Here is a 288,358-nt window from a genome sequence, read left to right as displayed (position 1 = left end):
TAGGCCAATAAACAACCGACAAGTTAAAATAATACCAATACCCTCCGCTGCTACTGCTTGACCACATGAGATCGTACTTCCCCCGTGGTCCCTCACCCCCACGCGCCTCATCCTACCCCTACTCCCTTCCTTTATTAGACCTTCCTCCAAACCCCCTACTGCTCACATTCGCAAAGTATACAACCTACTTTTTTTTCCAAGGCGGAAACCACATATTTTTTTTATTATTTTTTTTTTTGTTTGATAAAATGGTTTACTTGAATTAGGATTCCACTGAAACATGTATGCACATATGTAACCAATAATGTTTGTATAATAAACAGACTACATGTATATATATGTATTTATGTATGTGTATATATATATATATATATATATATATATATATATGTATGTATTTATGTATGTGTATATATATATATAAGGAATTTTGTCTGTGTTTGAATTCGTTTCCTATGGACTCAGACACGGCTGAGCCGATTTTTCTGAAATTTCACACAAGTGTACTTCATGTATTTGACAGTGTTCTGACATAGATTTTGTATCGGAATGCCTTTGATAAGTATCAATAAGCGAAGAAATGAGATGAAGGACAGAACATACGATTTTAACTAAAGTTAACACCTTATATAGCCTAACATCACAAGAGCATTTGAGAAGTTTTATTACCAAACACGCAGAAAGATCCGGCATATAACATCAACAGTAGGTTCCTTGATATGACAGGGGCGCGTTCGAAAGGGATGTTTCTGTTTAGAGGATAATTAAACCATGATACTTGACTTTTACATTTTAAACTTTCATTCAATCCATTATATATAACTTAATTTTATAAAGTCAACAGTAGATTCTCTACAGTGCAATATAGACTAAAATGTACTGTGGACTAAGTTACTCCGGAGACGCATGCGAAACTTCCTGTCGTGGCGCTGCCATAGGTCTGCCTATGGTGGTTCAGTTGCAAGAAAAACATCCTTGTTTTCTGTTCGCCACGTCAATTTAGTCCGTCGCGTCACTGCCGGGATACGTAGCTTTATTCAACTTCTAATTGGAAAATTCCACTTTACCTTGTTTATTTTCAGTGGAAATTTACCATTGTAATCCTATCTTTTACACACACCCGCCTCTTATCAGTTAAAAATATATGCGAAAGAAACGTTTTGATCACGTCATCTTTTTTTAATATATTATAAATTAGTTTGTCCTTAGATTAACGACAGCCTCCGGACAGCAGATAATTAGTCTATTCTCGTCCATATTTCATAAAAAAAGAATCACTAGACAGATTTATTTATAAAGTCTGCACTGGGAAATAAAGAAATGATTTGATCTCCATTTCCGACCATTTTTTTTTTCTTGGTTGAAACCCAGTGTTGATACTTTGATGTCTTCCCGCCCAAACAAAGAAAGTAATAACGAAACCGCTCCACACGAAAGATCGATGATAATTCATTATGAACTTCAATAAGAAGATGTATTGAATGCTAGGTTCAGATAATAAAAGCTGACAGGATCAAAATAATAATTGACGAGTTCCGTTTAAGGCTAGCTTGTCACTTCAGTCGGGTCAGCTAAAAGATCTTCACTTCATGAGTGTATCATTGAATTTAATGTATTGCCCGCCATTTTGATTGCTTTTGTATTTGGAAGGGAATGAATAAGTAAACAGAAACGAAGGCAAACAAATTCAATGGGAACAAAAAGATATGATCAAAACAAGAAGAAAAGTGCTTAATTATTACAGTAATAAATAAGGTTGTCGGATCGAAGGTTCGTGCGGTTTTATGTCTATTTCATGATATTAGACAGAACGTCTTTCTACACGGACTGAGTACAAAGATAGTCAAATCTGATAAGACCGATAAATAGTGATTAAGTCACAAACATAAATGAATAAAAGTAGGTATGATATTATGACGTTATGGAAAAAAAAAAACCTGTAGCCTTTTAGAAAATTTTCAACGTTTCGTCCTTATTTTCGGGGGACTTCTTAAGGAAATGATGGAGATGATTGAGGAATATAAAAAAATATTCCATAATGAGCAGTCTTCCCCTTCTGAAAAGTAAGGTATATATATATATATATATATATATATATATATATATATATATATATATATATATATATATTAGTAGTAGTAAGTTTAAATATATATATATATATATGGCAATATATATGGCAATTAAACTACACAGAATATTCCGCGTTTCATTCTTATGAGAATTCGTCAGGTTTATGCAAAGAGTTGTGGTTACCGCACGTTTTTATATACGCACATGCTATTATATTGTTAGTTAGCCAATCAGCTTCCTAGTTTTCACCGCGCCCATCCTAATCAGCCAATGGGCGGGCACAAGGGTTCAGTTGACCTTAGGATGGCTGATTAGGATGGGCGCAGAGGAAACTAAGAAGCTGATTTGCTGACTAAAAATTCAATAGCATGTGCGTATATAAAAAAGAGCGGTAATCACAATCACAGCCTGACGAATTCTCTCTGAGAATTAAACTCGGAATATTGTGTGTAGCTTAATTGCCATATATATTTTATAACTTACTACCAAGCTGTACCTTTGTATTGAGCACACTGTCGAAATAGGTACTGAAAATTTACGCATAAAATTATATTTTCATATATTAATTCATGTGATTAAATGAAGTAGTCATATATATATATATATATATATATATATATATATATATATATATATATATATATATAGTGAATGAATGACAAAAGTCTATATTCCAATGTTCATGGTGTTAACCATCTTATAATTATTCCTTTTATTCAGTTGACATTTACAATTCTTGACAGTATCTGTTTCGTGGCACAAAATCAATAACTTAATTATTATATCAATTAGTGAATCTATTTTGCCCTTAACTCATCAGAAGAAATAGCAACAATCAATCCATCAAAAGGAAATAAAGTGCGTTTTGACATGATTAAAAGCCGAAAATTATGAGAGAAGCTATAAATACCCTATAATATGTTTACATTAAGCCATTTTGAATCATATATAAATATATATATATATATATATATATATATATATATATATAATGTCCAAGGTAGAAGACTCCTTGAATCGGCGCTAATTATGAATTCCGATATCATCATAAAAAAATTAGTTTTTTACAATTTATTGTAAGCAAATTTGTGATCAAAGAATATAACATGGATTGGAGACCTGATTGGTCTCGTTTCCACACGTTTTCAATCGTTTTCTCTTTTGTATATATATATATATATATATATATATATATATATATATATATATATATATATATATATATATATATATATACATATATATATATACAAAAGAGAAAGCGATTGATATATATATATATATATATATATATATATATATATATGGCACAATAATGTATCCCCTTTTAAGGGAGCCAAGGGTTTCTACATTAATGACCCCTATATCTAGCTTCTAACCTTTTGCCTGACTTTGTGATGAACTTAAAAACGTTTCATGAAGGTGTTTTGTGGGTTTGGGAACGTTAGATCATGTCGCTCGGGTTTTAATGACAGGTGTTATGAAACTTTTAGCAGTGTCAAAATCATTTCTAGAAAGGTCAGAGTTAAATGCATATATCTGTAGTTGAAAACAAAGCATTGTATGAAACGCATATTTTTCTCTCTCATTCTCTCTCTCTCTCTCTCTCTCTCTCTCTCTCTCTCTCTCTCTTTCTTTCTTTCTCTATTTCTCTCATTCACTCCTTTTCTCTCTCTTTCAATGAAGAAAGGGAAAAATAAAATATGATTTCATTGTTTTAAATCAGTTGAGGCTTTGCGCGCTATACGCGATGGGTCGACTAAATGTGCTCTTGATTGTTAAACCTTAAATAAATTATATATATTTTTATAAAAATGCATTCGTTCGCTGTTTTCATACAAGTGTTTGATTTCAGCATACCATTAATGCCGACGAAAGTAAGCTGCCTGTAACGACACAATGAACACGCAACAAGCGACGATGGGAAGATGCCTGCAATGACCACACATAATGCGACCCGTACCAGACAGTTATAGCCGACGACGTATCGACACGTTTTCGTTGTGTTTGTAGCATGTGCCTATCGTTTAGATATCGTTGAATATCGTTTATTCCCGGGAGCTGGTAGCAATATTTTGGACGTAGAATGGGGTATGATCCTACACAGTCATACGATTCTATTTAGAAACGATGCTGCTAGGCACTGACGAATCGAATTAATTCACGTTCTGCTACCAACCAATCAGAAACCAGAATTGCTCCATAAATATTAAACCTTTTCTGTAGCAATTTCACATATTTTTTCCGTCTCGACATGGTAAGAATATTTTGCTCTGTGGAACTGTCTACTGCAAACCATTTACCTCTCGGGTTATCAAATCGACTATTGCTATTCAATGGAAAATGCGCCAAAAAGCTTTAACGAATCAATTAATTCAGAACATTTTGATGAATGGAAAATTGCCATGAAAAAAGAAATAGATGCCTTAACCGAAAATGATACCTATACGGTAGTGCCTCTCCCAAAAGATAAACATGTTATTTCTACAAGATGGGTCTTTACAACAAAGACTACAGCATCAGGCGTAGAACAGTACAAAGCTAGATTTGTTGCGAAAGGGTACTCTCAGATTTACGGTATAGAATATTTTTCTACGTTTTCACCGACCACAAACCTAACGACAATCAGAATTTTACTGCAAATCGCATCACAATATGACCTAAACATCCATCAAATGGACGTAAAAAATGCTTATTTGAATGCCCCACTAGACTGTGAAATTTATATTACCCCTCCAGAGGGATTTATAATGAAAAATAAAAAATAGCGTGTGGCGACTTAACAAGTCATTATATGGTCTAAAGCAAAGTGCTCAGTGTTGGGATACAGTATTTCATGATTATATTATTAAACAACAATTTAGACAATGCGCTGTAGACCCCTGTTTATATACCCAACACAAAGACGATAAACTACTGATTTTGGTTTTGTGGGTCGATGATATTTTAATCGCATCAAATTGTGACATAATGTTAACCGATGTTAAGAACAAATTAAGTAAAAGATTCAAAATGACCTATCTTGGCAAAATATCCTGGTTTCTGGGGATAGAATTTACTCAAAGCAAAGGACTTGTTACGATGACTCAATCGAGGTACATCGACAAAATACTATCAAAATTTGGAATGGGAGAGTGCAAGAAACGCTCTACACCGGTCGAAAATGATATTAATAAAAATATACATACAGAGACTGAAATAATAAATGACAAACAATACCGCGAAATTATAGGTAGTCTTATATATTTAATGACTGCAACCAGGCCCGACATATGCTATACAGTAATAAAACTGTCACAAAAATTATCACGACCGACAATGAAAGATTTAAACAGAGCTAAACAAGTCCTGCGTTATTTAAAAGGAACTAAAGAACAGAAGTTAGTATTTAGAAAATCAAGAAATCCCCTAAAATTAGAAGGTTTTTCGGATTCAGACTGGGGAAACGACGAAGATCGCAAGAGTATGTCTGAATATTGTTTCAGACTCTCAGAAAATGGGACTATTATTTCATGTAAATCTAAAAAGCAACAGATTGTATCTCTCTACGTGTGAAGCAGAATTTATCGCGATCCCACACACGACACATGAAGCACTCTAACTTAAAAATATCCTAAAGACTATTTTAGAGCCAGAATTAACTAAAAGCCCCGTAGTAATTAATTGTGATAATCAAGCCAATATAGTCTTAGCACAGAACACGATAATCAACCAAAGATCTAAGCATATAGATATAAAATACCATTTCATAAAAAACGAGGTGAAAAAGGAATCCATTATTTTGAATTACATATCATCAGAACAAAATATCGCTGATGTATTCACGAAACCCGCAACAAGAATAAAGTTACAGCGTTTTTTCTTAAAACTTGTTGGGGGATACGACTGAATATTTTTTTTCACGGCCTTGTATACATATAAATTTCTATATATCAAAAAAAATAGTCCTGGACAAGACATTAACCTGTGTCCATTTTATCTGTATTAACACTTTAACCTACTAATGCGTAACTAATACTTTTGCTGAAATAAAAAAAAAGTCACTTTAAAAATTAAAAAAAAAACTCTTTGTAATTTTCCTTTACGACAAAATACTTTTTGCATGCTTATTCTAAGACGCGCAGAAATTACAATTGACTTTTATTTTTTTGTGCACATTAGTTTTCTTTCTTATTTTTCAAAAATGTCCTATCTTTTTTGCATTTTTTTCATTAACAAAAAAAAACATTAAAAAAAACAAAACAAAACAAAAAACTCTTTAAACGGGTACATATTGCATGTATGTTTATTTTTATGTATATTTATTTATATGTATGCGTTTTTCTTTTCTTTTCTTTTTTTTTTACAAAACTGCATAATCAAATTTAAGAAATGGCCTTTTTTCACATACCCACCCCTTTTTAAGGTAAAAATACCTTCCATTTCTTTTATTTCTCTTCTCTGTACACATATATCTGTTTTGACATTTGAACACAATTAAAAATGGCGTCTTTTTACATGCTAAAATTCTAAGATCCAAATGATTTCTAATTTTTGTTATGTATAATTGAATATAAAAATATATATTTATTTTTTAGCAGAACGAACACAAGGGACTTCCCCATTATAAAAAAATAGGGAGGATGTTGCAATATTTTGGACGTAGAATGGGGTAGCTATTTATTTGGTGTCCACCACACCAAAATGTGGCACAAGACCGGAAGGTGGAAATAGGCAAGCTCTCCTAAAGGATGGATACTCTTGCCTCATCAAAAATTGCCTGGGCACCCCCGTCGGCATTTCTCGGTAGGTCGCCTCAGGCGACAAGCAATTAACTTGCCCCATCGGAAAGCCCGGTGGCAAGGCCTGGGAGGGTGGGCCTGCTAGGTAGTACCCAGACAGCGTATCTCAGTCCAACAGGTGCTGGGCCGGTTCCCGGCCCCTCACCTGTTGGGCTGAGTGTCAAGAACGGATCCTTAACGAGTACTACTACCCTGTCTCCCTGCAGCCGAAGCCGCTAGGAAACACATCCCATCCTAACGACGAAGAATGGTGTATATATTTAATTGCTGCCCACATCAGCAATATGTGGCACAAGGCCGGAAAGTGGGAACCCCGCAGGCTCCCCTAAAGAAGGGGCACTCCTACAATTTTAAAAATTGCCTGAGTAACCCCGTCGCCATTCCCCGGTCGGGGCGCCTCAGGCAGCCAGCAATAACCTTTCCCAACCGGAAAGCCCGGTGGCAAGGTCTGGGAGGTGCTGGGCCGGTTCCCGACCCCTCACCTGTTGGGATGAGTTTCAAGTGACGAATCCTTGACATGTACTACCCTGTCTCCCTGAAGCCGAAGCCGCTAGGAGACACATCCCATTATAAAGAAGTATAATGGGGTATGATCCCACACAGTCGGACGATTCTATTTAGAAACGATGCTGCTAGGAACTGACGAATCGAATTAATTCACGTTCTGCTACCAACCAATCAGAAACCAGAACTGCTCCATAAATATTAAACCTTTCCTGTAGCAATTTCACATATTTTTTCCGTCTCGACATGGTAAGAATATTTTGCTCTGTGGAACTGTCTACTGCAAACAAGTCACCTCTCAGGACTTGTGTGTAACAACGAACCATCGGAAACTGTTCTGTCTACTGCAAACCAGTCACCTCTCAAGACTTGTTTAGAACAACGAACCATCTGAAACTGTTCTTAAACTAAACATGGGCTTACACTTCTAGAGTTCCCAAGACGTTTCTCAACCAAGTAACCCTCCCGGGGAGCGATAGGATCACATTGTTGCCGTAAATCCAGGATTGCTTCTCGCATAGGAACAAGCACGACCCTACGGAAAACCCCACGGACATAAGAAAACAAAATCAACCACTAGACAAATAAAAATCCACGGACACAAAACTAAAGAAAAGTAACACGAGATTAATCAAAGTCCACGGAAACACAACAACGAAGAACTCAACTCAAAAACAGCCACTTCAACCCAGCATCTTCAGAGAAAAAAAGACACCTTAACTCTTAAAAAAAACTAAGGTAGGTGACTATTTTCTCTGCTCTTTTTATGACTCTGCAAATTTTTTTGGTTTTAATAATTTGTAAAAATTATTTTGTGGAAATAGCTTTTTGTTTAAACGTCGGCTATTTAAAAATATACATTTAGACAAAATGGCTAACACTAACCAAACTGAATTTAACAGAGTCCTCACATGAGGACCGAAGATCCCAATCTTTACTAGAAAACCATCCGACTTTGGGCCATGGCTAGCAGCTCTGAAAAAGAAAGAGCGGATCTATCAGCTTACATACCCAGAGCTAGTAAACCTAGTATATGATTTTACGGACGGACTAGTATCGGAAATGATCGGAAAATTTCTCGATGATCATCCGAACTGCACCAGTAAGGATCTGCTCGATCAAGTAGCAGCCTAGTACGGCGAGTTTACAAATGCTGCCGACGCTGCTCGGACTTTAATTAAGTTAACCTATAGGGATGCAGAGATGAGGGAAGATCTAGCTGTGCAAGTGCACTTAGCTGAATTCATCATAGATGCGTTAAATAATCCCTTTATAAAGGAGGATGTGGCAGATCAAATCCGACAGCATTATCGGAGGCTTTGTCTGCTGCTAGACAATGCGAAATGTTTTATGAGCGACTCAAAAGTGGCCACAAGAAGGAGCAGGCTTTCTTAAATAATAGTTTTAACAGGTATCAGGGGCCCAGGGGTGGCCCAATTAGATTTAGGGTACCCAAAACCGAACCTTACAGCAGCTGTAACGTTGTAAGATATAAGTTTTGTTGGTGTGCTTCTGCAAGACTGGAGCGAGTGTGTTCCAGTTATAATAGGCTAGAACGAGACTGGCAATGCGCACCTGAAGAAAGATTAAATAACTTCACTTCAGGAAAAAGTAAGGCCAAGTTACACTCGAGACCCACTCATCACCGACCGCCACAAAGGTCAAACACACGTACATGCAATCATGACAAACCCTCAAAGAAAAGAGTAGCCCTAGGAATAATAAACACCAGAGGTCATGAGTGTCTAGAACGTGGTGAGAGCAGACTTAAACGGGCTCACCAAAGAAATAAATCGGTCAAGAAAACTCGGGAAAATAGAGAGACCCGACGAAATAAAATCCCCAACCAGAGCTCCGGAATGGAGTGTCTAGTTAAAATAAGAGGTAGACACATAGAGGCACTGATCGACACTGGATCGTAAGTCTCACTCCTAAAAACATCAGTTTTCGAGGAGTTAATAACGCATAAAGAAGAGTTAAGGGATTCTAACCTAACAGTTACTCTCGCTAACGGGCAAAGGATGCCACTAAAAAGCATGACCCATTTGCCTATCAAAATAAAGAAGGCGCAAACTTCGTCTAGGTTTTATATCACCCCAGACTTAGATCGGGAGTTGATATTAGGTTCGATATGAGGTAGGTTCTTTGCACTGTCGGATCTGTGCCGCGGGTTGCTTCATCTGTGTGTGTGTGTGTGTGTGTGTGTGTGTGGCGTGTTTGCTCAGTTGGTAAAGTGCTCGCCTAGCATGCAAGAGTTTCGGGTTTCAAATCTTGAGCGCAGATATTCTAACTGATGAGCCCAAATGAGGGCGAAACTCGAGTCTTGGACTTCCGGTTTGTTGGCTTTCTTGGCTCTTGTGGGCTGCGACATTGGTTCGGCTGTGGAAAATCATTTTATATATATTCTCTCACTCTTTCTGAACACACACACACACACATATATATATATATATATATATATATATATATATATATATATATATATATATATATACGCATGCATGCTAGCAGGCCGCTCGGTATTGCCTGACCGTAAAATACGCTTAAAATATATTTTGATTAATGCAGATTTCGTATTTATAAGTACACTAGCTGGGCTACGTTGCTCGGGACCATATAAACAATGAGAAAATTGAAGTTGATTTTGATTATAATTGTTATTCTTTGGAGAGAGGAATTTTGAATGTGTATGTATCAATTGCTATTTCGTGCAAAAGAATATTTTACCTACCCTAGGACGGCTATTACACATAGGACAGGTAATTTACAGTGTGTATATTAAATAATTCTACCTTTTGGAGACGGGTAATTTACAACACATTTAAAATATGTTTATCTACCTTTTGGAGACGGGTAATTTATATACATATATGAAATAATCTAACATACTCTCAACAGGTATTGTACAACATGTATGAAATAATTTCTATTCCCACCAAGGCTACAATAATCTTAAGAAAATTGAAAGAATTTTTAGAAGATGGATCATTAGGAATGCCAAATTAATACATAAATACATTGTGTTGGTTAATGAGTTCGCAACCCCTGCTTCGTCATAAATTTCATCATTACTGCGTTTCTTTCCTCCCTCACTATCGGAACTATTATTGTAAGATAAATTGTCATTTTGTGAAGATGTCTTAGCAGGATATTAAAATTAATGCATAAATACATTGACAAAGTTAAGTGATTAGGCAACCCTTGCTTCATTATCAAATTCTACATTACTCTGTTTCATTTTTTCATCACTACCGACAATCAAAATTTTTTTGAAAAAAGACATCATTTTCAGGAGATTACTTAGCTGGCTTTACAAACAAATAAACAAATATGTTGAGAAGCTTTGTGATTAGGCAACCCTTGCTTCACTACAAAATTCCATATTACTGTGTTTTTCCCTCCCTACTACTGACAGAATCATTTTCTTGACCATAACTCAGCAGGTTTTCCAAATAATTACATAAATGCATTGATGCGAATTATCATTAGGCAACTTTTACTTTACCACAATTTTCAATATAAATATACTTCTCCCCCTCCTTACTACCACAACCGCCAACAACACATTATTAAGAGAAAGGATGTTATTTCTGGAATATGATTTCATAGTTATTCCATATATTTGGAATATGACATTGTGGGAGATTGCACGACCCCAAAATGGGCATTACTCTCTCCAGACCCACCCCAAAACTGAAGGTGTGTTAATTGCTAGAGAACTTCAGAGCACGTTAAAAAGCAACATGATCATGTGTCTTTCTGCTCACCACTACAACTGTGACGTCATTCCCAGAAGTTAACACTGAAAATTCAGAAAAATTTTGTTGATAACCTACAGAAACTGATAAATTGTCTGGGTTGCTTATTTCATTACAAACGCACCAATCAATTAACTCACATTTCATCATTTTTCATAATTCTTGGATATGTTACTAATTTCGACAATCATTTTTCATAATTTTAACCCATATTATCGCCCTCCTCTCTTACGAAAATACTAACATTGATGTATTGTCTGGGTTGATTATTTCATTACAAACACACCAATCAATTCACATTTCATCATTTTTCATAATTCTTGGATATGTTACTAATTTCGACAATCGTTTTTCATAATTTTAATCGACATTATCGCACCCCCTTACGAAATAATAACTTTAATATATAGTCTGGGCCGATTAATTCATTACAAACGCACCAATCAATCAACTTATATTTCATCATTTTTCATAATTCTTAGATATGTTACTTATTTAGACAATCATTTTTTATAATTTTAATCCATATTATGACCCCCCTTACGAAAATAATAACTTTGATATATTATCTGGGCTTATTATTTCATTACAAACACACCAATCGATTTATTCTTCATAATTCTTGGATACGTTACTAAGTTCGACAATCATTTTTAATATTTGTAATGCACGTAATCGCCTATCCCTTACTAAAATAATAATTTCGATATATTGTCTGGACCGATAATTTCATTACAAACAACCCAATCAATTAACTCACATTTCATCATTTTTCATAATACTTGGATATGTTACTAATTTCGACAATCATTTTTCGTAATTTTAACCCACATTCTAGCCATCCCTTACGAAAATCACAATTTGATATATTGTCTAGGACGATTATTTCATTACAAACACACGAATCATTTAACTCACATTTCACTATTTTGGGATGTGTTACTAATTTCAGTAATTATTATTATATTTATAATATATAAGTGTAATATACATTATCGCTTTACCCTTTACGAAAAAATAACTTTGATATATTGGATGGGCCGATTATTTTATTACAAACGCACCAATCAATAAATTAACATTTTATGACTTTTCATAATTCTTGGATATGTTACTAATTCCGACAATCATTTTTCATAATTTTAACCTACATTTTCACCACCTCCCTTACAAAAATGATAACCTTTATATATTGTCTGAGTTATTTATTTCATTAAAAACACATCAATTGATTTATTCACATTTTATCATTTTTCATGATTCTTGGATATGTTACTAATTTCGACAAACATTTTTCATAATAGTAACCCACATTATCGCACCCCCCTCTTACGGAAATAATAACGTTGATATATTGTCTGGGTCGATTATTTCTTTAAAAAATACCAATCAATTAACTCCCATTTCATCATTTTTCATAATTCTTAGATATGTTACTAATTTCAACAATCATTTTTTATAGTTGTAACCTACATAATGCCCCCATCATTGCGAAAATAATAACTCTGATATTTTGTCTGTGTTTATTATTTCATTACAAACACACCAATCGATTAATTCACATTTCATCATTTTTCATTATTCTTGGATATGTTACTAATTTCGACAATCGTTTTTTTATAATTTTAACCCACATTTAGAGCCCCCCCCCTTTACGACAATAGTAACTTTGATATATTGTCTTGGCCGATTATTTCATTTAAAAAAACATCAATCAATTAATTCACATTTCATCATTTTTCATAATTCTTGGATATGTTACGAATTTAGACAGTCATTTTTCATAATTTTAACCCACATTATCGCCTCCCCCTTACGAAAATAATAACTATGTAATAATCTCTGTTAAAAATATATATGAAATAAAGTAATGTTTAAATCGTAAACTGTTTCAACCATTTCCGGCACTGACTTCTTATCCCCCACCACACTGTTATAAATATACATTAAATAAATTAATATCTAAAACGTAAAATTTTGCAGCCATTTCCGAGACTGACTCTGTAAGCCCCACCCAACTGTTAAAAATATGAATGAAATATAGTAATGTTTAACTCGTAAAAGGTTTCGGCCATTTCCTGGACTGATTTTATATCCCCCACCTTACTGTTTTAAAAACATACAGGAAATACTGTAATGTCTAAATCGCAGACTGTTTCAGCTTTTAATATTAGATAAAGTAATTTTGAGATCGTAAACTGCTTCAGCCGTTTCTGGGCCTGACTCCATATTCCTACTCCTTTTAAAATATATATGAAATAAAGTATTTTTGAGATAATAAACTGCTGCTTCAGCCATTACCGGGACTTACTCCATATTTCCCTCCCCACCTCTTAAAATATATGCTGTCGTTTATTTTGTATTTTTTATTTTTGGAGGAGATAATGCCTGGTAGAAAACTATATTACGCTTACTTGGCCTTTTGGCTAAGATCAAAGTGTAGTATCTGTTCTGACGCAACATTTCAGCGAAATCATCTACTGGCCCCCTCTCCATAAACAGAAAAAGGTGGTAATGCTTGGGAGAGTGAACAGGCACTAATTCACCACACCTCCACTTCACCTAAAAAAAAGAAAGTTTGGTAATCTCTGACAGCCTCCAGAGTACTTTTTAAAGCAACACAATCGTGCTTGCCTCCCCCCTCATCGTCAACACATGACGTCACTTCCGGAAAATGACTCAGCAAGTTTTCGAAATACATGATTTCATTATAAATTATTTGTATTTTTTAAATATGCGTACTACACTGTAGAAGCATTTTATTTAAAATTCATGCTAACCAAAAACTAAATATTTCAAAGTGCAGTTAGGGATTAGGCAGCACTTGCTTTACAATAAACTAATCAAGAAATTGGATTGAGAAACGGATCCTAATGTTAACTAATACTTAACAAAAATAGAGATAATACATGTCATTTAATAAATTGTTAGGTGAACGTACAGAATAGTTTAAATAATACCTTCTCTCCCCATATTAAGAATGGCTTTCTAATAATAACGTTATTATTTCAGCACTGTCCGTATTCCGTGTGTCATCTCCCCCTCCTCTGTCTAAAAATAATGTAAATATGAGATACTAAAAAAGATTTATAGGTTTGTTTTCATATTTACAAATTTCAAACCGTGAGTAAAATGTACGCATGATTTCGTTTTTTTTGTTTGTTTTTGTTTTTTGTTTTTTTTTAATACAAAAACATAAAAAATGAGTTAGTGTCATTAGTTAGAATTGAAATTAAAAAGAACCGAGCGTTCCAGCCTGAGAAAAAAAAAACGAAAGAACGCGCATGCGCACACAAAAACAAAATGTCAGCTAATGGTTAATTAACATTTTACATGTAAATTTGCCGATGTCTGTATGCGATATACATGCATGTAAGCAAAGATATTATTCGCTATAAACCACCGTTCGTGCATGAATATTATTTTCTGAGAATTTTAGTGTTATGTGACGAGTACTTTCAGAGATTACCTGTTAGATACACACCCACATACGCCTACTGTTTTATTTATATAGATTATATTGGATCCAATATATAGTAATCATTTTAAAAGTTTTAAAAATATGACTCGTGCGCCACCATTGAAACCAATTGCGTTTAGCTTACGATTTACGTTTTCCACCATTGAAACCAAAGCGTTTAGCTTACGATTTACGTTTTCCTTTGTACGCTAATGCCTGGGTTATGAAGACATGTCTGCTGCAAGGTTAAAAATTAAACATGAAGCAATAGCTATTACGTACACATGCATATTCGTAATGCTGTCGTTCGACGTTGACCTTGCAAATTTCATTTTTTTAAATTTTCACACATTTACACCGATTTCCCCCGGCTAAAACCCAAATATAAGTATCGCATGAGTTCGAATGCCCTATATATTAAGTTTTATGTTTGTAGACCCAAAACTGACTGAGGAGTTTGGTAGGAAATTTTTTTTAAACAAATATATATGCGCATACGTAAATATATATGGAAATAAGTTTGTGTTTACAAATATTACGTAAGTATAAATCTGTAGAATATCTGCATGAATATAATTACACGTAATAGTTACCTAAAGATGATCATCCCATTGTTACTGGGAAAGGGCTGTCCCCTTCCCATGTAAATAAGAAGAATACTAGATAAGTGAAAATGAGAGTAGGATAAGCCTAGAATCGAACCCTGTAGGGAAGGTTAAGAAATGGAATGTTAGAAATTTAGTCTATTGTTAAATTCTATTAGAATAGTTAAATATTGTTTATATCGGAAAAAGAGTTGATTGTCCGTTCTAATGGACAAATTTTACGTTTGAAAACACACTTCTGACGCCATAGACAAAAGGAGATTCTCAATATAGGATCTAATACTTAGTTAGTTAGTCAGAGAGTTGAATTGAGCAGTGAGTTGGCAGTCAGTTGATCAATTTATAAGTTGGAGTCAGAGTCCCTTAGAGGCGAAGGGTAGAAGTTTAACCATGTAGACCAGTTGAATTTCTGACGTCATTCGACCGGTCGATCAGATGAATAAAGAAGTCATCATCATGTTGTAAATGTTGTCTTGTGTCACATCCTTCATCACGAACGAAAGGTAATTGTGTTTATCATCTTATAATGAACATTGTGTAACCCCTCCTCTGTGTTAAGAACTGTGCAACATATCACCCCCTCCTCGGTATATGTTAAGAAGAACAATCCCCTGTCTGATATATAAAAGTCTTCCCCTCAGGGATTATCACAGTCGTCGTCATGATGCAATATATATAAATGTCATTATCATTCTAATATCCGTGTTAATTATGAAGTCTCCAAGAAGCATATAAGAACTGGTATAAATGTCTCCTTCATCTTTTAATATGTCTCCGTCATCTTTTAATATGTACCCCTATTTATGGAATCAATAATACAACACCATAAGAAAACCGAAAACACTATGCAAATTAGCTTTTGGACGGAGGCTTTCAATACAAAGTTCATTATATGAGACGATGTAAAACAAAACACATTACCTTGCGGTTGATGACAAACGAAGACAAAAGGATTACATAACTAATATAAGACATTTATTCATCATCAGCTGGTGATTGGAATTCAATGCTTGCTAATGTTGCTACATTGTCGTATTTTCCTCCCCTTCGCTTCTTAAGAAGTTTATGTCAGTCTCCTCGGTCCACACTCCCGGATTCTCCCGGAATCAATAACTTTACCTTCTAGTCTAACTTAAATGTATATATTGATTCTATATTTCTTTGTAACGTCAGGAGACAGGCCAGATATGAGAATATCATCCACATGCTTCCACCACTTACATACACACACGTACACAAACAAACAAACAAACAAGCAAACAAACGTGTGTGTGTGTCAGTGTGTGTGTGTGTCAGTGTGTGTGTGTGCGTGTGTGTGTCAGTGTGTGTGTCAGTGTGTGTGTCAGTGTCAGGTGAAAATGTGCGAAATTAGCATTTTTATGGAGCGGTTATCTGGCGTCAGCTTCGTTGAAGAATGAAATAACCTAAACATAAGAAGTGGGATGGTCCGAATGAGAAATGGAAAGTTTCATATTAATATTTATGAGCTTCCATATTCGCCATTAATCCGATTTTTTGGTTTCTTCTGCTAAATAATTGTATTAGTGCGTTCTGTATGTACGATAGTTTTATGGCCAGTTTTTTTTTTATGCTGTAGTCACTTTGGGCTTTTTCTTTATGAATAATTAATCTCATCCACAGACCAATTCTATTACAGTTTACAGGTCGGCAAGCCAGGATCGAAACCCGATTGCTTTTCGATAATCAGATATTTTATTCCGCATGATCTGTGTGCATATATATATATATATATATATATATATATATATATATATATATATATATATGTATATATATATATGTATATATATGTATATATATATATATATATATATATATATATATATATAATAAAATATGAAGATATGAGTACAATTGAGATGAAGGGGGTGTGGGAACGATTAAAATTCATCTCCATGAAGTCCAATGATTTAACAAATTCTTTCTGTCAACAGAGAGAATGCTTGCGTGAAAAAAATAACTACAAAGTCTTTGAATGATTTTGAAAGTCGGCCGGTGACATATTTAAAAACAGCTCATTTTATAAGAATTGACACAAGCTCAATTTTCAATTAGATGTGGATCAATGACAGATTCCAAGGCAGAAGAGGGGCAAAAACAACGTGGATTGCCCAGTCTAATTTCTGTCTGTATATGATGTCTGCAACTTTAAGGAGGTTCGACTCACATAGCCAGCAACGCACTGGCAATTGAATATTTTACACGAATTCATATATATATATATATATATATATATATATATATATATATATATATAATTATTTTATATATATATATATATATATATATAATTATTATATATATATATATAATTATTTTATACCTACACACACTAGTGTTTCATGCTTTCGCAATCATCAGTGCAGGAACTGACGATTGCTACTGGTCAGAAGATTTGAACCCAGTTACTTTTGCTACCATTTGCTAAGACCTATTATATAAGGTTCACAGTTGGCGTCGTGTGCTATTTGCTGGATGTACGTGGATCTAGGTCGTCCTTTGCTTGCGCGTCCGTGTCGTGGAATCCATAGCAATACATCACTCACCAATTCATGCTTGCTCCTCAGACAGTGTCCGGCAAATCGTAGGCGTCTTTCTCTGATGGAATTAGATGTGGCAGGTAGGTTGCCATAAAGTTGCTGCTTCCTGGGATGATTTTGCCAAGATATGTTTAATACTGTTCGTAGCATACGGTAGTACGTGCCGTCTAGTGATCTTTCCAATCTTTTGGTGAGTGTCCAGGTTGTAGCACCGTAAATAAGGGCAGACTCTCCCACTGCCCTGAAGAATTGCATTTTCAATTAGTTAGTTAGTCCCGAAGTCCATACCGAACGCAGCCCATCCAATGCGGCCCATGCTTTTGAGATGCGAATTTCGATATCTCTCTCTCTCTGTGGAAACTATGTTGCTGCCCAGATACGTAAACTCAGCGACTTTTTTCAGTGTTGATCCAACCCGAGCTCTGATCTCTCCCTTCACATTGAAAGTCATAAACTTTGTCTTATCCGCATTAATGTGAAGACCAATGTTATTTGCAGAGTTTTCTAGCTTACGTAACAGTGTTTGCACATCAGCAGTGTTGTTCGTGAACAAAGCAATATCGTCTCCGTAATCTGCATCAGTTATGTCTGCTGATTGATGACGTCTGTTTTTGGATTCATTTAGGATTAAGCCTAGCGTGTTGTGTATTTCAACAGAGGTACGAAGTATGAAGTCAAGACAGACAATGGAAAGAAAAGGGGCAAAAGTATCTCCTTGTAGACACATACAAACACACACGCATGCACATATATATATATATATATATATATATATATATATATATATATATATATATATATGCATAGAGAGAGAAAGAAAGAGATAAGTTTACAACAACAGATAGCACATACAAATGTATCATGTTTACACAATTAGCCATTACATTATTTAACTATATATAGAACGACATTATAGACACATTAATTCGTAATATTAAAACATTACATTTATTCCTAGGAGCAACATCATCATCATCATCATAACCTACAGAGAAAATAGTTCTAATTTTACCCCTTATCCCATAAGTCCACTTAGACCCCATTTTTCACTGCGTTAATTTATACTTTTTCCTACTTTTCTGTATCTACGCCGTCATTAACTGGCTACTGAATTCATACACATCGCATACTCTTACTAGTTTTCATTAACAGAATTAATGATGACGAAACCGGAACCGTCTGAAAGGGCGATTTCTCGATTGATTAATATGTAAGAATTAGAAAAAATGGTCAATTATATTCTATAGAAATAGACATTTGCATTGAACGAGGGTAGCAAAGAATAGTTTCATTATGACAGTTTAGCCAAACACGCATGTGCGATAAAGGTTCTTTCTTGAATTTGTTTAAATAGAAAAAAGACAATACTTTGTTGAGGCCATCGTGGATCAACGGTTAATGTGAGCTCATCGTTATCTTAAGCTTGCACGTTCGCGCCGACATAAATGATATCTTTTTCGATTTTTAAAGTTTTAATATTCAAACAGGGTTATTGATGCCATTTTTTCGTTCGCTAATTCTTTACTTTTCTTTTTTTATTATTTTTCCATCACCTTCGATGTTTTTTTGTTTTTGTTTTTCAGATTTTTTTTAAAAAGTTTTAACATTTTTTTCGTTCGCTTATTTTTATTTTCCCTTTTATTATTGTTTTGATTTCTTCCCCCCCCCCATACCATCATACATCTCACCACGCCCGGACAACGCCGGGTACAGCACGTTAGTTTAAAATAATTCGTTTGCGTGTATCAATTGTGTGCGTTTGTGCACGCGCACAGGCATGACAACATTATAAAAATACCCTTAATAACGTAGACGCACGTCAGCTGTTCCTAGACGACCTGAAGAATTTTTTGCGTCAGCGTTTGTTTTTTCACCATCGAATTTGATTCAGATATATATATATATATATATATATATATATATATATATATATATATATATCCATATAAAAAATCACTGTGTTAAACTACGCAGGTGTGTTTCGTGAGCAAAAATAGAAAACGCTTTCATTTTGTTTCTAATGTAGAAAAACATACTTTATTGTTTGTAAAAAATGTTCACCTCAAACATTACAAACAAATATGTAGATACAGTAGCGTCCAATACTTTTAAAACCTAATATTTGTTAGTGTATAAAATTTTGTAAGATATCATGTATAAAATTTTGTAAGATATAATATATAAAATATTGTAAGATATAATGTATAAAAATATTGTAAGATATAATGTATAAAATATTGTAAGATATAATGTATAAAATATTGTAAGATATAATGTATAAAATATTGTAAGATACAATGTATAAAAATATTGTAAGATACAATGTATAAAAATATTGTAAGATATAATGTATAAAAATATTGTAAGATATAATGTATAAAATATTGTAAGATATAATGTATAAAATATTGTAAGATATAATGTATAAAATATTGTAAGATATAATGTATAAAATATTGTAAGATACAATGTATAAAAATATTGTAAGATATAATGCATAAAATATTATAAGATATAATGTATAAAATAGTTATGATTTTGTTATATCCTTACTTTAAATCAGAATACAGCAAGAAACACGGGGTTATGGGTGAAAGACAAAGGGATTTATTTACAAGGGAATACATGTGACATAAGAGTTACCGACATATTTTCTTATTCTCTTCCTGTCTTTTTTCCTTCTCTGTCAGTCACGTGAGAGGGTCAATATATCTATAGTTCATTTCATCTATGAAGGGATGTTAGGTTATTCCATTACATCAGTTAGAAATAACAACTGTGAAAAGCTGAAATTTCGACAACTGGTAGTCGTAATAATAACATACTAAAATTTGAATCATTTGCAAAGGATAGAAAAATAATTATTACTCTATTTGGTTTGTTGATAACCAATGGTTGAAAACATTACACCATTGATTGTATGGGAAGCCTATCTCAAAAACAGGGGAATATAAAAGAAGACAACGAAAGTGTTTACACTAAAAATCAGGTAGAGACAAACAGGCGCAAAGATGGCTGCTGTAAGTTGACTGCATGCTACGAGTACATACACGTTTGCAATGATACGTACAGCAGCGCGCATACCAATCTTGTACATAAATCATGAATGAAGTGTCGACGTTATTTTACTTCGTGTTTCTTGGGAGAATAAACCAAAAAGAAAAATTTTCTCTCGCTCAAAAAAGTTATACCTGTTTTCTTTTTTGGTGTCGTGTACGAACTATTAACTTTCAATCAGAAATTTCGACTCAGCGTCATGGACAACGAATCAACAAATTACGAGTGTCTAATCGGATTTAAAAGCTCTTTAATCAACACTGGCTACGCTAAATCCCTGTTAACAAATGTTAACAGCCATAACGTTTTTTTGCATGGTATCAGTTCTATTTGATTTGTTCAGGTGTCGTTTATTTCTTCTATTATTTTTTTTTTCATGTTTTACTTTCCTTTTCAATTTATTGTTTAATTCTTCTGTCAGTCGATCGTTCCAATCAGTTAATGTTCCATCGATTTTTTCACTGACCGCTTTCGCGTAATATTGTCGATGAATTCGACCGACACACTGCTGTATAAACAAGAAATATAAAAATAAAATAAAATAATTAATTAATAATAATAACTAGATTTTTTTTCACTTACACCATCATATGTAACATAAAAAAAGTTGGGTTTTTTTCAAGAAACGAAAAAAAGGAAAGAAATTATCCACTGCAACGACATATATTACGAAGGTCGTGCTAAAATACACTTTATTATTGTAAATTTCAGTATCGTCTGCATTGAGAATTGAATCTTTCACCCCCAGAAGGGAGTCAATTGGAGTTATACCTACTACTTTATCCATTACGTCACAGGCCTTTGCGGAATAGGACAGTAGTTCAGATAATCTAAATAACATGAGGATCCATTCTATTTATTGGCGTTTCCCTCTCGACCATATCTTTCTAGTTAGAATTCGTTCAAGAAAGACATTGGGTGTGTATGGAAGGGAACGCGTGCTGAATTGGAAGAAGAAGAAGAAGAAGAAGAAGAAGAAGAAGAAGAAGAAGAAGAAGAAGAAGAAGAAGAAGAAAATATCAACTTCAAAGCCAAAAAGTGATTTTATAACGCCAGGGCAATAGTAATGATAAGGTCTCAATTTCACAACGTAAAAAACTTTTAAAACTTTCTCTTTTCTTTTTCGCTTACACCATCATGTGTGACATTTAAAAAAGGGGGGGTTTCAAAGTCTTGCCTGGTTGTAAGCCACTTATTTGTCACGATGATCTGATCAAGGTTGTTTCCATTTCGCTAAGCAACAGTTAATCAGTTTAAGAACGTGGAATAGAACTCGTCATCCACCCACATTCCTGTCACTGAAGCGGATTCAATCAAACAGTTTATAGGACGTTTAAATACAATTAGGCATCACTACAATTTAAAATGACAAAAAAATCATTTTAGGTTTGAATTTAAAGGAGAATTTATATAAATACGACACTTTTTAACCTATTAACAAACAATCAAAATTTATAACTCGATGACATAAAATCAAAATTTATAACTCGATGACTTAAAATCAAAATTTATAACTCGATGACTTAAAATTAAAATTTATAACTCGATGACTTAAAATCAAAATTTATAACTCGATGACTTAAAATGAGTGCTTTATACCAAATTGATGGTTAACTATGGTCAAATTTGGTCTCATATTTTGCATTAAACACTAATCCCTACTCATCCTTAACTGTTTCTCAACCGGATACCATAGTACTTAGTTCACTGCACCTTATTATAACAAATATCCACACAAAATTTAAACCATATCGGTTCAGTATTTCTCTAGAAAACCTCTAGAATAGACGTGACATTGTGGTGACTAATCCCAGTTAATCCTTGGTATCGAATGGATACCATAACACTTAGTTCGCTACACATTATCATAATCTTACAATATTTTCTTACAATATTTCAAGCAGATCAGACCAGTAGTTTCCAAGAAAAAGTGGAACGAGAAGACGGATTAAGCGAATATATATGATGATATAGATTTCTTTACGTTTCAATATCTATATGTATGAATGCCTATTAATTGGAAAATGTAACACTAAGGGAGATAATTCAGGATCTCAAAACGAATGTCATCATCATCATCATCACCATCATCCTATTATCTGTTATTGCGCATCGGCTGGATACCATAATACTTCATTGCATTTTATTATAACAAAGGTCCACAGAATTCTCTCCCTTAGTGTTACACGCCAATCAATAGCTATTTAGTTCTTTCTAACGCCTAACCGATGACAACGATGTAGTGCTATAGGTATACGGCTAGATCTAGGAGTCACTATTAGACCTCTGACCACCTATTTGGTTGGAAAGCGTTTAGCAGACACATAGCTGCAGGTCCATAACGTGAGGATAAAAACGTTGTTTATGCGCATGTGAAACCAACATTTTTTTATGTGCCCTAGAGCTAAACGTCCCCGACTTCATTTGCAATGCTGTGTGATGTTGCCCTGAGGGTTCCAATCTGGCCATGTTGCAAGTACGAGGATCGTCCTAAAGGTAAAGTCTACTAGTTTTTAACTGAAAAATTGAAGAACTACGAAGACAGAAGTGGTACTATTAAAACGAGCGACCCTTTGTGCCCCAGAATTTATTTTTCTATATACTCACCAATAATCTCAATGTACTTTTGTCAGCGATGAACGATAACTAAGTATGGGCGTCGGGAGTGTGTGTGCATACGTGTATGTGTGTTGATATACGGCATAATCACGTTGACACACCGGTTTTCGTCAGATGACGAAAGTTAAGCAACGTTGAGCCTAGTTAGTACCAGATGGGTGACCATTTCGGAATTCTAGGCGCTGTATGTGCTCTCCGCTTATCTCGGCATTGTTTCCAGTCGTTCTGAACCTCCACTTGCACTGGTATTTAACAACACCGGTTCAGGAGAGGTGTGGTTGAGATTGCGCAACTCTTGCCACAAAGATTACACGCGCAGGTACCCTTACAGTGGATATCAATAATCTGTCAAGACTGAAGGAAGCTACCTACTGTGTGTCTATGTGTGTATAGATATTCCATTTATTTAGACAGCGATAATGGCGGCGAAGTGAATAACGAGGCAGATTGATGACATTGATGTGCCAAGCACAAAATCCGGCACAACTTTCACGTAGGACCGTTAACAACACCCACACAAGATCCTAGCTGAATCCAAAATAAAAATTTAAAAAAAAAAAAGAACGGGAAAACCAATACTCGCAACAAATCGGTCAAAATAGTCGAAAATGCTAATTCATACAAAATAAAAATTTTAGCAGATTTTTTTTTTGTGATTTTTTTGTGCTTTATCTTTTCCCGCTTTATTGTTTGCCTATTTTCTTAATCAATTACTTTAATCGATCGATTATTGACCATCGATCTTTCATTTACAATTCGAAGCTGTGCAACTTAAAACAGTAAAATCAATAAATGACGGATATCTTCGTAGATGTTTTATTGTCAGATTAACTTTTTTATACGAATGGGTTATACATAATCTAAACACAAAATGATTGACGAGCATTCAGTTACGTGTTACTTATACGTAATTCAAACACAAAATGGCTGACGGGTATCTATTTACGTTTCGGAATTGTTTTAGATGAGGATTGATTATATGGATTCTTCTGTCTACTGTTCTCATCTTGAATGTTATTTTTTTTTTTTTTTTTTTTTTTTTTATTCAATTTTCACCCCGAACAAGGCACAGTGCCACTTTGAAGCAGGGGGCTACTATTAGGGAATTAATTAGCGGGGTCATTATGAAGGGAGAAGAGTAGAAAGATGTTTGTTAACATTACACTTGAACTTCTGCATATCATTGCAGTTGGGAAAGCAGAATCCCGGAAGGGAGTTCCAAAGACCCGCAGTTCTGGGGAAGAAACTATTGGAGTAAAAGGCTTTCTTGCACCTAGGGATCTCCACTGTAAAGGGATGAGACTTAGTAGCTTGTCGGGTTTGTCGGGGGTAGTTACGTCGGGGAGGTACAAGTGTTTGCAGTTCGTCAGAGCATTCACCATTAAAGTATTTGTAGAACAGGCAGAGGGATGCAACATCTCGTCGATGGGACAGAGGTTGAAGCCCAGATGACAGTTCAGGACCTATCAGGTTTGCGACTCTTTTTTGAACCCTGTCCAGGAGCGAGAGACAAGCAGCAGATGCACCAGCCCAGATGTGACAACAGTACTCCATACATGGGCGAATGGTTGCCTTATAGAGGTATAGGATACTGGCAGGCGTAAGTAGTTTTCTAGCACGGTAGAGGGAGCCAACCTTCCTTGCAGCAGCCTTGGCAATGCTCTCAATGTATCTATTCCAGTTCATATTCCCTGTAAACGTTAGGCCGAGGAGTTTAAAAGAAGTACTTTCAGGCAATGTGTTCTTGGCCATTGCTATTGGTGGTAGAGAAGGTTTCTTGTAGTTATTGAAGGAAACAAGCTTAGTCTTAGCAGCATTGAATGAGACCAACCATTTTTGTCCCCATTCCACTACGGATTGGAGGTCATCCTCTAGTGTTTCTGCCATTTTCTTGGATATGTGTTCATTTGTTTTCCCCTCATATCTGTTATAGAGAGTGGTGTCATCGGCAAATATACCCATCTCCGAAACAATATTTTCAGGGAGGTCGTTTATAAATATCAGGAACAATAGAGGTCCAAGGATAGACCCCTGAGGCACTCCCGCATTTATGTCATATTGTTTGGATGTACGTCCGTCGAGGACAACTTTGATTTTTCTATTACTTAAGAAGGATTTAATTACGTTATGAATTCTTCCAGTGATTCCATATGATCTAATTTTCCTTAGAAGACCATCGTGCCATACCCTGTCAAAAGCCTTAGATATATCAAGGGCCACCGCTCTGTGCCCCTTTTGATGAAAAGCGATCCAGAGAAGGCATTTCAGTCTACCTTTGACCTTCTGAAGGTGTATCTTGACGAACTCGGGAATCTGCACAGAATCTACACAGAATTTCGAACGAAACCCTTTATTTATTCCACAAATTATCATTCTCTCGTTCTGTCAGTCATGTCTGGGCAGGAGTCTTAAGTAATTCGCAATTGTATTTTAAGTGCTGACCGCACTGAGGATTGAACTTTAAACCTGCAGAAGAATGTAACTTACAATTGAATTTCACCTAGTATTTTATCCACTACGCCACGGGTCCTTATCGTGTTAACTATTCATACGACCGTGTTACTCTTCACAAAATGGCTGACGTGTATCTATTTGTTGGGAAGGGTGTAGAAACTTTTTTAGGGGTAACAAAGGAGTTTTGAAATAGCGACTCTTGATTGGTTAAGATCTTGGTATCAAAATTTTATTTCAGCCAATCAAATACAAGGTAAGCAATTACTTCCGCCTTAATCATACAATCAATATTTTTAGGCACAATTGATAAAATAAGGAGAGTAGCCTCGTAACATCCGCTTCCTTTATTTTGCCCTTTAGTCCTCACATTCCATTAGCGATGTTTCTGACAGAGGGGGAAGAATTACTATTTTTCTGAGTCTACCATTTAACATTTATTGTTGGCCATGAGTTTTTGAAAGCTTCTTACTTGAAATGGCTTCATGCCTTCTCTGGATCGCTTTTCATCAAAAGGGGCACAGAAAACACTTCATTTTTTTTGTTATTATTATTTTTTTTATGTTTATTCATTTGTTACAAAGCCTAAATATGGCACTGGATATGACCTTAAACTATATCCGATGGTGAGGCCCCAGCTTGTGGGCTTTGGGAAGTATACAGTCACCCTTTAATTGCCATTGCTCCCAGGTCCCCTCTGACCCGGAGTGGTAGTACCTGTTAGGGTCCCAACTATGAGTTAAATAGAAACTGACTTGAAAAAACATATTCTACTAAAAAAACTTTTCCAAATCACTGGATTCGGCATTAAATAACCTGAACAGGGTTGATATGCCGTAAAACAAAACAGCCAGCCATATATATGTATATATTGACTTTTTGTATAATTACCTTTACCTCTAAAAGGGTTTGTAACAAATCGCACACGCTTTTTCTGGGTTGTCCTATTTATGCCACAACTGTTACTGTGTCATGTTGAGACACTAGTTCTGATCGGATCACTGAAGTTAAGCAACAATGACCCTGGTCATTATTTAGTCGGGTGACCATATCAGTACCATAAATTCAAGAGTTCACTTTCTCTAATAAACTTCGGAAATAGGCTAGGCTTCCAAACATGTGTAGGGTAACTTGTCTACGAAAACCTCTTGCCACCTGAATTATTAGGTTGGTGCAAAAATAATGTCGTTTTTTGACGTTCAACTTCATCTCAAAAAACGACATTATCTTTACACCAACCTAAAAATAAATACAGAATCGTGATATGTGGTTAATGCTTACGTAATTTGTGCTTTACTATGTATGAAAGTGCAAGAGAAGCTACAATAGATTAAATAACAAAAAAACAACAGATGTATCAGATTATTATTGTCACCGATAGTCCAATCTTAGGATGGACTAAGCGATTCGGATGTTTAGATAATTTGTGTTATTTGTGTTTGAGCGTACACTTAGAAAATCCAACGCTTAAAAACATAAATGGAAAACACTTTCTCTCGCGTGGTGTAATATAGTGCATAGGAGTGTGTGGAAAGATGTCGGCAGCAACGAAGGATGGCTGGCTTGCGAAGAGATAGGCAGCAGCAGTAGCCGAAAATGCACATAGGCAACTTGGGAAGTGTGCGCGAGAGCAAAAAGGAAAAATGTAGGGAAAATGCAGCCAGTAGTCGGCAGACAAAAAGGCCGACACAAAATAAAATGGAACGAGAATGGTCCGGCTGTAGCCGGTGTGCGGTCCGAGAAAGGAAAAACGCGTTCAAGTAAAATTAATATGTGGCAGGAAGAGACTTTTTTTTAAGTTTTGCCGAAAATAACGGCAATAAATGCTTTTGTTTGTGTTGTTTTGTTTGTTCTTATCTTGGGTGTTATAAGCACAACGTTTTGGTCGTTGAAACCTACGACCTTCGTAGGATATGTTTTTTTATCCTAAGGAAAAGGGAGTAGCTCTGTATTGTAAGAAATCGGACCGTGGGTTTTAGGGTGTGTCTGTAAATTACAGAAAAGGTCAATTCTTAGGTGTCACTCGGTAACTTTTTAAAAACTTTCTTATGATTCAATTTTTAGCTTAATCCTTATGCTAATTGTCAATATTAGCAAAAAAAAAAAAAGATGTTTTACGAAACCATGGATAGACAACTTACGTGTTTTTTCGGGTTTTTTGTTTGTTTGTTTGTTTGTTTGTTTGTTTTGTTTTTGTTTTTGTTTTTTGTTTTTTTTCGGGTTTCTTTTTCTAGAAAACACATTACAAGAAAGGCGACTCTAAGAAAAAAAGTGCTTTGACGGGATTATCTCCCTTGGGTTGGGCGTATTTTTTTCTCTCTTGTTTTCCTCACCGGGATTTGTAATTAATGGATTTTAAATGTGGTTAAATTCAATACTTGGACGACTGAAGAAGTTGTTGCTATTCACCAAATGTGCTGCTTTCTTGAGCTTTCTAATCCTCCATCTTTCTTCTGTATCTAGTGTTTTAATGTCATCCCACTTTAAGGAATGGGTGGAGCTAATTTTTCGATTTATCCGCGTATGATTGCTTTTCGGTGTTCTTTTAGTTTTACTTTAAGGGGGCGGCATGCTTCACCTTTGTAAAGTTTCCCATATTTACATGTTTTGGGAGTATTGAGTTGCTCCTTAATACTCTCCTAATATCATACCGACTGCATATTTTTTACTTTCTTTTCGGATAGGCTTCTCGAGTATGGTGTGCAAACTGTGATGGGTTTTTGCGTGGTGTCATTTGGTATTTGATCTGAATTTTATGGAGCTGATGCCATACTCTCTGGGTAGTTATTTCGGTGGAGGGTTGTTCTTAAATTGGTTATCTCAGAAAATCCAGATAAAACACCAGCGAGGAAAAAGGATAGAAAAAAAAGAAAAACGTGGCCGAGAAAGACAGAAATACATGTGTTACACACGTGGCCCGAGAGCAACAGATAAATACGTGAACTAAACATGGCCGGATAAAGTAGAATACCGCGTGTTCGACACAACAGAGTCTTATTAAGAACATTAGAGTACGGGGAGGCTTTTGAACAAGAGACAAGGCGTTATTCTGGAAGTACCTGTAAATAAATGTCTGTTGTTTCAACTGAAAAGGGTGAGTCGAATTCTTTCTTTGTCTTTGTTTCCTTGCAACTGTCTGCATACAACGTGTGGGTCCCGAGTGTTGACATGTAACGACTACGGTACATATATATAATTACATTATATATATATATATATATATATATATATATATATATATATATATAGAGAGAGAGAGAGAGACAGACAGACAGACAGACAGACAGACAGGCAGACAGACAGACAGAATGACAGAATGACAGACACGCATATATAGTACGTTTTGAAAATATATATGGCAATAAAGCTACTAAAAGTTTCAATTGTCATATATATATTTTCAAAACACTGTCTAGCTCTACTTACATATTGAGCACTGCCGAAGTGAATTCTGAAAAAAAAGGTGCATAAAATCTTATGTTGGTACATAAAAAATGTATATACATATTAATAATTATATTTATACCTACAGATACTAGTATTTTATGCTTACGCAATCATCAGTGTAGGATGTGACATGACGTGAGATTCGAACCCAGTAAGGAAGTAACCTTTAACTATATTTGCTATTACGTTACCTCTAGGCCACTACCAATGGCCACGAGGATTAAAGGAAATTTATACAGTCATAAATGCCAAATGCTAGCACAACAATAAGCAGTAGAGAGGGTTCAAACGATCGGAAATCGCGAACATAGTGTATATCGAAAAGTCGATAAAACGGTAGATAGATCTTCTTTTTTTATTATTATTGAAAATACTTTGGACTATAAGAAGTATGTGAACGAAAACAATGTTTAGTTTTTAGTCAACTTGTTAGTGACAATAAGAAACACCTGAGTCTTTTGACGGATTGTTTTTGTTGTTTATTTTTTGTTGTTTTTTTTTTTTTTTGTTTATTTTTTTTTTTCGTAATACCTTATTTGGTAGAGCGCAACTTCTCATATACTATTAGCAGGGACGGGCGATTGGTTTTGCCCAGTCGTAAAATAAGCTTAAATATGATATTATAATTTGTCCAGATTTCGTATATATTATTATAGAGTTGTGATTTCAAAAGTAAAAAAAAAAGTATTTGGATGCCATCAGCTAGAATCGAAACCGAAAGCAAAACTGTAGCATTCAAAGCTGGTGACGTTACCACGGTAACAACATGGCACGCATATGAATTGATTAAAAATAAACTTAGATTAATGTACAAAATGTATAATGATTTTCTTTTTCAATTTTGACTTCTTTTTGATCCTTTAAAAACTATTTTAACCGGCTAAAGACCAATAAAAGAACGGTCCATAAAAATCCAATAATTTGAGGCCCATGGCGCCGATCTGCGACTTTTAGTTTCGGAGGAGATAGAGTTTGAAAATATGAAGACAGACAGACCTAGTGAGTTTTATGAGTTAGATGTACATAAATTACGTACACATAAAGTGCAATTAAATAGAACAACATAGAACACTTTTTCAGCTGAAATTTTATAATTTTCATTTATTTTTCGATTTGGTTGTTTTAAGTACACCAGGGAAAGGAGAGGAAGCGACACGCTTCCAGTGGTCTGAAAAACAACCTTTAACAAACGTGTTTAGTTGAAACCCAGAAGAGGAGATGAAGCAAAAGATGGAAAACAAAAACCTTTTTACTTTCATTCGGCTCTGACGTCACCTTTCTTGACCCGGTTGAGAAAAAGGTAAACTCATCCTATTTTGTATTTACTTTCTTCTCAGCCGGAAGTTGAGATCCATAGATTCCGGAAAGAATGCAACATGGTAATCTTCAAATCCAATGTAAACAAGTTCTTGTTGAGTCGTCCCTATAAATAATCAAATTCTACCCAATTTACACCATTAACGATTACTACACTACCACCTTACATTCATTAACTCTTATCCTCGAGTAGCCATCGGGCCTTGATAAGTGGTGACCCCCCCCCAGTAAAAAAGCCTTTTATTTTAAGACTTAAGCTTTTCTTGGGATGTGCCTCCCAATACCTTACACTTACTACTAACATCGTTAATTTAAAACGATTAAATTGTCGCATAAGAAAAGCTGACATGATTCCATTTCCGTTTGATGAAACCCAATTTTGTTTTTATTTTGTTTTTGTTTATTTGTTATTTTTTGCTGTTTTTTTTGTTTTGCTTTTGGGGGGGGGCAGATTATCTACGAGTCAGCCAATTGTTTACAAACCAAAGAGCGATACAAGCCTTCTATCATCTCTGAAAGTGACACAATTTTCAACAAGCAAGATCGGAGATGCGCCGCTGTACAACTCACGCTCTACACTGATCCAAACAATAACAATAGGACCATTGCCAACACCTTCAAAATGCAAATCTGGACGGTTTAACTACTGAGGGTGTGCTCAATGAGATGGAAACAAGGTTTTCGACCATGGTTATGGTTTTGGGGTTGGTTTCAAGTAAGGGTCAGATCATGGCCCCTTACATCTCACATATGGATGTGCTGAAGAGTGTGGTAATCCTCTAGTGCAATCAAGTTGCCGCTGGAAGATCCTGGGGGTGACAGCAGGACTCAGCGCCGCCCCACAAGTCCAAAGAGACCAAGGCTTGTCTTCAGAATGAGTACTATGACTTTCACTGGCTACCCTCCTTCCCCGACCTGAACTCGCTGGACTACTTTGTTTGGTCATGCGTGGGGAACATCACCAACATGACTTCCCACGACACCAAAGCCAGCCTGATCTCTGCCTCTGCTGGGTATTGGCTGAGCTCCCGGCGGATCTTGTGCAAATGACATGCTCCCAATTCCAGACCAGTGTCAAAGCGGTGATGTAGGTAGAAGCCGGCTACATTGAATAGATGTCAGCTCTACTACATAATCAAGTTATGATTTTATTTTTCAATAAAAGTTTTAAAATGTAGTTTTTTTTTTTAGGGCGATAATTTTATTGTTTTACCCTGTAACAATCAAAATTATTGCCATTAAAATAATCTATTCCAGCAATACGCACTTTCTCTTGGCTGATTTAAACCCAGCCCGTTCAGGTGGTTCAAAGGTTGGTGACGCCTCTTATGATCAGTTATCCGTTCCGCGAAATATCCGTCGGCCGTTCATCCGGAAGTCGATCAATTTGATCAATTTGATGCGATGAGTAATCGGTGTTTTTATCTGATATTCATTTATGACCGATTAACAAGCTTCGACGGACAGATTCGCCGGACAGATTGTCTAGAAGTTCGTCTTTAAATCGACCGTGAAATAGACGGGTGGGGTCTGTAATATCCCATAGCACATGATCTGTTTTGCAAATAAACCGGTCACTGATAATTGGGTGTGGTGAATTATGGTTAATTCCAAGCGACGGTCTCCATCGATAACTCACATAGCTTTCCGAATTGATTGGGTTGGAAGCGCGCATAAACAAAGTCGGAAACATTAAATAAGTCTCAGGCTCATAGCGCTTCTAGGCAAACGTTGGCAGTGTTCCTGGAAAACCATTTTTTCATTATTTCAGAATCTATCGATATACGAGGGTCGTTCTGAAAGAAAAGCCTCCTATTTTTTGACTCAAAAAGTTGAAGAGTTACGAAGACAGAAATTGGTGCTATTAAAATGAGCGACCGTTTGTGCTCCAGAATTTATTTTTTCTACATAGTCACCACCATTCTTAATGCACTTTTGCCAACGACGAAAGATAGCTGTGCATGGGACGCCAGAGCGCGCTTTGTCATGCGAGGCTTGTTTAAAAAATCAAGCCTCCTATTTTTTAATTCAAAAGTTGAAGAGCTACGAAGACGGAAGTGGTACCATTAAAACGAGTGCCCTTTTGTGCTCCAGAATTTATTTTTCTACATAGTCACCACCATTCTCAATGCACTTTTTAACAGGAATTCAATTACATATCTCTACTTCTGACGCATGTCCATGCGAGAGGTTGTTTCTTAGAGTCTCACACTGTCAATATCTGCAACAGAGAGATGAAACTTTCAGGTCATGAACGCATAAGCCCAGTCATTACAACAATAGAATTTTAAATCCCTTCTGATCTGTTTATGCATTTATGACTTGAAAGTTTCTGTTTTAGATATTGACGGTGTGAGACTAAGAAAGCAACCCTTGTTGGTTTAAAAAAAAAAACCTGCGTCAATGAATTCCTGGCTAAAGTGTATTGAGTAGTATGGTGACTATGTGAAAAATAAATTATTGAGCACAAAAAGCTTTTCGTTTGAATGGTACTACTCCCATCTTTGTAGCACTTCAATTTTTTTAGCTGAAAAATACGAGGCTTGCTTTAAAAGAAAGGAGGTACATACATACATACATACATACATACATACATACATACGCTTGAAATTAACCATAATTCACCACACTCAATAACTAATGCATGTTTCCAGAAATTAACAATCACTTTGATTAGATTTTGTAAACCGGAAATAAGGCAGCCGTTCTTAGCGGTTCCTATTAATTAGAGCTCTTTTGACTAAGATTCATAGGTAAAATTAATTGGAATGCATAGAAGATACTGCCAAGGTTTCTGCAAAGAGGTTGATTTTCTCTACCACGTTAAAAGAAAATTCTTTCGCCTGCCTCTATCCTATATCTCCACAAGGCCACCATTCGCATATGCATAAAGTATTGTTTCCATATCTAGGCCGATGCACCAAGCAATCGTATATCTCTATTAGACATAGTCCAAAAAGAGTCTTTAATCTAATAGGTCCTACTCCATCGCCGCAATGCTGATTCCCTGTGTTTGTTCTAAAAGTTCTTCAGTGCAACATGCTCTGACGAACGTGTTGCACTTGTGCCCCTTAAACGTTAATCCTTCCGATAAACCCGAAAATCAATAAAATCTCACCTCTTCACTGCGGAGTTCCCCATATACCGGAACGCTTTTTACTCTAATAGCTTTTTTTTTTTCTTCGAACTGCTGACATTTGGAATTCTCCCCTTTTCCTTGTTTCTACAATTGTATCAACATTCAGGCACTTAGATATGTGAACAAACGGTTCGCTGTACAACACCCTCACTTAGGATGCCCCTAATTCAAGTAGCCCTTTACGTTCCAGTGGTAGTGTGGCTTGTTTGTGGTGAGTATAATAAAGAAAAGTTAATTATTTATATGTAACAGAGCTATTATCAGCAGCAGCATGAAACATATGCAAATGACCGAATCAGTGCGCGAAGTGACGTCACAGCGAAGGAAAAAAAGAAAACAGAACACACGTGGCCGGCAGGGGATTGGCAATAAAAACGCGTGCCGAATGCTGGCTGGACGTTTGATCCCGTGTTGGCGGCGAGAGACTTTAAAGCCATGTCGGGATGGCACGGTTTTTGTAAAATACATGGCAGATAGGATAAACTAAGATTTTTAAAATATGTACCAATGCGTTATTTCGGAAGAGCTATAAATAAATGCATTTCATTTAAACTGAAAAGGCTGAGTCGAATTTCTTTCCTTTTGTGTTCCTTTGCGACTGTCTCGGATATAACGTGTGGGGCTGAATGTTACACATATATATAATAAAGTACATATACTTTATATATAATTTACATATACATATATGTTACATGTGCATATAATAAAGAAAGTTTGGCATGATAGAAATATAAATATAGACGCTGAATATACTTCTATGACCACTGATGCATGTTAATAGCTGATGCATGTTAATAACTGATGCATGTTTCCAGAAATGTACAATGACTTTCATAAGATTTTGTAATTTCCTACATTTATTCCGTCAAACCTGACTCTTAAATAACAATCTTACTTAGAGGAATTGGGAGTTACTTCCCGTCTCACAAAATTATGTACTTCTGGATCGGACCGTCAAGAATATTTTATTTCTTGTTTATATTTTATTACATATTAGCCTAGGTTCCCGGCGTTGAAGGTGTGTGTTGAGCAAAAAAAAAAAGTGGTAGTAGGCAAGCAGGCTCGAAACCATACCACAGAAAAGGAAAAGGAAGTGAAAAAATGTTATGTCTTTGCTGTTGCGTTCATTGCCAAACCAGAAATGACGAAGGTTTAAATTAAGGCTAGTAAATCGAAAAGAGGGGATGACTCTAGAAAATATCGATGAAAAAAGCGACCCCTCCCTGTAAAAACTGTCCAGTTGAGAGTGAAAGAATTGGTGTTTTAAACTAACTTTTCGATATTTGTCGTCCGAAGAGTCCAGCTTCAAAATGATTTGCATTTTGTGAAAATCCGTCGCCTTTTTCAAAGGTTTTAGACATACATACATACATACATACATACATGCATGCATACATACATACATACATACATACATTTAAACAGACAGGTGAGATTTATATTATGGACTAGCCTAAGTGCCCAGCGTTTCCCGGGTGTTTGTAGGTGTGTGTTGAGCAAAAAAAAAGTTGTAGTAGGCAGACAGGCTCAAACCCGTGACGCAAATGCGAAAAAGAAAATGGAAGTGTTTGTAAGGGCGTTGGTTGAGCAACAAAAAAAAAAAGAAGTTTCCAGCGCAAAAAAGGGGAGGTAGTAGGCAGACAGGCTCGAACCTGTATCGCGAAGGAGGAAAAGAAAGTGAAAAAACGTGACGCGTTGGCTGCTGCGCCCATCGCCAAACCGAGAGTGACGTAGGTTTTAATTAACGCTAGACATTCGAAAAGAGGGGTTTACTTCTGAAATTATCGGCGAAAAAAGCGACCCCTCCCTGTAGCAAAGTGCCAAGTTGAGGATGAAGCAATTAATGTTTTTAGCCAAGTTTTCGATATTTGTCGTGCGAAGGGTCAAGCTTTAAAATGATATCGATCTTGTGAAAATTTATCGCCTCTGTCGAAAGTTTTTGCGAGACATACATACATACATACATACATACATTACAACAGACAGGTGAAATTTATATTATAGATTACATATAACCAAAACTCTTCCTTTAGTAAATATGGACTGGTTGTATCGTACATATATGAATACGGACGATAACTTCATTATATTCTTATCCGTCTGTTAAGGCGACAACTACGAAACGAAGGAATTGATCATTCCGATTCATGGATTGCCTAAGGATTGTACAATGGCCTTAGTGGGGCAGATTGCTGAAACAATCTTTCACTTGGTGCTTGTATCACTAAGTGAAAGATTCTTATGGAATATTGAGATAACCTGCACCACTAGTAGCAAAAGAGCGGCAGGGTGCGGTCCACCTTGGGCGGCACGTGCCAGTAGTATGAGATTTTGAGGGGGGGGAGGGATAAAAATAGAAAATGGAAAAAATTAAAATAAAACGTTAACAAAAATCTGAAAATGTATAGCAAGATGAGTTTTTAACGTCGTAATATGTTGTTTTTTTGTTTATTTGTTTTTGTGCGTGTGTTTTATGTGTGCAATACTGTTTTTAAACGGATTTTAGATCCTTGATTGTAATGCCATGAAAATAAATATTTTGAGGACATTCTGGAATAACGGATTATTAACGGATTATTAAATGACTAGCGGGGACTAAGGTAGCAACTCTTATGGCCGCGCCGAGCATCAAAAATAATTGCTACGTCACTGGGGTTGTATACTTCTGCATGAAATCATTCAACCAAACAGTTCCAAATTAGATCATACATTAACTCGTGATAAGACGATTCGGATATTTTCCCCCGATTCCGATACAATTACTGATTCCGATAAAATGACTAGTTCCGAATCCGATTCTTCTTAAATCTTTAAATATTTAACCATATTGTTATTTTTTATTTTTTTTTTTTTTTAATTTTTGGATTACCATAAAACCCCATTCAGTATATGCGTATATTTTCGCAAACGTAAAAATACACTTGTAGGGATTAATCTATAAATTTTAGTTTTACTAGTAGTTTAAAATCAATAACCATTTACCGTTTCATCATTGGTATCAGAAACGGTAAATACAGTTTCAAACAAAAAATAAAAAGAATTTTTGTTCGTCTCGGAAATTGGAACAAAATTTTTGCCGATTTCAATACGGATTTCGATATTTCAAAAAGTTATTATTTTTTCGATTCCTGATCCCAATTAGCATTAACATTTTAGAATTTTTTTTTTATTACATTTTCACCCCAAACAAGGCACATTGCCACTTTGGTGTAGGGGGCTACTATCAGGGGCAACAACTACTGGGATAATATGTAGGGATTTGGGCAGCAAGATGTTGGTTCACGTTGCACTTGAACTTCTGCACATCAGTACAGTTGGGGAAGCAGGGACATGGAATGGAATTAAAAAGTTTAGCGGTTCTGGGGAAGAAACTACTGGAGTAGAAAGATCTTTTACATCTAGGGATCTCTACAGTGTGGGGGTGGGATTTTGCAGCCTGTCGGTTCTGTCGAGGGTGTTCACGTCGTGGAGGCACAAGTGCTTGCAGTTCATCAGAGCATTCACCATTAAAATACTTGTAGAAAAGGCAGAGGGATGCAACGTTTCGTCGATGGGACAGAGGCTGAAGCTTAGATGCCAGTTTAGGGCTTATCAGATTTGCGACTCTCTTTTGAACCTTGTCAAGGAGCGAGAGACTAGTAGCAGATGCACCAGCCCAAATGTGACAGCAATACTCCATACATGGGCGAATGGTTGCCTTATAGAGGTACAGGAATGTGCTTACATTCTTTGAAATATGTACTGTATGTTTTGTATTCGCAACCTCTTCATAAGCAAGTCTTATGCAGTATAAAAACTATCACAGACACTATCATATAAAGTGATCGCGCATATCAATTTACTCAAGACATTGTCATAACAAGTCATAGTAATTAAACGGTGTTAGTTAAGTTTTTGTCTTCCGCCCAATTATGTTATACGATTTCTTGTTTGTTTCATTATGTTTTCGCACAATTATTTTATAAAAAAATATTGCTTTTAAATTTAATAAATAAGAATATTCGTAAACTGTTGTTTTATTTAATAAATATGTTTATGTAAGTATTTTTTTTTCAAATATTTATTCATTAATTTTGAGAAAATGTGTCTGTAAATAAGCAGATTTATTTGAAAAAATTATATGTGAAAAAAAATCATAAAATTGAATAACTATATTTATTTGAATAAATTATATGAAAAGCAATCATGGAATTTAATAAACATTTTTTTTTTTTAAATATATGTGAAAAATTCATAAATTAAATAAAATTATTTATTAAAAAATATATGTGAAAAATTCATAAATTAAATACACATATGTATTTAAAAAATGTATGTGAAAAATTCATAAATTAAATAGACATATTTAATTTTTTTTAATATATGTGAAAAATTCATAAATTAAATAAAATTATTTATTAAAAAATATATGTGAAAAATTCATAAATTAAATACACATATGTATTTAAAAAATGTATGTGAAAAATTCATAAATTAAATAAACATATTTAATTTTTTTAATATATGTGAAAAATTCATAAATTAAATAAAATTATTTATTAAAAAATATATGTGAAAAATTCATAAATTAAATACACATATGTATTTAAAAAATGTATGTGAAAAATGCATAAATTAAATAAACATATTTATTTTTAAAAAATACATGTGAAAAATTCATAAATCAAATAAACATATTTATTTTAAAAAATACATGTGAAAAATTCATAAATTAAATAAACATATTTATTTTTAAAAATATAGGTGAAAAATTCATAAATTAAATAAACATATTTATTTTTAAAAATACATGTGAATAATTCATAAATTAAATAAACATATTTAATTTTTTAAAAGCAGTATACAAATATTTTTATCTATTATATTTAAAGACAATATTGAAATGAGACACGCAAGAAACCGTATACCCTGGCTGGGACTGATAATCAACAGAGTTTAGACCATTCCAATAATAAACTGTTACCTGTTGATTGCGGTTTAAACGTCGGCCCTGTGCAATTCTAGGAGGTCCACCTTCCTAGGCTTTTCTTTCCCTTTTCGAGCAAGTACTTGTTTATTACTAATCGAGCCTTTTTTCTGCTTTATTATTATTTTCATGTTTCAGACTGCTTATGGAATCTCTTGCATGAATTGAGTATCAGTTTTGGAGTGGCATAAGAGATTCAAGGAAGGCAGAGGGTCTGTGAGGATGATGAGATGTGTGAGAGAGTAATGAAGTCAGTGCACCATAGTTGATTGGCCAAATAAAGAATCTCATGGATAAAAACCGTCGTGTGTGTGTGTAAAGAGAAAATGAGTGAATAGTCTGATATCAGTGTTGGACTGCATACACAATTATTCGCGAGGAACTGACGATGCGGAAAATTTGCGCAAATTCATCAGTCCACAACTCCATCCTTCTCACAGATTATTTGACCAAGATGGCCATCAAGATAGTTCTTTACCCTTTCTATAGTCCAGACCTTGCTACCTGTGACTTTTGGTTATTTTCTAAGCTTAAAGAAAGCCTTAGAAGCTGTCATTACGTTACAATTTAGGAGAAGAAAGAGGCTGTAACATTCACAGAAGAAGACTTCCATGCGGCCTTCTAGAAGTTGTTGGAACGGTACAACAAGTGCATTGCAGCCGGAGAAGATTACTTATTTTTTCTGCTTTATTGTTATTTTCATGACAAGTGCTCGTCTGAGCTACAATCTTTGGTCCCTCTTGCCAAACTTTCACGAAAACACTCGTCTAGTGTAACCCACTATCAATAATTTCTCCCACTCTTCACCTGTACCTAAACCTAAAGGTAGATTCTATGAACAAAGATTCTTTCTTAAAACTGCACGGCTGTGGAACTCTCTTCCGTTTCCCTGCTTTCCAGCTGACTACAATATCGTCGTCTTGAAGTCTAATGTAAACAAGCCATCTCCTTAAGTAATCCAATTTATCAAATTTCCACTTTTAATGATTACTACGATATTCTCCCATTGACTACCGTACACTGAGTGACCTTTATCCTCAAGTGGCGCCAGGTCTTTGATAAGTTGTAAACTTTTTTTTTAAAAATGCTACTCCCATGCAAAAAAAAAAAGATGCAGCAACAGCAGTAGCAGAAATCTAGTTGTCCTTTTTAGGAAAACAAATTATAAAATGCAATTTCATGCTTTGCTGCTTGCTTCATCCATCGGACTCCAGCTCCCCTCTCCAGCTCCCCTCTCCAGCTCCCCTCTCCAGCTCATGCTCCGACTTCTAAAGCTCCCAGTTCTAGCTCTAGCCCATTCCTGCAGCTTCAGCAACGTCCAGCTCAACCTGCATCTGCTCTAGCGACTCCATGTGCTTCCTGCACAAAATGCTGGTGACGTCACCACAGTACCAACGTGACACACACGCACAGAGGATCTTACCTGTTCCGGTGCCTGTTGACGCCTGGCTCTCTGTTTCAGAGCCCGTCAACGTCCGGCCATTTGTTTCAGTGATCGCTGATACCCAGCTTCAGGAGCCAGTTCCTATCTTTCCTGCAACCTCTGTTCCTGTCGATCACTCCCTTAGCCACGTCTACACGGACTAGACCTACCTGAGACATCTCACCCTACCCCAGGGACATCCACATCAATCTACGTGTGACGCCATCCCTTGCTGTCCAGGATCTAACTTTCTCACTTTCACCCCTGCAACCACTGTTCCTGTGCATTCAGTCCTTGGCCACGTCCAGGCGGACTTGACCTACCTGAGATATTGTATCACATTCCAGTGACGTCTACATCAATCTCCTTGTGACATCATCCCATGCTGTCCAGATCCAGTTTCCACATATCCAGTGTCCAGCATTTCTTTTTATCCAGTCTCCCGCTGCGTCTCCAACTTCTCGCTTCGATAAGTTTTGGTGATTGATTTTCTCCAGTTTTGCATTCTCCTCTTGCATTTATGGCGAAATTAATACAGCGTTTTGTTTTTTGTTTTATTTTATTTTGTTTTGTTTTTTAACTGTCTTCTGCTTCTGTCCTCTCTTCTATATGGTCTGTCGTATATTGTCTATGTGTGTGTGTGTTTTGTTTTTTTTGTTTTATTTTATTTTGTTTTGTTTTTTAACTGTCTTCTGCTTCTGTCCTCTCTTCTATATGGTCTGTCGTATATTGTCTATGTGTGTGTGTTTTGTTTTTTTGTTTTTTTTTTAAGTCGTACGGCTGAACAGAATCCAACCTATCGGCCTGCTGCAAAAACCAATCCAAACTACAATTCAGAGACACATATTTAGGCGTTTATTATTATTATAATTATTATTATTATAATTATCATTATTATTATTATTATTATTATTATTATTATTATTATTATTATTATTATGTTTTCATCTAAAGAAACTGAACCAAACCAGTATTAATATTATAACCTCATACTTAATTAACCGTAATCTTTTACGTTTTATTTTGGTAAAATATCGACTTTCTTCAGTTCTAAATTATGTATAAACGTCAACAAATATTGCCTTCTTTCTTCATTTCCTTTTTTTATTTATTTACTTTTTTAGTCGGGAAGCACGAATCGATTTATATAACAACTGAAACTTAATCTAATATATAAAAAGCTATATGTTTGTCTGTCTCTCTATCTCCTCCGAAACTGAAACCAAAAGTCGCAGAGCAGCGCTTGGGGCCACAAATGACTGGATTTTTTACGGGTTGTTCTTTTATGGGTCTTTAGTCGGTTAAAATAGTTTTAAGAGGTCAAAAATGGGTCGAAATTGAAAAAATAGTTATACATTTTGTACGTTCATTTTAGTTTATTTTTAATTTTTAATTAGTTTATATGCGTGTCATGTTGGTACCGTGGTCACGTTACCAGCTTTGAATGCTTCGGTTTCGATTCTAGCTGATGGCACCCAAATACTTTTCTTTTTACTCTTTAAATCACAACTCTATAATAATATATACGAAATCTAAACAAATTAAAATATCATATTTAAGCGTATTTTACGCCGGACAAAACCAAGCTCCCCAAACTAGTAAATATTAATTAAAAAAATTAATATCTGTGTTCCTGTCATTAGGTGGTCAAAACTTACATACAAATGTCGGTTTTTCATGAAGGGAAAATCTAACTTCCACAAAAGCGGCATACTGCATCGAAACAAAAATAAAAATTAACTCAATTTTCCGAGATTTCTCTTTTTCTTTTGCTATTTTCGGTGTGAAAAAATTATAAACAAGTTTATTTACGTATTTTTTAGATAAAATGATGCAATTTCCATTTGCTCTGCTTTCGACTGTGATGACCCTCTTCAGTTCCGAATTAGTCCGGTGAGTGTTTTTTTTTCTTTTTAATTTATTTTCTTTGCGATAACACTGCAGGTAAAAAATCTGGCGGTTCTGGTCTGATTGTGTGATATTCATTCAAAATCAAATATCCTACAAATGAGACGGTTACCAAAGTGTCTGTACAGCAATTTTAATGAATTATTTGATGTATGGAGAGTGTTTCCCTCTCGTGTTGAAATTACTCTTCATCCCTCATAAGACCTTTTTATTTACCCAAGGCTTCCTAAAGCTTCTTGATGATCATTATCTAGCGTCCCATATTAATCAATGTATATGACCAGAAGAATATCGGTGAAACCAATGCCAACAAAATACAGGAATTAAAAATATGTGTAGCATCTTCTTTTTAAAACCTTTCTTTCTCTCTCTCTCTCTCTCTCTCTCTCTCTCTCTCTCTCTCTCTCTCTCTCTCTCTCTTTCGCCTGAATGTCTTTATTCTCCACCTCTATCTCTCCTATACGCCTCTACCCCATATTATTTCTTCCCTCTCTATCTCTTCCACTTTCTCTTATTTTCCTATCGCCTCTTTCTTTTTCTTCCCTGCTCTCACAATTTCTCTTTTCTTTCCTTATCCCTTTTTTTTTTTTTACACAGTGATCACCACTTATCAAGGCGCGGAAGCCACTCAGGGATAAGGGTTATTGCAAGTACATTACGTTAGTGTGGAGATTTGATGAAGTGTTTACTTAAGGGGGAGGTTCATTAGGAATTTGTTAACATTGGACTTGAAGACATCCAAGTTGTAGTCCGGTGGGAAGCAGGCAGACGGAATAGAGTTCCACAGGCGTGCAGTTCTAAGAAAGAAGCTCTGTTCATGGAATCCGCGTTTTGATTTAGGCACAGATATAGAGTGGGGGAAATTTTTCACAGTGGATTCAGCTAGACGGGTGTTTTTCGTGAAAGATTGACGAGGAGGCACCAGAGATTGGAGTTCAGACGAGCACCTGCCGTGAAAATAACGATAAAACAAGGATAGGCTCGCAACGTCTCTTCTGTGGGAGAGAGGTTGCAGGGTAGAGAAAAGGGCATCCCCCACTAAGCCACGAAGTCTATTTTGTACTCTGTCAAGGCAGGATAGGCTGTTTTTAGCAACTCCTGCCCAGATATTGCAACAGTATTCCATCCTTGGACGGCATAATCACGCTGACACACCGGTTCCTGTTAGATCACCGAAGTTAAGCAACGTTGATCCTGGTCAGTATTAAATGGGTAGCCATTTGGGACTTCCAGGTGCTGTATGTGCTCTCCGCTTATCTTGGCATTGTTTCAAGTCGTACTGGACTTCACCTTGCCACTGGACTCAAACAGTTCCGATTAAGAAGAGCTGTAGATGGTTATAGCGCAACCCTGTCCTCATAATTACCCGCGCAGCTGCCCCTATCCAATGTCTTTCGAGACTGAACAGAAGCATCGATCCTTATCCCTCATTTCCCTCTAGTTCATCCTGCATATTTCTCCTCCACGTCCCTTTCTCAGTTTCTCTGGCATCTGGAAAAAATCATTGAACAATTGTATATAATAATATGCATATATTTTTTTTTACATGGGAGTCACCACTTATCAAGGCCGGAAGGCCACTTGAGGATAAGGGTTAATGAATGTAGAGTGGTAGTGTTGTAATCACTGATCGTGTAGATTGGGAAGAATTTTATTATTTAAGAGGACAGCACAACAAAAACTTGCTCACATTGGACTTTAAGGCTAACATATTGTAATCGGCAGGGAAGCAGACCAATGGGCCCATGTTAAACAGGCGGGTATTTCTCGGAAAAATTTGCATTTAGATGTAGGCATAGGTAGAGAGCGGGGGAAATTGTTGATAGTGGTTGTAGCTAGTTGAGTGGGGGTTTTTTTTAGAAAGTTTGGCAAGAAGGGAACCATAGATTGAAGCTCAGACGAGCACGTGTCATGAAAATAAAGATAAAGCAGATAAAGACTCGCAACGTCTCTTCTGTGGGAAAGAGAATACCTGGAACAGAAAAGGCTTCACCTCCTAAGTTAATAAAATATGACGTAATCACTTTGACACATCAATTCTTGTTAGGTTATCAAAGTTAAGCGACGTTGAAGACTAGCGAGGAAACTCAACGTTGTCCGGGATTAAATAAGGATCAATAAATGTTCTACTGTCCCATACTATCCTTGTCATCGAAATCAGTGTAATTGCTCATTTTTTAATTAAATCGATTGATTGCCTGCTCTAGTAAGGCCTCACCCCCCGCGCAGGAAGCTTCACATGTCTCCTCGCAGTGACTTGGTTCACAATAAATTGTAGTCTACATTGTGAATATAGAGAATCTAGTGTTGATTTCATAAAATTATCTGTAAATGATGGCTTCACTTAAAGTTTAAAATGTAAAGTCAAGTACCATTGTTCAATCGTTCTCTAAACAGAAACATTCATTTCGAACGCGCCCCTGTCTTATCAAAGAATCAACTGTTGATTTTATTAAATGATTTTTATATAATCATTTGAATTAAAGTTAAATGTACAAAAGTCAAGTATCACGGTTTAATTGTGCTCTAAAAGCATTTATTTCGAACGTGCCTCTGTCGTATAAAACGATCTATTGTTGATTTTATATGCTGGGCCTTTCTGCTTATGCATTGATAGAACTTCTCAAATGCACTTGTGATGTTCGGTTGTATAAAAGGTTAACTTTGTTCAAAATCAAACTTCCTTTTGTAATCGGATTTTTTCAATTATCGATTTTCGATACTTATCAGACGTATTCCAATACAAATCTACGTAAGAACACTCCCAGACACATCAAGTACATTTGTCTGAAATTTCAAAAAAAAAATCGGCCCAACCGTTTCCCAATCCATAGGGAACGAACTCACACATGTACACAAAGTTCCTTTTGTGTAATAGATAGATAGATAGATAGATAGATAGATAGATAGATAGATATAAACCTACTTGAAGCACACAATTCCCCCCCCCCCAAGTTACTGGATTCGGCATTAAATAACACGAAAAGCGTCGAGATGCCGTAAAATAAAAATATCAAACCAAAGACCATCTGTTTTATCGTTATTTTCATGGCAAGTGCTTGTCTGAGCTCCAATCTATGGGCTCCCCTCGCCAAACATTCACGAGTAACACTCGTCTAGTTGAAAACACTATCAATAATTTCCCCCACTCTTTATCTGTGCCTAAACCTAAACGTAGATTCCATAAACAAAACTTCTTTCTTAGAACTGCACACCTGTGGAATTCTCTCCCGTTTTCCCTGCTTTCCAGCTGACTATAATATGACCGTTTTCAAGTCTAATGTAAACAAGTTCTTAATGAGCCGTTCCCCTTAAGTAATCCAATTTACCAAATTTCCACTTCTAACGATGACTATTATATTGTCCTTTTGACCACAGTACACTCTTTAACCGTTATCCTCGAATGGCCTTTGGTGATTCCCTTGTAAAAAAAAAAAAGATATAAAGAACTTTAAACAAAAAATTTTTTTTTTTTTTTTTTTTCAAAATTGCTAGACTCGACATTAACTAACTCGAAAAGTGATCATATGCCGTAAAACAAAACAATTAAACCAAACTAATCTATGTTGTTGATAGAAAAAATAGAAGGATTCGAACTTGGCGTATCAGGTTCAATTCTGTTTTTTAGTAACTGTTATTGTTTTTCTTTTTCCATCTACAAGAAATGTACGCTTAGATTATTTGGCTACGAATCAATAACTTGGATTGGGATTCGTTTTATTCCGAGAGTTCTTTGTGTGCTAATTCGATGTTTATTTAGCGTCGAGTCTAATTTAAATATTGTTTGAAGGATGTTGTGAAGTAGACACATTATGGTGGACGGTGCGGGATTTTCTTTAATGAAATTTAAGACACACTTGGAATATGCGTCTTTGTGTCAAGAGCAAAAGCGAAGAAAAAAAAACACTAAATAATGCAGTGAAAAAAGTCGCCATTGTTTGTAAAAAGCTTTTAAGTTTTCCGATAAACAAAGAGAACCGTTTAATTTGAAAGAAGATTAATTCGCAGTTTGATTTTGCGGAGAAAAGAAATTTTTCAAACAATTTAAACAAAAAAATGAAACTCGAATTTTAACAGAACACGTTGGCTCATCACGAAGGAAGGAAAAATAAAGATGGCGCGTTCTATTTGCGTTAAAAAACGAAAGCAGAAATTATATGCATTAAAAATTACAAAACTCGATACAAAAAAAAAGTAAAGCATGCTAAAATATTTGAAAGATGATTTATTAGATATAAGAATAAAAATAAAATAAAATCATCAAAGAAAATTATAATAATGTGGCCGTAATTAATAAGATAACATGAAAGTTCTTTTGTTGAAAATTAAAAATAATCTGCGCCAAATCTCATCTATTATCCTGACAAAAATGCGGGAATATTTTGCAATTATTAATCTATCTATATCTATCTATATATCTATAAAAGTGAACGTGTCTGTGTGTGTGTCTCTGTGTTTCTGTATACATTTTCCTTCGACATAACTCTGTTAATTTTTAGTCTACAGACTCGAAATTTGATATACATGGTACTGAGATTTTAGAAAATCGATGAGATCGGTTTTCGGCCAGAAATTTGGCTGTTAAGGGGTCAAAGTTCAACGATTTGACCTTTGAGAACTCTACCAAACTCCTCCGACAATTTTGGGTCTACACACTTGAAATTTTAGATATAGGTTCCTTGGACATGGATCTAACGTAATAACTTGATTTGTGCCTAAAACAGTAAAATTTAAGGAATCATAATAGGGGTCAAATTAAAAAAATTAACCCTTTTTTTTGTTTTTGCTCGGCAGACACCTCCAAACACTCGGGCAACGCCGAGCACCCATGCTAGTATATCTATAAAAGTGAACGTGTCTGTCTGTGTGTCTGTGTGTGTGTGTGTGTACAATTCCCTACGCAATAACTCTGTCAATTTTCAGTCTACATACTTGAAATTTGATATACAGGGTACTGAGAGTTGGGAAAATCGATGTGATTGATTTAGTGCCAGAAATTTGGCTGTTAAGGGGTCAAAGTTCAACGATTTGACCTTTAAGAACTCTACCAAACTCCTCCGAAAATTTGGCGTCTAAACACTTGAAATTTTAGATATAGGTTCCTTGGGTATGTATCTAACTTAATAACTTGATTTGAGCCTAAAACAATAAATTTTAAGGGGTCATAATAGGGGTCAAAGTTTAAAAACTTGACCTTTTTTGTTGTTGTTTTTTTTTTGCTCGGCATACACCTCCAAACACTCGGGCAACGCCGGGCACCCATGCTAGTATATATATAAAAGTGAACGTGTCTCTGTGTGTGTCTGTGTGTGTGTCTGTGTGTGTACAATTCCCTACGCAATAACTCTGTCGATTTAAAGTCTGCAGACTCGAAATTTGATATACAGGGCACTGAGAGTTTGGAAAAATCTTTGTGATTGGTTTTCATCCAGAAATTTAGCTGTTAAGAGGTCAAAGTTCAAAGATTCGACCTTTGAGAACTCTACCAAACTCCTCCGACAATCTTTGGTCTAAACACTTGAAATTTTAGATATAGGTTCCTTGGACATGGATCTAACTTAATAACTTGATTTGAGCCCAAAACAATAAATTTTAAAGGATCATAAAGGGGTCAAAGTTTAAAAAATTGACCGCTTTTGTTTTCTTTTTTTGCTTTTTTTTTTTTGCTCAACATACACCTCCAAACACCCGGGCAACGCCGGGCTGAAATGCTAGTCTAGCATAAAAAGAAGAGTTTTCTTTATATCAGAAACTACGCGAGACACGCCAACAAAACTAAGCTGATAGGCCAGGCATCCATCGATATTAAAGCTGAAGTTCAGCAAACAGGGCTCTGCTCATCATCATCATAATCATTGCATGAACCCAATTGTTGGCATTGGTTTCCATGATATTTTTGTAGTTAGAATTTTTCTAGAAAGACATCCGGTACTTACAAAAGGATTCACCTGAAGGTTGCCAACTTCTTAAACGAAAATGACTTTTTCTAGAACGAACTGAATTCGTACTTGGTCGTCGGTTCGTGGTGTTAACCACTTGACCACTGTCACCTCCGAGGGTTCTGGTAAAATTTCAGTTTTTTTAATGTCTCTGCATCTGTGCGTGTCACAACCAACGACGCCACAGACGCAGAACATTTTCAGTATTGCCTCAAGCAAAATATAGACACATTTTTATATTCATTGCTTTAGGGGTTACTAGTAACAGAATTAGTTAAGGGGGGGTCGACATTTAGAGACATTTTTTAATGTTATTATGTAGCAATTGTTAAATTATTTTTTTTTCAGTTGCCAGAGAAACTGAAACAGGGTACTAGAGAAAGGGAGGGGAGAGAAATATGTAGGATGAACTAGAAGGAAGTTAGGGATAAGGATCGATACTTCCGCTCAGTCTCGAAAGACAATGGATACCCCCTGTAAGGGCAGCTGCGCGTATAATTATGAGGACAGGATTGCGCAATCACCAACTACAGCTCTCCTGAATCGGAACTGTTTGAATCCAGTTGCAAGGAGAAGTCCATGACGACTTGAAACAATGCCGAGATAAGCGGAGAGCACATACAGCATCTGGAAGTCCCAAATGGTCACCCATTTAGTACTGACCAGGATCAACGTTGCTTAACTTCGGTGATCCAGCAGGAACCGGTGTGTCAACGTGATATTATGCCGTACAATGGATAAGGAAAGAAGGAGAAATGGTGAGAGGAGGGAAGAAAAAGAAAGAGGAGATAGGAAAATAAGAGAAAGTGGAAGAGATAGAGAGGGGGAAATAATATGGGGTAGAGGCGTATAGGAGAGATAGAGATGGAGGATAAAGAAATTCAGATGAGAGAGAGAAAGGGAGGTTTTAAAAAGATGTTAGACATATTTTTAATTCCTGTATTTTGTTGGCATTGGTTTCACCGGTATTTTTCTGGTTAGAATTCTTTCTAGAAAAATATCCGATACTTATGAGAGGAACCATGTGAAGGTTGTTAACATCCTAAGTGGTATAGTGGGGAAAGAGGTGGCTGGTTACTTTTAATGCATCTTAAATTAAGCTCCTATCTTTACATCATCAACGCTCTGATCTCCATCTGGCATCAATTGAAATGGATGGATCTCTAGGAGAGACTCCATGTTTTGATAAGCTTCTGAGATTGACCTTTACTCCTGACCTGAAATGGAACACGTACTTCAAATCTGTTGCCACCTTTTTTGTAACAGCCTTCGAAATGTCCTCAATGTATTTGTTCCAGTTCATATTGTCCGTGAATGTTGCCGAGGAGTTTGGAGGAAGATTTCTCAGGTACGGTGTTATTTGTCATGGATATTGGTGGTTGGAAAGACGTATTGTAATTGTTAAAGGAGAGCGGGTTAGTTTTACTAGCATTAAATGTTACCATTCATTTATGGGCCCATTCCACTACAGTTTGGAGGCCATTTTCTAAGGATTCTGCCATTGTATTAGATTTATGTACATCCGTTCTTCCCTCGTGCATTTTATAGAGCAAATATACCCATCTCGGACACAACCTTATCAGAAGGTTGCGTGATCTGTGGAAATACAGATGCATACTTTATCTGTTAATATTGCTGCCGTTCTTAAAAATATTTCCGTTCTGTGCAATTTTGGCCAGTTCTGTGTATTTACTCCGCTTCTAAGTCTCTTTGATCTTCACTCTCTGGTCTGCTGGACGACAAACTTCACAATATTATAACTGAAACATACTTTTCAGAATATATCTTGTTAGAGGGTCTATCCCCCAAATCTTTGTAATGATTTATGCCATATTTTCATTCTATGGACATCGGGCGTTAACAGAGACCCCACGATATCATTGTACCATCTTTTGAACAGAACATAAACTACACATTGATCTTTGTGTCTTTTAGTTCGAGTTTCACGTTGAACACAGCAGCAACATCATAGAGACTATGGTGGCTAAGTGATTAACGACACGGACTTATAATTTGGATGTGGTTCGAATCCAGTTCGTTTCACAGTTTCACTTTCACTTAGGATGCCGGCAACATCACGTGGCTCCTTCAGAAAGTACACGATGTATTTCTAGAAAGAATTTTAATCAGAAAGATATCGAGGAAACGAATGCCCACAATAATTATCTGATTCATTCGAAATGCGTGATAATTAACAACAACAGTTATTTTTCATTTCATCTTTCGTGATCGAGCAATTCAATTTTTTAAAGTGGCGTAGGTGATAACGTATGTACGAGCATGAAATATCTTGGTGCATTTAGATGCTTACATGATTGTGTATCTAGACTCAATTTATTGTTGGTCCTGGATATGACTTTAAACTATATCCGATGGTGAGACCCCATCTTGCGGGCCTTGGGGAGTGTGGAGCCACCCTTAAATTGCCATTGCTCCCAGGTCCACTCTGACCCGGAGTGGTAGTACCTGTTAGGGTCCCAACTATGGGTTAAATAGAATCTGACTTAAAATATATATATATATATATATATATATATATATATATACTCCATTAAAAATCGTTCCTCAAAATAACTAGATTCGGCATTAAATAACCTGAAAAAGGTTGATATGCCGTAAAACAAAAACAACCAACCAACAATTTATTGTTAAGTCTTTATAACCTTAACGTGAATTAAAAAAGAAATGGCAACAGAATGAAAGAATTATGAAACACAAAAAAGTAACAAAAGATTGGAAAGAAAGAACGCATTATATATATATATATATATATATATATATATATATATATATATATATATATATATATATATATATATATATATATATATATATATGACAGCAAGAAATTCGTTTCTTATCGTTGAGCACTTTCAGTTGAATTAAAGTCGGTCAATTTAGCTCTTATGCATAGATCATCGTATAACGATTAGATCACTGTCTGGCTGACGTAAATGAAGATTTAAAATTAAAATGTTTAAATTCGACGTTATTTCACGTGGTTAATGGTGACCGAATGGATTAGGTCTTCGCTAATCGAACCAGAGATGACTCGTGTTGCGGGGTTCAAATCGTTCGACTGGTGTTAATCGTGGCACCCTGCACTGAAGATTCCCGAAAGGATGAAACACTAGTGTCTGTAGGTATTTAATTATTATAGAAAAAAAATAATTATACATATATATATATATATATATATATATATATATATATATATATGATAGCGTGTGTGTCATTTTCTTTGTCACGCTTACATCCGGGTCGTTTAATTGTTATGTACTTCTATTTCTTGTCATAAATAATTTTATCAAGAATTCTTCATAAGTTTTGGTTTCGGTTTCGATTATAACTGATGGCACTCCAATGATCTATATTCTTTATATATATATATATATATATATATATATATATATATATATATATATATATATATATATATATATATATATAAATAATTTTATCAAGAATTCTTCATAAGTTTTGGTTTCGGTTTCGATTATAGAGGAAGGAACTCAAGTTATATTTATATATATGCATATATTTTTTTCATAAGTTTTTATTTCGGTTTCGATTCCAGCTAATGCACCCAAGTCATAAGGATTTTTTTTTTAAATCGCAACTTTATAATATATGAAAATTAACTCTATAATAATATATACGAAATTTGTCAGAATTAAAACATCATATTTAAGCGTATTTTACGACCGGGCTTTGCCGAGCGTTCGTACTAGCTTAGATAAATACTTCTGCAGTTTTAACAAAAATATCAGAGCGTCTCCATTTACACTGAACATCTATAGAATGCCAACATCAATATATTACATATGAATGAGTCCCCCTGTGGAATTTCCACAGATCCCGCTAGTATAAATAATACATTATCAATGTTAAATAAATAAATCGAATTAATAAGAAAGCGAAAGAAAGAGGAGATAGAGTACGAAGAAAAAAAGGAAGAAAGAAAATAAAAAAGAACAAAAAACATAAAAGAAAATGTGCACGAAAAACCAATGAAATAGCGAAATAAAGAAAGAGCGAAAAATGAAGAGCAGCGAACGAAACAAACAAACAAATAAATAAATAAAGAAGAAAAGAAGAGCGAAAGAAAGAAAAAAAATGAATGCCGTAACGAACGAAAGAAATAAAAAAGAAAAGGTGAACGAAAATAACATGAAAGGAAAAAGAAAAAGTGGCAGAAACAGCGAAAGAAAGAAAGAATGAAAGCCAGAGAGAAATACAGAGTAAAATAAAGAAAGCGAGGATAAAACAGTGAACGAAAAAGAGAAAGAGCGAAAGAATGAAAAAATGAAGGAAAGAGAGAAGACACTCTATTGATTTCAAAACAGCTTAAAATCAATCAAACTTTATATTTAAAAGACAGGAAAATTTGTTTGCGAATCTATCTCTTAAACTCAAATTTTATGTGCCTCGAGACACGGCCAATTCTGACTTTTAATTTATTTTCTGTTTTTTTTTTTCTTTCTTCTTCTTCTTCTTCTTCTTCTTCTTCTTCTTCTTATTATTATTATTATTATTATTATTATTATTTATTTATTTATTTATTTAGGAACAAGATCATGCTACCCTCGTGAAGTAAATAAAGGGTTTTGTTCGAAATTCCGTCCAGATTCCCGAGTTTGACAGAAACATTTGGCAAGTTCGACGGTAACATGCCCGAGTTCGACAAGATGCACCTAAAGAAGATTGGAGACTACATCGACCGAAATGTTGTGAAAACTACACTCAAGAAGAATCCAAATAATACGAATAACCAATCCTCATCTCAAAAATTCAGGAACGTAATAGTAAATAAACGTTTTAAAATAAGTTAAAACACAAATCTAGGTAAGTAGAAGTGTAACTTGTCCTTGATAACATTTTGTGTATTTATTTTTGGTCACTTTTTCGTTTTGTTTATACTGCAAAATTTCTGTATATTTTAATCCAATACTAACTTTTTTCTTAACAAAACAACATTTTTTTCTTCTGCATCTGTGTTCAACCAATTTAGTAAGCCCATTTGTTTGCAACTGTGATTCAAATTGAATATAACTATTGCTTTTGCTTAATACGCATGGCTTATTGTTGAGCCCCCTCCCAATCCAACCCCCACCATTTGAAAACAGCTTTAATACCCACTTAAAAGCAATCAAAATTCATATTTAAAAAGGGAAGAAAAAATGATATCGTATTGAACAGAACACTTATGCTCTTATATTTTAAAGTCGTATTCGCCTCGGGGGTCGATCAATCATTACTTTTAATTTCTGAAAGCTACGTTAGAAAAATCACGAAGCATCTCTCTTTCAAAGCAAATAAAAGTAAAGGAAAACAAAAAAGGACCAGAATTCATTGGAATATAATGACAGGCTTAATATCCATTTTATCAAAAGATGAAACTCGTCGTTGGTTGACAGCCATCAATGACGTTTCTGTGACAGGACAATCGGCGCTATTAAAAGCGACATCTTTCTTTTTTTTTACTTCAAAGAACCAACTGACATAGTTCCCTCCCTTGCAAAATGTTTCCTGACATGCGCATTGGGATTTGTTATTTTTGTTGTCGTCTTTGGTTTTAGATTATTGTTTTGTTTGTGTCTTTGTTGTTTGTCTTGGATTATTATTATTATTATTATTATTATTATTATTATTATTATTATTATTATTGTTGTTGTTGTTGTTGTTGTTGTTGTTGTTTATTACTCACTAAAGTAACACACGCCATCATCAAAGATTGCTCTTTGAGGACATCTTGTGGTGTTCCCTAGAGTCTAAGTGACAACAAATCTTTCCAGATTTCCAGTATTTTCCACCTCTTTTGATAACCTTTGCAAAAGAATTTGGTTTATCGCAACAACCGCTTACTATTGATTTCTCGTCGGTAGCGACCATTGGTCTTCACTAGGATTTGGGTGGCAATAAGCCTCCCCAAGGTCCCAGTCCCCTTTGCACTCAGCCAGCGCAGGCCTGACTAGTGCTTTCTCTCCTCGGTCTTTCCATCTTCCTGCATCCTCAATATTTGGTGTGGTGTCCATTCATGGTGACATTCACAAAAACAAAAAAAGGGCGGGATCTTACAATTATACAGCTATAGTTTTCATGCTTCCATGCGATGTTTCTTTGTGTTTTTCATCTGTAGCCGTTACAGTTTGTGTGTAGTTTATGTGCGGTGTTAGTCTCCGCATTCAAGGGATTTCCTTAATATTTCTGCAGTTTTCATTATTGAAATTAGTTGTATCTTCTCGGCCATCCCCTTGATTCCAATTTCTCCCATTATTTTTACAAAGTTTTTCGGTATTGTTCCTAGTGCCCCTACTATTAGTGGTGTTATCATGACTTTCTTCATTTTCCAGATCCCTTTTTGGCCAGTTCTGTGTATTTACTCTGCTTCTAAGTCTCTTTGATCTTCACTCTCTGGTCTGCTGGAACGACAAAACCTACAATCTGCCAGGACTTCTTGTCGTATTTGGGAATCTTTCCTGTCAAACTTATATATATATATATATATATATATATATATATATATATGTGTGTGTGTGTGTGTGTGTGTGTGTGTGTGTGTGTGTGTGTGTGTGTGTGTGCGCGCGCGCGTGTAGTAATAACTAGTGATAAGTTGTACATCTTAAAAGACAATAAAAGGCTCAAGACTCTGAAAATTTTTATGAGACCCGTGGCGTAACGGATAAAGTACCAAGCAACATTCATTTCTATGTGAAACTGTTCTGCAGGTTGAAGAGTCAATTCTCAGTCCGGGCGACTTCTATCCAGTCATGGCGGACCAACCGAGAGAAGTTACTCCCGTGAATTAAATAAAAGGTTCCTTTCTAGATTTCGTGTAGATTCCCGAGTTCAACAGAAAGATTCCCAAGTATGACAAGATAAACCTGAAGAGGGTCGGAGATTATACCGACAATAACGCTGTGAGAATAACAATCCGGGTGAGAACAATAGTCCGAATAATCTAAGCAATACGAATTATCAATCGTCGTCTCAAAATTTAGAAATAGGAAAAAAACATGAAGCAGTTTTTCGTTTGAAATTATCAGGCGCGTTCTGGAAAAACAGAAAAATAAATTCCTCGTTTTCTAACTGTCGGACATTTACAATTACTGCAGTCCATATATCATTGAATTCGTTTCCACGCCAAGTTTCAGTTCCTTGAAAATAAAAATAATAAGCGCTAGCAAAACATCGCCATATTTGTTCATGTTTTTACAAGAACTCTCTTATTGGATTGTTTGTTAGCTGTTCGATACGCCTTCGAAGAATATTTAGGCTGTATCTGCACGTAATTGGTGAACGAACACTATGTAGAAAACAATCAAAAGTAAAAGAATATATTAAACCTATACAGCAATATATAGAATGAGCGCAGTCTTTATACAGATAACTAGCAGGCCGCCCGGCTTCGCCCGATCGTAAAATACGCTTAAATATGATATTTTAATTAATGAAGATTTCGTATTTATTATTATACTAGCAGAAGTACCCGTCGTTGACTGGGTTCAAAAACAGCCTACAGAAAATGGACTGTGATTGATGAAAGTATGATAGGTTATGAAAAGGAGGGGTTGTAAAGAGATAGGTTTTGATACTCAAACATTTTACCCTAAGCAAAATATAATGAAAGTAAAGATAATTTTCGCGAAAATATATATATTTTTATATCAACTTTGTTTCCATTCGTAGCCAAGATTGACCAACAAAATGATGTTTCCTTACAGAGAAAATGTTCTATATATAATAATATAAATATACAAGAAACAAATGTTACCATAGTCAATAAAAGGTACTTTTATGGTAGAAAAGTTCATTGGTTTGTATTTTTAAGTAGTTTGTAAAAAAAAAAAATTTTTTAATTCACAAACCGATTTTTAAAAAAAATCAAAATGGCAGCGACTTTGAAATGGAGAGCCCCGTTTTCAATTTGAAGGAGGGGCACCTGAGCATTCTGTGTTAACAATTTAAGAGAGTTCCGTCAGCGTAAGGAATATTTATGAACATATTTTAATGTTTTCCGTTATTTTTTGCTTGAGAAATATTCAATTATGGCATGTGTAGTTAATATAAAAATTCATTTTTGTAGTTATCCCCTCAAATTTCGTTTTAATTTCGGTTCGCTGAAATTATTGCAAGTAAAGAGCATTAAAAACTATTACAAAACAAAAAAAACATGAACTGAACTTTTATTGACTATGGTAACATTTATCTCTTGTATATTTATTTTTTCGGGTATTCGTTTATTGGCTTTTCTGCTAAACACTCTTACTAAATAATATCGACGAAATATCGAAAAACAAAGAAACAAAAACAGTTTTGAAAAATAATGAAGCTTTACTTACTTTAGTAAAATAATCCGAAACAGCAAAATGGGATATTAAAAAAGTAAACACGTAATTACTTTAGTTTTTTAAATCAAAGAATCGATATAAATATGAATAAGAAGAAAATGGCGCCCTTTTCAAGCAGAACAGCTTCGTTTCAGTTTTACAGTATTGGACGGTGTAGTATTGCGCCGTCAGATTCAGGGTTGTACTATTGTAATGTAAAGAACACACAGAAAGGGTTGTAATCAAATTAATTCCTTCTAGTACACTGACAAAAAAAAGCTTAAACAGATATATAAATAAAAATAAAAAGGTTACGTAAATGTTTTCATAAAGACACGTAATCATGTGAGCAGGATTTTTTCCTTCTTTTGACACGATAACAAGTAACGTTCTTATTTTTTAGTATTTATCTATTTATTTATTTTCGAAAGAGTGTCATGTACAAGTGGAGAAGGAAAAGACAGAGTTATGCAAAAATTGTGTCGAGAATTGTCTAAAGTTCCGACTTTTTTTTTGCCTTTCACTTTAATAAGAACGTGAATTTATGAGGTGAATTTATTCGACACAATATGATTCAACTCAAAAAAATAAATAAAAGCTAACGTGAATTAAGATGAAAGTCAAGGTGTTATTGTGGACTCTCACCCCTTTTAAAAAACCTTGTAAAACTTTACAGTCTATGGAGGTTAGGCGCGAACGAACACCCCATAATTTTATTATACCATATTTCATCAAACTGAAACATAATTATCAAAGTATACTTACGCAAATAGATATAAAAAGTCTTTGTTAAAGTTTGTGCCATATTTCCATGGAGTACAGGATCGAACGCAGACCCCACAATTTTATTATACCATCCCTATTTAAGTTGAAACATACTTATCAAAGTATTCTTATGTACATCTATATCAAAAACCCTTGTAAACGTTTTCCATTTTTTCCATTCGTTTTCCATTTTTTCCATACTTTGTGGGCCAGGCGCGAACGCAGACCCCACAATTTTTATGAACCACCGTCCTGCCAGATCAAACATACCCATTCCTCATCCTCGATACATCTTCTATCATTATATGTGATCAGTTTTCTATAATAGTCAACCATATAGGAGCCTATTCGTGACCAGACACACATAGACGTTCAGCTTTATATTATAGATTATATTGGACCCAAAGACAGTAATGATTTAAAGAGTTTTAAAAAAAAATGGCTCGTGCGCCATCACCAAGAATCGAAACTAAAACGTTTAGCTTACGATTTACCTTTTCCTTTAAAGTTAATGACTAAACTATGAAGACATTTTCGCTGCAGTGCTAAAAATTAAGACATGAATCAATGACTATTACGTTACGCATGCATATTCACCTGGCGAATTTTCTCCGGCTAAAACCTAAATATAAAATTTCGCATGGGTTCGAGAACCCTATATATTAAGTTTCATGTCTGTTGAACTGACAGAGGAGTTTGGTAGGTAATTTTTTTTAAAACAAATATATATACGCATACATAAATATATATATAGAAAAAGGTTTTTGTTTACTATAAACTTTTTACGCAAATATTGTTGTATATTGGTTTATATTGGAGGAGGTGATATATCAAAACGTATCATGTGTTATCTAGTGGATGTAAGATATTGTTCTTTTAACAGACAGATAATAAACGTATAAATCGTATGTATGTTGTTTAGCTAGAAGGACATGATATTGACGTGTAAACTGAGTCATGTTGTATGAGACTTATCACGGGATTTTTACAGTTCATATATAAGAAGAACAATATATGCTTCTTACCTTTTTCTTGAAGAGTTCTTTTAACTTCCTGCTGCTCCGTGATGAACCATGAAGCGATCAGTACCAACCAATTGAGACATCTGTTCTTATTTGTGAAACATTTAAAACAACTCTTTATGTTTTTGTAATATAAATTTATTACAGTTGTCTCAAATGGTTTTCACAGGATCTGCAGTTAGTCTACATTATCTGTTCATACAGCTCGCTCCCAGCTGTCTGTCCACCCCTGTCTAGACGTCTGTCTGCTCTGGTGGTCAGTCCTCAACTCTCTGAATCCCTCCAAAACTAACTACATCACGTGTTCTCTTACATCACCTAATTACGTGTCTCATACCAATCTAACCCACCTAGTTATTTGTTTATTCAATACCCCAAAATAATGTTTACATATATTTTCTATTTTCACATTCTTTTTGCGATTCACACGTCAATCATTTCTTTCACAATTTAATTGTTTATTCTTCTAATCATAATAACTAATCCAGCGACCATCCGTCGCTCAAATCAAGTAACAATAATACAATAACAATGATAATAATGTTTTGACCCTTGACCCCGCTTGCCACAGTTAACAGATACTACGCTATGATCACAGCCTAAAGGGTCATAACATTACAATATTACGCAAGTATAAATCATGTAAAATATCTGCATGAATATAATTACACGTAATAGTTAACTAAAGATGATCATCCCATAAGAAAACCGAAAAAAAACTAATAGTGGATTAATTCAAATGAATGTTTAAAAGAATATGCAAATTAGCTAGATCTTTTGCAGATGAATGCAATTCCACGATCCATATATAAAAAAAGTTTTATTTTCCTTTAAAATAAATAGAACAAAGAGTTTTTAATATGAATATCAATACACAAAAAAAACTCGAATTTATAGGACTATAAAAGATGAACACAGTCTTGTTCATAGGCGATTTATTTGGAAAGCAATCGTCTACGGCTATATGAAGATTTTATTTTTCAACGAAAAATTGTAAAAAGAAAAATTGAAAGAAAAAGACGGTGAAAAGAAAATGAAAGAAGTAAAACTGAAAGAAAAAAGAAAGAAAGAACTAAAAAAAGAAGAGTAAAAAAACAGAAGAAAGAAAGTAAACTGGAAAGAAAGAAGAGAAAAAAGAGAAAAGAGAAGAATAAAAAGAAAGGAGTATAGAAGAAACTCAGAAAGAAGGAAGGAAGAAAATAAAGAACAGAAGAGAGAGAAAAAGAAACACAGAAAAGATATGAACAAAAGAAGGAAACGAGAAAGAAAGAAAGAAAGATGAAAAGAAACAAAAGTAAAACGAAACAAAAGAAAACAATAAAAGTAGGAAGAAATAAAGAAAAGAAAAAGAAACAATAATAAAAAGAATAGAAGACACAAAGAAAAAAAGATAGAAGAAAGAGAAAAAAGAAAGAAAAAACAGAAATAAGAAAGAAAGAAAGAAGAAAGGAAAGGGATAAAGGAAGAAAAACGAAAAAGAAAGATATAACAAAGAATGGAAAATAAAAAGCGTAAGCACAAAAGAAAACGCTGAACACAAAACGTTTTCATTGTTTCTTTTCTAAAACCACTGTCCACCATCTCCATGCAAACCTATCAACGCATCGGATTAACACTATTGACCCAGTCGCGCAAGCTGCGAATTAAAATAACTTATGGTGTTAAGTTTGTTTCGATTTGTTTGGAGGACGAACAAAATCGATATTCAAAACACAATTCTTGGTTCAACGTCTGAGAAACGACGAGGACGACTTTGTTGACTTGGCGAATCTATCTATCTATCCAGTTATCCATTTATCCATCTATCTATCTATCTATCTATCTATCTATCTATCTATCTATCTATTTATCCATCCATCTATCTATCTATCTATCTATCTATCCATTTATCCATGTATCTATCTATCTATATATATATATATATATATCCATTTATCCATTTATCTATCTATCTATCTATCCATTTATCCATCTATCTATCTATCTATCTATCTATTCATTTATCCATCTATCTATCTATCTATCTATCAATTTATCCATCTATCTATCTATCCATTTATCTATCTATCTATCTATCCATTTATCCATCTATCTATCCACAATTATATAAATGCAACTTTGTATGTGTGTGCGTGAGTTCGTAACTTATAGACTCCGAAACGGCTGAACAGATTTTCTTTAAAATTTACAGAACTATAGTGTATAAGTCTGGGAGTGATCTTAGTTAAGTTTAGTCTCAGAATACCCTCGATAATTACCGATAATCGAAACCGTTATTTAAATTTATCTATCATTGGTAAAGCCATTTTTCCATGTCGTCGCTTAGCAACAATGATAAAACAACGGGCCGTGAAAATTCTACGGTGGGTAAGTTGATAGCATGTGTGTGTGTGTGTTGTTTTTTGTTTGTTTTTTTACGTTTTTTTTTTTTTTTTGCATGACGTGGTCTGTAGGTTCAAACACCGTACATAAATTTCATAATTTCTTTTCATTGACTGCAAAGAATTTCATAAGACTTGAAAATTTACGTGCTTTTTTAGCAGTGCAAAAGTAAATTATGTTTCTATTTTTGAACGTCCATTGAACAAGCAACCGATCCTGAAGATATTGCAAAACAGTCTACACACACATTTTTAGTGAAAATATGATTCAGATGTTTTTTATATGTCGGTTTGACAAAACATAGGCCTCAACAACCAAGCACAAGTAGTATGCACGGCAACATAAGATAACGAATTTTTCGACACAATTGAGTAATTGTAGAACTATACAGCGACAACGACATAAATTCTTATAACGAATGGATAATCGATGTTGATCCTGTGGTTTCTTTCGCATACGGTTCAAGAAATCATGGTCCCCAAAACCTCGCCAAAGTAGTTGACTTTGAGCTGGAAGAATAGCTGCTAAGAGGATAAATCAGAGAAATTAGAGGGTTGCTGGTACGTGGCATCCTATGTGTGAGGGCTGCGTTGATCAGTAAGGTGTCAATATAACCGAAATTTACTAATTTATGATTACAAAAAAAAAGAAAAAATTGGAATTACCAAAGATACAGATAAAAATAAGCATAAAAAAGGCATCAAAGCAACCCCTGAGCAAGGTCGGGTAATACTAGTACATTATAAAAATGAAAAAATATTTAACATGCAAAAAAAAACTTAAATTTTTGAGTCGTTCCCTATGGACTCGAAAAAGGCTGGGTCAATTTTTGTTTTTATTTAATATCACACGAAAGTACTTGACGTGTCTGGGAGTGTTCTTACGTAGGTTTTATATGGGAATGCGTCCGATAAGTATCGAAAATCGAAAAAATTCCGAAGTCCGATTTTGACCAAAGTTAGCAATTTTGTACAACAACCTAACATCACAACTGTATTTGAGAAGATTTATCACCGCACAAGCAGAAAGACTCAGTCTATAAAATCAAGTGTAGATTCTTTTATAAGGAAGAGACGCGTTCTAAATAAATGTTTCTTTTTAGAGCAAAATTGAAGCATGATACTTGACTTTTACATTTTAAACTTTAATGCAAGCCATTATATATAAAAAAATAATTTTAATAAATCGACAATGCATTCTCTACAGTGCAATGTAGACTTCAGTGTACTAAGTAACTGCGGGGAGGCGTGTAAAGCGTCCTTTCGGTGCACCGCGATGAGTCCCCAACTAGAACAGGGAACCAATCGATTTCATTATAAAAAAAATTGGGCGATTTCACCGATTCGATGACCATAAAATATGGGAATGTGGAAGATTCGTTGATCGCCATTCAATCCTGGGCTACGTCGGGTCTCCCTGATAGTCTACATTTAAAAGTAGACGATAACTTTCTCCTAAATCAATCTACCATCAAAACAATGTAATCCTATTTTTTTAAGTCGGTGATTGCATCGGAATCGAAAATTTAGAATCAAAATCGTCAATTGTATCGGAATCGGAAAAAAAATATTCAGATCGTCCCATCACTACTTAACACAAATGTTTTGACAAGCTTCTTGGCTTGACCTTTACTCTTGATCTGAAATGGAGCACGTTTATCAAATCTGTTGCCAAGGTCGCTGTAAAAATGATGGGATCTTTCTATCGATCCAGTAGATATTTCACTGCTGATACAATTCTCTACCTATATAAGAGCCAGGTACGTACAAAGATGAAGTAGTTGTCAAATCAGGGCAAGAGCTGCTAGAAATTACTTATCCTGCCTTGACAGAGTTCAAAATAGACTTCGTAGCTTAGTAGAGAGTGCCCTTTTCTCTTTCCTGCAACCTCTTTCTCACAGAAGAGATATTGCGTGCCTGTCTCTGCTTTATCGCTATTTTCATGGCAAGTGCTCGTCTGAGCTCCAATCTATGGTCCCCGTCACCAAATATTCATGAGTAACGCTCGTCTATCTGAAAACACTGTCAATAATTTCCTCCACTCTTTATCTGTGCCAAAACCCTAACATAGATTCCATGAACAAAGCTTCTTTCTTAGAACTGCACACCTGTGGAACTCTCTTCCGTTTGGCTGCTTTCCAACTGACTACAATATGGTTGTCTTCAAGTCCAATGTAAACAAATTCTTGATGAGCCGTCTCCTTAAGTAATCCAAATTACGAAATTTCCACTACTAACGATTACTACGATATTGTCCCATTGACTACTGTATACTCTTTAACCCTTATCCTCGAGTGGCCTCCGGGCCTTGATAAGTGGTGACTCCTATGTAAAAAAAAATGATAATTAAATAATAATAATAATAATAATAATAATAATAACGGTTGTTAGATGTTAGTATGAAAATGGGAGGTGATGGTGGTTCAGTTGTTAACGACACGGATTGATACCCTAGGTGTCCCAAGTTTGAATCCAATTAATTCCTTTTAAAAAATCACTTTCAATTAGTATGTTGGCAACTTTCACGTGATTCCTTCATTAAGTACACGATGCCTTTCTAGAAATTATTTTTCTGATTAGAAAAATATCAGGGAAACCGATGCCAACAATATAATCTTCGGATTCAATCGATGATGATTAGCACGGTGTTATCCGTTCACTTGGATGGGAGTTTTTACTCCAACGTGGGAGAAATAATCACAGCTGCTCGCAGAAATCGAACACGTATCGATTCTGGACAGAATGAGAAAACAACGAAGACAATCACGAACTTAAATCGGACGCTATAATGAGTTACATAAGACAACACGTGATGCGGTGATAATTAGTGATGGAAGAGAACTTCGATTCGGTGTTCTACGATAGTGCATCGAGTTGGAATGAATTTAGGGCCAAAATATCAGCTGCAATCATTTCTCGATTCGGAAGCAAATGATCAAATCCAATTAACAATTAAAGATGAAGGCAACAAGAAAATTGGTTGATTGTAATTGCCGCCATTAAACACTACGCAAAAATTTCCTGGAATTGTCTCTTTCGGACATTTTTTTTTTATTTCGACGCAATAATTCCAGTGTCTATTCCCCGATCAGGACACAAGTGCATCTTTATTTTTTGTATCATTTGGACTATCATTCGCATCTTGGTTGTTTTTTGTTTGTTTTTTGTTTGTTTGTTTTTCCACAACGTTTCAGTCGATGTAACCTCCGGCCATCTTCAGGTGCATTCACACTGGATGTAATTGGTGAATAGTGAAAAGATATTTGGCTTATTTGCTTTTCCAACGAACACAGCCGTTAGAAATTTAAAATGCAAATAGCGCCAAGTCTTTTTTTGTTTTATATTAATAACCTCGGGTCTATTCCGGGTTTTTTTTTTTTTTTTTTTTTTTGATATGATGAATGTATATTTTTCAGATGAGGATTTATAATTATTTTTTGTATAATTTGGACTATCATTCTCATCTTGGTTATTGTGCATCTTTTTGCTTATTTATTTACGCGTTTGAATACATCTCTGAAAGCAAGCTATATAAACACTAGGTACCTCCAAAGCATACCACGGATTTAACCCCTCCCTATATGTAACACAGTGTCACTTTAATATAAGTTAATATTATTGTATAACCTGTACCCTTTGTAACGATTTATATGTTTATCACTTACGTATGTATAATCATGTTTGTTGCACTTCTACGAAGATGCGTGTTGCTAAATAAATATATACATTCTAGCTTGTTCCAGCCGCTTGACAATCAAACACAGACGGTTTCATAGCAACACTTTTTTATTTAATTATTATTTTTCCTGCAGTGGTCGTCGGGCGTATCAAGCAATTGTCGCAAAGGGTGAGGTCGGTGTTGACGACCTAACGATCGTGCGTATCTCTTCGTCTCTCTTTCTCTCTATTCTTTTGTTCGTCTTACCTTTTTGCTTTTATAACCAAATTCTTTCTTTGTTCCATCAGATGTCAATATATGTGTACAAATCCGACATGATATTTTCTTTGTTCTATCAGAGGTCAATATGTGTGTCAAAGTCTTACATGGTATTTTCTTTGTTCTTTGCTAACCTGGAATTTGCATGTGTGCACGATCTCCAAGTTTTTTTTTTATTCAACAATATCATCGTAATTTTTGGGTCATTTAACTAAAGTAGCCTAAAATGAACTAATAATGTTTTTTAGCGTACGAAAATAATGAAAATGCGACACTAAAATCGTATTTATATTATCGTCGCCTTAAAAAAAACGTTCCTCTGTATTCGGCATTTTGAAGGTGTAGACATGCCCGTGTTTAATAAATCTAGCAAAAATCAACTAACGGTTAGATTTTCATGAAATTTTCTATGCTTATTCACTTTTGAATAAATTTATAATAAAAATGCAGTTTTCGTAAAATATAAGAAAGGAAATACTTTTGTTACGTGCTCACCCCTCCCTCTCTATATTTGATTTTACGAAATCTGTACAAAATATATATCAGGTTGACAAGAAAGTTCGTGCAGTTTTTATCTTTTAAATTCAGACGAACATATCTTGGCTCAAACAAAAATTTATTGGTCGAAATAAGAACTACCAAAATCAGCACACGTTACGTCTAATTTAGAAAGTTATCGAACATTTATGCGTGGATTGTTCTTCAACAACGGCCTTTAATTGATCGTTGTCAACATCAAATGACCGACCACTACGTTCATCATCTTCAAAATTCTCGTCGCCGCCACGAAATTTCTTAAACCACCATTGTGTTGTGTGTTCAGGTGTGATTCCTGGGCCAAAGGCTGCGTTGATATCGCCAGCTGTTTCATCAGCTTTTCGGCCTAGCTTGAATTGAAATAATAAGAAAATTGTTCTTTTCCATCTTGTATTCAACGTTCTGAAAAGAAGACATAATTGTATTAAAACGATTGTAAATTAAACGATTAGATAGAGAGAAAACCGCTCTTTAAAATGATATATAGAGTAAATGTATTTTCATGAAAACTTATTTGAAAATACATCATTTGAAATCAAAATTAAAAATTCCGCAAGAACATTTTTGTTAACGAAATATTAGAATTGAGCAAATTTTCCAATAAAGCTACGAGGTTTTAAAAAATGTTTATATTTATTTTTATGCAAAAAAAAAAAATATCGTTCTTTTATTTGATTTGAATTCGTAAATAGAAACTAAAAATGAATTCAATACAATGTTTTGTAAAAAAATATATAACGTTATTTCTGAATATATATTATTCAGAAATAACGATATATATTTTTTTTATTTATAAAATACACTAAATTACAAAGAAAAATATATTTCCAAAATTAATTAATTTTTTAAAAGATTTAAGTGAGTTAAATTCGATAATTTCAAAAAGATTAGTTTTAAACATATATTAATCGTTTTTTGGCCGAAAATTTGGCTGCCAAGGGGTGAAATCTTAAAGGATTTGACCTTTGCAGTCTCTAGCAAACTATTCAGGCAATTTTGTGTCTAAACATTTGAAATTTTACATAAAGGGTATCTAGACATGCAGCAAGCTTTTTAATCATTTTTGGGGGCGAAAATTTGGCTGCCAATAGGTCAAAGTTGAAAGAGTTGACCTTTGTAGACGCTACCAAACTCCTCCCCCAATTTTCGGTCTAAACACTCGAAATTTTAGATGTAGGTTACCTGGACATAAGTCTAACATTTTAATATATATATATATATATATATATATATATATATATATATATATATATATATATATATATATATATATATATATATATAAAGTTATGAACAGTACATAGGGCCTGAGCAAAGCCGGACTGAACTGCTAGTAATATATATATATATATATATATATATATATATATATAATATAAGGTAGTATATACATATAGCAATATATAGTAATATATAGTAATAATAATTAGTAATAAATAGTGATATTTACAACTGAAAAAATATGTTTAACGCTTCCAAAATTCGTACTAAAACTATCCATGACGTAGTGATTAGAGTACTTGGAAAAATCAATTGTAAAAGTGATATTCTCCTTAAGGTTGAAGGTTCAATTCTCAGTGTAAGCAACCGGAAAATACAATTGTAAATTACTTAGAACTACTATCCAGTTATGACTGACGGAACAACAGCAAGCATTCTACTCCCCCCCCCCGTGAAGTAAGTAAAGGATTCTGTTCGAAATTCCGTCCAAATGACAGAAATATTTCAGAGTTCGATATATATGTAGAAGATCGGAGGTTACATCGACCGAAATGTTATGAAAATGACACTCAAGATGAGGATAGTAGTCCGATGAAGACAAATAATTTGAATAACCTATTCTCATTTCAAAAATTCAGAAACGTAATTGACTTTCATTGTTTTGCTTGTATTGTTTCGATCTATGTTAATCTTGTTTCGGTCTTCCCTCGTTTGCTGCTATTTTTTGTTTTAGTTTTTTTTTTTTTTTGTTTTTTGGGGGTTTTTTTGTCATATTTCCCCACTTCCATACTTTTTCGTTCTCTTTCATCCTATTTAAAGTTTTGGCTTCTTTTTAAAGTTTGTTGATCTGGATTTTCAGTTTTATTTCCTATGTAGACTTCATCAATCCAATTTTTGTGATATTGTTACATGAGAAGGGCTGCCCCTTTCTCATGTAAGTAAGAAGGCAGACTAGATAAGTGAAAATGATATTAGGAAAAGCCTAGAATCGAACCCTGTAGGCAAGTGTTAAAAGATAACGGATAATTGAAATCCTAGAAATGCAGTCCATTGTTAATTCTTTTAAAAATAACTAAATATTATTTATGTCGCAAAAAGGCGATTTCCCATTATTTTAGAATAACTGGATATTAAATATGTCAGTTAAAATGGACAATGCGAGTTTATAAAGTAAAAATAGGTCAAATATTGAACAATTAAAATTGGAAATTCTTTGTTTGCCAAAAATGTGTTTGGACGGACTTATGTAGAAAACGAGATATAGTCACGTTGGTCGATATTAGACTTCTGACGTCATAAACAAAGTAATTTCTCAATATATTGGATCGGAGAAAGAACAATGATAGAGTCAGTTAGAGACTGGGAGCCCCTTAGAGGCGAGGGGTAGAAGATTAGACCATGTAGTTATAGAAGCTTGAATTCCTAACTTCATCAATCGGCCGACAGATGAATAAAGAAATTACCGTGTATATTTTGTAATCGTTGTCTTCGTGTCGTCTTTTCAACCGAAAATGTAAGTGCGTTTTGTCATAATCTTTAATGAACTTTGGATACCCCCCCTTCCAAGTAATGTATCCCCAACATCATCAATAATGTCTGTTGTTTCCTCCTCTATGTTAACAAGAACTGTATAAATGTCCCAGTTCCGTAATATAAGATGATAAAAGAATTATCATCACAGTCGTTATGATATACAAAGAATATAAATTGTCATAAATGTCATTATCATATGGTATGAGTCCCTCGTTATACATGTCTCCAATATGAACCCGCTAAACAACGTCATCTCTAATATGTAACCGCAACACAACAATATTTTGACTCTTATCCTCGAGTGGCGTTTGACCTTTGTAGCTGGTTGATTCGATTGTATGTATATAAAAAGGGTTTATACTATGTTATTCTCTTTGTCTTATTATATGCTTATTGTCATTTTTGCTTGTTTTATTTTCGTTCGTCTATTTTTAATATTTATTTATTTCGAAAAAAATTTTCTTGGAAATATATTTTTAGTACAAAAATAAACACTGCAGCTGGCGGGCGCCATTATCAAATTTGTGCTTCCCACCATTATCAAATTTGTGCTTCCCGCCATTAACTTAATGGCCCGAGGATGTCTTTCTTTTGTTGTTTTGATTTGTTTTGTTTTGTTTTAATTATTTGTTTATTTTTTGTTTGTTTTAATGGCAATTTTCTTAATTAAGGACGCCATTTTAAAAACAACTAAAAAGGAGCAATGTTTGTCGACATCTTTTTTTTTTTTTTTTAATTTTTTTTTTTGTTTTTTATTCCTTGCTTTTCTAATTTTTATCTTGCTTTGACCCCCCCCCCCCCACTCTTTTTGTTTTATGCCCTTTCTTTTTTTTTTACTTCTTTCTTTTCTTCTTACCATTTTTCCTGCATATCTTCTTTTTTTTCTATCTTCATGTTTTTTTTCTTTCATTTTTTTTAATCTTTGGATCTTTTTTTTTCGCACCATTCGCCCTCTCTCTCTCTCTCTCTCTCTCTCTCTCTCTCTCTCTCTCTCTCTCTCTCTCTCTCTTACCCGGACTAACATTATAAGTGCATTTGAGATGTTTTATTACCATACAAGCAGAAAGGCTCAACATATAGAATCAACAGTAGGTTCTTTAATCTGACAGGTGCGCGATCGAAATGAATGTCTCTATTTAAAGCAAAATTGCACCATGATACTGGACTTTTACATTATAAATTTAAAAGCAAGCCATTATCACCGTACAAACAGTAAAGTCAGTCAGATAAAATAAACAGTAGGTTGTTTTATATGATAGGAGTGTGTTCGAAATGAACGTTTCTGTTTAGAGCACAACTGAAGCATGATGCTTGACCTTTTTTGCATTTTAAATTTTAATTCAAGTCATTATATACAAAAAATAATTTTATAAACTCAACAGTAAGGTTCTCTACAGTGCAATGTAAACTACAATGTATTGTGAATTAAGTCACTGCAGTGATGGGTCCCGAACTAGAGCAGGCAATCAATTGAGTTGATTGAAAAATGATCGATTTCACCGATATCGATGACATTAAAAAATATGGGAGTGTGAAACATTTGTTGATCATTATTCAATCCCGGACAACATCGGGTCTCACTGCTAGTATATACTGGTTTATTACTTTTTACTTGCCTTTTTTTTTTTGTTTACTTTGTTTGTTTTTTTTTTTGTTTTGTTTGTTTTTGTTTTGTTTTTTTGTCGTTTCTGTTCTTGCTTTTCAAATTTTTCTTTCTATTTTTTTTCTTTTTTTTTTTATTCCCAAACAAGGTATAATGCCACTTTGATGTAAAGGGCTACTATCTGGGATATAATTTACAGTGGCACTATGTAGGGAGTTGAACAGCCAAAATCTGTTTGTTTTCATTACACTTGAACTTCTGCATGTCATGGAAACAGGAACCCGGAAGGGAATTCCAAAGTCTAGTAGTTCTAGGGAAGAAACTATTAGAGTAGAAGACTTTCTTACATCTAGGGATTTCTATTGTGTAGGGGTGGGATTTAGCTGCTTGTCGGGTTTGTCGGGGGTATTTACGTCGAAGAGGGACAAGGGATTGTAGTTCGTCGTAGTACCTATCATTAATTCATGTCAGATTTGTTATTTTTCTGCTCCCATATAAATAAATGTGAAACCTAAGCACATTTCTCGCACCGACGATAAAGTCAAAACGCTACATTTGAAGTAGCTGTGGAACAATTCCAATATTTTCTGTGGTTCCAATACAATTACTTATCATGGTCTAAATTGTCGATTCGGATGCAAGTAGTAATTCCGATTCTATTTAAATTTCTAAATATAGATTGGGTGGAGGGGTAAAGGTTCAGATAACGGTAAAAATCCATATTAATATGTGCATGTATCTTCGCGACATTGGTGCACTACTCGGGCGGATTCACTTTTTTTGTTTTATGTTTGGGCGTGAGAAGAGTTCATAGAAGGGGCAGATAAATGCTATTTCACGACCAAATCGAAAATGCGTGTTGTTTTATTAATTACAAAAAAAGTTTGTACTTTGTGCCGAAAATTTTAAATTTTGAAAGAAAAAATAGTTTCGATTCGGTCCTGAAATTGCATTTGTCTTCCCCTGCTATGCACTCTCCTCATGTCCCAACTGAAAACCAAAAATGCGATTCTGTCCTACTAGTGCACAAGTGCCATTTTAGCAAACATGAAAATACAATTGTGGGGTACATCTATATATTACTTTTTTTCGATCGATGCCTCTATTCGGTCTCGAAAAGACAAAAGATAGACCTTGTAGTGGCTGCTGCGCATGTAATTGTGAGGCAAGGGTTGCGCAATCTCCAGCCACACCTCTCCTGAATCGACATTGCTTGAGTCCAGTGGCAAGGAAAAGTCCAGAACGACTGAAAACAATGCCGAGATAAGCGGAGAACACATACAGCACTTGGAAGTCCCAAATGGTCACCTATTTAGAACTGACCATGTTCAACGTTGCTTAACTTCGGGAATTCAGTGACAACCGGTGTGTCGTCGTGATTATGCCGTACACGTTTTAGAGGTAGTTTAAAAGCGATAAATAACGAGCCGTGAAAAATTAGGTTTTTATAAATTAGTAAAATGTAAATTAATTAAATTAGTAACATGTCAATTTATTAAATTAGTAAAATGTTTATTAAATAAGTAAAATGTAAATTAATTAAATTAGTAAAATGTAAATTAATTAAATTAGTAAAATGTTAATTTATTAAATTAAGAAAATGTAAAATTATTAAATTAGTAAAATGGAGTTTCTTAGGCAATGCTTTGGCGACAACATTATCTCTTGCTATGGCAATGTCAAATGGCCACCACGTTCCCCAGACTTGACTAGCCCCGACTTTTTCTTGTGAGGATATCTTAAAGAAAAAGTCTATGTTAACAAATCACAAACTCTGGAAAAAAAAAATGGGAAAAAAGCATCAGGAACGAAACAAGGAAGTTAAATCGCAATCCAGAGATTCTGCAGTCTGTCATGAATAATGTTTTGGAAAGAGCACAAATATGCGAAGCTGAAAATGGGAAACATTTAAAAGACATTATTTTTTTTATAAATTAAGATGGTTTGACTTGTGCATTTATTTTTTAAATTTTTTTGTCTTAAAATTACAGAAAGATATCAAAAATAATTAATCTATTTAAGTTCAAAACCTTTCAGTGACTTTTTGGACACCCTGTATCTATTTTTTCATTGTTTATTTTTTGTTCTATTCGTTACTTTTTTTCTTTGACAATTTTTATTTCTATTTTGTTTTGTTTTGTTTTTTTCGCGATCTTTTCCTCCTTCTCTCTCTCTCTCTCTCTCTCTCTCTCTTTCTTTCTTTTTCTCTTTCTCTTTCTTCCTATATATTTTTTACTCTTTTTCCTTTCTTTGCTTTTTTTCTTTCTATCTTCTTTTCTTATTTCTTTAGGTTCGTGTTTCTTTTGTATTCCTGTCCCTTCTTCCTATTATCTCGTTCGCATTTTTCATACATCTTTCTTTTCGTCTTTTTTTCCTCTTTTTTTTCTTTTCGTCTTTTTTTTCTTTTCCTCTTTTTTTCTTTTCGTCTTTTTTTTTCTTGTCGTCATTTTTTCGTGTCGTCTATTTTCTTTCTTATGAATTTTTTTATTTTCTGCCTTTTTTTATTATTATTTTCTTCCGTTTATTATCACTTTATTATTTTCCTTCCTCTACTGTTCGTAATATTTATCCTTATCTTTTTCGCATATTCCTTTCTTTTCTTTTTTTTAATTTTATAACTCTTTTCATTTTTTTTTTTATGTAAGGAGCTAAATATATTACTTCGAGGTTAAAAACTTACCAATAAGTGTTAGAGGTTCTGACCCAGAAAACAGCAATTCTTTCCCTTTAGTCAGAAACATCGCTCATGGAATGTGAGGACTAAAGGATAAAATAACTTGTCTTCGTCTTTTCTTCTTTTTATTACTTCTTTCTTTTCTTATTGTTTCTTTCCATTCGTCCGTTCTTTCTTCTAGCTATTACCCTATCTCTCTCACACACACATCCACACACACGTACACATGATGATTGCAAACGTCTTGTCAGACGAGTGCCACTCCCTCAGACACTTAATGTCCATGAGCCCAGAAATGACTTTTTTTTCTTAGTTCTACTGGTGAATTCACACGCTCACGTAGGCATGATACTGAAGACGGTCATTGAGATCAATTATTACATGTTTCCAGCATTTCAAGCCTCCATGCGTCATAACTTTTCCATCGCCACAGGACCATTTTTATAGACAAATGCCTGAGGGAGTATCTATACACAGGTGATGTTACAGAGTCTTAGCTTTGTACGACAGCTAAGTCTCTCTCTCGGTTCAAAATGTTGAGATCCAGCAACAAGCAAGAGCAAGATAGCCAGCAACAAGTTAAACTGCAGACCAGCTTAATGCGGGTACTGGTCTCCCGCTTTATGGTTTTTTAAATCAGAGATTTGCTTCTCCTAGAAAGGTTGCCTTCACCACGGCTTATGGGAGCCCTCTCCACCCCAACACACAAACACACATGGTGCTAGTCGGCCGTTGACCCCGAAAAAGGGTTCATTCGCCCTTTGGAAGGTCTTGTTTTTAATCCTTCAGGGAGACTAGCCACCCTCCTCACCAAACAAGTTTGGTGGGGGAACCAGTTTAGTCGCCGGTGACCCGACCATGAGGCAGGTAGTACTGGGTTACATGGTACCAGTAGCATATGACATGACCTGACGCACACGTACACATACACACATAAATACACGCGCATACACACAAACATAAACACACACATGCACATAAGCACACATACACACACACGCACATAAACACACATACACATACACACACATACAAATACATTTCTAATACGTCTTTCTTTTCATCATCTTGATGAGGCGTCCCTTTATGTCATCCAATTTACCAAATTTCCAATATTAACGATTACTACGATATTACCACATTGACTATACCGTACATTCATTAAATCTTATCCTCGAGTGGTCTCCGGGTCTTGATAATTGGTGACTCCATTGTAAAAAAAAAAGCATTTTTACTCTTATTCACACTAAATAAGGAACTGGGGCGAAAGAGACTATTAAGGATCATACCTACAGGAACACTCTTAGTAGGGAGTTGAGCAGTGAGATGTCTATCCGCATTAAATTTGAATTCAAACATGTTAGTTACGTCAGTGAAGCAGGAAACATGGAAGGAATTCCAAAGTTCAGCAATTCGAGGAAAGAAATTATTAAAGCAGAAATCTTTCCGGTAGGGGTGCGATTTTGCTGTTTGTCAGGTCAGGTCATTCAAGGATATTTATTTTGAGTGGGGACACAAGCGCTACGAGTTCGTAAGAGTGCATTCCATTAAAGTCCTTATAAAACAAATACAGGGAGGCAACATTACGGCGATGGGACAGGTGTTAAAGCTTGCTTGACAGTGCAGGACGTATTAGATTGGAGACTCTTTTTTTAAACTAAATCTAAGAGGGAGAAACTAACTGTTGGCGCACCAGTCAAGATGTCGCAACAAGACTTCATGCATGGCCGATTGCTGGCAGGTGTGAGTAGTTTTTCTAGCACGGTATATGGAGCCCATCTATGGAGGTCGTTCCAAAAGTAAAGCCTCCTATTTTTTAACTCAAAAAGTTGAAGAGCTACGAAGACGGGGGTTGTACCATTAAAACGGGTGTCCTTTTGTGCTCCAGAATTTATTTTTCTACATAGTAACTGCCATTATTAGTACATTTTTGCCAGGAATTCAATGGCGCATCTTCGCTTCTGACACACGTTTATGATAGGGGTTGCTGTTTTAGCGCTTTACACCGGCAATAAAGAGATGAAACTTTTACATTCTGAATGCATAAGTTCAGTAATTATAACAATGCAATTAGCAATCCCCTCTGATCCATTCAGACGAAATAAACAAAAAATAGAAGGCATTACATTTTTAATACACCTTGTATTCTTTCCCCCCCCCCCCATTCTTTGTTCGTTCTATGTTTTTCCTTTCTCTCTGGCGTTCTATTTTGTTTTATATATATATTCTTTCTTTCTTCGTACTTTCATTTTTGTCTTCTTTTTCTCTTTCTTTCTTTCTATCTTTATTTTCCGCTTTTCTTAATTTCTTTCTTCGTGATTTGTTTCTTTTTGTTTGTAATTCTTTCTTTTTATTATTATGTCGTGTTTTCCTTCTTTTCTTCCTTTTTTGTTCGCGCCATTTTCTTTCTTTCTACCATATGGTTTTGTGCTTTCTTTGTCTTTGTCTTTCCTTTTCTTTTCTTTCTTTCATTATTTAATTCTTTCTTTATCCCTTCATTCTTTCTTTTTTTATTTTTAAACTCTTATTGGCCCCCAAACAAGGTGATATTACCTCTTGGAACGTAAGGGCTACTATTTGAAACCATGTCTATAAGGGACAGTGCGGGGAGTTGAGCAGCGAGATGTATGTTCGTATTACATTTAAATTTCAACAGGTTAGTATAGTCAGGGAAACAGGAAACAGGGATGAAATTCCAAAGTCTGGCAGTCCGAGGGAATGGACTATTAGAGTAGACGACTTTGCGACATATAGATGCCTCAACAGTTTTGCTGAATGACGGATTAATCGAGAGTATTACATCGAGGGGGTACATGCTATGAGTTTATCAGAGCACATTCCATTAAAGTACTTGTAAAACGTGCTTTTTTCGTCGTTCTGAACACATTTCTAATAAACGTTTCTTTCATCGATTTTTTCTTTTCGTCATCTTTCTTTCATGTTATCTATTTTCGTTTTCAGCTTTCTTTTCTTCTTGTGCCTTTCTTCTTTTCTTTCTTGCTTTCTCTTTCTTTTTTTTTTTGTCATTAACATTCCTTCTTTCTTTTCACAACTTTCTTTTCTTCTTGTTCCTTTTTTTCTTTTCTTTCTTGCTTTCTCGTTCTTTCTTTTTCTTTTTTTAGTTAAATCATTCCGTTTTCCTTTCAGAACTTTCCTTTCTTCCTGCATCATTCTTCTAATCTTTTTGGCCTTCCCTTTTTTTTTTTTTTTTTTTTTTTTTTGCAGTCATTACCATTCCATTTTCTTTTCACAACTTTCTAAGTTTGTATAAAACATCTCATATAATATAAAGTCATTCACTTAGCTAGATCATCGCCTCCCTCCACTGTCCTGGCGCGGTGCGAATGTGAAACGTTTCTATCCCGAAGCTTGATGCACAAATGTCACGCATCTATCAAGTTCGAAAGGTAGCTTACACCTGAAAGGCAACATTCCCTCGACGTATCTGCTTCCGCGTGTTGAGTGTGACACAAGACAAGGCCGAGCAAGTAGGTTTCAGTAATGCCCGCTAACAGCTTAGGAGAGCTTTCTTGTCTTCTCTTCTGAAGCTATGTCCTTTTTTAAAGTAAGGTTATACGCAGCTATTGAAAATTGAGTCACAAATGTTGCTCCTATTTCCTGTCTTATATGTGGTACAACTTTACTTCTACTATAAATCTCTTATTTCCTACACACACACACACACACACACACACACACACACACACACATATATATATATATATATATATATATATATATATATATATAAATATATATATATATCAATGCGATGCTCGCTCTTTGTTTACAAACAAGCGGTTAGAGCACTGTAAAAGTGGTGGACAAATGTTTGTTTAAATAGACATTTGGCGAGATAATTTACGGGCGCCGCTCCCGTGGGTTGATCGGTAGAATTGCTGACTGTCAACGCGATGGTTCTAGGTTCAATCCTTGGCTTGGGAGGGGTACTAGTCTAGCGGCACTGATGAGTTGTTATACAACGAAACAGGACTGTATGTCGATGACTACAAATATATCTATCTATCTATCTCTCTCTATCTCTCTCTCTCTCTCTCTCTCTCTCTCTATATATATATATATATATATATATATATATATATATATATATATATATATATATACATACATACTGTATATTTCAGCGTATAAGGTGGCTGTTAGATGAGACGAGGTACAAAATTGGAGCAAATTTTCATAAATTTATCATATATCGGTTGTCTAAATAAATAGAAAGCTGCTAAATCACAAACCCATGTTTGTTTAGCCTAGGCTAGAGATTGCAACACCCCGTATCTTATGAAATATTGGTTTTTAAAGATGATTTTTTTTACTTATACGCCGAAATATACGGTATATAAATTTGGAATTACATTTAGTAAATTTAATAAATTATGACAAATTTATTAATCGACAAGGAATACAAATTTTTAAGATTTTTTATTGAAAATCCGTAGGTTAAGGAAAACGCTTTAAATTTTTGCATTCCTTATTGAATTATAAATTTGTCGTCAATTTTATATTTTGCTGGATTTAAATACAAATTTTCATTTAGAACTATTACTTTATCTATTATATTGAGCTTATTTGTCGGATTGGGATTTTCTTATAGATATTGATACTAATATTTATATGGACTTTAATTTTACAGTATCAAATAATCTGTCAGCTGAAATCTTTAAAAAATTTCAGTTAATATGTGTGTGTGTGTGTGTGTGTGTGTGTGTGTGTGTGTGTGTGTGTGTGTGTGTAAGTAAATAAGTAAGTAAATAAGTAAGTAAGTAAGTAAGTAAATAAGTACGCAAGTAAGTAAGTAAGTAAGCAAGTAAGTAAGTAAATAAGTAAGTAAGTAAATAAGTAAGAAAGTAAGTAAATAAGTAAGTAAGTAAATAAATAAGTAAGTAAATAAGTAAGCAAGTAAATAAGTAAGTAAATAAGTAAGCAAGTAAATAAGTAAGTAAGAAAATACGTAAGTAAATAAGTAAGTAAGTAAATAAGTAAGTAAATAAGTAAGTAAGAAAATACGTAAGTAAATAAGTAAGTAAGTAAATAAGTAAGCAATTAAGAAAATAAGTAAGCAAGTAAATAATTAAGCAAGAAAGTAAATATGTAAGCAAGTAAGCAAGTAAATAAGTAAGTAAGTAAATAAGTAAGTAAATAAGTAAATAAATAAGTAAGCAAGTAAGTAAGTAAATAAATAAGTATATAAGTAAGCAAGTAAGTAAGTAAATAAGTAAGTAAGTAAATAAGTAAGTAAGTAAATAAATAAGCAAGTAAGTAAGTAAGCAAGTAAGTAAGCAAGTAAGTAAGTAAGCAAGTAAGTAAGCAAGTAAGTAAGCAAGTAAGCAAGTAAGTAAATAAGTAAGTAAGTAAATAAGTAAGCAAGTAAGTAAATAAGTAAGTAAGTAAGCAAGTAAGTAAATAAGCAAGTAAGTAAGAAAGTAAATAAGTAAGTAAATAAGTAAGTAAATAAATAAGCAAGTAAGTAAGTAAATAAATAAGTAAGTAAATAAGTAAGCAAGTAAGTAAACAAGCAAGTAAGTAAATAAGTAAGTAAGTAAATAAGTAAGCAAGTAAGTAAATATGTAAGTAAGTAAGTAAATAAGTAAATAAGTAAGTAAATAAGCAAGTAAGTAAGTAAGCAAGTAAGTAAGTAAGCAAGTAAGTAAGTAAGCAAGTAAGTAAGTAAGTAAATAAATAAGCAAGTAAGTAAATAAGTAAGTAAATAAGCAAGTAAGTAAGTAAGCAAGTAAGTAAGTAAGCAAGTAAGTAAGTAAGTAAATAAGTAAGTAAACATATTATTTCTATGTGAAACTGGAATAGGGCCGACCACTTCCCTAGATGAGTTCATAATTAACGGATACTCCAATTTAACAGCTAAATCTGACTCCCAAGATCGCCATGGGCATGGAATATGTGCCTACATTAAGGATGGCTTCCCATGTGGCAGGGATATCTCTAGAGAAGATCCTAATTTACCCTATATGTGCTTCAGGGTTGCACTTGCTAACACCACTGCATTTATATTTGCCCTCTATAGGCCCCACAACAGCGGAGTTACTATCTTTAAGAGCATATCTGAGAAAATAGACCACATACTGTCTTCACATCCCTCGGCTAACATCCACATCTGTGGTGACTTCAACGTCCATAACGTGGAATGCCTGACCCATTCAAATAAGACAGATGATGAGGGGAGGTTTTGTCATGATTTTGCCATTGCTTATGACCTCACTCAGATTGTTCGCGAACCCACCCGTGTGCCCGATACACCCAATCAATATGCAAGCCTCTTAGACCTTTTTCTCTCAACTTCCCCTGAGCTATGTTCATGTACCGTTCCTTCTCCTCTAGGATCCTCCGACCACTCCGTCGTATCAGTTAAGATAAAAACGAAATGTAAGAAGCCATCAGACGTACCCCTCCACCGTACTGTATACCGATACTCTATGGCTGACTGGGATAGCTTCCGTACATTCATATCTGATTTACCTCTGCACTCCATGTTTAAAAAGGAAGTGTCCTCTATAGTATCAGATCTGACCGAATGGTTAATTGTAGGCATAGACCAATTCATACCATCTAAAAAATTCCAACAAAAACCTAACAGCCAGCCATGGTTCTCCCCGGAATGTGCTGCTGCTATCGCGCACAGAAATCACTTTTTCCATAGCTACCAACGTAATAGATGCACTGAGACTAAAGCTGCTTTCAGGACTGCCAGCAACCACTGTAAAAGAGTAATAAAAAATGCAAGAGAGCTATATGCCCAGTCTGTTAAATCCAAGGTAGCTGATCAGCGGCTTAGTTCCCACCAGTTTTGGCAAATAACAAATAGGATCCTGAACAGAAGTGTGCGTTCTATCCCAACCATTATCAATGGACCAGAGGTTATCTCGTCAGCGTCAGACAAGGCCAAACTATTTGCAAAGAACTTTGCAGCTAATTCTACCCTATGCGACGAAGGCCATCAACTCCCCATATTTCCTCCTATAACACAGAACAAGCTAGGTAACATACAAATATCCGTGCATGAGGTCGCCAAGCTAATAAAAAACCTAGATTCCAGTAAATCAACTGGCCCTGATGGCATCCCAATTATAGTGTTAAAAAAGCTTCAACCAGACCTTGTTCCCATACTTACGAAACTATTTAAGCGCTGCCTTAAGGAGAAGTGATTTCCGACCCCCTGGAAGACCTCATCAGTTTGCCCTGTATTTAAGAATTCAGGTGATAAGTCATCTCCCTCTCAGTACAGACCAATAAGTCTTCTCTGTGTTATGAGTAAGTTGCTGGAATCAATATTAAATAGAGAAATAGTAAACCACCTCAGCAGGAATAACCTTCTTAGTGACACACAATATGGTTTCCGCTCTGCAAGATCTACCGCAGATGTGCTGACGGTTATATCCCACAGGATTAGTGAATCTCTTGACAAAGGCTTCCTTTCTAGGGCAATTACTCTTGACATATCAAAGGCCTTTGACAAAGTATGGCGTAAGGGTCTACTTCACAAGATTTCCAGCTACGGTATAACTGGAAATGTTTTCTCAATCATTAAATCATTTCTCTCCGATAGGCTCATAAGAGTAGTGGTAGATGGACGAAAATCGGAGGCCTGCAATATAAATGCTGGAGTCCCTCAGGGGTAAATCCTGGGCCCAACTCTCTTCCTGATCTACATCAATGACCTCCCTAAACACATACTTAAATCATTCGTTGACATCTATGCTGATGACACGACCATCTACGGCAACACATCAAAGGCTGTAAATGACGAAGTTCTCTCGGATTCTCTCTCGTCTGATCTCGAGCGCGTGGTTCAGTGGGGGAAGATGTGGCTAGTTACCTTTAATGCATCCAAAACCAAACTCCTATCCTTACATCATCAACGCTCTGATCCCCAGCTGGCATCAATTGTGATGGATGGCTCTCGTCTGGGTGAGGCCCCGTGTTTTGACAAGCTTCTGGGTTTGACCTTTACTCCTGATCTGAAATGGAACACGTACATCAAGTCTGTTGCCAAGGTCGCTGGAAAGATGGTGGGATCCTTCTACCGCTCCAGAAGATATCTCACTACTGATGCAATTCTCTATCTATATAAAAGCCAAGTACGGCCAATGATGGAATACTGTTGCCATATCTAGGCAGGAGCTGCCAAAAACAGCCTATCATGCCTTGACAGAGTACAAAATAGACTTCGTGGTTTAGTGGGGGATGCCCTTTTCTCTACCCTGCAACCCCTCTCCCACAGAAGAGACGTTGCGAGCCTATCCTTGTTTTATCGTTATTTCCATGGCAGGTGCTCGTCTGAACTCCAATCCCTGGTCTCCCCCGCCAATCTTTCACGAAAAACACCCGTCTAGCTGAATCCACTGTGAAAAATTTCCCACACTCTATATCTGTGCCTAAATAAAAAACGCGGATTTCATGAACAAAGCTTCTTTCTTAGAACTGCACGCCTGTGGAACTCTGTTCCGTCTGCCTGCTTCCCTCCGGACTACAACTTGGATGTCTTCAAGTCTAATGTTAACAAATTCCTAATGAACCGCCCCCCTAATTAAACACTTCATCAAATCTCCTCACTAACGTAATGTACTTGCAATAACCCTTATCCCTGAGTGGCTTCCGGGCCTTGATAAGTGGTGATCACTGTGTAAAAAAAAAAATAAATAAATAAAAAATAAGTAAGTAAATAAGTAGCAAGTTAGTAAGCAAGTAAGTAAGTAAGTAAATAAGTAAGTAAATACGTAAGTAAGTAAATAAGTAAGTAAATAAGTAAGTAAGCAAGTAAGTAAGTATATAAGTAAGTAAATAAGTAAGTAAGTAAATAAGTAAGTAAATAAGTAAGTAAGTAAATAAGTAAGTAAATAAGTAAGTAAGTAAATAAGTAAGTAAATACGTAAGTAAGTAAATAAGTAAGTAAATAAGTAAGTAAGCAAGTAAGTAAGTAAATAAGTAAGTAAATACGTAAGTAAGTAAATAAGTAAGTAAATAAGTAAGTAAATACGTAAGTAAGTATATAAGTAAGTAAATAAGTAAGTAAGTAAATAAATAAGTAAATAAGCAAGTAAGTAGGTAAATAAGTAAGTAAGCAAGCAAATAAGTAAGCAAGTAAGTAAGCAAGTAAATAAGTAAGTAAATAAGTAAGTAAGTAAGTAAATAAGTGTTCTGGTTGCAAGGTTGAACAATAATTAGTAAGGAAATGCAATGAAGACGCAAACAACAAGATAACGCAATAATAAGTGTATTAAAGAAAAGGTATATTTACAATATGTACAAATGACGGTGTCGAGTCAGAGAGTCTTGGTGGGAGGACATGTACGCTCTTCGGCGTCACTTCCGGTGGCATTTGAGTAAGACACACCAAGGCCAACCTAGGCTTGCCATTTATAGTGTTATGTTATTCGCATATGCAAATAAGTGGTTGCCACCACAACACCCCCCTCCCAAGATTTGAAGTCACACAGATTTCAATATCTTTTTCTTTTTGGGTTTACCATTAATGGTTCATTCACTTTTCTTTTCCTACCTGATCTTCGGGGTTCAGGTGCATTTTGAGGCGGTTCCAAATTAAAAGATTCGTATATGATATCTATGGTGTCCTCCTCTTCGACTGTTGTCGTATCATCATCATCTTGGATATGACGTTTTTTATCTGATTTAGGTGCCTTTTATGTATATTCTGTGGACCTTTAATCATGTATGTACAATCACCAATGCGTTTATCCACTACTCCACATTCCCAGTAAGATGTGTTATTTCTGTAGCACTTAAAATATACTCGATCTCCCGAGTTATATTTCTTTCTTCTCGTGTGTGTAGTGTTTCGGATAATTGCCTGCCTTGGCAATAGTTTGTCAAACGCTGATTTTACCTTTCTGGCAAACATTAGATCAGCTGGTAATATGTTTGATGGTGTACTAGGATGTGGTGTAATCCTATATACTTGCAAGAATTGTTGCAAAGCTTTTTCTGTTGGTGTTCCAATGGATTTCTTTAACGCTCGTTTTAGCGTGTCCACGAACCTTTCTGCGAGGCCGTTCGAACTTGGATGATACGGCGGAGTCGTGATGTGCTTCACTCGGAACGTGTCGCAAAATTCCTTAAACTCTGCGGATGTGAACTGCGTTCCGTTGTCAGTGACCAGTGTGTCTGGTACACCGAATCTTGCAAACAACTCGTGTAGGAACCCTATTGAGTTGTTCGTTGTTGGATTCCTGCAACGCATTACCTCCGGCCATTTTGTGAAACTATCCACTACAATTAAATAATAGTTTTCACCTACTGGACCAGCGAAGTCCATGTGGATTCTCGACCATGGTTGGTCGGTTTTCTGCCAAGGTTTGTGTACTATAGGTGGAGATTTTGCCGCTAACTGGCATCCTTTACATTTATCAATTGTTGTCGCTATGTCAGTATCCATGTTACGCCAGTACACGTAGCTTCTCATTAACGACTTCATTCGATTTATCCCCGGATGTCCTGTGTGGAAATCTCTTAACATCCTATTCTGCAATGTTTTGGGTATTACCACTCTCGCGCTGTACAGTAACACATCGTCACATATGGAGAAAACTTCCTGCACCTTTGTGTCCGTTATAATTTTCTCTTTTATGTCCTTTATATATTCGTCTTTCTCGGCTTCCCTTTTAATGTCCGACAAAGTTACGGGTAGTTCCTTAATGATGTTTGCTACCATATTTTTTACTTCAACATTTGTCCGAATTGCTGCAATGACTGATTCTTCCAGATTGTGTTTCTGTGGTATCAGTCTTGACAGTCCATCCGCATGGCAAATCTTTTTTGATGCTAGATGTTGTAGCTGGAAATCGTAATTAAGTAGTATTGTACCCCAGCGCAGCAATCTATTTGCGGTGTATATCGGCAATCCTTTTTTTGATCCATAGATCGGGACTAACGGTTTATGGTCGGTTTCAAGTATGAATTGTCTACCATATAAATATCGGTGAAATTTAGTCACGGCAAAGATTATGCTCAACGCTTCTTTTTCGATTTGTGAATATGCCCTTTCGGCTGGTATCAGCGTTCTCGAAGCATGCGCTATTGGTTTTCTAGACCCATCCGGCATAATATGTTGAATGCATGCTCCTAAGCCGTAGGAGCTAGCGTCACTAGCGACGACTATTTTTAAGTTTGTGTCAAAGTGCGTTAAGAATAATTCGGATGTTAGTGCGCTCTTTATTTTGTCGAAAGCGGTTTGACATTCTTGCGTCCAGTTCCACGGTGTATCCTTTTTAAGCAGATTATTTAAGGGGGCTCGCAAGTTATGCATTCCTTCAATAAAAGATTGGTAATAATTTGCGAGTCCTAAGAAACTCTGCAAGGTTGTTACATTATCGGGTGCTGGCATATTTTTTATTGCCGCAGATCTGTCTGGGTCTGGACGTCGTCCATGTTTGTTTATTATGTGTCCAAGATACTTAATCTCGCTCATACAAAAGTCACATTTACTTTCTTTTACTTTAAAGCCGAATTCTTGTATTCGAGTAAATACTTGTTTCAAATGTTCCTTATGTTCTTCTAGGGATTTGCTCCTGACAACAATGTCGTCCAGGTATGCACATGCGCACTCAATACCACTTAGCATGGTGTCCATCGCTTGCTGAAAGATGGCAGGCGCTACTTTGATGCCAACAGGCAATCCGTTGTATTTGTATGATCCCTTATTCGTATTGATGCATAGTATTTTTGAGCAATTCTCCTCGACCGGTATTTGCAAATACGCGTCGCTCAAGTCTATCTTGGAGAAGATATTACCCCCATTCAACTTCGTGAATATTTCCTCTGGGCTTGGTAGGGGGTAATGGTGATCTTTTAATAGGGAGTTGATCCCGGTCGAAAAGTCTGCGCACACTCTAACTTCGTCATTCTTTTTCTTTACGTATACGGTGGGGGATGCCCACTCGTTGTGTTCTATTTTTGATAGAATTCCCGTCTGTTCCAATCTATTTAATTCTTTATCAATCTTTTCCAACCCAGCGAACGGAACATTTCGCTTTTTTCTAAAAATTGGGCTGGCGTTTTCTTTAAGTTCAAACGAGGCCTTGAATTTATTGCAGCGACCTAAGTTAGTCGTGAATGCCTCAGGAAATAATTCTTTTAAATCGTCTTTTATATTTTCTGTTGTTGGAGAAGAACATTCTAATTCTTTACAGAATGTATTGATTGGCTTATCCCATAGTCCGAATTTCTCAATTAAATCTATTCCAAACAGATTTTCACTATTTTTCAGTACGAATATTTTAAATTTCTTCGAAATCCCTTTCAATTTTATCGGGAGGACAACTTCTCCTTCAAATTTTATACCTCCACCAGTTACCGTCCGGGCTGTTTTACTAGTTTTCATCATGGCCGGTTTTCCCAACTTTTTCCACGTATTCAGGTTTATTATAGAAACATCGGAGCCGGAGTCGAGTTGTAACTTTATTGATGTTTTAAATGTTTCCACTTTTACGTATTTTCGCCGATCTTTGTCTAATTTTGTATTTGATTTTGTTTGCTGTACTCTCTTTCTGGTGTAATCTTTATATCTGCAGCAATCGCTTTTGTGTCCCACCTTCTTACAAATGTAGCATTTTTTCTTCTTATAAGGACAATCTGATTCCCAATGCGTTTTTGCACATCTCTTACAGTTATATCTAGGAAGAGGCTTGTTATATTCTGTACTATATTTATGGTTATTATCTTTGGAATATCCCGTTCCATTGCTTTTCTTTGTAAAGTTCTTGGTTGGTGCGTATGGTTTTCTAACTTTTCTTACATATGCCACTCCGGATTCTTCTATATTTTTTAAATCCTTTTTAGTGTAATGGCCCTTTCACAGTCCTCTGCTAGTTTCTGGAGGGTTAAATCTTGCTCAGATTCCAGCTTAGACAACACTCGTCTGCGTATTTCTGCATTTTTCGTGGAAACTAACCCTTGAGCGAAGATTAGACATTTAAAATCTTCTACCATTAGTTCTGCAAGCTTAAAATTATCGCAGTTTTTATTGACAACTGATGCGTATGTCAAATAATCTTGGTTGTCCATCTTTCTTAGATTCATGCACAGCCATCTTTTATGAAAAAGAGATATATTTGGATTAAATAATTCTTTTAGTAATTTTACAGCTTCCATGAACTCTAATTCCGCAGTTTTTTTTAGGTAATATGTAATCTACGAATTTGCTGTGTTCTGATGTACCCAGTTTTCTGAGTAAGAGGCTCACTTTCTGACTATTTGGCCAATTTTTACAGTCCAGTTGAAAAACATCCTCGTATCTTGTGTAGTATGCTTCAAAATTCTTCTCTTCCTCAGTCACATAATGAAATGTGTCCATGCTATTAAAAATAGTTGTATGGGAGAAATTAACACTATCGACATTTTATCGATTACTCTTTAGTAGTTCCAGTGTTTTAGCAAAACGTTCATCTTGTCTTTCTTCATATTCCAATTGTAGGTTCTTATGCCTTTCTTCCTGTTCCAATTACAGTTTTTTCTGCTTTAATTGTGCCATTTTCTGCTTTTCTTCTTGTTCCTGCTGCCATTTCAATAATCTGTCCTCTCTCTTTTCCTCGTGGTCAGCCTGTGCCTGTATTTGTGTTTGCAAAAGCTCGTTTTGTGTAGCTTGTCTGCGTTCATCCCGCTCAGCCTGTGCTTGTAAAAATTGCATGAACATTTTTGATACGTCTTCCATGTTTTTTTTTTGTTTTTTTTTAGTGTGTAGTTAAAAAAAAAAATATTGTACCATGTACAATATACACCGGTTTGGGTTACAACAAAAAAGCAAATTGCTGTAAGCTCCTGTTTTCAATAATAATATCGCTGCTTGCAATAATATATTCTTTTTGCGAGTCACGCTGCAAAAAAAAATAAAACAGGTTTATCTGGAATCACGAAATGGAATTGACTTTCCGTTTTTAGGCACTTACTAATAAGTAACACTTTCCACCAAATAAAAGTTTGTTTTTTTTAATCGAGTCACAATTGAATAAATGTATGCAGTATATTTAGTTCTTTGAGTTTTTTTTTCTAGTATTTTAGTAATTAAAATACCTCTTAAATTGAGATTACCTTTTTTTCCGTGACGTTTTACTGTATTATCCGTTATTCAGTGACAACTTCAAGAAAAAAATCCTTTACTTGAATTTTAGTTTTAGCTGTGGTATTTCCTTTTAGTACCGACGTCAACCAAAACATTAATTAAAAAGTCCTTTAGTTGTTGTTTTGTTTACGGAGAACAGTAATTAGAATCCACTGGTGAACTTTTTTCGTAGGTTACTTCCTTGCTTTTCGTAATACGGGTCTGACCTGTCGTTTTTGCGACAGAACAAAGTTCGCTTTTCGTTTGCAAGTTGGTCCTTTAGTAAGATTTGTCGTGTAGCGACAAAACAAAAATTCACTTTTACATTCGTTTGCAAGTCGGATTCCCAGAAAACGGCGTAAATTGTCGCTTTTGCCACTTTTTTCCACTTGAGTTGAAACTTCTCTTTAGCGTAAAATCCGTTTGCTCGTCAACACTTTGCATTCCTTAAAAAAAATGGTCAACCTTTGCGTTGTACTTTTTTTTATATAGTTCTTCGTCAAACTGTTATATTTGACGCTTCATATCTCGTCGCCAACTGTTGTGGTTGCAAGGTTGAACAATAATTAGTAAGGAAATACAATGAAGACGCAAACAACAAGATAACGCAATAATAAGTGTATTAAAGAAAAGGTATATTTACAATATGTACAAATGACGGTGTCGAGTCAGGGAGTCTTGGTGGGAGGACATGTACGCTCTTCGGCGTCACTTCCGGTGGCATTTGAGTAAGACACACCAAGGCCAACCTAGGCTTGCCATTTATAGTGTTATGTTATTCGCATATGCAAATAAGTGGTTGCCACCACAACAATAAGTAAGTAAGTAAGTAAATAAGTAAGTAAGTAAATAAGTAAGCAAGTAAGTAAGTAAGCAAGTGCGTAAGTAAGTAAATAAGTAAGTAAATAAGTAAGCAAGTAAGTAAGTTAGTAAGTAAGTAAGTAAATAAGTAAGTAAATAAGTAAGTAAATAAGTAAGCAAGTAAGTAAGTAAATAAGTAAGTAAGTAAATAAGTAAGTAAGTAAGTAAATAAGTAAGTAAGTAAATAAGTAAGTAAATAAGTAAGCAAGTAAGTAAGTAAATAAGTAAGTAAAGAAGTAAATAAGTAAGTAAATAAGTAAGTAAAGAAGTAAATAAGTAAGTAAGTAAATAACTAAGTAAATAAGTAAGTAAATAAGTAAGTAAATAAATAAGTAAATAAGTAAATAACTAAGTAAGTAAGTAAATAAGTAAGTAAGTAAGTAAATAACTAAGTAAGTAAGTAAGTAAGTAAGTAAGGGAATGATAGCTTGCTTGAAGCATTGCTGGGAAACAAGTATGTGAGCATTTATGAATGCTGATAACAATGCAGAAGACCCGGGATGGTGAAAGAGCGAATGGACAAAAACAAATAATCGAAGATAGCAATCTCCCCAATCATCTATTTATTATTCGATAAACCTTTTACACGCACCTTTTTCACGTGTACTTTCCCACTGTTCCTTTTACTGGTCCCTCCCCCCCCTTCCGTTTCGCTCCCTAATATATCATCTTATAGTTTGAAGTTTTTAGGGGATTATGTCCCCATGCGTCATGTGGACATACTGGCACATAAATATTCAGCATATTGAAGGTAACGTACAGATTCGCGACCACTTCCGTTGTCTTCCTCAGAGAATATGGTACTTTCGCATTTTCCAGCCAGCGATTTTTACGAAGTTGTTCGGGCTTGGTCGGCCGTTGACGGAAATAACCGGGAAAGGTCGACCGAGCGTTCCTCAATTTTTTACGAATGCGCTGTTTGCTTTTAGCTAATACGAATCTATGAAGGTTATCTTTTTTTTTAATTATAAGAAATAAAAAAAAATAATTTTAATCGCGCAGGTTCGGGTGAGATGAGATCCATTTTTTTGTGATTTTATTTAGTATTTCCATGTTTTTTTTCTGTTTACTATCATAATTTTCTCGTATCGGTTAAACGTTTGACGATCGATCGCTTCCGGTTATTCCCGTCTTACTTAGTCATTTGTAAATGTTGCATCAGCTGGCACCATGGCGAAACGCCACAAACTTGATTACTCTGTGAGACAAGCTATTGTGAAGCTACACAAAGAAAAGCACATCATTAGAGAAAGTGAAATGTTCCAAGAGTGTTAAGAGGGTTGTTAAACTCTACAATGATATTGGCAAAACAGTTAGTGCTTTTAAAACCGGCAGGCCCCGCAAAACTTCGGCAAGAGAAGATCGAATAATGCAGCGTATGTCATTAAAGGACCGTTTTAAGTCTTTCACAGAAATTAAAAGGGTTATTAAAAGAGTACTTCCTGTGTTAATGTGTCAAGACAGACTGTTTTAGACGACTGCAAGAAATAGAGCCGTTTAATCGAACTCCAGGGAAGAAACCACTTGTTGGTTTGAAGAATAATAAGAGATTAGAATTTGCAAACAGGTATGTAATTTGGACATATGAAAATTTTGCAAAAGTATTTTTCAGTGATGTTTAACTTATTTGGAAATGATGGGAAAAAAAACAATGTAAAGAGACGTATTGGTGAAAGATTAAGTGCAAAGTGTACTAAGAAAACTGTCAAATTTAGGGGCGAAAGCGTCATGGTATTATGAATGTTTTCTAGCCAAGGTACAACGACTCTCGTCCGGTTACAAACTCGTGTAAACGTGCATATCTATAAAAACATTGTTCAAGATCATGTTGTGCCAATCATACAGAATTCAGGTTTCGATAGGGCTATCTTTATGCAAGATAATTCTCCATGTCACAAGGCAAAGGCGGTAATGAGTTACCTTAGCGAGCAGGATTTCGAAATTATGGATTAGCCACCGCAAAGTCCGGACTTAAATCCAATAGAAAATCTTTAGAAGACCTTAGGAGTTAAAGTTATGGAAAGAGATCCCACTAACACGGGGGATTTGTGGTTGAAGCTTCAAGAAGAGTGTTTAAAATTAGTATTGAGGATTGTCAAGAACTGATTCGTTCTTGTAGTCGAAGATGTGCAGCTGTCATTGAGAAGCAAGGGTTCATTTACTAAATATTGATTGTACATGTCTTTTTATTGTTTTTTTTGTTTTGTTTTGCTTTGTTTTTTATGTTTTTTTGCTGTTTACATTGTTTTTCTCAATTTCGTCCCTTCCTTTTGGATGTTCCTATTTTGAAAATAAATAAATAATTGTTATAATTCTTTTTCTATCCTTTGCAAATGATTCGAATAATTAACATTTTTGTATGTTATTATGGGTGATAAAGACTACCAGTCGTCAAAATTTCAGCTTTTCACAGTTGTTATTTCTAACAAATATTAGGTTTTAAAATTTTTGCCCCTTAGTTTTGGACGCTACTGTATATATGATATAAATTTCATCAAAATAGGATATATTCATAATTTTACTGGAGGTTCCTCTTAGTCTGCTTATATCGTAAGGGAACTTATAGATTAGGGAACGCTTCCCTTGTCGTCCTCAAAGAATTTTATACCTATTAGCTAATTTAAGTGGGCACTTAGAGATTTGTGAAAACTTCCATTTCCTTTTCGGTTAGTTTTACATGAGAACGCATTTTTTTTTCAATAAAAACACACAAATATCACGCACAAACACAAAGATATTTTGTGTTATAATTTTCAGAATGTGAAAGACGATATAATTATTTCCACAGTCAAGCAACACAAAACTGGAAGTCCAAGACTCGAGTTTCACACACATTTGGGCTTACCAGTTGAACACATCCAAATTCGGAATTCGAAACCTGTATCGCTTGTATGCGAGGCGAGTACTCTACCACTTGAGTAACCACACCGCATAAAAAATGTCTATTAACTAACACAGCTCAAGCAAACCGCGATGAAATCCGACTATGGAATGTATCTACTTCTCAAACAAAGGGTGTAGTCATTCAACCAATAACCCAAATCGGTGTCTTACAAGTAGGAACTTAACACTCGAGAGGACGATGTCATTCAACATGCTAACCTAGTCAACAATTATATATACGATGGTTATTCCAAAATAAAGCCTCCTATTTTTTACGAAAAAAAGTTGAGGAGCTACGAAGACGGGAGTGATACCATTTAAACGGGCGACCTTTTGTCTTTAGGATTTATTTTTCTACATAGTTACCACCATTCGCAATGCATTTCTATGCACGTCTATGATATGTGTTGCTTTCTTACAGTCTCACACCGTCAATATCTGCAACAGGGTGATGAAATTGTCAGATCATAAATGCATGAGTTCAGTCATGACAGTATTTCAATTTTAATGCGATCTTATTTATTCTGACGGAATAAAAATAGGAGACACTACTTTTGAAATGACCCTCCTGTGACTGACTTGACCACCAGTTTTCGGTCATTAATATCCAACACTTTTTATTTTATTCCTATTAAACTATATACTCCGAATGAGCATCCCTACACGGATCACTACAGAGCGCTATTTATTGTTTGTTAAGAAGTATTGGACAACCCTGTAACAATTCATAAAATTTTGTCCTGAAAAGGTCTGTTTCTTGTTTGTAGCTGAAAAGATGTTGCTCTGAAAGATATTGAAAATATTTTTCCTAATAAGGCGATATTTTTTGTTTGTAGATTTTTTTTCTTTAAATGAACAATGAATTTCATGTAGCAGTTGAAGATATGCATCTTGTAAAACTCAGGGATCTTTCTGTCGAACTCGGGAATCTGTATTCATATCCACAGGCGTAGCATGGTCTGGTTCCGTACGAAATGACTGGCTAAAAGTCGTAAGTAATTCGCGGGGACCCGTGATGTAGTGCATAACATAAAATTCAGTTGTAGGTGACACTCTTCTGGAGGTTGATGGTTCAGTGTTCAGTGCAGGCTGCGCTCAAAAATACAATTGCGAATTACTTCGAAACGAGAACATGCTTCTCCCGTTGAGTAAATAAAGGTTTCCGTTCGAAATTCTGTGCAGATTCCCGAGTCCGATAGAAAGATTCCTGAGTTCGATAAGATATGTTGTAAAATGTGTATGTTATCTATTATTATTTTTATTATTGTTATTATTATTATTATTATTATTATTATTATTATTATTATTATTATCATTATTATTTTTATTATTATTATTATTATTATTCAACTGCGTTTTAACGGACTATTGTCTTCGGATCCCTTAATGTCTAGTTATTTAACGGCACATGACTCATCTAGCGGTGTTGGTGTGTGCGTGTCACGACATATGACGACATACCTGTTTCTGCTGCTAGTCGCTTCTGGGGAGTCGCCAACCGTCCTTGGGAGAGCTGGAATCTGCTTCAAGGAAACGTTTCAAGACGGGGACCCAAGACGAATATTATTTTTTTTGTACATATTTTATTCACTCCTCAGGTATCTCGTCACAGCTGAACTGGAGTGAATCTTGGCTTATGGTTTCTCTATTCACCTCCCTCACGGGGAGACCCTCATAACCCATCTTGCTTGTTCCGCGTCTCAAATCCAACTCACTTAACTCGGCTTATTCAAACCGGAACCCCTGACACGTCGCGTCCGGTCAACATTCGGATACTTCCGGTGCAAACTGACCGGTCCACTAAGTTTGATACATATCACAACATGATCTTTTGGCCCTTTCTGCACCTGCATGATCGCTCAACTTATTGTTTCCAATGATCCAATCTCTGGTATTTACTCCGCTAGATAGATAGATAGATAGATAGAGAGAGAGAGAGAGAGAGAGAGAGAGAGAGAGAGGTGCCTTCTACCCGACGTTGGCCGGCATTTACCTAACAGATATACCTGAAAAAGTTTGGAGGATACATCGACCGAAAGATGAAAATAGTAGTCCGAAGAATTCATATAATACGAATTATTTATTTTCATATCTCATAAGAGTCGCTCATTTTTTCTATTCTACTCTGCGTAGTGCTCGATCCGATCGATTTAACTCGTTCTAAACCCTCCACCCACGCATGCTTAACTTTATCCAACCCATTACTTGGTTCGACCCACACCTCACTGAAATAGCTTAACTCAATAAGAGCTTACCATACATCCGTGTAAATAGGCTAAAGATGCCCGTCCATTAAGCCGATCGCGTATTCTCCTGTTTTGGACGAGACATAATGGATTCTTCTCAGGCTACTTTTAAAATGCTAACAGCAAATGTAGACAAATAATTAAAAAAAAAACTAAACGATTTTATACCGTGGCTTTGTTGGTAAACACGATTTTTTTTAGTTGAAATGGTTTCCATAAGATGCATACAAGAATTGCGAATTATTTACGACTTCACCTGAAGACGGTCGAAATGTTTTGTTTTAATTAATAAGTAACTGAACAAGGTATTAACCTTTCTTGGAACTTGTCAGAAATTGTACTGTAAAGTATGACTTACATTTCCTCCTCCTTCTTTCTTCTTTCTCCTCCTTCCCTTCCTCCTAATTAACAATTCTTACCACTGCTCTTCAGTCTTTGAAAGTTAATAAAGTAGGAAAGATTTAAACCGCCAATTTGGTATTACAGCAGGGTGTCAGAGGAAATCGACAGTAGCTTCAACCTCTGTCCCACCGACGAAATGTTGTATCTCTCTGCCTGTTCTACGAGTATTTTAATGGTGAATGCTCCGATAAACTACAATCTCTTGTACCCCTCCGACGTAAATACCCCCGACAAACCCGACAAGCAGTTAAATTCCTCCTCTACACAGTACAGATCGCTAGATTTAAAAACGCCTTCTACTCTAATAGTTTCTTCCCCAGAACTGCTAGGCTTTGGAACTCTCTTCCGGGTTCCTGCTTTTCTAACTGTACTGACATGCAGAAGTTCAAGTGTAATGTTAACAGACATTTTGCTGCTCAACTCCCTATATAGTATCCCTGCAATTTATGTCCTTGATAGTAGCCCCCTACATCAAAGTGGCACTGTGTCTTGTTTGGGGTGAAAATGTAATTAAAAAAAACATTTTGTTGTTCGTATTTGTACATGTTTTATTCAGTTATTTCTCGCGCGTTTTATCCTTAAGAATATAATTTCTCTTCTTGTTGGAAAATATGGACTTAAATGTATTGGATTCTATCTGTTGAATTTAAATGTTATTTACAATATTGTCAACAATTGCGGAAACAACCAACTCAGCCAGAAGAACTTTCATTTTGAATTATCGAATTTCCGTTTGTCGGTCATGATCCCACTCACCCGTTCAATCTACAATTGCGGAAACCAGGCTAGGTCCGCCATATTAGGCCCACTAATTTGGCAAACCAACGCCCTGATATCTTCGAAAGAAAAACCAGTTAAGTGTTTGTCATTTCTTTGCGGTCCTTTTCTAACGCACTAGGCCCTATCTGGTTATTTCTCACTAACTAGCTATGTATTTCTCTCGCGCTTCTCCGTTCTACATTGGATGAATATCATCATCATCATCATCATCATCATGACGGTTCCTTGCCCGGGCCAATGTGACTCTTCCTCTCCGGAGTTTCCTGTCTTCCATCAGCTGCCTCAGATCTTCAGGTTCACAGTTGGCGTCATGTGCTATTTGTTGGATGCACGTGGATCTAGCTCGTCCTCTGCTTGCGCGTCCGTGTCGTGGAGTCCATAGCAATACATCACTCACCAATTCATGCTTGCTCCTCAGTCAATGACCAGCAAATCGTAGGCATCTTTCTCTGATAGTATTAGATATGGCAGGTAGGTTGCCATAAAGTTGCTGCTTCGTGGGATGATTTTACCAAGATATATCTAATACTGTTCGTAGCATACGGGTGTATGTGCCGTCTAGTTTTCATTCCCATCTTTTGATGAGTGTCCAGGTTGTAACACCGTAAACAAGGACAAACTCTACCACTGCCCTGAAGAACAGTTTGTTAGTTAGTCCTGAAGTCCATACCGAACACAGCCCATCCAATGCAGCCCATGCTTTTGAGATGCGAATTTCGATATCTCTCTCTGTGGAAGTTATGTTGCTGCCCAGATACGTAAACTCAGCGACTTCTTTCAGCGTTGATCCAACCAGAGCCTTGATCTCTCTTTTTCACATTGAAAGTCATAAACGTTGTCTTATCCGCATTAATGAATCTCTAATATTTCTTAATGTCTCTATGAACTTATACTTTTTTCTTAGATCAGGAATGATTTTTTTTTAATGGTAAATTCATATACATCAACATGATTCTCTTGTTGGCATCTTTGCTTAAAAGACCGACGATAAGATACCAAAACGATTTTATCGAATCGACAGAATTCGAACTTTGCACACCATAATTAGTTCTAAGCGACAGTTTTCCAGAAGATGATGGTTCGATCCCTAATACGGTCGATACTAATAATGCAATTACAAATTACTCAAGATTTCTGTCCGATCAAAAACTATTTCCGTGGATTAAATAAATGAATCCGTTCGAAATTTCGAACAGATCTCTAAGTGTGACAAGACGCACATGAAACGGGTTGGCAGTTACATCAGGCGAAACGTTGTTAAAATAACATCCGATATAAAAACAGTATACCGGATAATCCAAATAATTCAAATAACTGATGAGTTTTACACCTCGTTGCACTCGACAAGTTTATTTCCTACTAGCAGGCTGTCTGGCATTGCCCGGTCATAAGATACGCTTAAATATGATATTTTAATTCATGCAGATGATGTATTTATTATTATGGAGAAAATTCCCTATTGATTATTATATTGAACCTAATATATGTGTGTGTGTGTGTGTGTGTGTGTGTGTGTGTGTGTGTGTGTGTGTGTGTGTGTGTGTGTGTGTGTGTGTGTGTGTGTGTGATAAGAGTCATATTTGGTGGGGAGGGAGTGGTAGATTTCGTGGATAGCTGGGCAGGAAGATGTTTGTTCATATTACATTTAAATTTTTGCATGTTTTCACTGCCGAGGAACCAAGGAGCAAAGAGGGAATTCCAAGTGGTACTAAATAAAGTGTTCCGTATAGATTCCCGAGTTCGACATAAAAAAAATCCTCAAGTTTGACACGACGCATTTAGGGCAAATCGAATGCTGCATCGGCTGAATGGTTATGATGATAATATCCAGGATGAAAACAATATTCCGATTTGCCTCTAAGTTCGAAAAGATGCGCTGCAGAAGACTAGATTTTTTTTTTAATGCGTGAAAGGTGATGTCGAGTATTGAGACTATGTGCACACACGTAGGCGGTCGGCAGTATTAAGTAACCGACTGATGAGTGCAGATCTGTCAGAACTGACGTCGCCGGAGGTGAATAGGTCAAGTAGTTCACCTCATAGCTGCCGGGGTTTTACACCGGAAAGAGAAAAGGTCGATATAAACAAGTGAAACGAAAGTCAAAAAGCGACGCTGAGCCACGAATTATGTCGCTGCGCTGTGTCGCTGAAATCCGCCCAACTCCTGCTGCCCCTTCTGTCTACCGACTAAAGCGCGCAACACAAAACGAGAAATAAACGAGCGTCTTATATTTTTCTAACAAACAATTTTTGTTGTTGCGAGATCTTTTTTTAGCTGACGAGAAACTGCTATTTGTTCAACCCGGTTACATCACACTTACACATGTCACTGAAAACCAGATCTTTTTAATCTAAAAAAAAAAAAAAAAACACGTTAACTGGGGGCTAAGATTTCATCTCCATATGAGACATTTAATTAGATTCTCTTGTACGTAACACATGACACTAATTTTCCTTCCCTCACTTAATTATGTTTATCTTTATTCTGTTTTCTTTTACTTTGTTTATTTTACAGGACAATAATTATTCTAGTCTGGTGGAGTATCCTGTTTAGCACTGTTACAATAAGCAACATTACTTAGAGAAGGTGCACCATTCCTTGCATAAGCCATTATATGGTAGCTATAATAAGGTTTATTTAGGCTGCAAAGACTATGTTATTTTAAAAATTAAGCCAGGGTTTACTTGTAGGGAAAGCGTCCTCATGCCAGGTTTTCCTGGGAAATCTCTGTACAGAGTGATCTTAAACACTCAATGTACATATTCAAGTTCTCTCCAATGTATATTAAGCAGTCAAGTTCTATCCAGTATTCGGTAAGCATTCATTCTGTCCATATATATATATATATATATATATATATATATATATATATATATATATATATATATATATTCAGAAAGTTTAGATGAAATATGTCGTCAGTACCGTCAGTTATAAAACATGATAATAGAGAGCCGTTTTAGGTCCCTATATCAATCCCTCTTCAGCCGATACTCATCTGTTATAACCTAAAGTAGAAACGTACACATACATTACGAGATCTCATGCAAATCTCGTTTTTGTTTTTGTTTTGCTTTTTTTTTAACAACCTTCAATTTTAAGTGATAAACTTTTTTTTAATAATATTTTGGACGCTAAAGAAAACAAAATAAAAAGAACGTGTGTGTGTGTGTGTGTGTGTGTGTGTGTGTGTGTGTGTGTGTGTGTGTGTGTGTGTGTGTGTGTGTGTGTGTGTGTGTGTGTGTGTGTGTGTGTGTGTGTGCATAGTCTTGGAAGTCTTTTTACCTTATAACTATGTAAAAAAAAAACAACTTATCTAATTTTTATATTCTTTATCATTCGTTGGAAAACTATTCCGTCCCGTTAAATAAGTCATTCAATCACCTGCAATCGCTGTATAAACTTGCTCTCTTGAATTCACTATAGTATTAATATTAATTTAAGGGATCATCAGTGGTTTTTGTTTTGATTTTTTAAACGAAAGTAATGTTTATGTCTCCGCCTCGGAGAACCAGTGTTTTTTCTTAAAAAGTCGCCCAATTTTATTTGGACGTAATATTTATTTATTTATTTATTTATTATTTTTAAAAACAGTAATCTACGGACACGCGTGTTTCGGAGCCCTACTCCTCTTCAGCGTAGCTTGACTGTTGTTTTTAAAAATAATAAATGTATATATATATATATATATATATATATATATATATATATATATATATATATATATATATATATATATCGGCCTGTGACAAACATACAATAAAATACAGAAAATCATAACGTTCCAGTTTGCCACTCAATCTTGTTTACCGTTTGTTAGACAATTAGAAACATGTATAAATATTTTGGGGGTAGCAATCCATGAATATATTTAGCTATGATATCTACACTTGTTTTTTTGTTTTGTTTTTTTTTTCTATTTATCTATCTGTAAGATTATAACGAGTAAATATCGAAATTCATTTTACTCTAAATAATTTACGTGACTGAAATAGGATGTAACTCATAAAATAAGTTTAAATAAATGTTCATTTATGAGTCCAAAATAAAATGTGTACACTTTGTAACAAGTGTTCTTTTTTACTTCGTTTGCGGTCAATGAACCTTTCACTATCATCAGTCAAGGATGAAATGAGCATCGATGTAAGCTGAAAATGAACAGAATTTATATCGGCGCTAATTTCATCCTTGATTGATGAAGGTGAAATGTTCACGAAGATTAGAATATCTTTAATTCCTATATTAATGAACCGATAACATGAAAACACTCAAATAAGACACGCCTCGCAATATAAGACACGCCTCTCAGTATAAGACACGCCTCGCAATATAAGACACGCCTCAAATTAAATTACATTGTTTACTAGCAGACGTTTTAAATAGGGAAAAAGACGATATTAGAAAAAATAATAAGTCATTTAATATGCTTACAACTACGGCATCAGATTAATAAATATGTTCGCGCTGAACATCAACAAGTTCTGAGACCCCACGCACTTTCTATAAAAGTGAATATGCATACCCAATCGGGAGAAGAGGCCTCAAAGCAAGCAACAATCGTATTAAACACTCACCGCGCTTTCCCTTATCTACTATCTAGGGAAAATAATCACATTTCATAGGAAACACGCATACACATATATTGGCTGGTGAAATTAGCGCCCGCTGAGATTAGACCATTCCTGTAATGATCCGGTCCTTGTTGATTTTTGTGGTGGAAGTTAAGTTCTGTGCAATTCTAGGTCCACCCTCCCAGGCTTTGTCTTCTCTATTTGAGAACGGGTTAGTTTTTTTTTTTTTTTTTTTTTGCTAATCGTTTGTTAATCGTTTTCTAATCGTTTGAAGCGCCCTCATCGGGCAATGCCGACGGGGCTGCCCAGGCACTTTTTTGCAGGTCAGAACGCCCCTTCTCTGTGTCGCTGACTTCTCAATCCCACTTTTTTTACTCTGGCGTTCTTGCATTGGGAGAGAACTAAATACTTTATATAAACTTCGTACATAAACTTATTGCGTTTTTCGTCTCGACTGTAAGCATGCGTAATGCCGCTTGTTTAGTGGCTTACATATCTGCAATACTGTCTGCTGTGGTAAAAATATTTTACTGAAAGAAGAGGGACAACCGAAAAAATAGGAAATATATCTGGTTTGGGGTTTGACAACCCAGAACTTTATTTCTTCATTTGGAAAAGTTATTAATGTTTAAACAAGAGTATAGATTGAAAAATAAAACCACTAAAACATTTTTAAAAAGTGATGTTTCTTCAGCTACAAAGTTATAACTCACTTGGGGTTTTTACAAAATGGTCATATCAGATGATGGACTTCCTGATCAATCAGAGTTTATGTCCATAGATTGGCAAGTGGTCGCTTTCAGGTTTCCAGACACTCACTCGCTCTCTCTCTCTCTCTCTCTCTCTCTCTCTCTCTCTCTCTCTCTCTCTCTCTCTCTCTCACACACACACACACTCACTCTCCCTCTCCCCTCTCTATCACTCTCACTCTCACTCTCCCCCCTCTCTCTCCCTCTCTCTCTCCCTCCCTCTCTCTCTCTCTCAATATATATATATTTAAAATTGTCATAGAGTCTTGAAAATTCAGTATGTTATTGCTATACATCTTATGAGATGACTGACCAATTTTATGATTTCTATTTCAAATGAACGGCTACAACAGGAATCGGAATACACCCTACTGAAGCCTGATAGTGACAGCTGGTGAATTTAAACAATGCAATTTGGACGTGAGGACGCTTTAGAAGAACGATATGCAATAAAACTGTGTTTTAAACTTGGAAAAAATGCCACAGAAACGTATGAGATTCTTCGGACTGTTTTGGGGCAGTCTTGCATGAATCAGCCATCAGGTTTAGAGTGGCATAAGAGATTCTAGAAAGGCAAGGATGATGATGTATGAAAGGAGTAAGGAAGTCAGAACACCAGTGTTGAGTGGCCAAATAAATAATTACATGGATATGGACCTTCGTGTGTCTTACACAAGAGGACTTCCATGGGACCTTTTAGAAGTTGTTGAAACGGCGCAACAAGTGCATTGCAGCCAGGGGAGATTACTTTGAATGGAACTAGAGTTTCATATGTGTACTATCAATAAAAGTACGCATACGATTATACACTGCTTATCAAAAATTTAAGACCACTTAAAAAATCTTTTTAAAAAATACTTTTTTTTTTTAAGGATAGATTTTAAACTCTTCCGACTTAAGGTTACCAATGCTACAATCTAAAATGTTATGGAAACAAAAAGCTACATTCCAAAGATTTATTTTTAAAATTTACATTTTTATTAAATTAGTTTTATTTTACACATGATCCAAATTATAAGACCAGAGACAAAAATTCTATTAAATTGTACAAAAAGTGTATGAAAAGTGTATGAAAACATTCAACAATCAAACTTAATAATGAGTTCTACCTCCTCTGCCTTTGATGACTTCAAAAATTATCTCGGGCATGCTAGAAATAAGGGTTTTCATTAAGGTGCGGGAGATCCTGCTCCAGTTTCTGAAGATGGCTTCACGAAGTTAATTTTTTGTTGAATATTGTTTCGATAAACCTCTCTTGTTATCCATCCCCAAATATTTTCAATTGGGTTCAAGTCGGTTAGCATGCAGGATGTCCCAAGAGATGAACTCCATTTTCTTGTAGAAAGCTCAAGGTCCGTCTTGCAGAGTGGATTGCAGCATATCCTGTTTGAATAACCATCCATCCCCACACAGACGATGATCCTCCATCATTAAAGATGCTTTTTGTAGCATGCTAACATAACCAGCTCCTGTCTGACGACCCTACACCAGAAAAGGCACCTCATACCATTACGGACCCTCTATCACTATGACGTGTGGAAAAAATTTCAAGGGGCATGCTTTTGTCATGCCAATATCGCTGGAAGCCATCAGGATCATCTAAATTGAATTATTTTCTCATCAGAAAACAGGACTTTCTTCCACTTCTCAACGTTTCAGGTTTGGTATTCAGGACCAAATCTTAAGCGGTCCACTTTGTGACATGGAAGCAATCGAGGAATTTGTTTACGCGTTTTATTTACCATGCCTTTTTGTTGTAAGTGTCGTCTGATGGTTATTGGACTGCAATCAGCATCTGTAACCGCCATAATTTGACTAGAAGAAAGTCCTCTGTCATTCATAACACCCCGTCTGATTCTCCTACTCAATGCAGTAGAAATTGGGGGGGGGGGCTACCAAAGGATTTTGCTTTTCCATAATTCTCAGTGTTCTTTAGAAAGTTGCAAATTACAGTTTTACTGCGATTTACCTTAGCTGCTATCGCTCGCTGTTACAAACCTTGCTCATGGTATCCTAGAATTGGAGAGCACTCAACTTCGGTTAGTTTTCTTGCTTTAGGAATGTTAACACCCTTACACAGTGATTGCTAATCTCTAACAGAACTAAAAACATTAGAATTACCATAAATCTAACAATCTATACCCTTGGTCTTATAATTTTGATCATGTGTAAAAAGACTAATTTAATAAAAATACAAATTTTTAAATAACATCTTTGAAATGGACCTTTTTGTTTCCATAACGTTTTAGATTGTAGTATTAGTAACCTTAAGTCGAAAGAATTTAAAATCTATCCTTAAAAAAGGTTTCTTTTTAAAGATTTTTAAGTGGTCTTAAATTTTGGATCAGCAGTATATATATATATATATATATATATATATATATATATATATATATATATATATATATATATATACATATATATATACATATATATGCATATATATATATATATATATATATATATATATGTATATATATATATATATATATATATATATATATATATATATATATATATATATATATATATATATATATATATTGTATTGGTGGTAATTATTTGTTTGTTCAAAACAAAATATATAAGTGTGTCCACCAAAAGAGTGATCAATGTTTAGACAGAGCCAAAATAAGTGAATTTAGTTTACAAACAAATGGCTGCACATAAGCATACATGTTTCAGCGAAAACCCAGTACGGGAATCGCTTCGTCAGGCCAAGGACATCTCTCTAGATGTCCTTGGCCTGACGAAGCGATTATATATATATATATAGGAGTGAGATATATATATATATATATATATATATATATATATATATATATATATATATATATATATATATATATATGAGTGATATATATATATATATATATATATATATATATATATATATATATATATATATATATGCGTTTTATTTTTTATTACCGTATCTTTCTGTTAAGTTACATTATTGTTTTGACCTTTTCTCCACGTTAAAAACGACCCTGGTGTCTAACTCTGTCCCGTGGGGAGGCATAGTAAATAGGTACATTATTGTTTTGGCCACACGGCCGTTTTTTTTTTTTTTGTTTTTTTTTTGCAGTCTGTAGTTACAATAATGTAACTTAACAGAAAGATACGGTAATAAAAAATAAAACGCATATTTGCTCTACAACAGTATTGAGAACTTTCTTCAGTTTTTATTAATTACCACCTCCACTATATATATATATATATATATATATATATATATATATATATATATATATATATATATATATATATATATATATATATGGGAAAGCTAAGCACTGTATGTACCGCGCAGAGTTGTAGAAATTTCCTGGTTGGTATCTGGGGTGTATAATTCACTGGGAGAGTTGTATCCTCAGTCTTCGTTTTCGAATCTCACTAGATTCAGCCATTCCGATTATAGAAACACTTGTAAGTGGATAATTATATATATATATATATATATATATATATATATATATATATATATATATATATATATATATATATATATATATACAATTATACTTTAAAAGAAAACTACATCAACGAATACTCTTGTTACAAACCCCTCTGCAGTGTATCGGGATGATACTTCAGATGCCTACCCGCACTGACTTAGTCCACAATACATTGTAGTCTACATTGCACTGTAGAGAATCTACTGTTGATTTTATAAAATTGTCTCTAAAGTTTAAAATGTTGTCGTGACATAATATACATAAATATCATTATCATTCTGTGTTATAAGGCAACGCCGGGCAACGCCGGGCAACGCCGGGCAACGCCGGGCAACGCCGGCCAACGCCGGCACCCAGGCTAATATATTTATAAAAATTAGTAATTTAATAACAAGCGAATAAAATGTGATGTTTAATTCGAATATTTTTACTGTTATTTCGCCCCAAACAAGGCACGTGAGTGGCTACGATTTAGGACAAGATTTGCATGGATACTATTTGGGGAGTTGGGCAGCGAGATGTCTGTTTACATTACACTTGAATTCATCATGCCAATACAGCAAGGGAAACAAGGGCCCGGGAGAGAATTCCAAAGTGCAGCAGTCCGAGGGAAAAACTGTTCGAATAGAAAGCTTCACAGTATCTTGGGATCTCTACAGTGTAGGGGTGGAATTTTGCTGCTTATCGGGTGTGCCGAGGGTATTGTCGTCGAGGGGTTACTAATGTTCATCGGAGTTCGTCGGAGTTCATCAGAGCACTTGCCATTGAAATACTTGTAAAACAGGCACAAGGATGCCATGTTTCGGTGATGGGACAGAGGTTGGAGTTTAGTTGATAGTGCAGGACATATTAGGTTGGCGACTCTTTTTGGTAGTCTGTCTAGGAGTGAGAGACTAGTGGCAGATGCACCAGCCCAGACGTGGCAACAATATTCAGTACATGGACGAACCATGGCCTTGTTGAGATACTCAAGATAACTGAGATACTTTCAGGTGTGAGTGGCCCTTTAGAACGATAGAGCCCACCTCCTCACAGCAGCCTTGAAATTACCAGAATGCATTTGTTCCAATTCATGATGTCTGAGAATGTTAACACTAGGAGCTTGAGGGAACCACTTTCAAGCAGTGTATCATTAGCCATGGCAATCACTGGTTGATAATGTTTCTTGTAATTATTCAAGGAAATAAGCTTAGTCTTGTAGCATTGAACGTTACCAACCAGTTATGGGCACTAGAAGCTTTCCTCTAGCGTTTTTAAAGTTATTTTTATTTGTCTCTATGACACAATGAGGAAGCCAACTTTAAGGGGAGATGGGAGCTTCTGCATAAACTAATCTTGTGCCAGGCTTGTTCTGTACTCTTGAGCAGATACAGACAGAGGCAGATATTTCAAAATGTCGGGCCTGTTAACTCCACAGTTTGACAGGTGGCGTATGCATGCAATCAGATTGACAGTTGTTTATAAAACTCGTCACCGAGCCTCTTATGTATGTATCTCTCTCCCTCTCTCTCTCCCTCTCTCTCTCTCTCTCTCTCTCTCTCTATATATATATATATATATATATATATATATATATAAACTCGCTGTTTGTTTGTGAATAAACCAGTAGTTCGAGCACTGCAAAAAAGCGGTAAGCGAGTGTCTATTTAAATGGACATTTGATGAGATCATTTGCGAGCACCAATCCCATGGCCCGGAGGTTAGAACTGCTGACTATCAACTCGATGGTTGTAGGTTCAGTCCCTTGGCTAGGGAAAGGTGTTGGTCTGGCTGCACTGATGAGCTGTGATACAGTGAAACAGTACTATATATATATATATATATATATATATATATATATATATATATATATATATCTTCCTTTTCACTCTCTTTCTCTTACAAAAAAAAGGAATTGAATTATAATTGTAATAGTAAACAGTTGAACATTGAGCGGCGCGCGTCGAGTCGAATTAAAAACCTCTCCTGTATGGTTAAAATAAATCTATATTTTTATAATATAAAAAGATGTTTGCTTATTCTAGATAGTGTTCAATATATTATACAACGCTTAATTTTCATCAACAGAGAAGCGGCCCCTGCCAGTTAATGCCGACGATAGAAATGCTGCCTGGAAAGACGACCAGACCTGCCAACCGATTATATCCGACGCCATAACGACCCCTGTGTCTATCGTTTCATTGGTTTTATTGCCCCGGGGATGGGATACTGTGCAAAGACGGAACAGCCGTTCTAGAAACGTCCCCACGACAAACCAAGTAACTCTCCCCGGCAAACGATCGGATCACATCTCGGTGATCCTAAACTTTTTAAAAGAATAAGTTTTAATAGTAGGTTAAATGGATGAAGTTGAGGTGCCCGGGTGTGTATAGCTGTTATAATTAATGTTTTCGTCGTGTTCGAGAGAGAGAAAACATTTGCTCGCCAATCACGTGGTTTTGCCGCTTCTGTCTAGTGTCACATATGATCTTTAAGGCGTCACTCATACTTTACGTTTATTTAGGGTCCTCGTTCTGTAATATGGTAAGAGATGATTCGCGATTAAACCAGAAATGACGGGTTGCCAGTATAAGGCCGAAGTATAAGAAGAAAAAGTTAATTGAAGGGTTTTTTTTTCTATGGGGAAAATAAATGAAGATTTAGGAATATTCAGATGTGACTCCCAAATTCGATCGTGTGCATATCTATTCAAAATCGATCGATGCTGAATTCTGCCGAAAGGAATCAGCTGATTTTGACAGCTGACAATTTATTCCAGACTCAACCAATCTGCTCAGTTTGTGAACAAAATATTTAATTCATCAATATCTCATTTAAATGCAATTCTCGCATATTGAGTTTCAAAAGCACTAAACACAGAATCTAAAGCTAAATAAAAACTTACCGGTTCTATAATTTTTTCTTTTCAATCAAATTAAAATATCTCGCCTGGTCATTTCATCTGTTACATTAGCTGGAAATGTGACGGTGGTTAAGTGGCTAATGGCGTGAGCTAACGATCTTAGTGTGCGAAGTTCGAATCACATCGCCTCCATAGCAACACTTTCACTTAGGGATGTTGGCAACCTTCACGTGGTCCCTACTGTAAGAATTCCAGCTACAGAATAAACCGTTGCTCAGTTGTGTATTTTACTTTTAATCTGTTTTCCTTTGCCGTTTTTGTTTGTTTGCTTATTTGTTTGTTTTGTTTTTGTTGTTGTTGTTGTTGTTCTTCTTCTTCTTCTTCTTCTTCTCCTTCTTCTTCTTCTTCTTCTCCTTCTTCTTCTTCTTTTCCAAAATATTTTTGTTTTATATTGCTGAATTTTTTAGATGAGGATGGATAAATCGTTTTATATGGATTATTCGGACTACTGTTATCGTCTTGAGTGTTATTTCCGCAACGTTTCTGCCGATTTAACTTCTAATCTCCTTTCAGATGTATTTTGTCAAACTCAGGAAATTTTCTGCCAATCTCAGGAATTAGCACAGAATTTCAAACAGTCCTTAATTTAATCCACGGGGGTGCCATAACTGAGTAGAAGTCGGAATTGTATTTTGTCGCGTCGCCCACACTGAAGAACCTTCAGAACTGTGTAACTTTACAACTAAATTTTACTGAGTCGGTCCATTACGCCACAGATCCTTACGGATGTTGGACGTTACATCAACCGAAAGACTGTGAAAATAACACTCAATAACACAATCTGTAGTGGAATGGGGACAAAAATGGATGGGCACGTTCAATGCCACCAAGACTAAACTAGTTTCATTCAATAATTACAAGAAACCTTCTCTACCACCTATAGTAATGGCCAACGACTCTTTATCTCAGAGTACATCTTTCAAACTCCTTGGCCTAACGTTCACAGGAAACATGAGCTGGAACAATTACATTGAAGGCATCGTGAGCTCTCTCTACCGTGCTAGAAAACTACTAACACCCGAAAGTATCTTATACCTCTATAAGGCCACCATTCGCCCATGTATTGAGTATTGCTGTCACATTTGGGCTGGTGCATCTGCTACTAGTCTCCCGCTCCTTGACAAGGTTCAAAAGAGAGTCGCAAATCTGATAGGCCCTGAACTGGCATCTAAGCTTCAGCCTCTGTCCCATCGCGGTCATGTTGCATCCCTCTGCCTGTTCTACAAGTATTTTAATGGTGAATGCTCTGACGAACTGCAAGCACTTGTGTCCCCACAACGTGAACACCCTCGACAAACCCGACAGGCTGCTAAATCCCACCTCCACACTGTAGAGATCCCTAGATGTAAAAGATCTTTCTACTCCAGTAGTTTCTTCCCCAGAACCGCTAGTCTTTAGAATTCCATTCCATGTCCCTGCTTCCCCAACTGTACTGACGTGCAGAAGTTCAAGTGCAACGTGAACCAACATCTTCCTGCCCAAATCCCTACATAGTACCCCAGTAGTTGTTGTCCCTGATAGTAGCCCCCTATACCAAAGTGGCAATGTGCCTTGTTTGGAGTGAAAATGTAATTTAAAAAAAAAAAACAGTAGTCCAAATTATACAGAACATTTGAACGGACAAACCAACAAATAATGACCAATACTTTCGCTTGTCCACATTAAATTGGTTACCTCTTTTTTATGTTTGGCCGATTTTTTCATGAAAGTCGCTCAAAACAAGGCATGAAGCCACTTGATGTATGAGCTAGCAAGAAGGAAAGTTGATTATTGCAAAGACAGGCAATGCCTATTGACCTTAGTCTTGAAAAGACCACGGCTGTTGGTAGAAGGAATAAATGGGCGGGAAGAGAGTTCTACAACGTTGTAGTCCTTGGAAAGAAGTTACTGGAACAGGAAACTGTATTACAATGAGGCATTAAAACAACGGATTGACGAAGACCACTAGACCAATGTGTCAAACGATCTGGAACAAAGGAATCAGGGAATTGATCAGACATTTCTGAGTAACACATGCCATAATAGTATTTGTAGAAAAGATTGAGACTAGCAACATCACGTCGGTGTGAGAGAAGGTTGTAGTAAAGAAGAAAGTGTTTGGCCAATCAAATTACAGATACGTTTCTGCAATTTATCAAGAATCTTCAAATGAGACAGATTCTCCAGTCCAAATATGGCAACAATCAACTCCATACATGGTTTGACATTAGATTTGTAAAGATAGAGAATAGCCTCGGGTGTGAGAAAGTGTTTAGAGCGATAAAGAGAATCGATTTTACCAGAAGCAGATAGAGCGATTGATTTAAGTTCCACAAGATATACCTAAATTAGCTGTATCGACCGAAACGTTGAGAAAATAACACTCAGAATGAGAACAGCAGTTCGAAGAATCCAAATTATACAAAACATTTGAACGGCCAAACCAGCGAAGAGTGACCAATACTTTCGCTTGTCCGCATTAAATCGGTCGCCTCATTTTTATGTTTGACCGATTTTCTAAGAAGGAATTACTTTTTTGACACTGGCGCAAGAATACGTGTTATTCCGCCGAACAGTTGTCAAATAGCGCGTTCATAAGAATTACACTCTGCGAGCTACAGTAACAGCTTCAGTAGGGGGTCATTCATACCAATCAAGGATCCGTCCTTTACTGTTACTCAATTAATTGCTCAATTCAGTTTACTATATCATGTCATGCTAATTAACTATTTTTCAATACACAATCCAGAGTGAAGTGTGGTACCTGTTCTTTTGTCATGTTGCCATCATCCCACCAGGCATTAACCCCTCCTTTTTGTGGCGAGAGAGTAAATGTAGTGTGATGTGCTCATGATAACATCTTCCCAGGCATTACCTTTTTCTTGTTTTTAGAAGGGTAGGATAGTATCTGTTCTGTTGCCATTATGTCATTATCCTGGCAATAATACATTCTCCTTTTTCTGAATGGGGGCATATATTCCTAGAAAGGGTTGAGAAGGCTTCAGCAATCTGTCCCTGATTTTATTTTGGTGGGAAAAAGGTATCCCACCACTCACCATTTTTGATAAAATTGTAGCGTTTGTAAATAAAATTAATTGTGCATGGAAGGATACTGTAAAAATTGTGTTTATGATCTATTTTGTTTTACGCAAATTTATACTTCCGTGTGGAATGATTGATACAGTATCCAATCAGAACACTGTAGTAGTAATGCTATATGTACGCGTTATATACGGCTTAATCACGTTAACACACAGGTTCCCGTCAAATCACCGAAGTTAAGCAACGTTGAATCTGATTATTACTAAAATGCGTGACCAATTTGGGAATTCCAAGCGCTGTATGTAGCTAGCCACAGGAAAAAGATCTATCGGCCGGCCTCTACAGCAATATAAGGACCAACTAAAGTCCACTCTAAAACAACACCGGATTTTATCTTCACATCTGGGAAACAACATCTCAGGATCGGTGCCTGTGGCGCCAATCCATCATACATGGTACCAAAGGATACGAGACAGAAAGGAGAAGACTGGTGGAGATCAAGAGGCAGGCAAGAAAAAATCGTGCTGAACAACAACGTCCCCTGCCAATCATTGCTTGCTTTCTCTGCCCACGCAAATTCCATGCTCAGATTGGTCTGAGAAGCCATCTGCGATCCAAAGCAAACGGTATGCTTTCTCTGCTGCCAGCACGGAAAAACTAGAAGATTAAGACGCAAGATGTGTGGCGTGTTTTATAAAGAAGGACGCGATAAGACTCATGAAATGGCGAGAGTTGCTGAACATTAATGGCCAAACTCCAAGGGAAAGGAATCAGTATTTCGTTAACACTTAATGACGGCAGCAAAAGACACGCATGCGTATGAAACAAAACGGTGGTCAATGAAAAAAGTCCCCCTTGAAAACACCTCCGGTGCTGTGAGCCGTAATTCTCCCAGATTTACAGAACAGAGAAACAATTGCATACTGTTTTCCTGCTTATTTTTTTTTTTTTTTTTTGTTTTTTGTTTTTTTTTTTTTTTCACTATTCAAAATTTTATATGTCCGGTTGAAGAGCCGATCGTATTCCGTTCTCACCCCTAATCTTGACGTTACATTATTTGTGCTAAAGTCGTGACGTGTGCGCATGTACGCGCACCTGTTGACTAAGTATCTATTGTGTTTCTAGCTAGATAAGTCTTTCCTGGTTCCTGACTGTTTGTTGGTGAAGCTATGTATGAATAAAATTGATTTTAAATGTAAAGGAAGAGTTTGTCCTAATAATCAGGCTAAACATTTAACCCCTGTTGGTTATCTTTTAAACTAACGCATTTCAGACGAAAACAGTATTATGTACTTACGTGTCATGTCGAGATTTGTCTACATTCACAAAATTGTGAAAAATGATCCCGTAGAAAAATAATTACAAGTAAAAATTGAATTTACTGAATTATCGAGTTTTAAGTGAAAAATTTGTGCGGGCAATTCTGTATGACGAACTGACTTATCTCCTTTGACTTAGATTGACTTCAATTAAAGTTCCGCCATTTTTAAATACGTTCTGACATTAATGTAATTGTGGGTGTTTTTTGTTTTGTTTTGTTTGTTTATTTGATATTGTTTTTGTTGTTGTTGTTGTTGTTGTTGCTTGTTTATTTGTTGTTGTTGTTGTTGTTGTTGTTGCTTGTTTATTTGTTGTTGTTGTTGTTGTTGTTGTTTGTTTATTTATTGTTGTTGTTGTTGTTACTTGTTTATTTGTTGTTGTTGTTGTTGTTGTTGTTGTTGTTGTTGTTGTTGTTAAAAATACATCTAGCACATCTTCTTTCGTAATTTTTAGAATCTATACTAATTTCGACATGATACGTAAGTACGCAATAATGTTTTCACCTGAAATGTGTTGGTTTAAAAGATCAATAATTTACCCAAGTAGTCCTCTTTTTCATCTTATCTAACATCACCTATATATGATGGACATCAACTTCACACCAATTTTATTATTACAAGTGGCTCTCATGTCTTCTTATAAATGGCGACATTTCCTACTTCTCTTACGGGTCTCTCGCATTCAGATATTGGTACAGTTTGTGACTTAGGCTAAAACCGGCTGTTTCCGGTTGTATACGGAATATGTTGTAGGAAAACAAAAATCAAAACAAGGTGACTCTATCAAGCGGGTCAAAAAATAAAACAACTGTAATATTTCTTATAAAAGTTTGTTTTTCGTGAGAACGTTATGGTTTGTTAAATTACTTTTTATCCTCGAGTGGTTTTGGGCCTTGAGGAGTGGCGATTCCTCTAGTAAAACAAGGTTCTCCCTCTGATTTTCATAGCTTCTGAATTCGTCCACCACTTTCTATGTTTTTTTTTAATTAAAGAAGAGGTATGTTGTCGTAATTTTTTTCCGATAAATTGTTTTTTTTACGATAAATTGTTTTTTATTTCCGATAAATTGTTTATTTTTTTTCATAGATCGTTTTTTTTTCGATAAATTGTTATTTTTCGATGATTTTTTTTTAATATAAATTGTTTGCTTGTTTTTTGTTTGTTTGTTTGTTTGCTTGTTTGTTTATAAATTGCTTTTTATAGTGGTACAGCTTTTGAACCAGACTTACTAGGTTAGGATTAGGGTTCACCACTATTTAATGTTTTTATTTAAAATCTTAAATGGGATATGCGTTGTAATACTTAGTGATCAAAAGAAACGTTTTAAAAATCGCAATCTTGTAGCGCAATAATAAAGAGCTCTTTTAAGGAGAGATAAATTTTTCCACATTTATTCTCGACATTCTTTGTACTTAGATGGAGACGAGTATAGCTTAAAACGTGTTAATAAAAACATGGCGGATGCAGTAACTCTCCGTTTGATTGAGGATGACACATTGTTGACAAAAGGAGAAGGCAGCTGGTTTGAAAAAGGCCAGATTAATGTTGAGCGACGCCGGCTTCAAAAAGATGAAAACTTAGAACAATCAGTTGAAATTCTCGTATACCATTACAAAGGAAGATTTCTAGAACAGTTAGAACATGTGTGTGAGCATGTTCCGACGTCACAAAGAAAGATAGTTAACAATAAATTCAAAAGTTAGCAGTCAGAGTTAGCAAGAGAGAAGTCCGAGGGGAGGTGAGTTGACAGTTAGAATCGGAAGAGTGAGTTAACCGAACTCCTTTTGGAAGCGAATCAGAAAGGGGGTCAGGACAATGTAATTCTGCAAGGCAATCGAATCCCGGATCATCTCATCCAGCTGGTATGATAAATAAGTATGCCTCTTCTTTTTGTTTATCATCCACCGAAAAGGTAATGTGATTTTGTCTCTCGTCTTTGTAAAAGAACTTTTTATGAAACACCCTCTAAAAGTTTAACTGTCTGTCCCCATCATCAATAAGAATTGTCTATTGCATATTCATGTCTCTTAAGAATATGAAATCTCCAAGAATTGTCATCATTATCGGCGTCGCCTTATACGCCGTTATATAAATGTCTCATCGTCTGTTATATGTCTCCGATATGTACACCCGCTATTCAACACGTTTGATTTGGTGCTATGTAACACTTTTGATTTGGCGCTACACGACACATGGATGTTGCAAAAAGTTGAATTGATCCCGATTGATTGAGCAGTTGAAAACGTGTCGCATGCCAGCTCAATTTTTAAAAATGCTCCTTCTTAAATGTTAAAATTAAAGAATATATTTTTATAAAAAAAAAAACTTGCGTGGTTTGTTCAGGCCTACAAGAGTTCCATTCCTGCACAATAGTCCAATACCAGATAATTCTCTGGAGAAAATACTGCCAGTAATGACGGCGAGAGCGTAGCAGACGACATATAGACCCTTTGATCTTAAAGGAGGTTTTATCCTCTACAGTTTATTCCTCCGACGAGCTAATTTGTCATTCCCAGGACGTGACAATCCTTCAAGAAATGTCCCAACAGTGCAGACAAACCAAGTCACATAACTTGGTAAACGATCAGGTGACAATGTGATAAAGCATCGGTAAAGATTTCTGAACTGTTACTTGACTTGTTTTGTTAAAGTTTTAAATGGTATCGATCTACTAAACCAGGGACATATGCTAATGGAGTCAGAGATGGCTTCGTGGCCAGGTTGGAATCTCCCGACCGGTAGTAATCGTGTCACCCTGCACTGATGATTCCCGAAAGGATGAAATACTAGTGTCTGTAGGTATTAAAAATATATTATTGTAATTATATATATATATATATATATATATATGTGTGTGTGTGTGTGTGTGTGTGTGTGTGTGTGTGTGTGTGTGTGTGTATATATATATATATATATATATATATATATATATATAAATTTCAGAATGTGAGAGATTATACAACTATTTCTACAGCTAAACAAAGGCGCAATCCACAAGAGCCGTGAGAGCTAACAAACTGGAAGTCCAAGACTCGAGTTTTGCCCTCATTTGGGCTCATCATATCTGAACCCGGGATTTGAAACAGATAATCCGCGATTAACATTAACCATTCGATGGATTATCTTTGCTAGTAATTTGATGCTTACGCGAAATCTAAATAAAGTAACGCACACATTCGATGAAAGATCGATTTCCTTTCATAAAATTAAGAAAATCTACAAGAATTATCAAAGGAAGAATTTTCGGCAGCTGTTAACTGAATATCTTTAATTTGTCAGGGATTGAATGATGATCAACGAATATTTCACATTCCTATATTTTTATTGTCATCGAAATCCATGAAATCGCCCAAGAGGAAGCTTCACATGCCACCATGCAGCAAATTTTCACGTCTTATAAAATTCTTTGCAGGTAATAAAAATTTAAGAAATTTACTTGCAGAGTTTGAACCTACAGATCACGTCATGCAAAAAAAAAGAAAAAGAAAAAACGCTATCAACTTACCCACAGTAGAAATTTCACGGCCCGTTGTTCTATCATTGTTGCTAAGCGCCGACATTGAAAAAAATGGCTTTACTAATGTTAGATAAATTAAAATAACGATTTTGATTATCGATTGTCGGTAATTATCGGGGGTATTCTGAGACAAAACTTAATTAAGATCACTCCCGGACTTATACACTAAAGTTCTGTAAGTTTTTAAGAAAATTTGTTCAGCCGTTTCGGAGTCTATAAGGAACGAACTCACACACAGATAATGTTGTATTTATATAATTGTAGAGATTAATGTCATTTTCACAACGTTTCGGTCGATGTAATCTCCGACTTTATGTTCAGCAACTCTCGCCACTTCATGTGGATTATCTCATCTTTCTTCATAAAACATGCCACACCTCTTGCGTCTTCTTCTCCTCCTGGTTTCTCTGCACTGGCAGAAGCAAAAGCATACCTTTTGCTGCTTTGGGATGAAGTTGTTTGTTTTTTTTTTTTGTTTTTTTGTTTTTTTTTGTTGTTTTTTTGTTTTTTTGCAATGGAACAGTTACTGTGTCTTCATTCAAAGTGTCATCGGAAGAAGCATCACTTATATTTATGTTGGATGCCTGTCCACTTAATCTCTCTACAATGGTCACAAATCTTTCACTCGCATTTTCTGAAGACATGTCAGAACAGACTATCGGCGGGCATGGTGTTGAGAGGGGCTTTGTTCACTTTGTCATCCCCACCCAGTGGTGACATCAGATACTTTCCGCTGGATGAATACTGCAGCAATATAAAGCTAACACCTCCACGAGAAAGTGCCCAAACTACTTGTCACATAATCCAAATATATTCCATCGTGTAACAACACGAGGTATGTCTTGAATTTTGTTTCCTCTTCTCCAATACAGAGCGTAATTCTCTCCCCAGACCTACAAACCAAGGGCTCGTCCACCATTCCCGTAGCCTCCCTGGTATTTTGCTGAGGAGGCAAAAGCTGTAGAGATGCTCTTTCACGTGCACGATTAGCACAACACTCTCGTCCACTTACATATCATTAATATAAGCAGATGTTGCCGCCGTATATGCTTGTCCATCAAAATAGCATGAACAATTATTTGCATGATGGATGGTACAACATGGAGTTCAAACTGCATGCGGGTCAGGCAGTACCTCTTTCGTTTGATTAGTAGTTTGGTAGGGCAACAATGATTGGTACACGTGTACTTGAAGGCATGCCTTGTGAAGGACTAACACTGATTAATTTAATCCTGCTCGCTGCCATTTTCTCAACGCTTTAATGCATATGTCCGCACGGGCTGTAAATGAATCTATGTACTCAGTAAATTCCTGATAGTCTGATTTGTTCTGCTGAATGACTGCCATTAGTGGGATCAGGACCTTCGGTGGCCTCACTTCCTCTTCTGGGCAAAGAACAATTCACCCATTATCAAATCAAGCTCTTTATCATATTCTGTTGCAGGGATGTTATATTCTGGTACTGTTGCATAATTTTCTGGTGACTAATTACCGGACCACTTCCACGATATCATCCAGTATTTGGTGCATTAGTAAAATTTTGTACAAAAGTCAGGCTGTTCCAGCTCTATTGTCGCACCCAGAGTGAGAACCTCTTCAGCAAAATATAACTTGCCTCCTTCGTCGATATGCACACCGCTAAATTTCTTGATAATGTCCATCTCTAGAAAGAAGTAAAATCTCAATGATTTGCTGTTTACCACCAGTACGTCAGTCGCCGAGCTTCAGAATCACGGTACTTTTCCATACTTTGGATTAACATAACCCACTCACAACACTTTCCATACTTCGGATTAACATAACCCACTCACAACACTTTTCCATACTTTGGATTAACATAACCCACTCACAACAAATGAGAAGCACTCAGAGTCCACCAACGCTATTCGATCTAGCCCATTGATTTTTACTTTTAGAGCACTTCTAGTTTATGTGGGTAGAGAGCAGTATTGGTTTCTTGCCTCATTCCTGGGCACCTTGATGTGACATGTCCTTATTGTTGGCACCGATAACAGTGTATCTTCGAGAGCGCTTTCTTTAATTTGCGCCTGGGCTGCTGACAACCGCTGGTGGTTGAAGGTGGATCAACAGGTACATGAGGAAGAATTCTGCGTCGAATGATCGCCACAGCAACAGGCTGATCTATCTCTAACTCTTGTCATGAGAGCTTGAACCCTATAAAAAATCTGTTCCAAGGTCATGCTGGAGAATTTACACAATTATTGTCTAACATGAAAACGCGACTAAGCCATCGGTCAGAGGGGTTTTTTCTGATTACACATGCCAGGTTCTGTAGGTCACTCAAGTATTCAAGTTTCCCCTGTGCACAAACGACAAACTTATCAAATGCAACAAGAGTCTGGCACAAAAGCCACAAAGAGGGCTTGTTTCACCTGCTTTAAATCCTCCCTCTTATCACGACAGAGTACCATCTCTCAACCTTATTGGCAAAATATGCTTAACGTTGTCAACATCACATATTTTGCACACAAGTTACACCTATTCTCACCAGTGTGATCGGATAAGACACCATAAAATTCAGGAATCAGCCGAATGTTAAATGCTTTGCCTGCCATTTGCGTTTGGTTATTTGTTAGTTAAAAGTTTGTTCTGTAAAGTTTGAAGAATTATAGCATCAGAACTCTTTGCAAGGACTTTTTCTCCTTAGTCACCATTTTATTCCATACGTATGTACGTCTTGTACTGACAGAGGTTTACTCATCAAGCACGTGCAGAATACTGACTCCTTTCCCTTAGAGTGCCTTATCTCATCTCCATAAAACACGCCATACGTCTTGTTTTCTTCTTCTCCCGGTTTCCCTGTGTTGGTAGCAGGCAGAGCAAACCTTTTGCTTCTTTGAGGTAAGGTGGTTTGTAGCATTACTACTATGCACTTGTTACTTGGTGATCCTTTTAATATTTTCATTTTATTATGCAGGCCTGGTTTTTTTTATTTTTATAATATATATATATATATATATATATATATATAAAATATTTTTTTATCTTCCACCAGACTATCCATTCACGTGTAATCACATTTTTCTTCACCATATTCCCTCTGCTTCACTTTTTTTGTTTTCAAGATCTTTGACTTACTTGTTGTTTCATCAAATACTTCTGCATGCAAAATCCGATCCCATATTTTGCTAATTCCTACCCTCTGATGAGAAGGAAAGTATTTCTTCGAAACTCTGCGGATTAAGGACTATCAATTTATCTAGTGTTCCCTTTTCAGATTAAATATGTTTTTAACTCTTTTCAAAAGTGTTTTTAACATATTTTATTAACTGTTTGCTCATATATATATATATATATATATATATATATATATACACATACATACATACATACATAGTGTTCATAAAGTCTGTGTGCATTGAAAACCTTTTTTAAAAACTTTGTGCATTAAAAAAAAAAAAAACATTTACTGTTGCAGATATTTCTTCTGAGCCCCATGAGTTTTTACACTTGGTTTCAGGTTTTCTCTTTTTAGTGTATGTAGCAACACCAGGTCTTTCACCTCTCATATATGCAAAGCCTCCCTTGACATTCTATCAGAGTCTTTCTCTAGATCAACAAAAGAAAAATACAGGTTCTTCTTAAACATTCACGAGAAACACTCGTTTAGCTGAAAACACTATCAATAATTTCCCCCATTCTTTATCTGTGCCTAAACCTAAACGTAGATTCGATGAACAAAGCTCCTTTCTTAGAACTGCACACCTGTGGAACTCTCTTCAGTTTCCCTACTTTCCAGCTGACTACAATATGGGCATCTTCAAGTCCAATGTAAACAAGTTCTTGATGAGCCGTTCCCCTAAAGTAATCCAATTTACCAAATTTGCACTTCTAACGATTACTATGATATTGTCCTTTTGATCAATGTACACTGTTCAACTCTTGTCCTCGAGCATCTCTCGGGCCTTGATAAGTGGTGATTCATTTGTAAAAAAAAAAAAAAATTAAAATTAAAAAAAACCCTCGGTATTAGGTTTGTGCAAAAATAATGTCCGACGAAAAGCCAGTTTCTATCCGCATATCAGCTCTCTGGAATAGACTGCTGCTCAAGGTTGTCACCGCACAAACAACGGATCAGTTCAAGATGTAGTTGAACAGGTGCTGGTTACCTGTATTTGTGGCCCTCCCTCTCTCTTTGTTAGCTTTCTTTTTTCTTTTTCACCCTCTTTCTTCCTCCTCCTCCCGCACCATTTTTAATAGCAATGAAATATGTAATTTTTTAACATATGCTGAATAAACTGAATTGAATGATGGGATGATTCCAATATTTTTTTCCAATTCCAAACAGTTACTGATTCTGTTCGAAATTTCCAATTCTAATACAAATACTCATTTTTATTATTTTAAAATGTCTAAATATTTTCGGATTACCATAAAAACCCATGTATGTCCATTTATTCATAAAGTTAAATACAGGCTCTTTTTATTATCAAGATACTTTTCCTGCATTTGCCTCAGAATCAACATAGCAGCAGACATAAAATCAACCAGCATTTCATTTATATGCACTAGTGATGGGACGATTACAATATTTTTCCCGATCCAGATACAATTACCGATTCCGTACTAAATTCCCCGATTTCGATTCTTTATAAATCTCCAAATATTTAACTATAGAGTTGTTTTGTTATTTTTTCCTGATTTCTGTAAAAAAAAAAAAAAAAAAAAAAAAAAAAACATGTTAAATGTGCAGATATTTCCCTAAATGTAAATTTACACATGATGATCTAAAGATTTTAGCTTTACTGGTATTTTAAAATCAATAAAAAATTTATTATTATCACCAGAAATGGAAGATTTTGTTCTAAACAAAATCAAATTAAAGACAAAAGAATAGTTTCGGCATTGGAAAATAGGCACCAATTTTTTGGATTCCGATACCCACCCCCAAATCTTCCGATTCCCGATTCAGATTCATTGTCCCAACCCTAATGTGTACCTGACTTATTTGCTGCTCAATTATTCTATTACTCTACAAAGCTGATCCATCAACTTTAAGTTTCTGTTATCATTAGAGCTAGGACAACAGAGTATTCTCACCACCCTTTTGACTCTTGCATATACATCTGACAAATTTAAACAAAGTTGATCAACTGAAATCCACAACATTGTATATAAACACATAAGCCACCAACGGATATATACGCAAGAGTCAAAACAACGAAAAGAATATTCTGTTGTCCTAGCCCTAGTTATCACCTCTATTCAGGTCTTTCTTTAGCCTTGTGAGAATTTCAAAATCATATGGAGATCTGTCATCACGAACAACCCTGATCGTCTCAATCCCTGTTTCACCTGCAGCTTTCAACGTTTCTGCAACAACAGCTTTACCTTTCTTCATCTTGCAGATTCCTGTACCTATTCTTGGAAAGAAACTTTGTTAATGAACAGGATAGTTGTTTGCAGTTATTGTAGAAGACAAGTTCAAGGAGGAACCAAGGATCGAAGCTCAGTCGAGCACCTTCCATAAAAACAATTATTATTACCACATCTATTAGATTTCTTGAAAAAACTGTCACTAAAAGTAATAGGATTGCTCGGACAGTGAGAAACAGTTTTCAACCTAAAAATGTGCAGAAATCACAGAAAAAAATCTTAGCATAAATTTTGCATCTTATTATTTCATTCGTAATTCGTCTAAGATGTTTATGACTGGCTCAGATACTGCTTCTGTTATATCAATAGTGTATCACGGATCCAACGAGGCTGCAAAATAGCTGCAGAGGCAGTTATTGTCATAATCCCAATTTCCGCTGACCAAGCAAGCGAAGAAATTAACCCAACAACAGATGGATGGATATACCTCTTTGTAGATATTCAGATCTCCTGATGACCTATGAGATTTACTTGATTATTATAGATTGTTCCGAAAACCTTCAACAGAATATTTTAATATTGTATTCCTTTTTATAAGGAAAATGCGCTCTCATAACATGAACATCTTGAATAACTTTGTGAAAAAGAAAAAAAACAATTATTTTAGAACTAAGACTGGAAGATGAGTTTCATATATAACTTTAAGGTGTGTGTGTGTGTGTATATATATATATATATATATATATATATATAATTTTTTTTTTTTTTTTTTTTTTTTTAAAGCCAAAGACAATGCGGGGGAAAGACCGGAATTATGAAAGTAAAGAAAGAAAAACAAACAAATGTAGACGGGTGTGCTTGAGTAGAGAAGTGTCTAGCCTTTATTCGTCTATCTTTCCTCACAAATAAAGGCTAGACACTCCTCTACTCAAGCACACCCGTCTACATTTGTTTGTTTTTCTTTCTTTACTTTCATAATTCCGGTCTTTCCCCGCATTGTCTTTGGCCTTTAAAAAAAAAATAAAAATTCTATATATTTCTTTACCAACAATGCTTCAAGCAAACTACTACCTACTCATATATATATATATATATATATATATATATATATATATATATATATATATATACACACACACAAGGTGCTTTCAATAAGTTTCCAGACTTTTTTGTACAGGCATTTAAAATTGTCAGACTCTTGAAAATTCAGTATGTTATTGCTAGGGCTGTGACAACAGCATATTCTTTTCATTATTTTGACTCTTGAGTATATAGCTGTTAATATCTTATGTTTTTATATAGATGGATGTGGTTCTTGGGTGATTGACTGTGTCTTACTGCGTCAGATATACATTTGAAAGTCAAAAGAATGAATGGAATATTCTGTTGTCACAGCCCTAGTGATGACCAATGGCGGATTCAATAGCACAAAACATTTTCTTGACATGAAAAACGTCATCTAAATTGACCAAAATCGCAATTTTCCAATAACCTGAAAAACCTTTATCTTAAACCAAAGTGAAACAAAGATTGAAACTAGTGGATTACTTAATGACAAATTTCATAAATGTCTGTTGGATTTATTAGATTGGGTTAGTGTTATCGAAGATTTATGCTGTTTTGCAAGTATGAATAGTCTGATCTTTATACATAGAAATGCTCATAAGAATTATTATTATTATTATTAGACTGGGATAGTGTCCAGGAGATATGGAGAACAGGAGAGTTTGGACCATTTTGTAAGTATAACATGTCTGATTCTCAATTATGAAAAAAACGCTATGGAGCAGGTGAAAACTAAATAAAATAAAAAGTAATAATTTTTTTTTAATAAGTTTAAAATTTTTTAAAATAAATTTTAAATCTTTAAAAAGTAAAATTTTTAATTTTTAAAATAAATTTTAAATTTAAAAAGTAGATTCAAAATTTTGAAAATCGATTCAAAATATTTTTAAAAATTAAAATTTTTTAAAATAGATTAATTTTAAAAACTACGAAAATAAAAGAGTAAAACATAAGATATTGCCACCCAACACCCAAGATGAAAAATGGTCGTACGTATCTTTATATAATAAGTAATAAATCATCTTAAAAAATTTTAATTCATAAGAAAAAACAAAAAAGAATGATCTTTGATATATTAATGGTTTTGTTTTTCCAGGGTTTTTTTCTTTCTCCATTTTGTAACATTACAAAAATAGAACAAAAGCTGGATCTGACAGATTAAAAACTAATAGTGGACATAAACTGCTGACGAAGGGGTCATGTCTTCTTGGCTTTAGCTGCGGCAGTCTGGGCCATTTTCTTGGCACGAACCATCTCAACCAGCTCCTGTAGGTAAAACAAAACAAACAAGAATAATAAATATTGCTTATTAAGGAGACAATCAAGACGATGAGCATTTAGAGAAATAACTAAGTATAACAGTGTATAAGTGAAGAAGCAAGTGAACAGGGTTAGAGTTAAAAGAAAAACTTTTCATCTAATATTATAAGATAATTCATCAAAAAATACCTTTATGCTCAAAATAAATTTTTAAAAGAAAAGCTTAGTATTATGCGTGGTTTGTACTTTTAAACAAAAAATTAATTTTTCATTCGTTAGTTTTATGTAGTGTGCCATCTAAACAGAGAAACACAAAAGAAATTTAAAAAAAAAAAAAAAAAGCAAGATGAGGAAGAGAGAGTAGAGGAAAAAAAAGAGAGAGGAGAGGAAAAAGAAGAGAGAGGAGAGGAAAAAAAAGAGAGAGGAGAGGAAAAAAAAGAGAGAGGAGAGGAAAAAAAAGAGAGAGGAGAGGAAAAAAAAGAGAGAGGAGAGGAAAAAAAGAGAGAGGAGAGGAAAAAAAAGAGAGAGGAGAGGAAAAAAAAAGAGAGAGGAGAGGAAAAAAAGAGAGAGGAGAGGAAAAAAAAGAGAGAGGAGAGAAACAAAAAGAGAGGAGAGAAACAAAAAGAGAGGAGAGAAACAAAAAGAGAGGAGAGAAAAAAAAGAGAAAGGAGGAAAAAAAGGAGAAAGGAAGAAAAAAAGGAGAAAGGAAGAAAAAAAGGAGAAAGGAAGAAAAAAAGGAGAAAGGAAGAAAAAAAGGAGAAAGGAAGAAAAAAAGGAGAAAGGAAGAAAAAAAGGAGAAAAAGAAGCAGAAAAAAAGGAGAAAAAGAAGCAGAAAAAAAGGAGAAAAAGAAGCAGAAAAAAAGGAGAAAAAAGAAAAATACAAAAAGAGCCCCCCCCCCTCCCCAATAAAATTTTTTTTTTAAATTCTTTAAATTCAAATTTTATGCTAAGAATAAAATTTACCTTGTATCTCTTGACACAATCTTTCTTACTGCGAGAAGGAATGTTGGCAGCTATTTTATCCCATCGGTCAACCACATCAGCAGGGAAAGTCTTTAAAGACTGTTCCAATAGTTTTTGCTCATCAGACGTCCATGGCGCCGGGTTTGTCCCTTGTTCACGGACCTGTTGTTCACCGACACCTGCAAACAAATCAGATTGTTTTGTGTGAATAATCAAACAGAAAAAAAAAAAGATTGTGCAACAAAAGATAATCTTTTTCGATTATCCATCAATACAAGACGTGGTTTGGTCAAAATACTTTTTTACATGGGCGAGATCTGACGATGTTTACAGCATTGATTGGTTGAAAGGGGATCAAAGTAAAATGAGATTTGTTCAAATAATTTTCAGTAAATTTATATGTCTTAATTTTTTATTGAGTGTTATTTGCAGATCCATGGCGTAACGGATTAGTTTTCGGTTAGTTGTAAGTGACACTCTTCTGGAGGTTGAAGGTTCAATCCTCAGTGTGGGTGATATGAAAAATACAATTACGAATTACTTGAGACTTCTATCCGATCATGGCTGATGGAACAAGAGTATGCTATCCTCATGGATTAAATACAGGGTTCCGTTCGAAATCCCATGGAGATTCCAGAGATCGGCAAGATATGTCTGTAGAGGGTCAGAGGGTCACATCGTCCGAAACGTTGTGAAGATAACGCTCAAGATGATAACCGTAATCCGCAGAATCCAAAGAAAATTTTTTTTAATTACAAGACACAATCTGACATTACTTAGAAATCAATGCAGATCACTGAACGCTCCTGCTCCAACCACTGAATGCCATGAAACCATTTCTAGAAGTTTCAAGTTGTATATTAAAAGGAAAAAAAAAATGAAAAGTTGTATTTTTTTTTTTTTTTTTTTTTACAAGGTGGTCACCACTTATCAAGGCCTGGAAGCCACTCAGGGATAAAGGTTATTGTAAGTACAGTACATTAGTGTGGAGATTTCATAAAGACCGCAAGATTACTTGATTCAAATGAAATATACTTATCAAAGTTCCTTGGTTAATTCAATTTTAGAAAATATGTCATTGTAAAGGTCTATCCTGAAACTCAAGGACGGCTTAGGATGTATATGAAGAATTACCCCCACCCCATATCAAAAAAACAAAAATAAAGAAAACTATAGATGAAGTATATACCTGTGATGGAAAAAACATTGTACATTAAAAATCATGTAAATGGATCAAGTACTTAATTTTTATCAAGAAAATCATATTTTAAGGCTAAACTAGGAATGACAATCTCGTGAAGCTATCTTGAAAACAATCTATAGAAACAAGGGAGATAATTCCAAATGGAGATTTTGGAAAGCTATTCTCAACATGGGGAGAGGGGCATCATGTAAATTGAAAAGCTCAAATCCATTTAAAATGTATTTTATTTATAAAAATAAAACTAATCAGTTTACGAGATTTCTAGTATACAATTTTTTTTTTCCATCATAGGTATGTACATGATAGAGTTTTCTTAATTTGGATATTTTCGGGAGGGGGGGGGGTGAACAAACATCAGACTCTTATGACATTTTTTTCATTGATGTATCACACAAACAGACCCCACGATATTTGGAGAAAAGGAACAAAAATAAAAATTGTCTCAGTCGTGAAGTATTTCTCCTCCACTAACCGAGAACAAAAAACTGAAGTGCATCATCATCATCAGAACAGATATTACACTTTAATCTCAGTCTCCAAACTTGGTGTTCTTGAGGATTGATTCCGTATTCCATTGTCAAAGATCCGTGTTAACCGTTTGCATCTAATTTTTCTTGGGTCATCCCACTCCACCCCCCCCCACTCTCACCAACATTCTATTTGGACGTCTCAAACCATTTGTAGTGAACCGACTGTCCTAAGTTCATCAAGCTTCAGTATAATCAACATCACCAACAAGGTATCGAAGCTAATTTCAGATTATATGTGCTTATGTGATTCTATCTCCAAAACCCAAAACAGAAACCATGAACAAATAAACAGGAACTACAACTGCTTATGGGTTGAGTTCTCCAGCAAGAGTTACGGTTGTCATTTAGCATAAAGCATGGTTATTCAAGAAACAAATCGAGCCATCTTCGCAGCAGGTAATGTGAAAGTAAATAAACATAGCAAATGTTATAAGGTTAAAGGATGACCAAACATTTAGGTATAAAATTTTGTGTTGAAACACTTGTCACATTTAACACGACTGAAAGGCCATGATACAACAAAACTTGTGAAAAGTAAAAAAAAAAACTATATATATATATATATATATATATATATTAGTGATGGGACGATTCCACTATTTTTCCCCCCGATTCCAATACAATTATCGATTCCATGCTAAATTACCGATTCCAATTCTTTATAAATCTCTAAATATTTTACTATAAGATTGTTTCCCCCGATTTCTGTAAATAAAAAATAATGGCAAGCAATCTATGAAAGATTAATGCAAGCAACAGTAAACATAGTCCCTAGTTTTGTCTTCTCTGCACCCTTACTCAAGGCACGCCTCCATGCTGGTCTATCTTCGGCTAGCTCCTCCCACACATTCACATCGATGCCAAGAGCGATCAGATCCCGTTTGGCCACGTCTTTAAAGCGCAGCATCGGGCGACCGCGGCTTCTTGTTCTGTTTGCCAGTTCGCTGTAGAGGATATCCTTAAAGAGACGGCCATCAAGAATTCTGCACAGCTGTCCAAGCCAACTCAGTCTTCAGATCTTGAGTGTGTGGAATAAGGAGTGGCTGCCGGCACGTCTTAGCACCTCTTTGTTTGTGATTCTATCCCACCAATTGATGCCATGATATGTCGCAAGCATCGGAGATGGTAGACGTTCAGTCTTTTCTTGTGACGAGCATACGTGGTCCAAGTCTCTGCTCCATACAGTAGGGTACTCAGAACACAGAATTCGTAGATGCGGCATTTTGTGCAAGAAGTGAGGTATTTATTGAACGATGCTCTTTCACGTAGTCGGCTGAAAGTAGACGCTGCTTTACCTATGTGCGTTTGTAGCTCCTGTTCAATGGATACTCCCTCGTTGATGTTGGATCCAAGATACGCAAAGTTTTCGACAGTCTCTAGATCGTAGCCATTAATGGTGATTGGTGATGCGTCACCCTAGTGCATCACGACCGTCTTCTTCACACTGATTACCAGTAAGCAACGCTTAATTTATCAAGCAGCCGCTGGAGTCCACTTTCGGAGTGCATGACCAATGCAGCAGCATCTGCAAACAGCAACTCAAGTATTAGGACTTTTCGAATCTTGGTTTTGGCGCGTACGCGAGCCAAGTTAAAAAGTTCTCCATCAGAGCGAGTATGAAGGAACACACTGTCTTCGTCCTCGTGATTTCCAAAAGCGTGGTGCAGAAGAACTGAGAAGAAGATGCCAAACAGTGTGGGAGCCAACACACAACCTTGCTTGACTCCACTGCACACGGGGAAGTTGTCAGACATGTCACCCTCGAAGAAGACTGCGGCTGTTATGTTGTCATGGAGCGATCTTATCAAAATAAGAAGAGTTGGTGGACAGCCCAACTTTTGTAGGATGGCAAACAGATCATCTCTACTGACCATGTCACAAGCTTTCATGAGATACACAAATGCGATATGTTGAGGTCTACGTTGTTCTCTGCATTTTTCCTGGATTTGATGCACTGAAAATATGTCCGTGGTTGAGCGCCCGCTACAGAAGCCGCATTGCGATTCTGGATAAATGCGGTTTGCAATCTGCTGGAGCATTGGAAGGAGCACTCTAGCAAAGACTTTGCCGGTGACACTGAGTAAAGATATACCATGGTAGTTATTGCAATCTCCTTTGTCTCCTTTCTTGAATAAAGTGACAATTTTAGCATTTTTCATAGCTGTTAGAAATTTTCTGTTGCACCAACTGGTGCAGAAGAGGTCGTACAAGTGCGGGAGCAGGAACTTATTGCACTTGAGCAGATCTGCTGGAATCTCATCGGTACCTGGGGCCTTCCCTACATTCGTGTATTGGAGAGCTACTTCAAGTTCTGACATAGTTGGAATGTTGTCCAGTTCGACTAGGGTGTCGAAGTTCAGAGTGGAATTTAAAGTTGTGACTGTGATGTTGCGTGGTTCGCCATATAGTACAGAGTAGTGCTCCACCCAGCGTTCAAACTGCTTTGTAGGATCAGTGATGAGCCTCCCTGTAGTAGATTTTAAAGGGCAAACTTCCTTTGCACTCGGTCCAGTTGCCTTGCGGAGTCCACAGTACATCACACATAGTTTACCACAATCAGCAGCAGTCTGAATTTCGTCGCACAGGTTGTTCCAGTAGTTGTTTGCACAGTGCTGAGTAGCTTTTTGGAATTGACTGCGAGCCTCTTTCAGCTTGGCCAGAGTGCTACGTGTTGGCCTGCTCACATAGTTCTTGTGAGCATCGTTTTTGGACAGTAGTAGATGTTCTAAGATTTCTGCATTAGGTTCACTGCTTCCACTGGTGCAGAATCTCTCAGCTTATTTTCGAGTGCAGTGCGAAATGCATTGAAGCTGTCGTTGTTCTTCATTGCAGCCGTGTTGAGATTACGATGTGGTCTTGGCTTACGTGGTGCAGGTTTCTTGTTCGGGAGCACGAGTGAGTGGTCGGTATCACCATCGGTGGAGTGGTAGGTTCTTGATCGTTTGACAGAATTGATGTCTCTTTTTCTACACAATGCAAGATCCAATCCCAATTGGTGCCAATGTTTGGAACAAGGGTGTCTCCAAGAGACACGATGACACATTTTCTGTTTGAACCAGGTGTTTGCAATACAGAGTCCCTGTTGACTACAAAGCTCCAGAGTTCTTTGACCATTTTCATTTATTTTACCAGTACCGAAGTGACCAATGATGTCAGGCCAGGCAGTATGGTTTGCACCGACTCTGGCGTTGAAGTCTCCAAGTACTAGGAGGTTATCGCTGGCTGTAATCCTGCTCAGTATTTCATTGAGACAGTCGTAAAATTCATCCTTCACATGATCTTCACTAGGCAGTGTTGGCGCATAGACGCTGATGAGGTGTACTGGTGTATCGGCACAGTTAATCTTCAGTGTCATAATTCTCTCTGAAATGCTGACCAGATGGATGACTACATGTTCTCGGAGTAATTTGTTTGTCACTGCAAAACCTACTCCATGGATGCGATGTCCCTCTTCTGCTTTGCCAGTCCAGAAGAAAGTGTAGTTTCATTCAGAGATGGAGTCAGTTCCAGCCAATCCAGTCTCCTGTAGAGTGACAATGTCGACAGACAGCTTGACAAGTTCACGATCAAGTAATGCGGTCTTACAAGGCAGACCTTGTGCACGAAGGTTAAGATTTGGGTCATGTGTGAAACCCGGGCACAGTATACGAATGTTCCAACTTCCGAGACGGAGAGTAGTCTTTGAATTGTGATTTGTAACAGGTGAAGGATTTACGTCCGTGATTGCCTGACCACCCCATCGAAGCGGCGGGTGTGACGGGGTAGCACCTTACTGACCAGGGGCTGCCTGGTTTAAAGTGGGCAGTAGCCACCCACTGGGGCTAAATAGCCCCTCCCACCGTTGCGGAGGATCCAAAGCGCCTGGTCGCGACGTCAATTTGACCAGACTTTTAACTCCTAACTATCTCCCACCATTGCGAGAGCCTGGGTGAAGAAACTCGTGCGTTGCCCAAGCGACACGAGTGGAACTTGACCAGAGCCGGTAGAACACAAGGAAAGACAAGGTCGATACGTTGGTACCGACTCTGGCTGCAGGAGATAGTCGTTGGCTCATAAGAAGCTCATCCGACCTTTGATAGGTCTTGTTTTTGGTCCTGCTGGGTGTCCCCACACCCTCCTTACTCGGGTTAACCCTGCTGATTTTCGTAAAAACACATGTTAAATATACAGATATTTTCCTAAACGTCAAAATACACTTGTGGAGGATGATCTATCGATTTTAGCTTTACTGGTAATTTAAAATCAATAAATATTTATTATTTTATCATTATTACCAGCAACGGAAGGTTTTGGTTTAAACAAAATCAAATAAAAAAAAAAAAAAAAAAAAAGACAAAAGAATCATTTCAGCATCGGAAAATAGACATCATTTTTTCCGATTCCGATACCAGCTAAATCTTCCAATATTTAGGATTCCCCAATTAATCTTCCCAACACTAAACCCTGTTTAATCAAATTTATACGGTAACTAGGTGTGTGTTGAGCAAAAAAAAAAAAAGAAAGTGGTAGTAGGCAGGCAGACTTGAACCCATACCGCGGAGGAGCAGAATGTGAAGAAAAAAAAAAATGTGACATCTTTGCCGTTGCATCCATCGCCAAAACAGAAGTGGCGAAAGTTTAAATAAAAGCTAGTCAATCGAAAAGAGGGGATGACTTTAAAACATATTGGCAAAAAAGCGACCCCCTCCTTGTAGAAAAGTGCCCAGTTGAGGGTGAAGGAATTAACGATTTTGGCCAATTTTTCAATATTTGTTGTCCAAAGCTTCAAAACAATACCGATCTCGTGAAAATCCCTCGCCTCTGTCGAAAGCTTAAGGCAGACATACAAACATACATTTAAACAGACAGGCAAGATTTATATTATAGATAACTATTATTAATACATAATACCTTGAGCAAATGAAACTTACTTTCATATCGTTGGCTAATATGCCCCTCGGCAGGTGCGGTATTCGATCCCTTAACGTGCTGCTTCTCAAACTTTTCAAAGGCTTTCTTTTGGGCCTCCTCTTTCAGGTAAAAATCTATATAAAAAAAATAAATAAAATAAAATTTTAAACATGGATGTACAGACATTCTGTATTACGCTTTTAACAAAAGGAAAAAATACAAACTTGGTACAATTGGATTGTTTATGAAATGTTACTTTACTAAAAAAAAAAAAAAAAAGAATGATCTTGGTATAAGTCTTTGTTTATCCCTGGCAAAGGATAAAAAGAATAGTTAAAATTTACCTAGTACTATTCCTTGAAAAATTAACTTACCTCAATTTCTATGCCATCAAAACAATCATTTTATATATATATTAAATTTATTTATACAAACATTAATGGCTACATATATGCATACATGTTTCTGTAATCACCTGCGTTGGGGGATTACGTCTTCAGGCCAAGAATTACCGTCGAAAATATATATATATATATATATATATATATATATATATATATATATATTAGCAGGTCTACCTGGCATTGCCCGAGGCAAAAATGTAACAGAACTTCTATCTCTATCTACTTCCCATTTTTCTCCCTTCTTTACTCGGCCATTCATCTCTCTGGACATACATAAATACATATATAATGCCTACTGGAGAGAACTTGAATGTCTACTAGACACTATTCTCGAGTATCTAAGATCTCTCTGTACAGGGGTTTGTAAGGACAATCTGATACAAGGTTACATTTTTTTTACTAAATATTCCAAATCACATAGTATTCACAGCCCACATAAGACCTGGTTATGGCTAACCCAGACTAGTTTTTTTTTTTTTTTTTTTTTTACAAGGAACGGTGCATCTTCTCCAAGTGATGTTACCTCAAGTAACAGTACTAAGCTGGATACTCCAGCAGACTAGATGAATTCTTGCCCTGGAATCCAGTAGGACCAAGAGACCACAAGAAAAGTATACTGTCACTTATTTAAATGGTCAATTGAAGAGAGGAAAATTATATTCCCAACTTCTTTATTATTAGTGTTTGAGAGATAAAGAACTTTAATGGAATATTCAAATATCGATGTGTATCTCAAATAGAGGTCAAGTGTTAGACCAAGGAAAGGGAGTCCCTTGATTTCTGAGAACTTTGACTGAAACAAAATGAAACGAGAGAAACATACAAACACATTGAGTCAGAAAAAAAAAAAAAGCATTACTTCCCTTTTTATGACAACATTACCAATCCATGTCTTGAGCTAAATGTAGTATCTGTTCCGATACTACACTTCACCTTTTCTGATCTCGATCAGTGGAGAAGAAATCCTTCTAGATAGAGGCAATTTTTATTTTTGTTCTTCTTCCAGAATGCCTTTTTTTTGGGGAGCTGGATTTTCCCCATATTAAAAACTGACCTTGTGTCTAACTGCCCTGATGGGGCGGAAAGTAAATAGGAACATTAAACAATATAAATACCAAGTTGACCACTAAATAATGAATATTTTTTTTTATAAACTTTAGATATTATTCAACAACAAGCAAGCATATACAAACTTTATGGGTGTTTCTTTTTGTAGTTTTGGACTTTTCACTGGACATACAATACGCATACAACTGCTTTTTATATAATAGACTAGCGAGGGGTACCCGGCGTTGCCCGGGTGTTTGTAGGTGTGTGTGAAAAAAACCCGAAAATGTGAAAAAAAAAAAAAACAGGTGCCCGTGAAAAAAAAACGAAGCCTTGACGACGTGCAGTTGGAAAATAGTAAAGTGTGAAAAAAAAAAAAAAAAAAAAAAAAAAAAAAACAGGTGCGCGTTTTTTGATTGACGTGACAGCGATAGGTATTCAGCAGTTAGCGGGACAGTTTTTAATAGGGTCAATAAATCGGTTTGTTTGTTTTTAAAAACCCGCTCCCTCGTCTCGAAATGAAAGCTACCTTCTGATATGATGAAGTCGACATTGACCAAACGTTACTTAGCTCTCTAGAGACAACTGGCTCTGGGCCTGTGATTAGAGTCGAGTTCCGCTTTTTGTTTATACCGAAAACCGAATGTCACGCGTGCCGATGCGGGAAATGTGGAATAATTAACGTTTGAAAGTCAATAAAATTAAATAGACAGGCGAGCTCCGTGGTTAAATGTGAGATATACAATTTATAGATGATATAAAAAGTTTTAAGAAGTTGTGAAGCAAACGAGCGCTTCTCTGAAAGAAGCCTTTTGTGGACATCGAGGAAAAGCGTACATACATACATACATTTTCGCTTTTATATTTATAGATATATACGGAAGATGTTTTTATAAAGAAACCATGATATGTATTCAAGGTGGACGCTATCACGTTTACAAATTAAACAGAACCGATTTGCACATTTTAAAAATACATCAAACATGTGACATTAAAAGTGTTCAACAGTTCATGATTACATAAAACTAATGAAATTTTTTTAAAAATAAATAAACCAAGTGACAAGAATAAGTTCACTTATGAGAAATAAAGAACGAAAAACTCAAGTCTGCAAAAGAAATCAGACGAACAACAGGAAATGAGATGGTTTCCTTACCATTTTTCTGCAATTCTTTCGCTTTCTTTAAAACGTCTCGTGCAGTTTTCTTGCTATTTTCAGAGTGTTGAATAATAAAATTGGCTATCACTTCCCAACTGGAATGACAGAAAGAAATCAATTTTATGCAAAAAGATACAAAAAATAAAAGAAAATGAAAAAAAAAAAAAAAAAAAAAAAAAGAAAAACATCCAAGTTCCAGAAAATATTGTATTTATTGTTGGAAATATAGTCCTCCAGCTATTCGAAATGCAAAAGAGCGTGAAAACAGTGTCTGTTTGTATAATTCCCATATTCCAACTCTGAAGCCTGGTAATACTGCAGAGTTAATGAAATAAGCAACAACACCAACTACTTATGGCTGCCATGATAATCCAGATATACCCACAAACTCTGGCTTTCCTTATTTTGTCCTTTAGTCCTCACATTCCGGGAGCAAGGTTTGTGACAAAGAGGGAAGAATTGCTGTTTTCTGGGTTAGAAACTATTCCATCTAACACTTATCCTTGGCAAGTTTTTGACTTGAAGTACTATGCTTAGGGACAAACAAATCCAACTTGCCTCCTCCCTTGAGGCTTGCATTCACAAATATCCGTGGGCTTAGAACTAATTTAGCTGATGTTGAAGCATTTCTCCTAACAAATACCCCGGATATCTTAGCACTAAGTGAGACTAACCTACACTCCTCCATCCCCTCTAACTACTTTAACATGCTTGGATATTTCCCACTCTGCCGTAAGGACTCTGACAGACATATGCACGGACTTGGAGTTTACATTCGTAATACCCTTCCCTTGACGAGAGAAACAAACCTAGAAACGGATGATCAAGCCTTTATGTGCTTTAGACTAATCATGCAACACAACATTAGCTACTTTTACTTTCTCTACCGCTCTCCCTCGACCCAAGACTGCACCATAATAAACAAAGTATCTGACAGCATAGACACAGCACTCTCCTTCGACACTAGTGCTCAAGTACATGTATTTGGTGACTTTAATGTTCATCATAAAAACTGGCTTGGATTCTCTACTTACACAGATGCAGCAGGCAGCGCAACTCATAGCTTCTCTGTATCTCACTCCCTATCGCAAATTGTTACTTTTCCAACCCGCTTCCCTGATCAGGAAGAACAACACGCATCACTATTAGATCTGTTTTTGACCACAGTTCCTGATGACTGTGTAACGAAAGCCGACAGCCCACTTGGGAACGCTGATCATGCGGTGATAATGGTTGAAATCGCCCTAAACTCTAGACACAAAACTGAAGAGCCAGTGCTCAAAACAACGAGATATTATAAAAAGGCTGACTGGGAAGCCATCAGAGATCTTATCAGAGACGCCCCATGGGGAAATATTTTTTCTGTTCCTGCTGAACAGTGTGCAACCGAGACCACTGAATGGTTCAAAATTGCAATCGAAGCGCATGTTCCCATGTGGAAATTCTATAGCAAGCCCTACTCTCCCCAATGGTTTACTTCAACTTGCGCAACTGCCATTGCCCAAAGGCAGCATGCATTCCGCAGGTTTAACCGACATAAGTCCAGTTCAAACAGACAGAAGTACATAGAAGCTAGAAGTAACGTTAAGAAAGAAATAGCGACAGCTAAGAGGGAATTTACGGAAACCACTAAAAAATGCATCGAAGCACAAAAACTAGGAACTCGTGACTTCTGGAAAATCTACAACAGTGTAGTAAATAATGGGCAATCAACAATTCCTCCACTAACCAACAATCACGAGGTTCTTTGCTCAGCAACCGAGAAGGCTAACATGCTTGCCAATCGGTTTGCTTCAAATTCCACACTGGACCCGATTAACCACCCCTTACCTCAATTTCCTATGCGGACAGACGCCACGCTTGACGATCTAATAATCACCCCTGCTCAGGTGCATGCTATCATAAAAAACCTTGACACTTCAAAAGCATGTGGACCCGACCTCATCCCAGCTGTGCTATTAAAAAAGTGCTCAGCCAAAGTAGCTCCAGTTCTCTCCAAACTCTACAACAACTGCCTTAATGAATCTTGCTTTCCGGACTGTTGAAAAACTGCTTCTGTGGTACCAGTATTCAAGAATTCTGGCGAAAGAACTGACCCATTAAATTATTGCCCTATTAGCCTCTTCCCACTTTTTGCCAAAATATTTGAGACCTTAATTAACCATGCTCTAGTCCAGCACCTTACAGATGCTAAACTTCTGACCGACCAACAATATGGATTTAGATAAGCCCGTTCCACGGCAGACATCCTCACTGTAATCTCTGAACGCATATACCATTCACTGGACAAAGCGAGAGAGGGCAGAGCGGTAGCTCTAGATATATCTAAGGCTTTTGACAGGGTATGGCATGAGGGTCTCCTCAGGAAGATTAGATCATACGGTATCACTGGTAGAATACTTAACATAATTAAATCCTTCTTAGATAAGAGAAAAATCCAGATTGTCCTCGACGGTCGGACATCTAAACAATATGATATAAATGCGGGAGTGCCCCAGGGATCTATCCTTGGACCTCTGCTGTTCCTGATATTCAGAAATGACCTCCCTGACAAAATTGCCTGTGAGATGGGTATATATGCTGATGACACCACACTCTATAGCAGGCACGACAGGAAAACAAATGAACATATATCTAAAGTAATGGCAGAAACACAAGAGGATGACCTCCAATCAGTAGTGGAATGGGGACAAAAATGGATGGTCACATTCAATGCCGCCAAGACAAAACTGGTTTTATTCAATAATTACAAGAAATCTTCTCTACCACCTACAGCAATGGCCAACGACTCTTTATCTGAGAGTACGTCTCTCAAGCTCCTTGGCCTAACGTTCACAGGAAACATGAGCTGGAACAATTACATCGAGAGCATTGCCAGGGCCGCTGCGAGGAAGGTGGGCTCTCTCTACCGTGCTAGAAAACTTCTAACACCCGAAAGTATCCTGTACCTCTACAAGGCCACTATTCGCCCATGTATGGAGTATTGCTGTCATATTTGGGCTGGTGCATCGGCTACTAGTCTCTCGCTCCTTGACAGGGTTCAAAAGAGAGTCGCAAATCTGATAGGCCCTAAACTGGCATCTAAGCTTCAGCCTCTGTCCCATCGTCGAAACGTTGCATCCCTCTGCCTGTTCTACAAGTATTATAATGGTGAATGCTCTGATGAACTGCAAGCACTTGTGCCCCCACGACGTAAACACCCTCGACAGACCCGACAAGCTGCAAAATCCCACCCCCCACACTGTAGAGATCCCTAGATGTAAAAGATCTTTCTACTCCAGTAGTTTCTTCCCCAGAACTGCTAGACTTTGGAATTCCATTCCAGGTCACTGCTTCCCCAACTGTACTGACATGCATAAGTTCAAGTGCAACGTAAACCAACATCTCGCTGCCCAAATCCCTACATAGTACCCCAGTAGATGTTTCCCCTGATAGTAGCCCCCTACACCAAAGTGGCAATGTGCCTTGTTTGGGGTGAAAATGTAATAAAAAAAAAATATATATATATATATATATATATATATATATATATATATTAAATCCTTACATCAAGTGGCTTCATGCCTTGTCTGGAACAATTTCCATAAAAAAAAGTCAAAATAGAGCTCAGTCCCCCAATTCCTGCATAACTTTCAGAAACACTTTTTCAGACTCAGAATTACTGAAGTATGAAAAGAAAAAAAAAAAACTGCCTTCATCGGTTGTCTGCTGCCAAAATACTGGAGCTTTCAAATGGCTCACAAAAAACTATACCTAATATTCACTCTCCCACATAAAGAGAGTAGAAAGTGGTTCTTAGATTTAGTTTTAGCGTCCTCATGACTCATTATTTTGTCCTCTAGTCCTCATATTCCATGATCAATTTTTCTGGCAAAAGGAGAATTTTACTTATAAGTAGTATTCTTTTAATTGTCATGGCAAGTGCTTGTCTGAGCTCCAATCTATTGTTCCTCCTTGCCAAACTTTCACAAAAAAAAACAAACTCGTCTATCTGAAAGCACTATCAATAATTTTCCCTATTCTTTATCTGTGCCTAAACCTAAACGTAGATTCCATGAACAATGCTTCTTTCTTAGAACTGCATGTCTGTGGAACTTTCGTTTCCCTGCTATCCAGCTGACTATAATATGGTCATCTTCAAGTCCAACATAAACAAATTCTGGATAATTTGTCTCCTTAAGTAATCCAATTTACTAAATTTCCATTACTACCAATTACTACGATATTGTCCCATTTATTACTGTACACTCAGTAAGCCTTATCCTCAAGTGGCCTCCAGGTCTTGATAAATGGTGACTCTTTTGTAAAAAAAAAAAAAAAAATTTTTAAATAAAAAAAATTTAAAAAAATACAATGGTTTTATGCTTTGTCCTAAACGATTCTCAAAAAAAAATAAATAAATAAAATAATATACATACACACATATATATTAATTTCTTTGATGATTGTACAGTACTATTACATATGCATTTCTGATCTATTGTAGAGCACCTCCTGAGCACTACACACATTAATTTCATCATCTTTTTGTTTTTTTTAAACTAAAATACAAAACAAAAGGGATAAATAAAGGCCTGGCCAGAGATAGGTTAGTTTGAAAATTAATTTCTTAAAGCTGTCCAACACATGCCAGCATTTAAAACAAACCTTAAAGTAGTAATACACACGGACGAAAAAACGCTTTGGATAATCACAGATTTCAAGGTAGTTCTACTAAAATAGCCATATTTTTTAAACCAAAGCACTTCAAGTCTTCAAATTACTACTGTTTTGTTCGGAAATGAATATACTTTCAAATGAATTAATAAATATGAATGTACATTATATATTTTAAGAGTTTTAAGCAAATAAAGTGATAAAAATGTGAACGTCATAAAATGGCGTTTTCGGTAAGGTTTTGTAATGACCCCCCCTGTTTTCTAAAGGTCCGTACCGTGATTGTATGAAGAATTTCGTCATGAAATTTGGGAACCAATTAGAAGAGGTGTTAATCTTAATACTGTCAAGTGTCTGAAATATTTTTGACCATTTCTTTTTTTGTCGTGTTAAAAATAAGACTTTAATATGACGAGTATTGAACATTTTGAAAAAAAAATTATTCGGACACCCAGTAGTAAGTAAATCAATCTTTTTACTATCTTTATCAATTAAAAGTATTATTTTATGTTGAGTAGGACCGCGGTAATTGATAATTTAAAAGGACCTACCCGAAAAAAAAATTGTTTATATTTCTCGAATTTGGTCAAATGAAGTTAGTATTTTAAAGAAGCAGCAGCAGCTCCAGCCTGTAGAATCAGCCATAGCACAGCACAGTGTAAACAACATGCATTCTTTAATTTTTATTCAAGAACGAATTAAGAAAAATATGAAAATATGAATATAAATGTTCTTATACGTTTAATGAGAGCTATTTTGTTATCAGAATAACATTAGTTTAGAACTATTCGGTTTTCAGAATGTATAATAACAATCCCAACCAATTCGGCATTATGAATCTGTTGCAATTTCTTACATTGCTCGTCAAATTTAAAAACATGGTTAAAAAAACAAAAACTACAATTAGGAAGCTTGCATGCACTTTTATTCTTTAAATTAGTCTTGAACAACGAATTAAAACAATGTTTTACTGCGAACAGCCACAAATGTTTGTTTTTTTTAATCAAAATAAGTATCAAAATCTCGTTCATACATAGATTCGAAAAAGTTGTCAAAAAACAAATATATAACAAATAAATGTTATCAAAGGCAAGATAAGTTACTTTTCTACCTAACTGGATATATTTTTTGTGTTTTTATTCAATGTAACATGTTTATTCAGCTCGAAATACATACAGTGTTTACCGATGTATTGGAAAATTAAAAATAGCGCCCGGCCCGACTCTCTTTGACACGGTAAGTTTGAGAAAAGGAGTTAAAAATAAAAAAAAAACTATACAAAATACTGTTAAAAACTCACCGAATATATGTCAGCCTATGTCACGGTAACATATTGAGCGAGTTTCTAGCAGTATTTTGTCTACTTTTTTATTTTTAACTCTTTTCCCCAAACTCACCGTTTCAAGAGAGTCGGGCGGCGGGCGCCATTTTAAATTTTCCAAAACATTAGTAAACACTGTTTTCAAGCTGAATAAACATGTTACATTAAATAAAAACACTAAAAAATTATCCAGTTAGGTAGAAAAGTAACTTGCTTTTGATAACATTTATTTGTTATATATTTGTTTTTTTTTGACAACTTTTTCGAATCTATGTGTATAGTAATACAAACCCTCAAAATCTATATCAATATTCTTGAAATTTTAAAAGCAGTTAGAAAACACATCAAACTACAATTAGGAAGCTTTCTATTTTGTTATTTTTTTTTCTACTTATTAAGCGAAAGATATTTTACAATCTGCTCCAGCGTAGTATAAACGGCCTATGGAATTAACACCTTCAACCTCGAAAATACAAATCAACAAATTTTTGAACGCTCTCTTTGAAAAAAAGCTCTCTTAACTTTACCTCTAATACAAATTATGTGTGGCAAGTCTCCTCCTAAAACACTCTTTAACCCTAACAATAACACTAAGTTCGAGTGGCAAGCACCCCCCCCAACAAAATACCTCTGTAAGCCACATACAAGCATCTAAAACAAACAAACAAAAAATAGACCCTTCCTTAAAGAAAAATACACATAAAAATAAATTGGTTAACTGTCCTAAAATGCTAGAATGGCCAGGAAATGATGAATTATTTTACATTAAATTTTTGTGAAACTAACCGCTCCCCCTCTAATATTGTTTTTGTTAGCTTTGTCTCTGTCAAGTTTTCAGTATGTTCGCACATAATTTTCCTTAGCCCTACAATTAATTCAAAGACCGAATGGCAACCCTCCTCATATTCTCATTGCATAGAAACCCTCTTAAAACTACACATAATCATCTTAAAAAAAAAAAAGCATGCATATTTTCCCATAGAAAAAAAAAGTTAACTGCCCTAAAATGCTAGAATGACCTGTAATAGGAACTTATTTTACATTCAATTCTAAAATAATTTGTTTATCTTTCATTAAAGTATTTCATGGCATTTTATACATAATTTCCTAAAAAGGTAGAATCACATTTTGGAGGGGTGGTCAGAAGGAGTTGAGTAGGGTTAAACAGAAGGTGTTAATCTACAATAATACCAAAGAAATATTGCAATATATTCATTTTTAAATGGTCTTATGTTTAGATTTAAGTTTTTTGTACATAAAGCACATTACAATTCAACTTTGAGTTCTCCAACTTCTTTTCTGTTTATGGATACATGGCATTTTTAAGGAATTGCTGCATATTTATGCACATTTACTGCAGATTATTTGGAAACCATAAACTTTGGGAGATTTTCAGTTGCATATTCTGATTCCTTGTACAAAAATACACTTATATGGTAAATTTCATTTCTTAGTCTTGTGTTTTAACAAAGATATGACATTTTTACTGAAAAAGTAGTGCAAAAAATGTGACGAAACGCATATGGTCTTAAAGAGGGAAAAATATCCAAACGTGTGAGGCACAAAAATAGCCATAACTTCCTTAATTTTAATCAGATTTAAAAAATTTAAAAAGATTCTTTCTTAGCTCATCAAGCTCTTTCTATGCATACCAATATTGAAATATTCAATGCTATTTCAATTTTTTCATGTGTATTGCTACTTAAAGCAAAGAAGATGATCACAATGAGGCTGACAAAGACGAAGATTACAGCTCTGAATTTTTGTGGAATGATGGTAATTATTATTTGGATTAATCAGACTAATGTTCTCATCTTGAGTGTTATTTGCACAACGTTTCGGTAGATATAACCTTCAAACTTCTTCGTGTATAAATCACCATGGTGAAAAAAAAAAAAAAAAAAAAAACACAAGTCCAATTAATCCAAATAATACAAACAAAGATGATCTGAGCACTTTTAATCATATAAAAATGGAGACTGTGTTTGTAGTGTCAAGAAGCTGAGCATCAATCCCTTCGTCCTTCTTCATGGATAGAAGTTGTCTTTTAATACAACTGCAAAAACTTTCCTTTCCTCCTCCGTGTGCCTAACATTAAACCGAATCTCCATGAACAGGAAAAAAATTTTCCATATGCAGATTACAACATGGTCACCTTCAAAAACTTGTCATAGACTGTCCTTATTAAGTAAGGAGAAAGATGTAGTTTGTTTGAAGCATTGAGCGTAGTGTGAAAGGAGTTGTGTTTGAAGGCTATATCAATGCAGTTTGTGAGAAACACTGTGGAAATGAGTTGTGATATAAAAGAATGACAATATTAGAAGAAACTCGACTACCTGGTCACCTTCAAAATCTTGTCATAGACTGTCCTTATTAAGTAATGAAATTTTGAGAAGGATGTTGTAGTTTGCTTGAAGCATTGTGCATAGTGTGTAAGGAGTTGTGTTTGAAGGTTATTTCAATGCGGTTCATAGCAAAAATTAAGTATCAGGGTTCAATTGTGCTGTAAACAGAAACATTCATTTTGAACACATTCCTGTCATATCAAAGGACCTACTGTTCATTTTATACACCAGGCACTTCGGCTTATGCGGTGATAAAACTTCTCAAATGCACTTTTGATGTTAGGTTGTATAAAAGTGTTAACTTTGGACAAAATCAGCCGGTTCTTCGTTAATCAGATTTTTTCGATTATTGATTTTCAATACTTAACGGAGACATTCCGCTACAAAACCTAAGAACACTCCCAAACACAAAGTACATTGTGTGAAATGTCAAAAATAAAAATCAACCAAACCATTTCAGATTCCATAGGGAATGAATCAATGTGGTTTATAATGTCATTATTTTTTTTTATATACTAACTCGTGTCCACGGTGTTTCCAACAAACTGCATTGATATAGCCTTCAAACACAACTCCTAATCAAATTTTGTTTGTTCCATTCATAATATCAAATCAAATCATAATATTCCTCATCATCATCATTCAACTGACAATCTACTGATCTTATTAACCTTTATCCATCAGTTGCTTCTAGTCTTAATAAGTGGTGGCTCATAAGTATAAAAGAAAAATATCTTTGGCAAAAAAATAAAACTGCTTACCGATCTCTTGTTCCAGCCGGGAAGAGATTGACGGCAGCGACCATGGATTGCATTTCCTGCTCCGTCCAATCCTTGCTGATGTGAGTGGCTTCCGTGACTGATGGTTTTTGGAGGGCTTCTAACTGTTGCATTTTTTCCTTATCCATTTTCTCTTTCAGTTCTTTTACCTGACATAAAATATGAAACATGAAAAAAAAAAACCATTGGAAACCGTTGGAAAATCTAACGCGATCAAAACCTTAACTGAACACAAAGCATGTAAAGTTATGCGGATATACAAGTCTCATTGCTAATTATCATCATTTAAAACCTTATAGTAATCAAGGGAGGTAATTCAGTTATTTGCACTCAAGTTTTAATGTCTTTTCTTTACAGACGGGTTATCACTAGCGATATGACAAGAGAATAGTTTGATTTTCGTGTATATATCTGACACAGTTAATCAACAGCGAACCACATCACGCTATCTAAAAACATAAAATATTAACCAATATATACTAGAGAGTCAAAATAATGAAAAGAATATTCTCCTGTCATAGATTTAGTTATCACATAAGGCCCAGAGTTTGCTCCAAAATAAAGGTTAATGGTGGTCCTTAAATCTTTCGCTCGAGAATAATGGTGGTCCTTAAATCTAGTGTCCCAACATTTTATTCATTCCATATATCATTTTCAATCCTCTCAAAATATTCATCACTGTTCAATTTATAATCTCTTCTATACACCATAATTATGTCGACACATCAGTTCCATGTAAAATCACGTAAATCAAGCAACATTGAGCCTGGCTTGTATCAGGGGGGTGATTGTTTGGGAATACCAGGTGCTGTGTGTAGGAAGAATGTTGGCACCTCCTGCAAAAGCTCCCTGTGATCAGGATATACATACAACTGCTTGTTAATTTGATGCTCCCTAGAAACTTCTTCCTTCAGAAGAAGTTGCTCCAACCTGCCCAGGGTGAATGTTGCATTTGGTTTGGTTGTTTTGTTTTGTAGCATATCAACCCTTTTCACGTCATTTAATGCCGAATTCAGTTATTTTAGAAGAAAAGATTTTGTGCTAAAAATTCTTTATCTCTTACAATATTTATTTGTTGAGTTTACTTGTTTTGTTTTATGGCGTATCAACCCTTTTCATGTCATTTAATGCCGAATTCAGTTATTTTAGAAGAAAAGATTTTATGTTAAAAATTCTTTATCTCTTACAATATTTATTTGTTGAGTTTACTTGTTTTGTTTTATGGCATATCAACCCTTTTCATGTCATTTAATGCCGAATTCAGTTATTTTAGAAGAAAAGATTTTATGTTAAAAATTCTTTATCTCTTACAATATTTATTTGTTGAGTTTACTTGTTTTGTTTTATGGCATATCAACCCTTTTCATGTCATTTAATGCCGAATTCAGTTATTTTAGAAGAAAAGATTTTATGTTAAAAATTCTTTATATCTTACAATATTTATTTGTTGAGTTTACTTGTTTTGTTTTATGGCATATCAACCCTTTTCATGTCATTTAATGCCGAATTCAGTTATTTTAGAAGAAAAGATTTTATGTTAAAAATTCTTTATCTCTTACAATATTTATTTGTTGAGTTTACTTGTTTTGTTTTATGGCATATCAACCCTTTTCATGTCATTTAATGCCGAATTCAGTTATTTTAGAAGAAAAGATTTTATGTTAAAAATTCTTTATATCTTACAATATTTATTTGTTGAGTTTACTTGTTTTGTTTTATGGCATATCAACCCTTTTCATGTCATTTAATGCCGAATTCAGTTATTTTAGAAGAAAAGATTTTATGTTAAAAATTCTTTATCTCTTACAATATTTATTTGTTGAGTTTACTTGTTTTGTTTTATGGCATATCAACCCTTTTCATGTCATTTAATGCCGAATTCAGTTATTTTAGAAGAAAAGATTTTATGTTAAAAATTCTTTATCTCTTACAATATTTATTTGTTGAGTTTACTTGTTTTGTTTTATGGCATATCAACCCTTTTTGGGTCATTTAATGCCGAATTCAGTTGTGTGTACATCAACCCCTTTTGCGTTATTCATGTTGCATCAAGTTATTTTGTAGAAGGTTTTTTGTTTTTTTTTCAAGCTCTTTGTATTTTCAATCACTAATGTTTGGTTTGGTTGTCTTGTACTGGATTTTGTTGTTTTTGTTCCCCTGCCCTAAAGAACATGAACGAGTTTTGCAATGGGAGAAGGGTTATAGTATTAATGTTTGGTACCTTTTTAGTTTGGAAACCAGTTGGGAAGTAGGAGGAGGGAGAACGAGAAAGGGAAAAGGGAGGAAGGAGGAGTTGGGCTTTTTTTTTTTTGCAGAACATAATCAAGTTTTGCAAAAGGAAATAGAAAAACAAAAAACATCTATATTAGGTGCATTTCGTCTCAGGAAGTCAAGATTTTCAGCCTGACCTGGTTGCACCAGAAATGCTGCATTTAAAAACAAAATAAATAAATTTACCCTTCATTAAACCTTATTCTTGAATGGCTTTTAGTCTTCATAAGTAATGACTCATCAGTATGATAAAAAAAAATAAAAAAAATTAACAAATACTATACTTTGTTCCTATACCCTTCACTCCCTATTATTAGAAGATTCCAATGTGCATATTAAGGATCTTATTGAGTGGTAGTGACATGATATAATAAAAAAAAGATTTAAATTGCTCAGTACATTCATAGCTATTGCAGAGACTGAGAATGAACTGGCAGCTAAATTAAATTGTCACATTACAACATTCTAGAACCAACTACTTTTTATGTAGTAGAGATTTAGAAGGCTGTCACAATGCGAGGAATGAAATATAGTCGTTGTTGGTAAGAGAAGACAAGGACAAGAGGCGATTTACAAATCAATAAGTACATACATATATGTTTATATATATATATACATATATTTATTCAGTTGTATTGGTAAAATGTCTTACTTGTTATGTCTGCGATAAATTCCATTATTAATTTCGGAAAAATTCCCTTTTCAAATGGTAAACGTAACAGATCGATTCAAAGCATGCTAGATGATGGAGCGGAAGTTGGGTAGCTATGTGGGGCCTCGGAGCAAATGTGAGTAGGGGATTTATGTATGGTATGATTAGGTAATTAACATGTTTATAATTTTATTTATTTCTATTTGTCTTTTTTTTTTTTTGGTTTGTAACTTGTTGCTTTTGCATGAGATTTTTTTAATTTTGTATGTTCTCTATTTTGTTGTCTTTATTATTATTACTTTTTTTTTTTTCTGCTGGTGTGTGCGGTGTCTACGTTTATCTGGATCACGTACTACAACTACTTTTTCTTTCCATCTTTGTGTCATCGCATGGCCACAAAGCAACGTCATTCAAAAACACAACAAAAATTCACAGTTCCTGAACTGTAGTATCAAACTGTATCGTAGTAAATCAACGTTTAGCACCGAGTCATTGGCTCATTGACCTATAGAATATAGCTTGTTGAATTAGTTCTTTGAAGTGTGCTCATGCAAGCATATTTCAACATTTTCAAACAGACATGCTAAAGCTGGTGCTCTCCAACAGACCAGCCTAGAATTGGAAGCTGCCAGGAGGTGTGGTGCCCCATTTTTCTAAGTATTACTTTTTTAATGTTTTCCAGTTTTGATAAACTATATTTTCTGTTAAATAATAATCTTGTCATATTTTTTTTTTTATGGAAATCACTCTTTCTCCTGTGAATCGAAAAAAAAAAAAAAAAAAAAAAAATTATTTAAATGTTTCAAACATGAATTCAGAAAGACCATCAACACCAACTAAAATTATAATTATAATGATTATAGATACCCAATCACCTCAACCACATTCTAATAGGTCCCACACTATCAACTAAGCTTCAACCCCTATCCCATCACAGCAATATTGCATCCTTGAGCCTTTTTACAAGTATTTTAATGCAATGTACTTTGATGAACTCATCGCACTTGCATCACATTGCAGAGGTTCCTAGATGCCGTGAAGCCTTCTACTCTAACAGTTTCTTCCCTTGGACTGTTAAACTTTGGAATTTTCTACGTTACCTTCTTCCCTGACTGAATGCAGAAGTTTAAATGTAATATAAACAGACATCTCGCTCATCTCTCATGGTCCCAAATAGTAACCTTTTACGTCCAAATGACAATATGTCTTGTTTGAGATGAACACGAGAAAAAAAAATTCTGTATTGACAAATAAAATCTAAGGGAGATAATTCATGTTTCTGGGAAATAGTACATAATCATCTCACCTGTTGGAGGAAGGCCTTTTTAGCACGTTCTGGATCTCCAGATGTCAGTTCTTCGTTCAAAGATTGTAAACTAAAAAAAAGGGAAATAAAAATTACAAGCATTTTTTTTTTTTTCAAAAAAAGAATAAAAATAATAAACAACTATGATAAGCTAAAAAAACACATTTAACTTCATGTTACCAAGTATCTGTTCTTCAGATGCTGCACTTCAATTTCTTGTTCTCTGTCAGTGGAGGAGAAATCCTTCACGACTGAGACAATTATTTTTTGTTCCTTTTCTCCACATTAAAAAACGACCCTGGTGTCTAACTCTGTCCCGTGGGGAGACATTGTAAATAGGTACATCATCATCATCATTAGGGCTGTGACAACAGAATATTCTTTTCATTCTTTTGACTCGAGTACACAGTAAGACACAGTCAATCAACCGAGAACCACATTAGTCTATATAAATATATAAATGCATATAAGATATCAGTGAATACACACTCGAGAGTCAAAACAATGAAAAGAATATGCTGTTGTCACAGCCCTAGTGATGAATAACATTCAATGTCAACAAATACAAAGTAGTTCTCAATCAACTTTTGTTAATTTTCATTTTTTTGCAATCCTCTCATAATATTCTTCATCATTCGAACATCCATCCATCTCATTAAACTTTATCCTTGAATGAATATTCACCTGGATTTATATACGTTTACTTAACCGCTTTTATACATCCGTGTTGTCGTCAGGACTTTTGCTTGTCTGTGGATACAATCATTCCGATACCAATGTTGTTTATAAAAAAAGTTTTATAACAGAAAAAAAGGATGTCACAACAAAACAATGAAAAGAATATGCTGTGGTCACAGACCTAATCATTATCATCATCATCATCATTTCAGGTGGGTTGCCCGAATCAAATCGACTCTTTCTCTCCACAGGTCTGTATCTTCCATAGCCTTATGATCTTCAAGTTGTAAGCCAGTGTCTTCTGTCAATAATTTTGTGTACATCTTGACAAGTCTTCATACTTAAGCGGTTCTGTTTAGAATCCTACATCACTGACGACCTCATTTTTTCTTCTGCAGCAATGTCCGGCATGTTGTGTTCTTCTTTCTATTATTATTGACGATGTCCTTGGCAGCCAACCATACAGATGGCTAATGGTTGAGTGTGATTTCCAGTTTAAGTTTAACACTCCCCAGAGCATTCTACTGTAAATTTAATCTAACTTACTTCAAGTTTTTACTGAGAGTCATTGCTGGTGAACCATAAATCAGCACCATCTTCACTGCAACCCTAAAAAAGGTTTTTCTTAATCTGTTCTGAGAGAGCAGATTTCGATATAACTTTCATGCAAGACAACATAAAAGAGTATTATCAGATGAAATGATTAGTAAAATTTATAATAACAAAAGAGGCTTACCATGTATTATCGATCTCTCAAGGTAACAACAGAAATGTACATACATTTTTGGGGAAAGTTTAAAACCTGGCATAAGGCTTCTTAAACAGCCACAAATATCAATATAGTTTGGATAGAAGGATCCACAATTGACCAGACAGCATGAAAGTAATTCCAGAAATTACATGGTGGCAATTAGTTTTGAAAATAAAGGTAGAAGATAGCCAGGCATATTTCAATGAACAGAGAACTTTCTAAAGCAATTGATGCCCGTATTTCAAGGATCTCCAGCCATCTGAAGTAAATTGGTATAGTCTGTACAAACATTTTAGTCTTTATTTTGTATGAAGATGCAAGAAAAGACATTTTAAAATCAAATCTTTATTTTGTATGAAGATGCAAGAAAAGACATTTTAAAATCAAATCTTTATTTTGTATGAAGATGCAAGAAAAGACATTTTAAAATCAAGTCTTTATTTTGTATGAAGATGCAAGAAAAGACATTTTAAAATCAAGTCTTTATTTTGTATGAAGATGCAAGAAAAGACATTTTAAAATCAAATCTTTATTTTGTATGAAGATGCAAGAAAAGACATTTTAAAATCAAATCTTTATTTTGTATGAAGATGCAAGAAAAGACATTTTAAAATCAAGTCTTTATTTTGTATGAAGATGCAAGAAAAGACATTTTAAAATCAAATCTTTCGACTCACTTTTTTTAAAAGTTGCTTAAGTTTGTCATTTTCGTAACATTCTATACAGTTACTACAAGCCCTTGTACCCCTCAACGTAAATACCCCAGCAAAGCCCTACCCCTACACAGTAGAAATACCCCAGATGTCAGAAAGCCTCTTACTCTAATAGTTTCTTTCCCAGAACTGCTAGACTTTGGAATTCCCTTCCGGGTTCCTGCTTTCTCAACATGCAGAAGTTCAAATGTGATGTAAACGGACGTCTTGCTGCTCAACTCCCTACATAGTATCCCAGCAATTTATGTCCCAGTAGCCCCCTACATCAAAGTAGTACTATGCCTTGTTTGGGGTGAAAATGCATTATAAATAAATAAATAAAAATTTTACATGCTTAATATGTTATGAATACTCTTTAACTAATTTTGTATTATATAACAACCATAATAATTAATATCATGGGGAAACAAATAAATGAAATGGCACAAAGCTGAACTGGCCTTCAGCCAACATTCGTTTCTGCATCTGCTAGCAAGTCAACTTTTTGATTGACATCGCTAAATTTTAACGCTTTTCACTTCTTATGGCCTCGTAGCGTAGCGGTAAGATGTCACGTTTTCTATCAATTTCTTTTCCGCCTTCACATCACGGGTTTGAGCCTGTCTTACTACTAACACATTGTTTTTTTTTTCTTTTATACCTCCAAACACCCCAGCAACGCCAGGTACCCCCGCTAGTATTGTCTAAATTATTATCAACCTCACAAAGTCACAACAGAAATGTAGATAGCAATGTGTCATGACAGTCACAGTATGATATTGTAATTCTGAATTTTTGAGAGGAGGTATGAATGTTTGTATCATTCGGACAATTATTCTCATCTTGGGTGTTATTGGCACAATGTTTCGGTCAATGAAACCTACAACCTTCCTTGGGTGTAAAATCCATGTTTTTTTTATTTCAACTAAGGAAAAGGGGTTAGCTCTGTATTGTAAGAAATCGGACCTTGGGTTTGAGGGTATGTCCATAAATTATAAAAAAAGGTAAATTTTCAAGGGTCACTAGGATATTTTTTAAGACTTTATGATTCAATTTTAACTGAATCCTTACGTTAATTGTCAAGATTAGTGAAAAAATGTTTTGTGAAACCGTGGATAGACATCCCACACATGTTGAATGTGGAAAAACGATTTGGTTCCCTTTGCTTTTCAGGGGAGAAAATGACTTATGTTTTCAGAAACATGTCTGGAACAATACGCCAATGGTTGTTATCAAAAAGGTATGTCCTTCCTTTGTCTGACCAAACAAAGATGTTTATTTGTCCTGTGAGGAACTGGTTGTAAGATGTTATTCGTTCCATTTGTTGAACAGTTATTGAAGGTATCTATATCTGGTTATTACATGTGTTAACACAGTATATACGCATATCCACAACGAACATAATATAAATGATCACGAGGAAGTCAGAAGTAATCGGGAAATCAAATAATAAAATTTATTGATATGGAGGTGGAGAGAGAGGGGGGGGGGAATATGGTTCAAATGTTTCTAGAATTAAAGAAACCTCAAGATACTTTCTCCCACTCGTACATTTTAGTGGATTAAAAAAGTAATTAAACTTCACTTACCTTGTTATACTCAACAATTCGGCAAGTTTCTCAACTTCTTGCATGTGATTTATACGTTCATTAGCATTTGAAGAAAAATAGTCAGCTTCCTACATTAAAAAAAATATATATAAAATTTAAATGTGAATAAATTGGCAGTAATTAATCCTGAAATTTAATAAACAATATTATTAAGGACACAAACTTGGCTCAACACTCAAAACGGTCACATTTACTCTTAAAAAAAAAAAAAAAAAAAAAAAGTGCTTGTGCAGTATAATGGTATTTCAAAAAACAATGTTGCTTTGGTAAAAACACTATTACATACTTATGTGCCATGTTGAAATCATTAAAATTTTAAAATATTACGAAAAAGGATTGAGTAAAAGATTTGCTAAAATTATATTTTTACAAAAAAATAAAAAAAAATATTAGCAGTCCACCATTTTCTATAGAGTGGGACGAGAAAATTGTTGCACTAGAAAAGATGAAATGATTCCATTTCCGTTTGATGAACACCGGTTTTCTTTTTTTGTTGCATGCCATCTACTAGTTGGCCAGTTGTGTACAAATCCCAAGAGCGATAAAAGCCTTCTATCATGTCTGAAAGTGACAATGCTCAATGAGCGAGATCGGAGATGCACCGCTGTACAACTCATGCTCTCTACCAATCCAAGTTATGATAAAAGGACCATTGCCAGTGTCCTCAAAATGCAAATCTGGACATTTCAATGCTTGAGGGCACAGCTCAACACATCAGATAACCCTTTCTGGTCACGGTTATGGTTTTTGTTGTGGTTTCAAGAGAGGAGCACATCATTGCACCTCACATCTTCAAAGTTGGTTTCAAAATCAAAATGGATGTGCTGAAGAGTGTGGTGATCCCTTGGTGCAATCAGGTGATCGCTGGCAAACCCTGGGTATGGCAGCAGGACTTGACGTCGGCCCACAAGCCCAAAGAGACCCAGGCTTGGCTTCAGAAGGAGTGCTACGACTTTGTACCCTTCTCTCCTGACCTGAACACGCTAGACTACTTTGTTTGGTTATACGTCGAGAACATCACCTACATGACCTCCCACAACACCAAAGCCAGTCTAATCGCCACCATCTGCTGAGTATTCACCGAGCTCCCGCGAGCAGTTGTGGAAAAGGCATGCTCCCAGTTCCAGACATGTATCAAGGCAGTGATTGAGGCTGAAGATGGCTACGTTGAATAGATGTCAGCTCTACTACTTAATCTAGTTATCGGAACTGATTTTTTCAATAAAAGTTTTAAAATAAAACTGTAGTGTTGTTTTCTTTGGGGCAAGAATTTTATTGTTTCACTTTATATTTGATGAATGGCAGATTGCAATTATTTTGTCAAAATTATAGACTGCAGTTACCTCCCCTGGATTTTAAGACATTTTCAACATTAACAAATACAAAATAAAATTTATTTTTTACTTGTAATTATTTTTCTACTCATTTTTTGGAATTTTTGAAATTTTTATTAATTTCAAAATAACATGTAAATATGTAATAGTGTTTTTACTTAAGCATCAAAGGTTTTAGTTACAAAAAGGTTTTCTTAATAAAAAAAAATGTGTATGTCATAAAACTATATTTCATGCACATTTATAACTTTGACATTGCAAATATTTTTATTAAAATGATAACTTATAAACATTTTGTAAATAAACTTTTTTTTATTAATTAAAAATCTGCAAGACTAAATTTTAATTGTGTATATTTGTAATGTTTATAACTCAACTGAAAGTAAAAGTTTAAAAAATTTGGTGTTAAAACAAAATGTGCCCTTTTAATCATCGTTCATTGTGGAGGTGTCTCAAGTACATTTGATCAGAAGCATCTAGTATTTGTAAGCACAACGTATTAAAAAAAAAAAAAAAAAATGTATCAGAGGGTTTTTTTTGTTATTTTCTTCATCAAAACTACGACATTGCATGATTACATCATAATGGATATGACATTACCTCGGATGCTAGGAAGATGGACCATCACATTTGGTTTGGTTGTTTTATTTTGCATCATATCATATTTGCAGAATCCAGTAATTTTGGGAAAAAAGTTTTTATGCTTCAAATTGTTTATATTTTCATATAACAGGCTCCTTCAGTCTTTTACAGACTATGGATACCCATGTGTTACATGATAAGGGCTGTCCCCTTTTCATGTAAGTATAAAAATAGAGAGATTAGTTAAAATGAAAATAAGAGAAAACAGAAATCGAACCCTGGACATAAGTTTTAAAGAACAATAGGTTTAAATGGAATGTCCAGTAAATTGTTAATTCGGATGAAATAAATAATAAATAAACTATTCAATTGTTAAAAGAATGTGGATAATAAAATATGGGTTAAATAAACTGTTGGTGACACGTGAATTTTGCTCACGAGGCCGGACATGCATGGATTTCTCAATATAGGAAGTGAGAGTTAGTTAGTGAGACAGCCGGTGAGAAACTCAGAGAGAGTCTGGAGTTTGGAATTCGAACGTCTAAGAAGCGAGACGTCACTTTGAAACTAAAATGTGAAGCTTCGAATTCTTGATGAGGAAACCACGGCCGGTCGTGTGAAGAATAAACTCATCTGTGTTCTTGTAAAACGTTGTCTTGTCTTATGATTCTTACAAAAAGGTGAAGTGAAAATTGTATTATATATCTGTGTTATAAAATGTCATTACATACACGTCTCGACATCTCATGTCTATACAATGTCTGAACAGTGAACACTATCTCATCATTCTAAGAGCTTTCTTCTTCCATTCAACACATCTAAGGAATGAACATTTAATATATAACAATCTCTCTGAGTCTTACAACATCATATGTAATAAATCTCTCTTCTCCTTCAACAGCATCACTTGTAATAAGACTCTCTCTCTCAACGACAAACACTCTAATAAGACTCTTACTCTCTAAGACTAATAAGACTCTCTCTGAATAAGACTCCTATATAACACATGTAGGGGTGTCTGTGTATGAAATTTTTGTGGCAGAGGGTGCACAATCTCAAACCACACCTCTCCTGAGTCAAAATTGTTAATACCAGTGGCAAGGGAAGTGTATGTACAGGACTGGAAACAAATGCTGAGATAAGCAGAGAGCACATAGGCACCGAGAATTCACAAATGGTCACCCATCTGGTACTAACCAGACTCAACGATGCTTAACTTTCGTGATCTGACGAGAACCGGTGTGTCAACGCAATTATGCCATATATAATAAATAATATTAAATAATATTTTCATGGCATATCAGCGCTTTTCAGTTTTAATCATTTTGGTAAAAGTATTTTTTTTTTTTTTACATGGGGGTCACCACTTATCAAGGCCCGAAGGCCACTCAGGGATAAGGGTGTGTACAGTAATCAATGAGATAGTATTGTAGTAATCATTAGTATTGGGGGTTTTGATAGAGTGTCTTACTTAAGGGGGCGGTTTGTCAGGAGTTTGTTTATGTTGGACTTGAAGACGTCCAAGTTGTAGTCAGGTGGGAAACAGGCAAGCGGCAGAGAGTTCCACTGGTGTGCAGTTCCAAGAAGCTCTGCCCATGGAATCCACGTTTGGACCTAGTCACAGACAAAGAGTGGGGAAAATTATCGACAGTAGTAAGCTTAAAGTTGTTTATTTATGCCTTAAAATATTTATGGTATTTAGTTTGGCTGTTTTGTAGAGAAAAATATTCAGGAATTTTGGAAAAAAGTTATGCTTCAATTGCTTTATATAATCAAATTGTTTTCTTTCACAGCACAACCCTTTGCAAGTTCTCAACCCTTTACAGGTTATCGAATATCGAATCCAGTAATTTTGGAAAAGGTTTTATGTTTCAAGTTCTTCATATATTCAAATATTTATTCATGAAGTTTGGTTTGGTTTGTAGAGGAAAATTGTTTTTATTTTTTGCAGAACAGGATAGAATTTTGCAAAGAGAAAGGGAAAAAAAAACAATATTAATGCTTGGTGTATTTTATGGCAGGATTGGTTGGTTGGTTGTTTTACGGCATATCAACCCTTTTTAGGTCATTTAATGCCGAATCCAGTGATTTTGAAGAAAAATTTAATAGAATATATTTGTTTTTTTTTGTTTCAAGTCGGTTTCTATTTAACCGATAATTGGGACTCTAACAGGTACTACCAGTCCGGGGCAGAGTGGACCTGGGAGCAATGGCAATTAAAGGGTGGCTCCACACTCCCCAAAGCCTGCAAGGTGGGGCCTCACCATCGGATATAGTTTAAGGTCATATCCAGGACCTTTATGCCAGGAAGCCAATATCTTCAGAGAGCCTGATCTGGTAGTACCAGACTATCACATTTGAGCATTTCATTTTTTTCAGCCTAAAGAACTGTATTTGTCATCTGTCTGATTTCACTAAATTGATCTGATTTTTGGCAGCATGAAAGAGTTAAATATATATAGTAGAACCCTGGGATACGGTGGCCCTAGGATATGTTTTTTTAGGTTACAATGTGGAATACAAGGTTTTTCCGGGCCTTGGTTACGGTATTTGCGCACCTTATGGTGTTATGTTATTTGATTATATACATCTGTATTATATATTGTACTGTATTTTGCTACTAATTTTTAATGCCGTATCCCAGGATTCTACTATATATATATATATATATATATATATATATATCAATCATATAAGAGGCTTTCTGGTTCGAAAAAGCAACAAGTTTCATGCCATCCGGTTGGTGATATCACCATTTTTATTCATGTCTATATTTTCAAACTGGTTCAGGGGAAGTAACTTAAAAACTATTTAAAAAGTTATTTTCCTTTAATTTTTTAACTGAAAGAATATAATGTTGGCAACTACGGTTTTTTTTTTGCGGTTTTTAAAATCTGCCTTTTTAAAAAAATAATAAAACTAACAACTATTTACTGATGTATTCTCTGTTCATGTTCATAACTTTTTTCCCCAACGTTCAACAAAATTCGCAATAACATTTCAGTAGAAATCATTTGATTTTGACTCGAAAAATTCATCCAACCAAGTTGTCAATTCTGCATTATTGTTAAACGAAAACAGCAAGAAATTAGTTGCCAACACAATATATATATTTTTTACCTACAGTTACTAATTTGAATGCTGGTGATCACAAATAGTATAAACATTTTTTTAATAGTGAGCATACTTAATAAGATTTTTTGAATATAGTTAAAATAGCATTTTTATTTCAATCCACAATTTTGTCAAATCTTAAATATTCAAATAATCTGTAGTGCTGAATCTAAAAAAAAATTTTACTGTACAATAATTTTCTTCCAAAAATATAAAAATGAAGAGATCAAATATAAAGAAATAAACTTTTAATAAAATAAAAAAATCTTACTTTAACAATTGACCGCAATATTTTTTTCTCTTTTTTGAGAACTTTTCTGGCAGCATCTTTCTCTTTCTTTGCTGCGGCAGCCTAAGAATGGAAAGAAGGCAAAGAAATAATACATACATTTACCAAACAATTTAACTTTATAGGAAGTACAGAGAAAAAAGTAAATACAATTTATAAAAAGTAAAGAATTAGTTTCATATTTTCAACCTATTTTTTAGATACAATGCTCTATATTGTGAGTGAAACAGTCGCATTTGCGATTGACTTTTCAAAGTGGCGACCAGAAATAACAAAACGCTTATATTTGGCAATTGTTCTTTCACTTGGCCTTCGGGACAAGGTCAAAGTGTAGTGTCTGTTCTTCAGATGCTGCACTTCAATTTCTTGTTCTCTGTCAGTGGAGGAGAAATCCTTCACGACTGAGACAATTTTTATTTTTGTTCCTTTTCTCCACGTTAAAAAACGACCCTGGTGTCTAACTCTGTCCCGCGGGGAGGCATTGTAAATAGGAACCATCTCCCAAAGCTCACTACTGAATGAAAATTATCTTTCAACATTTTTTTTTAATAAACGAACAAAGCTAAATTATTTAAACAATAACAGTTTAATAGAACAATATACTCCTTTTTTTTTTTTAACGAAGGCTGTTTAAAAATACATCTGAAGAAATTAGAATGTTTATACCTTCAAGTATCAACAGAAAATTTGTTGCATGTTTAGAATTACACTTATTAAAAAAATACAGAAAAAAAACTTTATTATGTACATAATCATTACATAACGAAGATGTCATATTCCAAAAATCATGTGGGTTTGGCTAGTAACTTTTCTATTTGGCTAGTAAGCAAAAATATTTAGTTGTCAAAGATCAACTAAAGGGGACAACAATGCAATTCGCCAGAACTGATTCTCTTTCGTTGCCGGCAAGCATAGGGTGAGCACACATTTTTGTCTCTCCGAAAACTGGAGGCACTCACTCTTCCCGAGCAGTTAGTTAAGGTTAGTTAGCTTTTTAAAAGTTTGATGATTGAAGTTTAATTGTTATGAGTTGTTTTAATTGTAATATTTCTTGTAAAAATAGTTTTCTTATATATATTACAATTTGTGTTGTGTGTTGCTTAACTGCTTTAAACATTTAAGACAGTGCCAGCAGCCATTCACACCAGAAGAATAACACAAACGTCGTGGGCAGCCCAACAAGAGGTACATTAGCATTTGATTTACCAGAGCATTAGAGACAGGAGCTGATTGGAAAAAAAAAAAACAACAAATTCTCCCATCTCCCTCAGAAGTGTTGACGTTGTAACCCGAGACGAATAATAATGGAAAGGAAGAAACCCAACAAACTGAGGTATGTTTTATTGTTTTCTGGAATAATGTTTGTTAACACCTGCAGGGCCTAAGAGTAATCCAACAGGGGAGCAGAAGGGTCCGAAATGACGACCAGGTAACTTGCTGACAAACGTACATTGGTTGCCATTCCCAGGACATTTATTGTAACCATGGGTGCCACACTAGTGACCGACTCATTTGTGCTGCATGTTGTTTAATCTGCTTTAAACATCAACACGGTGCCGGCAGCCATTCACACCAGAAGAATAACACTAAAGTCGTGGGCAGTCCAACAAAAAAGGTACATTACCATATGATTTTCCAGAGCATTATAGCCGATTGGAAAAAAAACCAAGAAACCCTCCCATCCCCTTCGGACTTGTTGGTGTTGTGACCCGAGATGAACAATAACAGGAGAAGAAACCCAACAGACTAAGATACGTTTTATTGTTTTCTAGAATATCGTTTAACACCGACGGGGCATGGAGTCATCCACCAAAGGAGTAGAAAGTGACAACCAGGTAACCCCCTGCCGGCAAACATACATTGGTTGCCATTCCCAGGACATTTATTGTAACCGTGGGCGGTCACACTAGTGACCGACTCATAGTGTTAACGTCCTTCCCGTAAGTATCCGATGTCTTTCTGTAGTATCTGTTCTTATGCTGCACTTCATCTTTTCTGTCCTCCGTTAGTGGAGGAGAAATCCTTCATGAATGAGACAATTTTTATTTTTATTCATAGTGCCCCTTTTTTGGGGAACTGGATTTTCTCCACCTTAAAAACTGAATGTGTCTAACTCTGCCCTCGTGGGGAGGCAAGTAAATAGTAATAATCATTTGAAATGAATGATATGCAACAACAACACCTTTTTCAGTTACAAGCCATTTTAAAAGAACTACCACAAGAATGAAAAGGAATTAAATGCTAAATTTGGGTGAGTACATTAGGTACCGTCATCCCTTTTTTAAAAGATGGAACCGCCCAATTGAAGACAAGATTCAAGCAAGGGTGCACAGTCCATAGAGTTTTAAAATTATATAGATTAACACATTAAGTTTAAAGAATAATAATGGATTTTTAAAACAAATAAAATTAATCTTCAATCTTTGCAAAACTAACAATAGCCTCAGTGTGCATGTCTGAACTAAAATCAAACACATACTTGACAATGGAAATTTTCCAGAAATATTATACAACATGGAATTCCCATCTAACCACACTGCTCAGATAAGAACACAATGCAAGTAAAAATAAATTAAAAAATTTTTTATTAATATATATATTGTATTAATAAAAATGAATTTGCATAGTTTATTACACCATTACGTCTTAATTTGATTCAGTTTGTATCAATCTGTTACACTTCTGCACTGTATTGCGTTCTATTAATTTCCTTTATCTACAAATTTTATTTTGTTTTTAAAAGTGTTACATTGTGTATACACAAGGAAAACTAGATAATAAAAACTTACAGCAATTCGCGCTGCTTCTTCCTCTGCTTCTTTCTTTTTCCGTTCTTCCTCCATAGCTTCTTGTTTGATCTAAATAGGAATGAAATGCAAAAAACAGAAGAAAAAATAATGTCCGACTAAAGAAATAAAGATAACTTTCATCATAAACAAAAGGATTCAATTTTATTTTCAAACTAGGAGACAGCAATTTCACTAATTACCAAAAATGATGCCAAAAACCAGAGAGAGCCGAAAGGATGAAATGCAAAGATGCTCATGAAGATGACCTTCAGATCATGGCAAAATAATGTGTAAGGGGAAAAAAAGCACAAGTAAATTATAAAATACATATGAAATACGTTTATAAGCCGAATTACAATGCAATATTATGAAAAACAAATATTTGCTTAAAATTAATATTTCGGCAACAGATGCCATCCTCAGAATTGTATACATTGTTTTCTTCTTTTCTCCCTTTTTTAACACCGTACTGCTTCCCTGACTGTACTGACATGCAGAAGTATAATGTAAACAGACATCTTGCTGCTCAACTCCCTACATAGTACCCCAGATAATAGCCCTTTAGTTCCTTCACTGTTACTGTTCTTCAGTATTTGTATTGTGAAGTGATTTATTGAAATAAACTATAACAATATTGAAAAATATACAATAAAAATAACAATTAGTCTTTATTTGCACTTCTAATAAAAAAAATTTTTTAAATAAGTTTTTATTTTATTAGAAATTTTACAAGAAATGTTTATGAAATTTTAAAAATGTTTTTTATTTTAAAAATAAGTTTATTTAAATATGTTTACAAAAGTATAAAAAAATAAAATAACTAAAATCAAAACAAAATTTCAAACATAAAAAAACGCATGCAATACATATTCTTAAAATAGTTTTAAAAGATTTTAAGTGTTTTTAATAATTCCTTTTAAAAAAAAATCATTTCAATAATTCTTGTTTAAAAAAAAAAAAATCATTTCAATAATTCTTGTTTAAAAAAAAAAAAATCATTTCAATAATTCTTAATTAAAATAAAATCGAAAAACTTCTGATTATTAAATATTTTTATTTAATAATTCAAATTAAGAATCATCGGAAAAACGTAATAAAAAAAAAAACGTAAAAAAAAAAAAACGTAAAAAAAAAAAAAAAAAAAAAGAGTACATGAACAGAGGAGATATAGGCCAGAGAGAAAAAAAAGCAAAGGAACTGATTTGCTTTGCTGAGTTACCTCGGTTTTTTTTTTTGGTTTTTTTTTTTTTAGATAAATTTCAAAATGGTGGACAAGAAAGCTGTTCTTTGGTTACTCATAAAATTTAATTTGTTTAATGTAAAGGGAATTCTGGACATAAAAACATCATTCTCATGAAGGGAGGTAACCCCACTCCTTAATAAAGGGGGGGGTTATAGTTATATTGTTAAAATCATTCAAATTTACAAATGAAATTAATGAATTTTAACTCACTCGTTCTTCTTCCTCAAGTTTTGCCCGAGCTGCTTCTTGCCGAAGTCTCTTCTGTGCAAGTTTCTTCTCCTTTTCTTCATCCTTAAATTTCTGCACTCGGGGATCACAGGCATAAGCATTATCTAAAAAATAAAAAGGGTAAGAATAGAATTGGTAAGTATATCTAAATTAGATTTCACGAAAAATTTCCACAAACAACAGGAGAAAAACTATAAAAGATGATCATCTCGGTTCAGAGTTGGGCTTTTATTTTGTCAAACAAAACAAAAAGTCACCTGTTGCACATTTGTTATTGCAACGGTGTTTGTCTGTCGAGTTGAGCCAATTTCTTGCTTTGTCTGTACCACCTCACAAACTATCAACGACAAAATTCAAGAATCCAATTGGCATAATTTTATATATTAGATTACTTACCAATTAACTGTCGCAGTCTGGCCATTTCTTCTTTCTTTCTTTTCTGCCGGGCGACTTTGTTTTGTTTCTCTATCCATCGTCTCTCATCTCGGCTGAGAAAAAAAGAAAAATACAAAAACTCAGTCATATACTTTCACATTAGAAACTGTAGGTTTTGTCCAGAATTTAGCTTGATTAAAAAAAAACAGAAATACAGAAAATATAGAAAATCTTTACCCGGCATGGTACGAAGATGTCATATTCTAAAAATCACATAAATTGATTAAGTAGGTTTTTTTTTTTTTTAACTAAGAAAATTAAATTTTATGAGGAAGCAAACATTATCTTGAAAAAAAATGAAATAAAAGGTGAGATAATTTCACAATAATTCAAACTTGCAAGATCAGCCTTGTAATTGTAACGATTTCACAATAATTACTTAAAATTGTTTAAAAATGAAACTATGTAATTTTTGGAATATGACATCTTTGTTCTGTCATGATTATGTACATCAAAGATTTTTCTGTATTTTTATTTATTTTTTTTTTAATTAGGTTGAACTGTGGAATTACACAGAAACTTCTTATCACACTCACATTGCAACCATTGATCTGTGATAATAATAAATAGCAATGTGTACAGATTTTTTGCCGCTAAGGGAATATCAGGTGTTTATAGAGAAAGGAACATTAAAATTCCAAATAAAAATTTTGCTGCTTGTGCAGTATACCAGGTTTTCGAACAAATGCATTTTTCAGACAAAAACACTATTATGTACTAATGTAGCAAAATTAGTATCAATTCCAAAAAATTGATAGAATAGAAGATGTGCTGGATTTATTTTCAGAAAAAATATCGGGACTTGTACAGTTTAATCAAGACATTAAATAATGGAAATATCAAAAAAAAAAGGTTATATTGTACGTATCCGTTATGGAATGAAGTTCTCCGAGAAAAATTTCACTTAATTTCATTAAGTTTTTTTTTTTTTTTTTTTACAGCGAAAAAACAATTTGTTATGATACTGAGCAAAAGGTTTGATTTTTAGGGAGAAAAGCTAGTATTAAAGATGGGGAGGTAGTGTCGGTGCTTTAAACTTGTGGTGTGTTCAAAAAATTCAAAGATGGCTACTTTCAACACACTGTCATAAAAACGTGTTTTACCACTGTAAAAAAAAAAAAAAAAAACTATTCAATCAAATTAAGTGAATTTTTTTTTTTTTTTTTTCGGAGATCTTCAGTCCAAAACGGATATGTACAAGATAACCTTTTTTTTATATTTTCATTTTTTTTTTTTTTTGATGTCTTGATTAAACTGTATAAGTACCAAAATATGTGGAGACTAGCAATCAGACATTTTCTATATTTTCAATGACAGATTTTAAGGAAAGTAAGGGAGATAAGTCAGTTTGTCATACAAAAATTGGTTACACAGCTTTTCCACATTAAAACATTTGATAAATTCTATTTTTACTAGTAATTATTTTTCTACTGGATCATTTTTCATAACTTTTAAATTTATACTAATTTCACCAGAACATTGAAGTGCGTAATAATGTTTCCACCTAAAATTACATTTATTCAAAAGCAAGTACCAAAATTTTATAAATTGCAGTTTTGTCATATATGAAATAATTTTTAAAGAGTTTTCTAGAAACAGGGGAGATAATTCAGTCATTTTAGCAAATGTTAAAATTTCTTTTATAAATGCACAACTCCTGCAAATCAAGATAAAATTAATTTATACTTTTTAATCAAATTTCTACTCAATAATTTTTCCTAATTTTTAATGAGGATACTTATTTTTGTCTGATATCAAAGAATTTTTATTTCAAATGCGATTTTCATCTGTGTTTTGGTACAAACACAAAATATCCAATGCCATAGTCACAAGAAAACTATAAAGTAACTAGAAGACAGAAGAGAGTTGCAAATCTGATAGGCCCTGAACTGGCATCTAAGCTTCAGCCTCTGTCCCATCGACGTAATGTTGCATCCCTCTGCCTGTTCTACAAGTATTTTAATGGTGAATGCTCTGGCGAACTGCAGACACTTGTGCCCCCACGACGTAGACACTCTTGACAAACGCGACAGGCAGCTAAATCCAACCCCCACACAGTAGAGTTCCCTAGATGTAAAAGATCTTTCCACTCCAGTAGTTTCTTCCCCAGAACCGCTAAACTCTGGAATTCCATTCCAGGCCACTGCTTCCCCAACTGTACTGACATGCTGAAGTTCAAGTGTAACGTGAACCGACATCTTGCTACCCAAATCCCAACATAGTACCCCAGTAGTTGTTGTCCCTGATAGTAGCCCCCTACACCAAAGTGGCAATGTGCCTTGTTTGGGGTGAAAATGTAATTTAAAAAAATATATACTCAACGTTGCCCAGTATTAAAAGTAACGTTTAATTCCTTTAAAAAAATGAAGTAAAAAAAAAAAAAAAAAAAATATATATAAAAAAAAAAAAACGGAAAGAAACCGAATCTTGTGCATGCGAGTATTATGGGGTTTTTTTCTAAAACGTTCACATCTTGTAAGTAAAAACTAAATACTCGAGCAGAGATCGAAATGAAAACCCAAATATAGTGAGTCCCTATTTACTTGCTTCCAGACAAGGGGAAAATTACACACAAGGTCAAGGTCTTTAAGGTGGAAAAAAAAAAAAAAATCAATCTCCCTAAAAAGGATTACTCAGAATTAGGACAAAAATTTTAACTGTGTCAGTGTAGAAGGATTTCTCTTTCAATGACTGAGGACAGAAATGATGAAGTGTAGTATCAGAACAGATACTACACTTTGCTACTAACCAACAACTCTACCTCTATCGTTATTTCCATGAGAAGATGCTTCATTGAGCTCCGCTCCATCTCCCCTTCCCCATGTAAAACATTCACAGCAAGAACTCTTACTTTACACATACTGTAAACATTTTTTTTTACTTTATGTACTTAAAACCAACTGCAATTTCTATGAACAGAAAATCTCTCAAGAGAGAATGTTGAATGCCTACTGGAGAGAACTTGAATGCCTACTAATCACTATCTTCAACTGATTTTTTTTTTTCTTCTTTATACTATCCGCGAGTGTCTAAGGTCTCAGAGATGTGTCAGGACAATCTGGCATGGGGATACTTTTCTTTAGAAATAAACCCTAACCGAATACTCAAAATAACAAAGAATTCACAGCTCAAATAAGATCTCAGCATGGCTAAACCACGAGGAATGGTGCACCTTCTCCAAGTGATGTTACCTCAAGTAACAACACAAAGCTGGATACTCCACCAGAGGTCCTGGATATAATCTTAAACTATATCCGATGGTGAGGCCCCAGCTTGTGAGCTTTGGGGAGTGTGGAGCCACCCTTTAATTACCATTGCTCCCAGGTCCACTCTGACCCGGAGTGGTAGTACCTGTTAGAGTCCCAACTAAGGGTTAAATAGAAACTGACTTGAAAAAAAATATATATATATTCTATTTAAAATTTTTTTTTTCAAAATAACTGGATTTGGCATTAAATAACCTGGAAAGGGTTGATATGCCGCAAAAACAAAAACAAACAACCAACCAACCACTCAACCAACTCCACCAGACTAGATGAAATCTTGTCCTGGAATCCAGTAAGACCAAGAAACCAAAAAGAGGGATATATTATAACATATTAAAATGGTCAATTGGGGAGAGGAAAATTAATATCCTCAACTTTTTTACTAACTTAGTGTTTGAGATGTAAATGAGAATTTTAATGAAATATTTGAACATCTCATACAGAGATCAAGTGTTAGTCCCAGGAATCGAACCTCTTCATTAAGAAATTCGAATGAAGCACAAAAAAAAAAAATAAAATAAATAATACCGGAAATTTTACCGAATGATAATGTGTTTAGCATCTACCTAAATTTTTGGGGGCCACTGGAGGGATAGGGATGAAATTGTGAGTGATGCTCTTTTGTGGATACCAAAGTAGGGATGTAACGATGCAGAACATACATCAAGCGACTGGCAGAGGACACACCATGCACCTATGAAAACCCAGCTGGTACGATGGAGAATAGAGGAAGATGGCAAATCAACCCCACTACAAGACATAGGCATACCACTTACACTACAAAGCCAAATTTGTAATTAGATTAAAATTTCAATGAAACAAAAATTATATATTTACTAGCAGGCAGATCGAAACCAAAACCAAAAGACGAGGAGTAAAGTACGATAACCATTAGGCCAGTTTGATACAATCTTTAAGTGTTTTCAAACCTACTTATTCTTAACATGTCACGTAAACGATTCACACCTGTGCATTCGTGAAACAGTTGACAGATAAAAATACCATGACCCGCACAAACCAATTTTTTTCAATTTTGACCCTTTAGCGGCCTTCTTTTTTTTTCAGATGAAAATGGGTTAAAAAGTTTTCCACATGTCTGAATACCCTATATACTAAATTTCAAATCTGTAGATCAAAAATTCATTGAGTATACAGGTCCAGAATTGTCCTATCTAGCAGGCCACCCAGCATTGCCCGGTTGTAAAAATATATATGAATATTATATTTTAATCAATGCAGTATTTTTATTTATTATAAACAGAAATACTGTAGGTAGTAAACGTAAGAGCCAGGTACGTCCAAGGATGGAATATTGTTGCCACATTTAGGCAGGAGCTGCTAGAAAGGACTTGTCCTGCCTTGATAGAGTTCAAAATAGACTTCGTAGCCTCGTAGGAGATGTCCTTTTCTCTTCCTTGAGACCTCTATCTCACAGAAGAGATGTTGCGAGTTTGTCTCTGATGTATCGTTATTTTCATGGAAAGTGTTCGACTGAGCTTCAATCTATGGTCACCCCTCGCCAAACTTTTACAAGAAACACTCGTCTAGCTGTACACACTATCAATAATTCCCCCCACTCTTTATCTGTGTCTAAACCTAAACGTAGATTCCATGAACAGAGCTTCTTTCTTAGAACTGCACGCCTGTGGAATTGTCTTCCGTTTTCCTGCTTTCCGGCTGACTACAATATGGTTGTCTTCAAGTCTAACGTAAATAAGTTCTTGATGAGCCGTTCCATATAAGTTATCAAATTTACCAAATTTTCATTACTAATGATTACTATATTGTCCAATTTCTACTGTACACTCTTTAACCCTTATCCTTGAGTGGCCTCTTGGCCTTGATAATGTGGTGATGCCTATGTAAAAAAAAAAAAAAAAAAATTGAAAAAAAAAAAACAAAAAACAAACAAACCAAAACACATGCATGCTAGTATTATGTTTTTCTAAACAGTTCACTTCTTGTAAGTAAAAAAAATGCTCAAGCTGAGATCAAAACCAGAACCTAAAGACAGTGAGTCAAGTATGATAACCATTACACCAGCTTGGCATGACTTTCAGTGTTTTCAAACCAACTAATACTTAACATAAGGAAACTGTCATATTTCATGACCGCGCATGCGCAGTCATGAAACAGTTTAAAAGAGATAAAAATTCGGTGGCCTCCTAACATACCAATTTTTCAATTTTTACCCCTTAGCAGCCCTTTTTTCCAGATGAAAACCGATTAAAAAGAAAAGTTTTCCACGTGTCTGAATATCCTATATACCAAATTTCAAGTCTGTAGATCAAAAATTTATGAGTATATAGGTTGAGAAATGTCCTCACACACATACACATTCTCATTTTTATAGATATATAGATAGATTTGCTGGAAATGGTGCATGTGACAGACTTGCATAGGAATTGCCTCATTTTCTTATAGTGTCAAAAGTGATACAGGAAAAATAGACTTCTTTTTATTAAGTATAGATATATACCATCATCATCAAGTGGTGTCCGGCCTGGTACAAGCATTGATGGCTATGGCTCTTCATCTCTCTCTCGAGGCATTCATGAATTCATTGTTGCTCATATTCAGACTGTCAACACGTTTCTTGCTGTTGTTCTATTCTTCTTCTACCCACAATCTTTCCCATCAAACTAATTTGTTCTATTCCACTTTTTCTGTAGACATGGCCAATGGCCAATGAATCTCATTTGTCTTTTTCGTACTCTTCTTATTAGAGACCTTTCTGTGTTTGCTATTTCTAATACCCCTTGATTTGTTTTCTTTTCTGTCCAGGATATCTTCAAAATTCTTCCCAGAACCAAGTTTCAGTTGCCTCTAGTCTTGTCTTTGTGCTATTGATGATTGTCAAGCACTCACAACCATATATAAAACAGACCATACATACATCGGAGTATTCTGAATTTGGTGTCTTTTAATGTTTCTGTTGGTCATAATTGATGATGACAATCTCTTGAAGGAGGTAGGTATAAAAGCAGAAGAAATCGAGAACAATTTTTTGATTATATATATATATATATATATATATATATAGTATATAGAAAACTTACTTTTCACCTTTTTCTTTTTCCTCTTCGTCTAAATAAGAATATTCCCGCCATGTATCAAAATCGTACCTGAAATGAAAAGAAACAATTATTTTCTTGTTCACAAAAAGCAAAAAAAAAAAAAAGATCGTATTATTTACTAGCAGGATTAACTGGCATTGTCCAGGGCCATAAAAAAATAACAGCAGAGATTAAAAAGTGTGTGCCACATCTTTATATTAAAACGTCTACCTCTCTCAAATTTTCTCTCTCCCTGCCTCTCCGTTTTTTTTTTACATCTGCACCTCTCTCTATTGAAAATAACATATCATTTAACTGTCCTTTATATAATAACTAGCGGGGGGGGGGGGATACCCGGCGTTGCCCGGGTGTTTGGAGGTGTGTGTGAAAACTCCCGGGGGGTGGGGGGTGGGGGTTAAAATAAAATAAAAATGTTTTGGTAGGTAAGTATGAGGATCGAACTCGAACCGTTGAGGCAAAGTTGGAAATTAAAGTGTGAAAAAAAAGAAAAAAAAGAGTGCGACGGTTTTAACCATTGGGCCACCGCAAGATGCTAACGGAAACACGTTTGAATTTATTTAATTACTTAGATTTGGCAGGTGCACGTTTTAATGACTTAATGAGGTCAAGTTTGACTGCGGGATAGTATTTCATTTACTGCGGGAACGCTTTTTTTTATTTTTTATTTTTTTTTTTTTTTTACACAGTGATCACCACTTATCAAGGCCCGGAAGCCACTCAGGGATAAGGGTTATTGCAAGTACATCACGTTAGTGAGGAGATTTTATGAAGTGTTTAATTAGGGGGGTGGTTCATTAGGAATTTGTTAACATTAGACTTGAAGACATCCAAGTTGTAGTCCGGAGGGAAGCAGGCAGACGGAACAGAGTTCCACAGGCGTGCAGTTCTAAGAAAGAAGCTTTGCTCATGAAATCCGCGTTTTGATTTAGGCACAGATATAGAGTGGGGGAAATTTTTCACAGTGGATTCAGCTAGACGGGTGTTTTTCGTGAAAGTTTGGCGAGGGGGGACCAGGGATTGGAGTTCAGACGAGCATCTGCCATGAAAATAACGATAAAACAAGGATAGGCTCGCAACGTCTCTTCTGTGGGAGAGAGGTTGCAGGGTAGAGAAAAGGGCATCCCCCACTAAACCACGAAGTCTATTTTGTACTCTGTCAAGGCATGATAGGCTGTTTTTGGCAGCTCCTGCCCAGATATGGCAACAGTATTCCATCCTTGGCCGTACTTGGCTTTTATATAGATAGAGAATTGCATCAGTAGTGAGATATCTTCTGGAGCGGTAGAAGGATCCCACCATCTTTCCTGCGACCTTGGCAACAGACTTGATGTACGTGTTCCATTTCAGATCAGGAGTAAAGGTCAAACCCAAAAGCTTGTCAAAACAGGGGGCCTCACCCAGACGAGAGCCATCCATCACAATTGATGCCAGCTGGGGATCAGAGCGTTGATGATGTAATGTTTGGTTTTAGATGCATTAAAGGTAACTAGCCACATCTTCCCCCACTGAACCATGCGCTCGAGATCAGAGGAGAGAGAATCCGAGAGAACTTCGTCATTTACAGCCTTTGATGTGTTGCCGTAGATGGTCGTGTCATCAGCATAGATGTCAACGAATGATTTAAGTATGTGTTTAGGGAGGTCATTGATGTAGATCAGGAAGAGAGTTGGGCCGAGGATTGACCCCTGAGGGACTCCAGCATTTATATTGCAGGCCTCCGATTTTTGTCCATCTACCACTACTCTTATGAGCCTATCGGAGAGAAATGATTTAATGATTGAGAAAACATTTCCAGTTATACCGTAGCTGGAAATCTTGTGAAGTAGACCCTTATGCCATACTTTGTCAAAGGCCTTTGATATGTCAAGAGCAATTGCCCTAGAAAGGAAGCCTTTGTCAAGAGATTCACTAATCCTGTGGGATATAACCGTCAGCACATCTGCGGTAGATCTTGCAGAGCGGAAACCATATTGTGTGTCACTAAGAAGGTTGTTTCTGCTGAGGTGGTTGACTATTTCTCTATTTAATATTGATTCCAGTAACTTACTCATAACACAGAGAAGACTTATTGGTCTGTATTGAGAGGGAGATGACTTATCACCTGAATTCTTAAATACAGGGCAAACTGATGAGGTCTTCCAGGGGGTCGGAAAGCACTTCCCCTTAAGGCAGCGCTTAAATAGTTTCGTAAGTATGGGAGCAAGTTCTGGTTGAAGCTTTTTTAACACTATAATTGGGATGCCATCAGGGCCAGTTGCTTTACTGGAATCTAGGTTTTTTATTAGCTTGGCGACCTCATGCACGGATATTTGTATATTACCTAGCTTGTTCTGTGTTATAGGAGGAAATATGGGGAGTTAATGGCCTTCGTCGCATAGGGTAGAATTAGCTGCAAAGTTCTTTGCAAATAGTTTGGCCTTGTCTGATGCTGACGAGATAACCTCTGGTCCATTGATAATGGTTGGGATAGAACGCACACTTCTGTTCAGGATCCTATTTGTTATTTGCCAAAACTGGTGGGAACCAAGCTGTTGATCAGCTACCTTGGATTTAACAGACTGGGCATATAGCTCTCTTGCATTTTTTATTACTCTTTTACAGTGGTTGCTGGCAGTCCTGAAAGCAGCTTTAGTCTCAGTGCATCTATTACGTTGGTAGTTATGGAAAAAGTGATTTCTGTGCGCGATAGCAGCAGCACATTCTGGGGAGAACCATGGCTGGCTGTTAGGTTTTTGTTGGAATTTTTTTGATGGTATGAATTGGTCTATGCCTACAATTAACCATTCGGTCAGATCTGATACTATAGAGGACACTTCCTTTTTAAACATGGAGTGCAGAGGTAAATCAGATATGAATGTACGGAAGCTATCCCAGTCAGCCATAGAGTATCGGTATACAGTACGGTGGAGGGGTACGTCTGATGGCTTCTTACATTTTGTTTTTATCTTAACTGATACGACGGAGTGGTCGGAGGATCCTAAAGGAGAATGAATGGTACATGAACATAGCTCAGGGGAAGTTGAAAGAAAAAGGTCTAAGAGGCTTGCATATTGATTGGGTGTATCGGGCACACGGGTGGGTTCGCGAACAATCTGAGTGAGGTCATAAGCAATGGCAAAATCATGACAAAACCTCCCCTCATCATCTGTCTTATTTGAATGGGTCAGCCATTCCACGTTATGGACGTTGAAGTCACCACAGATGTGGATGTTAGCCGAGGGATGTGAAGACAGTATGTGGTCTATTTTCTCAGATATGCTCTTAAAGATAGTAACTCCGCTGTTGTGGGGCCTATAGAGGGCAAATATAAATGCAGTGGTGTTAGCAAGTGCAACCCTGAAGCACATATAGGGTAAATTAGGATCTTCTCTAGAGATATCCCTGCCACATGGGAAGCCATCCTTAATGTAGGCACATATTCCATGCCCATGGCGATCTTGGGAGTCAGATTTAGCTGTTAAATTGGAGTATCCATGCATTATGAACTCATCTAGGGAAGTGGTCGGCCCTATTCCAGTTTCACATAGAAATAATATGTCCGGTTTCGTCTCCTGTAATTGGGTTTCAACCTCTGGAAGGTTGGAACGTAGACCCCTGATATTGGAGAAGGAGACCTGGTAGTAGGGGTCTACGCTGGAAGATGGGGTTCTAGGTTTAATCGAGTTTTTATTCTGGAGATATTTCATGTTGAGGTTTGGGGATTTGTGGAATAGGTCGGCATACTTGGTTAGAGCAGACAGTATGTGGTCTATGTTATAGGAAAAAGACTAACCCACTGCGGCGAGCGACAAATGTTGAATATTTATCTTCCCGAAGTCGAGCAAATTAAATAGACAGGCGAGCTTCGTTGTTAACTCTGAGATATTACGATTTATATGTGATATAAAAAGTTTTAAAAAGTTGTGAACCGACTGACCGCTTCTCTGAAAAAAGCCTTTTGTAGACATACAGAAAAAGCGAACACACATACAAACATACATACATTTTCGCTTTTATATTTATAGAAGATAACACTAAGAAAAGGAAAAGAAAAAAGAAAAAGAAAAAATGGAAAAAAAGAAAAGGGAAAAAAGAAAAAAGAAAAAAAGAAAAAAGAAAAGAAAAAAGGAAAAAAGAAAAAGTAAAAAGGAAAAGAGAAAAAAAGGAAAAGTAAAAGAAAAAAGGAAAAGAAAAAGGAAAGAAAGGAAAAAAGGAAAGAAAGGAAAAAAGGAAAGAAAGGAAAAAAGGAAAGAAAGGAAAAAAGGAAAGAAAGGAAAAAAGAAAGAAAAAAGAAAAAGGAAAGAAAAGAAAGAATAAAGAAAAAGAATAAAGAAAAAGAAGAAAAAAAGAAAAATAAAGAAAAAAAGAAAAAAGAAAAATAAAGAAAAGGAGAAAAAAAAAAAGAAAAAAGATTCCCTTCTCCTTGACAAAACCTCAGCTAGTTGACCCTAAAAGAATGAATAATTTTTTTACATTTTAATTTTAAATATTATTCATCCAAGGCAATGCCGATCAAGAATATACTAACTTTGTGATCGTTTGTTTTGTAGTTTTTTTTTTCACTTTTAGCTGGAATGCCTACTAGACACTGTCCTTGACTCTCTAAGGTCTCTCTGTACAAGGGTTTGTAAGTACAACCTGGTATGAGGATGCTTTTTCCTACAAGAAAATCCTGACCAAATATTCAAAATCACATATTTGCAGCCAGCATAAGATCTCCTTGGTATGGCTAACCCACAATGGCTTTTACGAGGAATGGTGTATCTTCAAGTGATGTTATTTCAAATAACAACACAAAGCTAGATATTCCACTAGACTAGATGAATTTTTTTCCTGGAATCCAGTAAGATCAAAATCCCACAAGAAAGATATACTATAGCATATTTAACTGGACAATTAGGGAGAGGAAAATTAATAATTTTAACTTATTTACTAACTCAACATTTGAGACGTAAAGGAGATTTAATGGAATATTCTATTATGTATCTCATATAGAGATCAAGTGTTAGGCCCAGGAAGGGACTCCCTTGATTTTGAAGAACTTCGACTGAAGTAAAATGAACCAGAGACAACAACCTTTTTGTAAAAAGTTTTTGACTTGTGATGGGGGGTATGAGACGAATGGATTCGCCAATCATTTTTATAACCAACGACTGTGCAAAACAACCAATGAAAACGTCGCAAAATTATTATAAAAATCGTCGAATTTTGGATTCAATCAGTTCGCCATTTGCTACGTCACGGACCGCATTTAATTCTTCACCGCCATCTTGGTTACTGATCTGAACTACGCCGCCATCTTGGTTACTGATCTTAACTATGCCACCATCTTGGTTACTGATCTTAACTATGCCGCCATCTTGGTTCAACATAATATCTCAGAACTTAAGAGGTTAACTACGCGACGGACTGCATTTGATTCTTGGTCGCCATCTTGGTTACTGATCTGAACTAAGCCGCCATCTTTGTTCAACACAAATGTCTCAAAGCTTAACATTTATATAATGTTTTTTTATTGTTAAGAGGATGTGGAGTCTTTTCTTTTTTATTGAACGAAATCTAAAGAATTTTGTAAAAAAAATAAAATAAATAAAAAATAATTGTTTTTAATTAAAAAAAATAAATAAAAAGGTGATCCCTAATTATTACATTTTTTTTAATTGAAGTGACCACAAGATGGTAAATGTCAATCAAGGGAAGAGTCAATCAGGTGCGTGTACGTAGTGTGACGAGGTATGGAAATGATGCTTGGTCGATGAGGGCTGAAGACGTGTGTTGCATGGAGAGAAATGATATGAAAATAGTACACTGGATGTGTCATGCAAGTCTTAAAGGTTTAGTTTTGAAGCTCTCAAAGGAAGATTAAATTTGGACAGTATTTTTGTTAGTAGATGTAAAACAATTGAAACAAGTTCCCAGAGGAAATCCGAGGAAAGCCTGGGAGAATGTGATAAAAATGAACCTGTGGAAAGAGGGATAAATAAAAACTTGGCCAGAGATAGATTACTTTGGAAGTCAATTTCTTGTCCAACGTAAAATGGACGTTAAACAGAATATGATTTCAAAAGCTTTTATAAAAACAGAAGTTCTGCCTTTGGTTCACAAACCAACTGTCTTGCGCAAAACATAGGCAAGCTCTTGCTACCTGCACACACTGCAGTCCACACCCACTCACCACCACCCCAAACAAAAAGCTGCAAGTATATTCAAAAGACACTTACCAAAATGAATAGAATCGGTCGACTTCCTTATAGGTTGCTGAAATATTTCCAAGTTTTGGAACAGGTTTTTTCACTGACCATCTTGAGGGAAGAGAGAAAAAAAAGAAACAAATGTTAAATGCCTAGTCTGTTGGAAAACAAAAGAGCAAACAGATTAAGAAAAAAATTTAAACCATTCATGATCTGCTGAGTCAGTGCTTGTCATATTATTATTATTATTATTAAATATTAATATAAACATGTTAAAATTTCCAATGTTCAAAATGTTTTTATAGATCTCTCTCTCTCTCTCTCTATATATATATATATGACCTTATCTATTTTAGAAACAGTCTCAACCCAACTCCTGTCAATTTTTGGTCTACAGACTTGAAACGTGATATATAGTGGAACAACTTTGATTTGGTCCTTGGCCTATAAAAATAGCTGTTAAGGGGTAAAATGTTTTCTAAATTGGAATTTGGCAGGTGTAAGTCGACTAAATTTCTATTCATGTGCAAGAATATATTTATATCTTTAACAATGTTATTCTGCCACACCTTACTTTAAAATAATAGCTTTCTGCAGCACATAACTGAAATAATAGCAGTCGGCCTTGCCTAACTTTGAAATAATAGCAGTCGGCCTTGCCTAACTTTGAAATAATAGCAGTCGGCCTTGCCTAACTTTGAAATAATAGCAGTCGGCCTTGCCTAACTTTGAAATAATAGCAGTCGGCCTTGCCTAACTTTGAAATAATAGCAGTCGGCCTTGCCTAACTTTGAAATAATAGCAGTCGGCCTTGCCTAACTTTGAAATAATAGCAGTCGGCCTTGCCTAACTTTGAAATAATAGCAGTCGGCCTTGCCTAACTTTGAAATAATAGCAGTCGGCCTTGCCTAACTTTGAAATAATAGCGGTCGGCCTTGCCTAACTTTGAAATAATAGCGGTCGGCCTTGCCTAACTTTGAAATAATAGCGGTCGGCCTTGCCTAACTTTGAAATAATAGCAGTCGGCCTTGCCTAACTTTGAAATAATAGCAGTCAGCCTTGCCTAACTTTGAAATAATAGCAGTCAGCCTTGCCTAACTTTGAAATAATAGCAGTCAGCTTTGCCTAACTTTGAGATAATAGCATTCTGCAGTGCCTAACTTTGAGATAATAGCATTCTGCAGTGCCTAACTTCGAAATAATAGCATTCTGTAGTGCCTAACTTTGAAATAATAGCACCGTCATATAAATTTGAAATGATAGCATTCTGCCAAACCGGAGTTTAAAATAGCATGTTTGTCAGTTTGTCATATTCAAGTAAAATATAAAATTTTACTTAGCCTGTCACACTCAAATTTGAAAAAGCATTTTTAGACATATCCATAATAAATTCATCAAATCTCCACACTAACATAATGTACTTGCAATAACCCTTATCCCTGAGTGGCTCCCGGGCCTTGATAAGTGGTGATCACTGTGTAAAAAAAACAAAAAAAAAAAAAAAAAACATATCAGTTTGTATTATTCACACAACATTTCATCCATTCTACCCTCCTTTTTCAGGCGTGTGTTTTCAAACTCAAATCCACACAGAATTTCAAATAAAAATTTTATTTAATGCATGGGGATTTAGTCACAATCAAACCTTAATCATCCCTAATTGCATTTTTTAATATCACCCATGCCGAGGATTGAAACTTCCAACCTCCAAAAGACTTTGACTTCGAACTGATTAGGACTTGACACTTTTATCCATTGCGCCATCAGTCTATGCAAACATACAAAACGAGAACAATGATCCGAATAATCAAAATTATTAATACTCATTCAAAAAATTCTAAAACCCAAGTCTGTGTTAAGTTTGAAATGACATTTCCATAGGTAAATATACCAAGATGGAATGACCCCATCTGAAGAATGGGTTAATTCCCATTGTTTTTTCCATACCTGGCATTCCGTTCGAAGACAGGAGCAAAGACTGTGAAGAAGTTCTGTTTTGAATTTGCACAGTTTGTTGGTATCGTATTGTCGAATTCTTCATCAACGCTGTCGTAAGATCTACGTTTAACAGGATTACCTAAGATTTCATAAGCTACAAAAAAATGAAAAGAAAAAAAAAAGAAATAAAAACAATAAGCAAAAAAATACATATTAAGATTCTTGGAAGAAAAAAATAATGTAAATTCAGAGATTTCATGGTTGAAAAAAAAAAAAAAAAAAAAAAAAATGCATGAAAATCGACATTAAAATCTCAATATAAAATTAAAACTTTGGATTCTTTGGACTACTGGTCTAATTTTTACCGTTATTCACACAACATTTTGGTTGATGAAACCTCAGAACTTCTTAGCGTGTATTTTGTCGAACTCTGGAATCTTTCTCTCGAACCCAAGAATTCGAACCCTTTATTTAATCGATAGGACAGCATGTTATCATTTCATCAGTCATAACTGGATAAAAGTCTCAAGTAGTTCGCAATTGTATTTTTTGTGTCGCCCACACCGAGGATTGAACTTTCACCCTTCAGAAGAGTTTAACTTACAACTGAAGTTTATTAAGTATTTTATCCACTACACCATGGCTCCTTGTGGACAGTTGTAAGTTACCCTCTTCTGGAGATTAAAAAAAAAAAAGAAATAAAAAGCAATATACAAAAATTTGTATTAAGATTCTTGGAAGAAAAAATAATATAAATTCAGAGATTTCATGGTTAAAAAAATGCATGAAAATCGACATTAAAATCTCAATCTATATTATTATAAAACTCAGATCAGCTTGCTTGCTTGGGTATTGAAACCGTCCATTCGGTTTGTGACTTCTGGTTTAAAAAAATTTGTCTGCTTACCTATTTCATGGCCACCCTGTCTTAAGTCCGATATTAAAAGCCACTGCTGCTATTCAAAGCATACACAAGATCAACAATATTTTTTGTTTTAACTTATTTTAACATGTTTTCCTTACAAATAAATGTAATTTAACCCCGCTGTGTTAAAAAAAAAAAAAAAAAAAAAAAAAAAAACTGATTCAAGTATAAATATACAATTTATAACCATATTTACTGCTTTTAGTAGTGCTCCTGTGGATTCTAATGATTTTTTTTTCAAGCCTTACTTAAAAATATTTTCTCTACAAGAACGGGGGGGGGGGGGGTTTAAATAGAAACTTGCTTTTAGTAGGCCCTCCTTAATTTTAATTAGTGCTTGCAGTAATGCTCTGGAGGCTTCCTGAGTTTTTTTTCACTCACAACTTAAAAAAATGTTTTCTCAAGACAATAAAAAGATGATATAATCTCAAAATCACTTTTTATTTTGAACATTTTTCATCTTACCCTTTTAAGGGCCAACAGGTAGACTACTGAAAAATTAAAAATTGGCATTTTTTTTTTTTTTTTTCAGATTACTAGTTTCATTTTAAGTGTTATTTGCATGATTTTTCAGTCAATGTAATCTCCAAAGTTCTCAAGATGCACCTCTGTCAAACCTAGGAATTTTTCTCCTGAACCAGACCACATGCTATTGTTCCATTAGCCATGACTGGGTAAAAGTCCTAAGTAATACACAATTGTATTTTTAGTATCGCCCACACTAAGGATTGAACCTTCATCCTCCAGAAGAGTCTAACTTACATATGAATTTTATTAAGTACTTTATCTTCTATGCCACAGATCCTTGCGGACAGTCGTAACTCTTTTTGGAGATTGAAGGCACAACTTAAGGCCAAAAGCCACTCAAGTATAAGAGCTAAGCTTGCTGGTTAGATACTGAACTATATTATGAGAGAGGTCAAAATGATGCGGATGCTTGTTTTGAAGTTTATTTTACCTTTAACCAGACATGTGTAATAATAATGTTTTTATTGTTCAGAGGATAGATGGCAGGGGCATTATTGAACAAAATCTAAGGAATGAAAAAAGGTGATCTCTAAGAGGATGGCTCGATAGGTATTTGTTGACTTGAAGGCAACCATACCTGGCACAGCTTGAGTTGATTATATTCATAGCAATCGAGGATATGTGTTTGACACATTTTGACAGAGCCTTGACCATTTTTTAGTATAAAGATGTCCTTGCATCTGTCAGGTTGAAGTCTGGTTCTGCATAGTCCTAAGAGGTCCACCCTCCCAAGTCATTGCTGCCCAATCTTTCAGGTTGAGTAAGTTTATTGCTTACTGCCCAAGGTACCCCTACCAAGAAATGCTAACAGGGCTGCCCAGGCAATTTTCAGAAAAGGCCAAAGTGCTCCTCTTTTAGGAACTCTGGTTTGATTTTCCCCACCTTCCGACCTATGTTACATTTTACTAGTAGGAGAGAAATAAATAACCATGTTAAAATCTGCAAAGAAGCAGATGAGGAGTTCTTGGAAAGAAATTTTGTTCATATACAAACAAAAGACAACTGATCCCATTTATAATAACAGGTTAGAATCCTTAGGTTTAACTACTTTACTGCATAGAAAGCAAGAGGAATTTAATCAAGATCTTCAAAATAATTTGTTGGATTTCTATTTTTCTTTTTTTTTACATAGGCATCACCACATTATCAAGGCCAAGAGGCCACTCAAGGATAAGGGTTAAAGAGTGTACAGTAGAAATTGGACAATATAGTAATCATTAGTAATGAAAATTTGGTAAATTTGATAACTTATATGGAACGGCTCATCAAGAACTTATTTACGTTAGACTTGAACAAAACCATATTGTAGTCAGCCAGAAAGCAGGAAAACGGAAGACAATTCCACAGGCGTGTAGTTCTAAGAAAGAAGCTTTGTTCATGGAATCTACGTTTAGGTTTAGGCACAGATAAAGAGTGGGGGGAATTATTGATAGTGTGTACAGCTAGACGAGTGTTTCTTGTGAAAGTTTGGCGAGGGGGGACCATAGATTGAAGCTCAGTCGAACACTTTCCATGAAAATAACGATACATCAGAGACAAACTCGCAACATCTCTTCTGTTTTTTGTTTGTTTTGATTTGTTTTTCACATTAATAAATATTATATTTACTAGAATTACCCGAGATTTATTGATTGAACATTTTCTAAGTTATTAAGGAAGTTTGGTTAAAGTCAGCTAACACACTTCCTAATTTCCTGCGGAACGCTACCGGAAGCGATAACAAGGCAAATCAGTTCCTTTGCTTTTATTGTTTTTTTTTTTTTGCATTATCTTTCTTTGAGGATTTTAATGTCGGGTATGGGGCAGCCAAACCAGCTGCCAACATTGCCCTGCTTTTTATTGAAACCAACCGAGAGCTCTTTTTATTATCCTCGTCATTCTCTTAAGTGCAATTGACTGGATCTCTTTTGCACTTGGTTCACCAGGAATATTAGTTAGGTAGGACTTCAGATTCTTCTTCATAAGCCCTGTGGCACCTATAATAACTGGTATGATTGATATCTCCCTAAGATTCCAGTTTCTTTTGATTTCAATAATTTTATTTATATACTTTCATAAAAATATTTCTTATATAAATTCAAATAAGAAACTTATTTTTAAAATTTAGAAAAAAAAAAAAAAAAAAATTATTTTTATAATTTCATATAGTTCTTACAAAATTTCAAATAAAATAATATTTTTTTTAATTTTGTATTAAAAGTGCAAATAAAGACTAATTGTGTTATTTTTATCTTTTCATAATTTTGTTAATTTTTATTGCATATTTTTTCATAATTTCAATAAATCGCTTTACAATAGAAATATTGAAGAACAATAAAAGTGAAGAAACTGATTCGCCTTGTCACTGCTTCTGGTAACGCTCCGCAGAAAATTAGGAAGTACGTTAGCTGACTATAACTGGAAATTATTCTACAACTAGAATCAGCTCACCTTTGGATATACACGTAAAGTAATCATCATCTTTGACGACATTCCCTAATTTTCTCCGCTTGTCCGGATGATGTTTCAGCACTTTCGCCTTATCTGCAATAAAAAAAAAAAAAAAATTCTAGAAAGAGAAGACAACTGTGTAATAATAAAACAAAGATAAAAAAAAAATTTTAAAATGAAATAAATTTATTAAATAATAATAGTAATAATTATTCATAAAAAATGATAATTTTATTTTATCAATCCTATAAAGATTTGATGACAGGAGGTTTTTTTATATTAGTTTAAGTTAAAACAGGATTAAAATGCAAGGATTATGCCAAAATCAGGTCTTAGAATTAATAGCCACTCACTTTTTGTTGGAATTTTAATTTCTTGCAAAAAAAAAAAAAAAAACACTCGCGCTGCAATCAAAACCAAAACCTAAAGACCGAGTCAAGTATGATAACCAACAATCTTTAAAAAGTGTTTACAAACCTACTTATTAACATAGGGAAGCAGTTATGTTTCATGACTATACATGCATATTCGTGAAACAATTAACAAATAGATAAAAATCTGATGACCACATACCAATTTTTTTTCAATTTTGACCCCTTAGTAGCCTTTTTTTCCAGATGAAAATCAATTAAAAAGTTTTCCACATGTCTGAATACCCTATATACCAAATTTCAAGTCTTATTTCAAATGTTATTATATATATATATATATATATATATATATATATATATATATATATCTCCTTGAATAGTCTAGTTCATGATAAAACTATCAAACTTTCAGGAAATAGAAAAGATTTGTGCATGCAAAGATACTTACAGGCTTTCTTGATCAAATTTGGTGTTGCATTGATTCGAAGTTTACCCAGACCCAAAACTGCATAATGATCTTGTTTCTAAAAGGGGGGAAAAAAAGCGATTCAATTATTTATTCAGAATAGAAGAGTTGATATTTTCACAAACTTTATAATGCACCAAGAGGCAGGTGTGTAAAAAAATACTATCAGTATGGCAAATTTCTAAGTAAGGTAAAAAAAAAAAAAATTGGGTAGAATTGAATTTTGCAATCAGAATTCGAATAAGTCTGTGATGTTATGAGCAAAGAAAGCAAGTAAGTAGACATGACAAATTGGGAGGGATCCGAATCACCAAAGAGGACCGCCAGGCTTTTGAATAGCTGCTTCTCCCTCACCCCAATGGGGGAGAAGGGGGTTATGCATGTACATTTATACATTGAATGAACAAATAAAATCTTCAACAAGCTGAATGGGGGGAAAAAAGGCTCCATCTTTTGAAAGCTTCTGGGTTTGACCTTTACTTCTGATCTGAAGTGGAACACGTACATCGAGTCTGTTGCCAAGATTGCTGGGAAAATGGTAGGGTCCTTCTACCACTCCAGAAGATATCTCACTACTGATGCAATTCTCTATCTATATAAAGTACATCCAAGGATGGAGTACTGTTGCCACATCTGGACAGGAGCTGCTAAAAACAGCCTATCCTGCCTTGACAGAGTACAAAACAGACTTCGTGGTTTAGTGGAGGATGCCTTTTTTTCTTCCTTGCAACCTCTCTCCCACAGAAGAGACGTTGCAAGCCTGTCTTGGTTTTATGGTTATTTCTATGGCAAGTGCTTGTCTGAGCTCCAATCTCTGATCCCCCCCCCTCGCCAATCTTTTACGATAAACACCAGTCTAGCTGAAATCACTGTCAATAATTTCCCCCACTCTTTATCTATGCCTAAATCAAAACGTAGATTCCATGAACAAAGCTTCTTTCTTAGAAGTGCACGCCTGTGGAACTGTCTTCCATTTGCCTGTTTCCCACCTGAATACAACTTGGATGTCTTCAAGGCCAACATAAACAAATTCCTGATGAACCGCCCTCTTAAATAAGACTCTTTATCAAAACTCCAATTCTAACGATTACTACGATACTATCCCATTAATTACTGTACATGCAATAACCCTTATCCCCAAGTGGCTTCCGGGCCTTAATAAGTGGTGACCTCCATGTAAAAAAAAAAAAAAACTTCTTTAAAAATCAAGAACAACAATTTAGTTTGACTACAGAGATTTTGTTTGTATTCAAAATAAAGAAAATTTTTCAATCGCTAAAAATCATAAAATTTGACTTTCTAAATAAAAAAAAAAGTACTTGATCAATTTTTGTGATTTTTGGAGTATAACATCTTCATGCCATAACAAATAGGTACACCATAAAAGGTTTTCATTATATTTTGCTTTTGAGTTTAAATAAACACCAACATTTTTTATGATCTGATTTTTCAAGTCTGATCGTCTCAATATGAACATTTCACCCGCAGCCTTCAACATTTCTGCAGCAACATCTGCAGATTCTCTGGAATTACTCGTCTTCATCCTTACTCACAGCTTCTTGCATCCTTTCTTTCTCAATTCTCATTGCTTTGCCAGATACTACATCAGTAACTTTTTAGATTTTCACAGTTCCACGGAAACTCAGTGTTACAACAATTTCTCACGTGTCATTTCCAAACATCTTATTAATTAGTTATTAACACTTCGTTGTTATTTCAAATGCAATTCTCTTTAACAATAACCAGATGCTAAACTTCATCTTTTTTTTATCCTCAGTCATTAGAGAAGAAACTCTTCATGACTGAGACAATTTTATTTTTTGTTCCTGTTCAAAGTGCCCCTTTTCGGAGAGCTGGATTTTCCCCACATTAAAAACTGACCTTGTGTCTAACTCTGTCCTCGTGGGGAGGCAAGTAAAAAGGAATAATCATATTTATCTTAGCCGTCCGTTCAGCTATCCTGAATTTCTTTATTCTTTCGGTCATCCTTTTGTAATACTTCTCAGCCTCCTTCTCAGCTTTGTATATCATTTTTCTTGCTTCCCTCTTTCCCACTAGATACACATTCGTATACAGCGAACCTTTCATCCACTTACTCCTTTATTTCCACTTTTGGGGTAAACCGTAACTTACCTGAATAGCACAAGTTTCGTTTTTTTTCCTCTAAGAAAAAAAAAAAAAAAGTTAAAATGCCAACACCGCATTTATATGTATGACGGTCATGCAAATTTACATGTGAGATATGCAAATTAGAAGCGAGAGAGTTTGTTGAACAGGTACAAAAGAGTAAGGGAAAGGAACCACCGGAGAGTGGGAAGACAACGTGTTGGGAGAAGCATGTCGAAACGAAATTATTAAAACTAAATCAGAAAAGACAGAATAACAAATTTGACTCCGTTCAAATCTTGCAGACACCCCAAATAAGGCATATCGACTCCTACACTACTATTTAGAATCATATCTAACACGGTATTATGGGGAGTTGAGCAGCAAGATGTCTGTTCATATTACATTTAAATTCTGCAGGTTAGTAGTCAGGGAAGCAGGAAACAGGGAGGGAATTACAAATTCTAGCTGCCAGGTGGAAGAAGTTTTTAGAATAGAAGGCTTTCTGGCATCTAGGCACTTTAACAGTGAAAGGGGATGGGATTTTGCTGCCTGTTAGGTTAGTTACAAGTATTTACATTGAAAGGGCACAAATGCTAGGAGTTCATCAGTGCGCATTCTATTAAAGCACTTGTCAAAGAACTACAGGGATACAATATCGTGGTGATGGGACAGAGGTTGAAGTCTGGTAGAGAGTGTGAGACTTATTAGATTTGAGACTCTTTTTGAACCCTGTCTAAGAATGATAGATGCACCAACCCAGATGTGGCAACAAGACTCCATGCATAAACAAACTGTCATCTTGTAAAGATATTTAATACAGTTCTCAGCTTCCTCATCCCATCACAATGTCACCTTATGCTTTGAGAGCCCTCTCGTCTAGTCTGTTACCTCCAACAGTGCATTCTTCAATGTACTCCCACATCTTCTGTAACTGATCTGATAACCGAATGCGCCATCTCTTGGCCTATAAACTCACGTTTTATGTTTTTTAATTCAACTCCCCACACCATTCTATTGGGGACAGACTTTCTTTTTACCTCATGAACTTTCAACAGCATGAAGTTGCGAATAACCAAAAAATCAATCAGAGTATCAGAGAAGTGAGTATCCGGCCTGCTATTTTGAAATAAAAAATCTCAAAAACAAGGGAGATAACTTAACAAGAATTCAAAACTTGCAAGATTTATGTTGTAAAGCCTACGAATTCCCATTAATCACTTAATGATTTTATGTAAAAATAAAGCTACTTGATCAATTTATGGAATATGATATTTTCATTTCGTCATGGGTACGTACATCATACAGATTTTTCTTTATTTTATTTATTTTTTTTTTTTTTTTTAATGGAGGGTAATTTTGGACAAGAACCGTAAGACAAATTCAAATTATCAATCCTCATCTCCAAAATTCCGAAATATCATATTTATAGTGCTTATGCACTTATGTTACTATGCTATTTTTTTTTTAAATAGTATTTTCAGGTTAAATTGAAGTTTCACAACTTTTTCTATCAAATTGTTAGGTGAAAGTACAGAAATAGTTACAAAACATCCTCCTCGTGTTAAGAATGGCTTTCTAAATAACATTGTTTCAGCACGGAAACATTTATTTCTATAAACCATCATCTATGGATGGGTAATAACTTGTTATTCATTATTGGTAAATACTAACTACTTAACTGCTAACTACTGCAAAATACCTTCTCACTTGAGATATGATCTTATTCAGCCATTCAAAGTCTTTGCTATTATGCTTCACCATTTAACACTAACATATAACGTTATCTTATTGGATCTTCTATGTCAGACCGAAATAGCATTTAAGCTGACTAATCAAACTTTACTCCTGATTAGCCAAATATTATTAGTTATTATTGTACCATGTTATTGGAAATATAATATTGTTCTTTCCTAAATATATTAAAAAAATTGCATAGTCTTACCCAGACAATCTGATACAAAGAATTTTTAGTTAATTAACTAAAAAAAAAAATCATTTTAAATTGAATATAAGAATTGTCTACCTTAAGCTTGGAAATGTGTAAACATGCAAATAAAAATTAAAAACCGACTTTACTGCATCTTGGACAATGCTGAGTTGGTAGCACTAGTTTATAAAACGGTAGCTGTTGGTTGGTTGTTTTTGTTTTACGGCATATCAACCCTTTTCGGGTTATTTAATGCCGAATCCAAAGCTTTTGAAGAAAACATTTTTAATAGAATATATTTGTTGTTTTCAAGTCGGTTTCTATTTAACCCATAGTTGGAACCCTAACAGCTACTACCACTCCGGGTCAGAGTTGACCTGGGAGCAATGGTAATTAAAGGGTGGCTCCACACTCCCCAAAGCCAGCAAGCTGGGGCCTCACCACTGGATATAGTTTAAGGTCATATCCAGGACCCCCATTGAGGGACTTTTACTCTCTGCAGGGGGGCAGTCGGTGTATTCTAATGCCCCACCGACCGGGCCAAAACAGTAGCTGTATGTATGTATGTATGTAAGCAAGTGTGTGTGAAAATATTTAACTGATAAACTCTTAAACTACTGGTCACATAGCACTGAAATTAGCAGGAAATAGTAATCATACACTAAGGATGGTTTATAATGAGTATCATCTTTGTTTGGATGAATGGATAACACATACTGACATGCAAGTTTAAATGCAAAATGTTCATTTCAACTTGCCGATATAGTTGTATTACTTTTGCGCATTTGCAAATTCATTCATAGCTTGAAGTCGTTTAATTTTAATTATTTCTTATCTATCTGTGGATAGCTCAAATGGTAGGGAACGTGGCTGGAACGCTAAATCTAGCTGATCGCACCAAAGTCATTTTTTTTTTTCATCTTTTGAAATCAGTACTATATATTAGGTGCAATATAATATTCAATAGAGAATTTACTCTTTAATAATGAATATAAAATCTGCATGCATTAAATTATATTATAAACATATTTTGCAACCAGGCAAGGCCAGGTGCCCCCCACCCTCCATTAGTCTATATATATAAAAGCTTTTTGTGTATGTCTCTAAAAGGCCTTTTTCGCTGGACTTAGTCGGCTCATTTCTTCTTAAAACTTTTTATATCACGTCTAAATTATAATATCTACGAGTTACGAACAGGGTTCACTTGTCTATTTAATTTACCCAACTTTCACACGCTATTTTTTCCACATTTTTAGAGCGTCCCATGTATCTTTCGCTTTTCAGTATAAAACAAGCGAAAACTGGTTTGCAGCCGCGTCATGTTTCAAGGTCAAACATCACACGACTTAAGTTTCTCACACCTGTCAATTTCATTTTATAAACGTTAAATTAAGATGCTTTTCATTCCTCTTCTCTCGTGGCCGAGATGGTTAGGTCCCAGGGTTTTTTTCCATTTCGTTTCCATCTCCACGTCAAACTAAAACTTTTTTTTTTCTTTTATACCTCCAAACACCCAGCCAACATTTTTTTTTAAAAACAGGATTGGTTTTATCACACACACCCAAAACACACACACCTACAAACACCCGGGCCATGCTGGGTACCTCCCGCTAGTCTATTATATAAATCTCAAACATCTGTTTATGTGTATGTATGTTTGTATGTCTCGCTTAAACTTTCAACACACGCAACTAACACTAACAAAACTGACATCATTTGAAAGCTCAGTCTCTCAAACAAATAATATCCAAAAATTGGCCAAAAACATTAATTCTTTCACCATCAACTGGGCCGTTATTTTTACAAGGAGGGGTCAGTTTTTTCGTCAACACTTTTGCAAGTCATTCAAGCCTCACGTGAGCAGCGTCGCATAAAACAGGTTATTTCAAACATGTGTGACGTCACAACTGCAGTGGACGCATCGATAAGATTGTTTGCTGTTTTCACCTCCTTTTCCTCTTGCGCGTTACAGGTTCGAGTCTGCCTGTTACTTCTAAATTTTTTTTTTTTTTGCGCTTGCACGGGTACTTGCTGCTATTTTGAATCATTTTAATTCATTTTTTTTTTTTCTTTTAGGGCATTGGTTGCTCAACCAACCACCTTACACACACCTTGACGCACCCGGGCAACGTAAATAAAACTGACAGACCAGGGCTCTACATTGCAAGTAAAACAGTCGTATTTGCGAGTGATTTTTCAAAGTGGCGACTAGAAATAATGAAACGCTTTTGGCGATTGTATTTCTTTCACTGACAATCTTCCACTACTGAGTGAAAAATATCTTTTTCAACTTTTTTTTTTATATTAAAACGAACAAAGTAAAAATTATTTAAACAATAAAAGTTTAATAGAACAATATACTTTTTTCTTTTTTTTTTTTTTTTAAATGAAGGCTGTTTAAAACAAAACACCTGAAGAAATTAGAATGTTTATACCTTCGAGTATCAACATAAAATTTGTTGTATATTTAGAATTACACTTTTAAAAAAAAGATAAGGAAAAATCTTTATGATGTACATACTCGTCATGGAACGAAGATGTCATATTCTAAAAATCACGTGGGTTTAGCTAGTATCCGTTTTATTTGGCTAGTGAACGAGAATATTTAGTTGTCAAAAGTCAGCTAAAGATAAATTTGTCTATAGAGCCCTGATTTACCATTACAAATAATCTATATATTATAGTCTGCTTGTTTCTTCTTTAGTCTCGACTTTTTAAATGGCAAGTATTTAGAAAACAAAGACAACTTGGGCAAAGTCCAACGCAACAATTACATGTTTTAAAGTTTAACAAATGAAAAACTAATGTGGCGTTCTCAGCTTTTTACCAATTGTGAATCTTTTATTTTAAGACACATCACATATATGTGCGGTGGAAGGTTCAAAATGGCTTAATTGTAACCAAGCCAGACTATGGAATCAAAATAACAAGCTCAAAGCGAGTTAGTTCAATTACTGTCAATTACTTACCACCATGAAGCATAAAATGAAAGTGGATTTTAGGTTTATTTTTGACACTCTCAGAATTCTCGCTTCCCTTATTTTGGTTCTTTAGTCCTCATATTTCAGGAGCAATGTTTCTGACAAAGAGGGAAGTAATGCTGTGTTCTGGATTGGAATTTATGCATCTAACGCTTATAGTTGGCTAGATTTTCACCTTTTAAGTAATATTTGTAATTTTTTTAGCTCCTTACATCAAGTGGCTTCATGTCTTGTCTGGAGCAATTTCCGTTAAAAAATAATGGTTTGTCTACGTAGTGAAATCATTTTATTTGTTTGCACATTAAATGTATACAAACTTAAATTAAGTTTTATTTGTAAGGGAACCAGTTCTTTATATAAAAAATTTGAGTTATTTCCCTTGCTGATTTTACTCATCCAGACATAACTGAAAAATATTTTCATATTAACAATTTCCAGGTGAGACAATATCATTTTTAAACTACAGCAAAGTTATTATATTTCTGAATTTTTGAGATGAAGATTATTCTAATTATTTAAATTCTTCGTACTATTATTCTCACTTTTGTTATGTTGTTAGTCTACCGGAAAACGCTGGAAATTATTAAAATGGTTGATTATTATATCATGATGAAATTATAATCGTCGCTTATTATTATTATTGGTAAAAGTATATTGTAAGATAGAAATATTTTAAAGATATGAAAAGTTAAGTTGAAATATTTACATTTAATACTTGTCAGGAATGTTAATTTGATGTTAATTTGACCGATGGAATTTAAGCTAATCATAACATAAGCAAATGTACATGACAAAAAAACAGCAAGAATCTTTAGGCTACATGTAGTGATGACATAATAAAAATATAGATTTTTAAGATGTAGTTACGAGGGAGATCAGTTTCGATACACAATGTGTTAGAGATGGATAGGGTTTTTATGACAGGACGCCCATGGAAGTCAAAAGGGGGCAACTTAGAAAGATGTAATCTTATACAAAGCGTGCCAACTCTGGAAAAGAACCCAGCAAGGAATAAATGATTATATCAAAATATAATTTCCATCTGAGCGTTTTTTACTTTCAAAGAGAAGCACCTTTAATTTCAAGACACATGGAGGGGACGCATAGTAGGAAGATCTGAGGTATGTTTTTGCTGGTGTTCCAACCGACAACAATTTCTATAGACTGCTAATTTATGTAAACACACATCAACACCCAATAGAGAAGACACTAAACGAATCACATATCAGAACGTTAACACTTATAAGTTAAAAGAAACTCATTATATTATGTTTTATATATATATATATATATATATATATATATATATATATATATATTTATTTAGTGGAGATGGTAATTAATAAAAACTGAAGAAAGTGCTCAATACTGTTGTAGAGCAAATATGCGTTTTATTTTTTATTACCATATCTTTTTGTTAAGTTACATTATTGTTTCGGCTACACGGCCGTTTTTTTGGCCGTCTGTAGCGTCCTCAGACTTTTACAGTAAAAGTCTGAGGACGCTACAGACGGCCAAAAAAACGGCCATGTAGCCGAAACAATAATGTAACTTAACAGAAAGATACGGTAATAAAAAATAAAATGTATATATATATATATATATATATATATATATATACACACACACATACACACACACACACACATACATACAAGACAAACTCGTTATACAGTAATAATGTTTATATACACATTTTTAGTTACCATATCGTGTGTATTTGTGTGTGGTAACCATGCTTCTCTCCCTCTCTCCCCCTTGTATGCATCTCACATGTACTAGCACTCACCTAGGTGGGGAGTTCTAGGGCTATGACAACAGAATATTCTTATCATCGTTTTGACTCTTGAGTATATATCCGACACAGTTAATCAGCCAAGAACCACATCACTCTATATAAAAGCATATAAGATATCAACGGATACACACTCGAGAGTCAAAACGATGAAAAGAATATGCTGTTGTCCTAAACCTAGTGAGTACAACTATTTTTTGTTATTGTTTTTATTAACATTTTTTATTACTGTTGTTTTTACCTTTCTTTAGTGATTGATGAGCATAATTTGAGCTTGCTTAGCATAAATGTCTTACGCTCGAAACGGGTTAATTCCGTCTCTTAATTCAAATGAGAATAATTATTTGAAGAAACAATTTTTTCGAGCTAGGCCAGCAGTCATGGAGCGAATTAAATTTGCATATCAAGCATCTGTAAAAGTGTATTGCACATAACATGGACTCTTTTACTGAGCTAGACAAATGCTAACACCTGTCAGTATGTAACGTGGTCGTTACGCTCGAACCATATTCGTTACAGGTCAAACCTCTCTCGAACCCCCATGCCGTCCGGCACCATCGAAAAGAAAGAAAGAAACAAAAATAAATCCAACTCTGCTTTTCTTTCTTTTTTAACTTAAGTCGTTTATTACCGTTTTTCTTTCTCCTCATCGCGACACCAGCTTAAAAAAGCCTTTCACTTCTGCTCCACTACACGTCGGCCGTAGATGGCCATTTTTTATACGTTCATCTATTTCAACCGCACTCTTTTCCTCTCCTTACATTTTACATGTCCATCTCCTTCGACACCGACTTTGTTTCTCCCCGACCACGTGATGTCCTTTTTTTTTCCTTTTTCTTTCCGCGCCAGTTCACACACACTTCCTAATTTGCATATGCATTCAAATACTGCTTCTGCTGCTAATAACTTCATTTGCCATCCATTCTTTGGCTGCTGATATTTTCCTATGCGCTCATACGTGCTCTGTTACACATATCCTGTAACTCTATAAAGCCACTGTTCACCCATGCTTGGAATATTGTTGCGAAATACGAGCTGCTGCACCAACTGCTTGTCTATCCATCTCGGAAAGATGTTGCAAATTTGAACAAGAAGCCCGTTTTTCAAAGACTGAGCCAATTTGAAGCAGTGAGCCATAACAGGAGTGTGTTGAATTTGGAATTAGAAGTTTTGACAGGAGTTTAACAAATTTAACCCTGGAAATTGCTAGTTGAAAGTATAGAATATTTAACAATCCATTATTTGGAAAAACGCAGAATAGTTAATAGGTGATTGTTTGGTGCTTATTCAGATTGGCACTTATGGCACATTTAAAATTAAAGAAGATACAAAAATGTCTGCATAATGCATGTTCCAATCACAGGATGAAAAAAAAAAAAAAAAATTCCCAAAATCACGTAATTTGATGAAGTAATTTATTCATCCAAGAAAATCAAATTTTACTGTTTCGATGAGAGTGAAAAAAAAAGAATCTAACAAGGGCAGACAACTCTAATGCACCTGGAAACTGGCAAAACAATAACTGATTACCTCCTTAAACTAAGCAAGTAAAACGTAGCCTCATTTGTCACTTATCGGTAAAAGATAGCAAATTTATTTTTCATAAATAATAAAAAAAAACTATGTTGCAATATTTTGCAACATTATATATATATATATATATATATATATATATATATATTATATATATATATAGATATTATGGGGTCATGGTCCCTCACAGTTGGGAGATTCTATTTATAAACACTGCTGCTAGGAACTGACGAATCAAATTAATTCACGTTCTGCTATCAACCAATCAGAAACCAGAATTGCTCCATATAAATTCAACCGTTTCTTTAGCAACTTTGCATGTGTTTTCTTCATGTCAACACAGGAAGAATCTTTTGTTCTATCGCTACAAAAATTATAAAGTCAGGAACCTGAACAAAACAATTGTCTACTGAGAACCAGTACCTCCAGAACTTGTATAGAACAACTAACCATCGGAAACTGTTGTGAAACTAAACATGGCTTCCAACTCAAGAAACTACTTGAATAAATTTTGTGATTTTTGGAATATGCAATCTCCATTCCGTGACAAGTAGGTACAATATAAAAGTTTTTCTTCATTTTTGTTTATTGATCTAAATGCTAATCTCAATAACACTTATTATTTAACCAAAAGCTATTTCCGACAAACGGAGAAAATGGGCGAATGAGCAAGATTAAGCAGGAACATCTTGAAGTCGTTTAAAAGCGAAAACAGATTTGGTCAGATGGCTCAATAAGTTGAAGCTTGTTGCAGAGCTTCAAAAGATTGATGACATAGCAACATTGATTCCGATGCATTTAGAGAAGAATGCGCACTTAAATGCTACTTCGGTCCAACCTTTAAAAAAAAAAAAAAAAAATCTCACAGGACAAGTTAGATATTAAGAAAAGCCAAAAAAGTGTTACCCTCCATTCTCGAGGATCCAAACTGAACAAAAGTGCTTCATTTTCATCCTCAGGCAATTCATCTTCACTGGATCCAGACTCCGACTCATCAGACTCCTCTCCATCCATATGATCATGGGAATGCTTATGGTGATACCGGATTTGAATCTGTTCAAAGCAACGGCCAACTGGCTCCACAGTAAACTGAAACGGAGCTGCAGAAAAAAAAAAAAAAATTGTCATGGATAAATGAGTAAAATGATAAAAATAAGGAACAAGTCCAGAATTTAACCTAATTAAAAAAAAAAACAGAAATACAGAAAGACCGTCACAGAACGGAGAGGTCATATTCCAAAAAGCATATAAATTGATTAAGTAGTTTTTTTTTTTAACTAAGAAAAATCAAATTTTATGAATGAGCAAAATGGGACCGTTTCCTATCGTTATCTTGAAAATAACTCCATAATTCAAACTTGCGAGATCAACCTTGTTATGCTAATGATTTCTCATTAATCGCTTAAAATCGTTTAAAAATAATTTTCTTTAAAAAAATAAAAAAAAAAAATAAAAATAAAAACTTGATCAATGTAATTTTTGGAATATGACACTTTCATTCCGTGACGGGTATGTTCAAAGATTTTGCTTTATTTTTAGTTGAGGTCAAATTCTAAGAACCAAAAATAATTTCAGAAAACACAGGATGTGTTGACAGGTCATGTGGCTGGCAAAAATAAAAAAGATGGTCAGGGTTCGTTTCTGCTCTAAGGCTTTTGACAGGGTATGGCATGAAGGTCTTCTCAGGAAAATTAGATCATATGGTATCACTGGAAGAATACATGACATAATTAAATCCTTCTTAGAGAAGAGAAAAATCCAGGTTGTCCTCGACGGTCGTACATCTAAACAATATGATATAAATGCGGGAGTGCCTCAGGGGTTTATCCTAGGACCTCTGTTATTCCTAATATTCATAAATGACCTCCCTGACAAAATTGCCTGTGAGATGGGTATATATACTGACGACACCACACTCTATAACAGACAAGACAGGAAAACAAATGAACACATATCTAAAGAAATGGCAGAAACACTAGAGGATGACCTCCGATCTGTAGTGGAACGGGGACATAAATGGATGGTCACATTCAATGCTGCCAAGACTAAACTCGTTTCTTTCAATAATTACAAGAAACCTTCTCTACCACCAATAGCAATGGCCAATGACTCTTTATCTGAAAGTACATCCTTTAAACTCCTCGGCCTAATACTCTCAGGAAACACGAGTTGGAACAATTACATCGAGAGCATTGCCAGAACCGCTGTGAAGAAGGTAGGTTCTCTCTACCGTGCTAGAAAGATACTAACACCCGAAAGTATCCTATACCTCTATAAAGCCACCATTCGCCCATGTATGGAGTATTGTTGTCATATTTGGGATGGTGCAGCTACCACTAGTCTCTCACTCCTTCAAAAGAGAGTCGCCAATCTGATAGGTCCTGAACTGTATCTAAACTTCAGCCCCTGTCCCATTGACGAAATGTTGCATCCCTCTGCTTTTTCTACAAGTACTTTGACGGTGAATGCTCTGACGAACTGCAAGCACTTGTGCCCCCTCAACATAAATACCCCCGACAAACCTGATAAGCAGCTAAATCCCACTCCTTCACGGTAGAGATCCCTAGATGTAAGAGAGCCTTCTACTCCAGTAGTTTCGTCCCCAGGGCAGCTAGACTTTGGAATTCCCTGCCGGGTCCCTGCTTTCCCAACTGTACTAACATGCAGAAGTTCAAGTGCAACGTGAACCGACATCTTGCTGCCCAACTCCCTACACAGTATCCCTGATGCGTATGTCCCTGATAGTAGCGCCCTACAAAAAAGTGGCAATATGCCTTGTTTGGGGTGAAAATGTAATAAAAAAATTTTTTTTTTAAAAAGTGCATTAGAAGAAAAGAGTGAGCTCAATTCTATAAGAGGAGACTTATCAGGACAATATAAAGCTCAACAAGTATCATTGGAGCTTATATAGGAGAACAATAGGAATGGGAAATGAATTCACAAAAACTATTTATTCAATAAAGGAATACAAACAATTAGTTGGGGGCCAGAAGGGATTCTTTATGCCAAGGCATTTCAAAGCCTAATGCTTCTCATCAGAAGAGTAGAGAAGATGCTTTAACCCTAAAACATATACTACATACATTTAAGACTATGATAAAGACCCTATACACCTTTCTACATTACACTATATTATACGCTCCTCCTTCATTTAGAATTCGATAAAACTCCCCCAAACATCATATATAATTTTAATTGATCTATTTTGTTCCCAATGAATCCCACGCTAGACGCCGCATCCCCACTATGTTACCTAGCATCTTCTCTACTCTTCTAATGAGAAGCATTAGGCTTCAAAATGCCTTGGCATAAAGAGTCCGTTCTGTCCCCCAACTAATTGTTTGTATTCTCTTATTGAATAAATGAACCAATCTATATTTACCAATATGTAGTTTTTGTGACTTCACTTCCCATTCCTATTGTTCTCCCTCAGATGGGGAAAAGTATGTCTAGCCGCACTGATGAGTTGTAATACAACGAAACAGTACTGTATGTGGATGACAATATACAGGGTGGCCACAAAGTCTGGCTACATAATGTAGCCAGACTTTGTGGCCACCCTATATATATAATTATTTCCACAGACAAACAACGTCGCACTTCACAAGAGCCAGGAAAACCAACAAACCGGGAGCCCAAAACTCCAGTTTCGCCCTCATTTGTGCTCATCAGTTAGACACATTCGAACTCAGGATTCGAAACCCGAGTCTCTTGCATGTGAGGCAAGCACTCTACTAACTGAGCAAACGCGTCGTAAACAAGAACGGTTTACTATTTATCACAGATCAAGTAAACCGCAACGAAAATCCAACAGTGGAATAAACCTACAGGTGGCCACAAAGTCTGGCTACATTATGTAGCCAGACTTTGTGGCCACCCTGTATATATATATATATATATATATATATATATATATATATATATATATATATATATATAAACGGTTGACTTCAGTGATACAAGTTGGTAATGTCGCTAAATTGGGTTTGCGGGCTATATGAGAAAAATATGGCATTAAAAATGTTTCTTAATATCTTCAACATTATTACATGAGGATTTATTTCGCATAAAAAGTTAATTTATTTTACCCATCAAAACTCGAGAAATGCATGATTAAAATGTGTAAACATTCAATGAATAAAAAAAAAATTCAACATGGCTGCCCAGTTGCCATTTTGTAGACCAAGTAGCAGCCTTGACCTTGCGATCAAAAAACCAGGATCGTCAAAACGGAACGAATCGACGGGTCTTCTTCGGTGAATCGGTTTAGTCCGTATCTGGTGATAATGCAGAGAGTGATCCGCTGATCCGCGCTATTTTTTAAATCATATTTCCACGTTTATATAAAGTTTTATGGGGGTTTTTTTATTCAATTGTAAGGTTAAAGTACAGAATAGGTACAAAACACCCTCCCCGCCCCATGTTAAGAATGGCTTTTTAAATAATAACGTTATTATTTCAGCACGGATCCTCTCTGCATGAGTACCCGGTATCTTTATGAATTTATGTGGAGAGGGCGAGTGACACAAATAAATTCGGCGAAATCCTTGCTCTATTGTGTTTTTAGAAATAAAAAAAATAAAAAGTATATCGCTATAGACAACAAATATTGCCGCCATGGCACAAGTAGTTTAAAATATTCCTTTCAGAGTCATGTCCCCTGTGTGTAGCCTCCTACTGCCTACTTTTTAACGTCTAAGAAAAATGCGATTTTACACAATTTTCCGTAAAAACTACTTGTAACTATAAATGGTATTTTTTTACGACCCAACCCAGCGTAGTATAAACACCCCCAACCTCCCATGTTAAGAACGGCTTTCGGAATAAACTCCCCAAACCTCCCCATGTTCAGAACGGCTTCTGAGGTTGGAGGTGTTTATTCCGAAAGCCGTTCTTAACATGGGGAGGTGGAGGTGTGTAGGTCGTAAAAAGTACCAAATAAATTTCTTCTCGATTTTTTCGTCATTTTTGGATATATTACTACTTTCGGCATGACAATTAAGTACATAATATTGTTTTTGGTTAAAACAACATATTTTTTAAAAATCGATATGTCGACAAGCAGTAAGCACCCAGAATAGTTACAAAACGCCTTCCCTATGTTAAGAATGGGTTTCTAATAATGATATTATTTCAGTATGGTCCGTATTCTGCATAAGTACCGAAAATTGAGGGGGGGGGTAAATTACCCAAATAATCTGGTTTATTTTGATCCACCTTTAATAAATGGGAAATAATTGCTAAAAATAAATTGGTGATTTTTTTATTTAGCTGTTTCAAGAGAAAAAGCAAAAATGGACTGGTTTATCCAACTAGCGGTTTTAAGTATTTAATTTCTACAAAATAATAAAAATGGTCATATGCGATTCAAATTAACATATATATTATAAAAATAAAAACAAATATATTTTTTATTTACCTGATAGTTGACCGAAGACGGTAACTTCATCTTCCTTTTCGTTGGGCAGCATGATCACCCAAAATTCCTTTCTTTCGACAAAAATTAACTCTTTTTTTAAATTAAGAAGTTAATCTTCACGCTTGTTTTGAAGTGACAAAACCAAGGTCGCCACGAAATTCTAAAAACTAATTTTTTCTAATGTTTTTATTCTGCTTTCCTTTCTTTTTTTTACAAAGAAAAGGTTGGAGGACGGATAAAGTCCGCCATGCGAGCACTGTAAATATCGGTTAGTCACGACTTCCTCTCAACCCAAAGAAAAATTCAGCTCGCTCACTTAGTCAAGCCTTTCAACAACTACATGTTCCGAGTTTTGTAATGTGTACAGTGGAAAACGAAACTAGACACTTCTTCTTCTTCTTCTTCTTCTTCTACTTTTTCTTCTTCTCCTGTCTGTCTGTCTGTCTCTCTCTCTCTCTCTCTCTCTATATATATATATATATATGTGTGTGTGTGTGTGTGTGTGTGTGTGTGTGTGTGTGAACTTTGTTATATTGTTTGTACGTATGTTTTTTTATGTTTGTATCTTGTCACCGTACATCTTGGATGACGTCACTAAAGGCGAATAGCGTATTAAAGTTACGAAACATTACTTATGACGTCATCCACTTTCCATAAATAGATATTTATTTCTGGATTTCTTTCCCAATTAGTGAGATGAAAAAGAAGGAAACAGGGATAGCAAGCCGTGTGGCAGGAGGAGCTCTCTCTCTCTCTCTCTCTCTCTCTCTCTCTCTCTCTCTCTCTCTCTTTAGTTTTTAATTTTTTTTTTCTTTTTTACAAAGGCATCATCACTTATCAAGGCCAAGAGGCCACTCGAGGATAAGGGTTAAAGAGTGTACAGTAGACAATTGGACACTAAAGTAATCGTTAGTAATGAAAATTTGGTAAATTTGTTAACTTATATGGAACGGTTCATCAAGAACTTGTTTACGTTAGACTTGAAGACAACCATATTGTAGTCAGCTGGAAGGCAGGAAAACGGAAGACAATTCCATAGGCGTGCAGTTTTAAGAAAGAAGCTTTGCTCATGGAATCTACGTTTAGGTTTAGACACAGATAAAGAGTGGAGGAAATTATTGATAGTGTTTTCAGCTAGATAGGTATTTCTTGTGAAATTTGGCGAGGGGGGAACTATAGATTGGAGCTCAGTCGAGCACTTGCTATGAAAATAACGATAAAGCAGAGATAAACTCGCAACATCTCTTCTGTAAGAAAGAGGTTGTAGGGAAGAGAAAAGGGCATCCCCTATAAGGCTACAAAGTCTATTTTGAACTCTATCAAGGCAGGATAAGTTCTTTCTAGCAGCTCCTGCCCAGATGTGGCAACAGTACTCCATCTTTGGACGTACCTGGCTCTTATATAGATAGAGAATTGTATCAACAGTGAGATATCTACTGGATCGATAGAAGGATCCCACCATTTTTCCAGCAGCCTTGGCAACAGATTTAATGTATGTGTTCCATTTCAGATCAGGAATAAAGGTCAATCCCAGACGTTTGTCAAAACATGAGGCCTCCCCAAGATGAGAGCCATTCATTTCAATTGATGCCAGATGGGGATCAGAGCGTTGATGATGTAAAGATAAAAGCTTAGTTTTAGATGCATTAAAAATTACAGCCACCTCTTTCCCCATTGTACCACTTGCTCAAGATCAGAGGAGAGAGAATCAGAGAGAACTTGGCTGTTTACGGTCTTAGATGTGCTACCATAAATAGTAGTATCATCAGCATAAATGTCTACGAATGATGTAAGGATGTGATTTGGAAGATCATTAATGTAGATCAGAAAAAGAGTATGGCCCAGAATGGACCCCTGAGAGACTCCAGCATTAATACTGTGAGCTTCTGATTTCTGCCCATCAACCACTACTTTTATGAATCTATCAAATAGAAATGATTTAATAATTGCGAAGACATTTCCAGCTATACTGCAGCTGGAGATTTTGTGACGTAAACCTTTATGTCATACTCTATGACATAACATTTGTATTCCTGCCCGTCACCAATAGAAAATGAATTAAGAAAAGTTATAAACTTTTTATACTTTTCGTATTCATTTTTTATATATTTTCACACACACACACACACACACACAGACACACACATATATATATATATATATATGTTCTTCAAAATAAAATTATCAAACAATCAACGGGTATGGAAACCTATGATTATAAGTCTTACAAGATATTACTGGTAGTAATATTCTATAAGTACTATCCCAACTAAATAAGAATTGCTCGATATACAAGATAGAGCAAATAAATCAAATTTTAGTCATTTGATGAATTTAAAAATTTATGACGTGAAATGTTTGAATTTCAAATCAAAAGATATTTATTATGCTATGTAAGACAAAGAATACATTCGAAATATTATAACTCCTTATCCTGTAGGATTTCGATGCCTACCATCTCTTCAGAGGAGAAAATATTAGCAAATAGTTATAATGGTTTACATCTTATTTGCTAAAGTCAGTGAGACATGGAAAATCACAATTAAAAGTTGTTTAAGTATTTAAATGTCATAGAGTAAGGGTAGTTAATGAAAAGGATATAAAAATTCATATCCAAATTGCATGGTAAAATCTGAAGTGAATGTCTTTGATAGCAGTGAAGTAAAGTGATCCAAACTGTATGTTGAGTAATCCACATCACAATGTAATGGTCCGATGTAGGCATTTTCTTGGAGCAATTTCCTTTGTTTATATAATGGGTCCGGTAAAAATTTATATATATATAGATATATATATATATATATATATATATATATATATATATATATATATATATATATATATATATATATATATTAAATTGTAAGTCAATGAATTTCAAAAAACTCTCATTGAAATGAAATGAAATGGTTAAGTTTCACATCAAAGAATTTTTATTATTCTAAGCAAGACAAAGAATGTTTTAGAAAATTAATCTCCTTAACCTATAGGGTTTCGATGTCTACCATCTCATCAGAGGAGAGAAAATATTAGCAAATAGTTATAAAGGTATGCACCCTATTTGCTAAAGTCAGTGAGACATGGAAATAATACATTTATCAGAAGTCCTGTAGCCGGAGGATTTTTAGAAAAAGGATATGAATGTTTTTGTTGATCCAACTTGCTTGGTAAAATTCATATTATACGTTCTTTACATCCGTTTGGTAACAATTTCCAAGCTATACAATTACAATTTAATTTACTTGCTCTATCTTGCACATCGAGCAATTCTTGTTTAGATGGGATAACTTATAGAATATTACTGCCAGTAATATTTTGTAAACCTACAATCTCACGTTTACATAACCACTGATTGTTAAATAAAAACTATTCCGAAAAATATTAAGCTCCCTCCAAACAAGGTTGAGCTTTTCTATCCCTTCTAAATATGTTCGACAAAGAATGCTTACCACTTTCCGCTAAAAATATACCAATTCCTTCTAAAAGTTCATACATACATAAGCTTGTACAGTCCATCAACAAATTTCTTATAAATGTCAGATGGAAAGCCTACCACTTTGACCAAAACACCAACAACAAAAGCACAACAAAAAAACTAGTTCAACACCCTGAAACAATCAAAATAGGCCTCCCAGTTAACTCTAATAGTGAACAGAAGAAACTACAAAGAACTGCGGCAAAATTCCACAGGCTTAAAACAAATCAGCACCCTATGTTTAACCCAGAACTTGAACATTTTGAAAACATGATAATTGACTTAGTCAAAAACATAAAGTTTAAGAATAACAGTACAACTAAGAAAATCAATAACTTTGCGAAAAAAATCAGTAAAAGTTCACATATATTTGTTCCAGCCGATAAAACCAAAAACTATTATAAACTAGAATACAGCAATTATAAGAAATTTATATACAAAGAATTAAACAAATCCTATAAACCTGCCCCCGAAAACAAAATAGATGAAATCAACTTAGAAGCTAAAAACTTACATTATGAATATCCAGGAACATACAGAAATTGTCATTCCTGGCACTCCCAGATTTACACTGAAAGACCACAAAGAAAATTTCCACGAGAACCCTTCAATTAGACTTATTTGTCCATCTAGGTCGGACATTGGTCTAGTAAGCAAGAAAATCTTAGATAGAATCATACCTTCCATTAGAGACAAAGTTAAATTCCCACTCTGGCAATGTACGGACTCAGTTATAAACTGGTTCTTAAAACTAAAGGATAAGCAACAAATAAGCTTTATCACTTTCGATATAAATAATTACTATCACTCAATCTCCCCAATACTATTAAATAAGGCACTAATATTTGCAAAAAAGCATTCGGACATAACGGATTTAGAAATTAAATTAATCTTATTAGCCAGACGATCCCTAATTAATTTTGAAGGTAAATATTGGACAAGAAAAGATACCCCTAATGACTTCGACATAATAATGGGATCTTCCGATAGTGCACAAGTAACTGACTTAGTGGGTCTTTATTTATTAAAAGAAATTAGTATAGAATTCAGCAATATGCAAGGGAGGCTATACAGGGATGACGCATTATTCGTCACCCCCGCAAGACCAAGGCAATACAACAACACTATCAAAAAATTGCATGAATTTTTCAAAAACTTTGGATTGACTATAGATGTCGACCCAAATAAAAAAACTTCCAATTTTTTAGACGTATCGTTAAATCTATGTTATGAATCTTACACCCCGTACCATAAACCAAATCTAAACCTATTTTATGTACACAAACAATCTAATCACCCAAAGTCAATAATCAAATCAATAGTTCCATCTATCTCCAAAAGAATATCAAATCTATCAGCTGACAAAAAAGCCTTTGACCAGGTATCAACATTCTACAATAATGCTTTAAGGAATTCAGGATATAAAGAACGCATAGAATATAACAAAAAACACCCTTTAGCGAGAAAACTACACTCAGTAATTACTCATAATATGACAATAAAAAATAACAGCAACAGAATAAGCCAAAATGTTCCTAACAATACAAATTTCCTCACTAAATACACAGCCACCAGCCCAATCCCAAATCAAAAACAATTTAATAAGAAGAGAAAAGTAAGACGTAAGAATGCCATTTGGTTCAATCCTCCTTTCAGCTCCAATGTAAAAACTAACATTCCAAAAGAATTTTTCAGAATAGTGGAAAAATCCTTTAAATACCCTCATAGATATAGTACCATATTAAACAAAAACTCCATAAAAATCTCATACTCCACAATGCCTAATCTAGCACAGACAATAATTTCAACAAATAACAGGAAAATTAAAAAAGCGCTGGATACACCAATTGACCACATACCGAGTAACAAATGTAACTGTCTAAATAAAAATGAATGCCCCCTTAATAACGATTCCATTCACAAAGACGTGGTATACGCCTGCACAGTCACGCAATTACCAAAACATAAAAACAACCAATCAAACGAGGAAAACAATGAACATAGTCGAAGCGTTCAGAACGCAAACATATATAGGGAAATATATGGTGAGGGCTCGAATAATAATAACAACAGAAACAACAGGCAGGCTAACGTATCCAATCATATAATTCACAGTGAAGACCAGTTTAGGACTAACCAGAACCAAGGCTATGAATCCTCATGCCCCATCTTTGCCCAGCCCCCCAATATAGAACTCAGTAGAAATGGGACCGATGAACAAATAAACAGTAATAAAACAAGGAAAACATTCACGTATATAGGTGCATCTTCAAGCTTAATAAAAATAAGAATCTCAAACCACCTTCATTCCTTCAGAAATGAAAGATCTCAAAACAATGATAATAATAGTACATCTTCAACCAAATTAATCAACAGCCTAGAGGACAAGAAAATTCCATATTCAATTAAATGAAGAATACTGAATAAATCTAGATCATATGCCCCAGGGGATAAGTTTTGCAATCTTTGTATATCCGAGGCAGTTAACATCATAACCTTCAATAAACCCATAATAAATACCAAGAATGAGCTAGTGTCCAGATGTAAACACAAGAAAAAATTTAAATACAGCCATCTTAAAATAAAATAACATACACTCTCGGTATAAATGAGAAATAGGTAAAGACAAAGTACTAAATACACGTCAGTCTTGACTAAAATCTAAACAATTACTTTGCTAATATAATAATGTTCATTTTCTAAAGATAGGTTCTTAATCACCTCTTTTAACACATAAAATAACCTTCTCTTTTTGTATATATGCACATGTTAAGTAGAGCCTTACTATAAGCACATTAACATACTTTAAATCTCCTACACGTAATTTGCACTCTAAGATCTAATGATAATAGTATTTCCAAAACATGTAGCTTCCCAATTAAAGAATTTAAAACTCCGCCCCCATCTACAAACCAGAAAAGGAGCAAAAATTCCCCATTGCAAGGTAATCTCCAGATTCGTACGTATAAACAAGAAAGAACTATACTCATTGATGCGTCATCCCTGTCGGTACTAGTTTAATTAAATTCTATAACCATAGTTACACAACCCCACTTTTTTCATCTTATTAATGTTAAATTAACAGAGTGGCGGTTAAAGAATAAAAAATACATATGATAAACTTAGGTAAGTTACTTACACTAATTATTGCTATAATTAATGGTGTTAAATAATGGTATACATTTTTTTTATGTCTAAATATATTTTTTTGTGTATATGAGGGTATATCTGGGTATATATGGAACACGTGTCATATGTGGGTATATATGGGCTTAGATGTAAGTATATATAGAATAAGTGAGCGTATGTGTGTATTAACTGTATGGGTGCGAGTATGTAAAAATATATATTGTACGCGTTCATGCATGTGTACGTGGGTGTGTATGTATATGTTATGTGTAGGTATATATATATGTGTGTGTGTGTGTGTGTGTGTGTGTGTGTGTGTGTGTGTGTGTGTGTATGATTGTATGTATATGTATTCAAGTATTTATAGATAACTTTGTATGTATTGGAATGCAGCTGTAGAAAATTTCGCCAGTTAAATATTATTAAATAGCATAAGGTTATGGATATTACTGATTTTAAACGTTTTTCAGTAAGGTATTATCAGTACTTTATTACCTTTGTTTTAACTTATTTAGCATTGAACTATTACCGTAAGGACTATAAAATAAAGATAAAACGTTCCATCAATAATATTAGATTTAATTTCACAATTAGCTCATAAACATTAGTATATTCTAAACTTTATGTCAGTCCCCTTTCTAAGGGAAATATAGATACATATAAAATTAATAATAATTAGTACCTCATGGGCAGTATATATAACTTGAGTTGACAGAACAAATACGATTTAACTTGACAAGGAGGTTTGAGATGAAACTAGGAAAAATCCGGAAAAAAAGAATTATTCCTTTTACGTATTTGGCCCATCTTTTATTTTTAGTTAATTTTGGTTTTTGTTCTTATCTCTATATTCTTCTTGTTACTCCTCCTATCTTCCCCCCCCCCCGAACCAAGTCCCTATATCTTGTACACGACCTGACCTCAATTAAGCGACCGGTCAAACTTTATGATTCTTGGATTCTACTTGAAGAGATATCTATTTATATAGATGTATGTATGTTTATGTGTGTATATGTATGTATATGTGTATATATATGTTTATATATATGTGTGTGTATATGTATATATATGTGTGTGTGTGTATGTGTATTTGTATGTATATGTATATATGGATATTGTGTGTATGTGTGTGTTTGTATATGTGTGTTCATGTGTATATTAGGATGAATATGCACATCTCACCCCACCTTCTACCACTTACCACTACCTGCTCTCCCTAACACTTCGCCCCACTAAAAATAATATAAACCTCTAATGAAAAGATTTCCACCAGATTTTGAATTTATTATCGCTAGACCGAGGCCGCCGAGATATATTATTAACATTATGTTAATATATCTCGGCGGTCTCGGCTGGACCCAAAACAAATTTAAACAAGCACTTGCCTGATTCGGATATATACACAGCTATGCAGATTACCCAGTGTATAGCTTGGAAATTGTTACCAAACGGATGTAAAGAACGTATAATATGGATTTTACCAAGCAAGTTGGATCAACAAAAACATTCATATCCTTTTTCTACAAATCCTCCGGCTACAGGACTTCTGATAAATGTATTATTTTCACTTTGACTTTCCATGTCTCACTAACTTTAGCAAATAGGGTGCATACCTTTATAACTATTTGCTAATATTTTCTCTCCTCTGATGAGATGGTAGACATCGAAACCCTATAGGTTAAGGAAACTACAACTTGGATGTGTTCAAGTCCAACGTTAACAAATTCCTAATGAACCGCCCCCTTAAGTAAACACTTCATCAAATCTCCACACTAACGTAATGTACTTGCTATAACCCTTATCCCTGAGTGGCTTCCGGGCCTTGATAAGTGGTGACCACTGTGTAAAAAAAATAATAAAAATATTCCTGATCAATATTTTTCCAGAATTTATCCAACCCTTTTTCAAACTCAAGTACTGTTTCACTTTTTAGAACTGATTTAAGTAGCGCATTCCACGAGTCGATCACTCGGCCAAAGAAAGAGTACTTCCTCTTGTTGAGTCTTGATTGATGCTTTAATAACTTCTTGGAATATCTTGTCACCCTGTGTTCCCTCTTTCCAAAACATGTTCTCAGTACACTCTTTATTATATTCCCCACTCACTATCTTGTATGTTTCTATCATATCTCCTCTTGATTTCCCATAAAATAACGTAGCGAGGATGATCCAGTCCCTAATGAGTTTAGTTTTGTGCAGTTCTAGGAGGTCCACTACTCTCCCAAACCTTGCCTTCTCTCCTTGAGAAGAGTTGAGTTTATTGCTAATCGCCTGAGGTGCCCTTATCGAGGAATGCCGATGGGGCTGCCCAGGCACTTTTTGCAGGTCAGAGTGCCTCCTCCTCTAGGGCGCTGACTTTTCAATCCTACTTTCCGACCCTGGTGTCTAAGTTCTTGCAGAAGGAGAGAACTAAAAACCCCTCTCATTCTTTTTCTTTCTTTTTTAAATGAGAACAGGAGTTATCTACCTTGCTGCTTAACGGAACCGGATGTTGCTTCACCGCCATTACGTCAAAGCAATCACAACAGTCTCTGCTGCTGTTGCTATTTTGTTTCATGCTCGGCAGCGGCTTCTAAAAGATAATTTTTTTTGGAATTCTTGCTATAGCAAATAAACATAATGGACATAGAAGATACCGCAGGTATATTTTTTCTGTTTCATTTTGAAATTATATATATAGACAACATGTTTCTTAAACTTATAAAACAATAAAAATGTTTTATCTCAAGTTGGTTGTGTAAAATTTCAGCGTCCTAAATTCCCTTTTCCAGAGACAGCCATTCTAGACGATTTATTCGATGCTTGTGTTAATTCTTTCTATTTTTTAATTAATTTTTTTTTTTTGTCCAAATTTTATTCGATTTGTGATTTTAAAATTGCATTGCAATTTAAGATTTAGTAATAAAAGTAAAAATATTCATAAAATTTTTTATTTCGATTCATGGTAATTATACACAATATGGACACCGGACCGTGCTAAATATATATTTTTTAGATAGTTTTAAAGTTAAATTCAGTTTTTATGTTATCTTTTGTTTATTAAATTGTTAGATGAAAGTATAGAATAGTTACATGATAAGAATAGATTTCTAAGTTATTATTTCAGCATCTGATTCTTTTGAAAGAACTTTTTGTTGGCCATTTTTACTTGTTCTCACGTAACAGTCGACGCTTATTTTTCTAACTAAATAAACGCTTTAAAATAATTAAAAACACTAAAGTTAGCTTGGTAGAAGCTTAAGTTATCTTGCGTTTCATAATATTTGTATATATATATATATATATATATATATTGTGATCACTTTTTTTCTTGTAAAAAAGGTTTGAAGTCAAAAAACAAATATATAACAAATGTTTCTATTTACTTGTCTCCTCACGAGGGCAGAGTTAGACACAATATCAATTTTTAATGTAAGAATTCAGCTCCCCAAAAAAAGGATCACTCTGGATAGGAACAAAAATAAAAATTTCTCCCGCACCGACTGAGGACGAGGTCTCATTAATCGCGTCAAAATAGAAAATCAAGCAAAATAGTGCTAGAGAAATCCACCCAATAAATGTTACTGTGGTATTTGTTGGGGGGGGGGGGTTTCTACTACCATTTTATTTCTTACTAGCATTTCAGCCCGGCGTTGCCCGGGTGTTTGGAGGTGTATGCTGAGCAAAAAAAAAAAAAAAAAAAAGAGTAAATTTTTTTTTAATTTGCCCCCTATTATGACCCCTTAAAATTTATAGTTTCGGGCTCAAATTACTTTATTAAGTTAGATCCAGGTTCAAGGAACCTATATCTAAAATTTCAAGTGTCTAGACCCAAAATTGTCGGAGGAGTTTGGTAGAGTTCTTAAAGGTCAAATCGTTGAAATTTGACCCCTTAACAGCCAAATTTCTGGCTGACACCCGTCACATCGATTTTCCCAAATCTCAGTACCCGGTATTTCAAATTTCGAGTCTATAGACTAAAAATTGACAGAGTTATTGCGTAGGGAAATGTACACAGACAGACAGACAGACACGTTCACTTTTATAGATATATAGATTTAGAAGTGATTATCGAGACTCCAAAGACGTAGAGAGACATTTTTTCTTGTTCTCCGGAAGCGCTCAATATTACTTGCTTTTCGAACCGAATAAACATTTTACGGTGCTTATACATTTTTGGTACCGCGATATTTTTTTATTAGTTTTTTTTCAGGTTAAATTCGAGTTTCACGGTATGGTTTTTAGCGCTTCACTGCACACTGCACTGGTTGCCCAATAATCTCTAAAGGGTGTTTACTGCGAAAGCCGCTCTTAACATGGGGAGGTTGGCGGTGTTTATTCCGAAAACCGTTCGTAACATGGGGAGGTTGGGGGTGTTTGTTCCGAAAGGCATTTTTTATTTTCAACCTCCCTCCCTGTAATCAACTTCTTAAAGGTAAGTCTTTGGGTGCCCCCCCCCCAATGCACTTTCACCTATTTTGTTATATATATATATATATATATATATATATATATATATATATATATATTCTTTTTTTCGAACATTTTTACGTTTTGTTGTCTATAATAAAAACTGACCGTATGGCCATCTTTTTTGGTAAGGGAATTTAGGACGCTGAAAAAATGCTCACGACGAAACGAACTTAAAAACAAAACTTTTTTTTAAAGAAAAAATGTTTTTAATTGTAAAAAAAATATATATATATATATATATAAATAATTTCGTTTTTACATATTAAAAAAGGTAAAATTATAACGAAATAAAATATATTTTAAGTTTATATTTTTGAAAATCGTGTATTCCGATCTGCAAATCGATATTTTATTGTTTTTGTTTTAAACTCTCCATATTGTGCGATTTTTTTTTATTATTTTAAATTATATTTATTTCAGTTAACTAATTAACTTTTTTTTTCATTCTTAAGAATTTAAAACCCCCATTTAAGTTTTTTCAAATGTAAGACTTTTATTTATTTTTTTTAAGAAATTTTTCAACGTTTTCATTCACTTTTTTTTCCACGTGATTTCATTCCATTTTTTGTTTTAAAACCAGAAAAGAAGGTATAAATTTCATAAATTCATTTTATGATTTTAAGTAATTTAAGTAATTTAATCTACATAAATCTATTTGCAATTGTAGATCTATTTACATCCTTAAAAAAAAAATTATACATCCTCAAACTTCGATCATATTTTTTGTTTCCTTTTCTATTAAAAAAAAAAAAAAGGTACCAATATTTGTTTATAGATGTCGTTTTTAAATGTTTATTTTTGTGTGTTTGTATGATTTTAATTATTTATTTTGTTTCTGATTGATTAATTTTCATTATCGAAACTTATGGCGCTTGTATAGATCAGCCCCCGTGGCTTTCAATATAGTTTAGGTAGAAACGAGTTGTTGTAACTCGTTTCCAGTCGGAGGGTAACCAACCACTCTCCGATTAAAAAAAAAATACATTTCAAAAAGTTACTGGCTTGTATCGTGTTGCATTGTTAACGGTACTTCTACAGTTTACCATCGAAAATGGAGACGCCATTTTTATTTTCGGGCACCTGTCGTTAAAATCAGAGGGAGAAATCAGTATTTTAAACAATGACCGAAGTAGGAAATTTGATACATTTTTATTCAATAAATGTTTTGGTTTTCAAATGGCGTTCTCCTTCGGCCAGTTTAAACAGTTATCAATATACCATTCTCATTTTCTGTTTTTTTATAATAAAATACGTTTTATTAAAAACTTCCCAGTTTTCATTAATTAAATCGAAACATTTTCAATTAAACAATTATGGATATATGTTCTCTTTCACTTTCTTTACTTTTTTCATAGTTCTTTCCCTAAGAAATTAATATCTAGTTTAACTTTCTTTTTCTTTTTTTTTTTTTTTTTGTTATCTATTTTCTACTTCGGCCATAGTTTAAACTATTGATTTCTCCCTCTGATTCTAATGACAGATGCCCGAAAAAAATGACGTTTCCATTTTCGGCGATAAACTGTAAAAGTACCTTGTTCACATTTACATGCCCCCACCCCCACCCATCAAACATTTGTTTCTAACTTGGAATATGAACCACTGAACCAGTCTTTGAATTACGTAGATGAAGGCAGAAATTAAGAAGAAAAAATTGATTATAAATTTTATTTGCCTCTTCAGTAGGTTAGACACAAGGTCAAGTGTTGGTTTGATGATGAAATTGTTTCTACTGGAAGGAACTGGATTCGAATTTTGCACATTAAGGTTTTCAAACCCGTGTCGTTAGTCACAGTCACTTCCACTCAAATATCGGATCTGAAGAAAATAACTAATTTTTGTTTTAGTCAATAACGCAAACAAAATCTTTACTTCCCTCAGATCTGATATTTACGGCATTTTAAAGGGTTATAAAACATTTCAAATATTTTTGGCACTCGTGCATTTTAACATCCTTTGGAAAATAGTTTACATTTTAAGAGCGTTCCGCCCACAGCAAGGGAGGAGTTAACAGAGTACCCCCTTCCACATCTTAATAGTTTGTTTGTTTGTTTGTTTTTTTAATTTGCTGGGATGTTAGCATGCACAAATGCCGATATTTTGATACTTCTACAGAATCTGAACCAACCTTTTTCATTTTTTTATTTTATTAATGTACCCTATGGATTATACTTACAAAATAAACTATTAAAGTTGTATAAAAAGTAATAGAAATATATTTTTTTTATTTTTTAAAAAACATTTTTTATGTAATGAAAGTAATCGAATTTTACGAGTTCAGTATTTTTTCAATTTTTAAACTTTAAAAATCTATCAATTTTTCTATTGATTCAATTTTTACGATATTTTCAGGGTCAATGTGAAATTTTATGCTCTTTCCAATAAACTGAATATATTTTAGACAAACGTTTTTTTTTTTGTTTTTTTTTAATTCACTCACCAAAGTTTTATATATCACAAATTGAAGATAAAAGATCAATAAATAATATATTCAAATTTAAAGTAAAAAAAAAAAAATAGTGTTTTTTAGAAATTTACCTGTAAAGTCCGAAGTTTTAAAACCCTTTCTTTTTTAAGCACGTTTTTCATTTTTTTTAAATGAAACCTTGGTCCTTGCTCCTTTAATTGAAAAAAAATTAGTGTTTGAATTACATTTTTCAAGTAATTATAAGCTTGGAAACAGGGGGGTTGAATTATTCAATATTTTTCACAAAGTTTCTGACACACCTAACCCTAAACTAACCTCAACCTTAGTTTTAAGTTCAGTTAGGTTCGGTTCAAATTGTGCAGAAGCACTGATACTCTTTTTTTTAATACAAATAAGTTAAAAATGAGTCGGTAAAGCAAAGTAAATCTTTTTAAAAACTAATTTCCCAATGATATTTTTCTTTAAAATAACTTACGTCGTTCTGTTGTAATTTACGTTCATTCTGTTAAAAATAAAATACTAGTTCTAGAATTTTAAAAACAAAATTTGGGGATGGGTGTTAAACATAAACTATTTCTTATTTCAGTCACATAAATTATCAATGTTATATTTTCTTTAAAAGAAAATATAATAGTTATGTGCCTTATTTGGGATGAATCCAGGAAGAAAAAATAATGTACCTGCATATGATGGCGGTTTACTTGGTTTCAGAATTTTCTCAGATTTTGTGCTCTCGTGTGTCAATGAAAGGATGCACACACAAAAAAAATGGAAACTCTGAAAGTTACTTGTAGCTATTTACAATGCCTCCCCACGGGACAGAGTTAGACACCAGGGTCGTTTTTTAACGTGGAGAAAAGGTACAAAAATAAAAAAAAAATTGTCTCAGTCGTGAAGGACTGATCCTCCACTGAAAGAGAACAAGAAATGGAAGTGCAGACTGCAGCATCTGAAGAACAGATACTACACTTTGATCTTGACCAAAAACTTGTAGCTGACTTTGTTTTCATTAACTTTAAAAGAAAATAAAAAGAATATGAGCATGATTACAAAAATCAGAAAAGTACCGATTTACTTTGCCTCCACACCCGGGTCGTTTTTTAACGTGGAGAAAAGGAACAAAAATTAAATTGTCTCGGTCGTGAAGGATTTGCCCTCCACTGAGAGAGAACAAGAAATTGAAGTCTAGCATCTGAAAAACAGATACTACACTTTGAGATATTAAATTCTTTATTCAAGCTAAAATTACTAAGTTCCAACTGAACAAAAAACTTCGGCACAAGGCCAACTCAAAAGGGAGGGAAAGGGGTTGTTGGTCATCCTTGTCACTTCAGAACTAAAACAAGAGTTTCTCTTAGCTAGTATCTTCTTTTACCATAATACCGCATTCAACCTTTCATACTGGGGGACGTCCTACTTAGAACCCAATTGTTTAAAGCATTTTTTATTAACGTGTAAAAACAAAAATGATACTACACTTCGATCTTGGCCCGAAGGCCATCGGAAGATGAGTTTGTGATAGTTACACCATCTTTGATTTATGATTGTAGAATATAGGCTTTTTGTCATTTATTTGTATATGCTCTGTAGTTACATTGAGCTTCATAAATTAAAAGATTGGTATGAATAAAGGGTGAAATATAATTGCATAAACATAGTCTTTGTATAAGATTTAATGATTACAAACGTCATTTTTACTTGACTCCAAACATATCAAGTCATGCCAGGAATTACCACCACCATAGCATATTAGAAAAAAACAAAAGAACAATTGTCCAATTTCGTGAAGATTGATATTTTATTATTTAAAAATTTGAAAAAAAAAAAAAAAAATTCAATTTTATTTTTAATAAATAGCAATCTATACTCCTATAATTTTTTTTTTTTTTGTATTGATATTCTTAAGTATTGATATTCTGAAGTATTGAGACATTATGTTGAACAAAGATGGCGTCAGTAAATCAAATCGGCAAAGAATCAATGTAGTTGCGAGCTTGAGTGTTAAGTAATTCCTAGTAACAAAGATGGCAGTAAAGAATCAGTGCAGTTCCGATATCGAGTTGTTTCGAGACAGAGGCCAACGGCAAACTGAGCTTAATCCAAAATTCGACATTTTTTTATAGTAACATTTAAGCTTCTGATTGGTTGGTTGTTATAAGTGTGGTTATGAAAGCGATCATCAAAATTATTGGTGTCATACCCCTATTATAGTCAAAAATATTCTAACAAATATTCATATTAAAAACCTCTTTTTTCTATTTATTTAAAAAGAAACTACAACTTTGTTATATGTGGGTCGTGGAATTACATTCATCTATAATAGATCAAACTAATTTGCATATTCTTTAAAACATTCATTTGAGTTGATTAGTTTTTCGTTTTTCTTATGGGATAGTCATCTTTAGTTAATTACTACGTGTAATTATATTCATGCAGATATTCTACATGATTTATACTTGCGTGAAAAGGTTATAGTAAACATTCTCTTTCTATATATATTTATGTATGCGTATATATATATTTGTTTAAAAAAATTTGCCTACCAAATTCCTCTGTCAGTTTTTGGTCTACAGACATGAAACTTAATATATAGGTTATTCGAACCCATGTGAAACTTTATATTTGGGTTTTAGCCGGGGAAAATCCGTGTAAAAGTGAAAATTAAAAAAATGGAATTTGCCAGGTGAATGTTGAATGACGACATTATGAATATGCATGTGTAACGTAATAGCTATTGGTTCATGTTTTAATTTTTAGCCTTGCAGCAAACGTGTCTTCATAGCTTAGGAATTAACATAAAAGGAAAAAGTAAATCGTAAGCTAAACATTTTTGTTTCAATTCTCTATATGGTAGTGCACGAGTCTTTTTTTTTTTTATTATTGGATCCAATATAATCTATATCTTCTATCTATAAATATAAAAGCGAAAATGTATGTATGTATGTATGTATGTACGCTTTTCCTTGATGTCCACAAAAGGCTTCTTTCAGAAAAGCACTCGCTCGCTTCACAACTTAAAACTTTTTATATCATCTATAAATTGTAATATCTCGCAGTTAACCACGGAGCTCGCCTGTCTATTTAATTTTATTCACTTTCAAACGTTAATTATTCCACATTTCCCGCATTGGCACGCGTTACATTAGGTTTTTGGTATAAAAAAAAAAAAGCGAAACTCGACTCTAATAACAGGCCCAGAGCCAGTGGTCTCTAGAGAGCTAAGTAACGTTTGGTCAATGTCGACTTCGTCATATCAGACGGTAGCTTTCATTTCGAGACGAGGGAGCGGGTTTTTAAAAACAAACAAACCGATTTATTAACCTCGTTAAAAACTGTCCCGCACAAAATGCTAACTGCTGAATACCTATCACCGTCACGTCAATCAAAAACGCGCACCTATTTTTTTTTTTTTCACACTTTACTATTTTCCAACTGCGCGTCGTCAAGGCTTTTTTTTCACGGGCACCTGTTTTTTTTTCACACACACCTACAAACACCCGGGCAACGCCGGGTACCCCTAACTAGTATATATATATAAAAGCGAAAATGTGTGTATGTATGTATGTTTGTATGTGTGTTTGTGTGTCCGCTAAAAACTTTTGACAGACACAACGAAAATTCACAAACTCGGTATCATATTGAAGCCCTATCCTTCGCCCGAAAAATATTGAAAAATTGGCCAAAAACGTTAATTTTTTCACCCTGAAATTGACAATTTTTGACGGGGGGGGGGGACAAAAACCGTCCCCTTGTGACGACGACCGGTTCTACGCATGCGTCAGATGACGTCATGACCTGATTTACTTTAAATAGTTGAAAAACTGACTAAATTTTTTCCGATTTTTTTTTTTTTTTTTTTTTTTTTTTTTTTTAACGTTTCAGGATTATTACTTACTCCCCCCCCCCATACACACACCTACAAACACTCGGGCAACGCCGGGTACGTCCCGCTGCGAAAATGTGTGTGTGTATGTCCGCAAAAGGATTTTTTTCAGCGGTTTCTCGAGGCCTTCGCTCATTTTTAAAACTTTTTATATCACGTCGAAATCATATCTTCGAGTTACGAACTGGGTCGCGTGTGTATTTAATTTGTCCGACTTTCGAAAGCTAAATATTCAACATTTTTCAATCGGTGCGTGTTGATTTGCCTTTTCCGTATAATAAAAGAAAAACTAATACAAAGGTTGTTACCTCGTTCCTAGCGCGATTCGCCGGGAACGTCCAAAAGCAATCAGCTTTGATCAATGCGGTTTTTTCCTTATATCAGACAGTTGCTATTCAATTTGGACAATCCCCTTTCAATAGGGTTCTGGTCCCCCCCCCCCTCCTATTATCTTGGGGAAGCCCAAACTGCCCCGCACTAAATGAAAAAACGATCCCCCGCAGTGAAACAAAATAAACAAACGGCAAAAAACTGCCCTGTCATCGTAACGCTCCCGCGATGACCTCATTAAGCAGCGACCTGTCAATCAAACTTCCTTGACTTTACTCACTTTAATCGCTCTTACATTAACATTGTCACCGTAGTGCAAGTGTTCAGGCTCAGTCTAGAGGCCTCAAGGCTCCGGGTTCGAGCCCACATGCCACCAACCCCCATTTTTTTTTTTTTTTTTTTTTTTTTATTATTAAGTCGCTATCGTTAAGTTTCCTTTTTGTTCTGATTTAACGAAGAATTTCTGTGGAGCGTGTAGACAGTTTAAGACTTTGGTGCTTTTGGACTACTGTTCGCATCTTGGCTGTTTTCAACATTTTGGTTGACTTAATCTCTGACCTTCTTCCGGTGTGTCATGTCAAAGTGTGAAATCTGCACAGAATTTTGATTAGAACCCTTAATCCACATGCTTAGTTTGTTCTCATTCTGACAGTCGTGATCGAGTAAAAGTTGTAAGTAACTTGTAATTGTATTCTTTATCATGGCATAGTGGACAAAGTTCTTGGTAAAGTTACATTCTTCTGAAGGTTGAAGGTTCAATCCTCAGTGTGAGCGACACTCAAAATGCAATTGTGAATTAAAACTTCTACCCACTCATGATTGATGGAATAAGAGTATACTATGTTTGTGGATTAAGAATGTTTGTTTGAAATTCCATACAAATTTCAAAGTTGGACAAGATATACGTGAAGAAAGTCAAGGGGGCTACACTGCCCAAAACATGAAAATAACACTAAAGATGAAAACAGTAGTTCAATGAAAACAATCAATTCTCATCTCAAAAATTCAGAAACGTAAGAAAGATTTTGTTGGTTTAATCAAATTCAAAAAATGAATGAGTTCTTGAATTAATTCTAGAGCAGTTGAAATAATGTCAAGACTAAGAAAAACATGAGAGAAAGTGATAAGGATGGATTCGAGAGAAAGAGGGATAAAGACCTGGCCAGAGATAGGTTAGTTTGGATGTCAATTTAAGTCATACAACACATGTTAAACTGAATACGATGATGATGATGATGATGATAATTTCCAACTGTTTCACAAGTATAGAAACTAAATATTTGCTTCTTTAAACTTTTATTCAAGCCAATAAATAGTTTATAATTGACATTTAAAGATTTCAAATGCATTTATCCAACCTTCAAGCTAGAATCAAAGCACATTATTTGTTCTGACATAAGTCAGAGGAGAAGATATAAACTAAAGCGATTAATACATTTTTTTTTTTTTTTTCTAATCCAGTGTTGCCTGGATTTTCGCTACATTGCAAAACTAACTTTGGGTCTAACGAAGAGGCAAGTAAATAAACTTTAAAATCGCTATATCGTAAATGTAAGTTGAGATGGAGCTCAGCCAAGTCCATCCTAATGGTTTTCACCCACTGGATGTGAAAAAAAAAACAAAAAAAAAATTCCCTTTAGGTGGATTAAACCAGCTTCCTCTGAAGGAGGAAGTTTCATGGGAATCTCAACTTTCTGAGCCAATGGCTAAACATTTAAGAATCCGAATTTCAACATACCAACACTTGGATTCAATTCAAAAGAAAACGGTCTACTAACACAATTTTACATTCAGTTTTCAGGGAGAGCAAAAAACTCTTGAAAACTAACTCTACACACATTATATTCATGCACAGACAAAGGCTACACATGCACAAATGCTTATTAAAAAATCTTTAAACACTCTTACACATGCATACACACACTGAAAAATGGCATTTTCCTTCTCTCATCTTGGGGAGGCTCCATGTTTTGACAAGCTTCTGGATTTGACTTTTACTCCTGATCTTAAATGGAATACGTATATCAAATCTGTTGCCAAGGTTGGTGGGAAAATTCTATCGATCCAGTAGATATCTACCTGCTGATGCAATATTCTACCAATATAAGAGCCAGGTACGTTCAAGGATGGAGTATTGCTGTCACATCAGGGCAGGATCTACTAAGAAGACCTTATCTTGCCTTAAAAGAATTCAGAATAGACTTTGTAGCCTAGTGGGGGATGCCCTTTTCTCTTCCTTGCAAACTCTTTTTCACAGAAGAGACGTTGCGAGCCTGTCTCTGTTTCATTGTTATTTTTATGACAAGTACTCATCTGAGCTCCAATCTATGGTCCCCCTCGCCAAACATTCATGAGAAACACTCATTTGGCTAAAAACACAATCAATAATTCCCCCATTCTTCATCTGTGCCTAAACCTAAACGTAGATTCCATGAACAAAGCTTCTTTCTTAGAACTGCACACCTGTGGAACTCTCTTCTTTTTACCTGCTTTCCAGCTGACTATAATATGACCGTCTTCAACTCCAATGTGGACAAGTTGTTGATGAGGCGTTCCCCTTAAGTAATCCAATTTTACCAAATTCACACTTCTAACGATTACTATGATATTGTCCTTTTGATGACTGTACACTCTTTAACCCTTATCCTCGAGTGGCCTCTGGGTCTTGATAAGTGATAATTCCCTTGTAAAAAAACAAAAAAGAAGAGAACCATAAAATCCACAAATGGTTGATCTTGATAGTAGAATCGTTATTGGTTAACAATATCCTGTGCTGTTGCTTAGAACTGCCATGCATGGGCATCCATGGTTTGAGACATGGTGAAGGCTAAGAAAGAAGTCGGCTCAGCACGTCCGAACAAGGTTAACACTGTTGTAGCAACCACTACAAACATGAGTTGATTACTAAGCTCCTCTGTGGCATCATATTTATGAAATGGTGTTCAACAAACTGATTTTAATTTTGCAGTTGTAGCATGGTTCGTTTTTATCTTGTACAGAATAAGACATCCAATGATGTTTGCACTGATGAGCTATAGAAGCGATTCCTATTCAATGTAAGAAAGGGAAATCTGGGGATAGTGTTATGACGATTGGCTCAGCATAGTTGGTTCTAAAGTTGCATCTTCTATATAAACTGCATCTAGAAATTTATATACAAAAGAGTCAAATATTTTATGTAAAATTCGCAGCTATGAGTTCATGAATGAAATAATTTGTACTATTCATAGCTATGAGTTTATGAATGAAATAATTTGTACTATTATGTATAGTGAATAAATATGTAAGCAATTAAGTCCCAATTTTCAATTTCAGGTTCATATTTGGTATTTTTCCAGTAATTATAGCCATTTTTTGTGTCAAAAATTTATTTGCAAGAACTAAAATTTCGTATTATGGCTTGTAAAAAAAAAAAAAAAAAAAACAATTAATAAAAAAAAAAAAAAACAATTAATAAAAAAAAAAAAAAAAAAAACAATTAATAAAAAAAAAAAAAACAATTAATAAAAAAAAAAAAAACAATTAATAATAAAAAAAAAAAACAATTAATAATAAAAAAAAAAAACAATTAAAAAAAAAAAAAAAAACAATTAAAAAAAAAAAAAAACAATTAATAAAAAAAACAAAAAAAAAAACAATTAATAAAAAAAAACAAAAAAACTAATATAACTCGCTTTAGTTTATATCTTCTCCTCTGACTTATGTCAGAACAAATAATGTGCTTTGATTCTAGCTTGAAGGTTGGATAAATGCATTTGAAATCTTTAAATGTCAATTATAAATTCTAAAACATTTAAATATCAATCATTAAACAATCAAGAATGTCAAAATGGGAATTCAACCAAGAAAAAAAAAATTTTTAACCGATTTCAACAATTTTAAAAAAGCGAGATCTATCACATATCTAATGAGAAAAAGAAACTCAGATGCGTCAAGTGTGTTCATATTTGAGGCCGCTGGAGCACGGTCAACAGTGTGTAAAGCATTGAGGGATTTTGTTGATGCAAAAAAAATAGACCCGTTTTAATGAAAACTGTAAAGAGTTTTTGACTTGTAATGGGGCTATGAGACGAATGGATTCGCCAATCATTTTTATAACCAATGGCTGTGCTAAACAACCAATGAAAACGTCCCAAAATTACTATAAAAATTGTCGAATTTTGGATTCAATCAGTTCGCCGTTTACTACGTCACGGACCGCATTTAATTCTCCGCCGCCATCTAGGTTACTGATCTGAATTACGCCGCCATCTTTGTTCAACACAATATCTCAGAACTTAAGAGGTTAACTACGCCACAGACCGCATTTGATTCTTGCTTACTGATCTGAACTATGCTGCCATCTTTGTTCAACACAATATCTCAAAACTTAACAAAAACACATGAGAAAATAAGATTGCAATGCACAAAAATACATGAAAACTGATTTCAGTAAAGTGCTTTTTGCAGATGAATCAAGGATCACTCTTGATAAGCCCACAGGATGAGCTCACAAATGGATTTTTAAGCTACATGACTTGAGATTTTTTTTTTTAAACGCCAACAAGAGGCGGTTACATCATGATATAAGCTAGGATTAGCAGTACTCGTGAGTTCATTTAAAGTAATAAATGAGGTTAAAATAAATTCTAAATGTAACTGTGATTTTCTAGAGCAACATTTCTTTGAATGGCTTGATAATTAGTCTTTACCTAAATGTTGATCTATGATCTTTATGCATTAAAGTTTACTAAATCCTGGTTGAACGAAAAGGGATTTCTTGAAAAGTCTCTTATGGACTGGCCTTCAAATAGTCGCGTCTTGAATCACATTGAGAACCTGTGGAGCATCCTCAAGAGAGATGTTCATTCTTATGCAAGGCAATTCAACAGCATGTGTGAAATATGGGAATCAATAAAAGTCACTGCAAACAACTAACCAGCAACTAAAATTGCAAATCTAACATCAGATGTTGACAAGAGGCTGCTAAAAGTTATTGAAGAGAAATGAACATTTGTGCTATAAATTTTGGGGTGTTATTTTTTATTTTATTTTTTTTTCTGGTAATATATCTTTTATTTTTAAAATGTTTTTGATATTTTTCTGATATATATATGATCTTAAACTATATCTGATGGTGAGGCCCCAGCTTGCGGACTTTGGGGAGTGTGGAGCCACCCTTTGCCATTGCTTTCAGGTCCACTCTGACCCAGAGTGGTAGTACCTGTTAGGGTCCCAACTATGGGTTAAAAAGAAACCGACTTCAAAAAAAAAAAATATATATATATATTCTATTAAAAATCTTTTCAAAATCACTGGATTCGGCATTAAATAACCTGAAAAGGGTTGATATGCTGTTAAACAAAAACAATCAACAAAAATTAATATTTTTCCTTTTGTTTTAAAATCTTTGTTTTTTTTACATTAGTTTTACAAGGTATAAAAATGTTAAAGTATCAAGATAAATAGTTGCAAATAAAATACTGAGTCAAATTAGTCTGTTTTGTTAACTTAGAAAATTTTTTCCAAACAAAACAATAGTTTTCTCTATTACTTAATTCAATAAAAATTCTAAATGTTTATTTATTTATGTGTGTGTGCCTATATACCAATAAAACTTTAGAACGGATGCACCGAATTGTAAAATTCTTTTTTTCCCTGAAAGGTGTGAGTCCCTAGATTGTCCTTATCTATATATGGTTCGTAACGAACAACGACGAGTCACAAAAAGCCTGAATTAAGGGTTTTGGGGCTATTTTGTAAACTTGTCGAAAAAGTTATCTGCCCATGTCAACAGAATTTAGCACTGTCTGTATACAGTCGCAGTAACATCTTTCGGCATATAGACAGGACTTGTGGCGCAATGGATAATGCGTCTGACTACGGATCAGAAGATCCCAGGTTCAAATCCTGGCAAGATTGTAATAATTTTAAACATTTTATCCAACATTTATTCATTATCCTTACGTTTAGGGTATTTTTGTTTATTCAGTGATTTTGTTTTGTGCATATGAGAATTTCCCATACTCCGAATTCACAGGGTAAGCGTTGATGAGTGTACTCGATTTTGTGTTTGACTCAGCATTATGTGTGCCGACACGGTGCAGCTGCTAGTATTAAATAGGATCTATGTTAAAATAGAACTTTTAACATTAAAAATGCAACTCTATATGCAAGTTATGAATTGGCATAATCTCTAGATGCAGTTTAAAGCAAAATCAATTTCTTTGTCATCTTTTTACTATGGGGATGCGGGAGTATCCGCTAATCAAATCCTGAAGACCACTTGAGGATAAAGAGGTACTTATGCACTTTTGTTACCCTGCTGAAATATTTTGAAAGCCGTTCTTAACATGGAGGGAGGTGGGTGTTTTGTAACTATTCTGTGCTTCCATCTAACAATTTCATAAAAAGATATTGTGAAACTTGAATTTAACCTAAAAAAAAATACTATTTAAAAATAGCGCGGTAACAAAGGTGCATAAGCACTGATAAGGGCTAGCTTTTGTAAACTGAAACCCACGTACACGATTAGATTAGTTGAATTTTAATCGATTAGTCTTTTGCAACAAAGATGGACATATACAATCCTCTTCCGCCTTTAAAATCTGTGTCATTAATTTATTTTACTTTTTTTCTTTTTTTTTTTTTAATCTTCAGATTAACTGAAATATTAAACACTAAGTTTTCACATTAAAAAAATATATTTAAACGGATTTGGTGAATTTTTAGGGTGGACATTCATCTGTAAGTTATTGATATTTTTAAAAGATTTAACTCTTTTGACATTTCTGAATTTTTGAGATGAGGATTGGTGATTTATATTATTTGGATTCTTCGGACTACTGTTCTCATCTTGAGTGTGATTTTTACAACATTTCGGTCGATATAACCTCCGATCTTCTTCAGGTGTATCTTATCATGAAGGGTTCAGTTCAAAATTTCGTCCAAATTCTAAAATTTGACAGAAACATTCCTAAGTTCGACAAGATACACCTGAAGAAGGTCGGAGGTTACACCAACAGAAATGTGAAAAATCACATTCAAGGTGAGAATAGTCTGGTGAATCCAAATGATACATTTAACTCTTTTGTCTAAAATATTCAATTCAAAAAATAAAATTAAAAAAATAAATAAAAATTGATTACGATATCGATCAAATACCAAAGTCTTTGATTATAATGTGCTGCTCAAATTCTGAAAAATTCAGTTAACAGTTCAAGTTTAACATCCAATCTTTTTTACTTTGGAGACTTTGTTGATTCAGCCACAATGCTTATCGCAACCCAAAAGAGTTAATTCAGGAAATAATATTTCAAAAATCACTTCAAGATGGCAAAGACGCCTGGGCATCCAGCTGAAGACGTGGTTACACACCATTAAAGCTGATGTCAAACTTAACTTTGGTCTACACTGCTTGTTCTTGGGTCCAGGACTGGTTGCTCATTAATATCTTGGCTGCTGCAGACCATCATGCATGGTTTGTGTTCATCGGGGAAGAGCCAGTTCAACCCATCTTTAATAAATGTCATCTCAAGTCAAATAAACCTGCCTGAGATGTCAAAATAGTGTTTGTAAACAAGATTATTTTGACGAAACATCCAAGTTAATATATACACAGAAGTTGGGCTCATTTCTCATTAACGGTAAAGTCAAAATATTTCGAGATAACTCAACGTTTCACAATAGACGCACCATCTTTTTTATATACTGTTTATGTATATGCATGGTTAACTAATTTGCATATTAGTATTGAAAAAAGACACTTTATTAATTAACTATTATTTGGTATAGTTTTATTTTTTGTTCACTGATTGTTTTGATAAGAAATATTTCTGTTTCCCAATCAACAAATATTTAACATTTGTGTTTAAATGTTCCTTTCATTAGAGGGACCAATTTGATTTTCAACATGTTGCGATCTATTGATAAATTGAAAGTAAAAAAAGTACGACCATAAAAGACATCCAATTGTGAGACTCCATTTAGGGAATATGGAGTTACTGCTTTGTTACCATTGCTCCCAGGTTCACTTTGGCCCAATAGCTGTTAAGGCATCTGGTGCTACCAGATCAGGTTGTCTGAAGATACTAACTTCTTCACCAAAATGGCAGGTGTAAGTCTATTTAAAGTGCTCCTCTAAGCATGCACAAATATACATTTACATGTTAAACTGCTTTAATTTTTACATTTTTGATATTCATCTGTTCTTAGATCATATGCTAGCGGATACTGCTGGAGAGGTAAATGCTTTGGTTTTGATTTTACCTGATAGCAACCAAGGTTTTTTTTTTTTTAACTTTTGAAATCACTACTGTATATTGGATACAACAGAGAATTGACTCTATAATAATAAATACAAAATCTGTATAAATTAAAATACCATTTAAGTGTATTTTATGACCAGGCAACACTGGGCAATCTGCTAGTATATATATATATATACATATATATATGTGTGTGTGTGTGTATATATATATATATATATATATATATATATATATATATATATATATATATATATATTACGTTTTATTTTTTATTACCGTATCTTTCTGTTAAGTTACATTATTGTTTCGGCTACACGGCCGTTTTTTAAAGTTTCTGTAAAAGTCTGAGGACGCTACAGACGGCCAAAAAAACGGCCGTGTAGCCGAAACAATAATGTAACTTAACAGAAAGATACGGTAATAAAAAATAAAACGCATATTTGCTCTACAACAGTATTGAGCACTTTCTTCGGTTTTTATTAATTACCATCTCCACTATATATATATATATATATATATATATATATATATATATATATATGCTTAGAATAAGTTAAGAACATAAGAGTAAAGTTACATAGGAACTTTATTTCATTATCAAGTCAATAAGGGTTACAGAAAGAGGAATAAAGGAAAAACCTCTTTAGGCCATATATATATATATATATATATATATATATATTACATTTTACTTATATACATTGTTTATTGTTGCAGGTGGTAGTGGTGGAAGTACACCTGTCCAAGATGAACAACCTTATTCTGATACCGAAAATCAGGTATGTTTGCCCTTTGTTTTCAACATATGAAAAAAAAAATTGTATTTGCTTTATTTTTTGTGGGCTTTATATTACGAGTGAAACAGTTACATTTGCGACTGATTTTTTTTTTTCAAGTGGTGACTAGAAATAATAAAATGCTTAATCTTTTGTTGTGTGTTTTTTTTGTGTTTTTTTTTTTTTTACCGACAATCTCCCAAAGGTCATTTTTGAGTGAAAAATGCTTTTTCAATCTTTACTTTTTTAAAAAATAAAACGAGCAAAGTCAAATTATTTAAACAATAAAAGTTTAATATGCTTTTTAATGAAGGCTATTTAAAAAAAAAAAAATCAAAAAAACATCTGTACAAATTCGAATGTTTATACTGGTGCCTATTTAGAATTACACTTATTTAAAAAAAAAAAAAAAAAAAAAAATCTTTATGATATATGTACTCTTCACGGAACAAAGATGTCATATTCCAAAAATCATATGAGTTTGAAACTTTTCTATTTAGCTGGTAAACAAAAATATTTAGTTGTCTATAAAATTTGTCTGTAGATTCCTGTTTCTAAACCTTAAGTTAAAAAAAATGGTGTCTAATCATGAGTTTTAAGGCGTTAACTATTGAAAATGGATTTGGGTATGCTGATGGCTATGAAACAATCTGACTCAACCTGACCAAGAAAGAACACCATTGCAACAACATAGAATTTTGTGCATTCATTCTTTTTGCGGACTGTTATTCTCATAATAGTTGTTGTTTCAGCTAACTTGTCTTTTTTGCCTTCTTCAGGTGATTAACTGTGACAGGATAGGACTGCCAAGTCTTGTAACAGTAATAACTAGGACAACAGCATATTCTTTTCATTGTTTTGTCTCTCTAGTATATATCCAACACAGACACAATTAATCAACCAAGGATCACATCACTACATAAAAACATATGATATCAATAAGAATCAAACAAGGAAAAGACATAAGCCTGGTGTTACCAGATCAGGCTGTCTAGTAGCTTCCTGAGACGAAATGCACCTACATTAAACTTCTGTTTTTGTTTTCTATTCTCTTTTGTAAAACTTATGTTCTGCAAAAACAAAAACAGCCCCCTTCCCCTTTCCCTTTTTTTTTTTCTCCCTTCCCTACTTCTCAACCCCGTCGGTAGGGCCATTAGAATACACACTGTCCTTCTGCAAAGAATAAAAGTCTATCAAAGGGGCCACCTGTAATGACTCGGAAAAGGATCCTGGTGGCTAAGCAACTGATATCTATTAAATTAAAGATATCAGTTGCAACACTCCACTTTGGCCTTATACAAGGCTAGATGGGCGGTCGGAGGGGCCCGATCCGATCAATTGGCTAGTTACGTCAAGCCCTAACACATCTTCTACTTTTGTATCAATTTCTTCTAAACCGTAACAAATACAGTTCTACCCTATACCACTATAAACTATATAAATATTTTCCCCTCTTTTTCATGTGTTGAAGGTGGTGGCTAGGGTCAAATGATTAAAGTCATGACATGGCTGTATAGTGCCGGAAGTTACCACAAATGACTTGGATTGTGTAACTAAAGGATTATGGGTGCTCATGGCTCCCATTTGGAATATGTATACTGTTTATGTAGCCCTGGTATGACAAGGTGAATGGGTTTCCCCCTTAACATGCCCCAATACTGGACTCCGAGGTGGGTGGGGAGCATAAACAATGAATTTAAAATATATATGTATGGCAAATTATAAAAACTCCAAGCGCCAACATGTCGACTCGGATAGTTCAGATAATGAACTACATCAAACATCCTCAGAATTTATTGTATTGGAATCCACCGAAGAAACCCAAATAACTGACTTATCACCGTTTATTATACATAAAATTATATCGACATATATTACCCCCAAAAATGTAAAAACTTTAAAAAATAAAACCCTACTGGTGGAAGTGGAAAGAGAAAACATGCCACCTTTCTCCTAGGAATGAAAACTTTCCACAACATAAATATCAAAACTTATCCACACAAGAATCTGAATACATCCAAAGGTGTAGTAAAATCGAAAGACCTATCAATGTGCACTACTGAAGATATAACAAAAGAACTTAAAAACCAAGGAGTAATAAACGTTAAAAGAATTACAATAAAAAAGAGAATCAGACTATACATACAAACACTTACATTATGCAGTTCGATAGACCCACTATCCCAAAAGAAATCCAAATTGGGTTCAACGTTGAAAAAGTTGAACCCTTTATACCAGACCCACTTCGGTGCTTTAAATGCCAGAAGTTTGAGAACCATGAGGATGCATGTAGGGGACGAGCAGTGTGCGACAGATGTGGCCAGCGAGATCCAGATCACACTGTCAATGCAATCTTGATTGCAAATGTGCAAATTGTGGAGAAAACCATTCTGCTTATGCTAGAGCATGCAGAATCTGGAAGAAAGAAAAGGAAGTAGTGTCAATACAACATACCAAAAACATCTTCCTCGAAGCCAGGAAAATAGTAGATGGATACATGAAGGAAAAGACGTACTCTCAAGTTGTATATCATCCAATATCACTAACCAAGACTCCAAATATGAAATACTAATAAACAAACTGTTACAATTGGGACCAAACGATTGGCCCAAATTTATAAATGAAATCAAACCAAACATATCAAAAATTAATCATCCCATTAAATCATCAACTAATGTTACCAATAAAACAAATTCTCAACCCAAATCAGAACATCCAAGAAAACAAAGTCGATCAAAAGAAAGACCACAAAAATCACCAGTACGTCGTGCAGATGCTGAAAAAGACGAAACTAAGGAAAAACAAAATCAGTTAAAAGAAAAACCACACAGGTCACCAATACGTCTCCCCCGTGGTGACTTGAAAAACAAACAAAAAATACATCTACCAAAAAACAAAATAATATAAAGAAATTACCACAAACAGAAGCCACTACCACTACTACAAATAGATTTACGGAATTAGAAGATGTGGAAACTGAAGTTACTCCTCAAACCCAAAAAATATCCTCATGAATTACAAGAAAATCCAATGGAATTGCCGTGGATTGAAGGCGAATTACAATGAAATTTTATTATTGCAAACCAAATTTAATCCTTTGGTTATTTATCTCCAAGAAACCTTCCTTAAGAATGAGAACAATTTGAATATAAAACACTATCAACAATATAACTACATTCATAGTATAGGACTTAATAATACTGTAACCCTTTTCCCCCTCCCATTGCAAAGCCCAATCATATTCTGCAAGGCAGAGAACAAAAATGACAAAATCCACTAAAAACAACCAAATCAAAAGCTACAAACTAACGATTGAAAATACAAGGAGCTTGAAGAATAAGAATCTCATATAAAATAACTGGATACAACATCGAATACTATTCCCAAAATAACTGGGTTCGGCATTAAATAACCCACAAAGGGTTGATATGCCGTTAAACAACAAAAAGACAAAACGTAAGGTGGCAAGAAAGAAAACAAGAAAACACATGATGGACCTTTTGGCTAATTGTTTGACGATTATTTATTGAACTTTAAAAGAAGTTGTTGTTAATGAGATTTAGATAAAAACTAAAGATTGTCAGAGAGAAGCTTATTGGAGAGTGAGTACTGAGTCCTATGTGAAGATAATTGACGTGAAGTTGTCCGCGTAATAAATTATCATGTGAAACGATATTAGGGTGGGGCTTGACCGCGTGGAAGCTATCATTTGTGATGATATTAAAGTGGGGCTTGACCGCATGGACGTTATTGTTTGTGATGATGATTAAACTGGATTTGACCGCATGGACGTTATTGTTTGTGATGATGATTAAGCTGGATTTGACCGCATGGACGTTATTGTTTGTGATGATATTTAAAACAGGGATTGACCGGATGGAAGCTATAATTTGTGATATTTGGATTATGACTGCAACAGAGTTGTTCGTGGTTATTGAAGATGGCGATGACAGCATTGCTTTGTGAAAATTATTCTGTACGTTGTCAAGAGCACTTGGCCTAGCAATCAGGATCAAATTGGTAGTTCCCTTATGAGAGCTATGGTTCTGACTCGCGAGGGTTTGTTTAGCAACATTGCTACTCCTCTGAGTCTCTCTGTTGCGTGAGCTTGCATTCTTCTTTATAATAGAAATTTGGCAGGTGCTCGGCTCCCATGCCAACTGTATTCTGATTGGTTGAAGCTAAGTCTATTACATTCTCAATCTGGCTTCAAGCATTTGGGTTAACTTCAGTTCTAGCACATGGACTTGTGGTTATTTTGCTCTGCTCTGGCGTGGTCAAAGGACAGTGGAGTTCACCATTGAAGATGCACCAGCCAACTGTCTCCTGTCAAATGTCAGACCCATGGGGGCAAAGTCTTCCATATTATATTGTCGAGTATAGTTGAAAGGAAACAAATACTTGTATCCGCATTAAATCTTCCGTGCATATGTTTAATAACTGAAGCGAGAATGACAGGTTTTGCAGGTTAGCAGAAAGGTTAACCAAGCAAGAAAGATGGAAAGGAACACAAAAAAATCCAGACAGTGGAGTTTTATATTGGGGGGGGGGGGTTAAGTTTTTTAATATTTCTCTCTCGTATTCTTAAAATGTCATGAAACCAACCCTTAATTAACAAGAGTAGTGTTTCTAAAATGGCTCATTTTTAAACTTTTTCCGGAACGCTGGCCTGAATTAAAAGTAAAAAATATCTTTAATAATTTTCATTGAGACGGAAGGTGTTAAAAGATAAGTTGTTTATGTTTTCTGTTTGATTCTCATCAAATGTTAATTGTTTTTATATTTATTGCAGTTCTTTGATATATTTATTTTACTTGTTTTATTTAGTAAAAGATTATGTCGTCCATACATATATTCATTGAAATATAGTATAAATAGATTTGAAAATTTTTATCTCCCCCCCCCCCACACACACATGGAACTTGTAAAACGTTTTTGACTCCTAATGGGGGTATGAGACGAATGGATTCACCAATCATTTTTATAAGCAAAACATTTCAAAATTATTATAAAAATTGTTGAATTTTGGATTCAATCAGTTCACCGTTAACTACGCCACGGACCGCATTTGATTCTTGGCCGCCATCTTGATTACTGATCTGAACTATGCCACCATCTTTGTTCAACACAATGTCTCAAAACTTAACAGGTTATGCGCCCAGCCACCGTCTTTTCTTTGACAGATCGGAATCTAAATTCGAATTGTGGCAGGCAAAATTTCTGGGATATCTAAGGATTTGAAAACTACACAAAGTCATACAATCTCCAACAGAGAATCCAAACGACCCCAAATTTCTTGAAAAAAAAAACGCGACTGTTTTTGCAGAACTAATTCAATGGTTAGACGACAGAAGACTTTCTCTGATTATAAGAGACGCATTGGATGATGGAAGGAAAGCATTGAACATGTTAAGAAAACATTATTTATCAAAAGGGAAACCGAAAATGATATCCCTATATACAGAACTAACGTCTCTGAAACGTAACGAGGATGAAACAATTACCTACTACGTTATAAGAGCAGAAACAACCGCCAATGCCTTAAAACTCTCAGGTGAAATAATAAGCGATAGCTTGTTGATATCAATGACCCTCAAGAGACTTCCAGCCGATTTTAAACCATTTACAACTGTTATAACTCAGAAAGACAAACCCATAAATTTCAGCGAATTTAAGTGGCATTATGCAGTTACGAAGAGACTAATCGTATGCTCGTGGACAATAATAAGTCCAGCAATATTATGAAGTTCAAAAATGCTTCTCGAAAGCAGACACCACCAAATTACGCACCTCACCGCAACGTCTCCAAAAATAATTTTCCCAAGAAAAAGAATAAAATTATCTGCTATAATTGTGGACGACCCAACCACAAAAGTTTCCAATGTCAATATAAACGCTCTAAAATGGACTCCGTAAAAAACGTTGAGAACTTTGAGGAAGAACATACATTTCTATTCACATGTAACTTTGACAATACCACAAACGGTAAAAACCTCCTTGTAGACTGTGGTGCTACAGCGCACGTTATCACCAAGGAATCTGATTTTATTAATTTTGATTCAAACTTTAATCCCCAAAGTCATTTTGTCGAACTTGCCGAGGTAGTCAAATAAATGATAGTCTTGAAAAGAGGCAATGCTAAAATATCCCTAAAAATAATAAAGGCAAAATCTGTAACTGTATTCTAAAAAATGCTCTGTTCATACCTACATTTAAGCAAGACATTTTCCGTGCAGGCTGCAATTAAACAAGGCGCGAATATACAATTTGGCCAAAATACATCAAAATTGATATACCCCAATGGAACTGTATTTGACATTAATGAAAATGTCCGACTATATTATTTAAAAATTATGGTTCCCTCAAAAACTGCCTGTCACGACTTGGAAACCTGGCATAAAATTCTAGGACACTGCAATACAGATGCTGTTAAAAAAATTACCAAATGTAGTCGAAGGCATGAAAATAATACCTTCAGATGATCTCCCAAATTGTGATGTGTGTGCACAGGGGAAAATGACAAAAGATTTAAGCCGAACGCCAGATAAAAAAGCTACGAAAATTCTCTCACTTGTGCATTGGGCACTTAGCAGGTCCGATCAACCCGATGGGGAGAAACAATCTAAGGTACGTTTTGAACTTTATTGATGATTTTTCCGGTTTAATTATGGTTTATTTTCTAAAAAACAAATCCGACACTATCCTCGCCACTAAGAAATATTTAGCTGATGTTGCCCCGTACGGTTCAGTAAAATGTATTCGCTCAGACAATGGGACTGAATTTACTAGTAAAGACTTTGAACTTCTATTGATTAACCACCATATTAAACACGAGAAATCAGCACCGTATTCCCCCTTCCAAAATGGCACCGCTGAAAGGGCATGGTGAACCCTTTTTGAGATGACAAGATGCCTATTTATCGCATCGAAATTAGCGCATAGTTTATGGACATATGCTTTAATGGCAGCAGCATATATCAGAAATAGATCGTTCAGTAAGAGGCTAGGAAAAACGCTGTATGAATTTCTGCAGTGGAATATTTCGCAACATTTTCACCAACGACAAATTTAACAACAATTAGAATTTTATTACAACTTGCCGCTCAATACAATTTAAAAATACATCAAATGGATGTAAAAAATGCTTATTTAAATGCTCCGATTGTCTGTGAAATCTACATTTATCCTCCAAAGGGATTTAAAATGAAAAATAAAAACTTGGTGTGGAAATTAAATAAATCGTTATATGGACTAAAACAAAGTGCACACAATTGGAATTTAACACTCCATAATTATTTAATAGAACAGGAATTCAAACAATGTCTCGTAGACGCGTGCATGTATACCAAAAATGTAGGTAATAAATTTTTGATTTTGGTTTTTTGGGTTGACGATATATTACTTGCCTCAAACTGTGACAACACTTTAAAAGATGTTAAAAATGAATTAAATAAAAAATTTAAAATGGCCGATCTTGGACGACTGTCATGGTTCCTCAGTATAAAATTTACCTGTGAAAATGAAACTATAACTATGAACCAATCACGATACATTGAAAAAATTCTGCTCAGGTTCGGAATGCAAGATTGTAAGCCGCGTTCAACTCCCGTCGAAATGGACATCAATAAAAATATAGGGACCGAAACAAAATCCATAGATAATCGAATATACAGGGAAATTGTAAGGAGCCTCATCTACTTGATGACCGCAACAAGGCCTGACATATGTTACACTGTAACAAAACTATCTCAAAACGTATCGAAACCGACAATTAAAGACCTTAATCGTGCAAAACAAATCCTTCGTTACCTAAAAGTAATCAAGGAACAATCTTTAATATTTAAAAAGTCTACATATCCTCTAAATTTAGAAGGATTTTCAGATTCAGATTGGGCTAACTCTGAGGATAGAAAGAGTATAGCGGGGTATTGTTTTAGACTGTCAAAGACTGGACCTATGATCTCTTGGAAAACTAAAAAGCAACAAATTGTTGCCCTTTCTACTTGTGAAGCAGAATATGTGGCTCTTACTCATTCCGCGCAGGAGGCAATTTTTCTGAACACCCTTCTAAAATCTATTTTAAAACCAGATCTAAGTAAAAAACCTATAGTAATTCATTGTGATAATCAGAGCAGTATCTTATTAGCAAATAATTCTATTATTCATCAAAGGTCGAAACATATTGATATCAGATATCATTTTATAAGGGATGAAATAAGAAAAAAATCTATTACTCTTACTTATGACGTCTGAAAATAATATAGCCGACATTTTCACTAAACCTATAAAAAGAATAAAATTAAGACATTTTATAACCAAACCTTTTTGGAATCTAATTATGAATAAATCTCTTTTCAGAAACCCAAAAGGAGAAGCATGAACAGTCAAAATCACACCAAAAAAAAAAAAATTGTAAATTGTCCCAGGCACGACGTTAAACTGCGACCATTTCCGTTTACCTGCTTTCCAGCTGACTACAATATGGCCATCTTCAAGTCCAACATAAACAAATTCTTGATGATCCGTTCCCCTTAAGTAATCCAATTTACCAAATTTACACTTCTAACAATTACTATGATATTGTCCTTTTGACTATTGTACACTCTTTAACCCGTATCCTCGAGTGGCTTCTAGGCCTTGATAAGTGGTGATTCCTTTATAAAAAATTAACTGAATGATGCTGTAATAAAATCATATAACTGACAGAAAAAAAATAAAACGCGCACTTGTCAGAAAAGAGTTTTTCAATATTCCCGTTATTGAAAGGCCCAATGGGGAGAGAGCTCTTTGGGCTGAATGTTCATTGGCAGACCAGTCGGGGCTTGGAACACAAGAAAGCTCCTCTGGCTGAATGTTCATCTGAAGACCAGTTGGGGCTTGAAACACAAGAAAGCCTCTTGGGCTGAATGGTTTCCCAGTACACTGAGCGTAACGCAAGGAGGCACACTTCACATGAAGGGAGGAGGAATCAAAGATATGGCACGAATGTCTTAGTGGCAAAATCATTTAAATTCAGTTAACAGTCATAATTCTACCATATTCGGTTTTCTCTGATCATTTTTTTTTTAGAATGGAGGTAGCGAGAAATATGAAATCACCAACCTGACCTTGGGTAGTCTATATCCAGTCTTTAATCCAGGCATACATATGTAAATAGTTCATAGAAGGCAGGCAACCCTGAGTCTTTCCAAGCAGAGTTCATCTGACAGTGGTCCTTACACAAAACACGGTAAGAGTCCAACATGGTGGGCATCTGCTGACCCTCGTGGGGAGGTAAGTTTCAGAGTGCAACAATTCCGGTCTCAAAAGGTTCTTCAGATGACAGACATTGCCTCATATTTTTCTCTTCCTTTCATGGTCTTAATACTCTCAGCTGATGGCCTTGTGCCATCCAGTTAAGGAAGCAGACTTCTTCAATAATTCCATACGTGGCCACTATAGGATCCTTACCACACCATTCAACTGACATCTTGTTTTGGCAACCAACATAGTCAAACACGAATCAATAAGTGTTTTCATTATCTCAGTACTCCCAACTGTTTGCCTTGTGTCACATCATTAGGGAGCCAACTTCTTCAATAATTCCATACTTGGCCACTATAAAGTCCTTGCCACGCCGTTCGACTGACGTCGTGTCTTATCGAATACAAATAAAGAAGTGTTAGAAATCTTTTTTCTTTGTCAGGTTCACACATGGCGTGTGGGCGTCATGTCAATCAAATTTCGGCGGGTCTTTGCTATGTGACTCGATCGCTTCTTGTTATGATAGTCGACCTTTGACCTAAAGACTCTTTGCTTTCATCTTTCTTAAACTTTTTCTTCTAGGGGATGGGACATCCAACCAGATGTCTAACATTTACCCCTATTTTAGTGAGTCCAACCAAGAGATCTTTTCAGGATTCTAGCCGTCCCTTTCAGTGCAATCGTTTGTATTTCACTTGCACTTGGTTCACCGGGTATGCTTGCTATGTACTTTTTAAAGTTTTTTTTTGAAGTTTTTTTTCATAAGCCCAGTTGCTCCTATGATGACTGGTATAATTGAAACGTCTTTTAATTTCCAATTTCGTTTCATATCATACATAAGTCCTTGATACTTTATCTTTTCCCTCTCAACTCTGTTAAGCCCTGTATCATTGGGTACACTGACCTCTATTACGGTCGCTTTTTTGTTTGCTCTGTCCCAAATCACTATATCTGGTTTAACAGCTGCGTTTTCAAGATATGTAGCAGTAGGGATTATGTAGTCATAGTGAATAGTGTAGTTGTCATTCCCAACTGTTCGTTCGGGCATATGTTCCCAGGAGTTTTTACTACACTGAATGTTGAGTTTCTTACATATCTTCCAGTGAAGGTATTTGCAAACTCCATTATGGCGATCTGTATAATAACCGTCTCCAAGTAGGACTTTGCAACCAGAAATCAGGTGGCCCACACTCTCAACCTCAGTGCTACAGAACCTGCATTTATTATTGTTGCTTAGACCACACATCTTTTTGAAGGCATTTGTCATGAGGCCCTGGTCTTGTGCAGCCAATATCAACCTCTCTTGGTCGTAATGGAGGGATCCTCTTTTGAGCCAATCCAAGGAACCATCCCTATCAATATATTCTTGGGATAGTTCAGTCGGTAGGTATTTTGCCCGTTTATGGTTGGTCCATTCTTCTGTTTTAACACTATGGAACTGGCTAGTGTATTTTTTCCGACTTTTCTGGGCTATGTCAGTGGCAGGCTTGTTTGGGTTCTCAGTATCATTTGTAAGGCAATCTTTTCCAAAATGAGTGGCAAGTTGTGTTATAGATGTTGTACTACTTGCTCGATTCTGATAATGGGCTTTCATCCAGTATGTGTGCGCCAATGACAGACGACAACTAATCAAACTAGGTTTCTAACCAATTAGAATTGATTATTTTTGCAGAAATTTTTCTTTCTGCCCTTGCTACTACTAATTGTGTTGACGCTTTTACTGTTTTTTTTTTATGACTTTAAAAGGGCTCCATTTGTTCATTATATATTTTTACATTTTGTGCAAATATTTTAATTTTGTTTTATGTCAAATTAGGATACAACTTAATAAATCGGAATGAGATCCTAGCAATAACCATCACTTGCTTGGGTAGGATTGAAACTATCTTCGGACTATGCTCACCTGTAGAGACTCTATGCCTCTATCTATTGCGTTACAAGCCCCAAAGATGAGGATAACAGTCCGCAAAAAGAATGATTGCACAAATTACAAAGCCTTATCTAAAATGATTTGAAAAAATAAAAAAAATAACAGAATTTCCTATGCTTTTTTTATATGAAATTGGCAAAAAATATATATTTTTACATTAAGCACTTGGAATTAAGTTATTTCTGAATTTTATTTGAATATTAGAAAGTTGTGCTAATGACATGGGTGTACAAAGTTTAAATTTTGTGACCTTATTTCTCACCTTTCATTATTAATGTTGGCAACCTTCATGTGATCCTTTTTGATAGGAATTGACATTTTTACTTGAATTTTTTTTGTCTGTCATTGTTTTTTAATTTCGATAATTGAATTAAATACAAGTATTTTGATAATTGAATTAAATACAAGTATTAATTTTGATAATTGAATTAAATACAAGTATTAATTTTGATAATTGAATTAAATACAAGTATTAATTTTGATAATTGAATTAAATACAAGTATTAATTTTGATAATTGAATTAAATACAAGTATTAATTTTGATAATTGAATTAAATACAAGTATTAATTTTGATAATTGAATTAAATACAAGTATTAATTTTGATAATTGAATTAAATACAAGTATTAATTTTGATAATTGAATTAAATACAAGTATTAATTTTGATAATTGAATTAAATACAAGTATTAATTTTGATAATTGAATTAAATACAAGTATTAATTTTGATAATTGAATTAAATACAAGTATTAATTTTGATAATTGAATTAAATACAAGTATTAATTTTGATAATTGAATTAAATACAAGTATTAATTTTGATAATTGAATTAAATACAAGTATTAATTTTGATAATTGAATTAAATACAAGTATTAATTTTGATAATTGAATTAAATACAAGTATTAATTTTGATAATTGAATTAAATACAAGTCTTAATTTCGATAATTGAATTAAATACAAGTCTTAATTTCGATAATTGAATTAAATACAAGTCTTAATTTCGATAATTGAATTAAATACAAGTCTTAATTTCGATAATTGAATTAAATACAAGTCTTAATTTCGATAATTGAATTAAATACAAGTCTTAATTTCGATAATTGAATTAAATACAAGTCTTAATTTCGATAATTGAATTAAATACAAGTCTTAATTTCGATAATTGAATTAAATACAAGTCTTAATTTCGATAATTGAATTAAATACAAGTCTTAATTTCGATAATTGAATTAAATACAAGTCTTAATTTCGATAATTGAATTAAATACAAGTCTTAATTTCGATAATTGAATTAAATACAAGTCTTAATTTCGATAATTGAATTAAATACAAGTCTTAATTTCGATAATTGAATTAAATACAAGTCTTAATTTCGATAATTGAATTAAATACAAGTCTTAATTTCGATAATTGAATTAAATACAAGTCTTAATTTCGATAATTGAATTAAATACAAGTCTTAATTTCGATAATTGAATTAAATACAAGTCTTAATTTCGATAATTGAATTAAATACAAGTCTTAATTTCGATAATTGAATTAAATACAAGTCTTAATTTCGATAATTGAATTAAATACAAGTCTTAATTTAATTATTATCTATTGTGTCACAGTTTTAAGTTCTATTTAACTAAAACTAGTCTTTTGCTCTTCGTCTTTCTTTTTTTCCTTTTTTCTTTCCTGTGTAAAATATCTTTCCTTATTCATTTGAAAACGTCTTTTATTTTTCTCTTGGCTTCTGCATATCTGAAGAATGTATACCGAAACAAGCTCTTTTCATTTCTCTATATCATAACGTCTGATATTGTTCACCATTTTCTACGCATATATGTCGGCTTTTTCTCTTCAGAGGAAAATAACTAACAACATAAAAGTATAAATAGAATTGTTGGCATAAAAATGGAAAACTTTCAAAATTGTAAAGCTCAAAAAATTGTCAAAGGATAATGAAAGTCATTTCCAAGAATCTGTTATAGTATCGTAGTTACTCTTGCTGTGAATCGCCCGGGACTGGATGTAACCTTCTGGCTGTTGAAACTCTGTCTGAAATAAAACTGCTTAAACCTTCGCTCATATCATTCAGCTCTAATTCCTTAACCAAATGCAAAGACTCTCACATCAGAATTCAGATATAGTCGAATAATAAATCAATGAAATACTCATTGAAAATACTGTAAAAAAAAAAAAAAAAAAAAAAAATGGTGTAATACAGAGGGGGGGGGGAGCAACTTATTTAAATTTGATTGATATTCCAAATAATCAAATTGCTTTGCCCCAGAGACAAGTTAGTTCAGAAGTTTCTATCCCCCCAAAAAACAGGCATAATTTTCAAAACTCCATAGAATAAAAAGATAATCGTTTGTATGTTATATTTCTTGTTTTTGAACAATAAATTTTGTAAATGATCATTTACATAGAGTATAAACATATGAGAGGAATTAAACTTTCTCGAATATTGAGCACTTTTTCAGGATAAGATTAATTTGTAAATATTTATATTGGTATTCGTATTACCACTCTGATATATGTCTACTTACTATTATATAAAAGGAACTTTGTATGTGTGTAAGTTCATTCCCTATGGACTCGGAAACGGCTGAGCTGATTTTGTTTTTTAAATTTCACACAAAGGTACTTGATGTGTCTGAGAGTGTTCTTTCATAGGTTTTGTATCAGAATGCCTCAGATAAGTATCGATAATTGAAAAAATCTGATTTACGGAAAAAGTCTGATTTGGATCAAAGTTAACACTTTTGTACAATCTAACATCACGAGTGCATTTGAGAAGTTTTATCACCACACAAACAGAAAGGCTCAGTTCATAAAATCAACTGTAGATTCTTTTATGAGACTGGTGCGTTCAAAATGAATGTTTCTTTTTTAATGCACAATTAAACCCTGATACTTGCATTTTAAACTTTAAGTGAAGCCATTATTTACAGATAATTTTATAAAACCAACAGTAGATCTTCTATAGTGCAATGTAGACTACAATGTATTGTGGACTAAGTCACTGTCGGTAGGCATGTGAAACTGCCTCCCGGTACACTGCGGAATGGAGGGGGGGGGTCTATAACTAGAGTAGGCAATCAATCGCTTTGATTTAAAAAAAAAAAAAGAAAAAACAAAAGAATGGGTGATTTCAGATTTCAATGACATTAAAAGTATGTGCGGGTGAACATTTGTGGATCGTTATTCAATCCCGGACAATGCTAAGTCTCCCTACTAGTATTATGTGTGTGTGTCTTTGAAGTTTCTCAATGGAGCTGTAAATGAATAACATTTAATGCGAGTAAGACTAAACTGCTCTCCTTTAACAATTAAAAGAAGCCTCTCCAACCACCGATATCCATGACAAATAACACTTTACCTGAGAATTCTTCTTTGAAACTCCTTTGCATAACATTCATGAGCAATATGAACTCGAACAAACACATTGAGGATATTGCAAAGGCCGCTGCAAAGAAGTTAGGTTCTGTCTATTGTGCTAGAAGATTACTCGCAGTTGAGATTATCTTGTACCTCTAAAAAAACCACCATGCATGGATGTTGTTGCCACATCTGGGCTAGTACATCTATCGCTTGTCCCTCCCTCTTGGATAGTGTCCAAAAAAGAGTCTTCAGTTTAATACGTCCCACTTTATCAACTAAGCTCCAACCCATGTTTCATTGCTGCAGTGTTGCATCCTTGTGTTTGTTTTACAAGTTTTTTTTAACGGATTGTGCTCTGATGAACTTGTTGCACTTGTGCCCCCTCAAAGTACATATCCCCAACAAACCTGCTTAGCAACAAAATCACACCCCTTTACTGTTGAGGTCTCTAAATGTCAGAAAGCTTTGTGTTCTACTAGCTTCTTCCCTCAAACAGCTAGACTTTGGAATTCCTTTCCTGCTACCTGCTTTCCTGACTGTATTGATATGCACAACTTTAAATGTAACGTAAAACAACATCTTGTTAATGTTTCCTAGGCATGGTCCCAAATAGTAGCTCCTTACATTCAAGTGGTGATATGTCTTGTTGGGGGTGAACATGAGTAAAAATTACAGAAAAAAAAAAAAACTTTTAGTCTAGAATCCCTGATCGGAAAACTTTTTTTACTTTTAAATTAATTAATCTCTTGTAATGACCGCTTTAGTTTGCTTCCACAAATTCATGATAGTCTTAATATTATTGGAGGGATTATCAGTTGTTTACCATGAGAAACTGTTTTAGGAATGTAAAAATAAAACATCATTTTATCTCACGGCTCCCCAGCAGTGTTGCTCAAACACCACCTATGTAAAAAAAAAAAAAAAAAAAAAAATGTTCCAGCTATCGAATCTATTTAAAAAAATTTTTTTTATATTTTTTAAAAATTAATTTTTAACTAACCTAGTTATTAATGTTCTCCTTACCCGTGTCGTTCATCAAAAAGGGTTATTTACAAAACTATTGTATTTTATAAAGTTCAAACAAATCGATTAAATTTTCTTTGATTAATTATATTTTTATGTACTTTTTAGTATTTACTTCATACTTTTTATATATTTCATTTAAAAATATAAAAATTGAATGAAAAATAATTAAAAGTATTTTATTTTTATAGAGTTTAGACAAATCTATTATAGTATGTTATCACTGTTTTTTGGTTAATATTGGTATGTATTTATTTTATATTATAGCTTCATTAAAATATATAAAATATTATATGTATGTGTATATATATATATATATATATATATATATATATATATATATATACATACATACATGTATGTATGTGTGTTTTTAAATCTTAAATTGCTACATGGTAAGCAGCCGATAACCCCCTTTTCTATTTGACAATTAAGTTTTTTTTTCACTTTTGTTATATAGTTAAATTCTCTTGTACAATTGTGGATTTTCTAGCAGAAAGTCGGCTTATGCAAGTATCAAGTCTGCCATACGTACAATTTAGTTGGTTTAAAAAATTTTTTTAAAAGTATTGTTTTAGTATTTTTTGTAAAATACTCCTAACTTTAGTATATATATATATATATATGTACGGTGACTTCCTGGATACCCACTGTAAGTGTGCCTGCGTATGGAACTTTTGTGACAGAAATCCAACTACACCTCTACTGAGTTGGCATTGTTAAATACCAATGGCAAGTGGAGGTTCGAGATGACGAGAACAATGCCGAGATAAGCGGAGAGCATATACAGCATTTAGAATTCCCAAATGGTCATCCATCTGGTACTAGCCAGGCTCAACGTTGCTTAACTTTGATATTACGAGAATTGGTGTTTCAATGTGATTATATCATATATATATATATATATATATATATATATATATATATATATATATAAAGCATTAAGATTATGTGAAAAAAACGAACAATCAAGATAAAATAGAAATATATACACCACTTAACTCACGATTTTTGTTGAAAGATCACAAACCTGGATTCAATAATAAACCTAGCATTAGTTTTAATTGCACCATGTGTTCCTGATTTAGGTAATATTAGTGAAATAATATTGGACAAAATTATACCTAATTTAAAATCTAAAATACAACATAACCTTTGAATTTCTTCTGGGAAGGTGATAGATTGGTTCAAGAAATTTCCTAAATACCAAAACAGTAAATTCATTGTTTGATATCGACTCATATTATTTTTCTATAACTCCTTAACAATTTGAGAAAGCACCAAATTTAGCTGAAAGTAAAACAGATGTAACTAAATTAGAACTAGAGATTATAAAACTAACGAGGAAAACCTTAATTCGATATGATAATGAATTATGGACAAGGAAGAATAGAGAGAACCATTTTGATGTTATGATGGGGTATCCGGACTCTGCATAATCAAATACTAACCTGGTAGATCTGTACATACTAAAAGAGATGTATAAAAAAAAACATTGTGCTTAAATGGAGAACTATATAGAGGTGATGCATTATTTTTAGTTCATTTGAGTAATCAAATTATATAAAAAAAAATTAGAAAGAAAATTAAACTATTTTTTAATAAACTTAAGTTAGAAATAACACTAAACTGCAATTGTGAAATAGTAAATTTTTTAATTATAGCTCTAAATCTCAATGACAATACTTATGAAACATATCATAAACTGAACCAAACACTATTCTATATATTTATAAATCTAATCGACCTAAGTGTATAAAAAGAGCTATTATCCCCAGATATCAAAAAGAATATCTGAGTTATCCCAAAATGAGAATATATTTGATAAAAATAAGGAAATGATATAATGAAGCTTTAATTAGATCTGAATATTAAGGAAAAATCAAATACATACAAAAGATGAATAATAAAATTATCAGAACAGTCTACATAATATAACATGGCAATGAAAGGGAGAAGAAATGTAAAGAATAAAAATGATGATAAAAATAACAAGAATGAAATGAAAAATAATGAAGAAGCATATAATAGTAATAATACTATTAAGAATAAGAAAAATAGATGCAAAAAATAAGTCTGGTTTACTCCTCCTTTCAGTGAACATATACAATATCCCTAAAGAGTTTTACAAAATAATTGATAAGAACACCTCCCCACAAAATACATCAAGTAAAATAATTTATAAGAATACAGTAAAACTTTCATTCTCAACTGCTGCAAATCTAGGTAATACTATAATAGGTTCTAATAATGGTAAAGTAATTAAAATAGTGAATAATAATAAGATTAAATCAGGTGAACTGAATTTGGAGAGAAAAATGTAACTGTAGAATACCTAACAAATGTCCATTGGAAGGCAATTGCTTGATTTCTAAAATTGTATACAAATGTGAAGTTAAGGCGGATAATTATAAAAAGATATACCTAGGGGGAACTGAATTTTTTTTTTTTTTTTTTTTAAGGACAGATACTGAAACTATGTTGCATCTTTTAAAATTGGACCAAAGAATGAACCAAATAAGGATAATGATAGAAATAAGGACAGAACTAAAATAATTATTAAAAATAAAAGAGGAATACAACTGTATTAGGTGATTGGGTTAGGGAACTATGTAAGAATAAAAAGATTTTGAATTAAAATGGTCAATATTAGATAAAACTAGAAAATATAAACCGAGTAAATCAAAAAGATGTAATTTATGTTTACTTGAAGCATATCACATAGTGAATTCTAAAAAAGACATTTTAAACAAAAACTTAGATGTTATACAAAGCTGTCTTCATAGAAATAAATTCCTATTATCAATCCTAAAACTTGATTAAAATAAATTTGAAAAAGAAAAATTTACTTAAGATGTTAAGAGTAAAATGTAAGTCTGAAAAGAGGATATTTAAATTTAATACTAAGATTTTAAAATGGTGCAATAAACAAATTATCAGGTCATCAACTTTACATATAGAAACGCAAATGATTATAATCTAAATAGGAGAAATAGAAGTAATTTTAATAATAGTTATGGATAATAAAATAACACCCGGGTGATTTCAATAACACAATGATTAGGATAGATCAAAATAAATTTAATCAAAATATTAAGTGGAAGAAAACTAAGTCTGAAGTTTTGAACTGAGATTGTTATAAAGAAGATAATGTTAGAATTATAAGTTTAAAATTAAACAAAGGTGATTAAAGTTTAAATATTAAAATATTAATGCATGGAATTTCGATAAATTGGTAAAAATTGACTAAATAGTTATCTCCCTTTGAATGTAGAGATTTTACCAATGATAAGAAAGAGGAAAGATAAATTAAATGATTGGATAATGATAAAAATTGAAAAAAATAATTTTTTTAATTTAAATTATTGGCATAAACAGTATGGGATGAAGATAATTTTAATTAATAATGTTTAAATTAACCTTTTAATCAAAGTTCCTTAAGAAATATAATGTGAAGCATGAATTAATCAGATCATATAATGTAAACAAAGTTTGTACAAAACTATCATAGATTAAGGAAGAAATAATTGAGCATATAAGTATAAACTAGAGTTTGAAGGGGTGGATTAGTATTTAGAAATAAATCAATTAAATTAAGAAATTGGGGAATAAAAATAATTATTTAAAAAAAACATACAAAAGAGTTGGATTAAAATATGTAACTGGTCGGAATATGATTTAAAAAGTAGAAATACGAAAATGGGGCGATTCCTAAATATCGAAAAATAATAAACAAAGAAAATATAAAGATGGTGTGTAGGTAGGTCCAACTACTTGTTCTCTAAAAATAGAGATTACGAATGTATTCATATACGTATAGTGTATTTGGCCGTCTGAAGAGTAGCTATTTTGGAATAGAATTTAAAATTGTTCAAACAGTTATGAAACAATTGTAAAGCATAAGAAAATACACAATATGATGTTCTCATTTTATATTTTTTTGTTTTAATTTTTGTGAAAATATTATATATATATATATATATATATATACACGCACATACACATCTAAACTGAATTTGTTTTTAATTTTCTTTTATTTGATATGACTTAAAAAATATCCTGATAGCAGGACATAGACATTTCCATTCCCATGTATGTAACTGTTGCTTTTTTTTCTTTTGCAGGATATGGAAGTGGATGGCAGTGATGATGAAATAAAATCATCAGTTAAAAATGCTCGAACAGCCGATTCCGACGATGAATATGTGAGTGAAGGTGGCGAGTTTGAACGTGAAGAAGTACAGCGAGACACGGATGATGAAGACGTTGAAAGAGAAGAGTTGGAAAGACACTCAGACGAAAACTTATCAGATGGCGAAAGACAGAATTCAGACGACGATGATAACGCCCAGAATGGTCCAGAGTCCCCTGCCGGAAGTCCCAGTCGAAGTAGATCTGTATCCCCTGCAAAGAGTGGCTCAATTCACAGCCGATCAGGATCTCCCCAGAGTCCAGTGGGCTCTCCCATGTCCGTACATAAGAGCGGCTCAGACCGCAGTCGCTCCCCCTCCCCTGCACACAGTAAGCATTCGGCTTCTCCAGCACACAGTCGATCTCGGTCTGGATCACCAGCATCTAGGAGGAGTCGCTCAGGTTCACCTGCATCAAGACGAAGTGGCTCTGGCTCACATAGGAGCCGATCGGGGTCACCTGCCTCGCACAGGAGCCGGTCTGGATCGGTAGGCTCAAAACGGAGCCGGTCTGGATCGGCAGGCTCAAAACGGAGCCGATCTGGATCGGTAGCTTCAGTAAGGAGCAGATCAGGATCACCTGCCTCAAGACGAAGCAGATCAGGGTCAGCAGGATCAAAACGGAGCAGATCAGGATCAGCAGGATCAAAGCGGAGCAGATCAGGGTCAGCAGCTTCAAATAGAAGTAGATCAGAATCAGCGGGTTCAAAGCGGAGTAGATCAGGATCGGCAGCTTCAGCAAGGAGCAGATCTGGATCATCAGCTTCACGGAGGAGTGGATCTCGGTCACCTTCAAGACGGAGCCGTTCTGGTTCTTCTGGATCTCGTCAAAGTGGTTCTAGATCAGCAAGCAGAAGAAGTCAGTCTGGCTCCCCAGCCTCACACAGGAGCCGTTCTGGTTCAGCCGTCTCTGCAAGAAGTGGCTCTGGATCTCCAGCATCTCACAGAAGTGGATCACACAAGAGTGGCTCTAAATCTCCCGCGAAGAGTCCATCTGGTTCGCCTAGATCCCAACGGAGTCGATCACGGTCAGCCGGTTCGAATCGCAGTAACCGGTCAGGTTCTGCAGATTCTGAACGCAGTGGACCAGCACCACGTCGCAGAAAGTCCAGATTGAAACGTAGAATGTCAAATTCTCCCGTGCCTTCAGAGGGCAGTTCTCCCAAATCTCCGATTGTTAGAAAAAAAAAAGAGAAACTTTTCTCGGACAGTGAACCCTCTGACTCTGAGTCGGAACAGATAAGGCGTAAAGTTAGAGGCCAAATTCAAAGTGATAGTGAAGAGGATGCAGATGAAAAATTGAAGAACAACATTAAGTAAGTACCGTGTTTTGTAAGGTAAAGCATTTTAGAAAAAAAAAAATGATTTTGTGACTTTTATCATGAGAATATGGAATGGAAAATGGGAACGGCACTAACCCTATGCGGGTGTAACCAAATTCCTTCAAAGAAGGAAGTTCCATGGGAGTATGAAATTCACAAGTGGTCCTTAGTCGCATGTATTATGCCCGTTAGGTTTTTGCAACTCTTACAGGGAGGTGTCCATGTTCTCCTACATACAGTGTCTGGAATTCCCAAATTGGTCACTCATCTAGTACTGACTAGGCTCAATGTTGCTTAACTTTGGTGATCTAATGAGAACCGATGTGTCAACGTGATTATGCTGTATATATTCATAAGAATATACAAATACTTAAATCTACTTTTGAAATACTGAATCGTGAAGTTACCTATTTGATATTTTACTCCGACTTCTATTTTTCCTTCTCCTTTTTTTGTTAACCCTTTTGCTAAGAAGTGAAAAAAATACATTTATACTCTATCCCTTATAAAACTTTTATTTTCGTTATATCTAAGAGAAAAAAATATCCGTAAGATATGGTATGAATTATTTGGATTATACCGACTACTTTTTTTTTTTTTTTTTTTTTTTTTTTTTTTACTTGGGAGTCACCACTTATCAAGGCTCGAAGGCCACTAGAGGATAAGGAATGTAAGGTGGTTTAATAATCGTTAATGGTGTAAATTGGGTAGAATTTGATTATTTATGGAAACGGCTCAGCAAGAATTTGTCTTCATTGGATTTAAAGGCTACCATGTTGTATTCAACCAGGAAGCAGGCCAGTGGAACAGTGTTCCACAGGCGAACAGTTCTGGGGAAGCAGCTTTGTTCATGTAATTTGTCTTTAGATTTAGGCGGAGATAGAGAGTGGGGGGAAATCGTAGTTGTAGCTAGTCGAATGTTTTTTGTGACAGTTTGGTAAAAGTGGAACCATAGAATAGATTGGAGTTTAGCACTTGCCATGAAAATAACGATAGAGCAGAAATAGGCTTTCCACTACTGTTTTCATCTTGAGTGTTAATTGCACAATGTGGTATAACAGATGAAGTACTAGGTAAAATTCAGTTGTAATCGACACTCTTCAGGGAATTGAAGGTTCAATTCTTGGTGCAGGCGATACAAAAAATACATTTGCGAATTACTTAAGACTTCTATCTGGTTATGGTTGACGGAACAAAAGCATGTTACTCCTGTGGATTAAATAAATGGTTTTGTTAGAAATTCTGTGCAGATTCCAGAGTTTGACAATATACGCCTGAAGAAGGTCAGAGGTTACATCGACCGAAACCTTGTTCATGTAACACTCAAGATGAGAACAGTAATCCGAATAATCAATTCTCAACTAAAAAATTCAGAAACATGAAGTCTATGATATTTTGTTCAAAGCATTGCTAGTAAATAAATATATAGGTATTTAATAAGAATGTTTGCAATGCAGAAAAAACAAGGCCGATAGCCATTAGTCGCGTGCTCTCGTGTAATGAATGAATGCGTGAATGTAGGATTGACATGAAATTCTTAAAGATAAACTAAAATGAACGAAAAATGGGCTGAAATGACTTAAATAAATAAAAAGTAAATAACTTAGAATGACTTTAATGAACTTAAGGATGAATTGAATGACCTTAAGAATGACTTGAATGCTTAAAAAATAACTGGAATCCTTCAAAAATAACTTGAATGGCTTTGAGACTGACTGATTGTAAAGTGGGTGATCATTTTACATTAAATTAATACAGAAAAGTGATCCCCCACTTAATATCACAAAGTTACAAACATAAGTACATCATGTAGTAAAAACAGATACGCTTTGATCTTGGCTAAGAAAAGCTTAAAAAGCTAAGAACAGCATGTATTAACAACAGAGCTTTGATCTTAACCAAAAAGGCCAAGCACAAAAGTGTTACGGACAGACGACTAAACTAAAAAGATCAGATGGACAAAAACAAATAATTAGAATAATTAGAAACAATATATGCGATTTTTTTTTTTTTTTTCAAAACTTATCTATTTACATTTTTTTTTTTTTTTGTTAATAAAACTTTCATTTACTGCTAATGATATTATTGCCCCCCCCCCCAGTATTGGTAAGTGCAGAAGAAATAAAGAAAGTATTGCAAATGATAAGAAGAAATAAGTTTATTGGTGAAACAAAGGTATAGGAAATAAAATTGGTGGAAAGACAAAGGCATAAGAAGTTGTTCACAAACGCATACAAAAGAAAGCTGAGGTTGTGAATAAAGGTGTAGCAGTGAACGGGAACAAAAGAACCTGAGATTTAGTTTGTAGGCACTTTGAGGAGTGGTAATGAGTTTTATAACAGTTAGGAACAGTTTGCGATAGTTAATAAGCTTTACGATAGTCTAGTTGAGGACAGTTGTGATGTAAACAAACAAGGAAAGAAATACAAATCCGATCCAGCATTTTTTAGCAAATGAAATGCATTTTTAGTTGTAGTTCTTCCAAAACAACGCATTTCATTATCTTGCAAAAGTCTTTTTGCACACAATCGTGTTTTTTTTTTAAAGTCTTTCTTCTCGCCACCTCATGCTGGCCGTTATCTAGTGCTTTCTTGCCTTCGTTTTCAAACGTCTATGATGCCGACACACACTTCGCTTTGTCGACCATGTGCTGTATATTTCTCTCCTTTTCTTATGAAGCAAGGTTGCGCACACTTGCTAATTTGTATATGTGCTAAGACAGCTGTTGCTAATATTTTTCGCAAGCCAGCTATTTTATCACACGTTCTTATATGCGCTCTGTTACAGCAAGTTAGGCATAGTGGAAACCAGATCATAGCTTGGACCGTGTCGTTGAGAGCTTTGTCAGATTGAGACCGTGTCGTTGAGAGCTTTGTCAGATTGAGACCGTGTCGTTGAGAGCTTTGTCAGATTGAGATGAGCTGACATGTTTTCCGCAATGGTGTCACACGCACACAGAATGCAACTAACATTCACAGAATGTGTTTCCTTTTGAGTTTTTAAAATTTTTTTTTTATTATATACTTGTGGACCTGTGCGCACCTTCTTGACAGCCGCTAATGTGAGAGATGACGACACGGCTAGAAGAGAAGGCGAAGAAGGCAATGTCAATGGAGGTCAGTGGTGGATGTCGAATGGGGTAACACATGGTTTTGCCATAACATTAGGAGTGGCCCAGAATAGCAATGTTTAATGAATTAGTATTAGCACGTGAGTCGCGCGACCAGTACAAATCATGGTGACACAAAACTTGCAAAACAGAATCGTTCCCAGGTAGGGCAAACAAAGCAAGGATGACTCAAGATTATGAATGACATGAGTGTTTGTTGCACTGAGAAAGAAACAAGGGTTTCAAAAGTTTTTGTCATAAAACCCGCAAGGGACACACCGCTCTAAATGCTATAAGAAAACTTTAAAATTGGCAAGAGCAAAATATCCCTAAGACCTGTGTTCATGATCCACCGATTAGTGTTAAGAAGATAAGATTACTAATTAATTATCTAAGAGAACTTTAATCTCTCATTCTCTTGTGCGAACCAATTCTCTCCAGAAACAAAATCTTTAGAAACTCTCCTTTATAATTGAATTGTTTTTCCAATTCATATTGCTTGAATATTAAATAACCTCTAGACAAAATGACGTTTCTGTTCCTTTCTCTTTCTGCAGGAATATCTCCACTGGTCTAGAATCGTCAGATGACGAAGGTGATAGTCACGAAAAAAAAGCTGCTGATACACCTCGCAAAATTCACAAAAAAGTTTTATCCGATTCGGAGGACGAAGCGCCAAAAGGTAAATAATTCCTCATGTTGAACATTGGTGTATGTATATATATATATATATATATATATATTTAATAATGTGATTGATAATTTAAAAATCAAATTAGAATTAACTGTTTCATAAGACGGAACAACAACAAAATCAAAATCATTGATTTTGTTGTTGTTCCGTCTTATGAAACGGATTTTTAATTTAATTCTAATTTGATTTTTAAATTATCAATCATATTACTAAATATTAAATTAGCTCTAGGTATTTACCTATCGAGCTTATTATATATCTAAATTACAACGAGCACTTTTTCTTTCCCTGTATTTTAATTAAACTAGTAATTTTACTATTACATTAAAATACACTCTGCTCTTTAGACTATTGTTCTAATCTCCTTTAAATTTATATATATATATATATATATATATATATATATATATATACTACAAGAATAAAATGAATACATAATGATATTAAAATTTATGTCTAGAATCCTTATTCCAATTTTAATCAAAATCACTTACATTATTTTGATTTTAGAAAATATTTCAAATTTAAGCTTAAGGGATCTTAAGAAAAAATTGAAGTTCATGGAATCTTACTAAATTGGTGTCTAATCAATATGGATCAAATTTAATGGAAATCTGAAAAAAATGAATTTTCAAATAAAAGGTTGTGCTCATATCATGCTTCATAAAAAAAATCCCAAGGAATTTGAAATTTGAGGAATATTTATTAATACATGTCTAATATTATTAATATTTCACAAAAATCGGAAGTAAGTGAATGTTCATGAACGACTTCCACACTCTTTTTATGTGCCCCTTTGCATGAAATTGAACTGAATATAGCCTACATTTTGATCCATTATGCCTAGCAGCTGTTTCAAACTTCATAATGATCAGTTAATTAGTTTAGGAGTGAATTCTATACATAGAAATATATTAAAATATAAGCAGACCTGACTTTATGTAAACAAACATTAAAAATGATGAGTTATTTATTTAAAAAAAAAAAAAATAAATTGATGAACTATAATCTTATAAGAAAAAAAGCTTTATTAAAAAAAAAAAGTGTAATGAGTTACAGTAATGTCACTAAATAAGGTTTGCGGGTGATATGAGAACAAAATAAGGCATTAAAAATGTTTATCTTTGGCATTATTACATGAAGAGTCATTTCGGGTAAAAATTTAATTTATTTTACTCGGATAAATTAGAGAAATGTATGATTAGAATGTGTAAACATTTTAATTGTGTAAGAATCAAGATAGATGCCACCAACAATTTCGTAGACCAAGTAGCAGCCTTGACCTTGCAATCAAAAACCAAGATCGAGTGAAACGGAACGAAATGAGGCAAAGCTAACTAGTCGGAAAATGACATTTTAACTGTGTAGGTATTCAAAATGTTTCTTATCCGAGTCAAAATTTAATTTATTTTACCATTATAAACTAGAAAAATTCATGATTAAAATCCAAGATGGATCACTTCAGCAAGTCCGTAAGCACAAAGCACCCTTGCAACCAAAAAGCAAGATTGAGTGAAACTGAACGAAATGAGGCAAAGCTGATTTGTCGGAACATGACAATTTAAACAACTTGTATTTTGATTTATGTAGAATAAATGCAAGAAAAAAGAAACCTAAAAGATAATTTAAACATCTTTTAAACAACTTTTTTTTTCTTTTTTTCTTTTTAGTTAAATATTTTTTTAGCAAAATGATTCCTCATGTAATATTTTAAGATAAGAAACATTTTTAAGGCCTTATTTTTTTTTTTTTCTTTTTTTTCTTTTTTCTTTTTCTTTTTAAGTTAAATATGTTTTTCAGCAAAATGATTCCTCATGTAATATTTTAAGATAAGAAACATTTTTAAGGCTTTATTTTTTTTTTATTTTTTTTTTTAAGTTAAATATTTTTTTTAGCAAAATGATTCCTCATGTAATATTTTAAGATAAGAAACATTTTTAAGGCCTTATTTTTTTTTTTTTTTAAGTTAAATAATTTCTTTTAGCAAAATGATTCCTCATGTAATATTTTAAGATAAGAAACATTTTTAAGGCCTTATTTTTTTTTTTTTTTAAGTTAAATAATTTCTTTTAGCAAAATGATTCCTCATGTAATATTTTAAGATAAGAAACATTTTTAAGGCCTTATTTTTTTTTTTTTTTAAGTTAAATAATTTCTTTTAGCAAAATGATTCCTCATGTAATATTTTAAGATAAGAAACATTTTTAAGGCCTTATTTTTTTTTTTTTTTAAGTTAAATAATTTCTTTTAGCAAAATGATTCCTCATGTAATATTTTAAGATAAGAAACATTTTTAAGGCCTTATTTTTTTTTTCTTTGTTTTTTCTTTTTTTTTTAAGTTAAATATTTTTTTAGCAAAATGATTCCTCATGTAATATTTTAAGATAAGAAACATTTTTAAGGCCTTATTTTTTTTTTTTCTTTTTTTTCTTTTTTCTTTTTCTTTTTAGTTAAATATGTTTTTCAGCAAAATGATTCCTCATGTAATATTTTAAGATAAGAAACATTTTTAAGGCTTTATTTTTTTTTTATTTTTTTTTTAAGTTAAATATTTTTTTTAGCAAAATGATTCCTCATGTAATATTTTAAGATAAGAAACATTTTTAAGGCCTTATTTTTTTTTTTTTTAAGTTAAATAATTTCTTTTAGCAAAATGATTCCTCATGTAATATTTTAAGATAAGAAACATTTTTAAGGCCTTATTTTTTTTTTTTTTTAAGTTAAATAATTTCTTTTAGCAAAATGATTCCTCATGTAATATTTTAAGATAAGAAACATTTTTAAGGCCTTATTTTTTTTTTCTTTGTTTTTTCTTTTTTTTTTAAGTTAAATATTTTTTTAGCAAAATGACTCCTCATGTAATATTTTAAGATAAAAAACATTTTTAAGGCCTTATTTTTTATTTTTATTTTTTTTTTAAGTTAAATATTTTTTTTACCAAAATGACTCATGTAATATTTAAAGATAAGAAACATTTTTAAGGCCTTATTTTTTTTTTTAATTTTTTTTTTAAGTTAAATATTTTTTTTAGCAAAATGATTCCTCATGTAATATTTTAAGATAAGAAACATTTTTAAGGCCTTATTTTTTTTTTTTTCTTTTTTTTCTTTTTTCTTTTTCTTTTTAAGTTAAATATGTTTTTCAGCAAAATGATTCCTCATGTAATATTTTAAGATAAGAAACATTTTTAAGGCTTTATTTTTTTTTTATTTTTTTTTTAAGTTAAATATTTTTTTTAGCAAAATGATTCCTCATGTAATATTTTAAGATAAGAAACATTTTTAAGGCCTTATTTTTTTTTTTTTTTAAGTTAAATAATTTCTTTTAGCAAAATGATTCCTCATGTAATATTTTAAGATAAGAAACATTTTTAAGGCCTTATTTTTTTTTTTTTTTAAGTTAAATAATTTCTTTTAGCAAAATGATTCCTCATGTAATATTTTAAGATAAGAAACATTTTTAAGGCCTTATTTTTTTTTTCTTTGTTTTTTCTTTTTTTTTTAAGTTAAATATTTTTTTAGCAAAATGACTCCTCATGTAATATTTTAAGATAAAAAACATTTTTAAGGCCTTATTTTTTATTTTTATTTTTTATTTTTTTTTTAAGTTAAATATTTTTTTTACCAAAATGACTCATGTAATATTTAAAGATAAGAAACATTTTTAAGGCCTTATTTTTTTTATTTATTTTTTTTTTAAGTTAAATATTTTTTTTAGCAAAATGATTCCTCATGTAATATTTTAAGATAAGAAACATTTTTAAGACCTTATTTTTCTCATGTCACCTGCTAACCACATTTAGTGATATTACCTGAGTCGCTATTAAGCAAAGTTAAAAGCCACCAAGTTTTAACGAGATAGATTGATTGGCAGTTGAATGATGATCAATATTATGAGAAGATTGAAAACATGAATAAAATTTGAATTTAAAATACTAGCAATATTTTTGCTTGTCTGCGAGAATTCTATAAATCTGAAAGAATAACAATACAACATGTACTTAAAGCAAAATAGTTTTAAATCATTGAAATAAGTTTCAAATGCTGTTACGGTTTGCCCATTCATTTAATTTTTATTATAATAACTTTGGGTTTGAATTCATGTTTTGAAACATGACAGAAATAAAATCTGGCGTCACATCAAAGCTATAATTTGTTACGGTAATGTGTTAAGCTCTATTTATAAGAAACTCCAAATAAGTTAGTTGGTAGAAACTGACTGAAGATTTCTAGGTTTCGGTTTCCAGACATGTCATCTGTTTTATTTGTTTGAAATTTATTCTTTTACTATTAATGTAATATTTTCCATTTGTAAAAATAGTTAAGATTTGACATGCGACAAATTATTTTGCATTGAATTACGTTTAAAAAAAACAATTGTGACGGACGGACAAAATCTCTGATGTTGTATGTCCTCTTGTTATGATGAATTATCAATCCAGGATGAAATATTTCTATTCCAGCTAAAGAAAGTGATGAAGATGAAGAAAGTGACAAAGAGTAAGTATTTCACATTTCTTATTTAAAGAGAAAGGTTTTCTTGTGTTCTGTTGTAGTAAATGTTCAGTAAAACTAGTTTTTTGTTAATTTTTTTTTAGGTCAAACAGCCCTGTGTGTATATATATATATATATATATATATATATATATATATATATATATATATATAGCATGTATTTCTTCTACTCCCTCCATTCCCTTTTTTAACCTTTTCCTCTTTCTTTCTTCTCCCTATTTTTCCCCTTCCTTCTTATTCTCTCCTCCTCCTTTTTACCCTTTTCCTCCCATTACCTCCGTTTCTCCCATTTACCTCCTCTCAGTCAAATTTTTATACTATGACTGCAAAAACACAATAACGTTTATTTCTAGATTTTAAAAAAAAAAAAAAGACATAAAACAAAAGGCAGATTTGACTGACCAGTGGCAGACACTAGTTGGGGGCAGTTTTAAAGTGACATTGTTGTTGGTTGGCTTTCTATTTCACTCTTTCAACAGGTACCACCCCACTGCTTATCCATACCACCTTACCCTATGTAAGTTGTTAGAATCCTTTAATGAGCTACTTTTTTTTAAAAATCTTTTCCATAAGTTTCAAACATACACATCATAATTTCATCCATTTTGCTTTGAGTGATTTTTTTTTTTTTTTCACTTTGAAGTAGTTTGACTTTCCTTGAAGTATTTTTTAATTTTAGATTTTTTAAAATTTTCATTTTGGTTTTAAATATTTAGATTGACAGATCTCTGCATGTGTCACTAATGGCTCTCCTCTGGCTCATGACCAGTCATTCATTATAACATGATCTAACTCGCAGGGTCGAATGAGTTACCGACCTCTAATCTAGATCATATCATACTACTAGAAGAATATCTATTAATAAAATTATTTTTTTGAACATGTTTGCAGCACTTTTATGTCCTCTTACAAAAATTAAAACAGAGACAAAGTTAGTAAAACTTATGTCTAGAATACTTATTCCAAATTTGGTATAAAATTTATTACATGATTTTGAGTAAAAAAAAAAAAAAAACATCTAAAATTTAAGGCTCAAGCTGAAAGGGTCTTAGAAAGAAATTGACATTCAGGGAAACCTTTGTTTGACGACAGATTATATGTAAATCTGAAAATATTTAAACTTTCAAATCATATGGTTCTGCCAAGCATATGTACACAATGTGATGTATGGGAGCGAAACCTGATAATTAAAGGTTGAGGATATGCATTGCATGGAGAGAAGTATGAGAATACACTAAATGTGTAATGTTAAAGACTGATTTAGTTCTGATAATCTCAGGAAAATGAACTATGGAAATGTATGCAGAACTTTGATAGTATGATCATGTTGAAAGAATAGATGAGTGTTTTTTGGTTAGTAGATGTAGAATAGTTAAGCTAACGGGTTCAGTTCAGTATGGAAATAAGTGATAAGAATAGACTTGAAATAGGTAAAGATGTTGGCAGGTTAGTTTTGGAAGTTGATAAACCAAACAGGATGAAATTCCATGTCATATTTTTTTAGATTGATCCTTTGAAACTGGCAAGTTGGTGGCCTGGAGAACTTATCTGAAAGATACAACAAATATTGAATGGTCGCATGAATATCTTTTTTTATTTTTCATTTTCAAATCAACAAGTCAAATATATTTTCCTTTTGTCCCAAACAAATAAGGTTTGTTTTTCTTCCAGAACAGGAGAAAAATTGATTGCTGATATTTTTGGATCAAGTGATGAAGATGAAGAATTTGAAGTAAGGAAATAATAATTTATATCTTTCGAATTTATATTCTACTTGTACATGCATGTAAACCATTTTTATTTGAATATTTTTCTTTGTTTATTCATTTTTCCTTTTATTTTCCCTTTTTTCTTTTTCCCTTTTATCTTTTTCTTTTTTCCCCTTTTTCCGTCTTTTTCCCTTGTTTTTCCCTCCTTTTTTGTTCCTTTTTATCACTGTTTTTCTTTTGTTTTCGTTCTTTTTCCTCCTTTTTGTTTTTTGTTCTCTTACCACCACCCTTTTTCATTCTTTTCCCATCCTTTTTTCACCCCTCCTCTTTTTTCGTTCTCCCCCCACCTTTCTTTGCTTTCTTTCCCTTCTTTTTTTGTTCTTTTTAAGAAAAAAAAAAAACTCGTATTAGCAGAAACAATAAATTACATTAATATAAAGTTTTCTTGCATGAATTTTTACACATAGTAAATAGTTTTGGTGAGTGATTTTTTTTTTTTTTTTTTCATTATTTATCTTACAGGGTTTTGGTGAGGCTGATGTGGAGACAGCACCTAAGAAAAAAGAGAAGAAAACTGCACCATTGAATGATGATGAGGACAATGATGTGGAGAACTCTGCTCCAGCTGATGACGGAGAAGTCCTTCCAGAAATGTCTGATGATGAAAATGAAGAGCATGTCCGTAACTCGCAAAGAGAGTAAGTTCAGAGCAAAAAATAAATTTTTTTCACAACCTTTTTCCGATAAAAACGTTGCATGTCTCCCTTATCTTGCTCTCCACATACCATCCAAACATCTGATGCTACCAGATCAGGCTGTCTGAAGATACTGGCTTCTTGGACCAAATTCACCAAACATTGATGTTGTTCCCTCCTCTCCCTTCAGTTTTCTTTTCCAAAACTCAATCATTTTCTACAAAGTCAAAAGCAAAAACATTTTTTTCTCTACAAAACAACCAAACTAAACACCATGAATAAATATTTGGGAGTATAAACAATTGAAGCATTCAAAACTTTTTCTCCAAATTTTTTTCTCCAAAATTTTTTCTCCAAAATGACTGGATTTGGTATTACTCTGAAAAAGGTTGATATGCTATAAAACAAAACAACCAAATTATCCAAACCATCTGCACGCAATCCACACCATATCATGTTTTGTCCCCCTGTGCTTTCTTGAACCATCAACATAAAATTTTATCTCACCCCCACACAATCATAAATCCACCCACACTTCATTTATGACCCCTTCCCCCATTTTAAACATTTTCATTACCAATGTTCTTATTTTTATTTTATTTTTAATTTTTCAGCGATTATGTATCTGATTTTGATTTGATGTTAGAAAAAAAGAAGGCCGAACGACAGGCTGGTCGCCGAAAACGAAAAGATGTTGATATTATTAACGACAATGATGATTTGATTGCTGACATGGTACAAAAGATGAAAATGGCTGCTGAGGTAATATACAATATAATTTTTGTTATGTCAGGGATTATCATTATTTCTGTTGGATTTCTTTGAATTCTTGTCTTTGGTAATATTTCTATACTCCGATCCGCTTCAGGTGTATTATTGACCTACAATGTTTTTATTTTTTGTAGGAGGACCGAGAATTGAACACCAACAAAAAAGCTGCCACAAAGAAATTAAAATATCTTCCATTTGTTAATTCACAATTAAAAAAGTAAGTTTAAAAGTTAAACTACCATGTCTGAGGCAGTTTTTTGCTGTCTGATGTGTAAGACAGTTTTATTTTTTTAATCCTATAAATTATTATATTATGCCAAACGCTATCACTGTTAGTGGATTTGAGATGAATGACAACAGTGTGTGAGTTCACACTCTCTGAATTAGGACTTTCACTGCCAAGTGCAATTGTCATAGCCAGGACCCTGGAAATTGGTGTTTCTTATTGTGAGAAAGTCTTTGAAGATGTGTCTAAAATTTGGTTTTGATTGATTTAAAAAGTTTAAAGTTGTTTAAAAACAGTGATTTTTTTTTGATTTTTTTTATCTGCTGAATCATTAGTTTGAAATAAGTTATTTCGGCATTTTTACACTATTGGAACGAGATTCTGTAGTCGATAAATGGAGTTTTCGGATAAAAACAATGGTTTCAACTGATTTTTTATTTGTCAATTCTAATAAGTTACAATGGTAGCTTCCAAATTATGGCAGTCGAAATTACTTGAATATTACTGAATTATTAAACAAAACTTTAATCGTGGTAGCAGGTGAAAAATTGCCGCCATCTTGTTTGACTTGAAATGGAAAATTACCTCCCTTTTGAACTCTTCTATGTCTTATGATTGTTTTCATCAAATTCTATTTTTTATTTTCTTTGGTAAATAATTTTCTACTTTATCAATTTTCGTAATTTTGGGACATAATCATCTTAAAAATATGAGGAATACGTAGTAGACACCATTGTTTTCATGTGAAAATCATTATGATTTTCGAAATTTCGTCCCAATAGTGTAGAAGTGCCATTTTTATTTTCTTATTTTTTTTTTTAAATTAGGCGACACCAATGCAATTTTTGTTTACAAAAGGCAAAAATAAATAGATGAAATTACAATATTGAAGAATTCAATTTCTGTTTGAATATTTTTATTTACCAACGTAGCATATCAAATGTTATGCTGTTTTATTATTTTCCAGTTTTTACTTTTCTCAAAAATAAGTTTTCACTCGATTCATAGTGTTTTTGTTTGCAATTAACTGAAAATTATAGAATTTAATATCACTTCATCTATTTATTTTTGCCTCTGATCAAATGATATCTTCAACCAAAATCACATGGGTATTGCCTTAAAAAAGTCGAATTTCTTACACGCTATGCTCAAAGTAAACTAGAACAGTTTTTGAAATAATAGGTTTTTCGTTGCTAAATACATGTATTAAATGGATTCTTTTTTATTTTTTATGAGAGGACTTTATTACCTTTTTTTATTTTCATATAGAGCTGATCTCCATATTGCCTTCCTAGATTGTGGTATTCTCAGTGCTATGACAGTAAGTATTTCACATAATTTTATTTCGCGTCCATGATTTATCCTTGGCCCCTAAAATCAAGAGATTAGACCATTCCTGTAATGATCCGGTCTCTGTTGATTTTTGATGAGTTTAGTTCTGTGCAGTTCTAGGAGGTTCACCCTCCTAGGCCTTACCATCTTTCTCTTTGAGAAGGGGTTAGTTTATTGCTAATCACCTGAAGTGCCCTTATCAGGGAATGCTGACAGGGCTGCTCAGGTATTTTTTGCAGATCAGAGTGCCCCTCCTCTGAGGCGCTGGTTTCTAAATTCTTGCAGTGGGAGAGAACTAAAAACTTTTAATTGAAAAGTAAACGCACTATTAATCTTTGTATTAAAACTATCTTTATATTAACAAAATTATTAAATGACTCTATTTGCTTTTTTTTAATGATTACAGGAACTTCATTAATATTTTATTTATTAATCAGTTATTGAAATCAATTAATCCACTTTAATGTATTTTTGTTTATAATTAAACAAGTCGTCCATTTTAATGTTTTGTTAATAGTTGGAAAAAAATTTTTTACCTTTCTAAATTTGAAAGGAATTTTGAAGCATCTAACCTGTCGAATAGGGAGTTTATTCGTATTTTCAAAAAAAAAAATTTTTTTTTTTATTAAAACTGGATGCATTGAAATAACATAAATGCTTTGTTTTTTTGTTTTTTTTTAAGTTTGCGTTTATTCATATTTAAAAAAATAATAATCCTTAGTAAATTTTGGTGTTAAATTTAAAAAAAACTGTTTTGAGAAATAACATGAATGCTGTTTTTTACGTTTATTCATATTTTAAAAAAATAATCCTTCTTAAATTTCCATCTTAAGATTGAAAGCTTAGAAGTAATACTGTTTTTTCTTTTTTTTTCCTTTTTTTTCTTTCTTTTTTTTTTTTTTTCATTTTTCTTTTCTTTTCATTTTTCTTTTCTTTTAATTTTTCTTTTCTTTTTTCTTTTCTTTTTTCTTTTTTTTCTTTTTCTTTTTTTCTTTTTTTTCTTTTTCTTTTTTTTCTTTTTTCTTTTTTTTCTTCTTTTTTCTTTTTCTTTTTTTTTTCTTTTTTTCTTTTTTGTTTTTCTTTTTTTCTTTTTTGTTTTTCTTTTTTTCTTTTTTGTTTTTCTTTTTTTCTTTTCTTTTTTTTCTTTCTTTTTTTTTAATAAGTTATACACAAAGGAGAACAATGATGCTTATTTTTTTTTTTTTTTACTTCATCTCTTTTTTCAGGAATGGCTAGCCCCACTTCCAGACCGAAGTTTGCCTCATTTAGCTATCAGAGATTGTTTTTTAAAAATTCTCATAGAAGTAAGTTTGTTGTATTTCTTTTTTTTTTTTAATATAAAATAAATGAAATACTGAAAGTCCGCAGGATTACAGATTGTACAATGCCGTAAACATAAAGTCCAAATAAATATTAGTATCAACATAAGATGATCCCAAGCAGATAAAGAAAGCTACATTTGTGAGATAGAGCAACAAAAAACTTTAATAATTATTTGTACTCCTTTGTCAAATAAATTTTATTCTAATCCTACATAATTTAAATCGGAATTTTTATTTTATATATATACATATATACTAGCAGGCCATGCTTAAATATGATATTTTAATTAATGCAGATTTCGTATTTATATAATGTGATGGTGCTGACTGTATTGAGGGAGACATTCAGAACAGATTGGGATGATTCTTGGAGACTTCATAGACTGGGAGATATGATGCAACAGTTCTTAACACATATATAGAGGTGAGATTCGTTATTGATGATGGTGGGGAGGACACACAATACTTCGAAAGGTTATACAAATGTTTGTTTATAGATGAATACACAAAACACATTTACCTTTTCGGTTGTGAGGAATGACGACACGAAAGACAACAGTTACAAAATGATGATTTCTTTATTCCTCAACCAGACGATTGGTGATGTCAGGAATTCAAATCTGTACAACTACATAGTCTCTCTTCTACCCTTCGCCTCTAAGGGGCTCCCAGTCTCCAACTGACTCTATCACTGTTTGTGATCTTCTCTGATTATCTGACTCCTCTTAACTTCAAACCCTAATTCAATATATTGAGAAATCGTCTTTGTTTATGATGTCAGAAGTGTCATCCCCAACATGACTAACTTTCACGTGGATTTTACATATGTCTGTCCAATACACTTTTGGCAAACAAAAGAATCCTCAATTCTAATTCTAACCTATTTTTAAACAATATATTTTAACTCGCATTGTGCATTCATTTAACTGACATATTTAATCTCCAGATTTCTAAAAGAATGGACAATCGACTCTTTTTCCAACATTAATAATATTTAGCTATTTTTAAAAGAATTAACAGTGGACTTCTAACATTCCATTTTCCATTATTATCTTTAACACTTGCCTACAGGGTTCGATTCTAGCCTTTTCCTAATATCATTTTCACTTATCTAGTATTTCGTCTTACTTGTATGAGAAGGAGAAAGCCCTTCTTATCTACATTTTGTTGTTGTAGCAGGCAATGATTCTAATTGTTTTATTTTGTAATATTTGTTGAATTTCTTGTTTTTTCAGTTCCCGCCTATTGGTACTGACAGTCTGAAGAGTAGCGGCATTGGCAAGGCGATTATGTACGTGTACAAACATCCAAAGGAAACGAAAGAAAACAAAATAAAAGCTGGAAGATTAATCAGTAAGCTTTTTGACAATCTTTATGGTGGGGTTAGGGATCCTAGTAGCACTTGGAAGGCACATATCAACGTGTAACAAGTTTGGTCCAATACATAAAATTAAATTTCATACTCTTTGGGAGAGGGGCAGGTGGAGGTTGGATAGACTCGATCCAATCACTGTTGATCTAAATCTGACAAATAGCAAAAAACATGCTCACGCTCCCCACATTATATAATAAACTGATTTAGTAAGTGGTAGCTGAAGGGTCGATCTACTTGACAGGCAATGAACACAATATGGTTGAGAAACGGACAGAATATTGTTTATTTAGATTATTTGGTACTTGTACAGTTTAATCAAGACATTAAAAAATTGAAAATATCAACAACAAAAAAGTTTATATTGTACATATCCGTTATGGAATGAAGTTCTCCGGGAAAAAAATTTCACTTAATTTCATCAAGTAGATTTTTTTTACAGCGAAAAAAAAAATTTGTTCCGAGCAAAAGGTTCGATTTTTAGGAAGAAAAGCTAGTATTAAAGATGGGGAGGGAGTGTCGGCGCTTTAACTAGAGTTATCTCCCCGTGACGTGTTCTAAAAATCCAAACAAAAATTTTAAAAATTCAAAGATGTCTACCTTTAAGGTGCTGTCATAAAAACATGTTTTTCCGCTGTAAAAAAAAAAATACTTGATCAAATTAAGTGAAATTTTTTTTTAGATCTTCAGTTTAAAACAGATACGTACAATATATAACCTTTTTTTTTCGATATTTTCATTTTTTAATGTCTTGATTAAACTGAACAAGTACTGATTATTCAAACAAGTGTTTTTATCTTGAATGCTATTCACACATTTTGGACAAATGTCGGATAACATGATAAGTGATAATCAGTTCTATATGATAGTCTTCTGAAGGTTCAATCCTCAGTGCGGACGCTACTAGTAATACAATTACGAATTACTTACGTCTTCTATTTGATGATGGCTGATAGAACAAGAATAGATGAAGTAACGGATTCCATTTGAAATTCTGTACAGATTCTCAAATTCAACAAGAAAATTCCTAAGTTTAACGCAATAAATTTTGAAGCTGGTTGAAGGTTACATTGGCTGAAACGTTGCATAAATAACATCCAACATAAAGAAGAGTAGTTCGAATGATCTAAATAATCTAAAATTAAAGTCAGCCTGATTTTCGACTTCAGACAAATAACACCTGAGAATTCTTCCTTCACACTCCTCGACTTAACATTCACAATATGAACTGTAACAAATACATTGAGGAGATTATGAAGGCTACTGTAAAGATGGATTCCCTGATTCCCTCTATCATGCTAGAGCACTGCTCATACCTAAGAGTATCCTGTACCTCTACAAAGCTACCATTTGCCCATGCATATAGAATTGTTGCCATATCTTGGCTGGTGCATTTACTATCCTCTCCCTCATGGATAGGATCCAAAAAAGAGTTTTCAATCTAATAGGTCTCCCTTTGTCAGCTAAGCTCCAACCCCTCCAATCCCATCGCCACAATGTTGCGTCCCGGTGCCTGTTTTACAAGTATTTTAATGGAATCTGTTCTGATGAACTCGTTGCGTTTGTGCTCTCTCGACGTAGTATCCTTGACAAACCATGCTTAGCAACAAAATCACACTCCTTCTCTAACAGCTAGACTTTGGAATTCCTTTCCTGCTTCCCTGACTGTACTGATATGCAAAAGTTTAACTGTAACGTAAACCAACGTCTTGTTAATCTTTCCTAGGTAGGGTCCCAAATAATAAAAATTTTTTAAAAATTCAACATTTCATTCTGATTATCCATTTCCTCTTCTTTAGCATTGGTTCATGTTGTTTAAATGAAAAAATTGTAATGTTTTAACTTCTTTGTAAATACAATTAATTTTATTCACAATATTTTTCACAGGGAAAAAACATCTTTGCTTTTTGCGACAAATGGGAGCTTTTTTTTTTTTTCATCAGATTTTGCTATATTGCAAACGTTTTGTTTTGCTTGAATTTAATCCGATTTGTGATTTCAAATTCAAGTGGCAGCCATGATGTCAAGTGTAAACACAAATCTATATTCTTTAATCATTCATAATGAGACATAAAAGTTTGTTTTTTTTTTTACTTTCCTCCTCCTTTAGATGAATGGTCTCGGCCAATTTTCAACCTGACCTCAAATTACAGCATGTTATCAAAAGAAGATCGTGAAGAAAGAGATTATCAACAGTTGCCTAAAAAACAAAGAGTTCTGTAAGTCATATCTTACCTTTTTTTCTTTGTTATTGTTTTTTTTTAGGGGGCGGGGGAGTAATTATAAAAGTCTTCTTTTTTTTTTTTTTTACAAATGAATTCCTGTATTGGGGAAGCTATTAATTAATCTCCTCTCCTACAAAAGAAATTTATGATAATTAAACTTCTATAATAACAGAAGGCCTTTTTTACTATGTGTTCTGATACTACACTTTCTTCTGTCTTGGGTCAGTGAAAGAAATCTTTCCAAACAGACATAATTTTTGTTTTCGTCCCAGTCCAGTGCTCCATTTTTAGGAACTGGGTTTTCCCCCACATGAAAAGCCAACCTTGTGTCTAGCTCTATCTTTGTGAGGAGGAGCCAAGTAAATAGGGACACTATTAATTCAGTATATTCAGAAGTTAATTTCTTTGAATCATATTCCAATTATCTTCCCTGAATTATACTTGTCAACCAGAAAATAAACTCATCTTAAAAAAAATAAAAGTAACTTAATGCATGTATGAAATTCAATATGAGACTTTTCTTATTATTGGCATTTGACTTGAAGCTAGCCGAATGTGGCCACATCATAGCTCTATAATTTGTGCACATTTTCATACCTCTGACACCATTTTATAAGATACTAGCAGGGGTGCCCGGGTGTTTGGAGGTGTGTGTGGAGCAAAAAAAAAGTGATAGTAGGCAGGCAGGCTTGAGCCTGTTACACAAAGGCGGAAAAGAAAGTGGAAGAAAACCTGACATCTTACCGCTACGCCATGATGCAAGCAGAAGTGTAAAGCGTTGAAATTTAGTGATGTCAATCAAAGAGGAAAAGAAGGTGAAAAATTAAATTATGCAGGCACAGAAATGAACGTCTGGCTGGAAGCCAGTTAAGCTTTCAGTTTTCTGCCGTATTTGTTTCCCCACGATGTTGGAAAAAACCAGCTCCTCCCTTCTTAGTGACATGCAATATGGTTTCCGTTCTGCTAGATCTACAACAGATGTGCTAACGGTTATATCTCATAAGATTAGTGAATCTCTTGACAAAGGCTTCCTTTTTAGGGCAATTGCTCTTGACATATCAAAGGCCTTCGATAAGGTATGGCATAAAGGCCTACTTCACAAGATTTCCAGCTACGGTATGACTGGAAATGTTTTCTCAATTATTAAATCATTTCTCTCTGATAGGCTCATAAGAGTAGTGGTTGATGGACAGAAATCAGAAGCCCACAGTATTAATGCTGGTGTCCCTCAAGGGTCCATCCTGGGCCCAACTCTCTTCCTGATCTACATCAATGAGCTCCCAAATAACATAAGATCATTTGTTGGCATGTATACTGATGATACAACCATCTATGGCAACACATTAAAGGCCGTAAATGACAAAAGTTCTCTCTGATTCTCTCTCCTCTGATCTTGAGTGCATGGTACAATAGGGGGAGAGGTGGCTGGTTACTTTTAATGCCTCTAAAACCAAGCTTCTATCTTTACATCATCAATGCTCTGATCCCCATCTGGCATCAATTAAAATTAATGGCTCTCATCTTGGGGAGGCTCCATGTTTTGACAAGCTTTTGAGTTTGACCTTTACTCCTGATCTGAAATGGAACACGTACATCAAATCTGTTGCCAAGGTCGCTAGTAAAATGGTGGGATCCTACTACCGCTCCAGTAGATATCTCACTGCTGATGCAATTCTCTATCTCCGAAGGGCGTGCAATAAGTAATGCCCCTGACCCACTTCCCATAGCAGTAGAGCAACGAAACTTGGCACAGTTATTAGTCTTTCTCTACATAGGAACCACCCAAAGTTATGCATTTCTCCCATTGTTTGATGCAGCTCTGGAGACCGTTTTTGTAGAACACCCCAGGCTGGTCCTCCAACCATGATGTGACTTCAGATATCAAGGCTGCATCATCTCGGAAACGCTTTCCTTTCAAAAACAACTTCATGGCTGGGAAGAGGAGAAAGTCAGAGGGTGCAAGGTCAGGAGAGTAGGGAGGATGGGGAAGGATTTCATAACCACACGCCCGTGCTTCTGATCTGGCGACATGCGAGTTGTGGACCGGAGCATTGTCCTGCAAGAGGAGGGTACCTTTGCTGATCTTGCCCCGCCTCTTGATATTGATAGCTTACCTTAATTTCTTCAAAAGTGAAGCATAATAGGCTCCTGTAATTGTGGTACCCTTTGCCAGGAAATCTGTCATCACTACTCCGTCCTGGTCCCAGAAGACTGTGAGCATGACCTTGTCTTCTTTGGAGGTGGTGAGTCCAAGTGCTTCCACTGCATTGACTGGGCTTTGGTCTCTGGATCATAGTGATGGACCCAGGTTTCATTCTGTGTAATCAGTCTTTTGAAAAACATTGACTCATCTTCTTGGCACATATTCAAATTCATCCTCGAGCACTCAATGCGTTCTCGCTTCTGGAATGGTGTGAGCAACTTGGGAATCCATCTGGCAGACACCTTATGCATATGTAAATGGTCATGAATGATAGTTTCCACAGACCCTGTACTAATCTTGACATCTTGGGCTATTTGGCGAATAGTAATGCGCCGATCTTCCAAAATGGCAGCCTCAACTTGATGGACAGATGCCTCATCAATGGCAGAAGGGGTGCGACCAGGTCTAGGAGCTGTTTCCACAGACTTCCAGCCATGTTTGAATTTACGATGCCAGCATTTTACAAGGTCATATGATGGGGAATTATCACCATAAGTTTCTTTCATTTCATCAAAAGTCTCCTGTGGTGTGCGTCCTTTCAAATACAAAAACCGGATCACTGCTCGACATTCAACAGGCTCCATTTCACACCTGACTCAGTTCAAACACCTGTAAAACAGAAACCACAATTAGTTCAGAGCTGTAATTTGCCACATAACCCGTAGAGATATAAATCATTGCACATGCAAAATTTCAGCTAGATCAGACAACTGGAAGTGGGTCAGGGCCATTACTTATTGCACGCACCTCATATTTAAAAGCCAAGTACGTCCAAGGATGGAGTACTGCTGCTATATCTGGGCAGGAGCTGCTAAAAAGTCTATCCTGCCTTGACAGAGTACAAAATAAACTTCATAACCTAGTGAGGGATGCTCTTTTCTCTTCCCTGCAACCTCTCTCCCACAGAAGGAACATTGCAAGCCTGTCATTGTTTTATCGTTATTTCAATGGGAAGTGCTCATCTGAGCTCCAATTTCTGGTCCCCCCTTGCCAATTTTTCACGAAAAACACCTGTCTAGCTGAAACCACTGTCGATAATTTCCCCCACTCTTTAACTGTGCCTAAATAAAAACGTAGATTCCATGAACAAAGCTTCTTTCTTAGAAGTGCACGCCTGTGGAACTCTCTTCCGTTTGCCTGTTTCCCACCTGACTACAACTTGAATGTCTTCAAGTCCAACATAAACAAATTCCTGATGAACCGCCCCCTTAAGTAAGACACTTTATCAAATCTCCATTCCTAACGATTACTACGATATTATCCCATTGATTACTGTGCACGCAATAACCCTTATCCCCGAGTGGCCTCCAGGCCTTGATAAGTGGTGACTTCCTTGTTAAAAAAGGGGGGGAGCTCTAGCAGTGTCCAAATTAATAGCAGTTTTCTGATATGAAAGGTTTCCCCTACACTGATCAAAGCTTATTGCCTTCAAGACGTCCCAGCCCGGAAGACCAGGAGACGCTTGTGTTTTGCTTCGATCAGTTTCGCTTTATTTATACGAAAAAGACAAACAGACACTGAAAGGATGGGACAGAGGGAATTTTTTAAAAGTCAATCAAGATAAAGATAGACAATGTCTTTTTTCGAATCCGAGATATTACAATCTAGATAGCATAAGGAAAGTTTTCCAAAATAGTAACTGATGTGAGAATCCCAGTGAAAATAAAACTTTCTTGGACATAGAGAAACCCACACGCCTATTTTTCCTTTTATATATATAGACTAGTTGGGGGTACCCGGCGTTGCCTGGGTGTTTGTAGGTGTGTTTAAAGCAGAACAAAAAGGAAACTTAACCCTGTTTTCATATAAAAAAAAACGATGTTCTTTAAAAAAATAAAACGAAGAAGCAGCGATTTTTAAAGAATGAAAAAAAAAATCTTTTGTAGGTCTAAAAGAACAAAATTGGGGGGTTGGTAGCAGGTAGGCTCGAACCCGGAGCCTTGAGGCCAATAGGCTGACGACATACACCTGCACTACGGCGACAGAAGTAATGTAAGATGTTAAATTTAGCGATTAAAAAGTGAATTAGTTCAAATTGAGGTTGAGCATCATGCTATTCTGCAGTTAACTATTTCTGCGAGACAGTTTTTAAGTGCATGTTTAATGAGGTCAAATTCACACTTAATTTTACTGCAGGATAGTTCTTTTGAGTTTTTTTTTTTTTTACCCAACTTTGTCTGGTTTTGTTTCCCCAATGTGTTGGGGGAAAAACAGATAAACAGATCCCCCGTTTATTAGGAGAGTGTCCAAATGAAAGCAATTGTCTGATATGACGGTGAAAACCAACATTGACCAAACGTCCATCGCTTTCTGGATGTTGTTCCCGGGCCGTAAGCCGAGAACCGCTCATTAGTTTCACATCAGTTTCGCTTTTCTATGAAAAAGCCGAATCAACACGTGAGAAGCAAAAACAGCAATAATTTTGTAAAAGTCGCTGTAAATAAATCTAGATGCGACGCGCGTTTGCAAATCGTAGATATCATTATCTAGGAGGTATATAAACACTTCTAAGCGATAGTAAAAACATTATTAAAAAAAAGTGGTTGATGTGCTGTAAAATAGACGGATGAAACCAAAAATGATTTTTATTTGTTTATAATATGAATTATAATTTTGTACATTTTTTTTTTCTTTACAGTGAAGAAGGTGAAGCGACTCCAAGGAGAGATATCGACAAAGCCATGTCTCACGATGAAAAGTAAGTCCCTTTGCTGTTTAAAAATAACGTTATTAGTGATGGGACAATTCCAATATTTATTGCAATTCCGATACAATTACCAATTCTGTTCTATATTTTCAACTAGCCTGGGTGCCCGGCATTACCTGGGTGTGTCGAGGTGTGTGTAATGGGGGTTGGTTGAGCAACCAAAGCCCTAAAAACAAAAAAATTGACTTAAAACAACTAAAAATAGCAGCAAGCACAAAAAAAAAAAATTAGGAGTAGTAGGCAGGCTCGTATCCGTAACGCACAAGAGGAAAAAGAGATGACAAAAAGCAAATGGTCTTATCGATGCACCCAGAAAGGTTTTAATGTTACACGCATTCGAAATAATCTGTTTTATGTGACGTCGTTCACGCGAGGCTTGAATGACTTGCAAAAATGCTGACAAAAAAAGTGACCCTCTCCTTGTAAAAAAACGGCCCAGTTGATGGTGAAAGAATTAATGTTTTCGGCCAAGTTTTGGATATTATTCTGTGGAGAGACTGAGCTTTCAAACAATACCAATTTTGTCAGTGTTGGTCACGTGTGTTGAAAGTTTTAGCGAGATATACAAACATACATACATTCTAACAGATATTTGAGATTTATATTATAGATTTTACTATAATTAGCAATTCTGATTTTTTTTTGTTAAATTGAATAAAAACACGAAAAATATATCCAGTTTTTATCGGTTTTTTACCTTCTCTGCAGAAGTACAAAAAAACGGAAGGTACTTTTACAGAATGTTAAACTATTCTTTCGAAGAAATTTAGCAAGAATACCTGTAAACCAGGAAATCGGTAAAATGTCATCATGGATGAATACTTGTCTATTATAATTTCTACCCTTGACAAAAACTTAGCCATAACAAAAGAGATTTATTGTTCAGATTGTTTTTGAGATTGATTTCTAAAAAGATATTTTATAAATAAAATCGACTTTAAAATTAAAGACTTAAATTACAATAATTGAATTTAAACATTCTTATTTCAATATTTGGCACATAACACCTGCAAAAATGATCACAATGTCAGGATTTCATTTTATTTCAGAATCGATGGCAAATTGTGTAGATTGATATCTCATTATATTAAATACTAATATTTAACATTAGTTTATCATTTAAGCCGATAAAAAGCCCTTTTTTTTTTTTTTCCGAGTCATAAAAGGATTTGGAGTTTCCTAATCAACCTTTCGGGTGCAGTTGCACGCTCTCAAAATAACTAAAGTGTTGGATTTAAAAAAATTGGTTCATCAAAACTAAACAGGTTTAGTTTTAATAAAAAAAAAAATTAAAAAAAAATCGCTTTGGTAATTAGATATGTCGTATGGTTATCCCTAATCGCTGAATAAAACCGCTAACGAGTTGAATGATTACGACATAAAATTAAACTCGGGTTCCTGAAGCGGAAACTTCGTTTGTTTTTGTTTTTTTCTTATCAATATATTTACATTGTTATTTTGTTTTCATTTTCAATCATTCGAACAGTTTTCTTTTTCAAGTAATCCAAGTTACAAAATTCCCACTGTTTACTATGCTAAAATCACAATGACTAATGTATACCTATTAACCCTTATCCTTGAGTGGCCTCTGGGCCTTGATAAGTGGTGACACCCATGTAAAAAAAAAAAAATCACTCGAACAGTTTTCTTTTTATAATGTACAGTTTTAAAAGTTTAAAAACTATATAGTTTTTACTTCAGGAAAATTAATGGGTCAGTTTTTACGATGTGCCCTGTTAAAATACTGTTAAAAACTCGCTCAATATATGTTACCGTGACATAGGTTGACATATATTCGGCGGGTTTTTAATAGTATTTTGTATAGTTTTTTATTTATAACACCTTTTCCCAAACTTACGGTGTTAAAGAGGGTGTGAGACGCCATCTTGAATTTTCCAACACATCGGTAAACACTATGTTTTTCGAGCTGAATAAATATATTACATTGAATAAAAACACAAAAAATATATCCAGTTAGGTAGAAAAGTAACTTATCTTGCCTTTGATAACATTTATTTATATATTTGTTTTTGACTATTTTTTCGAATCTATGTGTACAGTAATACAAACCCACGATATGAATACTCACGTTTATAGCAGTTAAAAAACATTTTTAAAACACACACACACCTTTTTCAAAGTGATCAGAAATCGTATAAAAGTAAAAAGGGTAAATTTTTACTTACTTTCCAACTTAATCACCTTTAACGTGACTTTTACAGTTTTTTTTAAATGGAATTCATTTACCGATACAAAAGAAATGATAAGTAAATAAATCCATAAATGGTTTATTTTAATACTTGCCAGGATGCGGAGGAAAATGAATGAAGGGGGAGGGGAATAAAATAAAAACATTTTGGAAACAGAGTAAGTTTGAAAGAATTGCTTTGCACAGAAAGAAATTAATGAAAAAATAAAATTAAATTTCTTTTCTTTCTTGATTTTTTTTTAGTTTTTTATGAAAAAGGAAGTCAAAATTAAGACTAAAAAACAATTTTTATTAAGAGCGAACCTCAGTCGTCAGGTCTGTAAAAAAAGACGTGGAATAATAAATGTTTTCTAATACAAATTGTTTTTACTTATGTGTCCATTTGTCTCTTTGAAGTTCGTTTGTTTAATATATCGGTTTGCAATATAATTTTGTCATTCTGTCAGACTCAAATTTTAAATCTATATATCTATAAAAGTGAAAGTGTGTGTGTGTCTGTGTACATTTCCCTACGAAATAACTCTGTCAATTTTTAGTCTACAGACTCGAAATTTGATATACAGGGTACTGAGATTTGGAAAAATCTGTGTGATCGGTTTTTAGCCAGAAATTTGGCGATTAAGGGGTCAAAGTTCAACGATTTGAGCTTTGAGAACTCTACCAAACTTCTCCGACAATTTTGGGTCTACACACTTGAAATTTTAGATATAGCTTCCGTGGACATGGATCTAACTTAATAACTCGATTTGAGCCCAAAACAATAAATTTTCAGGGGTCATAATAGGGGTCAAAGTTTAAAAAATTACCCCCTTTTTTTTGCTCAGCATACACCTCCAAACACCCGGGCAACGCCGGGCACCCATGCTAGTAAATAAATAAAATTAATATTTATAATTTAATGTTAGTGCTTTTAATTTGTCATGACTTTTTTTTGTTGCAATTTTTCAGATCTCAGAAATGCTGCACTTGTATACACACACACCCACACACATACACACACACACAGCCGTTATTTAGTCTGTTGTTTTTTTTTTATAACAATGTTTACATACAAGAAAAATGGACAGGTGAAATTAATTCTCTGACCAAAACAGTTTTGCACCATTTTTATGTCCCCTTATGAAGCTTAAAATTAAGACTTAATGTGACGATGCTGGTAACCAATTTCTGTGATATTTCAGAGCTCTGCGTCCTGGAGACAAAGGTTGGGTGTACAGGGCTCGTGTACCAATGCCATCAAATAAAGATTATGTTGTACGACCAAAATGGAATGTAGAAGAACATCCCCAGGTAAGTGATTATAAGTTGTTCTTTTTTCCCCCCCTCACAACTTATATTTGTATTTTTAATGCTGGTAATACTCTATTAACCTAACTTTTTATGGTTTAAAGGAATTAAAATAATATCTATATGAGCAGCAGAAATGAAAAACAATTAAACACAGGAAGAAATAAACCACAAACAGATGTAAGATTTGACCGGTTTTGTTCAGACTAGTGTCAATTTTTTTATGTGCTGAAGAAATTCATTGATCCAAATGAAACTAGTTAAATCTTTTTTATTTTTGTTTTTCTTTTCTTTCATACATTCGGTCTCCATGACTTTTCATTTTATGGTGTATATGTATAGTTTTAAAATTTAAGATTTTGTCAGTACAAGTCTTTCGGATTCATTCAAAATTGAATAACATCATTGCTGTTTAAGTTTCATTCTCTGGATAATAGTTTAAAAAAAAAAAATTATTTTTATGACCTATCACTATGGCTAGGACAACAGCATATTCTTTTCATTGTTTTGACTCTCGAGTGTGTATCTGTTGATATCTTATATGCTTTTATATAGAGTGATGTGGTTCTCAGTTGATTAACTATGTCTGTGTCGGATATATATACTTGAGTCAAAACACTGAAAAGAATATTCTGTTGTCATAGCCCTACTTATCACTAACCTTAAGTCTGACTGGCAAGTCCCTCTGGATTTAAGGTTAGTGGTAAGTTTGTTTTTGGTCCCCCCGATTTATCACAAAGGGACCTATGTTTTCAGTGGCATCCGTGTGTCCATTAGTCCAGACTATTGCCAGATAATTGTCCATTAGTTTTTTCTGAAGTTTTTCCACAAATTGTATTTCATTAAATAGATGTGTACAGAAGGCAAAAATGCCTCAAAATGGCCAAAGATTACACATTTTTCCCCATAACTTTTGATCCATCGATTAGACTTCTTTGAAACGTGGCCAAAATGTGGAGCCCATTGTTCTTAATATAAATCCAATATGGGTGACCCTGGCAAAATTTTGGTTCGCATCTCCGAGGACATCCAGTGCTAAAAATGTCCCCTTTTTGTAGCTCTTTTTTCATATTTCTCAACAAAAACTTGATATGTCTAACTATATAGTGATTTTTCACGGTGGTCAACTCAAATATACATGTGTTAAGGCCTGAAACTGCACAGTTATCCATTTACACTGGGAATCGGCATCCCCAGAGGCTCAAAAGAGGTAAAAAATGCCAGTTTTTGACCCATAGCGTTTGATCCATCCATTAGACTTTCCTGAAACTTGGCCAAAATGTAGAGCTCATTGTTCTTAATAAAAATTCAGTATGGGTGACCCTAGAAAAATTCTGGTTCATATTCCTCTGGGACTTTTAAAAAAACATGCCTTTCTGGAGCTCTTTTTTCATATTACTCAAGAACTTGACATGTATGTCTTTATAGTGGTTTTCCATGTATATTTGAATTCAAATATTTTTTCCATGGTGTTGAATTCAAATATTTTTTCCATGGTATTGAATTCAAATATTTTTTCCATGTATATTTGAATTCAAATATTTTTTCCATGTATATTTGAATTCAAATATTTTTTCCATGTATATTTGAATTCAAATATTTTTTCCATGTATATTTGAATTCAAATGTACATGTCTTCTTCACTGTTTTTTGTGGCGTCATCTCACATTCAACAAAGAGGGGGACCACGCAACTTGTTTTCACTCTTTTTTAAGCTAGAAATTATCAACCACATTAAAAAAAGATAAACACCATGTTGATTTTCTTGCGTTCATCAATGTAAGATTTATGATAACAAATCCAAAAATTTTCAATTATATGGGTTGTTAGAAAATTAAATTTTAATGCGTTTGGTAAAAGTTATTTTTTATATATATATTTTTATATATATATTTATGTATGTATTAGTATATTTGGACAGCATTTTTTTTCCTATGTATGTTTCATTGAACAGCAGAGATAATTCCTGTTTGTTTCTATTGTGATCCATTTTTTTCCAATTGGCGAGTCAATATTCAAGTGCTTTTAATGATTTTTTTTTTTTTTTTTCAATAAAGTCACTAAACGCAATTCATCACTTGCCTGAAGACAACCCATGAAATTTGAAAACATTTGTGACTATGGCAAATTTCTTTTTACACTTGGACAAAGCATTCAAACAGCGGCCCGCTAAATGGAAAAAAAAACAGATTGCAAGAGAAACAAAGAGGAATTATCTGTATTGTTCAATGAAACGTGTGTATATGTATATATATATATATATATATATATCTCAGATAAAATGCAATTTTTGTCCATGTAACCTGTTGAACACTGTTAAGATGGCTGATTATATGGTCTGCTTCATGAATTAAATAGTATTTATTTCTTGGCTTGTTGCATAGCTGTGGAATTTTACATCTGGTCAGAGTGTTAGAAAATGCATCAAAAGTTGCTCATGTCCGGGATTCAAATTGTGCGACTGGCTGATTAGTTCCATACTGATGATTGCCATTAGGATGAAATGTAAACATGTGGATGATAAATATTTATTACTAAGTAATTATTAGTGATGGGATATTTCAGAGCTCTGCGTCCTGGAGACAAAGGTTGGGTGTACAGGGCTCGTGTACCAATACCAAGTTTCGGGAAAATCTAATGAATGGATCAAATGCTATGGCTATAATATTTTCCAAATTCTGATGCAATTACCGATTTTGGTTCCTTTAAAATCTTCTTTTTTTTTTTTTTTTACACGGTGGTCATCACTTATCAAGGCACAGAAGCCACTCAGGGATAAGGTTATTGCAAGTTCAGTACGTAGTAGTGTGGATATTTAAAATCTCTAAATATTTAGCTATAGAATTGCTTTTAGTTTGTTTTTATTTTTTTTTTAATTTTTAGATTACTATAAAAACTGCACTTCCATTTTTTGTTCTCTTTCGGTGGAGGAGAAATCCTTCACGACTGAGACAATTTTTATTTTTGTACCTTTTCTCCACGTTAAAAAACGACCCTGGTGTCTAACTGTCCCGTGGGGAGGCATAGTAAATAGGTACTATAAAAACTCATGTAATATGTGCATATATTTTTGCAAACGTAAATAACACCCTTCAGCAGGAGGTTGATCTATAAATTTATGTTTGATTGGTAGTTTAAAATCAATAAATATTTATCGTTAGGAGCAGCAATGGAAAATTCAGTTTAAAAAAAAAAAAAATTCAAATTGTTTTTTGTCATCTGAGAGTAAGCACAATTTTTTCTGATTCCGATACCCTAAAAAGTTCTGATTTTTCCAATTCATCATCCCAATACGAATATATCTCGGCTGTTAACTCTGCTCTATAATTACTATCACTTAAGTGTATATAATGATGCACAATGGGTCAAAGATTGTCTGGTTTTGAAAGTTGTTGGATTTACAATCGTGAAATTTTTTAATAATTTTCTTTTAAATCAAGTTAAATTTAATGTTTCTTTTAAATTGATTGTTTTGTTTTTTTTATCATAGGGTGGTCCAACAAAGAAGAACTTATCGAGGTACGAAAAACAAATGCGAGCATTCCAGGAAAAGAAACGTCGACAGAAGGCCCAACGGGCTGTAACAATCAGTATCGAAGGACGTAACATGGCCTTATGATCAGCCAACAGACTATGTGTCCCCTTCCCCCTCCTCCACCTTTTAAGCTTTCCCTCCCCCTCTCTCCCACCCTTTTATGATTTATCATGTGTTCTCTGATCACTTTGGATGATAACTTTTAATGTCCTTCACAAATATGGGACGACAGATCACCGACAAGATTAATTATTAAAAAAAAAAAATTTTAAACAATGTTTTGTTAATTTTTTTTTTTTTTTTTTTTTATTGGATTTTAGGGTGGGGGAGGATTTTGCGCGATTTCAAAAAGTGTACATAAGTATGAGAAGGATGTTGTAGTTTTCTTGAAGCATTGTGTGTAGTGTGAAAGGTGTTTGAAGGCTATTTCAATGCAGTTTGTGGAAAACATTGTGGACACAAGTTAGTATATAAAAGAATGATAATATTCCAAGAAATTTTTAATTATATTACGTTTATTTACCAAAATAATGTGTCGTAAAAGATGGTAAATGTTGTCCCTAATTTTTGAGAGTAGTATATCTTTTTCAGGGGAGAAAAGAAAAAAATGTCTACAACTGTTTAGCTTGTTTATTTTTAACTCTGTTTCAGAAAGTTAGGTACAAGGTCAAGTGCTGGATTGGTGAAAATGTTCTGTAGAATAAACTGTATTCGAACTTGGCACATCTAGGCTATCAGTCCGTGTCATTAATCACTTAGCCATCGTTACCTCCTAGCTCTTAATGAGTTTGTACCTGTTAGTTGAGTGGCGTTCGTTCAGTACTTGGATATATCATTTTTCAGCTTGACTTCGTTTCTATCAGTGTATTTAATATAAAAAAAAGATATTTGAAATTTTGTGCGTGCATGTGGGGAGGGATACTCGGTATTGGCATGAGATAGTAACTAAGATATTTGATTTTATTGGCAAAAATATTAAATTCTTTCGGTTTAGCTGAGATTCAAATTCAGATATTGACATCAATTAATTTATTAACGTGTACTCTGCCCTCCCCCCTTTTTTTTCATGTTTCTATTTACATACGAAGAGAACTCTAAATATATATATATAAATTTTTAAATAGTATATAAATTCTTGAATAATTTCCGAAAGGAGTGTAGTAGATATAAATGTGTATTTAATAGATAAGATGTTTTGCTAAAAAAAAAAAAATCACTATAAGACAAAGTAACGACTCCTATTTTTTTTTATTTCTGAATTCAGTAATCTTTTTGCAATCACTTTGGTGAGAATACCTGTGACATTAGTCATGTATGAGAAACAAAGAACTCTCTCTTTGCACTTTTTCCCATATCTATCTATCTATCTATATATATATATATATATATATATATATATATAACACTATTATATAAATGCAAATTTGTCTTTGTGAGTTTGTTCGCTATAGATTCAAAAATGCCTGGATCGATGTTTATGAAATTTTGCACAAAGGTACTCATTGTCTCTAGCAGTGTTTTAGGGTAGGTATTGCATCAAAATGTTTTCTACAAGTATCGGCAACTAATATTAGCTTTGCCTTTTTTTACTATGCACATTAAAATGATCAGCCATTTTTTCAGTTCGTTGCTAAGCGACGTGACAGCGTTTGGTACTACTATTACCACTCAAAGTCGACGCACCCACAACAATTACAGCGTTTTTCCAGTCCGTTGCTTAGCTAGGCGACAGCGTTTGGTACTACTGAGACAGGCTCAAAGGTGCAGTAAACTGCAAGCTAAATGCACCCAATGGGATAGACACTGACAGCAGTAACATGCAACCGAGAAAAGAGGAGGTGGTGGGACGGACAACAGGTGTAGAAAAAAAACCCAGTTGTAAATAAAAAAAATAAAAAGGAAAAAAAGTTAGAACGGGCCAGAATGGTATTTGTGAAGGATACTTCTTTTGGCCAAGAGAGCGGTAAACGCTAATTGACCATAACAGCCCGGCGCCGATCGCCAAATACGTGAGTGGCGGAAGGGTACCAATGAAATTCCAATTTACAAAGCGACCATTGTTGGCTGCTCCCTGGTGGGTAAGTGGCCTCTATTGAAAAGACACGTGGCCTTTGTGGAGTTGGATTTGGGTCATTTTTATGATCCCTCAAAGTTAATTGAACGAGACCATTCTGGTTTTAATGGCCCGTCAAATTCCATTAGGCACACGCCGGCTGATGTTGGGGGTCCGCCTATTCTACTCGATTGCCAACAGAAGAAGAAAAAACAGTCCCTTTTTTGGGCATAGGCCGCCTGGTGAAGATTTGAGTGACAGCGGTTCCGGCATCCTGATTGGCTAAAGAGCCGAAGGAGAGGAAAAAGGAAGACGGTCAGGAAGAAGATATAGTTCCCGCCCCCACAATATAAGCAGCGAGTTTTGAGCGCAAGACACACAGAGACAGACAGACACAGAGAGAGAGATCTGCTCCTCTGGGCTCGACCGAGCGAAAAAGCCGACTGCCTCATCGATTGACCCTATCCCGTAGCTATTTAGTTTTTAGAAAGAACTTTGCAGTTAACAAACGACCAGTCCCTAATTTAATAGCGAATCACGAAACGACGATTGTAACCTTTCTGAATAACAAGGAATTTTGCATAAGAAAAAAAAACAAATATCGACTTGTCTTTTTTAATTTGTTTTGCATGATAGCAGAAATGCTCGACGAGTCTCTTCCAGGTACTGGCCGCTGACATTCTCATCAAGGAGACAAACGATCGGGGAGCGTTCCACCACTAGACGACACGCGGGTGACGTAACTGTCACACTACTACTATTCGGTTACAATCGACGCACACATGACAATTACAGCATATTTTCTTTTCTTTCTTTATTCTTTTCTTCCTTTCTTTTATTTACAGTTTGTTTTTTTTTGGCTTTAGACCATAACTCCTTATTGATCTTCCGTTAATTGGAATTACGATTATTCATAAAATTGAACCATTTACTTCTTTCACTCAGAAATTCATAGACGGTATTGCCTCAATTGTACAAACTTACTATTTTTTTATATTTAAAAATAGTTCTTCCATTTTTTTTTTTATTTAACTTGAATTCAGTTTAAACTTATAATCACATTTATTTAGACAAACGTAACTTCAAGCTCACAATCCAAACGATGTGTTTTCTCCTAAAACACTTGCTAAAAATGTTTTCAAAGAGGTTTTATAATTTCTCAACAATTCTACAACTCAATTTCTCCTCTCTATTAACTGTGTTTATTGCTTAAACTTTGCCAGCATCCAGTACAGAGTTCACTTACATGAAGTTTTCTTTTGTAACAAAATGAAAACAGTTTCATGTATTTACACAGTAACCTCTATGGGAAAGAGAAATTGAAACTGATTAAACAGAGTAAAAATGTGAATTTAGAAAAAGCTAAAGTGCCCTTAAATATATTCAGAAGCATTCGGTTCTTATAATTCTTTCGTCTTTATTTGGTTGCCAACTCTGCAAAATCAGATTCATTATGAGCAACCCTAAACAATTGTGTTGGCTGTGGAATAAAATTTTAGCAGTACAAAAGTAAATTATTGTTCTGTTTTTGAATGTCCATTGAACAAACAACGGATCCTGAAGAAATTGCAAAACAGTCTACACACATATTTAGTGAAAATGTGATTCAGAATTTTCTTAGATGTCAGTTTAACAAAACATATGCCCCAACAACCAAGCACAAGTCGTATGCCCGGCAGCATAAGGTAAGGAATTTTTTGCCATAGTTGACTAATTGTAGAACTATACAATGACATAAATTGTTACAACGAATCGATAGTCCATGTTGATCCTGTGGTTTCTTTCGCATACAGTTAAAGACAACATGGCTCCCAAAAACTTACCATAGTATTTGGTTTTGAGCTGGAAGAATAACTGCTAAGGGGAGAAATTAGATTATTGGTGACACGTTGCATTCACTACGTGGAAGCTACATTGATCAGTAAAGTGTCAATATAACCAAACTTTACTAAAATAATTTTAGGATTACAAAAAAAAAGAAAATATTGAATTTACCAAAGATACAGACAATAAACATAAAAATGGCATTAAATCAACCCCTGAACAAGGTTGGGTAATACTGCTAGTATATATATATATACATATACACACACATACATACATTTTGTTTTCATTTTTCCAAATTTGCATACGAAGAAACTCCAGCTCAAGAGAGCTTGAACAGATCAATATGAGCTGATAGATTTGAAAGAACGTACATGGAGACCATAATGCTTAGAGTGTAGTTTCCGACGATGGTGTTACACACACACAGAGGGTGCAACGACTATGTAAAGAAAGTATTGAACCAGTGTTTGTATTTATTTTTATACTTGTGAACCTGTGCATAAATGTGAAAGACGACGATATGGCCATGAGAAGATGAAGGAAGAGACTGTGGCACACAATGTTGCAGGGGACCATGTGGTTGTATCATATGGAAGTTGTTCAAAGGAACACAAAAGAAAACTAAATCAGGATTGTTGATCAAGAGGTATCAGCAACAGTAACCTTATGGACAGTTAAGAAATGTCAATAAGTTTTGCAACAGATTAGTCTTGGGTTTGTGACAGTTACCATTTGAATGCAGGTGGTCGCTCAGCAAATAGAGATGATAACATCAACTGGTGAACACGGCTTCAACAGACTACGTAGATATGGACTTTAGCTTTTTTTTTCTTTTAGCTGTTTTTAGTTTTTTCTTTTACACTTGTAAACTACTGCACATTTTCAGCTGCGAGTGTGTGCAAGACAACACAGCTGGAAGAGATGAAAGAGAAGACCACGGAAACCCGGAGTAGCACGTTGCAAGGGGATGTGGCCAATTCTGGTAGGAAGCCAAAACGTAACCAGATGTATTCAGCTTCCAACTGAAAAGTCAATATATTTAAGAAACACGTCTTTTGGCGAAAAACATTTTTGTTCTAATGCTACACTTCGCCTTTCCTGTTCTCGATTATTGGAGAAGAAATCCTTCTAGACTGAAGCAACTTTGATTTTTGTTCCTATTCAGAGTGCCCCACTTTTGGGGGGAGCTGGATTTTCCCCATATTAAAAAAAACGACCTTGTTTAACTCTGCCCTTATGGGGAGGCAAGTAAGTAGGAACACTGGTGATTCAAAAGATTGAAGAGAAACTTCAGAACGAATGTTATCTTGAGAGATGGGAGGCTTCACGCAGAAGTAGAGATGCTAACTCCCCTCAGAGTTTAACGTTTTGTATATCATGTTTATACCCTTATCGGGATTGTTTCCTCAGACGTTTGTAAATTGTGCTTCATCTCCTCAACTGGAATATTACCCTTAACATGGCCAAAAAAAAAAAAAAAAAAAAAAAAAAAAAATCTAGCTGATTTGCATATTCTTTTAAACATTCATTTTAATTCCCTATTAGTTTTTTTTATAGGTGATCATCTTACGTGTAATTATATTCATGCAGATATTCTACATGATTTATACTTCTGTAAAAAAGTTATAGTAAACACAAACCTTTCTTTATATATATTTATATATGCAAATATATATTTGTTTAGAAAATTTTGCCTATCAAACTCCTGTCAAGTTTTATGTCTGTAGACCAAAAACTAATATATAGGGTATTCGAACCCATGCGAAACTTCATATTTCGGTTTTAGGTGGGGTGGGGATCTGTGCAAAAAAAAAAAAAAAAAAAAAAAATTTTAAACGACAGCATTACAAATATGCATGCGTTAACAGTTATAGGTTCATGTTTTAATTTTTAGCCTTGCAGCAAATGTCTTCATAGCTCAGACATTAATGTCAGGAAAAAGTAAACTGTAAGCTAAACGTTTTGGTTCTCGATGGTGGCGCACAAGTTTTTTTTTTTTTTTTCTTTCTTTTTTAAATCAATATTGGGTCCATATAAAGGGCAAAAAATCTGTTTAAATGTATGTTTGTATGCCTTGCAAAAACTTTCGATAGAGGTAATGGATTTTCATGAGATCCGTATCATTTTGAAGCTTGACCCTTCGGACGACAAATATTGAAAAATTGGCCAAAAACATTAATTCCTTCATCCTGAACTGGGCACTTTTCTACAGGGAGAGGTCGCTTTTTTTTTTTTTTTTTTTTTGATTTATTCTCTTTTTTTTTTTCATGTATTTTTCCTCCTTCATGGTACAAGTTCGAGCCTACCTGCCTTCCTACTACCACTTTTTTTTTTTTTTTTTTTTTCTCAACACCTCCAAACACCCGGGCAACCAGACTAATCTATAATATAAATCTCCCCTGTCTGTTTAAATGTATGTCTGCTTAAAACTTGACAGAGGCGATATATTTTCACAAGATTGGTATTATTTTGAAGTACGACCCTTCGGATGAGAAATATCAAAAAAGTTGGGTAAAAACATTAATTCTTTCACCCTCCATTAGTCACTTTTCTACAAGGTGTTTTTTTTTTTTTTTTTTTTGTGCCGCCATTTTTGCAAGTCATTGTATCAGTTGGAATGACTTTACTTCAATTGTCCAAACTTCTGAGATCGCGTCATGGAATAGGAGTAAGACGTCAGGTTTTCTTTCACTTTCTTTCCTGCCTTTGCGTCACGGGTTCGAGCCTGCCCACTACCTCTCTTTTTTTTTGGGGGGGGGGGGGCTCAACACACACCTCCAAATACCCGGGCTAGTATAATAATAATAAACACAAAGTCTGTATTAATCAAATATATTTAAGTGACAGGGCAGCATGCTAGTATATTTTAATTTATGCAGATCTAGTAATTATTATTGGATTACTATACATTATATTGTACCCAAATATATTCAAAACTGGAAAAAAAAAAAAAAGACTTTGGTGCCATCAGCAAGAATCAAAACATAACACTCCAGCCTTAGTCATTACCGTTTGAGCTATCATCAGATGAATAAGAAATGGTTAAAAATGAACCAACTTTAACATGTGTACAAGAACACTTAAATTGGACAAGTTTAAATTTTCTTTAATTTTGATGCCTTAGCAGCTATTTTTACCGGCTAAAAAACTCAAAAGAACGATCAACAAAATGCAATTATTTGAGCCACCACGCACCATTCTGACCTTGCTTTCCAGGAGCAAACATTTAAAAAAACGTTAATAATATAAATCATTATCGAATGTCTTTTGATCAACCTAACTAGAGCTTATGCACACCGTGTTGACGAAGCTGAACAGTTGAGCTGTAATGTCTTTCAGCTGAAATGAACTTTGACCTCACTTTCTCATATGAACACAGACATCAGTTCTCACAATAACCACTTGATCTGATGGTCAGCAAAAGTTAGTGCCGAGTACTGGTAGATGCCATATTAACACACAATTGGTTTTGCAACGTTTTTTTCTGTGTATCAGACTTTGTTAAAGAAAGTTATCCTTAAGGAGCACTGTAGGCATTTTTGTTGGATGGCGGATCGATCTGGAAAAACGTGATACTATAGGAGCCCCTGCCCCCCCCCTTTAGGAGGGGCGGTAAACGAAAGAGGAAATTAGTAGACAATAGATAAGTATTTTTTTTTATTGGAATCCTTTTAGATGAATAATTTGTGTATTTAGTTTTTTGTCGACTCATCCTCAGTTGTTTCACAACATTTCAGCCAACTTATCCTCTGGCCTTCTTCAGGTGATTAACAGAAGCTGAGTTAGCCGAAACTTGGTGAAACAACTACGAAGATAACAATTCGCAAATAATTAGGAAGTTCTTAAAAAAATGGCAAAGGACTGAACAATAGAGATGTATTTAGGATTGACAAAGGGTTTTAAGAGTTCAGTGGACACTAGAGTTCAGTCAAGGGTAGTTGGGTGCTCGAAGTCCCCCCCCAAGAGAAATTGAAGTCGCAGCCAGGCGAAAATAGATCAGGTCAAAAAGAAAAATCACTGACCTGCCGTGAGCTACAGTTATCAACGGACAACATGGGGTTCCTATTTTCTACATTATATGATAATATCACACGTTAGCATGAAGAAAGTCACCTGGTAGAGTTGGCTGTGCCTGCGTGCATCTGGCTGAAATTGAATAAGAGAAGGGTCATCATCCTCCATGAAAACAAAAGTTTCCACTAAAATATGCAGAAGCAACTTTATTTGAAAAAAAAAAAAAAAAAAAAAAGGAATTGATGTAGTGGGTATCGATTGGCATAACTTTAGTTTTCATCACAAATTTATCACATAAACTGGTAACACACGGACAAATAAAACAAGAAAACTTGTATATTTTGCTTGGATTTATTAAAAATCTTGGAATAATTTGGTTCTTTTTCAGATTGGCACTTATGGCGGCATTTAAAATTAGAGAAAATACGGACATCATGCAGACACTTCTGTATCAGTTATCGAACGAAGATGAAAATTTCCAAAAATCACAAAATTTGATCAAGTAGCTTTTTTTCTTTTTTTTCAAGAAAAATCAAATTTTATTGTTTTGATGAGGGTGAAACAAGGATAGACAACACCAATTAATGTAGAAACCATCAAAACAACCGATTATCTCCCTTTGTTATGTTGTCTGGTAAAACTGCCTCATTTGTCAGTAAAAAATGGCAACTTTATTTTTTGTAAATAAAAAGGAACGACTTGATCAATTTTTGGAATATGCCATCTCCATTCCATGACATTTGATTATTTGCTTATTCAGATTGGCATTCATGGCAACATTTAAAATTAAAGAAAGCATGATGTATGTATCAGTTACGAGACGAAGATGACAGTTTCCAAAAATCACATAATTTGAGAAAGTCGTTTTTTATACTTTAAAAACATGTTTGTTTTTTTTTTTTTTTCAAGAAAATCAAATTATAGTTTCGATGAAATTAAAGAAAAAAATTTTTTTAAATCAATGAATTGCAGACAACCCTAATGCATGTGGAAACTGTCAAAATATTCACTGATTACTTCCCTTTATTATATTCTCTAGGGAAATATGGCTTCATCTGTCACTAATCGGTAAAAAAAAAAAAAAATACTTTATCAATTTTTGTGATTTTTGGAATATAAAAATCTTTCTGTAACAAGCAGATACAATAGAAAAGTTTTTCTTCATTTTTGTTTATTGTTACAAGTGCTAACCGGAAAAAGCACTAATAATTTTTTAAACATTTTAACACTGGAAAAAGAAAAAAACAAAAAAAAATGTGGAAATAAAAACACAAGTGAATTATTTTAATTTTAAAAGTATGAAAGTATAAAAAAAAAAAAAAAAATAAAAAATAAGTAAAAGTACAGATAAACACTTAAAAAAAAAAAAGATATCAAACGCACTAGAATCAAATCCTCTAAATTTTAACGTTTATAACACTTTTCTATATAAAGAAAACCTTTTTAGGGGTAAAAAAAAAACTTTTTATAGCTGTTAAAAAAAGAAAGACAGAGTTTTTTTTGTATCCATGGTAAAAAGAAGTTGGCAGACCGACCCTTAGGTTAGATGGTTGCATCCAACAACATGTAACCAGCAAAATCAAGAATTGAAATTAACAGGAAATATAAACCATCCTTAGTGTATGATTACTAGGGTGTTGACAACAGAATATTCTTTTCATTCTTTTGACTCGAGTATATATCCGACACAGTAAGACACAGTCAATCAACTGAGAACCACATCAGTCTATATAAAAAACATAAAACGGATATATACTCAAGAGTCAAAACAATGACAAGAATATGCTGTTGTCACAGCTCTAATGATTATTAACAAGTGAAATCTTTGGATCGATGAATAACGCATACAGACATGTCGTCAAATTGAAATAAAAAAACTTTCAACTTTGACATATTTTACTTCTTTCTACGCATGCCGAAATACATTTCATTAAGTCGTTTAATATTAAATCTTTCTTACCTATCTCTCGATAGCTACATTGATAGGAAATGCAATTGGAGCACTAAATGTTTTGGTTTCGATTCTAGCTGATAGCACCTAAGTAATTTTTTTTTTTTAACCTTTAGAAATTAGTATTATATATTAGGTACAATGTAATATTAAATAGAGAATTGACTGTAATAATTAATAGGCAATCTGCATAAATTAAAATATGTTTAAGCATTCCCCCCTGCCAAACTTTCACAAAAACAATCGATTAACTACAACCACTATATACAATTTCCCCCACTCTGTGCCTAAATCTAAACGCAAATTCCATGAACAAGGATTCCTTCCCAGAATTGCCCGCCTGTGGAACTGTTCTGCTAGCCTGCTTCCTGGTTGAATACAACATGGCAGCCTTCAAATCCAACGTAAACAAGTTTTTGTTGAGCCGTACCCATAAATAATCAAATTCTACCCAATTTACACCATTAACGAATACTACCTTACATTCATTAACCCTAATCCTCGAATGGCCTTTGGGTCTTGATAAGTGGCGATTCCCTTGTAAAAAAAAGAAAAGAAAAAAAAGCATTTATCGAATGTTAATTATTCTGTACTTTTACCAAAATTTGTTAAAAAAAAAAAAAAAAAAAAAATGAAAAAGATAAGAATTTGTATTTACAAATAATTTATCCCATATTTATTGCCGTTTCAAGAGAGAAGCTTTCATTAGTTATCTCCCCTTTCGTGTGAGAAAAAAAAGTTGTACAAATGTTTGAACCCAAATAATAAAAGCAAAATAAAATGAAAGCTCATACCGAAACACTCGGGCTTTAAAAGGAGGGGAGGGGATGATACGATCATAATCGATATATTTACAACTTGCGATGTAAAAATCACTATAATAAAAAAAATCAACGTTTGTTATGACAAATCTTTCACAAAAATCTTATTTTCTTTTTTGCAAATGTCATTATCTTGTTTGCTTGTCACCATTCACACGTCCTCTGGATTCGCAAGAGAAATGAAATTATGTAAATAAGTAAAAGAAAAAAAAAAGTGTTTCTAATGACGTCACAATGAGTAAGGAAAAGAGAAAAACGGATGGATTATCATGATATCACAAGAATGGAAGGATAGAGAGGGTGGAAGGAATGAAGTTGAAGAAAGAAGAAAAATTGAGAAAGTGTGGAGAAGAACAGAGAGTGAGCGGAGGAAGAGAAAGTGAGAGATAATGAAGGAGAAGAGAGAGAAGCGAAAGAGAGATAATGGAGGAGAAGAGAGAGGAGAGAAAGAAAGAAGTGGGAGGAGAGAGAGAGAGAGAGAATATCGGGGAGAAGAGAGAGAGAGAGAGAATATCGGGGAGAAGAGAGAGAGAGAGAAAATATGGGGGAGGAAAGAGAGAGAGAGAGAGAGAGAATATGGGGGAGGAAAAAGAGGAGTATATTATGACATCACAATATGTATTTTAACTGAAATCCTTATAAAAAAACCAACATCAGTCACAAAATTATATATCAAATGAAAAATAGTTTTTGTTAGACTCAAGAATTTGGACAGAATTTTGAATGACAGAAACATTCCTGAGTTCAACAAGATACACCTGAAGAAGGTTGGAGGTTACATCAACCGAAATGTGAAAATGACACTCAAGATGAGAACAGTAGTCCAATGAATCCAAATAAGAATAAGCAATCCTCATCTCAAAATTCAGAAACAAAACAGCAAATAAACTGATTTCGATGATTTTTTGTTTTTTCAATAAATGAAAACCATATAAATGAAATATTTCGGACAACTCCCACCTTCAATGAATTACAGATATTTTGTTTTCCTTTTACTTAATTTTTGAGCTATAACATCTCGGAAGATGGATCCAATATTTCTACATCAAAGACTACAATGCTCTCTGGTTCTTTTTCTTATCACATGGGATGAGCGTTCTCTCAACACGAATTTTAAACATTAACAACAGTCATCATTTGATATCAGGCTATCTTCAGTGTTCATTGTTATAGCTATATTTAATTGTAGTTATGGCCTCACAGAAATATTCAAGAGGCAGCCGTAATGTGAAACGTTAACACCAGTCAAAAAAGTTTATATATCAGTTTCTAGTAATTCCTGGTAGTTTAGAAATATCGTAGATGCAGAATTAATAGGTTAAGAGAATGTGTCGAATATTTCAAGTGAAATTAAATGATCTGACAAAATGATTAATCCAGCAAGGATTAACAACCAACGTTGCAGGAAAAAAAAAAAAAAAAAAAAAAAAAAAAAAAAATGGTGTATCTATATTACCGAAATATATTAATAATCAAAAAATTGAAAAAAAAATTATCCAAATACATTTTCAGGTATTTATGCAGAATAAGGATCTCACACTTGTCAGATTTTTCTAGGCAGTTTAGTAAACCTATATATTGGGTACAATATAATAAATATAGAATTGGCTTTATAATAATAAATACGAAATCTGTATAAATTCAAATATATTTAAGACTGGGTAATGCTGAGTGTCCTGCTAGCATGCACACACACATTAGAATCTTTTTCTTTCTTTATATATGCAAGTTTGTGGGAGAGTACCCCAGCAGAGTGTTTGATCATAAAGAAAATATTAAAATAAGAATGTAATATCTATATCTGTGTTTACAGAAGATTTGAAAAACAGTGGTACCATCGGTTTCAAATGAGAACAAAGATGACCAATATCTGGTTGCCTATAAAACAGAGGCTAAAAAGAGTGACATAGGCGACCAGATATAAATCCTCTTTGTTTGGATTTGAAACTGACTGTACTGATGTTTTTCCTGATCTTCAGTAAAACGCACACACACACACGTGAAAGGAATTTTGTTCTAGTACTATAACAATGTAATCTTGTAGAGGAACATTTAAGTACAAGTCCATGAAATTTGGAAACTTTACACCTACCATCTTGGTAAATAAACACATTTTATAACTGAAAATTATTGAAATTCCTTTAATATTGTCATTCGTTTTTTCTTTCACTCATGTTCAATGGTGTTCCCCTACAAGACTGCATTGCCATAGCCTTCAAATATAACTCCTTTCATCTATGGCATGATTTTTTTTCTAAAATCTAATTTTGGTTTTTAAAGTTCATAGATTATCCTTATTCAAGTTTATTATGTCTAAATTCTCTCATTTTATTCCTGAATATATAAGATGAAGTTAAGCTTATTGCATATTAGCATTATTATTATTATTATTATTATTATTATTATTATTATAGGCATCGTAGAATTACTTGAACAAGATTATCATGTAGATTGAATTAGATTTGTTTTAAAAGAGAAAAATGCAATTCAAGGACAAATATGGGGAAAATGACGTTTTAGGATTTAACTTGACTAGATTCTACAAACAATAACAAGGAATTTTAGATAAATAAAAACAATGTTTTCAGAAAAAAAAAGAATGTTAGTTTTCATAACTAGGGCTAGGACAACAGCATATTCTTTTCATTGTTTTGACTCTAGTGTGTATCCGTTGATATATATATATATGCTTTTATATAGAGTGATGCAGTTCTTGGTTGTCTTACTGTGTCGGATATATACTTCAGATGATAAGAATATTCTATTGTCATAGCCCTATTCATAACTAGCACAAACAATAATTTAAAATTAGGTCTGACCTCGAGTCAGACATAGAGGTCACTTTGGATTGCCAAGGCTGCTGCAAAGAAGGTGGGCTTTCTCTACTGTGCTAGAAAATTACTTACGCCTGAAAGTATCCTATACCTCTATAAGGCCACCATTTGCCCATGTATGGAGTATGGTTGTCACATTTGGGCTGGTGCATCTGGTACTTGTCTCTCACTCTTGGACAGGGTTCAAAAGAGTCGCCAACCTGATAGGTCCTGAACTGTCATCTAGGCTTCAGCCTCTGTCCCATTGACGAAATGTTGCATCCCTCTGCCTGTTCTACAAATACTTCAATGGTGAATGCTTTGACGAACTGCAAACACTTGTACCTCCTCGACGTGATTACCTCCGACAAGCAACTAAGTCCCACCCCTTTACAGTAGAGATCCCTAGGTGTAAGAAAGCCTTTTACTCCAATAGTTTCTTCTCCAGAACTGCAAGTCTTTGGAACACCCTTCCGAGATTCTACTTTCCCAACTGTACTGATATGCAGAAGTTCAAGTGTAATGTGAACAGACATCTTGCTGCCCATTTCCCTTCATAATATCCCCGCAACTTATGTCCTCGATAGTAGCCCCCTCCTTCAAAGGGGCAATATGCCTTGTTTGGGGTGAAAACTGAATTAAAAAAAATAAATAAAAACGTAAGAGGACATGAATCTTAAGAGAGAGCTTGAAAAGAAGCATATCAAGAAAGGTCTGGGAGAAGACACTGTGGAAGCCAGTGAAGTCAAGATCAAAATATGAAATCAAAACGTTGTAATCTTTGAAATGTTAACACGGCGTGTGAATAAATGTTATATGAAACATAATTGTGTGGCGTCATCTTTCAAAGAAACAGGTTTGTGAATTCGTCCCGCTTGTTACTGTCATTAAATGTTTATCGAACTCTTAAATGTTTACAGACTGTCTATTATATAAACTCCTCTAGCCCCTTAATGTACAAGTAATTGTTATCCCCTCAAAATGACATGGAGATATATTCACGGCATCGTTTCAGTTCAGCTCCAGCAAAACACTGTTCATCGTAAAATGTTATCTACATCCTTTTTGTCAGTTTATTCATCGATAATTTGATAACACCATTACCCAACATTATTACGGGATTAAAAGGTGCTCAACACTAAAGTAATTATTAGTAGACAGTATCCTATACCTCTTATAAGGCAACCATTCGCCCATGTATGGAGTACTGTTGTCACATCTGGGCTGGTGCATCTGCTGCTTGTCTCTCGCTCCTGGACAGGGTTCAAAAAAGAGTCGCCAACCTGATAGGTCCTGAACTGTCATCTAGGCTTCAGCCTCTGTCCCATCGACGAGATGTTGCACCCCTCTGCCTGTTCTACAAATACTTTAATGGTGAATGCTCTGACGAACTGCAAACACTTGTACCTCCCCGACGTAACTACACCCGATAAACCCGACAAGCTACTAAGTCTCATCCCTTTACAGTAGAGATCCCTAGGTGCAAGAAAGCCTTTTACTCCAATAGTTTCTTCCCCAGAACTGCGGGTCTTTGGAACTCCCTTCCGGGATTCTGCTTTCCCAACTGCAATGATATGCAGAAGTTCAAGTGTAATGTTAACAAACATCTTTCTACTCTTCTCCCTTCATAACGACCCCGCTAATTAAGTCCCTAATAGTAGCCCCCTGCTTCAAAGTGGCACTGTGCCTTGTTTGGGGTGAAAATTGAATAAAAAAAAATAAATAAAAAAAAAAAAGTAGAGCTGGTGCATATTTTATTTTTGGTTTAGATCAAGTCGCAATCTTTCTCTATGCAATTGAGGTTTCTGCTCAGTCTTGAAAGACAATGGATACCCCCTGTAAGGGTAGCTGTGCATGTAATTATGAGGCAAGGGTTGTGCAATCCCAACCACAGATCACCTGAATTGGCACTTTGAGTCCAGTGGCAAGGAGAGGCCCGAAACCGACTCAAAACAAATGCCGAGATAAGCGGAGAGCACATACAGCACCTGGAATTCCCAAATGGTCACTCATTTTAGTACTGACCAGGCTCAATGTTGCTTAAGTGATCTGACAGGAACCAGTGTGTCAATGTGATTATACTGTGTGTATATATATATATATATATCTCATTCGCCCTTTGGAAGGTCTTGTTTTTAATCCTTCAGGGAGACTAGCCGCCCTCCTCACCAAAATAAGTCTGGTGAGGGAACCAGTTTAGTCGCCGGTGACCCGACCATGAGGCAGGTAGTACTGGGTTACATGGTACCAGTAGCACATGACATGACCTGACCACAAAGGGCGAACGAACTCTTTTTCTGGGTCAATGGCCAACTAGCACCGTGTATATTTGTGTGTGTGTGTGTATATGTGTATTGGGGTGGAGAGGGTTCCCGTAAGCCGTGGTGAAGGCAGCCTTTCTAGGAGAAGCAAATCTCTGATTTAAAAAACCATAAAGCGGAAGACCGTTACCCGCATTAAGCTGGTCTGCAGTTTAATTTGTTGCTGGCTATCTTGCTCTTGCTTGTTGCTGGATCTCAATATTTTGAACCGAGAGAGAGACTTAGCTGTCGTACAAAGCTAAGACTCTGTAACATCATATTTGTATAGATACTCCCTCAGGCATTTGGGCTCATGGATTTTAAATATCTGAGGGAGTGGCACTCGTCTGACAAGACGTTGCAATCATCATATATATATATAAGTAGTTAATAAAACATGTTAAAAAAAAAAAACTTAAAGAGTTAAAAAACACATTTAGTTTTAAAAAGGAAACACTAAAGTGGATAGTCCTTAATCTGGAGTTTCGAAGAAATACTTTCCTTCTCATCAGAGGGTAGGATTTAGCAAAATGTGGGATCGGATTTTGCTTGCAAAAGTATTTAATGAAACTACAAGTAAGTCATAGATCTTACTTGATAACAAAAAGTGAAGCAGAGGGAATAGGGTGAAGAAAAAAGTGATTTATTTTATATATATATATATATATATATATATATGACCAACTCAGATAATGAACTGATCATATTAATAGTAAATATTTTGTTGGTTAAATAGGAAGGACAGTAGCTCCATATAGGTTGCATAGACAAAAACACCCCCTTCCTTTTCTACATACACACGTACAATAGATACAGAACCAATGGTTTCATACTGAGACTAAGTGATTTGAATAGATTTTATTGCTTTTTACCGAAGGCTGATTATTATCGACACTTAATATAAAATTTTTGGTTCGTTAATAATATCCAGCTTGTATCTGTTTATTTTTTACTCTTTCGCCAATAATTGAGAACTCTAGTCATGGTTTTGTTTTTAAGAACTATGCATTATATATATATATATATATATATATATAAGCAAACATTATTAAAATAACAGAGAGCTCCATTTTATTTACTTATTTCTTAATATCTTTTAATAACTTTGTTAATTTCTTTTTGATTTTTACATAACAAAAAAAGATCAGAAAAATCAAAAAATATATAATTAAACTAAAGCTGATTTTGAACAATGTTTGTTTAAATGCAAAAATGCTGCCTAAATACACACACGCACACACACACACAAATTATTTATTTAAAAACTATAGACATAGTTTTAATTTTAGCCCTTGCATATTTGGTGATCGAGCACTTTGATTTCTTTTCAACATATCCCCAATTGCATATATCATAGTGTTGGGACGATGATTAATTGATATAGAGAAAAAAAAAAGACTTTTGGTGATATCGGAATTGTTATCTTTTTTATTTAAATTTTGTTTAAAACAAAATCTTCCACTGCTGGTAGTAATAATGAAATAAATATTGATTTTAAACGACCAGTGAACAGAAAAGCTGAAGATCACCCCCATCATACACACACAAGTGTGTATTTACGCTTGAGAAAATATATGCACATTTCACATGTATTTTTATAGTAATCGCGAGAAAATAGTAACTTTATAGTTGAATATTTAGAGATTCATAAAAAAATTGGAATCAGAAATTGTACCAGAATCGGGGAAAAATTTGAAATTGTCCCATCACTAATATATACAGGGTGGTCCCCTTAAAAGTAGCCCGATCTTTCTAGTCTTTCTCTAGATCATTGTTTTTCAGATTAAGCGGCCCACTTAAAGGTAGCCTGATCTATCTAATCTTTCTCTTAACGACCAACTGACACCATAAGACAAAATGCAATTCTTTTTCCAACAAGATGGCGCTACATGCCACACGTCTCACAGAGACGAGTTCATGACATGTTTACGGAAGAGAGAACAATAAGCAGAGTTATGACCATCACATTCCCCGGACTTATGCTTTTTATCTTTGGGGCAATTTAAAACAAAAAGTTCCTACAAATAATCCTCATAATCTAGACCAACTAAAGGAGACCATTACCAACGCTATCAGGCGAATCACCAGAGAAGATCTACAGACAGTATCTGCAAACGTTAAATGTGCCTAGAAATGCATCAACAAGGAGCATTTCCAGCATCTTTTACAACACTAATTTAAATAACGCAA

General features: G+C 34.5%; 2 protein-coding genes across 2 annotated transcripts; one reads left to right on the top strand and one right to left on the bottom strand.

Annotated features, from left to right (window-relative positions):
• Positions 1-120,227: 120,227 nt before the first annotated feature.
• LOC145247497 (dnaJ homolog subfamily C member 2-like) lies at positions 120,228-193,087 on the bottom strand. Its single transcript, XM_080109309.1, has 18 exons — positions 192,677-193,087; positions 188,164-188,357; positions 176,895-176,970; positions 176,076-176,168; positions 172,202-172,346; positions 170,285-170,365; positions 164,067-164,132; positions 157,703-157,794; positions 157,289-157,410; positions 155,836-155,904; positions 153,029-153,109; positions 147,707-147,795; positions 143,997-144,066; positions 139,750-139,916; positions 130,664-130,761; positions 128,077-128,190; positions 121,433-121,611; positions 120,228-120,475 (listed from the first exon to the last, which is right to left on the bottom strand). Exons 1-18 carry the CDS (start codon positions 192,726-192,728, stop codon positions 120,407-120,409), a joined length of 1,857 nt encoding a protein of 618 aa, XP_079965435.1. The 5' UTR covers positions 192,729-193,087; the 3' UTR covers positions 120,228-120,406.
• Positions 193,088-201,734: 8,647 nt separating this feature from the next.
• On the top strand, positions 201,735-270,665 carry LOC145247495 (uncharacterized). Its single transcript, XM_080109308.1, has 16 exons — positions 201,735-201,920; positions 219,336-219,397; positions 239,092-240,473; positions 244,146-244,270; positions 248,745-248,781; positions 250,468-250,528; positions 251,028-251,203; positions 251,815-251,962; positions 252,106-252,188; positions 253,467-253,518; positions 254,756-254,833; positions 256,087-256,204; positions 258,334-258,442; positions 263,290-263,349; positions 266,749-266,857; positions 270,345-270,665. Exons 1-16 carry the CDS (start codon positions 201,899-201,901, stop codon positions 270,471-270,473), a joined length of 2,751 nt encoding a protein of 916 aa, XP_079965434.1. The 5' UTR covers positions 201,735-201,898; the 3' UTR covers positions 270,474-270,665.
• Positions 270,666-288,358: the final 17,693 nt, after the last annotated feature.

This window comes from Euprymna scolopes, chromosome 25, assembly GCF_053919585.1.
Source record: "Euprymna scolopes isolate OS-2025 chromosome 25, ASM5391958v1, whole genome shotgun sequence".
Classification (NCBI taxonomy): Eukaryota; Metazoa; Mollusca; class Cephalopoda; order Sepiida; family Sepiolidae; genus Euprymna; species Euprymna scolopes.
This window is presented reverse-complemented; position numbering and strand designations above follow the sequence as displayed.

Coding starts and splice junctions, on each gene's coding strand:
- LOC145247497 (XM_080109309.1), bottom strand. CDS start 192,728: ATGCTGCCCAACGAAAAGGAAGATGAAGTTACCGTCTTCGGTCAACTA. Junction 153,110..155,835: donor AAGAAGCAGCGCGAATTGCT/GTAAGTTTTTAT, acceptor TTCCATTCTTAG/GCTGCCGCAGCAAAGAAAGA. Junction 139,917..143,996: donor AAAAGGCCTTCCTCCAACAG/GTGAGATGATTA, acceptor ATTTTATGTCAG/GTAAAAGAACTGAAAGAGAA.
- LOC145247495 (XM_080109308.1), top strand. CDS start 201,899: ATGGACATAGAAGATACCGCAG. Junction 244,271..248,744: donor GGAGGACGAAGCGCCAAAAG/GTAAATAATTCC, acceptor TTTCTATTCCAG/CTAAAGAAAGTGATGAAGAT. Junction 254,834..256,086: donor TTTTAAAAATTCTCATAGAA/GTAAGTTTGTTG, acceptor TTGTTTTTTCAG/TTCCCGCCTATTGGTACTGA.